Here is a 288358-nt window from a genome sequence, read left to right on the forward strand (position 1 = left end):
AGGGAGAGAGACACATGGGGCATGAGCGGGGGTGGGGGGAGGGGAGAGAGACACGGGGCATGAGCGGGGTTGGGCGGGAGGGCAGGAGGGGGAGAGACACACGGGGCATGATCGGGGGGTGGACGGGAGGGGGAGAGACACACGGGGCATGAGCGGGGGTGGGCGGGAGGGAGAGAGACACACGGGCAGGAGCGGGGGTAGGCGGGAGGGGGAGAGACACACGGGGCAGGAGCGGGGGGTGGGCTTTAGGGGGAGAGACACACGGGGCAGGAGCGGGGGGTGGGGGGAAGGGAGAGACAAGGGGCAGGAGCAGGGGGTAGGGGGAAGGGGAGAGACAAGGGGCATGAACGGGGGTGGGAGGGAGGGAGAGAGACACACAGGGCATGAGCGGGGGGTGGGCAGGAGGGGGAGAGACACACAGGGCATCAGCGGGGGGTAGGCGGTGGAGGGGCGGGAGAGAGAAAGTTTGATCATTAGCGGGGATGGTGGGAGGTAGAGAGACACACGGGGCATGAGCGGGGGGTGGGGGGAAGGGGAGAGAGACATGGGGCATGAGAGGGAGGACGAGAGACACACGGGGCGTGAGTGGGGGTGGGGGGGAGGGAGAGAGATATACGGGGCATGAGCGGGGGTGGGCGGGAGGGGGAGAGACGCACAGGGCATGAGCAGGGGGTGGGCAGGAGGGGGAGAGACACGGGGCATGAGCAGGGGTGGGGAGAGGGGGAGAGACACACAGGGCATGAGCGGGGGGTGGGGGAAAAGGAGAGAGACACAAGGGGCATGAGTGGGTGGGGCGGTAAGGGGAGAGACACACGGGGCATGATCCGGGGGTGGGCAGGAGGAGGAGAGACACGGGCATGAGTGGGTGTGGGGGAGAGGAAGAGAGACACACGGGGCATGAGCGGGGGTGGGGGAGGGAGAGAGACACACGGGGCGTGAGCGGGGGAGGGGAGAGAGACACACAGGGAATGAGTGGGGGGTGGGTGGGACGGCAGGAGAGGGAGAGACGCACGGGGCATGAACGGGGGGTGGGCGGGAGGGGGAGAGACCCACGGGGCATGAGCGGGGGGTGGGCGGGAGGGGGAGAGACACACGGGGCAGGAGCGGGGGGTGGGCGGGAGGGGGAGAGACACACGGGGCAGGAGCGGGGGTGGGGAGAGGGAGAGAGACACACGGGGCATGAGCTGGGGTGGGGGGGAGGTAGAGAGACACGGGGCATGATCGGGGAGTGGGGGGAAGGGGAGAGACACACGGGGCATGAGCGGGGGGAGGGAGAGAGACACACGGGGCATGAGCAGGGGTGGAGGGGAGGGAGAAAGACACATGGGGCATGAGCGGGGGTGGGGGGAGGGAGAGAGACACACGGGGCATAAGCGGGGGTGGGGAGGAGGGAGAGAGACACATGGGGCATGAGCTGGGGTGGGGGGGAGGTAGAGAGACACAGGGCATGATCAGGGTTTGGGGGGAAGGGGAGAGAGACACACGGGGCATGAGCGGGGGGTGGGGGGAGGGAGAGAGACACACAGGGCATGAGCTGGGGTGGGGGGGAGGTAGAGAGACACGGGGCATGATCAGGGAGTGGGGGGAAGGGGAGAGAGACACACGGGGCATGAGTTGGGGGTGGGGGAGGGAGAGAGACACACGGGGCATGAGCGGGGGTGGAGGGGAGGGAGAGAGACACATGGGGCATGAGCGGGGGTGGGGGGGAGAGAGACACATGGGGCATGAGCAGGGGGTGGGGAGAGGGAGAGAGACACATGGGGCATGAGCGGGGGGTGGGGGGAGGGAGAGAGACACACGGGGCATGAGCGGGGGGTGGACGGGAGGTGGACAGACACACGGGGCATGAGCAGGGGTTGGGGGGTGGGAGAGACACACAGGGCATGAGTGGGGGGTGGGGGAGGGAGAGAGACACACGGGGCTTCAGCGGGGGGTGGGGGGAGGGAGAGAGACACAGAGCATGAGCAGGGGTGGAGGGGAGGGAGAGAGACACAGGGTATGAGCGGGGTGGGGAGAGGGAGAGAGACACACGGGGCATGAGCGGGGGGTGGGGGGAGGGAGAGAGACACACGGGGCATGAGCAGGGGGTGGACGGGAGGTGGACAGACACACGGGGCATGAGCAGGGGTTGGGGGGTGGGAGAGAGACACACAGGGCATGAGCGGGGGTGGGGAGAGGGAGAGAGACACACGGGGCATGAGCTGGGGTGGGGGGGAGGTAGAGAGACACGGGGCATGATCGGGGAGTGGGGGGAAGGGGAGAGAGACACACGGGGCATGAGCGGGGGGTGGGGGGAGGGAGAGAGACACACGGGGCATGAGCGGGGGTGGAGGGGAGGGTGAGAGACACACGGGGCATGAGCGGGGGTGGGGGGAGGGAGAGAGACACACGGGGCATAAGCGGGGGTGGGGAGGAGGGAGAGAGACCCACGGGGCATGAGCAGGGGGTGGGGGAAGGGGAGAGAGACACACGGGGAATGAGCGGGGGGTGGGGGGAGGGAGAGAGACACACGGGGCATGAGCAAGGGTGGGCGGGAGGGCAGGAGAGGGAGAGATGCACGGAGCACGAACGGGGGGTGGGCGGGAGGGGGAGAGACACACGGGGCATGAGCGGGGGGTGGGTGGGAGGGGGAGAGACACACGGGGCAGGAGCGTGGGGAGGGCGGGAGGGGGAGAGACACACGGGGAAGGAGCGAGGTGTGGGCGTGAGGGGGAGAGACACAGGGCAGGAGCGGGGGGTGGGGGAAGGGGAGAGACAGACGGGGCATGAGCGGGGGTGGGGGGGAGGGAGAGAGACACAAGGGGCATGAGCGGGGGTGGGAGGGAGGGAGAGAGACACATGGGGCATGAGCGGGGGGTGGGCGGTCGGGGGACAGACACACGGGGCATGAGCGGGGGTGAGGGGAGGGAGAGAGACACAAGGGGCATGAGCAGGGGTGGGAGGGAGGGAGAGAGACACAAGGGGCATGAGCAGGGGTGGGAGGGAGGGAGAGAGACACAAGGGGCATGAGCAGGGGTGGGAGGGAGGGAGAGAGACACATGGGGCATGAGCGGGTGGTGGGCGGTCGGGGGAGAGACACACGGGGCATGAGCGGGGGGGTGGGCGGGAGGGGGAGAGACACACGGGTCATCAGTGGGGGGTGGGCAGGAGGGGGAGAGACACACGGGGCATGAGTGGGGGTGGGCGGGAGGAAGAGAGACACACGGGGTATGAGCGGGTGTGGGGGGTTGGGGAGAGGGAGAGAGACACACGGGGCATGAGCGGGGTAGGGGGAGTGAGAGAGACACACGGGGCATGAGTGGGGTTGGGGGGAAGGGGAGAGAGACACGGGGCATGAGCTGGGGGTGGGCGGGATGACGAGAGACACACGGGGCATGAGAAGGGTGGGGGGAGGGAGAGAGATACACGGGGCATGAGCGGGGTGGGGGGAGATAGAGAGATACACGGGGCATAAGCGTGGGGCGGGTGGGAGGGGGAGAGACACGGGGCATGAGCGGGGGGTGGGCAGGAGGGGGAGAGACACGGGCATGAGCGGGGTGGGCAGGAGGGGAGAGACACGGAGCATGAGCGGGGGGGAGGGGGAGACACACGGGGCATGAGCGGGGGGTGGGGGGAAGGGGAGAGAGACACACGGGGCATGAGCGGGGGGAGGGGGAGAGACACACGAGGCATGAGCGGGGGGTGAGCGGGAGGCTGAGAGACATGGTGCATGAGCGGGGGTGGGGGGAGGGAGAGAGACACGGGGAATGAGTGGGGGTGGGGGGAGGGAGAGAGACATGGGGCATGAGCGGGGGTGGGGGTAGGGGAGAGAGACACGGGGCATGAGCGGGGGATGGGCAGGAGGGGGAGAGACACAGGGCATGAGCAGGGGTGGGCGGGAGGGGGAGAGACACACGGGGCATGAGCAGGGGTAGGCGGGAGGGGGAGACACACGGGGCATGAGCGGGGGTGGGGGGGAGGGAGAGAGACACACGGGGCTTCAGCGGGGGGTGGGGGGAGGGAGAGAGACACAGAGCATGAGCAGGGGTGGAGGGGAGGGAGAGAGACACAGGGTATGAGCGGGGGTGGGGGGGAGGGAGAGAGACACAGGGGGCATGAGCGGGGGTGGGGCAGAGGGAGAGAGACACACGGGGCATGAGCAGGGGTGGGGGGAGGGAGAGACACACGGGGCATGAGCGAGGGGTTGGGGGAAGGGGAGAGAGACATGGGGCATGAGCAGGGGGTGGGCGGGAGGGGGAGAGACACACGAGGCATGAGCAGGGGTTGGGGGGAGGGAGAGAGACACACAGGGCATGAGCGGGGGTGGGGAGAGGGAGAGAGACACACGGGGCATGAGCTTGGGTGGGGCGGAGGGAGAGAGACACGGGGCATGAGCTGGGGTGGGGGGAGGGAGAGAGACACGAGGCATGAGCGGGGGGTGGGGGGAGGGAGAGAAACACACGGGGCATGAGCGGGGGTGGGGGGAGGGAGAGAGACACACGGGGCATGAGCGGGGGTGGGGGGGAGGGTCTAGAGACACACGGGGCATGAACGGGGGTGGGGGGAGGGAGAGAGACACACGGGGCATGAGCAGGGGTGTGGGGAAAGGGGATAGAGACACACGGGGAATGAGCGGGGGTGGGGGGAGGGAGAGAGACACAGGGGGCATGAGCGGGGGTGGGGGGGAGGGAGAGAGACACACGGCGTTCCTGTGCAGGCGGCAGATCCCGCTCCTCGGCCCTTCGCTGGCCACCGTGTGCCGATGGTGTGAGAGGGGGGCTGGAGGAACAGGGGAGACACGGAGCATGAGTGGGGGTTGCGGGGACAAGAAGGACACAGGGGGCATGAGCGGGGGTGGGAGGAACAGGAGACAGCCACAAGACTTACTGTGCAGGTGGCGAGGAACAAAGATGGCGGGCGTCTCTGAAGCCAGACGCACTGCACGCTTTCACCGCATCCAATGAGAGAGCACGTCAGATGTCTGCGGATATCACGCAAGCTGCTTGCCCAATCACCGTCCTGTCCGCAGAGCGAACAGGGAAGTGTGTCCGCGAAGCGAACACAGATATCACTAATTTTTTTCACTTACATTTTTGTCATTTTTGTAAAAAACTACTGGACGGATTTACACCAAATAAAGCAAAGCACGCTTTCGGGACCAAGCCGCCGCTCCTGCCGCAAATTTGGTGTAAATCCATCCAGCGGTTTGGGCTGTAGGCGTGAGCAAAGTTTTTTCCCATTATGTCTATGGGAAAAAAAAAAGTGTTGGGACCCCCGCTATAACTTTGCCCCCCCTGGACGAATCCTCACCAAACTTTGCAAAGAAATTCAGAGTGACCCAAATACTTATTTTGCTAAGGTTGGTGAGGATTCGTCCAGGGAGAGCGAAGTTATAAACCACACAAAAAGTGATCTTCCTATGGAAACACCAACTTAACCATAACTACATGGCCACTACCGTGGCCATGTAATACATATATTACATGGCCACGGTAGTATAGCACCAACTTAACCATAACTTAACCTTAACCCCGTGGCCATGTAATATGCATATATTACATGGCCACGGTAGTGGCCATGTAGTTATGGTTAAGTTGGTGTTGCCATAGGAAAAGCACTTTTTGGGCGGCTTATAACTTCGCTCTCCCTGGAGGAATCCTCACCAAACTTTGCGAAAAAAGTATTTGGGTCATTCTGAATATTTTTGCAAAGTTTGGTGAGGATTCGTCCAGGGGGGGCAAAGTTATAGGGGGTCCCAAAACTTTTTTTTTCCAATAGACTGAATGGGAACAAAATTTTGCTCGCATCTACAGCCCAAACCGTTGGACGGATTTTCACCAAATTTAGACCAGGAGCAGCGGCTTGGTCCTGAAAGCGTGCTCTTGCAAATTTGGTGAAAATCCGTCCAGCAGTTTTTTTTAAAATGACCAAAAAGTAGGTAAAAAAAAATTAGTGATATCTGTGTTCGGTCCGCGGACACACTTCCCTGTTCGCTCTGCGGACAGTGTCCTGATTGGCCAATCGGCTTGCGTGATGTTCGCGGACATGCAACGTGTTTGCTGATTGGACAGCGTGGAGCGTGAAGAGCGTCAGATTTTCGGTTGCGCCTGCCATCTTGGATTCGCGGTCGTCCGCGGACAGCGCAGTGAAACTTTGTTCAAAATGTGCATTTAGTAGAGTGGTTTGGTGTGTAGGAGTGTTTGGGGAGGGTGGGAGTGTATGAGATAGGATGAAAGTTGTGTTTTTTTATGTGTTAGACGTTTTTTTTGTGTTCGATTTGTCTGCGGACATCACAGGTGTTCTGAAATGTTCTAAATAAACTGAATGGGGGGTGTTCTGAGGACTCAATGGCCCTCATTACGACCCTGGCAGAAAGCAACTGACCTGACCGCCATAGCGTAAATAGCGTTTCCGCCATGGCACGACAGAGTAAAGTGCGGCTAATTCTGACCCATCGGGCACGAGCACTACGCCTTGGCGGAAGTGCAAAGTCCGCGATGGCGGAAATGTCCCCAAAACGCCCCTCACCGCCGTCGTACGGCGACCTAGGTGCAATTCCGCCACCGTACATAGCGGTCACCTTAGAGAGCAGCAATCGGAAAACACGGTGACCGTAAATATACGGAAACGGAAGCAAAAACATGGTCCCGGAACGGGAAACAGCACGCCGTACACCTATAAAATCAGAACATTCACACAACCATTAAAAACACTACCCTGAGAGACATCCCAACCCGTCATCCACCCTAGTGAAACCAAAACTATGGGAAAAGTAGCGAAAAAAGCGTGCGACCGCAAGCGGCAGGTCCACTTCTCACGTGAGGAACTCACGGTGCTCACAGAGACCCTCCAGGAGAATGATGCCGTCGTCTTCTCGGCGCAAATGACCAGGACGGCACTTGCGAACAAGAAGGCCATATGGGCCCTGGTGGCACAGCGGGTAAGTGCGGTGGGGACCGCACCCCGCAACCCACAGCAATGCAGAAAGCGATGGGATGACTTGCGGATACGCGTACGGAGCATACTATCCGCCAACCGTAACATTGCCACAGCTACCGGGGGAGGATCGGAATCACCCATCAAGCTGACCCCCTGGGAAGAAATCTGTGCCTCCACCATTGGAATGGAGACCATAGAGGGAGTCGGAGGGATGGAGAAAGGAGCGCAGACATCCGAAGAATCAGGTAGGTGGCCCAAATAAAACTATGCTAAAACCACAATGTCCAATCATGTGAAGTACCATGTGTCCACATAGTGCAACAGAAACACATGACCAGGAGAACGTCCACTCACATTGGCCTGATAGCGGACATTAAAAGTCAAATTAAATAAATAAATAATTAAAATCGTAAAAACACCCTCTACACGTGCAGCAGGCACCCCCTAACTGCAGGCTGCAATACAACTGCACCCTCAATCCACACAAAAATGAAACCACCTCCAAGGCCCTGACCCAAATCACCCTCATGTACCCCCCATTGCATGTGATACATTGCCATTCCAATTTCCACAGACCCATTAATAACGCTCGCCCTCCTTTACTCCACCACAGGGTCCGATTCAAACGACGAGCTCCAGGACACCCCTACCAGCACACCTGCAAAGAGGGCCAAGACCAACGGCCAAAGACCCTCCACCTCAGCTGCACGCATCAAGACACGGCAGCAGCACAAATCAAGTGGCAGCACACAGGAGGGGACTTCAACAGGCACCCCAGCAGCCAGCATGGCCACAACACCACCACCACCACAGGCCCCCCCAATGGATGCCACAGAAGGCACTGCTTCTGGTGGCAGCAGTACCATAGGTGACACTGCATTAATGGCAGCATGCTCCGACACAGAAAACGGTGATGTCGATGTACGATCCATCCATGACCTGTCTCAATCCCCCTGTTTGTTTCATCCCGTACAACATGAGGATACCACGCAGGGGCACTCACAAGACGACTGGCCATCCTCCACAAGCCCTGTGTCAAGGCAACATGAGGTGATCAGCCCCTCTGTGACACCACCGCAAATGTCCATGGCCCAGCAGAGGCAACAGTCCCTCGACCAGGTGATCGTGCAACAGCAGCAACTGGCCACGCTCCTCAAGGACCATGCTGATGAATGTGGGGGTACCAAGGCAGCCATAGAAACATGTACAGAGACACTAAGGGCAGAAATGGAGAGAAGCACTGAGAGCCTGAGAGAACAAATGGAGAGAAGCACCGAGAGCCTGAGAGTACAAATGGAGAGAAGCACCGAGAGCCTGAGGGGGGAACTGCATGCAACGTCCAAAGACGTATGTGCTGAACTTGCCGCTGTGCGCCGTGTGCTCACTGAGCTCTCACAAACCCTTAGGGACATGCATGGACGTGAGCAGGCAGAGACATCATCCGTTGCAAGTTCCGTCCAGGGCAGCCCCCAACGTAGATCTGGGAGGAACCTGCGCTCCACAGGCAGGGGTGCCCCTGATACCCGGAGAGGGGGCTTGCAATAGCATCTGCCCACTGACAATGAGCATCCTTGGACACTGGTGTTCGGGGGGGAGGTAGGAGGGTGGAGGGGGTGTGTTGGGCTTACTTGGGTGGCGGGTCGATGGGGTGTGTAACACAATTTCACATTTGCTATAAACATTTCACAATCATCCAATGGGATGTGTGGACATTGATCTTTGTGTACGAGGCCATCATAGGCGTACAGTTCATAATGTGCATGTTCCAGACACACACAGTGCCACAACTCCCGTGTCCATGTATCAACCACCAGGCGTGAGTGCTAGAAGCATGAATCTATGATAATCTGATGAATTTCACGGGCCTCCTGTGCCTCGCGGACTCCTTCAGGTTCTGCCACATCCCCACCCACATCATGACCATATTCTGGTGCTTGCAGTTCTGCGTCAGGGGGCATGGGCACATTTCTACGTATGCACATGTTGTGTAGCATGACACATGCCATGACCATCTTAGCAACCTTCTCATGGCGGTACAGGAGTGCCCCGCCAGACCTGCTGAGGCAGCGGAAACGACCCTTCAGTAGGCCGAATGCCTGTTCTATGACTACACGGGTACGTGAGTGGGCATGGTTGTAGTCCTCCTCATGCTGGTCCTGTGGGTTCCGGAGTGGTGTAAGGAGCCATCTCTTCAGTGGATACCCGGCATCACCTGTATGTGGACAATAAAGGATGTTTGAGGAATGACATTGCTACGTAAGCACCCCCCCCTTCCTGGCAGGTCATTGCCGCATCACATACCCCACATTATCATGCATGAAAAGAGACTCACCGAGTAGCCAGGATCTGTTCCCTGCACGTCGCTCCATCTAGCGTGGTATTGTAGAGTTCCGTAAGACCATGGAATCATGGGTTGATCCAGGAAATCGGGCACAACAATGTGCGATGATCCGGTGTGAGTCACACACCATTTGTACATTAAGAGAATGATATTGTTTTCGGTTGCGGTACTGGGCCTCCATGGCATGTGGGACAACCAATTCCACATGGGTGCAGTCGATGGCACCAATGCAACCCGGTATGCCGGCAAGTGCATGGAATCCCACTTTTGTGTTCGTAATTTCCTGCTCCGAGCGTGGTAGAGAGATGTAGTCGTCTCCGTGCTTCAGGAGGGCATCGAGCACTTGCAATAGTGTCCGTGACAACAGTGGCTGTGAAATGCCATGCAACTGTCCGACTGTGTGCTGGTAGGTGCCTGTGGCCAGGAAGTGGAGTACAGACACCACCTTCAGTAGGGGTGGGATGGCGGTTGGGCTATCTATCATGCTGACAAGGTCAGCGTGTGTCATGTCCACAATGGCGGTTATGGTGTCCCGGTCCAGACGGTAGAGGGTGTGGATCTGCTCATCAGTGAGGTTGAACGGATGTGCTCGGAGGCGTGGGATTGCGGGCTGCCTGCGTGGTGGTAGTGGCTGTGCTGGTGGGCCTTGCTGGCCCTGCCTTGCCCTCCTCCTCCTCCTGCGTCTCCTCTGTGCGGCCGGTTGTTGTAGTAGTTGGTGTTCGTCTTCTTCTTGAAGTTGGAGTACTTGCAGTGCTATCAGGTCCCCCAGGCCCAACATCGCTAGTCCTGCCGCTAGCATTTCGGAGTGGGTGTGGTCGTGGGAGGGGGTTGGGTGTGCAATTTATGTGTTTCCAAGCTGTATAGCCTCCACCTGTGGTGATTCATTCCACCTGTGCAAGCTGCAATCCCCTTTGGGCGAGCACGTCCCGCACACAACGCTGCAAATCGACGCATGGCATCTTGCTATTAATATCATGTATTTCATCCCAATGGCAGTGAGATCTTGCTTCATATGTTAAATCTGCTATGCTCCCATTGTTTCACATACTATCTTTGCAGTCGGGAACATACTTGTGAAGGGTCCCTGGAATGTAGTACTCGATTAACGGTGGACCCTCATGCAGCGCTGTACCGCGGTTCACCGACGGGCGGGGCGTCCCATTTGTGAGTGTAGCCAGTTGCCATTTTCACACACTGCCGCACTAAATGGATGGATTTGTGATTTCAAGCGGTCACAGGTGCCTTTCCGACGTGATGTTGCAAATGAGGAATTCGAAGGACAGCGCTTTCGGTTTCCAGCTAGCGGCGAGGAGACGCCCACAGGTCTGACTGCAGATAGAAAGTTCTATTGTTTCATGTCCTTGGGACAGGGGCCATGCCGAGAATGCAATGATTGATATGAATAGTATGGGATGCGCAATAGCGTAGTGGAGGATAAGGCAGGACGTTCCCAAATACATGTTACTTCACAACACTAGAATTCCGGCCTGGAGCACAGTGGATTTTGCAGACTGCATTTAGCACAGATTCAATGGGAATTTCTAATGTGATGTGAGTAAATGATCAGGCGTTTTTATACCGGGATGAGGGAATGATGTATGGATGCATGGACAGATGATTTAATGGAGAGTCTGCCATGTACATGGCTTTTTGGAATCTATCAACTTCCTCTGCGCTATGTGATGCAGGGCTGCCATAGTGGGACCATCGTCTATCTGCCCTTGTTGAACCCTCCCTGTCTCGACGCGCCTTCAAACACTTGTGTCTATGCACGTTACTAATCCCATCTAATGGATTCTGTTTTAACAGACGCATGCACACAAACACTTGTTTGTAATAGTATTTTCACCTCGATTTATATGGTTATGATTCGCAAGTGATTATTGTGTGCGAATAATCCTTTTGAGTGGGCTAGCATGCATATGGCTGTGGATTTAGTGTGATCTTTGAAGTGAGTAATTCAAATGGAGTTCAGATGCCCATACTATCCTTTTTCGTTTCATTTGGGTGACAGGTATCTCCTCCCCTTTTGCCGCTGCCATCTGTATGCCACTCCTGCAGATGGCTTTTACTCCCGACACCTGCTGCTTCGTGTTAATCAGTGGAGCACCATTACGATCTTATGGGACGATCGCCAATGGCCCACATGCCCTTACGCAGTACTAGTGGCTAGGAGCAACATTTCGAGCTTTCAGCTGGACTAGTGCCTACCTAATGGGACGGCCCTGCGGTTCTAGGCGCTTCCATGTTGCCTTTTTGACCGTGGATGTAGCCCCTGTGTACCATGGAGGAACAGGGCGTCACACAAGAAGAAGCTGGTCATTTATTGCGGATGCAGCCCACAATTATGAGATATGATTTGGAGTTCATGACCTAATAGCTGTATGGCCCGGGTGATTTTGTTGTGCATTAAATTTTGATCATGATATTGACCTTGTAGCGTTATTCTTTGCAAGTAATGTAGCATATTCCTATTTGGGGAGCGATGTATTGTGAGGAGATCTGCTTTGGGTTCAGCCTTCTGAGCATAGTCGCGTGGTACTGTACTGGTCGCTTTTGCCTACGAAGGCCAGTAAGGTCAGGGATAGGGGCTGCCATTATGACTGTTTTAATGATGTCATGCTCATGGGAGGGGGATTGGCTTTTGTGTAACAGATGCCTGTCAGCCAGGTGGATTGGTGTAATGATGTGATTTTCAGAATATGGCTGGTCACAGGTGCCTGTGTTTGCGTGCGTTTCTTTGAGGGAGACTGAGGTCATGTCCATTGGAATGGCTTCTGTATTCGTGCCATCTGTGCCCTGCTGCTCCCATTGTCCCCTCTTGAGATGTGCCTGGCTGCTCAGTCACTCTGCCAACTTGTGTGGTACATGCTTATGCTGCTGGTTGGTTTGTTTACTGGCAGGAGTACAGGGCTGGTGCAGTCTCACTCAGGATACTGCTTTGTATGTTGCCTTGCACTGGTGTCAAGCGATGGGGGGCCTGTTTTTGTTTGTCCCAGTTTCCAGTTCATGTTGCTGTACTTGGAGCTTCACATGCCTGTGCTGTATCAGTACGGCAATGGTTCCATGGCTAATATGGATGGCCACTCACAAGGCACTTGGAGCCCCTACATTCATTTGTTCGTTGGCATGCATGGGTGACTTGTACATTTCACTGGTTGCATCGTTTGACTTCATTGCACCTACGAGGAGTTGTGCAATGTGGCCAGGGAGTGGTGTACAGGCACTCAGTAAGGCCTTTTACGGTTGGTTTGCGATGCCGTACTTCTCGCCATGGCGGAATGGTACTTTCCGCCATGATTGATGGCGTTAGGTCCATGTCCGCTAGGGTCAGAATTCCCGTACCGTTGCGCCATGGTGGTAATTACGGTTTCGCAGTGCGCGCGTGCGCGTACTTGGTGCAGTTAGCGTTGGCGTTCACTACGGTGTCGCTAATGGCATCGTACTTTACGGTGACGGGTCATAATCGCAACGGGCGGTATTCGATGGCGGTATTGCATTTCCGCCATCGTTTTTCAATTTCCGCCAGGGTCGTAATGAGGGCCAATATGTGTCCGTTTTGTTCGCAAGCAAACTGAAACTGTTCTAAGAACACTTGCAGTGTCCTGAAATGTTCGCAAATAAACAAAATGGGGTTGTCCTGAGGACGCTGTCCATATTGTTCGTTGTCAAGTTGAATATGTTCTAAGAACACTCGCGGTGTCCTGAAATGTTCGCAAATAAACAAGATGGTGGTGTTCTGAAGACGCTTCTAAGAACACTTGCGGTGTCCGGGGAATGTTCGTAGGGGGTGTCCTGAGGACGCTGTCCGTATTGTTCGTTGTCAAGTTGAATATGTTCTAAGAACACTCGCGGTGTCCTGGAATGTTCGCAAATACACAAAATGGGGGTGTTCTGAAGATGTTGTCTAACACTCGCGGTGTCTTGAAATGTTCGCAAATAAACAAGATGGTGGTGTTCTGAAGACGCTTCTAAGAACACTTGCGGTGTCCTGAAATGTTCGCAAATAAACAAAATGGGGGTGTCCTGAGGACGCTGTCCGTATTGTTCTCTGTCAAGTTGAATGTGTTCTAAGAAAACTCAGTGTCCTGAAATGTTCGCAAATAAACAAAATGGGGGTGTTCTGAAGACGTTTCTAAGAACACTTGCGGTGTCCTGGAATGTTCGTAGGGGGTGTCCTGAAGGCGTAGTCTGTATTGTTCGCTGGCAAGTTGAATGTGTTCTAAGAACACTCGCGGTGTCCTGAAATGTTCGTAGGGGGTGTCCCGAAGATGCTGTTCGTATTGTTCGATGGCAAGTTGAATGTGTTCTTAGAGCACTCATGGTGTCCTGAAATGTTCGCAAATAAACGAAATGGGGGTGTTCTGAGGACACTGTCCGTATTGTTTGTTGTCAAGTTGAAAGTGTTCCAAGAACTATCCTGTTGTTCTGAAATGTTCGTAGGGGGTGTCCTGAAAACGCTGTCCGTATTGTTTGCTGGCAAGTTGAAAGTGTTCTAAGAACACTCATAATGTCCACGGACATTAAACGTTTCCATAGACCATAGTTAAAATGTTTGACTCTATGGATGTGATATGCTGCGGTGGTTGTTGCCAGGGCATAGAGTCTTGGGTGCATGGCCATTTGGCCATGCACCCAAGACTCTATGCCCTGGCAACAACCACCGCAGCATATCACATTCATATTTGCTCATAACTTTGGGTGAAAAACAAATGTATAAGGAACAAATGTATTAGATACTATGGATGTGACATGCTGCTATGGTTCTCCTTATTGTTGTATACTTACTGTTTGGTCTAGTAAACGGAGTACATGTATTTCTTGTTAATTTCTGTGATAAAAGAAAGTAGCATGTTAGTATTAGTATTTTGTAATGACTTATTACATTGTATAATCAACATACTTTTTTTTTTGCACCCTCATATTTAGTAGATTACAAATCAGAGTACTCTGCAATTTGCTCAGTTTCTGTATTTGTTGCTAAAATCATTGAGTCTGTGGGAAAAAAAAATCCATGTTGGATTAAAAAAAAACCTTTTTCTGTTATGCTACAGTTTATTTGTTTGTTTGTTTTCAGTGTTCACTTGTTGTTTCTGGCTAATGCTTTATACTTTGGCTTGTTGCATTTTTTTGAGCAGTAACATATTTATTTGTTTTGATATTATAACATTTTGGGGCAGTTAGATATCAATTGGCATATTCTGTCTATGTTTTTAATATATTTTAGTGGTATTGATTTATCTATTTGGATATTGTTAAATTTTGGGACAGTTAGATAACAATTGGCAAATTCTAACTGTGTATTTTTTGGTGTAATTTAATGGTATTCATTTATCTGAATATTTGTTGTAGAATCTTTGAGCAGTTAGATAGCTTTTGGAGTATTCTAACAGTTTCTATTTTTTTTAACTCAAGTTTACTTAGGTAACATAAGTTTACTTATGGTTTAAATACAGTTTAGTTATCAAATTTTGGTTTTAAGAACATCAAATAAGCGTGTGTAAGATTTCCTGGTAATCTCTGCTTTAGAGTAATGGTACTATCATTACATTCAAATCATCCACATTTCTTTTTTATATATGCAGTGTAGTGCCCTGAATTGGTTGTGGCTCCTGTGTGGTAGATTATACCTATTGTTGTGAAGGTTTTCTTACCAAGTGATATTTGACCATGTGTGAATCCAGTCAGCTTGCAGTTGTTTTTAGTACCATCTGCATTGTAACATAGAAGCATTAGTATTATGTATTTACTATGTGTTTGTATTACTAACGTGGAGCGATTATCTGAATTGCAGGTAGAGCATAATCTACCATGGTTTGCATTTTGTACAAGTCGCTGAAATGGAATGGATTCACAATTTGGTATTGATATATATATGAAGCGTTCATTGGGGATTTCTTCTTGTGTCACATTGTTGCAGAGAGTGCATGTATGTTTCCACATGTATGAAATCTGAAAGATTTCATTTATAGGTATGTTTTTGTTTTCCAGTACTTGTAGTAAGTACGTAAGTACATTAGAAATTCTTGTGGATCTTCCTGTGAGTTTATAGTGAATTTCACCATTCCAGCACAGTAGTCCAATTGTTTGTCTTATTCCATAAACACTATACGTGTTGTCAGGATTGTTTGCTGCATTTCTGTGAAGTACTAACATTTGCAAACACAATGGGTCTGTACTGTGTAAGTAAATGTTGTCAACAATTGGTGGTAATTGAAATAGAATATTCATTGCCACATTTGCACAGCAACTTATACCAACTATATTTGAGAATTTAAATGGTCCAGGTAGTTCTGTATCTAACTGCTTTTTTTGGAGTTTGTCTTCCTTCTTTAAAGAAGTACCTGGTTTACTTTCCCTAATTGATTCCTTTTTGCTTGATGAAGTATTAGTTTCTTTTACTCTCTTTGGAGGATTTTCAGTGACATCCTGTTGCATTTTTCTTTTATAATGTTTTACTTTTTGTTGAACAGAATATGTGTTTAGGTGGGGGGTGTATAGTGAGCGAAGTCTATTGTATTCTAAAATGCAAGGAATATCAGCGTTTATTTTACTTGCATCAAAGTTGATTAGAAATAGACCGTCAAGTGTACGTAAGCGTGATAGTGCTACATAGCTCATGCCTTCTTTAAAGACTGTGTTACCAATATCTATCACTGTGTTACCAATATCTATCATTGCTTTGTCTAGGGTAAGACCTTGTGATTTATGAATCGTGACTGCGTATGCAAGAGTTAGAGAAAATTGTTCTCTGCGTGCATACATATCTTTGAAGAGAAGGAATCTAGCTGTTGAGCGTCCTTCCTTTTTACTTCTGAAAGTTTGTCAAAGAGTATATTGACAAACTGAATTTTGTTGTCGCGTGGGTATGTTTGAAAGCCAACAACTGTACCCAGTGCTCCATTAACTAGTCCTTGGTCCACTTCAAGGTTACGTTTAAGCATTAATCTGCAATTTAAGGATAATTTTAATATCTTTTCTAAGCATGCTGTGTTTGAGATTGATGTTTCTAAACTATTTAGTCTTGTTGTGGCTTGGTCACACATGGGTAGTGTCATACCATGTACATCTAGTTTATCTGTGGCGCTAATTTCCATGATTGGTTGCATTTCTTTACTTAGCATGATTTCATTGAATTTGAAACAGCTTGCAAGAGTTGGCATTAAGGCCATACAATTGACATTTTTGTGGGCTAATTGTTCCATAACATCTGTAGCACATGCATTATCGCCATAAAGTGCATTAATGTGCCGGGTTTTCAATATTGCTTCTGCTTCTTTAGAAAGTATACCAACTCTGATACTTTTTAAAATGTTGGCGTAAGTGAGATCTGCAGATTTCCGCATGTTTTCTGATGATTCTCTGTATTGGAAATGTTGCCAAAGGTTGACATTTGCAATGCTGCCAACAGTTTTACGGCAGAGTTTGTGTCCTAATGTTTTAAAAATATGCTCACCTTTTACTGGTGTTAATTGAAGCAGATCTCCAAAAACAATAATGTGTTTTCCTGCAAAGAGCTCTTCATAGTCTGTTTTGAGTACTTCTTGAAATCTGAGGTGAATCAAAGCTAACATCAGGTTTGAGACCATGCTCACTTCATCTATTAGTAGCATTTTCATTTGTTTCAATACTCTGCGTAATTCCATTGCAGCTTCTGCAGAAAGTTTGTAATAGTCTAATTTGCTCTGGTGTTCTACTGGTAATAGTAGTAATCGGTGAAATGTAACACCACCTATGTTGTAGCCAGCTAAACCTGTGGGGGCAGTGACAACAGCTGACAGTTTGTTGTTTGTCAATTGTTGAAGGAACTTACTAATGATTTTGATTAGGAATGTTTTGCCAGAACCAGCTTCACCACTGACGTACAGTAGTATAGGTTTATAATTATGGCAGGAACATCTTTATTTTCATGTTTTACACCATGTGCAATTTGTTCTGTTACTTCTTGAAAAATGCTACTTTGCTCATTGTTTAATTTTGATTGTAGTATAGTTAAGTCTTCTTTATCTTTATACTGACACATGGTGTTTTCTACTTCTATCATAGCTAATTCTGCCTCATTTATTATTAGTGGTTCTCCCAGTGGTTCTTGGCTTCCTGTTACAGAAGGTTGACTACTGTCAGGAGTGTCCTTATCTAGTTGGGCTTGGAGTTCTTCTTCGTGTTGCTGTTCATTGTGCAACATTGTTTTGTACTGTGTAAAGTTTACATCAATTATAGTGCTTTCATTTGCTTTGAAAGCATCCTCATATGAGTCATAGTTATCTATTAATTGTTCTTCTTTTCTCCATGGTTTGAAGAGTTGTAGCAGGGACATGTAATATACTTCTTTATGTTGAGGAGTCTTTAATGACAATTTGATATGATTAATTAAATTTGGTTCAGTGAGTTTAACTAAGCTGCCGTCACAGTTTGTCACACTACATTTACCTTTTTTTTCATCAGGTTTCATATTATTTTTGTATGTGTAGTTTTGGGCTATGTGGTATAGACACGTGTTTTCCAAAGTATTACTTCTGTTTGGGTAGTATGTGTCCAATAAATTGTTTTTTAAAATGTCTTGGCTGGTGGGATCATGTTTGGCTATTGTTTCTATATCTTCATATGATTTTAGAACTCTTTTTCTAGATTTAGCTGGACCAAGACTTAGCCATACTATATTTTCAGATTTACCATACAATGCTGTACCAGTTAAACGATCAGCTGCTTCATATGATCCACATTCTCTATGGGTGAGCATTTTTATGCCCAAGCTGTATAATTTCTGAGACACTGTTTTATCTGATGACAGGTCATTCCAGGGGTCTTGGAGCTCTGTCTTTTCTGCTTTAGTTAAGTATGCTGTGACATATCGTGCAACTGCAGTAGAATTGTCTGCAATGTACTGCACATCTATGTTTGCATTCCATAAGTGGGCAATGATTGCATTATAATCATTGATATATTTTTCTTCTTCTTTTCTTTTTATGTAATATGTATTTTTAGGTGACTTACCTTTAACACTATGTCTAACTGAAGACATGAGGTTGTATACTTGACCTGTATTTGTAACTGGTCTAGGGAAAACAAATTGGTATTTGGTGTAGTATTTCCCTTTGTTTTTGTATTTGCGACGACAATATTTTCCACATGTGTGTCTTTGAAATTGTGAAGTTTGTGCATGAAGATCACTATTTGTGGCTTCTGATGGAATTTCACAAGTGACATATTTTTCAATAAACTGTAAAACAGTGGCATCACTGTCTTGACCAAATTTAGGAGCATCTTTAATCCATAAAAGCATGTGGATATGTGGTGCTCCTCTGGCTTGGTATTCTTTTCTCCAAAAGAAGTGTTGCACTTCTCCAAGGGGAGGAACCGTTTTATTGCAAATAAAATGTAGCATAGCAATGAAGTGATGGTGAAAATATCTTGAAACATTAACAGGATCCAAAGAACAAAGTTCTCCAGGTGTTAGTATATCTAGGTTTGTTTTGTTTTTATTTGATATGCGTAGGAAATCACGTAAATATTCCCATGCATATTCTGCACAACTTAATGTAACACACCAAGTGGGTGGGCCAAGGTTTCTGATCAGACAACATACATCTCCATGACATCGAAACCAGTACTCTTTAGTACAACGCATATTTGCTAATAGATTTGTAATATTTGATTATACAACCTCATCCTTTTGTTGCACTTTTTCTAATAATTGTGTAGTTGTCATATTTTGAAAATGTGATCCTGATTTTAATATGTGTGCAACTCCGTAACATACAGTTGCTAGTTCACTTTCAAAGAGTAGGTGGAATATCTATTCCACATTTTTTCTAAATCTGGGATCTTCAGAATACATCCGTAATGAGCAGTATTCTGAAGCTGATATTTGAATAGGTCTATCATCATACCTTCGTCCTTTGCCAGTAGGAAAGAGTAGAGGAAAAGCACGTGCTTCTATACTTTTTTCCTATATGCTGATTGGCGATCCTTTTGTTTGACGCATTTGCTAAGTTTCCAGTACATCTTCTACGGTGTCATTACAGTGCAAAGGATGAATTGTATAATGGTCTAAAGTATTTATTATTGTAGCAGGATCTAGTAGCTCAAATTGACCAGCTTCTTGTGTTTCTTGAATTATTTCTGTTGTATCTTTCAAGTTTTCTTCAATATTAATTTCTTTTTAATATTCATTATTCTCTTTAAGATATTGGAAGGCTTGTCCAACTTTATATAAATCTACCAGCTGTTGCCATATTTTTTTGTCTTTTGTAGGTACTCCATTTACTAAGATAATTAAAGATTTCTGCATTGGACGTTGCACTCCTAGAGTATGCACATTTTCTTTTAGATTTAATGGTAAATAAACTAGTTTTCCACGAATGCCTTTTACCAATTCAGAGGGAGGTAATTTTGCTGTTTTTGGTTGAAGGCGTATTATTGCTTGAAATGGGTGTAATGTTTGAATTATGATGCTCTCATATAAATTAAGTTGTTGTAGGGGTTTTGGTACTGGGTATAATTCCAAATTATTTGTGGTAGCACGTGAAGGAGTTTGGTTGTTGTCAAGTTTTGTAGTGCAGTAACTGCAAAGTATTAAGGGCTCAGTTATTTCGTATTTGTTTTCTGCTGCAAGGTAGAGAGCTGATTCAAACCCTTTAGAATCTTCATTGTCTTCTATTTTGTATGATAGGTCTCGAGTTTTTGTGTTACTTTTATAAAAAGTTCTACGGCAACATACACATACATGGTTTGGTACTTCAGCTGATGTACTTTTAAATTTTAGTATTTCTTTTTTGTATGTGTTGAAGGCAGGCGTCCCCAACCAGCACGATCCTCCCCACAATGAGAGACAATGAAGGACTCTCCCAGAATGGGAATAAGGCCAAGACAGAGTGCGGGTGAGCGTAAATGGGAGTTTATCAATCAGAATAGGGCATGCAAAGAACTCTGCAAACTCCGAGAGTGCTCTGTCTGACAATAGCAAAGACAGGTATATATATTTACAAAACACGTCATCAGAACCTACATACTATAAGGGGCACAAGTTCAATGGGATTTGGTGGCGATGACTAGCTAGAGGTGCTGCTGCGATGTGGTTGGCCTTGGCTGGAGGACGTCACTGGTCAGCCTTGTGAGTTGGGCTGGGCCTGGCAGGTCAGCTGAGTTCATCCGGGCGGTGTTGTTGTGCCATTGTGGCCAGTGTCAGAGATGAATGTCTTTTCCTGACTTATTTGCCCTAGGCCATGCACACCGCAGTCATTCAGTTATTGCAATATTATCTTTTTAGTAAATCTTTCAATAGGTTATTCTACAGGTTAATGCAACACAGGAGGAATGCACCTTGAGAGGGGTTTGATGGTGATTCATCAGTGCATGGTTACCAGTGTTCTGTTGACCGGTACCATAGGTCGAGGGGCTAAGTCTCAGGGCATGGGACAGGCTGTACATGTCTTTCTGTCTTGTTAGAAGTCATTATGAATGTGCTGCTGTATGTTGCCACAGTATTGGGTGTCCTAATTGGACAGGGGCCATAAGTCTAAGGTGATCCAGTGGGTTGTGGGGTTTAAGAGGGAGCGCCTTTGGATTTGTGTATTCAGGCGGAGGTTTACTGCTGGGCTGTAAATAATGCAGGTGGCGGGCCATGGCCTTGGGTGCTGCAGAGGGGACTACAAATCTTTGAAGCGGCTCCAGCCTAGTTGGGGGAGGTGGAGCAGCGCGGCGCGGGCCTCTGCTCTCTTGTTTGGCAGTCTTTGCAGGTAGGGAGGGGGAATGGCCTTGCGCATATTCATAAAGGTATTTTCCTCGTGTGTTGCCGATTTTGCTGAAAACATAAAACATTCGAACACTATACAATGCTCATTTGGATCATTCGAAAACATAAATTTTTAACTTTGCTAAATGTCTCTCAAATATAGCCAGTCTGAGCACATTATTTGTACACTATGTTTTAACTACAACATTTAGTTATATGCATATACATTTGCAGTAAGTGAGGTAGTAGTGAGGTTGGTGGAGCACATAGAAAATGACTCGCCACCGTACGTGACGGTAGTGGCACATAAGGGGCTTAGACATACACGCATGACAGGTGCATTCTCGCGCGTCCTTCACATGAGCCCTCTGTATGGTTACATTTGTCTTCCCTTGCACTCTAGCAGCATTAGTTTGGTTATGGCGCGGGACCGTGGGGTGTAAGCTTTTCAATGATACACATAATGAATAGTCCCCCGGAACGCTTTTTATTATTTGCACACAACTGCAGTGGTGTGGGTTGTTCATTGCTAATGTCATGTGAACATGCATTCTATCATGTTTATACATTTTACAGGTTTCCTTAATAGAAGAAGTTTTGTGGAGGGAATGCACGCTTTGCAAGTAGTATTGGCATTAATATTTGGAAACTTTTGCTTTTATCTGAGGATCATTTTACAGTTCTCTTTTTCACCCAGGCCTCGCTGGCCGGGTCATGCTGGGAGCAGTGATACACTGCGGAAGGTGAAATGTTACAGTGTTGGTATCTTACACTAGCTCATGTCCGTCTTGTTCGTGGGAACGGGCTCACGGCGGATCTGCCAGGGAGCTGCGGCCAAAGGGATAATTGAAACTCTCCGAGGGTGGGGGCAGCGCTACAGTGCGCTGAACTCACACCATCTTTATTAGACAAAATGGTTTCTGAGGCCTAGCTAAATTCAGTACGTGTGGGCAATGTCTTCAGCAGGTGAGCCCTCCACCACCTGGGCCCTGGTGGTATGAGGGGAAGCCCGATGAGCCATGGCCCTCACCTGGGGAAGGGATGTAGGAGAGGGGGGTCTTTTGGACCAATCCTCCCCTACAGTGTTTAGCACAAGGTTGCCATGTGTAGAATTGTTGCTTAATTGGTTTAAAGCTATTTCATTCTGTAAATTGCTAAATTGCTTTCACTTCCAAAATATTATTTCTGGATATAGTGAATTTCTTCAAGTAGGTCTTTTGCTGTACCATGTAGAAGGATGTTATTTATGATATATGATATGATATGGCATTTGTAACGCGCCTATACACAAGTGTTTCAAGGCGCGACGAGGCAGGGAGGGGGGGAACAAGGGGAAGACAGACAACGATCCTACTAGGCCAGGTGTCATTCAGACCGCGCAAGTGCAGGTGTAGGGGGAAGGGAAAAAGTGCAAGGGGAAGGGGAGGGGGAAGTGCAGTACAAAGTAAGTAGAATAAAAAAAATAAATAAATAGGGCCAGCTGGTGGCAAGTGCATGGTAAGTGCAGACAAGTGCTGGGAAGGGGGGGCTGTAGGGATACAGAGACAGTCCCACAGTGCAGGGGTTGCCAGGAAGGCAGTGCAAGTGGAGAGTGGCTGGGCCCAGGACTGAGGTCGGTGAGGGTGGCCCAGTTGCAGATTCAGTGCAGTTTCAGTGAAGAATTTAGCAGGGGAGAGGTAGAGAGAAAGCAGAAGCAAAGGGGAAGGTTTTGAGGTGCTTCCGGAACCGGAGATGGTTCTCCTCAAGTTTCAGGGAGGCAGGAAGGCTGTTCCAGAGGGAGGCTCCTGCCGCGGAGAGAGATCTACCACCAGCTCGTTGCTTCTAAAAGCGGCTGACCCTGAGGGAGTTGGAGACGGATGAGCAAAGGGCTCGGGAAGGAAGATATTCAGGAAGAGAGAGTTGAAGGTATTTAGGCCCCAGGCCCCAGAAGGCCTTGTGGTCAATGCAGAGGGTTTTGAACTTAATCCTCGCAGCCACTGGGAGCCAATGTAGAGATTTCAGTCCTGGAGAGATACGGTCCCTGGGCTTGAGGCCAAGGACAAGTCTCGCAGTTCTGTTCTGGATGAGTTGCAGAGGGCGGAGAGTGGAGGCAGGCGGATTTAGATAGAGGCTGTTACAGTAGTCCAGCTTCGAGAGAACCAGGGCTCGGGAGACAGTGAGCTTCTGGGGGAAGGAGAGGAAGGGAAGAATACCTCTGAGGAGGTGCAGCTGTTAGTGTGACTTCTTAGAGACATCAGATATATGAGGAGAGAAGGAGAGTGTCGAAGATGACCCTGAGGTTTTTTGCCTTGCAGGTAGGAGCAGGAAGAGGGCCAAGAGAGGCTGGCCAGAGAGCTGCAGGGAAGGTGGGAGTGGGTGTGCCGATGAGTAGAATCTCAGTCTTACTGGCATTAAGGCAGAGGTCATTGGCGGCACACCATTCCTGGATAGCAGACAGACAGTCAGAGATGAGGGAAGGAGAGGAGTAGGCCGAGGGTAGCCTGATAATGAGCTGGGTATCGTCCGCATAGCACTGAAAGTTGGGGCAGATGCCGGTGCGATGCGGTGAGCAAGGAGTGCCAGATACTTGTTGAACAGCCAGGGAGAGAGAGATTAGATCCCTGGGGAACACCACGGGTGGAGAAAAAGATGTCAGCGAGGAAGGACCCAAGTTTGACCTGGGAGGGTCGATTGGAAAGGAAAGAGGTCAGTCACGCCAGAGCCTGACAAGTGATACCCAGGTTATCACGGAGACGGTTGAGCAGGATAGCATGGTTGACAGTGTCAAAGGCAGAAGAGAGATCGAGCAGAATGAGAACACACGGAGTGTTGGAGTCGAGGTTCAAGAGCAGGTCCTCACGGATGTTCAGGAGAGCAGTTTCCATGCTTCTGGCCTCTCTGAAGCCAAATTGATGGTCATGAAGACTACCAACAGATTCAGCATAGAGGATAAACTGGGAGATGGCCAGTTTCTCTAGGATCTTGCCCAGGAAGGGAGAGATGGAGATTGGGCGATAGTTAGCCGGGCAGGAGGGGTCGGAAGAGGGTTTCTTGAGAAGAGGGTGCACAAGGGAGTGCTTGAGGTGGGATGGGAAGACTCCAGAGGTGAAGGGGTGGTTGCAAAAGTCAGCCAGGGCAGGAGCCAGGGAGTCAATGTGGTCCTTGATAGTTTTGGAGGAACAGGGGTGAACCTGTTTAGACGAAACTTTCATAGATCGGACTTGTCTGGAAACCTCGTCAGCAGAAAAAAGGGGAAAGGTAGAGAAGGAGGGAGGCGGGGTGGCTGCAGAAGGGCCAGAGGAAGTGCCGGGAAGAGAGGGAGGGAGGTGATAGGAGGAGAGTGAGGACAGGATGTCCTGAGTTTTAGAGATGAAGTGAGAGGCCAGTGCAGAGGGCCTGGGAGGGGACAGGAGAGGTAGAGACTGCAGCAGGGTTGGCAAGCTCTTTGCAGATTTTAAAGAGTTCAGCCGAGTTGTTAGATGCCGCAGAGATGCGGGCTTGGATAAGGGCTCTCTTCCTGGTGAGAACGGAGAGACGGTATTGCCTTTGGAGCAGGGGGCAGGCCAGTTTGTCAGAGGATGAACATGAAGCACGCCATTTCCTCTTTGCCACCCTGCACTTGCGTTTTACGGTGAGGAGATCCGAGTCATACCAGGAGTTACATTCGGCTTTGGGCTTCAGGCGGATTCTCATGACAGGGGCAAGGATATCAAGAGTATCAGATATAGCAGAGTGAAGCATGGAGAGGGCTGTGTCAGGGTGGGAGTCAGCCGAAGGGGGAGGGGGAGCGAGAAGGTGGCAGCGAAAGCCTCAACTGACACGCGCTTCATGGGTCGGATGACCGAGAAGGTGGGTGGCAGTGATGAGTGTGGCTTTGCCTGTGGGGTAGGGAGGGTGAGGTGGGAGGATAGGAGAAAGTGATCACTCCAGGAGAGAGGAGTAGAGAGAGGGACGGAGAGGGGAAGGTCAGAAGAGATCAGAGCATCAAGAGTGTGCCCTGCAGAATGAGTAGGCCCAGACAGGAGAATAGAGGGTGAGAGAGAGTCGCAGAAGTCACGAAAGAGTCCAGTCGGGGACAGGAGGCATCCAGGTGGATGTTGAAGTCACCAAGAAGGAGGAGTTGAGTGGTAGAGGACAGGAGTGAGGAGGAGAGGTCAGCCCACTCAGAGAGGAAGGAGGAAATTTGACCAGGTGGCCCATAGATAGTAGCCACGGTAAGGGAATGGCTAGGAGAGAGAGAGAGTCGGCAGACAAGACATTCAAAAGAGGAGTAGTTCTGCGTAGGAGTGACAGTGGCAGGAATCCACTCAGGGAAGATAAGGGCAACACCCCCCCCCTGCACGGTTGGGCCTGGGCACGGAGAGGATCTTGTAACCATCAGGTAGGAGTGTGTCAAAGATGATGACAGAGCTGGCCATGAACCATGTCTCAGTGAGACTGAGGACGTCAAGGTTCAGTTCCTCAAGAAGGTGACAGATGTCAGAGGAATGCTTGATGGCAGAGCGAGAGTTAAGAGTGGCAATGTGGAGAAGGTTGCCATCCTTGAAGGACTTCCGGGGAGGGGTACAGATTAGAGGTATGCCCTGCGGAGGTGTAGAAGAAGGAGGTGAAGAAGGAGCACGAGAGGGGGCAGGGCGGGAGGGTAGAGGCAACGTAGCCGAGGACAGAGGAGGGGTGACAGCAGGAGAGGAAAGGAAGTTGATGAGGCGTGGGAATCGTCTATCAAAGAGGTGAAGGTTGGCCTGAGGGCCTTGGACCAAGAAGGTCCCATTAGCGTAGACCTTAATGATGGCCTTAGAGGAGCGGAAGGGGGCCAAGAGGACATCCTAACGGGTGCCACCATTAATGGGAGAAGAGGAAAAAGGAGAGACCACAGAGACCATATGAAGGGTCCATAGGTCAGGCGAATGCACGAAAAATAGGATGTCAGTTAGAGTTTCCTTAGAGCAGGCACTAGTGTGGGTGTCAGCGATAGGGAGGCCTGGGTTGGAGACCAGGATGTCCTTTTCAAACTTTTTCCTACCAGATTTAGTGAGGAGAGCAGGATAGTCAATAGAGAAGCAGTTTGAGAAGATAGGCGAGATAGAGAGCACCATGGAGTAGGAGGGAGTGGGGGGGGAGACAGACGATGCGAGAGCACACAGACAGGAAGAGAGCGGCAAGCACAGGTTTACCACATTTCAGAACAACAGTAATGCGTATTAGATGCACAGTGAAGAGGCCACCTAAGTTTGATAATACTGCGAGGGGAGAAAAAAAAACCTAGTTTACCACAGCTGTTGAACACAGTGAGGTGAATGCAGTGGCCAGGTGTAGGGGGGGCCAGGAGAAGGAGGCAAAAGCAATTGACCTTGCGCCTTGCGTCCCCTGCGGACACCTGCAGACACAGTGGGAGCCGCAGCTGTAGGAGCCACCCTTTGCCTGAGGGGCCCTTAGCCGTGGGGGCTGCCGGGCAGTAGGGCTGCCCAGGAGGGACAGTAGATAAGGGGGGGTGGCGGGCAGGGAGGCGGGCTGGAGAAGGACACCAGGAAGAGGCTGCAAGGGGAGGAGGGAGGGAGAACACACCAAACACGCGCTCGGAGCACAATCAAAAACGAAACAACAGGAATAATCTTACTTCTGGCCCAGATGGACCGGCAGAATATCAATCCTGCAGCTGGGCTGCCCGGCGAGCTGCTCTCACCCCAGGAACTGCGCAAAGTTGAACTTTGCTAGTGCTAAAGCAGGAATTGTAGAGCAAAGTACAGTTTATAGACTAGATTTCTTATAGCTGAATGATGTGTTGATATCCTTTTGATATCATGGAAAGTGGTTTTACAAGTAGGTCCTGTAATGCAGGCCAATGAATGTCCTTGTAGTCCTGTATACTTGCGCACTGGACAGGTATCCATATTTTGCATTAATTTAATTTTGATTTTGTCACTGCTTTTTACATATTTATTGAGGAATTGGCGTAAAGATTTGAAACATTGTTTGGGAATGTTACACATTGACGTGCATGGCCATTTGTACACTAGACGTTCTGATTCAGTTGAATGGAGGGGTAAGTTTTCAGGGCATATTTTTGTAAGGAGTACTTCTTGTTCCATTATGGTATTATTCACTTTTTCATAACCTCGACCACTGCTATGTATGGCAATTGTATTTGTTTGCTTTTGTTTGTACGCTTCTTCATTAAAATATGGTTCTGTGCTCGTAGTGTGATTCCATTCACCTCCGCAGATACTTAAGAAGTTCTTTCTGTTGACATTTCGCTTATTGAGAAGTCTTTTTTGTAATTTAGTTATTAGTTTGTTAGTGGTTTCATTTTGTTTTACAGTAAAATAAATAACTTTGTTTTGAGAAGAATTGCACTGTCCATCAACGCTTCTAAGATTCATTTCCTACGATAGGTTTTAAGCATTGAACCTGATTTCTCTCCTGTTTTTATAAGATTTTGAAGGACTTCGTGACGGTACATTTTGGCTAAAATACTTTTCTTGGTATGCTTACTTTGCACTATATTAAAATTTGAAGAAGTAGTTTTATCTGTAGTGATAGCTGATTTTCTGTGAATTGTTTTTTGGTTTGTTTTACATATTGATAGAGGAGGCAACGTTTTTGTACTTGAAACTTCTTGTGTTTCACTAAATGACGGTATTGGCTGTTTTGTTTCAACTTTTTTTACAAATTCTGCTAGATGGATGCTTATGTTGGACACTTATTTTCATTTGCTCTACTTTTGCGTTGCTTTCTACGGACTTGACTTTTGGTAGGCATTCTTTAGGGTCTGTTGAAAAAAATAAAGAAGATATGGGTTGGAGTGTTCTGGAATGTATGTTTGCTGTGTGCATGAGTGTTTGAGTAAGATGATAAAGATGTATGTAATGGTGTGTGATTGTGCATTGGGAACTACAACTATCAGGGATAGGTATTCTTGAATTTATGTGTTACTAAACTGGGGTTCAGATGACAAAAAAAAAGTAAGCTAATGGTGTGGAAATGTACAAACAGTAAATCTAATGTATACAATTAAAACAGTTGTTTGTTCTATAATATGAAAATTGCAGTGGTTCAGTTGGGTAATTTGTCTGTCCAAAAATAGGAATTTGTGGGCCATTCTGGCTGTAAATCGCTGTTTAAGACATGGAGATTTTTGGTACACAATCTCTATTTTTAGGCACAGAAATAGCTTGCATTATCTTTATAGTATGTTTGATTAATAATACAAATATTATGCTGATATTCTACTTACTTTTTTTCTTAAATCAACAGGTAACTTCTTAGTTCTTCTTTGTTCTTCGAATTCGGCTGCTTCTTTTCAGGAGACTGGTCTTCACTGCAATTGTAAAATCTTCAAATTAGTAACTTTGCTTGTATATAGCGCTGTTTCTAATTTAGATATTGATTTTTTTAATTGAAATCCTCAGTGCCTTCTGTAAAACCATTAAACTAATTTATTTACATAAGATACATTGCGTTAGTTCAGTACATATGATATGTTCTTAATGAGCAAATTGTAATGAATGACTAACTGTAGCAAAAATAAAATATCTTTACTATGTCTTGTGAAATTTATAATATGCCAGTGAATACCACTATTTCTGTAACTAAGCTGTTCTAGGTAATAGCGCCTCAATGTCATGTCTAAACTAAAGTAATTAATTAAATAAATAAATAAAAACAAAAAAAATTGAAATTGTACAAGTATTTTTTAAAAGATTTAAAAATAGTTTGTGCTTGCATGCAATTTTGTTTGAATATATGTAGTCTATATATTTCATTTAAAAAATGTTAGTTTAACATGATTTGAGTGTGTGTGTATAAAGAAAGTAAATAGTATAAAGGTTTATAAGTGATAGTTGATTTTAGGAAATTGAAAAACATACAGTACATTCATTTTACAGATTACACAAGCTAAAAGTCTGTGTGAAAATGTGTTCATCTACTGTACAGAAAATATGCATACCATATGGATATGCATGGACCTGCAAGTAGAAATCTTGGAGACTTGTACAGTATTTCTGGTAGATGGTGCTTGCCAATGATATGACACTTGTACTCAGAGAGATTCAAAGTACATTGGCAGTGCTGATCTATGATGATGCGGTTAGATGTAGAGGTCTTGAATGTGATTGGTGCATGGTCATGTGATTTCTTAGCTACATCCAATGAGGGAATGGCAGAGAGAGTGAATTAGAAATGGTAGAAGGGCTGTTCATGTTACGATAGGTCAGCGGACATTGCGGTAGTTTGCAGACATCGGGAGTTACATCCGGGGATTTTGGGGTTCAGAAGTCATGCAAATGAGAATGAGTACTAAAAGGGATTGGTCAGGAAAGTTTAGTGGGTGTGTTGTGCCAGAAGAGAGTTTCTCATATACTGTTTTTGCTGAGAGAACAACAGATAGCTATGTCTGTGTATTTTAGGAAAAAGATTGTATGGATTTTGGGAGATTCATGGATATATTGGTTGAAGGTGCATGCAGAAAGCTGTGGAGTAGCTGTAGATCTTGGATTCCCACATGTGGAAGTACACTTGCATGGAGTACGTGGAATGAAATGGTTGGACCTGCTACCTCTCTGTGCTACTTTGGAGACAGAGCAACATCCAGACATAATTGTAATTCATTGTGGAGGGAACAGTTTAGGACATGTGACTGGAATTCTTTTGCAATTTGCTTTGAAAGAAGGACTTGGGAAGGTTATGGACATGTTTCCTAATTCTCAAGTGATATTTTCACGGATTGCGCAGAGACAAATGTGGCTTCATTCTTCTTCATTTGGTCCACAAATGGAAAAAGCAAGGTGCAATGTTAATAAAGCTGTTTGTGCCTATCTAAAAGATTTTGGCATGTCTTCTTTTCACAATGAAAATATTCTGTTTCGTAGGACAAACATTTTTCGCAAAGATGGAGTCCATCTTACTTATGGTGGCAATCGGATTTTTCTGAGAAATGTACAAAATGCATTGCGACCTTTTTTGGAATTACAACATCCATTTTGAAGTAGGTGTTAAATTTTGATTTACAAACACCTCCCAAAGGCTCTTTTCAGAGCCACCACTTCCTCCCAGAGAAAATTGCAATGTTTGTGATAGGGTAGCAACCCAATTTTTTAAATGTTCGGGAACTGTCTGCGGACTTCTAAAAAATACAAAGGGCCCTGCTTCATTTATTTTCACTTCTAATTTTTAACTGTGAAAGGCGGCTCTGAAAAGAGCCTTATTTTTTTTTTTTGATTTTTGATATTTTGTATTTTTTTTGGTTTTTTATACACGACACACAAGGAGAGGAGAGGAAAGGAAGGTAAAGGGGGGACACCAACCACAGGGATAAGAAAGGGCGAGTTGAGAGAGGAAGATGTAGAATGGGTTTTATTTGGGTAGTGAGCAGATCTTCTTGTGCTCTAAGACGATAGTCTCAAAAGCACTACAAAGTCGCTCCCCCCTGCAGAGTACTGTGTCACAGTACATACATACAACTGTGACCCTCGAAAGGAAAGGGCCATCAGTATTCTCTATGGCCTGTGAGGCAGCTTAAGGAAGACACTGTCCCACAGAGGTGGTCCTTGTCGTGACAGGATCAGAAACAGAGGATGAAGTAGAGGAAATCAACCTGCTACGTTCTTCCCAAGGTACAACCCTGCGAATAGCCCCCGAGTGAAAAGACCTCAGGTGTCGCTTCATAGTAGTGGTTCCAAAGCTGTACTTACCGTGCTTCCCGTGACTGAGTATCATTTTGCACTCATTGCAGGTAACACGGTTCGCACGAGCCTTAGGAACATTCCCATGAATGGTAAATAACCGCCACACCCAAGACTCACGCCTAGTGTGGGTAGTAGGGTTTTCCTCTACCTCATTCTCATCATCCTCTTCTTCCACCTCCGCATCCTCACTCCTGTTCCCCTCTTCAGGCCCTTGGGGAGGTGGTGGTGGTGGAGGGGGTGGGTGTGGAGCTGAAGCAGGTGCAGCACCAGGTGGCAGTTCAGCAGCCAAGGATGCCATCAAAGATGCGATGGAAATCTGCAGTTGGCAGCAAAAATCGCTGTGTTTGGAAGAATAGTCAGAAACACAATGAGAATAAGCTCTAGAGCGTGGTCTTTTATAGGTGTGCTTGTGCGTGGCCTGCGGACAGTTCGAACACAAATAAAAGTTTGAAAAGTTTCAAAAGGTATGTAGAAACTCAGGATTACTATGTGGGACTTGTGCCATGGTGAGATTTTATTGAAAAATATTATGGGTTAATTGAAAATGTACTTTTAATTTGTTCGGGGACCCGAACAGTGTCCGCATTCAGAACACGCAATCAGCGTGGGAGCGGTCATATGATCCGTTGGCGAACAAGTCCGCGAAGGAAGCGCATGTCCGCAGGACACCAAATGCACGGAGATTGGCTACCGCATGCGCGTTGATGTTCTACGGACAGTGTTCAGGTCCTGAACTACTTAAAATTGCATCACACATGAAACGAACATTTCAGGACACTGCGTGTGTTCTTAGAACAGTTTAACTTTGCTAGCGAACAGTAAGGACAGATAAAGTGTTCTTCAGGACAAGTACAATTTCATTAATGTACGAACATTTCAGGACACCAATTGTGTTCTTAGAACATTTTCAACTTGCTAGCAAACAGTACGGACAGGTATAGTGTTCTTCAGGACACCTCCATTTTTGTTTATTTACGAACATTTCAGAACACCTGCACTGTCCGCGGACACCTAAATTGTTTTTAAAAAAATAAAAACGAAACTATTTACAACACAATATAAAAATTAATCTTTATTTAACATATATTAATAATTTATGACAGACAAGGTGAGGCAGAAACAAAAACAGGAGAATTAGGGGTTTCATCATGATTGTTATTAGGTGAAGAAGGGATGGAAGGGATGGAAGTCTCATCAAAACATTTTGGGTTATGGAGAGGGTTTGGGATAATTGACTGGGATATGGTGAGGAGGGACAAGTACATGTGGGGCAATGGTACGAGGTTTTTGGTTTATAATGATCTTCCATAAAAGTTTTCAACTTATTAAAATTAGTCAACAATAAATCCATTTTTTCTTCTATACTGTGAAAAGTGTTATCCATAACAGGTTTTTCTGAAGTATTTTCTATTTTGGTATGCTCTGTACAAAAAATATATATATATGTTAAATGTATACAAAATAATAATAATTAAATGGTTTATATTATAAAGTGTTTACCATTAGTTTCATTATCTTGTGACATTTCTTCATGTGGGAAATGTTCCTCTAGCCATTCCAGAGTACTAGACATTTCTGTGAGAGAAAAAAAAGATAATATATTTTATCTAATACAGAAAGTTTATAAATATATGAATAATATTAAGTACACTCACTATTTCAGGTAAGATATGTCCTATGTACTCAGTGGGTCTGCTCTTATTCTCAGTTATGTCGTGTTTGTGAGGTAATTATGTTGGAAGCCAATTTATTTTCTTGTGGTATATCCCATTTTAGAACATAGTGCATTTAAATTAATGGTTAGTGTGTTGTATATATGGGTTACATTTCTTATGTATTAATACATATAATGTGTTTGTGTGATTCTTTTTGAATTTGTTAAATGTTCCTATGTTATGATGTAGCAATCAAACATACCCCCCAGAGTTTTTAGGTAGTGGTACTGTTCTTCGAACATGTCCGCGAACATTAAATGAGTTCGCGGACATCAAGTACAGTAGAAGAGATTCAGTCAGTTGCATATGATATGTATATAAAGTGAAAGTCATTATTTAATTTATTAATTTATTAATAATGTGTTACAGTTTATTTTAAACTTTACACATAATGATATATTATAAGCGTAGTAAAATTAGTAAAAAAAAAAGTCATTATTGTTAAGTTGCGCTACTAAAAAACTATGAAATTCAGTGAACAAAACTTTTTTAAAGGGACGTTATGGTTCCAAGTAAAACTGAAAAACCCTTGAAATTCGCCAGTTATGGTAAGCTAAGCAACCATAACTCGCGCAACCACCGTGCACTGCTAAGACTAACGCCCACGACATCAAAGATGACATCACAAATGTCATTGATGACATCACTGATGACATCACATGTGTATGTACTTTTCATGAAATATGTGTACAAGGGATTCTTATTATAATATTGTGAAAAAAGTGTCAAGGATCATTGCAATAAATATCATACCCTAATTAGTGCATTGAACGATGCATTGATATAAATAGCATTCTATTATGGGGTTCTATCTAGTATACTAAGATACTCATGCAGAAACATAGCATTGTGTGCAGCGTACAAGATGAAGGTATAATATTCGTAATGTTAATATGTTGAGTAATGAAATGATAATTGTTTTTTTAATAGATTTTTGTGTACTGTGAAATATGTAATAAGTAGCTAATAAAACCCATGTATTACATAATTGCATTACTATAGACAAAACACAAAGAGACAAGAACACATACCAATATAGGTATATACAGGGAAAGTGAAGTTAGCAAAAAAGCACAAGTAGTAGCAGAAACAAGTCATAACCTAACTGATTATTTTCATGCAAATAACTGATTGCTGTTTCAAAGCTGCTATTAACCCTATGTATACGTATCACTTGATGTGATTGGACCCTAAGGAAAGTAGTGTGAGTACAATGTATACAAATATGACCATATACAGGGAAAGTACAGCCATAAAAAAACAACAGAACTATCAGACAGTGCTGATAAGTCTATTGATTATCTTTATGCACAAAAGGATTGCTGTCTTTCAAGCTTGTGTCTTCCCATATGTATATGTTTCATATGATTTGACAAGACTCTAAGGGAATTAATGTAAGAACCTACTTGAAGGATACATCTAAAAATAAAATACATTTTTTAGTTTCTGACTGTTACTGAAGAAAACCATGTGGCCTAGATATGTCAGCAAAAGAAAAAAGAGTGAGCCAGACATGTGATTTCATCAGTGATGTCATCAATGACATTTGTGATGTCATCTTTGATGTCGTGGGTCTTAGCAAAGCACGGTGGTGGCGCGAGTTATGGTTACTTAGCTTATCATAACTGGCGAATTTCAAGGGTTTTTCGGTTTTACTTGGAACCATAACCTCCCTTTAACAAAGTTTTTTCACTGAATATATATATATATATAGTAGTTATGGTTAAGTTGCTGTTTCCATAGGAAGAGCATTTTTTGGGTGGCTTATAACTTTGCTCCCTCTGGACGAATCCTCACCAAACTTTGCAAAAAAAAAAGTATTTGGGTCTCTCTGAATTGTTTTGCAAAGTTTGGTGAGGATTCGTCCAGGGGGGAAAAGTTATAGGGGGGTCCCAAAACTTGTGTTTTTTTCCTATAGACATAGTGGGAAAAAACTTTGCGCACGGCCACAGGCCAAACCGCTGGACGGATTTACACCAAATTTGCGGCAGGAGCAGGGGCTTGGTCCGGAAAGCGTGCTTTTGCAAATTTGGTGTAAACCCGTCCAGTAGTTTTTTATAAAATGACCAAAACGTAAGGCAAAAAAATTAGTGATATCTGTGTTCGCTTCGTGGATGGACTTCCCTGTTCGCTCCGCGCACAGCACCCCGATTGGCCCATGGGCTTGCGCCATGTCCGCGGACATGCAACGTGTTCGCTGATTGGACGGCGAGGGGCGTGGAGCGCGTCAGATTTTCTGTGGCGCCCGCCATCTTGTATTCGCCGTCGACCGCGTACAGCGCGGTGAAACGTGGATAAAAAATTGTATTTAGTGCCGTGTGTTGGTGTGTAAGAGTGTTTGGGGAGCGTGTCGGAGTATAAGATAGGTTCAATGTTTTGTTTTTTTATGTGCTAGACATTTTTGTTGCGTTCGATTTGTCCACGGAGAACACAGCTGTTCTGACATTTTGTAAATAAACTAAATGGTGGGGTGTTTAGAGGACGGAGTATGTGTCATTTTTGTTCGCAAGGAAGGTAAAAATGAGCTATGAACACTAAAGGTGTACTTAATTGTTTGTAAATACACACACTGGGGGTGTCCTCAGGACGCTGTCCGTATTGTAATCTGTCTAGTTGAATGTGTTCTAAGAACACTCGCGGTGTCCCGAAATGGTTGCAATTACACAAAATGGGGGTGTTCTGAGAACGTTGTTTGTATTGTTCGTTGTCAGGGTGAAAGTGTTTTAAGACCACTCCTTTTGTTCGCTAATAGTACAATTTCCTATGGGCGTCAACTGACTTTTTGTCCACTAAAGAAACGAAAAATCTGGCTGGTGTGCGCCAACATTATGTGATAATCCTATGACTGGCGCTATTGACCTGGCTGACTTGCTTTTGCAACACTAAATCATATCTCCCGCCCCTAAATCTGATAATATCAAAGCATTCATATTCCCCGCCTCTCTCCGTGACGTTACAGGGTGCGTCATCAAACGCGCCCAGTCCTCTACAGTCCTAAGTGACTTTACACAGAACCCGGAAGACAACACAAATTATGTCACAACACAGTGCGCCACAATTCGGAATATGAAACAGTGATTTAAAAGCAAACAGCAAGATTGTAAATTTTGTAAAGTACATTTATTTGACATCAAATGTTTAGAGAATATTCAGCAATTTGCATTTGTCTTTGTTGTCGATCCGCAAAAGTTCATGTTGAGGCACACAATGTTCCTTTGCGGTACAGAGGGTGTTAGATCAGCTTACAACTCAGTGCTCCACAATTCGGAATATGAAACTGTGGTTTAAAAGTAAACAGCAGGATTGTACATTTGGTAAGTACATTTATTTCACATGAAATGTTTAGTGAATATTCAGCAATTTGCTATTGTCTCTGCTGTCGATCAGCAAAAGTTTATTTTGAGCCATGCGTTGTTCCTTTGCGGTAGATAGGCTGTTGGTTTATGAAAAAAGCAGTAAATGGTCGCTCTGATAATCGCAAGGTTGCTCCAACAACGAGCCATTAGACCACCCTATTGGTTGGTATGTTGTTTGTAGCCGCTAGTACTGCGTAAGGGCATATTGGTCCTTGGCGATGGTCCCATAAAATGGTGAGGGTCATGAAGTTGCATATTTGGACCTGCACCTGGCAGTTGAAGACTCCATCCGCTGGAGTCTGTAAATCGTGACATAGGCAAAATGGGGCCACATACCTGTTTTAAAAAACAAACTAGTCTCACCACCCGATCTTCATTAAAAATCATCATTTTATTTATTTGCTATCGAAGATAGTGCAACAGAGTATGTTAATAATAAAATAATAATATTTTCCCATTCATATAGCGCTACGAACTGTGAGGTATGTAAGCGGTGCTTATTATTAACATCGGTGTGTGGTGCTCATTTATCGACCACGGAAGGATGAAAGGCTGAGTTTCGCCTTCGCGGGATTCGAACTTGCGTTAGCAAGCTGTGCATGGATGTCAAAGCGAGCGCTGTACTCGCTGTGCCACTTGACAGGCTACAGTGAAGTGGCACAACGAGTAGGGCACTTGACCGCCTATAGACCGGTTAAATTATTTATATTAACCCACTCTGTGTCGTCAGCCTTTTTTAGAGCCCTCTAAACGACAGGGGATCAATTCGGCGGTGGTAGTGCGCGGTAGAAAACATTAGGCCACTTTCAACGAACAAGTTCAACTTCAGCGGTCTTTAATGCTACGCTATTGTAATTATATTTGGTATGAAGTAATCTAAAGGGTTACTTACAGTACAATTGCAATTTCCATTGTCTACGAGTGGTGCAGTCCCAAAATACCACTCCGCGTGTGCCAACGATCTTTCGCATAGTGATATAATATGTAAAAGTGGTTTCGTTTCAGAAATTTCATCTTTATCTTCTCTTACGTTTTAGCAACACTCCTTCAAGAGAAGTCTTTCATCACAATCTCTGTCTGTCAAGGTCAAAACACAATACAACCTTATAGTCTGCTTCGTGAGCCTCTCCGGGGGCCGAGAAAAAAATGGAAGCAGCTGACCTTCACTGTGAACGAGCATAAATTCTTACTTTGCAACATTCTGTGTAAAGCCATCTGTAGAAGTTGGTTTTTGCACGCCATGTTTGTATATTGTTTGCGTGATATTAAAAAAAGTTTGTTTAAAGGACGTTATGGTTCTAAGTATAGCCGAAAGACCCCTGAAAATAGCAAGTTATGGTAAGCTATGAAAAATAACTCGCGCCAACACCATGCACTGCTAAGACTAACACCCAGGACATCAAAGATGACATCGCAAATGTCATTGATGAAATCACTGATGACATCACATGTGTATGTACTTTTCATGGAATTTGTGCACTAGGGATTTTTATTATAATGTAGCGAAAAAAGTGTCAAGGATATTGCAATAAATATCATACCGTTATTAGTGCTTTGAACGATGCATTGATATAAATAGCATTGTATTATGGGATTCTATGTAGTATACTTAGCTACTAATGGAGAAACATAGCATTGTGTGCAGAGTACAAGATGAAAGTATAATATTTGTAATGTTAATATGTTGAATAATTAAATGATAATTATCCTGAAATGTTTGAAAATTCACAAAATGGGGGTGTTCTGAGGACGTTATTTGTATTGTGTGATTGCTTAGCTGTATGCAATGAGGGAATGGCACAGAGTAAAGTGGACGAAGATGGCAGAAGTAGAGAAAGTCAGGGTGTTGGTGCTTGGAGATATGTTTGTGTATGGTTTACAACAGTACGCTCAATGCAGGCATGTTGCAAAGAACTTTGATGTGAAAGGAGTGGAGGTGGTGTGGAGCACTGTGCCTGATTGCAATGTACAGGGAATTGTACAAGTTTGTGAGGATATGGCCACGATGAACAGTCTGCATGTGGTAGTTTTGCACTATGGTGCTTTCCATTTGGGCAACGTCAGTGCCCCTAATTTGTTGGCTGATTTGGAACGCTTGGTTCAAGCCGTAATGAAGATCCTTCCAAATGCGAAAGTAATTTTTTCTGGATTACTACCTAGGTCAATATGGGACAATAGTTCAGTTTTTTGTCCTCAGCCAAACATGGCTAGATGTGTCATCAACCGAGGCATGTGTGCCTTCATGCTTAAAGCTGGTATGTTCTTCTGTAATAATGAGAATATTGATGCCAGTAATGCTGTTAATTTTAAAGAAGATGGCATTTCTTTATCTTTTACGGGAAATGCCTTTCTATTTTGGAATGTAAGGGTTGCTTTGGAGAAGGTTATGTGAAGATTTTAGGAGTAAAGAAAGAAAAAAAAACAAGAAAAAAATTCAAAATAACAGGTGTTTGTCAAGCATCTGTAAAAAAACAAAAAAAAAACGGCTCTTTTCAGAGCCAACTTCAAAGGGGAAATGGGGCACACTATTTAAATTTACATTCACCACGCTCAGATTTTCGATATGTCCGCGGACATGAAAATCACTGCGAGGGGGTTAGTATGTTCTATGTTACATGTATATGAAGTCAGGGATATTATGGTTAAGTTGTGCTACTAAAAACCTATGAAATTCAATGAAAAAACTTTGTTAAAGGGACGTTATGGTTCAAAGTAAAACCGAAAAACCCCTGAAATTCGGCAGTTATGGTAACATAAGCAACCATAACTCGCGCCACCGTGCACTGCTAACACTAACAGCCAGGACATCAAAGATGACATCACAAATGTCATTGATGACATCACTGATGACATCACATGGCTGGCTCTCCCTTTTTATCCTTTAATGACATATCGAAGCCACGAAGCTTCAGTAACAGTCACGAAGTCAAAATTGAAAAGGTACTATATTTGTAGACTTAGGGTCAAGTCACATCATATGAAACATATACATAGCGGAAGACACAGGCTTGAAAGAGAGCAATCCTTTCTGTGCATGAAGATAATCATTAGGGTTATCAGCACTTTCTCATAGTTTTATTTTCATTACTCTACCTTCCCTGTATATGCTCATATTTGTATGCATTATACTCACTCTCCTTTCCTTTGGGTGCAGTCACATCATGTGATACACATACATATGGTAAGTAGCAGCTTTGAAACAGAGCAATAGTTTCCCTGCATAAAGACAATCAGTTAGGTTATGAACTCTTTCTGCTACTACTTCTGCTTTTTTTTTTACTTCACTGTCCCTGTATAAACTTATTTTTGTATGTGTTGTTGTCTCTTTGTGTTTTGTCTGTAATAATTATGTATTAAGTGGGTTTTATTATCTACTTATTACATGTTTCACAGTACGCAAAACTCTGATAAGAAAGCAGTTATGATTTCAGTATTCAACATGGCAAGATTATGAATATGGCACCTTCATCATGTATGCTGCACACACTGCCTATGTTTCTGCATGAGTAGCTTAGTATACTGGATAGAACTTCATAATACAATGCTATTTATATCAATGCATTGCTTAATGCACTAATTAGCTCATGATATTTATCCCAATGATCCTTGACAGTTTTTGGTCAGCATTATAAGAATCCCTTGTACAGAGTTTTTATGAAAAGTAAATGCACATGTGATGTCATCAGTGATGTCATCAATGACATTTGTGATGTCATTTTTGATGTCCTGGGTGTTATTGTTAGCAGTGCATGGTGGCGCGAGTTATGGTTGCTTATGTTAGCATAACTGCCGAATTTCAGGGTTTTTTCGGTTTTACTTTTGCACAATTCATATTGTTGATGCACTTGCACTTTATCTGAATGGCTGCTATTCTGCCAGTTAGCACAGTCAAACGTGTTGATGCATTTGCACTTTAAGGCATCCTCTATTTTGAGGTGGGCTATACATATTCTTGTCTGGCTGTTCGTTTTGCTTTTTTGCACTGAACATAGATATTTCATGGTCCAGCTGCTATTTTTTGCACTTTGCACATAATAACTTGCCTTTTGCACAGCTATGCTGACATCTTTATTCTTGTTGGTTTAGCTCCAACTTTTGACCATTTTCTCCAGCTTTACTTGGCTGGCTTGTTTTTATCATAATTTTACCTGATTGATGGGACTAATTTGACTTGTTTGTTTATCTAATGGGACAGATTGAACATTTGCGGGTTTTATTCTGTATGCTTAGGCCTTGGTATTATTGCTCGTATATGCTGGTGATTCCCATGTGACTTGATTCTGCTGCTGATGGTAATTGTTTCTCCACAGGGGGTTCATGGGTCACCCATAGTGTATATGTTTACTTGATTGCCATCTGACAGATCTGGCCGTTTTTTCATCTATGCAACTGCAGGTACACTGTCATTCCGAGTGGGGTATTTCAAGTTTACTACACCATAGTGGTCTTGCCAAATCTGGTTATTACACTGCTTATAATACACTGTGCATTTATATTTAGTATGTCCCTCATATTAATATTTTTATTTTTTTGAGGATTCGAACTTAATGTTGGGATTATATGGCCCACACAGTGTTTTACATCCTGGTCAGGACCACTTTTAACCTGCAACAAAATTGTTTATGCACTGTGCTTTTCCTTCTCTGACTTTACCTGTATTTTTAACCCTTTCCAATATGGCCGCTTTGTTTCCTCATGTTTTCCAAACAAATTGTTGCCTTTGACATAGTTAAGGGACTGCACCTCAGAAGGGTATTTACCATTGCTAATCTCGCTCCCCCTTACGTAATCAAGCGCTCAGTATAGCGCGAAACGCGTTGTTTGCAGGCTGCTACCGCTAGGTGTCCTGCTGTTGTTTTGTTTTCTATGTGCTGCTTGTGTGTTGTGCATTCGGTTTTGCACAATGCATTTTTTAAATCCTTTTGTAAACATTAAAGACTGCAGTATTCTTTCTACTGTGTCCGTTGTGTTTTGCCCGACTTTTTTCTGAACCTGGCACTAGTTTTTGTGCCTGCGAGAGTGCGGTTCGCCTCTTCCTCCTTGTTTTGCAATATATATATATATATATATATATATATATATATATATATTCAGTGAAAAAACTTTGTTAAAGGGATGTTATGGTTAAGTTGCGCTGCTAAAAACCTTTCAAATTCAGTGCAAAAACTTTGTCAAAGGGACGTTATGGTTCCAAGTAAAACCGAAAAACCCTTGTAATTCGCCAGTTATGGTAAGCTAAGCAACCATAACTCGCGCCACCAAAGTGCACTGCTAAGACTAACACCCAGGACATGACATCACAGATGTCATTGATGATGACGTCCCTTTAACAAAGTTTTTTCACTGAATTTGAAAGGTTTTTAGCAGCGCAACTTAACCATAAGGTCCCTTTAACAAAGTTTTTTCACTGAATTTCATAGGTTTTTAGTAGTGCAACTTAACAATAATGACTTTGACTTTATATACATATCATATGGAACTGACTGAATCTCTTCTACTGTACTTGATGTCCGCAAACTCATTTAATGTTTGCGGACAAGTTCGAAGAACAGTACCACTACCTAAAAACTCTGGGGGGGGTATGTTTGATTGTAATATCATAACATAGGAACATTTAACAAATTCAAAAAGAAGCACACAAACACATTATATGTACTAATACATAAGAAATGTAACCCATATATACAACACACTAACCATTCATTTAAATGCACTATGTTCTAAAATGGAATATACCACACGAAAATAAATTGGCTTCCAACATTACCTCACAAACACGACAGAACTTTCTGTATTAGATAAAAAAATATATTATCTTTTTTTTTTCTCTCACAAAAATGTCTAGTACTCTGGAATGGCTACAGAAGCATTTCCCACATAAAGAAATGTCACAAGATAGTGAAACTAATGGTAAACACTTTATAATATAAACCATTTCATCATTATTATTTTGTATACATTTAACATATATATATTTTTGTTTGTACAGAGCATACCAAAATAGAAAATACTTCAGAAAAACCTGTTATGGATAACACTTTTCACAGTATAGAAGAAAAAATTGATTTATTGTTGACTAAATTTAATAATTTGAAAACTTTTGTGGAAGATCATTTTAAACCTTTAAATCTTTCAGATTTCATACATGTGGAAACATAAATGCACTCTCTGCAACAATGTGACACAAGAAGAAATCCCCAATGAACGCTTCATATATATATCAATACCAAATTGTGAATCCATTCTATTTCAGCGACTTGTACAAAATGCAAACCATGGTAGATTATGCTCTACCTGCAATTCAGATAATCGCTCCACGTTAGTAATACAAACACATACTAAATACATAATACTAATGCTTCTACGTTACAATGCAGATGGTACCAAAAACAACTGCAAGCTGACTGGATTCACACATGGTCAAATATCACTTGGTAAGAAAACCTTCACAACAATAGGTATAATCTACCACGCAGGAGCCACAACCAATTCAGGGCACTACACTGCATATATAAAAAAGAAATGTGGATGGTTTGAATATAATGATAGTACCATAACTCTAAAGCAGAGATTACCAGGAAATATTACAAACGCTTATTTGATGATCTTAAAACCAAAATTTGATAACTGAACTGTATTTAAACCCTAAGTAAACTTGTGTTAAAAAAATATAAACTGTTAGAATACTCCAAAAGCTATCTAACTAATCAAAGATTCTACAACAACTAATCAGATAAATGAATACCACTAAATTAGACCAAAAATACACAGTTAGAATACGCCAATTGGTATCTAACTGTCCCAAAATTTAACAATATCCAAATAGATAAATTAATACCACTAAAATATATAAAAAAATAGACAGTTAGAATACGCCAATTGGTATCTAACTGCTCCAAAATTTTATAATATCAAAACAAATAAATAATATGTTACTGCTCCAAAAAAATACAACAAGCCAAAGTATAAAGCATTAGCCAGAAACAACAAGCAAACACTGAAAACAAACAAACAAACAAACTGTAGCAAAACAGAAAAAGGTTTTTTTTTAATCCAACATGGATTATTTTTCTCCCACAGACCCAATGATTTTAGCAACAAATACAGAAACTGAGCAAATTGCACAGTACTCTGATTTGTAATCTACTAAATATGAGGGTCCAAAAAAAATAAATAAGTATATTGATTATACAATGTAATAAGTCATTACAAAATACTAATACTAACATGCTGTTTTCTTTTATCACAGACATTAACAAGAAATACATGTACTCCGGTTACTAGACCAAACAGTAAGTACACAATAATAAGGAGAACCATAGCAGCATATCACATCCATAGTATCTAATACCTTTGTTCCTTATACATTTGTTTTTCACCCAAAGTTATAAGCAAATATGAATGTGATATGCTGTGGTGGTTGTTGCCAGGGCATAGAGTCTTGGGTGCATGGCCAAATGGACATGCACCCATGACTCTATGCCCTGGCAACAACCACCGCAGCATATCACATCCATAGAGTCAAACATTTCAACTATGGTCTATGGAAACTTTTAATGTCCGGGGACATTATGAGTGTTCTTAGAACACTTTCAACTTGCCAGCGAACAATACGGACAGCGTTTTCAGGACACCCCCTACGAACATTTCAGAACAACGCGATAGTTCTTAGAACACTTTCAACTTGACAACGAACAATACGGACAGTGTCCTCAGGACACCCCCATTTTGTTTATTTGCAAACATTTCAGGACACTGCGAGTGTTCTTAGAACAGTTTCAGTTTGCTTGCAAACAAAAAGCACACGCATTGAGTCCTCAGAACACCCCCCATTCAGTTTATTTAGAACATTTCAGAACACCCGTGATGTCCGCAGACAAATCGAAAACAAAAAGAATGTCTAACACATAAAAAACACAACTATCATCCTATCTCATACACTCCCACCCCCCCCAAACACTCCTACACACAAACGCACTCTACTAAATACAAATTTTGAACAAAGTTTCACCGCGCTGTCCGCGGACGACCGTGAATCCAAGATGGCAGGCGTTACCGAAAATCTGACGTGCTTCACGCTCCACGCCGTCCAATCACCGAACACGCTGCATGTCCGCAAACATCACACAAGCCGATTGGCCAATCAAGACACTGTCCGCGGAGAGAACAGGGAAGTGTGTCCGCGAACCGAACACAGATATCGCTAATTCTTTTTTTACCTACTTTTTGGTCATTTTAAAAAAAACTACTGGACGGATTTTCACCAAATTACAAAAACTCGCTTTCGGAACCAAGCCGCTGCTCCTGGTCCAAATTTGGTGAAAATCCGTTCAGCGGTTTGGGCTGTAGACGCGAGCAAATTTGTTTTCCCATTCAGTCTATGGGAAAAAATAAAGTTTTGGGACCCCCCCTATAACTTTGCCCCCCCAGGACGAATCCTCACCAAACTTCGCAGAAAAATTCAGACTGACCCAAACACTTTTTTTGCAAAGTCTGATGAGGATTCGTCCAGGGAGAGCAAAGTTATAAGCTGCCCAAAAAGTGCTCTTCCTAATGGAAACACCAACTTAACCAAAACTACATGGCCACTACCGTGGCCATGATATATATATATATATATATATATATATATATATATATATTTTGGCGGCACCACCGGCAGTCTATTACCTACATAGTCACTTCAGTCTCATTATTACTTTGTCTGCTTGCGTTACTGAGTTCTGTACATTTGTGAAATGGCTTTGAATTTTCTTCAGTGCTTCTCTGCACGTGCAATTTTCATTTCGCTCCCGATATGTGGCTCAATTCTTTACTTCGGCATCAGATTCTTTAAGGTCTATATTCTTTCTACATTGGAATCTCTTCTAGGTGCATCATTTCTGCTTCATTGTGACATCACCAGTCTCCTCTTTCATTTATCCTCACACTTGTTCCAGAACTTCCTTCAGAATACCGTCATTTCTCAGTGGATACATAGAGGGTTTTCTCAATGGATGCCTTGTTTCAAGGACTCTTCGCAGTATAGGTACCATTATTGGCTTTGCTCATGTCACAATTTCCGGTTGCCAACATATACAAGAATGGGGGCGGGACATCCGGTAGAGGTGCTTGGCTCCACCTCTACACTTCTATAAATGCCCATACACATTGTGCAATGAGAGAAGTGCATAAATAGAAGGGGCAGTGCAAATGAGCAAGTGCTCATGAGAACCCAGGAGAGAAATGCCAAGGGATGCCAAGGTGGGATGCTATTGCTAACTACTTAAGCAGAGGATACCCAAGGGTGGGATGCATCTTAACCATAAAATCCCTTTAATAAAGATTTTTCTGTCAATGTAATAGGTTTTTATAAGTTAAAATGTTTGATGGTGTTAGATCAATTTATATAAGTTATTAATTATTCCGCTTTTCATATATAGAAAGAACTATAAACCTCCTTTAAGAAACATATATTTTGCAACACATACTTAGTCTGTAGTTATCAGCTGAGCATGCTGACAATGGAAATCATTGTTCAATTGCCTACGGCATAAGGCTCCACCATGACCCCAACCAAACCACCCCTATTATTCACAGCACCTATTCTGCATCCTAGCTCAGTGTTCACTATACCCAAATAATTTAACCAATGGCCAGTGCTCATGGCTTGCAGCCATGGGCAGTCTCCAAATCCATGGGGCATAGGCTTCGTCCATGCCACATTCCCCAAGAGCAAATCAGATACACATTTGCGTTTGGCAAGGGCCAGGCCTACTACTCACACAGCAAATGTACATAATTCGTTTTTCTACTTACATTCTTACACTTCTGAAAAATAAAACACACAACATATTTCCAAAAACATGCTTTCACTAGCCAGCACTTCAACCTGTACCCACAAGCAGATTTATTTTTCCCATTGAAACCTACTCCAATTTTGAAAAACATTACCACATAGCCTGTCCCTGGTAGCCATGCCCACTTTAACCTCATTGCTGGTCACTTGTGGTCATGTCCAGTATCCAGATTGTCTGGTGCATGGCCTAAGGCCATGACCCGGACAATCTGGCCACTGCCCATGGCCACATGGCTACATTCACCAAAGGTATATCACTATTTTTTGTACATATATTATGACACGTTTCAAAAAATATAAAACAGAAACATTTGCAAAAACATGCTTTCAGGTCCTTGCCAATGCTCCTTACACGAGTTTGCTGCAAATCCGCCCATGATTTATTTTTTTCAAAAGTGTCAAAAGGTACGTACATACAATAGTCATCCAATTTAGCCCCCACTTGGCAATATCATTTCAGACTTTTCACAAACATTCAAGTTTGGATCTATAGTCTTTCTCAAAATCTTTGTCCACATTCGTCAAATGGCAACAAAGTTATAAGCCATCTAAACATTTTGAGACCCCACCTCTAATTGTGCCCCCTCTTGACATAATCCCAGCAAACGTCGCAAAAACATTCATATCTAGGTCTACAATCCTCTTGCAAACTGATCTTCAGATTTGTCAAATGGTACCACATTTATTAAGTCTTTAAAACATTTTGGAAACCCCCCTCTAATTTTGTTCTATCTTGAAAGAATAGCACTATTCTTTGCATTACCATTCAGAGTCAGTGCTAGAATGAAATTCCCAAATTTCATGCAGTTTCATTGAGTGGCGCCAACGTTATAAGCCATACAAAAACTGATTTTCCCCAACCCTGTAATGCTCAAATAAGCATAGATGTCCCCGAACATCTCTGATGTTCGCGAACATGATATGATAGGTTATTTATAATGCACTTAGTACCCAGAGGTTTCTAAGCACAGACCCGGGGATCGAACCTGTGTTGCTCTGTGTTGTCTTGCTTCCAAGGCGAGCATGTCGCTGCTGAGCTATCCTCCCTAGAACATCACAGAAATGCCCCAGTGTGTTTGCAGACATCAGAGAAAAAACACACACATGTTTGGCCTTTTTATGGCCATATCCCATCCCATCCACATCACCCCTCACCTTCCCAGAGATTGTTTCATTAGTTTGTTAGTATGTTTTTACTGCAATGTCTGCAGACAACAGCGTCAAACATGGCGGCAGTTTCCAAAAATCTGACGAGCCTCACGCTTTTCACCATCCGATCAGATGACACGTTTGATGTGTGTGGACATCACACAGCCCTCTTGGCCAATCGGATGGCTGTCCACGGACCAAACAGGGAAGTGAGTCCACGGACGGAACATCTATATCACTATTTTTTTAATCAAATTTTTGGTCATTTAAAAAAGAAATCTGGACGGATTTACCCTAAATTTACAAAAGTATGCTTTCAGGACCAAGCCGCCACTCCTGCCGCAAATGTGGTGAAAATTCATTCAGTGGTTGTGGCTGTAGACGTGAGCAATTTCTTTTCCATTGAATCTATGGGAAAACCGCACATTTTACTGTGCCCTCATTAACAAAACTTCACCAAACTTTGCAGAATCAATCTGACGGAGCCATATACTGTTTAGTCTCGTCAGGATTTGTCCAGGGTGGGCAAAGTTATAAGCTGCCCAAAAAGTGCTCTTCCCATGGGTTGAGCAACTCAACGATAACTACAGAGCCACTAATAAGGGCCCTGTAACATATAATGTAAACGTTTTTAATGTTGTGCTAACTTTGGTAATGCCACCTTTGCCTTTCCTGATGCTTTGGAATACATCTCCTATCATCCTTATACAGTAGGGTCATTTGTGAGGGAGCAAGGGAACCATGGGATAGAACATTTGATTAGCCACAGGCACAGGATGGAATCAAATAAAGGTGTGGTTGCACATATGGTACCTTATACCAGGCATACAAAAGCATTGCATGGCATTACTGGGGCACTTGAGGCTACATTTCTCATATGATGGTAGCAATTACATATGATGATAATACCAGGTGTATGAGGCATTAAATGCCATTGGGTGGCATTACTGGATATTTAAGGATGCACTAGATATTTGATAGAAGCAACTGAATTAATAAATCAGTTGCAAACATATGTTACTGTACCTATGCTGTAAGGTTAAGACAGTCATAAAATGGCAGTAGGTTCATTTAGAGGCTACATTTGGCATGCTGTATTATGGCAGCAACTGACAAATGTAGCTATAAATGGGATATGAGGGCAGTAAATGGCCACATGAAGCTGTAGTGGCATTTGGATAGCAGTTCCCTGGCTTATGCCGATTTTACTGGGTCTATCCCAGTCAAAACCGTACCCCCTTCAAGAAACATCAAGGCAGATGGGCAGTAGACCTAAGGGCCTTAGGTCAAATTGCAGAGTTCTGGGTAGCATATACCAACTCTTGATCCAAGGTGCTGGCCATCAGAAATACTAATCCAAACACCACCATGCTGGGCCAGCCACAGATAAGAGATCTCAGATCCCACTGCCCCTAGAAAATTAGAATCAGTTCCAGGTGGCAAAACATCTCTGAGGAAGACTTGGATCACGTTAATGGACATTGTGCAGTGTTATTAGATCACAGGTTTAAGGGGGATCACAGCTGATCATCTCTCAGTTCCACAGGGTCAGGAGGCACTCAGCATCACGGCAGCTGGATGTTGGGCTCCTGGCGAAGGTCAAAACAGTGGTTTCGCAGCATACAATTAACAGATTCCTGAAGAGGCCCAAGAATATTTCCAGCATTAGGCTATATGAAATGTCTTGCAGGGAAGTGTAGATGGATCTAAAACTTGCTAAAGAAAGGCAAATATGTATGTTTGAATAACCAAAAACAGCTGTTGATTCTGGAGCATGAGTGCCAACTGGTTCGTCCCACTAGTCAAATTGAGAAGGCCCCTGTCAGACATGTTGCCTGTCAATTAGAAGGATGCGTTTCACTACACAGGAGATTTAGCTGTCCCAATTCTGGTTCATGGAGAAGTCCTCCATCATCCCTGAGTTATATTCATCTTCAGATCTCTTCGGCTCCAGTGGTCAACTCTGTTCCTGATATAAGCTTGTTACGTTAAATCCAAAATATGTGCTTGGGCTGACACAATCCTCCAATACGTTTGCTTACAACATCCAGAGCTTGGAGGGGTCTGTCCAATAATGGAGAGGCAGCCACCCAGAATCTGCAAAGCAACAGGCATGCCACTGGGGGGTTGTAGAACAGGGCAGGCAGCCCTTTCCCCCTTCCTGCCAGCTCGCACACACACAGGAGAACATTTGAGGACTTTATGCCAGAAGACAGGCAAGGTGCATGAAAAAAAGTGTACCATACCCCACTTGGAAAGACAACATGGTGTCCAACAAAGGACAGGCCATCTCTTGAACAGGACTCAAAACATGTGGAGAGGCCATGTTTAGTATATGTTCCTCTTAAATGCACCATCATGACTAAGAAGGCTGCACGTAATAGTGTAGCAGCAAAATAGCTGAAAAGCGTTTTCATAGGACGCCTGCAAAGTAACACAAATGTTACTTGGGACAAAGAAAAGGGGGCACAAAGTGCCCCCCAGCAATCCATGTAAGTTGTGTTGAGTTGTAAGAGTAAAACACAAATGCCATTTGCAGGAAATGATCACTGCACTGGTAGATATAGGGGCGACTCAACACTCCCAAAATGGCATTATGAAATGGTCCACACGGGCTCTTGAGGCACACCACATAGTATGGGGCATGCAGCCATGAAAGAACGTGGGTGCCAGGGCAAAGGGGGGGGGCACCCCTCGCTAGAATACCAAAATGTGAGTTCAACATCCCCCCCAAAAAAGTGTATGCAGGAGGGTAGAGCAATACAAAGCCTCACTCATCCTCAAGGGCATTGGAAAAGTCCAAAGAGGTCAGCAGTAGTTAAGTGAGGCTCAACGAAGAGAGAGGAATACTACACACAAGAAAATATCCCTAACACTGCTCCTAAAATAGAGGAAAATCCAAGACAAGTGCCACTTGATATTATCATAAAAGTTAGCATATAATAAACCATGTGTGACACACAGATTGTATTACTTGGAAATATCAAAATCCAAGTTGCAAAAACCAAACAAGGTGGAGAACATACAAATGTATTAGTTCAACCTCAGAACCCCGAAGACCACTCTTAACAATGGTAACTAATGGAACCTATCACAAGACCTCCTTCCTCCTCTGATGTCCTGGACAATCAATGCATTTCTCAGTGAAAAAAAAATCAAATCCATCCATCTAATCACCACCCTAGACCCTCACGTATATAACATGCACACCTATGGCTACCATTTTAGGTGAACGGCAGACCATGCATCTTAATTTCTACATCGTAAGAATACTTAATTCTATCAAGTAACTGCCCCACCTCTTCAATCTGGAGAATATTACATGATTACTGCAATACCTCCATTGCAAACCTGCAAGCTCACAGATCTCACTAATCATATTTCCTTTGACAAAAATCATTGAAAAGAGTCATACCACTCGTGCATCAGACATAGATGCAGCATAGAAACGTTGACCTGCACATCATGGATGAAGGTAACTACTGCCTCCTCCATCATCTTGATTTTTTCAGGGGGCATTTATATGGCCCAACATGAGTTACTATTGGGAAATGTGGCTACTAGGGGAATGATGCTCGGTATGTTTGCTGATTGTTTTTCATCTTTTAAATGTTACAATTTCAACAAACTGACACGCCACCCTTATTCTCTTACTACTAAAAAACTTCAGCTTCCATACGATTTAATTACTTTAAAGCAGAGTGTTTTCTTCTGCAACCTAAGAAATCAAATTGTTCCATTCAGTGCTCTACCATTTCACTCCTAATAATGTTTTCCAAACATCAGACACTAATGCTATTGCCTTTGTCAAACTCACACCACACACTGCACTACACCATAGCAAAGCATCTATCAATCAGCATTCTTCACATTAACTGATTATGTGAAAAGTACTTACATTCAGTGATCCATCTTATCCTAAATCTTTAGAGAGCCACTCATCACCACTCTGGCAAACAGAGAGGCTCATTTGAAATGGGGTAGTGCATTACATGGAGGTATCCAAGAGAGGCACAATAGTTTTTCACTTCCGTTTAGTAATCTGCACATTCTGGAGCAGTGACAAGGCAGAGGAGAGGCAGAGAATTTAGATAAGATCTTTGCCATTCTGACCTACTCCATCTCATCAATGTGTTTCTTTTTATAACAGCATGAGTGTGACAAATTGTCTTCTGCTCTTCAGGAGTACAAACATTAGTTGAGGTTAAAGCACCTACTCTGCCCTTACACCCTTACAAACCAAGAGCCAACACAATCATAAGGTAAAACAGACACAGTCAAGAGATATACCTCCTTCACCTTTTGTTTCAGCATCGGGTGAATGTGCTTCAGCATCAACCCAAACAGCAAAGTATAACAATCCACAATAAAGTTCTCTACAAATATATACACTTGAATTAAACATACCATGTACAATGATATCTAACTAGAAAAACACTATACAAAACCCACCACTAAGGAAAGAATACAGAATAAACAAAACTAGCAAGATGCAGTCATTATTCAGGGTTTAAGGCAAGTAATACCCACAATGATCTTTAAAAGGATATGTTATTGGGTGCAAAAAGGGATAAACATGGCCTACCCATTCTCTCGGACCCACAAATGGACAAAGGGGTGAGTTAGCATTCAATAATACCTTTTTGCAGTTCTTGGTGGTCTGGCAGTCCCAAACTTTTCTGGGCACTGTGCATGCAAATGAAAGATAGGGAGACTGTAAAAGGCAGCAACGGAGAGTCCCAGTGGTTCAACTGTGTCGGCCGATCTTTAAAAACATGCCTTGAAGCAGTTTAACCTTGAAAAACACTTGAATCCCAGTTGTCTTCACTCTCAGGGGGCTGTAAGTCTGAATCCAAGGGTTGTGTGGCCCTAGGTGCTGCTGTAGATGGCTGAAAGGCAGGTCTTGTTCCAATAGAAGGTTCCCCCCATAATGGTCCCTTGGGATGGCTAGGGCACAGAGCTCATCTATGCCTTGGAACAGATCGCTTCAGCTCACAATTTGAGAACTCTGGAAAGGACTGCTCTCCGAGTAGGGTCCAAACAAAGTCTTCTTTAAGGGTTTGAGTCCAAAGAATGATTAAAAGGTAAACATCCACAGTTGATTGGACTATTGCTAGCCTTCTTTAGGGATCCAATCCCTGCACTTGAATGTAGTGCACTATGCCCTTCTGACATCACACCTGATAAGCTTTGCACCAGAGGAATTGGTGGTGAAAGAAATGAGAGCCAGAGGCAGAGAGAAACAAGATGGTGGAATCCTTGCCCAACTGTACAGAGTTTTCCCTGTCTACAATAATCCCGCCAATTCCCATCTCAATGGGATCAAATGCCTTTAGATATGCAGCACCATGGTGTGAGGCTGCTCCCTTTGAACATGCCTTTGCCCAAGACTGCTTCCTGTTTTGTGGCTATCTCTGGGGAACAGTGCTACTGCCCCTTACAACAAGATTTACGAAGAGGCATACACATTTAGGTTCCTGACTTGTCACTTATGAAGATGAGCTTGTCTGGCCAGAACACAGATCCCCTTCAAAGCTGAGCTAGCTCACAGCAGCTGACACGTGTGATATCAAATTGAGAGTCACTGCAATGAATGTGAGAAGTGCCATGCACCATGCCTCAACTCGGGCATACTTTCTATTTAGAGTTTACACTGCCACCAGCATGGGCTACGTATAATTATCATAATTTTGGTACAGGAGTGCATATCTTAAATGCAGCCACTGTTCTTCAGATAATTGGCTGTCATTGCAGCTGTCAAACAAGCTCTTGTGTCCTCTGAACCTGCTGTGTGACACTGGTAAGGCAGGTGCTGGAGATCAGGATACTGATGCTGTAGGGCAAAGGCAAACACTATGCTTTTGGCATGAAGCTTAGGAAAGGGGAATCTGATCAGCAGATTACACTTTCAGAGATGGAATTGCCCGCATCATTTTATTAAATAATACAAATCAGAAAAAGCCATCGGTTTCATGTCTTTGCCAGATGGCAATTCATCACAATGAGATTTTGATGCAGCCATACAACAAATGGATTCCTATGGAATCTGCTTCTTTGGTTTTGCACTATTGAAAACTAGGTGGTTCCAATGGGAATCCATAAAGAAAACTTTGCTTGCAAATAATAATTTGTAGGATATATTGAACTTTTCACTAGATGGAGAGGAAATGGAAGAGTAACCTTACTCGTTCCTTTTCCTCCACATCATGAAATGAAAATTGGAATGCAGAGGGACACAGCAGCACGTAAGAGTTAGCTGCATGCAATATACAATTTTTACAAAATGAGGCTGAAAATATACTGTTTTACCACCCCCGACGCTTCATCTCGAAAAATGTGTTTACCCCGATGAAGGTCTCATTAATGCTACCCGTTACAAATATATCTGATGTTAAGTCAGCCTGCATTGAACACAATAAACATAAAAATTGACAAGGGGGGTCCTGGGAGTCTCTCTGCCAGACATTAGTCCTGGTTACGAGAGACTTGCCCAGAGTCTTTAGCTCACTATCTTTCACAGAGAAGAAATATCCCAAACATATCAGTCTTTGTCCTGCCCTGGGGCAGTCCAGCACCGAAATGCTAGGCAATTCTCCTCTGAACAAGAGTACCAACAGCATCCCCAGACTCTGGGTAAGTCTCTCGCAACCAGGACTAATGTCTGGCAGAGAGACTCCCAGGACCCCCCTTGTTAATTTGCATATGCAAGTAACCTTGGGTCTCACCCTAAGTTACTAGGGGAATCCAGACGTGGACCCCTTGCTCACTATTCTTAGAGAGGCACAGCTCCTCCCTACTGATGAGGTCCAACCAGACCGAAACACGTGTCTGGGGATGCTGTTGGTACTCTTGTTCAGTGGAGAATTGCCTAGCATTTCGGTGCTGGACTGCCCCAGGGCAGGACAAAGACTGATATGTTTAGGATATTTCTTCTCTGTGAAAGATAATGAGCTAAAGACTCTGGGTAAGTCTCTCGCAACCAGGACTAATGTCTGGCAGAGAGACTCCCAGGACCCCCCTTGTTAATTTGCATACACAATAAACATAAACATGTCTTTATACATCACATAGGATGAAAGTAGCATGTGTATTCTAACCCGCCTTCCTTCTTTACAAACTTAACAGTGTTCCTCTTTGAATGCCACATCTTTGAAGTCTAGGATGCCCCCTGAAACCCTACATTAAAATGTCAACCATCACCATGTATTGCATTTTATGACTGTCCTGATTTATTCTGTGCAATATTTCTCGTCTCCTTATGGCTAGATATATGCAATAGATGTACACACACCAAATACGTCTCTTTTTTATATCTTTAATGCCCAGTAAGTACAAACGCAAATTTCCTTACAGTAAATGAGCTTGCATGACATTTTACGTGCTGCTGAAATAAATAGTTACCAACAGTGGAATTTGCACCATAAAGACATTAGGCCGAAGACCAAAAGCTCTGCCTCCAATGGCTGAAGTTCAATTAATATAGAACATCTACATTAAAAATAAAAACTAATTGGTCGAAGAAAACTTTCTATTTATCAGTGACTGAACAGGAAAACAAGAAAGACACTGGGTGGCACTGTCACAATATCTTAAGCAAACCAAAGTGTTCCTTCCATTCAGTATTCATCTCTTCAGGCCTTAAAGGGTAACAGAAACAGGAAAATGCTGCAAAGCAACACCGACTGTGAAATCTAGCCTCACTCACACTTGACGTGTTGTGTTCATGTTAGTGAATAATTAGTTTGCAAATGTCTAGAAAACATCAACGTGCGTTCTACATTTACTCTGATTGTTCATGCAAAGTGCACAGTAATACCATTATCCTATTCTTTTCCTACACAAGTGTATTTAAACAACATGGGCCTGATTTACAAAAGCGTTTTATAATGGCACAATCCCATTGGAAAACGCTTTGTAAATCAGATATTTTATGTTATAGTGATCTTTGCTACATGTATCAATGTCTTCATTTCTCTCGTGTGCCCATGCTTGCATTGAATTAAATGCATATTACATGTTGTAAGTGGCTGCCTTCATCGACATAAATGGTGCAGCAGCATATCATATGATGACGCTTTATGCGCTTAAAACAATAATGTCTATATTTTGTTGAGAAGAGTGGTATGCTGAGTGCAATGCCCCTTGAACGAGCTCAGGCAGCTACATGTAGACCATTTACATAAGGTATATCATGGGAACATTTCAATCGGTTCACGTGCAAAGCTGCATGGTATTAGCACTAGAGCAATGTTTTCCCCATTTCAAAAAACACTGGAACATATTAGAAAACCATTGCACCATGCACCATCGATGTACAGTGAGTGCCTCCTTATTGCAAGTAGAGCCAATTGACTCTGTAAGATCCGATAAGGTGTCTGCCATGGAGCGTGACACTATTCTCAAGCACCCTCAGTGCCTAGGAAGGCCTGCTACCAACCTGCATCTTGATTGGCTGCAGGATGGGACAAAGGCAGCAGCCGGACCGAGCAGGAGGTGAAGCCGGCCCAGCTCAAAGGCCTGGCTATAAGGCACCTCACTGCAGTTTTTTCCTCTCACTCTTTGGCAAGCACTGCTGGGACTGGCACCATTGATGTCCCTGCAAGTGCCTCTTTATTGCAAGTAGAGGTGATTGACTCTGAAGACCTGATAAGATGGCTGCCATGGAGCTCAACGCTTTGCTCAGGCACCCTCAGTGCCCTAGAGAGGCTGCTAACAGCCTGCATCCCGATTGGCTGTCTTTTCCTCTCGCTCTTCGTCAGAGCAAATAAGAAAAAGGCTCTCCTCATTCAGGATAGAAAGAAAAATGTCCAGCAGTCCAGCAAAAAATGAAGAGGGTCTCACTAAGAGAGAGGATTAAGCAAGCAACTGATGAATCTCCTAAGAAATAGATATTTGTATGAACATGATCTAATGATTGTAATGGTATCTTCTACTGTGTAGCTTTGGTTCTCTCAGTGTTCTTTGATTCATGTTTCTACTTTAGTCTTTCAAATTTCATCAATGAACACTTGGTCATCAAATGTTGTATTATGTTAGATTTCAGTGGAACAATATCCCTTGCTAGTCCTTTAAAGTCCATTTATTGGTGATTAATGGGGCCAGGACCTAGACCAACTGCATGATTTGGGGTCCAGGATGGTTGTGGCAGTCTCCCAAGATTTCCCCCACAATACTGGAAGTCTATGACAGGAAACCACCAATAGCTCAAGCTAACACTTCTGGCTCCATAAGAAAGCCAATTAAAGTAAACCAAACGTGAGTAAAATGAGTGTACACAAACAGCTACATGTATAAATAAAAAAGTTAAGGCCAAGAACAATTGTCGATGTGGTTTCAGGAAAGAGCATTTCACAATAACGTTTGAACCCTTCCATATAACATTCTCTAACCTTGCACCATACGTTTTGCAGGCACCTGCCCGTGCATTTATTATTTTAGAGTTTTTCATTGATGACTTCATATTTATTTTCTTTTACAAAAACTTGACTTTAATTGCATTTTGAACATGGGGGTTTCTCATCTAAAAACATTTTTTCAGCCCAAACATTTGAAAAAAGTGTTCTCTTAAATGTTCAAGATTTTTTGCATGCACCTAGATATTATCAGGACATGGCGTCCTCAAATAATTTAAGAAATCCAGCTCTCCAATTTTTAGATATGAATATGTTAAGAAATATCTGTATTCAGTGAAAAAACGGTGTTAAAGGGACGTTATGGTTAAAATGCAATAATAAAAGCCTGTGAAATTCAGTGAAAAACCTTTGTTAATGGGAAGTTATGGTTACAAGTAAAACAGCAAAACCCAGCAGAAATTCGCCAGTTATGGTAAGTGAAGCAATCATAACTCGAGCCACCACCATGCACTACTAAGACTAACACCCAGGACTTCAAAGATGACATCACAAATGTCATTGATGACATCACTGATAACATCACATATTTTGGCAACTTGTTTTTTGTTCACTAACATATCTAGGCCAGGTGTTTTCGTTCACTGACAGAATATGACAATTGGAAAAGGGCTTTATATCTAGACGTTAACCTTGTTGTATGTTCTTAAAGAACTTTACTTAGGGTTTGATCTCAGCTCATGGTGCACATACACGGGAAATAAGCAAGCCCCCAAAACATAATTCATTTATATACATAAATATGAACTTTGATGTTATTGACATTTTCTGGTGATGTTGTTTCTTTCTTCCTTAATTTAGTTTACCTGTATGTGCCTCTGATTTGTATGCATTGTGGGTCTTCATATGTCTTGTTTGTACTAACACAAGTGTGTAGTAAGTCTTGCATTTTTAGCTATTAATTCCATGTTTAACATTACTCAAAACTCCAGTAAGGTAGTATTCATTATTTTACTATCCAAAATGACCAGATTAAAAGTATTAGGAACAGTACCAAAATGGCGGCCCCAAAATTGTAACCATTTAATTACTGCGCATTTGCACGGTAATGAAATGCTGACCCCCACTACACCGACTAATATGTGCTGTGTTTTATTTTTCTATTGTATCAAAATGTAGGTACAAAAAATTGTGATATAACTTTGGTGCCTGGGAAATGGGGGAAATGTGTACTCCGATTTACTTATTGAGGCATGCAGCATGGCCTAAGCCCTAGACAGATTTTCAAAACCATGCTTTGAAGTCCTTGTTGATGCTCCTCGCAAATGTTTGCTGCAATCCTGTCCAGAACTTCAGGCTGTAGCCATGAGCAGATTTTTTGTTCCCATTCAAACCTATCCTGATTTCGAAAAATGACCACATAGCCAGTCTCTGGTGGCCATGCCCACTTTAACCCCATTTCCACACTGAAGACTTGCTTTTTGCATTGATACTACACATCTTTTTGAAGCTGACAACTATACTTTACCTTACCTAGCTCTAGTCTGCACCAGGAACCCACTTTGGTGGTACTAGTGCACATTAGAAATCAATGTTTTATCATAAATGAACATATCATTTCATATTATTTGTCAATGAGAAATAAAAAAAATATATTTTAGTAGAAGATTTGCCCATGTCAGTGACAGCACACAAAAAAGACATACATAGTGGGATCAGCTCGAGGTGTGCAAACGACCATCATGGATTTGCAGCTGGACAGGTGTGGGTAAGGTAATGTCACCACATCCAGCTTTAATGGGAGGATAATGGCTGTCGCTCCAACACAGCTCTGGTCTATTTTAATCTGTGAGAAAAGTATATATTGATGGCGCTATCTCCTGGAGAATTACTGAGAATATGACCCTGATTCACTATTCAGTAATAAATAAGACGTTCATGTTCTGGTTTAGAATACTATCAAAAGTCTGTCCTGTGTTTATCTGTGGGGAGTGTTTTATTTAAGACGTGTGTAGAGTCTACGACATCTGTATAACTTATTTTATTGGGAAGGAATATAATGTATTTATTGGTGATCAGTACCTTTCTTAGTTTCATAGGAAAGTAGGGAATGCATGTTTGCCATCAGAATATTTGGTTGGCGTCTGCTGATTCTACCAGCTTGGTCACAGATCACTGCGGGCCAGCTTGCCTTTTGCTCAACTTCGGTGCACGACTTGCACATCTGCCTTCATTGATTTCTGTAATGTTTTTCGTCTCTGTGACATGGTTAACTCCTTCCACCAGCAATACCACACAAGTCTAGCAGTAATTGCAAAAAACAAATTTCAAATTCCACCTGCTTTTAGCACCTTCGACATTCTGGGTTTGGCAATATTTTCTGAATCTAGTATTTTGGGGAAAAACCACAGGCCAGAAACACTGAATACATATGAGGTTGAAGACCCACATATGTAACCACTAATGTGTACCTCCAAAGTGCAGGACAAGGTGGAAGTAAGAAGTTAAAGAAATTACAGTGAAGTTATTTAAGCTTCACACAGAGTATTGAGGGAAATAAAAGCAACCCTACACTGTGGGTACAATACATCTTTATAGGGAACCCAAAATAGAATGAAAATTCACACGATCTCAAACGCTTTTCAGTGTTTGGGTAGCAAATTACACCTGTGCATTTTCACAAAATTTGCTGCAACGGTATGATCCGCTTCTGTACACAATCTATTTCTATCCGAAAATGAAGGTGAACTGCATAATAAATGTAAAAAAAGGCCCTCATAACGAGTTTGCCAGTAATTCAGTGATACATCTGCCGAATTAAAGACAAACTATCTTCCCGTACCGCCACTTGATCCCGCAGATAACTCCATGGGATTCCTGTGGAATTACTGCCGGTGATAATTCCACTGGTGGTAAATCCACTGATTTTGCAGATTTTTGACATTAAGCCGAAGGATTTACCTCCAGCTTTTTGCTAGAAGCAAATCCTGCAGCTTATGACCAAACTTGTATAATGGTGATGCAGTAATATGGTGCTAATGAAATTATGACTACTTACCTTCCAGTTTTTTTTCACACACCACGGTATTTGTAATGAGTCGCACAGTATTCCAGATTTCCAGAAATGCTGCATTCCAGTGTTCCTGGATCGATTTCCGAGGACTGAATAAAATCATGGCCCTGGATAAATATCGTATGCCTCTGATCCCCGATATTCTGGAGGCTGTTAAAGGGGCAAAAATCTATAACAGCTTGGATCAGAAGGGAGCCTACCACCTTATCCGGGTGAGACCAGGCGATGAGTGGAAGACGCCTTTCAGAACTCTGCTTAGCCATTATCAGCATAGGGTGATGCCTTTCACCCTTTCTAACGTGCTCGCCATTTTCCAATGGTTCATGGACCATCTTTTTGCTGACCTACTTCTACACAACGTCATAATCTAATTAGACGACATTCTGGTCTTCTCTTTCTCTGTCCAAGAGAATGAGAAGCACATGGGGGAAGTCCTACAAAGACTCCAACAAAAGCACCTGTACAGCAAATTAGATAAATGCTCTTTCCATCAGCCTCAAGTAATGTATATTGGTTACATATTGTCTGCTGAAGGGATAGAAATGGATCCCGAGAAAGTCTATGCTGTGCAAAGCGGGCCAACCCCCGCATCCGGTAAAGCCATTCAGCGGTTTGTGGGGTTTTCAAACTTCTATCGGAGATTCATACCCATTTTTCGACTCTCACTCGGCCATTGACGAACCTCCTCAAGAAGGGAGTTCCTTTTTCCTGGACCATAACCACGCAACAGGCATTCAAAAACCTCAAGGAACTCTTCACTACAGCCCCAATCTTGATGACTCCAGACCAGAACCGCAGATTTATAGTAGAGACAGATGCCTCACAGTATGTCCGTGGGGCTGTCCTGCTCCAAATCGACGACCAGGATCAAGAACGCCCATTGCATATCTGTCCAAATACTCGCGACTGCAGAGCTGAATTATACAGTTTTGGAAAAAGAGTTGTTGGCCATAAAACGCACATTCGATGAGTGGCGCCACCTGTTATTAGGAGCCAAGTTCCCAGTGGAAGTTGGAACGTATCATCAGAACCTTAGAATTCTCCAGTACACTCAGACGTGCAATAGTCGTCAGGCCCGATGCGCACATTTCTTCTCACCATTTCGGATCACATTTTCATTCATCCCAGGGAGGAATAACTTAAGGGCACATGCTTTGTCCCAGAAAGAACATATCCTCTGTGATCCATTCAGATCAGAACCCATCTTTCCCTGTGTGGCCCTGGGGTTACATACGGTTCCAGACTTCTTGACCCACCTAAAACTACAAACCAGGAGTAAGAAAAAAACTCTCATGATCCGCCCAACAGGCCTTGACCAGAGAAGACGGTTGCTATTTCCATAGACACCGAGCATTCATACCTACCTGGTCCCTCCAGAAGGAAGTCTTCAAAATGTGTCATGGCTCCAAGACGGCCGGCCACCAAGGTGTCACAACCACTCAGGAACTGGTATCCCATTATTTCTGGTGGCTTTCACTAAGAAAAGACATCAAAGAATACATGGGACCTTGTCCTACCTGTCTACAGTCAAAAACACCTTGTCATTCTCCTCTAGGGGAACTCGTGAAGATGCCATTACCCTCACGCCCGTGGCAGATCATCTCCACATATTTCGTGGTGGAGTTACCGCCGTCGGGTGGATTCTCTACCATCATGGTCACCATTGACACCTTTACAAAGATGGCTCATTTCATCCCTCTTACCGGCCTTCCTTCAGCCGCCCAGATGGCTCGCATTTTCATCAATAGAATCTTTGCATTACATGGTCTACCTGAAAGCATCATTTCAGACAGAAGGTCGCAGTATACCTCACAATACTGGAGACAAGTATGTCGTTTCCTCAGGATCTCCCGAGTCCGCAGTTCAGGTTACCATCCACAGTCTAACAGTCAGACAGAGAGACTTAACCAGAGTCTGGAAGGGTATCTCAGGAGCTATGTTTCAGTGACCCAGGATGACTGGAAATATCTTTTGCCAATAGCAGAATATGCTTATAATAACTCTTACCATTCAGCCATCAAAACATCCCCCTTTCACTACACTTATACGTATAACATACATCATTTCCAACGGTGGGGGCTTCAGATGCTAAATTTCCAGATGTGGATCATCTGATGGACAAATTACAACAAGGTCATCATACAGCTAAAGCCACTTTACAGGAGTCCCAAATCAGAGGGAAACGATTTGCAGACCAGCATCGGACTCCAGCCACTGACATCAAACCAGGGGATTGGGCTGGCTATCGTCGCACTTTCTTCCCTGACACATGGTACCATCCAAGTTATCACACAGATTCTTTGGTCCTTTTCGGGTGGTGGCCGCTATCGGAGCGGCGGCTTTCAGGCTCTGTCTCCCCAATATGTGGGCCTGTATCCATCCAGTATTTCATCATTCTCAGTTGAGACCTGACATCTGAAGTCTGTTCCATACTAAGGTTTCTGCACGCCCTCCACCAGTTCTCTCTGCCTCAGGGCCAGACTATGAGGTCGCTGATATCTGCAATTCCCGATACCATCGAGGACGACTACAATATCTGGTGGTTTGGAAGGGGTACTTCCCCACTGATCGGACTTGGGAACCAGAAGCAGCCGTACACGCACCTTGCCTGGTGAAAAGTTTTCACCAAAAACATCCGGGCAAGCCGATGGGAGGTAGGCCTAAAAAGGGGGATACTGTGATGATGGTTTCCTCTTCGGGTTCCTTTGGCAGTGGTATCAGGTCTCAGCCAACTCATTCTCCTAAAAACATGGCCGGGTTGTCACAGTATCAGTCTAGTCTTTTGTTCCCAGAAAGCACCGGCATGGGTCACCACACCCCCTTCCTTCTCCGCATATCCGGGAGAACCGTCGTAGGATCCTTGGGTTGGTACTCTCCTCAGAGTATCGAAATGCTGCGTTAAGTTTGCTTAGCTTATTACTACTGCAGTTTCTATTGAGCCCGTTTCCCCTCTCTTCCTTCTAAACGCTCTCTCTTTCTCTCTCATCCCTTTCAGACTGCCTGCTGCGCCGCTTACCCTCGGTACGGGAAGTCGTCCCACGGTAACCACGAGCCCACCTCTCGACCGTGCGGTAGGTGTAATGATTTACATTCACGGCTTCCTGCTTCTCTGTCCTGCGGATCTTGATTGAAGTAACCTTCTGTTTTCTTGGCCGCAGGCTTACATCTGATCCCTCTGATCCAGCCGCTAGAGCCAGTATTCCGACAGCACCCAGAAGCCAACACTGCTATAGGACAACGCCACCCTCTAGAAACCGGTAGGGTAATCGGCCACACCAGCCTAGTCACTGCTCACATCCTTTCACTTTCCTTTTATTGTCTCTCATCCCTGTTTCCTATCTCCAGCTGTACTGGACCTTGCACAGCACCCTTCCGGTTCCAAAACGCTTGTACTAAATGAAGGCAGCATAGCCTGCTTGGTGGAAGAACACTGAAGAACTTGCAGGAGAATATTACCCCTTGAGAACTGCCAAAGAGGAGTATAGTGCTATATCCTTCTCCTGTGTCTACTTAGTCAGAAACCGGGCAGAAGTGATCCAGCCAGCTATACAATAACAGACCACCCAAGATCAACAAGCCATCACTCCTTATTATCTGGAGACAACGCACCACAGCCGCTCTCCACAGGGTTTTCTCCCCCATGAGGGTTACCTGGGGGCCTCTCAGTGTTCAAGCCTTTGAGCAGGGCCACAGTGGGGTACACAGGTGAATTCCTACGATCAGCTAGAACCGACAGGGGTCCTCCACACAAAGGTAGGTGGTCTTCTGGGACTCTGCGCTCAATTGGCATTACATGTATTTGTAGTATAACACAGCTTCCCTGTAATGGCTGCTCAACTATGGAACTCACTGCCTACCACCTTAAGAGCTGACCAGTCTTTCTATAAATTCAGGAAAGAAACCAAACTCTGGATCATTGCCAAAAACCCACCATAGTAGACACTGTCTCCTAGTTGCCCCTCATGGCTCTCATACACTTTGTATCTATGAAACTATTGTTGAGACAATTTAGACTGCTCTGGAACTCAAACCTGTATATTATTGTATAGTCCCACTGTGTAAATTAAGTTATCGTAGTAATTTATATACTACTGTACTGCCTTTTGTGTAACCAAGAAAAAGCATATCCTTGAAATCTGCGCAGAGATACCCCTGGGTTTGGAGCATATTACACATAAATAAACAAACAATAAAAAAGGTGCAACAGGCACAGTCAAGAGATACACCTCCTTGAACGTGACTCAGTTGTGACCCAAACAGCAAAGTATCACAGCTCAAAACAAAGAAAATGTCTAATGAGGGTTGTAGAAAAATGTATGTTCTTTGATTAAACAAACCATTTGCAGAAAAACTAAAATCGAAAAAATGTGCAGAAACACACCCCTGTGAAAAGAAGAGTAAATGCACAGAAAGGGAAGAATGCAGCACCAGAGTTAGAATTCACGGGTGAAAATACCATTTCAATGACTAGAATATTCTTTGTAAAAGGATATGACTTGGGAAAAGGAGCACAGGTGACCTAATCAGTCTCTAGGGCTGAGAATGGACCAAGCTGGCAGGTATGGACGAATAGTACCGTCTTTGCGGGTTGACCTCGGCGAACCCAGCTTTTCCATGATGTTCCGATGATTTAAGGTGGTTCAACTATGATAGTCGCAGTGTCCTGGCCAGGGAGCAGTGTTGAGCAAGGGCAGAACAAAACTCATTGAGCTTTGAAATTGAAGTCGGGAGACAAGCAGATCACGAGGGCCCCCATATTTGGTTCAACGCTCATTTCGAAGAAGCTGGTAACTGGATGCACTCGTCGGCCAGACTGGTTCAATGATGCACTCGAGGAGATACAAATCATGAGGGCCACCAGGGTCAGTTTGATGGTTGAGAAGATAGTGAAGACTCTGGCAACTGGATGTGCACATTCTTTTTAAGATGTTGGGTGTGGTTTCTGATGGTGGGGGCAGGAGGATTCATGAGGATGATTTCGACTGGTAATGACAAACAGAAGTGAAGATGCTGGCAGAGTGAGTGGTGCTTCAGCTGCGATAAATGCAACAACAACTTGTAGTTCGAGCCGAGGCAACAATGCACTCATCTAGCTCGGTATGGCACTAAACAGTTTTGAATGAGCAGTTTGAGTTTGAAAAGATTGGTATATGCCAAAGGCAGCTCCAGAGGTTTCTGCTGGATTGAGATGTAGTGAACCCCGTTTTTTCACAGATCGACTGTTTCACTCTGTAGAAACACAGAAATCTTGGTCCCGGCTCTCTGGATGGTCTAGGACCATGTCAGGGGTCTCTAGGACACATTCAGTCTGTGTTGATACCCACAAGATGATGTGCTTGCAGATCTCGGGATGCTCTAAGACCTTCTCAGGGGTCTGTGGGACACATTGAGTCCTTGTTCTTCGGCTCCCAGTAAGGGAGGCTAGAGCACACCATCAGGGGCCCTCTGCCAAGCTGAGTTCCTGTCAACAGTGTAGCTCACAGACAGTCAGGTCTTATTCCAACAGCAAGTTCAGACACAATGTGCTCTGGGGATCGGTACGGAACAGAGCTCACCTCTGTCTTGGACACTCAGACTTCACCTCACTGGTGGAGGTCTCTGGAAAGTCAATTCTTACAACAGAGGTCCAATGAAATCTTCTTCAAGGGTTGGAGTCCAAATGTTGATCTGGGAAGTGGCGTGAGACCTCTTATTTTAAGGGCAAAGGTCAACGGGTGATTGGACTAGAACTAGCCTGCTTTAGTGGTCCAATCCCTGTTCTTGAGGAAGGGAACTTTGCCTTTCTGACATCACGCCATGCCCACAAGATGTCAGCAATGGAAATGTGCTTGCAGATCAAACAGCAGGGGGGTCTTCCCTTTTCCTTGAAACCTTGGCAGAGAAAATAATGCCTTAGTGGCAAGTCCATTCAGAAAAGCCACCATATGAAACACACTTGCAACTGTCAGGTTGCATGTGCAAACATAAAATACATAAAATAATGCTTTGAGAGAGGCCAAACGTTCTATTCATAGTGATGAGCTGCAGTGTTCTTCTAAATGGCATTTGGTTGTGCCAAAGGCATTGCTAGCACAAATGACGAAATGTGGAATGGAACAAGAATTAGAAAGAGATTATATGCTCAGGTGTTTTGCAAACTGCAGTACAATTAAACTGAAGGTGCTGGATATATCAGTGATAAAACATAGGAAATAAAATCAATCTACAGCAGGGGGAAACTCTACCCCTTTGAATATTTGCACGGCTCCTGCGTGATTTTGTACAAATGCCAAAAGTGGCACCCCTGAAGTATACGCTAGTTATCATCCATGTCTTTTCCAAATTGATAGAAGCTTATCCCAACCATGGGGAAGATGCAAAAGCATACTTGAATGCATTCAAATGTGACTTCATCCCTAGGTTTGTGATAGTAGTGAGCATCAACAGTGATATAGGGAGCCACTTTACTGCACAGTTGATAGAGGAGCTATGCACAACATTAAAGATACAGCAGAAATTCCACTGCCCCACCACATAGATGGTGGCCCGCTCAGTCTAAAGAACAGCTTATTCCTCCTTCCGGATGCCTGCCTGGTGATTGGGTGGGCCTTCCTCTATCTTGTTTCAGCCACTGGTGCCGGAAGTTGAACGCTGGCCCACTCAAGGGCCGACCAACTTAAGTTGATGAATACACACACCTGGCACTCCTCTTCCTCTTAGAGGGTTCTCCTGTGCTTCTAGGGCTGGTAGCTGCCCCTCATCTCTCTGTGTGCCCTGCTCTCCGTACCGGTGAGGGATTTCAACATGGCGGCCCTAAATGGTCGACAGAGCAACTGATTCCTCCTTCTGGGTTACTGCCTGGTGATTGGCTGTGCCTTCCTCTACCTTGTTTCAGCCCATGGTCCAGACAGGCGATCGCCGGACCCCTCAAAGGGCCTCGATCTAAAGGCCAGGGCACTACCTGGCTGGCCTTGTCTGGGCCTGGAAGGCTGTGGGCTCTCTGACACTGCTCTGGTTCTGGCTGCCATCAGATGCTGCGCTGCACTCTTCTGATCCTCCATCCCATCCAAGTGCTCCTAAGGTAAGAGCGGCAATGTGTGGAAATCCCGCAGACTCCGTCATGATCAGCCCAGTACCAGGTCTAAACCCCCCACTATACTGCTGCACACACACTGCTGCCTCTGCTCTTTACCTTTCTGAGGCACAGAGCAGCCTCAGCTAGTAGCAAGTTCCTTGAGCACATTCCACTCTACCCAGCCGCTCTGCTACACTCACATGCACTCTATCTTGGTGGGCCTCCTTCAACACCCATGCTCAGGAATGGAGGCCTCCCTTCTCATCAATATTCCATGATGACCTGCACCCCTCCTGGTCAGAACCTGTACTTTTTCCTTGTTCTTTTCCTTCACTGCCACTGGCAGCCGTACTCTACAGTACTGATGCTATGATGACTGTCAGTCTACATTGGTGTCTTACCTGCCGACTGTTTGGTGCGTTTTACAACTCAGAACCCTCCACTTTTTACTGCATTGTGTGCCCTCTGAGACACTCAAACCCTGGTGTTTTCTGTTTTACATCACTGCACTTTCCACCTTGTACTGCATCTGTGTGCCTATCGCCTTTCTCTGTCCTCTCCTTCTGGCTATTCTTTCTGTCCCTCTCCTCTCTCCCCACCCTCCCCATCTCTCCTTCATTTTATGTCATAGCGTGTGCACTCCCTGAAATACTGTCAGGCCTAGTACGACAGTTTTCGTTCTGTTTTTTGTTCCACCCCCTGTTGAGTACTCTTGTTCTCCTGTGTGTTGCATCTTTCATCCTCTCCCTACCCTTACGCCTATAGCACTTGCTTAGTTTGAACAATTCAAGGCTCAGTAAGAATTTTTATTGTATTGAGCCCTTGTCCCCTCCCCTGCCTTGAAGCACTTTGAAACACGACCAATGAATAAATAAAATAAATGGTGGAGGAGCTACCTGGATCAAGGTTCCCCCTCTCTACGCAAAGAGGGCACTCCCTGTGCTCTGGGCTCTATCATATGAACCCCTCTGTGAACTTTTTATGGATGCCTGATTTAGCCCCCTGTAACTTGAGGCGAGGCATGTAAGAGTATGCTTCCAACAACTTCCACTACACTTTAATCCTAATGCGTATTCTCGTACCTATGAACTGTAACATGTTCTTACTGCAACTAGCCCCTAGATTGCTTAGAGTTTTGTCCTCTGAAATAAATGCGAAATAAAATTCAATAAAATAAATCGGCAGGATTGATAGAATGTCAAAACAGGACACTTAAGGGAAAGGTAGCCAAGGCTTCTGCAAAAACGTATTCAAAGTAGCAGGTAAACTGCCAAAGCTCACAATGGCATGGTGGATCTGGATATGTGATAACATGATTAAGTCCCTATGAAAGAGTCACTCGTAGATTGTTGTGCTTGCCAGAAACTCCACCAGTGCCTTTGAATGGGGGCATGTGCCGATAAAGGATGATGCAGTACTTCAGTACTGTTAAAGCCTACTAAAAACTATCTGTTCTATATATCTACCAGCAGATTAAGAAATCTTTACCAAAAAGCTCAACCACCCCAGTCACACCATTCAACTGGGAGACAATTTTGAAAAGGATATATATGAGGAAGACTATCCTGGATGAGCAGTGGACTGGCGCTGATGCAGTGCTTCTGACCACAGGAACCACCATCTGCTGTAGAGATGTACTCAACTGGGTGTGTGCAGCCCATTGCCGGTTTACTGTGTCTCAGCACAGTGCCACAGACAGTGACGCCACTCATACTGTCTCTACTCCTTATTTTAATGACATTGGTCCTGCTTGGTTGGGTCTCTCTAGATGAAAAGTATTTTAGGCATTCGTATCAGGGAATCTAACCATAACATTGAACAGGGGGCTTCCCAGCAACAAGTAACAATCATCCAGATCAATAACTGACCATGGTGGGAATCTTGAAACATAGTCAACTGATAGGGTGAAACTTCTGGTTCTAATTAATGGTAATCTGGAATAGATTATTATTTGCATTTTATGCCGAGTGCTGAAGAGTGTGTGTTTGGGCAAGTACCCTCTGTATCTACCGGCCTGAACGAATGGGTGCATAAACAGTGGCACAGGGAAATACTTGCTCCAGCAACACCAAATTTAGATGTGTTAAGGGCAATTCCACCCCAAAGAGTGTAAAAACCTAAGATTTAACCTACTCAGTCATTGATGACAGTATAAAAAGTCCAGTTGGCAATACCATTGATGAAAACAAAGTTAGTAGAATGCTGTGCTAAATATTTATATTTTCAGGACATATATGGACAAGTAGAGATCAAAATTGGACAATTAATGCTGAATACCAAAAGGACAACCAGTAAGGATACAGTATGGTTAACAAAGCTTTTAAGAAGTGAGCTGTATTGTTTTTGTATTTTCCACTGTAGAGTAGACAAAGGGCCTCATCATGAGTTTGGCGGTAGCCCTTAAATGTTCTGGTAACAGTTACCGCCGCATTTACAGCTCTGCCCAATCTCGAGTCCAGTGAGTTTACACACAGCTCACAGCTGGGCATAAACTTGCCGGGAAGTTGCCCCACCAAATGAAGCCAATCAACACAAAGTCAATGCTATAATTTCAATATCAAGGAGCAAACGCTGTGAGAGACACTGGGGGTCATTCCGACCCTGTCGGTAGGGGGTTAACGGCACCGGTAAGGATGCCAGTGCCGTTAACCCAATACCGCCCGATTACGAAGTCCCTTAGCGGGTCTTACCAGGACTGGCTGGTTTTACCAGCTTGTCTTAGCGGGACCCATTAAGGGACCATGGAGCTAATAACGGGGCCGCAGATTGCGGGCCCGTTATTAGTTCCTTCCCCATTCACATTGAGCCCTATGGGGGCTCAAATGGGAATCGGGAATGGTTTTCTGTATGTGGACTTACCGGGTCCTCCAAGGTTGGAATGACCCGGTAAATCCCCATTCAGAGACCCCGGACCCGGGTTTGGAGGCAGCCATGGTGCTAATAGCACCATGGCTACCCCCAAACTCGGAATGACCCCCACTGTTAGCAAGAAAGGCTAATAGACTATCAGCATAACATGTCCTTAAGAAAAAAGAAAAAAAAACAACTGCATAGTTATACAGAGATTATTGTTCCATAGTTCCAAACCATAAAGCAGTACTGTAGCTACTGTAGTGCATCTGCAAAAGAAGTGGTAATGAAATGTGCTCACTGGAACAGATCCATTGAAGTCGACAATTTTCAATGTGATTGGCACAATACAATTCACTTCAAAGATATTTCTTATTTGCTCAGGTGCATCAATTAGATTGATCTAGTTGAATGTTATGTTTTGTTATTTGGCATCTTTGTAAATCCTTTCACCATTGTAATTATGCCAAAGTGCTGCAGCTTGAAAGCCCTTGGGGACAACAGTCCAGGTCAGTAGAGAGAGTAGTGTAGTACAACATGCTTGGGTGCACTCAGAATTTGTGCAGCCAGTGAGCAAGAGGTGGTGTGTAGCTGCATACTAGTGTTAGGTGTGATGCGCTGGTTGTGTAAGATCAGTAGAATGTGAGCAGCAAGAATGATGGACTATGGCATATGCATTGTGGCAGCGCTGATGCTTGAGAGAGACGTTATGTGTGCAGATAGGGCAATTTTGAGGGGTATAGCTGCATTTGAAAGACTATTGAGGCAAATGTGGAGGTGTGTAAATATGTGTTCAGCTAGGCCGAATTATTCAAGGGATGTAACTGCATTCTATTGTTTGTTGGTGCAGAGACAAGAGTCAGCATAGTGGTGTGTGAGTGTCTGTTTTTTCCACAGGAACCTTGTTCCTATTCAGCTTCCAGTGCCTGCCGAGGACGTGGTATCTCCATGTTTCTTGATGGGTTGGATTGACGGGTGGTGACAGACAGGTCTGTCCCGAAACTCATGTTGTTACTGTATAGATACTAGTGATGTCCTGTATTGGCAGTTCTGTTAAATAGAATCACTGATAGGTAGTTCTACTAGCACATTCCCAGATAGTTGGGATTAGCAAAGAATATGTGCTAGAACGCTCCTTACTTTATAATTCTCCACAGGTATGTCCGGATGTGTAGGATTAGCAGGCAAGGGCATTTCCTGGATTGGAAGGGCATTTCCTGGATTGGTAGTATAGTGCATATTTGCAGGGCAACAATCAAGTTTATAAGCGCTATTAGTGCTTGGTTTGCTAGTTCTGCTCGATAGATTACCAATGGGTGTTCTGCTATATACATTCACTTGTAGGTGTGATTATCAGATTAGCTGCTAGACAGCCCCCCAGGATCTAATTCTGCTCTTGGATTTCCAGATGCATGGAATTAGCAGGCAAGTGCCTTCTTGAAATGATTATGTCCAATTCATGAGCGTTACTGGTGCTTGGGTTACGAGTCTAGCAGAATCACCCCTGGTTAATGGTGATAGATAGCTTTAGGCCTCAGACCGCAAAGCATTCCTGCCGATGAGGTGATGAATATATTCTCTTAGGTACAGGGGTGCCACTAAGATTCAGGTTTCAAGTGTGGGCAAAAAGACTAGGAAGTGGAGTTAGATACCATCAGGCCTGACGGTCTATGGCAGGGTCCGTAATCAGCCGGGAACCACAGCAGGTGTCGATTGTGGTGGTGGGTCAGGTGGTTCACTGCATTAATTGTGTGTTTTAGGTGAAGATCCAGGTTTTGCGTGCCTTCCAGAAATCCATGAAGTCTTTGCTGTGTCTAATGCAGGGAGGCAGTGAGTTCCACAGAGTTGCTGCCAGGGTTGAGCAGGCTGACTCTCCTAGCCGGTGGGGACCACTAGGTGGAGGGCAGTGCTGTGAGTGGGACTGGGTCTAGTAGAGTAGGTGTAGATTAGGTGGACAAGAGGGAGAGTTTGGCGTTGCCGTCCTGTCTAGGGCTGTTTTGTGGATGTGTTCAGACAGGAGTTGCAGAGCATTTGTGAGGAGGATGTCAGGGCTGGGGTGCAGGGGGATGAGGGTTCAGGAATTCAGTGATAATCCTGTGGAGCTCTTTGCTACCACTACAGCAGATCAGGTTCCTTTTATTATAAAATGCTTTTTTGGCCTTTCGGATCTCTGATTTGTAGTTTCTGTGGTGGTTGGCGAGTACTGATATGCTTTGCACTCAAGGGAGAGGTTATGGGTTTTTAGGGTCTTCAGGAGAGGGGCGAACCATTTGAGGGTAGGTCCTTTGCACGAAGGAGCAGACTTGGAGGGGGATAGAGGAATGAGGGAGTTGTTTGTACAGGAGTCAAAGAGCTCTATGGGTAAGGGTCTAGTTGTGGTCTGGAGCGATGGGAGGGCGTTTAGCAGCAACTCGGTCAGGACCGGTAGTACCTTGACTTTGTTCCAATACTTGAAATGAAATGTAGCGGTAGAGGATGGCTTTGAGGGCGACGGTGGTGTGAGGATAGAGAAAGGTATGGCACAGTGGTCAGTCCAGATGAGGGTTTGGGGGATGGATGTGGAGAGGTGGAGGTCGGAAGGGTGGAATAATGGGTCAAGGGTGTGACACATGCGTCTTCTAGTGTGTGGCCAGCAGTATGTGTTGGTCCTCTGATATGCTGGGTAAGATTGAGTGCCTTTAGGCTGTCGACCAGTGGTAGAGTCATGGAGTTGTTGGGGAGGTCAAACCAGATGTTAAACTCTCGCAGTAGGTAGAGTGCTGGGTGGTTAACTTGAAAGGCTGCTAGTGAGTTGTATATGCTGTTGGCGAAGTGTCTGTTGTAGCCCGGGGGCCTGTAGACGAGTAGGAAGCTGTGTCAGAGAGAAGCTAAGAGAGAGAGTTTGACTAGGAGGGATTCACAGTTAACTGTGCTGGGTTGTGTTTCAGTAGAGGTGATAGAGATGTGAGGTTTGTGCAGGATGACTAATCCACCTCCTCTGGAAGGTTTGTTGTGATTGATGCATGATTAATCAGGTGGGAATGCTTCATGGGCAATAGGCTTGAGGTTGTCCAAGAACCAGGTTTCAGTGATGAAGATAAGATTGGGGTTATCTGAGGTTAGGAGATCAAAGATGCTGTGTTTGTTCTTGGCTATGGAGCGGGCATTGAAGAGAAGGCAGGTTACTTTTTGAGAGGTAGAGAGGCAAGGTGTCCATGGTTTGCTGGGCTGGGATGGTTGGGATGTCAGAAGGTTGGTGGTGGGGAGAAAGTCGTTTGGGAAAGGCAGTGCAATAGGACGGACGGAGGTGGTCCAGGGATACTGTAGTGGGTGCGTAGAGGACTGTGGGTGGCTCATGACTGGAAAAAGGGGGCAGGCTGTCACAGGTCTTCGACTCAGTAGTGGCGAGGGATGGTCAGATTGGGTGGTAGTGAATGGCTCAGAGGTTTGAGGCATGGTGGTGAGAGGTGGAGGATAGTATAGAGCAGAGATGTCTGGCAAGTTTTTATTACAGGATGGTGCACAGGGGCTGGGATAGGGGGATGCTGTCTACAAGGAGGAGCTGGGAGGCAGGGGTGGTAGAGGGGACATGGTAGTGTGGGTAGAAGAGGGGGTGGATTGAAAGGTGTAGGGCAGGTGAGGCTTGCAGAGTTGAGGGCAAGGGTCACCATCTACCTCTGAGTTGTGTGCATTTAGGTGCTGAGGGAGTGTGTGAAAGGGTGGAGGGTCAGCAGGAAAGGGGATTGAGGTGATGGTTCTGGAAAGGGCATGACACGCCATGCTCAGCAAAGGGAAGGAGGTTGCTAGGGTAGGCCATTTGGGGGTGGTCGGTGTGATGGAGATGGTGGTAAGTAGATGGACATTGCTTGTCGAGGGTGGTGTTGTCAGGATGAGGGAGGAGGAGGTAGTGCCAGACAGGGGAGGGGTTGGGTGTAAGCTGTCACAGAGCCCCCGGTATTCTTCTGGGATGGTTGTGGTGAGAGTGTGGGACAGGTCAAGAGTCTGTGTGAGGGAAGATGTCTGTTTGGACTGTGCTGGGGAACAGGTGGCACAGTTGGGTAGAGGGGAGCCTTCCATCATGTGAGACATGGACTGAGGCTGATGTGTGGTGTTCTCTGGGTTTGTAGCTAAGGGGGCGAGGGACAGGGGTGTGGAAAGGTTGGTGCAGGGTGTGTTTCCGAAAGAAGGCCGCAGAGAGCTCCTCTGGTCTGGGAGTTGGACGCTAAGTGATGGGGTGCTTTGGGAGGGGGAAGGCTTTATGCCTGGGGAAGTGGAGAGGGCAGGAGGTGGACAGGGAGGTAATGGGGTAGGGATGACGAAAATTGTGCAGGGTTCAGTTGTTTCTGGGCATCCAAGAGTGCCCCTCTAGCCTTAGAGTTTGGAGGGTCGCAGCTGAGAGGATGTGGGAGGCTGTGGATTCTCAGTGAGGGAGAGCAGTAAAGAGGGTTTGGAGGTTGGAGGAGAGCCAGCACCAGCAGTTTGTAGGGGGGCTATGCAGTGGGCTACTCAAGGTGAGCAAGGGAGCTCTTCTGGTCAGCAAGTTGGTGGGTGTGCAGTGAGTGATGGTGGTGATGGGTCGGTATGTGTGTGAGATTTGAATGGATGGCTCAGTGGTGATGAGGTTTTGTGTGGTGTCAAGTGCATTCATGACTGAGGGTGAGAAGGTGGAGGATATAGGTTGGGTGGGGTGTAAATGGGAATGTCTGAGAGCTCTGTGTGTATCAGAGTGGGGTAATGTGTGATGAGAGAGGGATTCTGGGTATGTGCGGTACTGGGTTTGGGAAAGAGGGTGTATTGGTGAAGGATAAAATGAAGATGGGTGTGTTCTGGAGGTTCTGAGAGCTCCATCTGAATGAGAATGGGGGTGTGTTGTGGGATAAATTAACCCACTCAGCTGTGCTTTACTACATCACTTTGCTGCAGTGGTGCAAGAAACAGCAAAATGGCTGCGCTGAATCCTGTGTGTGCCTGTATCTCTAAACTGCGTTTTTGCAACAACCAAAAAATGGCTGCACCACCCTGCCACACACATTTCAGGTGCAGTGGAACAGAGCACTCACTGCATGAATGTGCTAGTGTGCTCTGCAACATTAAACATAGAGTGAAGTGAAAGAGGCAGAACTACTTTGCTGAAAACCCAAAATGTATCTTTAAAATGACACCTCTTTCAACCTTTAAAAGTGCTGCTTGGAGCCAAACTCCTCCAGTCCTTATGAACCACTGTGATTAAAAAGGCCCTGCAATGCTCAGGATCATCCATTGTGTCTCAGAGGAACCAGGCCTCATTTGAATGACAGCTCCTGTCAAAAGTATCTTTGAAATATCAACCAGGCGCTTTGTTTTCATTTTACATGGGAAACACGTTTATTTTCTTTGCAAAAGTATCTAAATCAGCTGTGAAGAGAAATACTCTAAATAGATGCTTGTTTAAATGTATCCATGCTGCAAAACAACTCCAGCAGTCAAGAAAAGAACTATAGCTGCATAAAGTGTGTATTTGCTGGAGATGAAAACTGAATTTAAAGAAAAAGTAAAATGTTCTTTTTCTGACTGAAGAGAGAAAATTGCCTATGTAAAAGTAAATTGTTGTGTGAAGGCCTGTTTACTAAGCAATCTAAAAGGATTTGTTGCTGGTAAAGTACACCTATAAACTGTTTTGATTCCACGGGTTTAAGTCAAGATGTAAAACTCATAGGCCAAGTTGGCAAGCTGCCAGTTGCTAGCCTTGAGAAAGGGTGACGCCTCAAACTAAGGTGCTATCCTATCTTGAATTTTGCCAGTGGAGCACGGCCTTCAGCTGCGCTCCCCTGGGCATTTGCTCACTTGTTATGGGGCAACTGACCTCTCCTTCAGACTGTCAGTAATGGGAAGCTATGTTTCCCTTAGACTTTGACTATGTTGTCATTTCTTGATAACTTCTTAACAGTGCACAATGGACCTTACAGCACTGTGCGCTGGGGTCCTTTCTGTTTTCGGGCCTTTGACATCCTCAGAGGATTTTTTGGGTGATTGTATAACTGTGCCTAGGACGAACTGCTGACATCAGTTACTTTTTATAACTGTTTTTAAATAACCGAAGTTTGCTTGTGTAAATTGGTCCAGCTGACAATAAATGTATAGATATTTTTGATATACACTTGTCTAAGAGTAATTTGTGGTTTATTTTTGTATGTGCTCATTGTGGGTTTCCGATCACTCTCACTAAACTAGGGTATCCTCCTAAACCTCCGCCCACCAGGTCAAAGATTAGAAATCCACCTTTACAGTGGTCCATTTAATGTGGGTGGGGCAAGTGGTGTTTCATCAAGTTCAGTTGGTGCTGGAAAGTGACACCCCAGGACTTACCATTAGGTAGTCCTTTTTTCAATCTAAAAGACTAAATGTCTCATCCCCACTTTTCTGTATGAATTGCTTATTGTGTTAAAACCGTATAGAAATCCCAAGGTTTCTGTGCTTGGGGGCTAGTATTTTGAGACTGGGGAACTATGGTGGTGTTCCTATGCATTTTGGCACAGCTGTATGGAAATAACCCTAAACTCTAGCTTTGCTGCTTTTCTCTCTGAATTATTTGTTGATGAGTTCTGGATTTTGACACAAGTAACATATTGTTTTGGATTTGAATCGTCTTAGGAAATGTCCTTTATAATACATCTGGTGAACTAGGAATTACAAACTTTATTACACCAAGTTTTCCCAAAAATCCAGATTCTTTCATCAGGATGTGGGTTTTTAGCAGGAAGACAGAAAGCCAGCTTTTGGGGCCACACAAAGTAAACTGCAAAACTGTACCTCTCTTCGCCTCATACCCAAACCATTTTCTTTCCAGGGAACACATTTGACCACAAATGCCTGCCCATGTGTGCTTTAACCACCATCTAGGTCTTTTTAAGCATTATCCTCTGTCCTTCATGATTATCCCACAAATGTGCAGACTGTAAAACCCATCATAAAACAAGCTCCCCTTCTCCTCCCAACACTTTCAACTGGAGGACTTCCAACCCTTTAAGATAGGTCAGCAATACATTTGAGATGAATGGGGATGTAGAGATTACTCAAACATCAATAAATGAAACGACTCAGGATGTTGGCAAAAAGATAACTGTTTTATTATCAATCATCTAAAACAGGGAGTACAACGGACATCAACGAGCGTCTCACAGCATGATCTCAACAAACTTTATAAAAAAGCACTCTTTTATACTAAAATCTCGTCATAGGTGATGTACAACCTGCGTATTAATAACATCATCCTACGTGGCAAACTACAAAAACCTACTAGAGAGAGTGATAGGGTTTAAGGGACTATCTAAGTATACACTCCATACTCATCTAATGGGTGTGAGAAAGGCGATAGGTTTCTTAACATCAGGTGGGGTAACTAAGCCCTTCCCACAAAACAGATGAACATCACTAAATGCACAGCGTCCTATTGGCTAACCTATCTATAGGACCCTCTATCATACAATCTTCTATCATTGGATGGCTTCTAACCTCTGTCAGCATCCTTCAGCCCACGCTAGCCGCACGCAGGCCAGCCTGCCAGGTGCTTGTGAGTTAATCTTAAAAGTCTGCTTCCCACCAATTAGAAAACATCCATCATCACCTCAGTGATCGGTTGTCAATTAGAGCCTTTGAACTTGTCCTTGGAAGTTTTCTTTTGCTCTGGAAGAAACAGGGGAGTCGAGGCACGCTCTGCTCTCGAGCGTAGGAGTGACCATCCTGCTCGTCCAACTCCTTCTCCTCATGTGACTGAAGACCAAGAAATTGAGCTTTCAGTGCATTAAAAAGACTATTTTCCAATGAGTCTCTGACGTCTTCTTTGTTCTCTCAAATCCTCTGAACAGGAGGTTCATTCCTTCACAAAATTATAACTAATTTCTGTCTTTCTCAGCAAGATACAACCTTGGCTTCTTAGCTAGTTCAACCTTGCCTTATTGAACTTCATTTGTAATCCATTTGTTTTCTAACTGCGCCAGACTTGTGTTAGGGAGAATTCTCTGTTTAGGCTTATTTTCCTAACCTAGTAAGTCCCCCAGTAGCTTTGCTGGATTTTTGGGGTTTATTTTTTTCTCCTGCCAAGAGTGAGACTCTTTTACCCTCATTCTTGGACATGATTTGAGTGTGTCTCTTTGATTCTAGATGTGTTTAATGGGCTATGGGGTCTTTTACTCCATAGGGCTTCATGTGTTTTTGTGATCTGTGTTACACAGCACCCTCAGTGCAGTAACACAGGGGTGTCATAGTGACCCCCCAGTATAGACTCCATACCCTGGGACTGACTACTGTCTCCCATGGCATGTAAAGTCACCATTGACTTTACTAGTCTCAAATTCTGAACAGAACCAGTACAAACCATCATATTGTGGACGTACTGGCCGGAGCAATTCGATTGCCCCGGGGTCTGTTAGTCGAGGGGGCACGTCTCTGTCCCTCCTGATCGAGTTTTGGCTGGTGGCAGTGGATACTACTTTTTATATTCAACCGTGAATATATCTCTATGGGATTTCGCATTGTTTGAGGCTACCAACTTAAATTATTTAATTCCTATAGCCTCGAACATACCGCCGGTTTATTTATTTAATATTAATTCTCCGGTTGGTATTTTTTGCCAGAATTCGGTTCTAAAATGGCGTTTGTGTTCGCTTCTGTGACTCCAACCCAAGTTGAGACCTTTGTTCCACTTTTTGTCGGGCTTCTCCACAGAAGCCCTCCAAAGTGGTGCCACTCTGTCTGGGGTACTTAGGAGGGGTGGAGGGGGATTTAGGCACCCTGGACTGAGTTGCCTAGGCAACTCAAGTCGCACTCCATCCTGATTGGCCCAAGTGGTGAGCCGGCCGGCTCACCACTTAGCATGTTTGAGTGACAGCCAGGCTGAGTGAATGGGGGGTTTCTGCATAAAAGCAGGGCTTTGGGGACTGGAACTTCAGAAGTCGCCACAGGACCTAAGAATCCAATGAGGGAGAAGCTGAGCCGACCTGCTACGATGACAGCACCGGTGGAGCCCTGCTGAACCGTCTCACCACTTTTCCCAACGACAGAGGAGATCTCCAGCCCGGAGAGTCTTCTTCCTTCGACAGGTGGGGATAACCAGTCTGCTTCCTTTTTCGCTTCCTGGGACATCTCGTGGCCGCCTTGCCTGTGCCAAGCACCCCGGCAACCGGGATACCACGTTTTACCACTACCGCGAATCAAAGGGTAGTACCTTTAACCGGAAAACTCAGTGGCTGGTCTCTTCCCTGGCAGTGCAACGACCTTCATCTTCCCTCAACGATGAGATCTTTTCTTCCTCTGGACGACACCGCGACTTGCACCCGCTGCCAGGAACAACTGCCCCCACTGGAGGGTCCTTGCCACATAAGGTACCGTGTTCCGCCGGGCTTCCCTTGCAACCGACTGTACGGGGTAGATTTAGTCCCCGGCTTTCGACCCTGGGTTAGCCTGGGACACTCTGGCTAAACTTTTCTGAGCCTAACTAAAACCGTTCTGAACTCCCTGCAAGACTTTTTAAGCCTGTTGTCATTGTGTGATCTTGGGTGCATTTGTGCCCTGCTCTCTCCAAGAGTGGGCCCGGCCTATGGACTTTAGCTCACAAGTAACTTTTGACTTTCCTGCCTTGCTTAAGAGTTCCTAAGTATTAGTGTGGTGTATTTTCCTACATTTTGCCTTTTTCCCTCCCTTTTCGTTAACTTATTGGAGTGCCATCTATAGTTAAGCACTCACCTCTGTCTGGAAATAAGTGGTGTTAACTAAGACTTGTCTGATAAGGAATAAGGAGTGTATATAATAATAATAGTAATTGTGTTTTGAGTGATTTACAATAATAGTGCTGGAGTGTTTCAATAAGTGTGTTTTCTTTTAAATAAATAATTATATACTTTGATACCAAAGCTCTGGTCAGTGTTTGCTTGTGCTATTGTATCTGAGTGCCTATTGTGTATACTTTGCATACTGCCTAACTCTTCTTGAGGGAAGTCTGACTGCTCAGCCACAGCTACCAGGTACATCTGGGTGGTACAGACTGCTACCAAGTGGGTTTACTGCCAACACCTGTAGTCCTAAATCTTTTGCAGTGGTCCCGAAGGGAACTGCACAGGTTTCTGCCCAACAACTTGGCAAAGATGGTCTTTCTTCTTTAGCTCAGCTCCGCTCACAGTTCATAATGGGACCATCCATTCTGTAATTATTCCTATGTATAAATACAATGGTGATTGCCTCAATCTATTCACTATAAAGCCAGCCTCATTAAAAATGTGTCTGCTTACGTTACTTTGCGTTTGTGCACATGTGAAATGGCTTAATATCTTCATCGTTTCTATTGGATAAGCCTCTTCATCTTGAGCCCAAGATGTTGCTTATCTTTGATACATTCTTGATACCTTATAGAATATTCACATTCTCTCACCTCTGCATCTCCTCTATTTACGTCAGCTCGACTCTCGCATGACGTCACCATTCTGCTTCATCAGTCAGGCATCCTGCTTCTTCTGGAATTTCGTTTAAACAGCCATAATACTGCATAGAATGCAAGTATGGTTTTCTCAATGGGAACCTAACCTCCAGGATTTTCTTTGGCCTCTGTCGTTTTAGTTGTTCCACATATGTCGCATACACTGGCTCCCAGCATATAGGCTTTCTGGGCAAAGTAGTTGAGGTGGGGGCACTTAGCTCCTCCTCTACAACTTCCTTAAACATAGAAGTATCTTTCCCTCCAGATGGTTACATGACTAAGAAGTTCAAACAATGATGTAGGAAGAGAATGTATCTCTTAACCTAATTCAGACACACTCTCTCATGTCCACTTTGCATACTACTTCTTTCCACCGAATTACCCTCCCACCACATTAATATTTCAAACAACATTATTTTTGTTACTAATTGACCCTTGAATCTTCAGTCAACAACCCAAAAAATGCTTTGCCTCTCTGATACTCAATAATCTCTCAGGTGTCAAGAAGAATCAGTTTAGAAGGATCCCCCCATTGATGCCAAACCAATACATGCCACCTTCTCTACATCCGGTTTCTCACATTCATTTTAATACTTCAGGTTTGAGATCTTCTAATACTCTCTCTATAATGCATCCTTTTCTTGGTTCTGAATCTTGGCCACCAAATTCCAGTGGGCCATTCCTTCCAAGTATTTCCGTAAGGAAAATATCTCGCCGCAGAGACAAGTGGACACTGTAAGTTTTGACATTTTCAATTTGATAAACCTAATTGGAATATGAGTTGAGCTGAAGATGCCTCATATGAGTAAAAAAACAGAGAATTTAGATTTTGTCTCTGTTGGTTCACAGGATCTTAACAAGGTTATAGATGCCAGTGGAGGATTAAATCCAACTACCTACTTGCTATCCCTAGAGTTGAGACATGGGGGTAAGTAGGACTCTATGTGTTTACTGATGAGAATTACAATGTCACAATATCAGTCACCGATAAGAAGAAATATGGATGACACTAGACTCTGATGAGTTTCTCTGTATGTTGTTTTAGATTTAAGAATGGCTTATACAATTCCATGAAGGGCAGAACAGCTATACCTTGCCCTACGTCCTGAAGAAGGTCTTGAAAAAAGAGAGACAGTCATTTCTGTTGTATGTGGACCGAAACACGTGTCGACGATTATATGAACAATCTGGCAAATAGAACCAGAGGAGATATGACACCTGAAAATAAGGACTGGGTCAGAAATATTTGTAAAAACGTATGTAAACTTTTGTGTAGTTCTAGAACATGATTACACAATGAATAATATGCCAAATTGGTTTTATGTAAGAATGTATGAACGAGAAAATGTGGGATTGAGAATTGATGCCTGAGATATGAAAGATATGTCTATGGACTCAGTTAATTGTTTTAAGGAATACATACAGTTATATGTTTATGTGATTATTTATTGAAATTTGTAATTATTGAATGACTTGTGTCATCCTGATCCACAGGTCCACTTCTCGCTCTAATATTATGTATCTCACCTAAAGGACCAGGGATTTCATTGCAGGTACACTCCTTTATTTATAATTACCTCTATGGCAGACTCCATCAGGTCTTAATTTTAGGTCTCAGCAACCCTCAACAGTGCCATACTGAAATCAGTTTTTCCCGGTGGGTCTCTGTTAGCATTTCTGATATATTACCAGTTCCAGACATTTGTGAGCTTGAAAAAGAAATGCAATTTTCCTTCAGCAACCATCTTGAATTTAGAGTGAAAAACATTACATATCAACTGTTCATTTCCTATAGCTCCAATTCACATAATCAAAGATTTGCACTCTGAATCTCTTGTGTAAAATCTAAGAACAACTGGATTTTGGTGAGTGTTGTTGTAAGTAATATGGCTCCTCTTCTTAGCCTACTGTAAAGCAAATCAATGTCACTGAAATGCCTTAGTTTCACTACCATCAGCCTAGTTGCTGCACATTCTGCCCAGCTGTTGCCAGGTACCTTGTGTGCACTTTAAATCTTGAAGAATGATGACATTCTTTGAGGTTTCATTGTGTCCAGGATCCAGTACTCTTAAACAAGAATCATACAAGTCCTCTCATGTCCCTCTAGTAAGCCAATCTGAGGGTTACTGCTGGTATGCAAACGTCCTTCTTTGCATGTATCCCTCTCTTCCAACTACCTGATTACAGCTGTGAGCACCTAGCCTACTCTGTAATGGCTTACCAGTGGTCTTCAGTTCCTCCACTTGATTCTTCATATATGTTACTTTTAATGAGACTTTTTTGATGCAAATTCACCAGTGAACCTCAATTACTACAGAATATATATTGTATTTAACCAAGAGTGAGAGTCTTGTATGGCTTTCACACAGCACTGCAATCAAAACTCTCTGCAAGCAGGTTTGAAGAGCAAGCTTCCCCTTTAGTTTGTCTCTGCTTCTTTGAGGTTGTGTGTTGTTCTATTTTGGGTTTTGCACTTTTTATGAAAATAGTCAAGAACAATTGTCAATATAATTTAAGGTGCAGGGGAGGAACTGAGATCCTGGCACAAGACCTCCACAAATAACAAAACAAAAGAAGGAGAAGGCTCAAGCTTTGAACCCTCCCGTCCCCTGCACACTGTTATGTGTTGGCTAAACCAACTACTATAACCTTGGAATGGTCAGTTCTGTTTGTAAATATCAATTATAGACCAAAACAAATTTTATAGAGCACATAAGTGTGTATATTTTGTTTTTAGGTAACAAGTATAATTTGAAGACAAAAACAATCACAATATTCTTGCAGAAAAGGAACAATTTTGAAGAAGTGTTGCTAGTAGTCTGTTTTTCATTTGGCAACGCGTTTCGAGGATGAAAACCTCTTCTTCTTAGGCCTAAACAGACTATAAACAGATGTATGAATAATAGAGAAAATGATGCATAACACAGTATATTCATACTTGAAGAGATCAAAAGCTAAACGGAACAATTAAGTTATGTCACTATTTCCACAATATAAGTATTTACAATGTTAGTGTATTTACATTCACATTAGTGTATGTGACATGAGGCTCAAGTGACCACAATAACTAATAAATAATTTGATTCCTAAACAGCCAATAATGGCTCCTAGGGAATGCCCAAAGCCTGTGTGGAGGGAGATCCCAAGATATCCACTATTCGTCAACCCGAGAAATAATTCAGAGAAAAAAATGATCTAAATTACCTAATAGTATAGAAAAGTAATGATGTAAGTGCAATGTCTATCACCCCGAGGAGAGGAGGTGGCAGTGCGTAAATCAAGATGCGGAAAGCTGCTTCCCAATACGCGTGGTGGCGGTCAACCAAATAAGCAACCTGGGCTGGCTCAATCTGAAAAATATGGAAATATATTGGAAAAGAGATGTCAAAGAATGGTGGCGTGCACCCTAGTATTGGCATGAAGAAAATATCATGTGGTTTCCAATTGTTACTCCTAATTAAGTCTAGATAAAGAGTGGCCATCATGCCCTCCAATCTGGGGGCCAGCGTGGTCACTAAATGAATATGGAGCGAGTCTAAATCTAATACGTATTGGCCGTCTGGTATACATAACTTACATTTTTATAATATTTTCTGCAGGTTCACAAAGGACAATTTATTTAGAAATATGTTTGCTAGTCCAGGGTGTTCGAAGACATGTGTCCGAAAAACACGGAATTTCCACAGTAGCTTCAATAGGGACAAAAAATGGTCTGCAAACGAAATAAAATCGAAAGGTAGAAATAGATAGAAACGGTATATAGACAAGAGGTGGGAAAATATAAGTGAACGAGGGTAGCTTAAATAGAAAACATACCTAGATAGATGAGAAAGATGGATCTGGCATGTTTAAACCGTCCTCCGGGTGAAGAACCGGGAGAACCATGTTATCAATGCGAGACGAGAATTCATTAGTGGATGGGCACAGCCTTCGATCGATTCTACGCCATCCAAACTAAATAAGGTAAGTAAAAAAATAGAGGAGTACTATAAACAGGATCATAGAATAATTATTAAGTGGTAGAAAGTCCCTAGTGTTATTCTCTATCTATTTCAGGACCGATCGCTCTTACCTGTAGCCGTGAAATCGAGAAAGTGATTCTAACCCCGCGTTGAAGCATCGGTGACCGTTACCATGGTAACGCGCTTCGCCCTTATAAACAAAGTAACGTGGTGTACATGCAGTGAGTTATCCAATCAGGGTACTTCAATGATGGAAACTGAAAAAGGGACTAACAATGTCAATCAGGATGGAACCTGACCACCATGTTTAAATGTTTTGAAGGAAAGTAATTAAAAGTGTAAATGTCCTGCTACATTACAAGAAAGAAGTCTATCACGAGATAAAGCGCATGGGATAGAGTGTAAACATTAATGAAGAAAATTGAATCTTTGGCAATAAATGCAAAATCACAAAAATAAATGACAGCATTAAGAAAAAAGTGAGCAGATAGAGAAAAGAACCGTAAAGCACGGTCTATATTCGAGTTTAACGGCCAATGGGATCACTAGGATCATATCCACACAAGCTATTAAGCTTATACAAGATATTCAAGGCTAACTCACACGTTAATGTGTTTCACAAGTGTATGTACGGGCAAAGAAAACATTTTAAGAAAATGATATATTTACAATTTGTCTGTGAATGCTGTTTGAAAAAATGTCATCGACAATTGATCCGTTGGCATAACATTAATCCAACATAATCAGGAAATCTCAAATAGTGCATCTAATCTCATTTTTTTTTTTTTACATAAGAGTGTGTAATACCCGAGGATGGATTTTTTGTCATACATAGAGAAACATATAATAGTACGATTAATTTCACTAAAACGTCCATGATGATGTAAAAGTACCCAGTATAAAAAACCACAATAAAGATTTAAAACCAATGAAATGTACATATTCCTGGACCTGTTACTAATCGTAAAACGTTTACTTTATAAGAAACAGTTGAGTGAATGTTCTTCATTAAGACCCTTGCGGTGTACAGTGTCCAGATAGTTAATCCAAAAAAAGTTCTCTACTAAGGAGCATAGAATGGTAATCACTTCCTCTTTGTTTTTTTTTTACAACTTCAATGATTTGAAATCTCATTTGAGCAATCGTATGGTGCTCAGAGTTAAAATGGCTTGCCACTGTTAACTGTTGAATTATTACATCTTAAGTTTGATTTATGTTCTGACCACCGTTCCTTGGCTGGTCTTGCTGTTTGACTTACATACAGTTTACCACAAGGGCACTTGATAGTATAAATGACACCTGGGGTCATACAGGTGGAGTAGTCATGAATCTTTATTTTCTTGCCTGTTTGTGGATGGGAAAGCACGTTCCCCGTGGTAATGTTGTTGCAGTGTGTACAGTTGAGACATGGGTAGATACCCTTTTTCCAAGTGGTCAAGAACTGCTGGTTTTCTTTCAATGGACTTTCTGCTTTAATCAGTTTGTCCCTCAGATTTTTACCTCTTTTAAAGCACATCATAGGTGCTGTGGGGAACAATCTCAGCAATGATGAATCATAGTGTAATATTGACCAATGTTTCTTAATACTTTTACTGATTTGAAAACTCTGGCCGGAAAATTTGGATATGAACAGTAAAGGTATGTCTTTATTACGTGATTTAGGTTTCAATAAATCCGTTCGTGTCACATTAAGTGATCTGGTCTTTGCCTTGTTAAGTACTGTATCTGGGTAACCTCTTTGTTTACATTTTTCAATGGGTGTGGAGCACTCAGTGTCTAGCCCTTCTGGTTATGAAATAATTATTTTTAGCCTAAGAATCTGGCTTGTGGTAAACTTTGAAGCATGGCTTTAGGGTGAAAACTCGAAAAATATAGTAGATTGTTGGCATCTGTAGGCTTGTGGTAAATATAGGTCCTAATATTGCCATTTTCAATCTTCAGGTTAACTTGTAAAAAGTGGAGAGATGAATTGCCAATCTCCATAGTGAATTTGATTCTCGGATGGACTGAGTTAAGGTAACTAAAGAATGATTGTAGTTCATCATAGGTTCCACACCAGATTCCAAATATGTCATCAATTAAACTTTTCCAAATCAATATATACGATGACCATTTAGGATGTTCCAGTACAAAGTCACTCTCAAATTTGAACATAAAAGTGTTAGCATACATCGGTGCCATGGAGGACACCATGGAGGTTCCTGAGGTTTGTAAATAGTATTTCCCCAAAAAACGGAAGTAACTATTGTATAGTATGATGTTAAGTAATTCAGTAATGAATTCAGCTTCGCCTCTGAGGTTTGTTGTATTAAGGAGTAGCCATTCTACCACTTCAATACCCTCACCATGTGGTATGGAGGTATACAGGCTACAGACATCTAGACTGAAAAGAATGCAATCTGTGCTGATGGCCGTAATTTCCTTCAAACAAGTAAGGAAGTTTGTGGTGTCCTTCAAGTAGGTAGATGTAGCTTGGACAAGAGGTTGGAGTAACATGTCAACATATACAGAGAGGGGATCAAAAATATTCTCGGTACCAGAAACAAAGGGTCTTAATGGTGGATTTAATCGGTCCTTATGGATTTTAGGCAATCCATAAAAGACAGGAGTGATGGGAAATTTGTTGATTAGATATTCAAATATTTTGTCGCTAATCCATTGATTTAATTTGGCTTTCTCTAAGGTTTTAATGATTAGAGATTTAATATTCAGGATGGGGTCATTATCCAATTTCATATATGTGCCCTCGTCACTCAGTAGATCCAGATATTTTTATTGTAGATTTGAGTATCCATCACAACAATGGCTCCTCCCTTATCCGCGGATTTGATGGTTAGGGATTCGTCCTTGGCCAAACTCTCAGTATGGTCCAGCTGACTATTTTTGATATTCAATGGAGAGTTCTTTCTATAATTGATTTTGTTCAAATCATGCAGAACATTTTTCTCAAAGAGATTTAACACCAAATTTTGTACATGGGGGTCAAAGGAACTTTTTGGACGCATTTCAAGTGGATCATCAATGGAATGATGAGATTCCATTGTAGGTTGTGTGTCAAAAAATATTTTTAATCTGATTTTCCTTAAGAGACGGTGTAAGCACACCTTCTCATCAAAGAATGTAGTATTACAAGTCAGGACAAAGGACAGACCTTTGTTCAGTATATTCAGTTGACCACTGGACAACGTTTTGCTCAAGATGTTCACTACTAGATTAATCAAATCTATTTGTTCTTTTTTCTGGGTTGTTTTTTTGCTGCCTCTCCTGGCCTTTCTCTTGTGCCTAAAAGAAAAACCCGAATTAGAGGGTTCATTAGTAGTTTGCAGTGTTGAGTTATTGATTTGTGATGGATCTTCAGTTTGTGGGGCAGAGCTTGGCAGTTGTGGGACTCGATTCTGTATAGGTTCACCTATACTGCTATCACTGCTATTGCCTGAGTTCGGTGATCCGTCCTGTCTCAGTCTTGGCCAATTAGAGTTTCTCTGTCAGTAAAATTACTGCCAGTTGTACACTATATCATTCAAATAATCGAATGTGTCACGTTTGAATTTACGTAGTTTTCTTTGTTCTATTTCTGATCTATAGTCTGCCAATTTAGAATTGATATCATCTAATAAATCAGACAATTCTTGGGGTGTTTTGAATTTTGAGCGTTGTTCTTTCAAAGTTGAAATGTCAGTGTCAATGGTCGTAAGTGATTTAGATAGCTCTTCTATGGTGAGAAGGATCAAATCTAACGAGCACTTATTAAGGATTTGATCCCATCTGTCTACAAATGCTTTGTTGTCACTGCAAAGTGTAGGTCTCAAATAGACCCTAAGGCCCCTCGGTATTTTTTGTGATTTATAGTAGTGACATTTCTCGTCTAATAATTTTCTCAAGTTTGAAAATCAATTTGTCTGGATTGTCCTTATCCTGTAATGTTTTACCTGTGTCTTTAATAAGCGAAAGAATCTGATTAGCTTCCTCTGAGCTAAAGGCTAGGGTTGTGGCCTTTTTATCTGTTAACTCATTAATGTTAGAGAACGACATCCCTGACGGATGTACTTTTGAGAGGTGGGTGCAACCTATTAATTGTGCCACACTAGGGAACTAGTGAAACAAAGACAACCAAGGTACCAAAATTGATGCACTCCTAATTTAGTAGACTTTTTATGAAATTAGTCAAGAACAATTGTCAATATACTTTAAGGTGCGGGGAGGAACTGAGATCCTGGTACAAGACCTCCACAAATAACAAAACAAAAGAAGGAGAAGGCTCAAGCTTTGAACCCTCCCGTCCCCTGCACGCTATTATGGGTTGGCTAAACCAACTACTATAACCTTGGAATGGTTAGTTTTGTTTGTAAATATCAATAATAGACCAAAACAAACTTTATAGAGCACATAATTGTGTATATTTTGTTTTTAGGTTACAAGTATAATTTAAAGACAAAAACAATCACAATATTCTTGCAGAAAGGAACAATTTTGAAGAAGTGTTGCTAGTAGTCTGTTTTTCATTTGGCGACGTGTTTCGAGGATGAAAACCTCTTCTTCTTGGGCCTAAACAGACTATAAACAAATTGTATAAATAATAGAGAAAATGATGCATAACACAGTATATTCATACTTGAATACTTGAAGAGATCAAAGGCTAAACGGGACAATTCAGTTATGTCACTATTTCCACAATAAAAGTATTTATAATGTTAGTGTATTTACATTCACATTAGTGTATGTCACATGAGGCTCAAGTGGCCACAATAACTAATAAATAATTTGATTCCTAAACAGCCAATAATGGCTCCTAGAGAATGCCCAAAGCCTGTGTGGAGGGAGATCCAAAGATAACCAATAATCGTCAACCCGAGTAATAATTCAGAGAAAAAAATGATCTAAATTACCTGATAGTATAGAAAAAGCAATGATGTAAGTGCAATGTCTATCACCCCAAGGGGAGGAGGTGGCAATGCGTAAATCTAGATGTGGAAAGCTGCTACCCAATACGCTTGGTAGCGGTCAACCAAATAAGCAACCTGGGCTTGCTCGATTGGAAAAATATAGAAATATTATGGAAAAGAGATGTCAAAGAAGGGTGGCATGCAACCTAGTATTGGCATGAAGAAAAATATCATGTGGTTTCCAATTGTTACTCCTAATTAAGTCTAGATAAAGAGTGGCCATCATGCCCTCTAATCTGGGGGCCAGTGTGGTCACTAAATGAATATGGAGCGAGTCGAAATCTGATACGTATTGCCCGTCTGGTATACACAAATTTTCCCACCAGAGTTTTCAAATCAGTAAAAGTATTAAGAAACACAATGATTCATCATTGCTGAGATTGTTCCCCACAGCATCTATGATGTGCTTTAAAAGAGGTAAAATCTGAGGGACAAACTGATTAAAGCAGAAAGAACACTGAATGAAAACCAGCAGTTCTTGACCACTCGGAAAAAGGGTACCTACCCATGTCTCAACTGTACACACATTAACAACATTACCAAGGGGAACATGCTTTCCCATCCACAAACAGGGAAGAAAATAAAGATTCATGACTACTCAACCTGTATGACCCCAGGTGTCATTTATACTATCAAGTGCCCTTGTGGTAAACTGTATGTAGGTCAATCAGCAAGACCAGCCAAGGAACAGTGGTCAGAACATAAATCAAACATAAGATGTAATAGCCAACGATGACCAGTGGCAAGACATTTTAACTCTGAGCACCATACGATTGCTCAAATGAGATTTAAAATCCTTGAAGTTGTAAAAAAAAACAAAGAGGAGGTGATTACCATTCCATGCTCCTTAGGAGAGAACTTTTTTGGATTAACTATCTGGACACTGTACACCCCAAGGGTCTTATTGAAGAATATTCATGCAACTGTTTCTTATAAAGTAAACCTATTATAATTAGTAACAGGTCCAGGAATATGTACATTTCATTGGTTTAAAATCTTTACTGTGGTTTTTTATACTGGGTACGTTTACATCATCGTGGATGTTTTAGTGAAATTAATCGTACTATTATATGTTTCTCTATGTATGACAAAAAATCCATCCTCAGGTATTACACACTCTTATGTAAAAAAAAAAAAAAATGAGATTAGATGCACTATTTGAGATTTCCTGATTATGTTGGATTAATGTTATGCCAATGGATCAATTGTCGATGACATTTTTTCAAACAGCATTTGCAGACAAATTGTAAATAGATCATTTTCATAAATGTTTTCTTTGCCCGTACATACACTTGTGAAACACATTAACGTGTGATTTAGCCTGGAATATCTTGTATAAGCTTAATAGCTTGTGTGGATATGGTCCTAGTGATCCCATTGGCCGTTAAACTCGAATATAGACCGTGCTTTACGGTTCTTTTCTCCATCTGCTCACTTATTTCTTAACGCTGTAATTTATTTTTGTGATTTTGCATTTGTTGCCAAAGATTCCATTTTCTTCATTAATGTTTACTCTCTATCCCATGCGCTTTATCTCGTGATAGACTTCTTTCTTGTAATGTAGCAGGACATTTATACGTTTATTTACTTTCCTTCAAAACATTTAAACATGGCGGTCAGGTTCCATCCTGATTGACATTGTTAGTCCCTTTTTCAGTTTCCATCATTGAAGTACCCTGATTGGATAACTCACTGCACGTACACCACATTACTTTGTTTATAAAGGCGAAGTGTGTTACCATGGTCACCGATGCTTCAACGCGGGGTTAGAATCACTTTCTCGATTTCACGGCTACAGGTAAGAGCGATCGCTCCTGAAATAGATAGAGAATAACACTAGGGACTTTCTACCACTTAATAATTATTCTATGAGCCTGTTTATAGTACTCCTCTATTTTTTTACTTACCTAATTTAGTTTGGATGTCGTAGAATCGATCGAAGACTGTGACCATCCACTAATGAATTCTCGTCTCGCATTGATAACATGGTTCTCCTGGTTCTTCACCCGGAGGACAGTTTAAACATGCCAGATCCATCTTTCTCAACTATCTAGGTATGTTTTCTATTTAAGCTACCCTCGTTCACTTATATTTTCCCACCTCTTGTCTATATACCGTTTCTATCTATTTCTACTTTTCGATTTTATTTTGTTTGCAGACCATTTTTTGTCCCTATTGAAGCTACTGTGGAAATTCTGTGTCTTCGAACATCCTGGACTAGCGAACATATTTCTAAATAAATTGTCCCTTGTGAACCTGCAGAAAATATTATAAAAATGTAAGTTATGTATACCAGACGGGCAATAAGTATTAAATTTAGACTTGCTCCATATTCATTTAGTGACCACGCTGGCCCCCAGATTGGAGGGCATGATGGCCACTCTTTATCTAGACTTAATTAGGACTAACAATTGGAAACCACATGATATTTTTCTTCATGCCAATACTAGGGTGCACACCACCATTCTTTGACATCTCTTTTCCATTATATTTCTATATTTTTCAGATCGAGCCAGCCCAGGTTGCTTATTTGGTTGACCGCCACCACGCGTATTGGGAAGCAGCTTTCCGCATCTTGATTTACGCACTGCCACCTCCTCTCCTCGGGGTGATAGACATTGCACTTACATCATTACTTTTTCTATACTATCAGGTAATTTAGATCATTTTTTTTTCTGAATTGTTACTCGGGTTGACGATTAGTGGTTATCTTTGGATCTCCCTCCACACAGGCTTTGGGCATTCTCTAGGAGCCATTATTGGCTGTTTAGGAATCAAATCATTTATTAGTTATTGTGGTCACTTGAGCCTCATGTGACATACACTAATGTGAATGCAAATACACTAACATTGTAAATACTTATATTGTGGAAATAGTGACATAACTGAATTCTTCCGTTTAGCTTTTGATCTCTTCAAGTATTCAAGTATGAATTTACTGTGTTATGCATCATTTTTTCTATTATTTATACATTTGTTTATAGTCTGTTTAGGCCTAAGAAAAAGAGGTTTTCATCCTCGAAACCCATCGCCAAATGAAAAACAGACTACTAGCAATACTTCTTCAAAATTGTACCTTTTCTGCAAGAATATTGTGATTGTTTTTGTCTTTAAATCATACTTGTTACCTAAAAACAAAATATACACACTTATGTGCTCTATAAAATTTGTTTTGGTCTATAATTGATATTTACAAACAGCACTAACCATTCCAAGGTTATAGTAGTTGGTTTAGCCAACACATAAGAGTGTGCAGGGGACGGGAGGGTTCAAAGCTTGAACCTTCTTCTTTTGTTTTGCCTGGATGGGGGCAATGCATGACTTGCCTGCTTATGGTCAATGTCCCATAACCCATGCCTCTCCGGAGGCATGCCACACAATAGGATCACTATCCTTCAAATATTCAAGACTGGCAGAGTATCATCAATGACAGCTGAGCCTGATCACTGCTAATGTTCTGTAGCACTAAAAGCCAGGGCACCCCTGGGTAGTCTACATTCCCCATTGTCCTGATCTTCATGAATCTTTGCTTTGCTTGAAGTTAATGCCAGATATGATTATTTTGCCTCCCAGTACTCCCAGACGATGGTGGGCTCCAGCTTCTCCCCTCAACCTATTTGATCTAAATGAGGGTGACAGGTTGGGTGTTAACCAAGGCTCCAGCATGCCATGTCTCAATAAGGTAAGTTAAAGATGCAATGGGGCCTATGTCTCCTTGAAAGGTGTGTCCTGCGTTTATTTTTGTAACTGCTACTTCTAGTCTGAGAGTAACTAGCTAAGGGACATTTTACTCTTCTCCACTATTCCATCAATATATCTGTTCCACCATTTGCCCTCCTTCTGGAGCTTCTGATCATTCTGTTTGAGAATTGCCTCCAGTATAGCCATCACTGTTTGTTCTCTCTGCCTCTACATGAGGTTTTTCCTGCCTGAGCCATCCAGGAGTGAAGGTCGCCAGCGTGCCATTACACTACATTGCAAGTCCCAGATACATTGCTAGTCCTCTGGGGACTGAGGGGAGACCCCAGCTGTGACCCCCTGTCCTGCCAGTCACCAGTCCAAGAAGAAAACCAAGCCCTCAGCCCCATTTTTTGATCAGCAAATCAAACTAAATGGTACAATGGGCTGAAAAACTTAGATCAGTTGATGAGGAGGGTTCTGGCTCAGTGGCTATTATTGTTTCTGTCTTGTAGGGGTTGATTATCCTTCTGTTTAAAATGTCACCAGTTATCCTTTCATCTTTGCTGAAACCAATTCTGCAATCCCAATCACAAAGAATTTGTGAGGAAGCAAGGTTGTTTGTTGCGGTGCCGGGATTATGAAGCTATAAAGGAGTTGTGTTACTCGTACTAATATCATGCGCCCTTGTCGTAACGTTGAAAGGTCGGATCAATCAATACTTCTTGTGCTCCAAGTCAAGTTTTTGAGCTTTTATTTTTTCATTGATTCTTAGAAAAATGCCCTATGTGATTACACGTTTTTCGACAATCTATGACTTTTTCAAATCAGGGCTAATCATAAAATATATAGCAAGCATGGTATTAATCCATTCCAAAATATATAAAAAATGCATCCAATCAAAAAAAAATGAACAACATTAATGAATGGCCATTTGAGGGAGGGGAAAGGGTAGGATTGTTACGGTTGACAGAAAAAAAATATTTTTCAGAAATAAAGGAACAGGAAAAAAATTAATAACAAATAACACAAAACAACAATGAGAAAAAACAATTATGAGAAATTGATTAGTATTGAATAGCTTCCCGATGATTGAGATTGTTTTGTTAAATGTATCGCTCACGGTTGTTTCTTACCTAATCTGTTTTTTTCAAAGTTCATAAATTGAATGCTTTGGTTCAATGGTCATGGGTTAAATCCCTGAAAATTAAACATCATATGGCTCATTAGTGAGTTTATCTTCCCCACGATATTTAAACTCGCTTCGGATAACATGTTGAGACATCCCTTCCGTTGAAAATAATTAAATTACAGAAAAGGGACGTGTCCTTCGTCTCTCATAATAACTCTGTATTTTGAACTGCCAACATCCGTATTAAGCTTAGTTAAGCTTCATACTATCTCTCTATGTCCAAAATGTATCACCACGTTTTCCCCACGTGTAGATGGACTGTGTAAACAAGCCCCCCCATGTCGGAGCCCTCTTAGCACGCTTACCTGCTACCAACGAGTGTGTTCCGTCTCTAACAGTCCCCATGTGTTCTGTATCTAGGTGCCATTGTTATTGTGAGCTCAAGTTACTGGGCGACTTGGTCCTACTACTGTGTTTACCACTTTCGTCCTGATTCTTGTACAATACGATCATTAAATCATTTGATATTTTGATATTTTGTCACAAACTCAAATGTTTATTTTATGTGTATCAATTTTGATTTATTAGTACGAGACGGCGTTTTAACCAAAAAATTGTTGTTCGATATTTTACTGTTAAATTGCATTTACTGATGGTCCCTAATACGGCACTGATTTATATTTGTTATTAAGGTCAAAATTGTATTTACGATAAACAATACTACCTACAGTTTTTGTAGAATTCTTTCAGTATTAATGGAGTCATTGTACTAAGGAGTTTATTTACGATTACTATTTTATTTTATTTTTTAACAGTGTTAGGTGAGTTTTCCTAACCTACATTTGAGGTAAGACTCTATAAAACCATCTCTTGGTGTACAGGTCCACAACTCTTAGTATAAGGCTGTGCTGCCCATGGATCTGGTGGAATGGCAGAGCTACCAGGCTTATTTAAGGAGGAGAATGTGAGCTATAGGTAAGAACACTTAATCCAGTCAATACAAAAGCCCAAATAAACACTTGCATAATGAAAATGATAGTAAAATATATTTATTTTATTTACACGAGGTAAGAAAATACTCTTTTTAGATAACCAAAACACATAGGAAATATCAACAATACTTTTAAATGGTGGCTGCTTCAATTGTAGTTACTCGCAGTTACAATTGTTACAACAAAGAATGACACTTATGACCGTATTACTACTAGTGCAGTGCACTTGCATAGATTACAGATAAAAGGTAATGGCATTCAAAGGATACAGTCACAGCAGACACAGTCGCTGGGAAGGAAAAAGATAGTTAAACACACTTGAGCAATATTACACATTCTAGTAACACGTTCCAAGGCTATCTAACGCTTTAAAAGTCCAATCCCTAAATAGCAAAAAGTCAATGTAGGAGTGGAACCAAAGTCTTATGTAGCAGCTAGAAAGGCAAAGTTCCTCAGAGTACTTTAGTCTCTAGAATAGCATGTTTAGCCAGATAAGACAAGTTTTAGGGGAGGAACGATAGCTCAGGGGAAATGTGTATGTCTTGGAAGCAAGACAACACAGTACAACACAGGTTTGAATCCCGATCCCTGGCTTAGAAACCACTCACTGGTATTAAGAAAGTTATAAAAGAACAATTATAATTATAGGGACACTGCAAAGGACATCCTAGAGGAGACAAGGTGCAAAGCCTGTGCCAGAAGTATGGGATGACACCCAAACGCTTTGTAACTGGAACGACTCTTCACCTTCAGGTAAATTTTACCTTCATCCCAAAAGTACCTTAGGTTAGATGAAGCAAACATAGCTGAATTCTCTCTTGTGCAGCAACAACGGAACCAGTCTCATGATTCCTCAGTCTGGTGATGAAATGAAGGAGTCTGAATGGAATGTCACTGCAGCAGTCATGAAAGAGGACATTTGGCATGGATTCCTTCAGTCTCTTTCTTCGGTCTGTGGTTTTGGCACCTTTTTATCAGCTCCTACAGAGGGTGGTTGTGGCCTGGTTGATCTTCCTTGGTTCTTCAGTTCTGTGCTCTGGTGAGAGGAATTGGATGAGTGGGGTTGTGCCTCTTGAGGTCCAACTCGAGCTCACCAAAGTTCAGGACGGATTTGGCTTCCAAATACATTGCAATGCAAATGGGTCAGAGTACCCCTGGTATTCATGGTTTGTAGCCCTGAAAGGTCACAGAAACTCGGGGGATGCCTCGTTCTACAGATCGTCTGAGGACTGGTTCTTCCCACTGGCCAAAGGGAAGGAGTCATCCTCTTCAGAGCTCCTCTTCCGAATAGAAAATGGGGTCAGGAGAGCAGTGGTTGCTTCACTTTACTGGAAGGGTCTGCAGGCATTTTTTGTCATCTTAAGCTTCAGATTGTCTCTTCCAGTGGTAGGCATACCTTCTGCCTCAGGAACCTGACCTATTACTCAGTTTTCCCACTCACTTCTCTGCAAACTCTCCCAGCAGTTTACCAAAAGGGACTGGTGACTGTCCAATCAGGACAGCCATCCCTCCAGTGAGAACTCATTCCATTAAGGCACTCTGGCAGACAAAGGACAGGGGAGTGAAAAACTCCTCCCCCACTTCCTGCCTTCACAAAAACACCAGAGCCGGGGGGGGGGAGGGCACACAGTTCTCTGGGCAAAGGCAAAACACATATTCAGACCTCTCCCTCCCAGAATGGTATAAGAAGGTCTAGTGAAGGACAACAATGCAGAAAATGGTGAAAATATAAAGAAGCCACCATGTTAGAACATAGGTGACCCATTGGTCATCTAATAAAACATTTTTTCAGCCCAAATATTTGAAAAAAGTGTCCTCTTAAATGTTCAAGATAGTGATTTGATGGACACAACGTCGCACAATTACAACAGTCAGCAAGCCCAATTGACTCAAACTTAATTCAGCCATGTACTGAGACAAGCCTGAGATATACGATGAGATATACAAAGAGGCATTTATATTGTAAAAATCTTATTTTTGATTAAACAATAAAAAAATTTTTAAAAATGTTCAAGATTGTTTGCATGCACCTAGATATTATCAGGACATGGTGTCCTCAAATAATTTAAGAAATCAAGCTCTCCAACTTTTAGATACATGTATGCTAGGATGTATCTATATTCAGTGCAAAAATGTTGTTAAAGGGACGTTATGGTTAAGTTGAACTAATAAAAGCCTATGAAATTCATTGAAAACCTTTTGTTAAAGGGACGGTATGGTTACAAGTAAAACGGAGAAACCCAGCGGAAATTCACCAGTTATTGTAAGCAAGGCAATCATAACTCAAGCCACCACCATGTGCTACTAAGATTAACACCAAGGACATCAAAGATGACATCACAAATGTCATTGATGACATCACTGATAACATCACATATTTTGGCCACTTATTTTTGTTCACATATCTAGCCCAGGTGTTTTTGTTCACTGACAGAATATGACAATTGAAAAGGTGCTATATATCTTGACATTAACCTTGTTGTATGTTCTTAAAGTACTTTCCTTAGGGTTTGATCTCTGCTCATGGTGCACATATATGGGAAATAAGCAGGCCTCAAACACAATTATATTTATATGTAAAGATGAACTGAACTTTAATGTTATTGAAATTTTCTGGTGATGTTGTTTCTTTCTTCCTTAATTTAGTTTCCCTGTATGTGCCTCTGATTTGTATGCATTGCGGGTCTTCATATGTCTTGTTTGTACTAACAGAAGTTTGTAGTAAGTCTTGAATTTTTAGCTATTTATTCCATGTTTAACATTACTCACAACTCTGATAAGGTAATATTCATTATTTTACTATCCAAAATGACCAGATAAAAAAATGTTAGGAACAGTACCAAAATGTCGGCCCCAAAATTGCAACCATTTCATAACTGCGCAATTGCGCGGTAATGAAATGCTGACCCCCCACTACATCGACTAATCTGTCCTGTGTTGTATTTTTTCTAATGTATCAAAATGTAAGTACAAAAAATAGTGACATAACTTTGGTGCCTGGGAAATGGGCGCAATGTATACTCTGATTTACTTATTGAGGCATGCAGCATGGCCTAAGCCCTAGACAGATTTGCAAAACCATGTTTTGAGGTCCTTGCTGATGCTCCTCTCAAATGTTTGCTGGAATCCTGTCCAGCACTTCAGACTGTAGCCATGAGCAGATATTTTGTTCCCATTCAAACCTATCCCGATTTCGAAAAATAACCACATAGCCGGTCCCTGGTGGCCATGCCCACTTTAACCCCATTTCAACACTGAAGGCTTCCTTTTTGCATAGTTATTACACATCTTGTTGAAGCTGACAACTATACTTTACCTTACCTAGCTCTAGTCTGCACCAGGAACCCACTTTGGTGGTACTAGTGCACATTAGAAATCAATTTTTATCATAAATTAACATATCATTTCATAATATTTGTCAATGAGAAATCAAAAAAATATTTTAGTAGAAAATCTGTCCATGTCAGTGACAGCACACGAAGAAGGCATAAATAGTGGGATCAGCTCGAGGTGTGCAAACGACCATCATGATTTGCAGTTGGACAGTTGTGGGTAAGGTAATGTCACCACGTCCAGCTTTAATGGGAGGATAATGGCTGTCGCTCCAACACAGCTCTGGTCTATTTTAATCTGTGAGAAAAGTGTATATTGATGGCGCTATCTCCCGGAGAATTGCTGAGCATATGTCTCTGATTCACTATTGAGTAATAAATAAGATATTCATTTTCTGGTTTAGAATACAATCAAATGTCTGCCCTGTGTTTATCTGTGGGGAGCAATACCACACAAGTCTAGCAGTAATTGCAAAACACACATTTCAAATTCCACCTGCTTTTAGCACCTTCGACATTCTGGCTTTGGCGATATTTTCCTAATCTAGTATTGTCGGGGAAAACCGCAGGCCAGGAACACTGAATACATATGTGGTTGAAGACCCACATATGTAACTCCTAATGTGTACCTCTAAAGTGCAGGAAAAGGTGGAGGTAAGAAGTTAAAGAAATTACAGTGAAGTTATATAAGCTTCACACAGAGTATTGAGGGAAAGTACAAGCAACCCTACTACAATACATCTTTATAGGGAACCCAATATAGAATGAAAATTCCCACGATCTCAAACGCTTCAGTGTTTGGGTAGCAAATTACAATTGTGCATTTGCCCAAAATTTGATGCAAAGCTATGATCCGCTTCTGTACACAATCTATTTCCATCCTTAAAAACGAAGGTGAAATGAATAGTAAATGTAAAAGGAAATCAAAGCCTAATTACGAGTTTGCCAGTGATACATCTGCCAAATTAAAGACAAACTTGCTTCCCGTACCGCCACTTGATCCCACGGATTTACCTTGGGATTGCTGAGTGGCGATAATTCCACTGGTGGTAAATCCACTGATTTTGCTGATTGTTGACGTTAAGCTGAAGGATTTACCTCCAGCTTTTTGTTGGAAGCAAATCCTGCAGTTTATGGCCAAACTTGTAATATGGCGATGCAGTAATACAGTGCTAATTGAATTATGACCACTTTATTTCCGGGTTTTTTCACACACCGCTGTACTCGTAATGAGTCCCACAGTATTCCAGATTTTCAGAAATGCTGCGTGCCAGTGTTCCTGGAAATGTGCATCCGTTACAGCCATCCCAGTGGGTTTCTTGTAATGAAGCAGTTTTCCGATAATTAAACCATGCGCTAACCGTAATTATTACTTGGGGTAATTCTTGGAAGACATCTGCCGTACCCATAATGAAAGGCAAGCACAGACTGTTTCCTGCCATTTCCATACTAAACGTCGACCTCAGTGGCGCCATTGCTTAAACATAGAGACCTAGGATACATTCCATGTAGAGGTAACAGCCGACAAAATATATCAAGAAATGGCAAGTGTTGCATTGTCTACTTCTTGCATTGTCTGTAGAATTACCCATCATGATTAGTGTGTTAAGCTAGCCCAGCAGACACAGTGTCCTCTCGTTCAGCATCACATGAATTCAACATTCTGTGTGTTCTTCCCAAGGTCACCTGATGGACGTCACACTACCAAGACGCACATTAATGTTTTGAGCTGTTTCATTTTGAATGAGGCTATGCTTCATAAACAATACAACATTTGCTGCCAACATGCTATTTCAGGTGCTGTTCGCACAGCTTTCATTTGCAAATTCCCAGATGCAAAAAACCGTCAAAGGAAGGCATCAAAGATGAATGATGTGTAGGGCACTCAGTCACACTGAATTTTGAATATTTAAGCTTCCTCTTCCTGTTTCATGGAACATAAAGAAGTAACTGTTACATCAAACACTGATACCAGACTAATCTATCTGGAATCCTCTGCCTTGTTACTGCCAGCCTCTGTCTCTGCAGTTGTCATGACTAAGCACCTTTCTGCAGAAATACTTTTTGGATATGAACAATCACATAAACAAAAGTGTAAATATACTTCAAAACGTATTGTCACTGGTGCTAATGTGATTGCTCGTGTAAAAAAGAAGTTTCTGCATACGAATACTTACCATAATAAAGTTCGAGTGCCAGAATTACAACATTGCTGTGCCAATGAAGTGCACGAGTGCAAACATTGGGACTGTGCAAAACAGACTTTGACGTAATCCGTATTTGCGGCGTTGCCATTTTGTGAAAATCTGCACTGTGTCAGTGCACCTTTTCTGTAATATGGTTGCAGGTTTGCTGCACACTCAGTAGCTTGTTGCAAATGATGCTTGTAAAGCCCGAACTGTCGCCCCCAGTTATCTGAAAATGAATCTACCATATTATTTAAAGAACTGTTACATAGGTTTCACAGAAAGTCACTCTCTCTGGTTATACCTATTTATTGTTAGCCAAAATTGTGAGAGCACCTCTACTGACAAATAATATGGTATGTATAGCCTGTTCTGTGAGAAGATACCTACTGCACTTGCCAAAGGAGAAATGACCATTTGGTCCCACCCACATGGGACGCACTACTGTACAAATGTAAGGGAATTTCCTCTGAAGCATGTGTTTCTGCCTTGTTGGTTATCATACGAGAGGGGAAACTGTGTCTGTGTAGTCGAGGCGTTTGCAACCTCTGTCTCTCCAGATGTTTTTGACTACAATTTCCATCAGCCCAAATCAGCATAGTTGCTGATGAGGGATCATGAGAGTCATAGTCCAAAACACCTGGAAAGCCATAGTTTGCATACCCGGCTCTATTTCTGGTTTGCACTTCAAAATATATTCTTTAAAATGAGCCAATATTGTGATAGCCTCTCTACAAGAGAACACACGTAGCTTAAATAGCCCCCACTCCTCCCACTCATGATGTCTACAGTGGTGTATCAACCCTTTGTGCCATACCAGAAAAGAAATAATGTGCATATCAGTCATGTCCCACCCACAATCCAGTCCAGTACCAACATGATAGGCAATTCTCCTCTGAACAAGAGTGCAACAGAAGTACAAGATGCCTATTTCTGCCATTTTGGGAATCATTAGCAGGAATGAAGCTGTATTTCTCTAGCCCTGAGAGGAATTATTTAAGAAGTAGTGCGTTCCTCCACCCCTCATTTCTTGCACTTAGATCATACTAGCTAACCTTAAGGGACAGCACACACCATATTAGCTACAAGCAATGTCCTTTTCTAGGATAGAATCACTTATGACAAACAGGGCAGGTACTTTAGCCTTTTCAGAGGAAGAGGCAGCACAACATTTTGAATTTAACACAATCAACAGGTGACGAACTACAACACACTACAAAACCTGATGAACTGATCTTACAATTGGAGTGTCTAATTAGAAGGGAGATTTACCAACCATTACATGCCGCAACATTGTCTGCTTGTAACAAGGCACAGCAAATCCAAAGAGGACTGAGGATTGAACTTGAACCAACATTGTGCAAAGAAAACCCTGAATTTGTCAAACGATGGCAACTAATACTTAATAAATGTTCACTTGACTTAATCCTTCTAACCATCAAAGAATTGACACAATCATTAAATAATATTGAAGTAGAAATTGAATAAACTAAATATACTTTAGCGACATTTTTAACAAAAGAAGAATTAACATCTTCACTTGAAGACATTAATTTGAAATTAGAAGGATACAAAAACAAAATTGAGTCCAAAAAAATAAGAAAATTAAGGAGAGATACTCTGTATTACAAATTGGATATTGTTTACTCTTGGAAACAATACTACTATCGGAGAGACAATCAGTCTGGACAGAACATCCCAAATTTGACGAAGACACCTCGGAAACCACATTCAGGCACATCGTCTTCAGAAGTATCGAGTGCAGAACAAGAAGTTACTGATCCTTCGACTCACACAGAAAGAAACAGAGAAAACTATTTGGAACGTGATTTAACTACAAAACAAGCTGGTACATCTGCTCACACTCCAGCTGGAGAATCTTTTTTTAGAAACGGTCTCCCAAAAAGAAGAAGCAAGAAGAAAAAATCCACCAAGGAAAGTGACATTTCCAGAAAGGAAAACCTAGTGGTCAGTACTTCATTACTGTCTTGTGTTGAGAGTCGTGAAGATATAGAAGACCTCCGTCCCCAAGTGCCGCACAGGGAGAATCACTAAATCACTCCCTGTGCAACCTTTGAGGCCACAGGTGGAGATAATCCGAAGCCGGAACCGAAGTACTAGGAACCCCAAGGCAGCTGTGAAAAAAGGCAATGGTTAGATACCAAGCAGACAGGATACTACATACAATAACCCGAAGACAATCAGAGTCTTACCGGGGATCTGATGAAAGGGATGGTGAACCTGAACGGGAGAATGGTTCCGGGACTCACATAGGCAAAGGACCCACCCTGCGGGATAGATCTAGATGTTCATCGCCAGTCTCCACCTGGAGAGTGTATTGTAGATGGGCCCCAGGTAATCAGATGGCAGCCACCAACTGGAGAGTGAGAATCAAAGGGAAAAACAAAAACGTGATCCAGAGGAAGTCCGTAGTTCAGTCCGGGGTCAGGAGCCGTGATGAGCAGAAAAGCCGATGCAGCCAAATCCAAGCGTGATCCACAAGAAGTCCAGAAAACGAAAGCCGAGTCCAAGGAAGCCAGGTAAGCAACAAAGGTAAGAAAGCCAAACAAAGTTATCCTGGTAAACCAGCTGTGAAGCGTAGGATACCGGCACTGCGCTGCTTAAATATCGTCCACTTCCTGGTCACATGATGTTAAACGGAGTCACGTGACCGCGAACCCGGGGCACGCGACCGTTTCCTCGGGTCACGTGATCGGGCCACAACGGTACGAGCAAGTGTGTTACTGCTCGTGCGGTGGCCTAATCTCCATGGCAACTGCCAATGGAGAAACGGCTGCAATCGTGACTGTAGGGTGTATGGCGTTTGTTTGGCTAGCGCGCGAGCCAAACTGGGTTGCCTGCGTTAGCCCCGGGAGACAGGTGAATGGGAGGGGTAGGTCACTGGACTGGGTGTCGGGACATGGCCGTAGGAACTACCCGAAGACATGACAGAGCCCCCCCCCAAAGGCCCACGACCCCGTGGGCAGGAAGGATGCTCCCGATGAAACCGGGAAACCAATCGAGGGGCATGGACATCCGAGGCGGAGACCCAGGTGCGCTCCTCCGGACCAAAACCCAACCAATCGACCAGGTACTGCAGGCGACCCCGAAGGAAACGGGACCCCAATATGCCCGAGACCTCGAAAACATCAGGCGCATCCAGGGACACAGGGGCAGGAGAAGGGCGAAGACGCATCGAGGATGGGCAGGGCTTGAGGAGGGAGGTGTGAAACACAGGATGCACCCGCCAAGAGGAGGGGAGAACCAGGCGATAGGCCGCCGGGTTGATGACATGGGAAACAACATAAGGACCCACAAAATGGGGCATGAGTTTGCGGCAGCCCTTCAAGTGGAGATGACGGGAGGACAGCCAAACCCGGGACCCAACGGGATACAACGGGGCCATGGTACGCCTAGCGTCTGCGGAGGCCTTCATGGATGCCTGTGCCTCCTGCAGATGAACGAGGACCTGGGTGTGGAGGGCTGACATATCCCGAACGCAGGCTACTGCTGCAGGGTTCTCGGTGGGAGAAATGTCGGGGATAGGGAGGACCCTGGGATGTTGGCCATACATGGCGTAAAATGGAGAGAGACCCGTGGAGGAGTGAGTAGCGTTGTTGTAGGCGAACTCAGCGTAATGTATGTTCTGTAACCAGGTTGATTGTTGTTGTAGCATCAAACAACGCAGATACTGTTCCATGGACTGATTTGTTCTCTCGGTCTGGCCATCGGTTTCCGGGTGATAAGCGGAGGAGAACCGGGCATCGATACCTAGCAGAGCGGTCAATGCACGCCAGAAACGGGAGGTGAACTGAGAGCCTCGATCGGACACCAGGACAGAGGGAAGGCCGTAGAGACAGAAAACGGTGTCAAAGAACATCTTGGCCAAGGCAGGGGCAGACGGGATACCATGACAAGGGATGAAATGAGCCATCTTGGTGAAGACATCGACCACTACCCATACGGTGTCATAACCCTGGATCTTGGGTAAATTGGTTACGAAATCCATGCTCAGGGTGTGCCAGGGTTTTGGTGGCACGGGTAAGGGTCGCAGTAGCCCCAATGGACGACCCCTACGATGTTTGCCCTGAGCACAGACTGAGCATGAGTTTACGTAACAGCCCACGTCGTGTCTCATGGACGGCCACCAACACCATCGTTTCAAGAGGTCCAAGGTGCGGGCCTGGCCCGGGTGACCATTGATCGGGGCGTCATGGGACCACTCCAGGGCTAGGTTTCTGGTGTCAGTGGAAGGGAGTACTAGGCGATCCTGTACATATGGCAGACCATTGTGATAAGTGGGATCCCATTCTGACAGCTGATCGGGGTGCTTTTGAACCCAAGAACGAATTTCTTCTAGTAGTGCCAGAGGGGGTGTACATGTGCAGACAACATGTCCCCGGGGTAAGAGTGTGTCAGGAAATACTGGTAACGAAACCCCCCCAGGGGAGCGAGACAAAGCGTCAGCCTTGCTATGCTCTGTACCAGAGCGGTGTTTAATCTGGAAGTCGAAAGCGGCGAAGAACAGATGCCACCTGACCTGTCTACTGTTTACTCATTTCAAGGCTGCCAGGTCTTGCAGGTTCCTGTGATCTGTATATACCGTAACCTTATGTTTGGCCCCCAACAGGTGGTGACGCCAAGTTCGGAAGGCGTCCATCACCGCCAGTAGCTCTTTTTCGGTTACGGTATAGTGGGATTCTGCGGGGCTGAACTTACGTGAATGGAAGGCCACAGGATGCAACCGCCCTGTAGCGGGACAGACCTGTGACAGAATCGCCCCCAACGCGAAGGAAGAGGCATCGGCCTCAACGACGTATGGTTGGTCGGGGTCGGGGTGTTGGAGCACAGGGGCAGTGGTAAAAGCGTTCTGCAACGCCTCGAAGGCCTGCTGGTGTATCTCCTGCCATTCAAAAGGAACAAGAGGACTGGTAAGGGACGTGAGAGGCGACACGAGAGAAGAGAACCCAGAGATAAAGCGCCGATAGAAATTGGCAAAACCCAAGAAAGATTGCAATGTCTTCAGGGTCTTTGGTGTTGGCCATTCGAGGATCGCTCGAACCTTGGCATGATTCATGGCCAGACCGCCAGGTGTGATGTTAAACCCTAGAAATTCCACGTTAGACACATGGAACAGACATTTTTCGGGTTTGATAAACAACGAGTGTTCCTGCAGTCGGGACAATACTTCTCGTACGTGTTGTATGTGTTCTTCCAGAGTGTGAGAGAAGACGAGTATGTCATTGAGATACACCACCACAAACGTGTCTAATATGTCCGAGAAGATGTCGTTCATGAAATGTTGGAAGGTGGCAGGGGAGTTGCACAGGCCGAAGGGCATGACCGTATACTCAAAAAGGCCATACCGCGTACAGAAGGCGGTCTTCCATTCGTCACCCTTTCGGATGCGGACGAGGTTATATGCCCCCCGCAAATCCAACTTGGTATAAATGGAGGCGTGGGTTAACCGGTCCAGGAGGGGAGAGATGAGTGGAATCGGATAGCGGTTCTTCACCGTGACGGCGTTAAGCCGACGATAATCCACGCAGGGACGAAGGTCGCCCTCTTTTTTGGGCACGAAGAATATGGGACTGGCTGCAGCCGACTTAGATGGACGAATGTGACCCAAACGCAGCGCCTTATCGATGTACTCCTTAAGAGTCAGGTCTTCCGATAGGGACAAAGAATAGATGCGGCCTGAAGGTACCAAGGCCCCGGGCACAAGGTCAATTGGACAGTCATAGGAGCGGTGAGGAGGGAGTACTTCAGAGGAGCCCTGATCGAATAGCAATGTGTAATCCTGATAAGCCACAGGGATGGGAGCGGTGACTAAACCCACTATGTGTGAGGCAGGGGGAAAGTCGTCGCCCAGTATCGTGAGTTGGGCGACAGCACCAAGTGCTAATGCTGGTGTGTCTGTTTCTCTGTCCACGGGGAGGCAGTAGTTTTGACAGAGCTCAGATTCGAAATGGACGTGTCCCGTTCCCCAATCTATATGCGGGTTGTGTTCTCGTAACCAGGGTATACCTACTATGACGCCGAACTGAGGCGTGGATATCAGATCAAAATGGAGGGTTTCCCTATGGACTGACAGGATAGTTAGGACGAGGGGGGTGGTCTGTTGCTTAATGGGACCAGAAGCGAGTTCCGTCCCATCAACTGCTTGAACCGGTTCGGGTCGGGGTTTATTGATCAGGGGTAGGTTTAATGTCTGAGCCAGAGCAATATCAATATAGTTCCCGGAGGCCCCGGAATCGATAACGATCCGCACGGGGTGGAGAATCCCAGGGGCAGGCTGTATGGTGGCTTCTACCTGAATGGGCCTGATCTGACCAAACGATGGAATGATTTTCGGGGAAGGGCATGGAGAACTCGATCCTACCCCCGTATCTAGGATCGAGCTGGATGAAAAACCTGCTTCTTGGGTCGGGGTCTCCGGGGACACTCCTTCACAAAATGCCCCCCTAAGCCGCAATAAAAGCAGGCATTCTTGGCCCTTCTGCGCTCCCTCTCTCTCGAGAGGTGATGGGACTCCTAACACCCCCTATTTGCATAGGCTCACCGGTGGCTTCAGAGGAAGACGACGGGATAGCAGAGCTCGCCGTTTGGGAAAACCCGGCCTCAGCCCTGCGTTCAGAGCGTCGTGCGTCTACTTGGAGAGCCAGGTCCACCAGGGCCGGGAACTGGACTGGTAGAGACGGTACCATAGCCAAGGCGTCTTTCATAGGGCTGCTTAGCCCTCTATAGAATACAACCGATCTCTTACTTTCAGGCCAGGAGGTCTCTGCTGCCAGTTGGTTAAATCTTGTGATGTACTCAATAAGAGAGCCCTTCCCCTGGGACAGGTCCAGCAGTTCTAGATCATGGGATTGAGCTTTATACCTGGTGTCGAACACTCGGGACATTTCCAATACTAGCTGATCGAAATCATAGAGGGCAGGATGGTCGGTTTCTAACAGCGGGTTTGCCCAAGCAGCAGCCGTGCGAGCTAGGTGAGAGAGAGTGAATGCCGCCTTGGTGGTAGGATCCGGAAAAACAAGAGGTCGACACAAGAAGTGCAACTTACACTGGTTAAGGAAAGTCCTAAACCTTCTCGGGTCCCCATGGAACTTTTCTTGGGCAGCCAAAGGAAAGGGAGAAGGCAAAACCACCGGAACGGGAGCCGAGGGGATTGGGATTGGGTGTACAAGGGGTATCGGTGCTGGAGGGGCGTCTCCGAGCTCCGGGTCCATGGGTAAGGGGTGTTGGGTGCTCTGTAACAGGTCAAGACGCTGATGGACCGCAGTATTAGCAGCCACCATGTCGGCACGTAGTAACGTGATTGCTTGGATGACAGCGGCCAGGGGGTCTTCGGCGGCACCCTCCATATCTTGCACGACAAGGCTTCACAGTCTGTTTTGTGTTGAGAGTCGTGAAGATATAGAAGACCTCCGTCCCCAAGTGCCGCACAGGGAGAATCACTAAATCACTCCCTGTGCAACCTTTGAGGCCACAGGTGGAGATAATCCGAAGCCGGAACCGAAGTACTAGGAACCCCAAGGCAGCTGTGAAAAAAGGCAATGGTTAGATACCAAGCAGACAGGATACTACATACAATAATCCGAAGACAATCAGAGTCTTACCGGGGATCTGATGAAAGGGATGGTGAACCTGAACGGGAGGATGGTTCCGGGACTCACGTAGGCAAAGGACCCACCCTGCGGGATAGATCTAGATGTTCATCGCCAGTCTCCACCTGGAGAGTGTATTGTAGATGGGCCCCAGGTAATCAGATGGCAGCCACCAACTGGAGAGTGAGATTACCCGTGCAGAGGTGCAATCAGGGAGGCCCAAAAGAGATCCGTTGCAGAAGAAGGTCTGAAGCCAGGAAGAGCCGTCCGAACGAAAGGGAAAAACAAAAACGTGATCCAGAGGAAGTCCGTAGTTCAGTCCGGGGTCAGGAGCCGTGATGAGCAGAAAAGCCGATGCAGCCAAATCCAAGCGTGATCCACAAGAAGTCCAGAAAACGAAAGCCGAGTCCAAGGAAGCCAGGTAAGCAACAAAGGTAAGAAAGCCAAACAAAGTTATCCTGGTAAACCAGCTGTGAAGCATAGGATACCGGCACTGCACTGCTTAAATATCGTCCACTTCCTGGTCACATGATGTTAAACGGAGTCACGTGACCGCGAACCCGGGGCACGCGACCGTTTCCTCGGGTCACGTGATCGGGCCACAACGGTACGAGCGAGTGTGTTACTGCTCGTGCAGTGGCCTAATCTCCATGGCAACTGCCAATGGAGAAACGGCCGCAATCGTGACTGTAGGGTGTATGGCGTTTGTTTGGCTAGCGCGCGAGCCAAACTGGGTTGCCTGCGTGAGCCCCGGGAGACAGGTGAATGGGAGGGGTAGGTCACTGGACTGGGTTTCGGGACATGGCCGTAGGAACTACCCAAAGACATGACAATTACATTGACTAACTGCCTTTGAGAAGAAAACTTTACAAAAATGCATTTTCATTGTACCACATTACAATAGGTCACTCCTTAAAGAGAAAATTGACTTTTTCAAACTGTTTTGAAAAATGAAATTAATTTTTTTTTTAATCAGATGATCTACCCCCATCTTCAGAATAAGTAAGTGAATTTCTAGAATTATGGCACATTTTTACCCCCTTTAAAAAAAACATTCTTGAAACTTTTCAAAAACATGCGATGCAAAGTATTTCCCCCGAGACCCATCAAAAAAAAAATCCAAACAGGACATAGAGGTAATTTCACAAACCGTGAACAGCAAGCACTCAAACATCTCTGGCTGAATCCTGATATCATTCTCAAACCAGACGATAAAGGAGGATCGTTAGTAATCATGGACCTTTCTGAAATACAAAGAGGAAGTGGAAAGGCAACTTGCAGATAAAGATACCTATTTGGAAGTTGAATATGATCTGACAGAACAAGTTAGAGGAATAATTAAAAGCTTACTAACAAACATCCATTGATTCTGGTGATTTACATACTTCCAAAAATTCAAAAACACTTGACAGAGCCTCCAGGTTGTCCAATCATAGCAGCAACTAATAGTTTGCTAGAGACGCTAGCCAAAAACATTGACTGAATTATACAACCAATGCTTCAAATTACCAGAGCATATTTTAAAGATACCGATGCCCTTCTAATGATGATGCAAGTGACTCATTTCGAAAGTTGCAAGGACATCCTCTTTACTATTGATGTGACAAGTTTATATACCAAAATAACTCACCAAGCAGGAATTGAGGCAGTTGAATGGCTATTATTGATGGACCCCAAATGTCCCGCAGACAAGGCCTTTGTGATTAGTTTATTGGAGATTGCCCATAACAACAATTTCTTTAGATTTGAAGATTACTACTTTATACAAATTGCAGGTACCTCAATGGGAGCCGCCTGGCTCCCAGTTATGCAAAGCCTATATGGCATGCTTGGAGGAAGAAAATATATTGAACAATACACAATGGACAGAACACCTTAGATGTTATTACCGTTACATTGACTACATCTTTGGCATTTGGAGTGGAAAAGGTGGAGGAATTGGAAGAATTCTATGAACATGTCAATCATATGACTCAGAGAATCAGATTTACCCACACACATAGCTCCACTAGATTAACATTCTCAGAAGTTGAAGTATATGTTCAAGTTGAAATACTTCAAACAACAATTTATACCTAAACAACTGAAAAAACAGCATCTTAATTGCTACTAGCTTTTACCCAAAGTCAACAAATGAAAGTATCCCTTTCAGTCAGTTCTTAAGATATAGACATATTTATTTCAGACAACCAACAATATGTGGAGAAAACGTGCAAGTTGATTAACAAATTCCTCAAAAGAGGGTACTTGATGACCAATATTGAACAAGCACTACACAGTGCGATCCATCGTGTATCGAGTTTGAAAACCAAAAAGAAAGAATCTTCCACAAATGTAGTCTATGACAACATACTCTCATCAGAGTTTTCAGATTAAGAGAATCATTAAGAGGAATTGGAGCTTATTACAGCTAAATCCAGGGATATTGAACATTTTTCCCACATCACCGACATTTGCCTACAAAAAGAGTCAAACCATACGGGATATGGTGATAAGGGCAGATATCAATGCACCCAAAACGGCAGTAAAACAATTCAAAGGAACAATCCCATGTGCTTACTTGCATCATTGTAACAATATTATTAAGGGTAACAATATTTAGCATCCATACACAGGTAAAGTTATTCAGTTAAAACATTCTGCCACCTGTGACTCCACCAATGTCATCTATGGCATCAAAAGCCCATGTGGCATCTACTACGTGGGTATTACAACTTGTAAAGCATAGCCTATTAATTTAAAAACTGGACCTAGCATGCTGTATTACGCACTGCTTGCCCTGATGTGCCTACCACTTGAATCTAGATATGCTGCTTTTTGTACTGTTTAATGTGTTGTGCCTGACACTCGAATCTAGGTGTGCTCGTTTTGCACTGTTTACTCTATTGTGCCGGACCTAGCATCCTGTATTATGCACTGCCTGCCTTGATGTGCCTACCACTTGAATCTAGCTGCACTGCTTTTTGTACTGTTTAATGTGTTGTGCCTGAGACTCGAATCTAGGTGTGCTTCACTCTGCACTGCTTACTCTGTTGTTCCGGACCTAGCATGCTGTATTATGCACTGCCTGCCTTGATGTGCCTACCACTTGAATCTAGCTACTCTGCTTTTTGCACTGTTTAATGTGTTGTGCCTGACACTCGAATCCAGCTGCTCTACATTTTGCACTGCTTTACCTGAGGTGCTTGACATTCAAATCTAGCTGTGCCACATTTTGCTCTGTCTTACCCTGATGTGCCTGACTTTCGTCATTAACGCTAGTGCACTGTACCGTACTGCATAGCCTATTGAGCCTACTGTTCTCAGCCTGCTGCAATCCACTTAGCCTACTTGTGACCGCCACACCGGTCTGGTGCCCTACTCCACCCTACTCTGGTATCATGTTACCACGCTTACCGACCCTAAACCCCTTCCTCCTACCATTAAGAGTACTCTTCCTACTGTGGCTACCCACCTGTTGCCTTATTATCACACCCCAGCACATTAGCACCCTTCACTCTGTGCACTGCAACCATGGCTCCTACCTGCAGACCTGCTGACACCTGCACGAGTACTGTCTCCCAGCATCCTAATATCCACCTCAATGCACCGGCCCTATGGCTCGATCACTTCACTAAAAAACCCACACCTAATCACCTTACGCCACCACCTTAAGAAACCTAAGACTAGGCTCTAGACTTATGGGTAAGAAAGGTCACCCTATGTACCCTAATGCATTTCGGAAAACCACGAAGCCTAGCTTGTCCCCTCAAACCCTTATTTCACCTTTGCCCCAAGGCCCTCATACCCATACTTCACCTATTCCCCAAGGCCTTCAGACTAACCTTGCCACCCCAGGCAACTCTAGTCAGAATAAGGCAAGGCCTAGCAATGCCGGCCTGACCAAGGCAGCCATGATCAATGCACGATCGCTAGCAGCCCACCCCTTGGACATTACGGATCTCCTCAAGACTCAGGAGCTTGACTTCATCGCCATCTCTCAGACTTGGCTGCACCCAGCCTCTGGCCCAGCTCTCTCACTGGCTATCACACCGAACTATGCCATCACCAGAAGCGACCGCACGGCCAGAGGTGGAGGAATTGCATTCATCTACAAAAATTCACTAGGACTTAGAACTCTACTGAGTACTAAGATGGAAACTGCAGAGCTACTCTCGATCAAACTCACACTATCGGCCAACCAAATGGCCACTATCCATTTAATCTACAGACCACCTGGGCCATCCACTTCCTTCGTGGATGACATTACCACCCCAGTACTTGACAAAGCGAAAACAAACTCTCAAACTATTATCCTTGGTAACCTTAATTTAGGTTACCAAGACCCTAATGATTCTGCGGCACTCGATCTTGCCAACACCCTAACAGATCTAGGTTTTTCTCACCACATACAAGAACCTACACATAACAAAGGGCGAGCTTTAGACTGGCTCAGTGACACCAACTGTAACATCCGCCTACTCTCTAATGCCCCTTTTGTCTGGTCGGATCACCGAATCATCACCTTCAGCATTGAAGCAGCCACACTAGCAGCACCTCCTGTCGCCCCAGCCACCCTCACCAGAAACAAAATGAACATAACTACTGAAAAGCTACTCCCTTCTCATCCTCCCCATTCTCAATAATGCCACCAACTGCTCTGACCCTATTACCTTAGCCAACATTTATAACCAATGAGTTCTCAAAGCTATGAATTCCATCGCCCCACTCAAACTCAGAAGACCTAAACAACACGCACATCTTAACTCGTGGTTTACACCACAGCTCAGAGTGCTACGCAAAGAGAAACATAATGCAGAGTCACGCTGGATAAGTCACCCCTCGACACACACAAGGACAGCCTCTTATTAGCCACCCTCAACTACAAAGAAGATCTATTCCAGGCCAAAAAAGACTCATCTAATAACCGAATCGTGTCAGCACAATCAAACATCAAGGAATTATTCAAAATTCTAAAGGAACTTGAGTCACCTGTTGCCCCCCCGACTCCTGCCCTAAAGATAGCAACTGGTGCACTAATATCCAGATGCACTCCTAGGTAAAATTGCCACCCTCCAAACTGAAATAAACAAAAGTCATTACAGCTGGACCAACCTCTGTTCACAACCACACCTAGCTCCCAACACCAAGCTAACCCTTCTGTTAAACCATTCGCATTCTCCCCTCTTACCATCTCTGAAGTAGAGGGAATCATAAAGAACCTCAAACCGTCCAATTGCCAAGGTGACCCTTGCCCAGCTCCTATCATTAGGGAAGCTTCGCACCAACTTGCCCCATTCATCACATCTTTCATAAATGCCTCCTTCAAAACGAGTACAGTCCCTGACAACCTCAAGGATGCGTGGGTAATTCCACTACTCAAAAAACCATCCCTTAACCCTAACATCCAGACCAACTTCAGACCCATCACTACGGTCCCGTTCCTGCTTAAGATTCTTGATCGCGCAGCGTACTTGCAGATCCAAGACTACCTTGAATCCAACAATCTCCTGGGGCTAAGACAATCAGGCTTACACCCCAAATACAGCACTGAATCAGCCCTGATTGATCAGAAAACTCAGATGGAGACTAAAGGACAACGGGAAGCTTGCTCTACTCCTCCTTCTCGACCTCTCTGCGGCATTCGATTTGGTCAACCCCCAAATACTTTATCAACATCTCAAATCAGCTGCCTACTTTTCTGATTCTGCCAATGCTTGGATCCACTCGTTCCTCAGCAACAGATCTATGTGTGTATACTCACCGGCAGACCCCTCTCCCATCCTCTGTGGTGTCCCTCAAGGCTCTTGTATATCACCTACATTGTACAATGTATTCACCAAGCCCTACTTCGATGTGCTTGACTATCTGGGTGTATCCTATACCAACTACGCGGATGACACCCAGATACTCATTTCCATTACGGGTGACTACACAGCCGATACCAAAGCACTGAATGATGTTTATTTGGTCATCCAGGCCTGGATGGCTCAACATGAACTGTGCCTTAACGACGATAAGACCGAGCTCTTACGACTAGGATCCTCCTATCGTCTTAACAAACTTAACAAAGCTTACAAGTCCTTTACCATTGATGGCAACGTCATCAAGGTCTCCAAAGATACCAAAACCTTGGGCGTTTATCTGGACTCCACCCTCTCCTTGAACAGACAAACTAATGCTGTTAGGTCGGCCTCTGCCTACACATGTAAACTTATCACCGCCTGCAGACCATTTCTGACAATCACAATTGCACCACCCTGGCTAGAACACTCATCATGTGCAAAATAGATTACTGTAGTGCCTCCTACCTTGCGACCAGTCAGTCCAACCTCAATAAACTCCAAACTATTCAAAATACTGCCATAAGGGCAGCTCTCAATATCCCTAAACTTCACCCATATCTCCACATTTAGATCGGATCTGCGTTGGCTCCCGGTCAAACAAAGAATTGCCCTGAAAACACTAGCCTTGACCCACACATGCCTAAATAATGAGACCCTACCCTACCTCACATCATGTCTTGCACTTCACTCTTCCTCCCGTCCCACCAGATCTGCCCAAACTCACAGCCTAACCTTGCCCAGATTCAAACTCCAAAAAGCGGGAGGTGTGAGCTTCCCTGTTCTAGCTTCCAAATTGTGGAACTCTCTGCCAACCCACATAAGAACTGAACCTTTGTTCCCATTGTTCAAGAACAACGCCAAAGCTTGGCTGTTTGTTGAATAAACAGCCACTGCTCATTCAAAGTTAATGGGTTTATTGAAGTGAAAACACAACAGGCAGCAGACACAACCCTGTGGCACAGCTGATGCTCTCAAACTGCCTGCCTCAAACGGAAACACTCTAAATGGAACATACCTGACAGAATTCTTCATACAGAATAATGAGTGGGTAAAGTTCCATACTCATAACATAGCATATATAAACTTAACACACCTTCCCCCCTTGCATGTTACACAGGACAAAGTACCAGGCACTTTACTCCAAATAAAAATCCTTATATCGATCCGGAAATTTCTTTGTTCTCCTAACTTGTCTATCAATGCTGAGATTCAGATCTTTCGACTGTCCTTCATTTGATTTAGTTATATCTCTCATGTTGTTTTCCTCTGAATGTAATGTCCTTTGCGAATTTCCTTCATCTTGTTTATCAGTTGACTTACCACCCTCGTCAACACCCTCCATGTTGCCTTCGTCGACTATAGAATCTAAAATGCTTTTGACAAGCCTAGAAATAGACCAACATTCACCACCATCGAGTATAGCCACATTGCCTCGAATGGTTACTATTTTTCTTGGACCTAAAAACTTGCTTTCAGAACATTTTAAACCAAAGCGAGGATTCTTTATGAAAGCTATGTCTCCTTCCACCAATCCCACTTCTTTAACATGAAATGCGGAGTCAAACCTTTGTTTATATACATCTTGGGCCTCACATATCAAAGTCATTATCTTCTTCCTATCTAATTTCACACATCCAGCCAATCCTAACCATCCTGGGCATAATTTGGAGGCAGGTTGTCTCCCTTTAAGTGAGAGAAATGGTGAAACCTTAGTGGTGGAATGTGGTGTGATACAATAACTCCACACCATTTCCCTCAACAACCTAGACCAATCAATACCCGAATTTAGTGCCAATTGAATGCCACCTTTAATGAATCTATTGGCCCTTTCAACCATGCCATTTGCCCTAGGATGATATAGAGCAGTCCTGGAATGCTTGATCTCATAGCACTGTAAGAACTCCTTCATTCTTTGTGAACAGAACTGCACTCCGTTATCTGTTATAATTTCTGTGGGAAACCCTTCTTTGTAAAATAGCTCCTCAAAATACATGATCAATTCGTTGGTGGTAGCCTCTCTTAATGCCTTAAACTCTAACCACTTGGTGTGGTAGTCCATTAGTACCACCATGAATCTGAAAACATCCCCCAGACCTTGGATAGGGCCAATAATGTCCACTGCTAGTTTTTTCCAGGGTTCACTAGGAACTTTAACTGGACTGAGTGGAACTTGTCGGACAACTTTACTTTTATCAGCATTTCTACATTCCCTACAGTCTCGAACTTTCTTCTCAACCATGCTGTCCATCCCTGGCCACCAATATGACTGTCGCACCAACCTCTTGGTACCACTTATGCCCAGATGGCCCTGATGAGCTAGGTCAACCAAGCGAGCTCTAATACTTACAGGGGGAATAATCTTGCATCCTCTTCTCAATATCTCACCATTCTCAGACAAATTTAATTCTAACCTAATTTCATAGAATCGATCAAAGTTTCTATCTAGAGACTCCTTCCTGGGCCATCCCAACCTAGTCCACTCCTTCACTCTGGAAAGACACGAATCCTCTAGATCAGCTTCACTTCACTCTCCTTTCCCCACAGCATTCTCTGTGATATTCGAGATACACAAATCCCCCTCATTCTCTATGCTGGGGACTAGTCCCACCTGATCCAAAGGAAGCCTGGACAGACAGTCAGCAACTACATTGTCTTTGCCTGGAATGTAACTGAGTGTAAAATTGTAACCTTGCAGCCCAATCATCCATCTCGCAATCCTGGGCGAGCCTTTTGCCCAATCACAACTACCTGGTAGTTGTACCAGTGGTTTATGGTCTGATTTAATCAGGAACTCCTGTCCCCAGAGAAAATACTTAGAGTGTAAAATGGCCCAATAAACGGCCAAAGCTTCTCTTTCAATTACCGAATAATTGCACTCAGCTCCCTTTAATGGTCTGGAAGCGAATGCAATCGTATGAACCTCCTTACCTGAATCTACTTGACACAATGTGGCACCCAACCCAGTCAGGCTCGCATCAACTGAGAGAACTATCTTTCTACCACTAATGAAACTGCCTAGGGTGGGTGCTTTCGATATACTCTCTTTTATGGTGGAAAATGCTTCCTGACATGCTGTTGTCCAATTAAAAGACACCCCTTTCTTTAGCAAATTCCTCAATGGTGAGGAAATGGTTGCAAACTTTTCCACAAACTTGTGGTAATATTTGGCCATGCCCATAAAGAATCTAAGTTGATCTTTGTCTGTCGGAGCAGGAAAACCACAAATATTCTCTACTAGCTTAACTTTTGGAGATATTCCTTGACTTGAAACCTTATGACCTAAGTATTCAACTTCTCTAAGAGAAATGAGACACTTTTCCCTCTGCACTGTTAGACCAGCTGACTTTAACCTTTGCAGTACATTTCTCAATATACAATCATGCTCAACCTCAGACTCAGCATACACTAGGATATTGTCTTGAAAAACTGCCACATTCTTGAGCCCATTTAATACTTCTTCCATCACCCTTTGGAAAACTGATGCGGCAGATGCCAACCCAAAAGGCATCCGTAAGTACTTAAAGGTGCCCAGAGGTGTTACAAATGCGGTAACATGTTGGCATTGTTCTGACAGTGGAACTTGATGGTATGCAGCAGATAAGTCAATTACTGAGAACCAACTGGGTTCTCCCAATGTGGCTAGAGTCTCTGAGATGATGGGTAGTGGATGCCTCTCAATGAAGATGTTCTTATTCAAATCCCTCAGATCGACACACAGCCTTAAGTTTCCATTGCTTTTTGCCACTAGAACAACAGGAGAAAGCCATTCTGTCCCTTCGATGCATTCTATCACCCCTTTCTGCATCAGATTATCAAGTTCTTTACTCAGTTGTTGTCGAAGTTTGAGTGGAACTGGTCTCACCTTGTGAACAACGGGTCTGGAATTTGGTTTTAGCTTTATATCATGTTCAAAGGTGGATAACTTTCCTAGATTGGATGTGAAAACTTCTGGGAATTCCTTTTTCCACTTGTCTTCAATCTCAGCAATTGTCACTGGTTCACTGGCATTAGCTTGAATGCGGACACCAAGTTCTCTTTGCTCATCCCACCCCAATAACGATGCGCCCTTTTTCGCTACCAAGATCTTGGCCATACATGCTCTCCCTTTGTATGCTACTCTTGCTTGGAATTCTCCAACCATGGCAATAGATGACTCTCCATATCCACATGGTTTTACTCCTGTTTGGGATAATATGCTGCATTTCTTCCCTAGAACGTTCTTGAACGTATCCAGGGATATTATTGTCCAAGGGGAGGCTGAGTCTACTTTCATTTCAATGTTGCAGCCATCCATTTCGAATTGATCAATAGGACCCTTACTGTCGTCGGATACTGCATAAATGTGGAATATGTGGCGAGTACTGTTTTCCTGAATGGGAGCTTCAATAATTGTTCTGCCCGATGTGTGACTATGACTAACAGATGCAGGATCTCTTTGCTCAATAGCATTAATGGAGGATTCCCTGCACACATTTGCAAAGTGCCCTCTCTTCTTGCATTTGTAGCACTCTGCGAATCTCGCTGGGCATGTGGGACAATTTGCCATGTGTCTTGAATTGCCGCACCTTGTGCACTTCTGAATCCCACACTCCTTTTTGTTGGGTGTTCTCTTCTTTTGTTGAATAGCACACACTCCTTGTGCCAAGCCTTGTGATTGTTGCTTGTCAATTTTCATCTCTCTCATGTACTGGGACGTCTGTTCAATACTACGTGTTAATTCTACAGCTTGCTCCAGCGAGACATCCTTGGCCAGTAGTTTCTCTTGTACTCTGGAGCTATTCGTGCAACGCACTAGTTGGTCTCTAATGAGAGAATCAGTGAGTTCTCCAAACTCGCATGTGTGACGCAGTGTCCTGAGTGAAGCCACGTAAGATTCGACCGACTCCGCACTATCCTGGACACAGCGCCTCCCTCCCAGCAGCCTGGACACCAGAACATGAAAACAGCACACGGCTGATCAAACAAACGGCTCCCCGTCTTGCCGCTCCTCCCAGTGATGGGAGTTTGAGCAGCGCCCTTTTCCCAGCACAGCTGACAGCATCACAGGCAGCAGGCGCAGGGCTGCGAGCCCTTCAGGTCAGATTGGGAGGGGAAGGGAATCTTATCTGTGTGCGCAGAGTATCTAGGGGATGTACTTTCACAGACTGGATTTATACATTGTATTTCAGTAATCAAGAGTCTGTGCATATACAATACTAGACTCTTGTTTAATTTTGAACTGAGCCTGAATCTCCATGTACCACTAAACAATGAATGCTTTCCTGAACACTACATACTCTGTCTAAGGAAGAAGCCCGGACTGCTGGAGAGGCCCATTGTGATGTCACAAGACTCGCCACTGTGACACATAATAATATTAGAAACTTGGAACATTCCATTTCACAAATTCATTCACATTAACCTCAGGGCAGCTAATCAAACTTCAGATAAATCCATTCTGCAAGCACACAGAATACTCCCGGCCCTCTGCTCACCTGCAAACTGTCCATCCCTTTTGGAGCCATATGGTGGCTATGTGCCAATAAGCAGTGTTTTATTATGGTGCCAATGTGTTTTGTTTGGCAAGTGTTTTAGTAATTGCATTGGACCTAAAGTTATGGTGCCAATGTTGGTTATTGGCAAGTTTTAATTGGAAATGGCTATGGCACCAATGTTTTAGCAGGTTTTAAGTGGTAATGGAATGGAATGGAATTAATGCAACCAAAAGAAATGGCAGGTAATAAAATGTATAGTGTAGTTTGCAGTAACTAACCCACAGCTACATATCAACAAAGACTCTGCAGGCATAACATTTTGAATTTTTATTGCGGCACACCCAATTTTCGGATTATCAAAATTTGTTATGCTGAATTTGTCTTGTTGTTTTTGTGTGGATATTGTGAGTGCCATAGAACTACTGCATTTCTTTGATATGTTCACTTTGCCAATGTTTTTATTAACCTAACAATTTTTCCACAGGTATATGTCAAAACTGAACTTTGCAAGCATGATTTTTGGGACTCACTATGGTGGTGTAACTTAAAACGTTTTATATTCCCAAATTTTTCAAGCTGAATTCGTTCATTAGTTTATTTAACAAACTGTGTAGGTTTTGGTTGCATTAATTCCATTCCATTACCACTTAAAACCTGCTAAAAACATTGGTGCCATAGCCATTTCCAATTAAAACTTGACAATAACCAACATTGGCACCATAACTTTAGGTCCAATGCAATTACTAAAACACTTGCCAAACAAAACAAATTGGCACCATAATAAAACACTGCTTATTGGCACATAGCCACCATATGGCTCCAAAAAATAATTCAATTGCCCACCCTTGGGTAACACTCATGCTTACAGTTTGGCACACACCAATAACTATATTCACACCAATAAAGAGACCCACAGCACATGGCCACTGTAAATCAACACTCCTGCCAACGCTATTGGCACAAAAAACAGGAAACTCCTTTCCCAGAAGCATGTTATAGAATGCCATATAACAAACCATAAAAAGTACACCTCAATGCCTGCAAAATGTGACCCATGTTTTCATATATCACATTCCCAAAGTGATGCATTGCCTTCATTTTCATTTTCCAAACAACATTTTAGCATGTGATGGCCTTTGCATTTACAATATAAAGAAACGTTGCATGGGTACATTGCATTTTGCTTTCAACTCTTAAATATCAGCTCAATAAAATGGCAATGTCACAAAAAAAATTGCAATGTGCATAAGGCAAAACATTTTGAGTTTGCACATTACACTTTCAAGAAAATCGAAAAGGCAGAAACACTTTCCTGAAGATCCGATCAGACAAAATGGAAATGCTAATAGAAAATAAATGCCTGCAGCTTTCATTTTGATAGCCTTGAAATGCATCCTCCAGTCATTGCAGTACATGTAACGTTCCAGTAATGCTGAAGGTAATGGACAGTCAATCCAGCTGCGCATTTAACTCCTACTCAGTGTTAATATGACTTGCAGCCGCTCCTTTTTACAGCATGCTCAAACGCAGCTTGTAAAAGTCTTATGAACGTGGGCGTGATGTCAAATGCCCGGCTACTTCTATGCGCATTATCGCTGGAGCCACTTGCACTGCTGATAAGAATAGTCTCTCTTTTGTTCCCCCGACCCCTTGCTCTGCCAATAACACGCCATTGACTTCTTGTGAAGCGCCAAACTAAAAATGCGCCCATGCCTTCATATATTAAGAAGCCATTGCTGTGGCAGATGCAGAACAAATGAAAGTGAGCAGCGCTGCCCCCCAAAATCACTATAAATGTCCCTCACTAATCAGTCATGCAGGACATGGGGCGCGCTCACCTTGGGTCTGGGGGGCGGGGAGGGGGCCGGTGGATGCTTCTGGTTCCTCACTCCTTTTTGGTGGGCAACTTCCTGTGCACCATATTCCTTCTGGCACAAGTTTGCTTCTTTTCTGTCCATTCTTGCTGCTTTTCAACCCCAGGTGCACCTCAATCACCAAAATCCTCGTCGCCAGTGTTACAACCAGGTTGAGGGGTTGCAATGATGAGCCAGGAGACCAGGTTGGGTTTAGAGACTTTAGTGGGTTCGTGGTACATAAGTCACAGGTAATAAGTTACAAGCAGGATAAGTACATAAGGGAGGGAAGCATCCACCGGTCCCCCCTCTGTTCAGCTCATTTTCCAACTGAACAGGGAGAACCTTGGCACTCACACCAAAACATTCTAGATGGAACACTATAATACAAGCATTCCAGGCACAGGCTCACATATACTTAGGAAACAGCTAATGAACCAGGATAGGTAAGACATAACACATCTCCCCCCTTACATGACAATACAATGAAGGAAGGAAACAGAAGGAAAAGTCATAAATGGACAATATATCTAAAAGAAACTATCCTTCCATATCCCATCCAGCAAACCACTAATAGTCATATGCTATTCCCTTCCAATTCCATGATATAGCTAAAAATAGCTAATCCACTACAAGACACTCGCCAGAACCATAATGGCCATTTATGGAACTCAGCTACAGGGAACCAGCCCACAATCTAATAAACAAACCTGACCACCTACATCATATCATTAACCCTGTTACAACATTCTCCAACATCAAAAGCTTCTTGAAAGAAACTACAGGGTTAATACCCTCTATCTGCCTAATGCATATCATTTAGAGACACAAATTGCCTCCACATAACATCCTGCTGAGCAGCAACCACATTAACGGTGACAAATAGCACCAATGTTGATACCCAACCAAATGATCAATCATTAACTAACACATTGACACAAAAATGTGCCAACATAAAACCAGGTCTGTAACCTAGCTACTAACCTTGAAACACCAATGCTCACCACTGAGCACATTAACATTTGAACCTATGTAAGTTCACTACCTGAACAAGAGAATGCTCGCCACAACTAAGCATATTAAACATAGGCATGCTTAAAGGTCAAGGAACTAACCTATTACTAGACAATGAGCAAACCATGCTCTCATACTGGCAAACAGACGTTCACACAACCACAACCACATAGCTGACTTATTAATAACCTACACAGTTTGTTAAATAAACTAATGAACGAATTCAGCTTGAAAAATTTGGGAGTATAAAACGTTTTAAGTTACACCACCATAGCGAGTCCCAAAAATCATGCTTGCAAAGTTCAGTTTTGACATATACCTGTGGAAAAATTGTTAGGTTAATAAAAACATTGTCAAGGTGAACATATCAAAGAAATGCAGTAGTTCTATGGCATTCACAATATCCACACAAAAACAACAAGACGAATTCAGCAGAACAAATTTTGATAATCCGAAAATTAGGTGCGCCGCAATAAAAATTCAAAATGTTATGCCTGCAGAGTCTTTGTTGATATGTAGCTGTGGGTTAGTTACTGCAAACTACACTATGGGCCTCATTACACGGAAGGCGGTGAGCCATGGCGCTATTAGCGCCATGGCTCATGCCGGTAAAATACCGGCACCGCCTTGGCGGAAAGGGGATTTACCGCCCCATTCCAAGGTTGGTGGGGCGGTAAATCCCCCTTCCACCATTGCCCTTCCCCATTCCCATTTCTGCCCCATAGGGCTCTATGGGAATGGGGAAGGCGCTAATTAGCTCCGAGGTCCCTTAGCGGGTTGGTTTTTAACGCCTGCAAAAAGCAGGCGTTAAAGCACCAACCCGCTAAGGGACCTCGTAGTAAGGCGGTAATGGTTAACGGTCACCATTACCATTAACGGTGGCCGTTAACCATTACCGCCTTCCGTGTAATGAGGCCCTATACATTTTATTGCCTGCCATTTATTTTGGTTGCATTAATTCCATTCCATTACCACTTAAAGCCTGCTAAAAACATTGGTGCCATAGCCATTTCCAATTAAAACTTGACAATAACCAACATTGGCACCATAACTTTAGGTCCAATGCAATTACTAAAACACTTGCCAAACAAAACACATTGGCACCATAATAAAACACTGCTTATTGGCACATAGCCACCATATGGCTCCAAAAAATAATTCAATTGCCCACCCTTGGGTAACACTCATGCTTACAGTTTGGCACACACCAATAACTATATTCACACCAATAAAGAGACCCACAGCACATGACCACTGTAAATCAACGCTCCTGCCAACGCTATTGGCACAAAAAACAGGAAACTCCTTTCCCAGAAGCATGTTATAGAATGCCATATAACAAACCATAAAAACTACACCACAATGCCTGCAAAATATGACCCATGTTTTCATATATCACATTCCCAAAGTGATGCATTGCCTTCATTTTCATTTTCCAAACAACATTTTAGCATGTGATGGCCTTTGCATTTACAATATAAAGAAACGTTGCATGGGTACATTGCATGTTGCTTTCAACTCTTAAATATCAGCTCAATAACATGGCAATGTCACAAAAAAAAATTGCAATGCACATAAGGCAAAAAATGTTGAGTTCGCACATTACACTTTCAAGAAAATCGAAAGGCAGAAACACTTTCCTGAAGATCCGATCAGGCAAAATGGAAATGCTAATAGAAAATAAATGCCTGCCGCTTTCATTTGGAGAGCCTTGAAATGCATCCTCCAGTCATTGCAGTACATGTAACGTTCCAGTAATGCCGAAAGTAATGAACAGTCAATCCAGCTGCGCCTTTAACTCCTACTCAGTGTTAATATGACTTGCAGCCGCTCCTTTTTACAGCATGTTCAAACGCAGCTTGTAAAAGTCTTATGAACGTGGGCGTGCTGTCAGATGCCCGGCTATTTCTATGCGCTCTCTCGCTGGAGCCATTTGCACTGCTGATAGATAAGTACATAAGGGCCGGGAATATTCTGTGTGCTTGCAGAATGGATTTATCTGAAGTTTGATTAGCTGCCCTGAGGTTACTGTGAATGAATTTGTGAAATGGAATGTTCAAAGTTTCTAATATTATTATGTGTCACAGTGGTGAGTCTTGTGACATCACAATGGGCCTCTCCAGCAGTCCGGGCTTCTTCCTTAGAGTATGGAGCGTTCAGGAAAGCATTCATTGTTTAGTGGTACATGGAGATTCAGGCTCAGTTCAAAATTAAACAAGAGTCTAGTACTGTATATGCACAGACTCTTGATTACTGAAATACAATGTATAAGTCCAGTCTGTGAAAGTACATCCCCTAGATACTCTGCGCACACGGATAAGATTCCCTTTCCCTCCCAATCTGACCTGAAGGGCTCACAGCCCTGCGCCTGCTGCCTGTGATGCTGTCAGCTGTGCTGGGAAAGGGCGCCGCTCAAACTCCCATCACTGGGAGGAGCGGCAAGACGGGGAGCCGTTTCTGTTTGATCAGCCGTGTGCTGTTTTCATGTTCTGGTGTCCAGGCTGCTGGGAGGGAGGCGCTGTGTCCAGGAAAGTAATGTGATACGGTCGGAGAAGCAGTGGGTTGATCCTCGTCGCCAATGTTGAATAAACAGCCACTGCTCATTCAAAGTTAATGGGTTTATTGAAGTGAAAACACAACAGGCAGCAAACACAACCCTGTGGCACAGCTGATGCTCTCAAACTGCCTGCCTCAAAAGGAAACACTCTAAATGGAACATACCTGACAGAATTCTTCATACAGAATAATAAGTGGGTAAAGTTCCATACTCATAACATAGCATATATAAACTTAACACTGTTCACCCAGAAAGCATAGGGTTCCCTCGCTAGCCTATTACACTTGTATTATTTCTTATCTGTGTACATATGCCACACTGTATTGCTTATCTTGACTGTATTTATGCTTTACCTGTAATTTTGATCCTTTGTATACTTTGCTGTAACTTGTATTTAAGATTATGCGCCCGGTTGCCCATGGGCCTGGTACGCTTTACAAATAAACTAAACTTCAAACTTCAAACACTGGACTGCACATAAATCGGATATCAGGACAAAATCTGAATAGTATCCTGTGTCTCAACACTTCACTGAATTTCACCCACACAGTGGCACAGAAGCACGTAATAATATTGGAACAAGTTACATTGCTTAAAAGAGGAGGAGATATTATCATAGTTCTTCTACAAAAAGAAATTATGTGGATTGACAGGATGGATAGCCAATCCCAGAGAGGAATGAACAGTGAATTTGACTTAAGTTGTTGCCTATAATTACATTCACTATATATGGTGAGCAAATTTCAGACTAACCCTACTTGCGGGGTAATTCATGGAATGTCGCACAAAAGTGGCGCACGCGGCTGGCACACAGTGTTCCCGTGCGATAGACTGCGCCAGCCGCGTGCGTTAAAATCCATTTCATCGCACAGCGTATTCATGGATTTTAGCCTCCAAAACCAGCCGTGGCGCAGCGACCCTGCAGCAGTGCCAGTTACGCCCCCAAGAAGGCCCTTGCGCAAGGAAAATCCATCAAAAGTCGCAATTCAGCGCAAAGGGCTGCGCTAACCCTGGACGAGTTAACAGGGCTGCCAAACAGCAAACGCCAAGCGGGGAACATGTATTTCAGGGGTGCGCGGGAAGTTCCACACGCGATTGTGCTGGGTACGTGTATTTCAGGGGTGCGTGAGAAGTTTCACACGCAATTGTGCCGGGTATGTGTTTTTTAGGGGTGCGCGGGAAGTTGCACAAGCGATTCCAGCAGGTTAAGTGTATTTCGGGGTGCGCGGGAAGTTGCACAAGCGATTCCAGCAGGGTAAGTTTATTTCGGGGTGCGCGGAAAGTTCCACACGCGATTTCAGCAGGGTATGTGCATTTCGGGGTGCGCGTGAAGTGCCACACGCGATTTCAGCAGGGTACGTGCATTTCGGGGTGCACGGGAAGTTCCACACGCGATTGTGATGGGTACATGTATTTCAGGGTTGCGCGGGAAGTTTCACACGCGATTGTGCTGGGTACGTGTATTTCAGCGGTGTGCGGGAAGTTCCACACACGATTTCAGCAGGGTACGTGTATTTCGGGGTGTACGTGAAGTTTCACACGCGATTGTGCTGGGTACGTGTATTTCAGGGGTGCGCGGGAAGTGCCGCACGCGATTTCAGCAGTGTACGTGCATTTCGGGGTGCGCAGGAAGTTCCACACGCGATTGGGCTGGGTACGTGTATTTCAGGGGTGCGCGGGAAGTTTCACACGCGATTGTGCTGGGTACATGTATTTCAGCGGTGTGCGGGAAGTTCCACACATGATTAGGCTGGGTCCGTGTACTCCAGGGGTGCGCGGGAAGTGCCACACGCGATTTCAGCAGGGTACGTGTATTTCGGGGTGCAGGGGAATTTTCACATGCGATTGTGCTGGGTACGTGTATTTCAGGGGTGCGCGGGAAGTTGCACACGCGATTCCAGCAGGGTAAGTGTATTTCGGGGTGCGCAGGAAGTTTCACACGCGATTGGGCTGGGTACGTGTATTTCAGGGGTGCGCGGGAATTTTCACACGCGACTGGGCCTGGGAGAGTGGGCTACGTGTATTCCTGTGGTGGGCGGGAAGATTTACACGGTCGCCTACAACGCGCCAAAAAAGATGGTCCAATCCGGAAACACGTACGCCAGCATGAAGCCGGCGTATGTCGACTCGCAGGAAGCAGGCGTACATCGACACGCGCAGCATAAAAGTGCGCGCAAACAACAAACAAGCTCATATGGCAGGATGAATATACCGTTCCTAGCAGCAGTGGCCGTGGGATACCGCAGGAGGAGGAGGAGGATAGTTAGGGCCAGAATCTTCACACCCAGAACCAGCCTTTTTGGGATGCCTGATGACCAGGCGTATTGGCGGTAGAGGTTTGCACCTCACATAATACTCGACCTGGTCAGTGAGTGGGAGGATGACCACACATCACCCACCCTCTGCTCCCAAGCACTCACCCCCCTGGAGAAGGTCCTCAATCTGCTGCACTTGTTGGCTACTGGATCATTTCAGCGGACAAGTGCCATAGTGAGGGGGGTGTCACAGGCCACGCAGTCACGGTGCCTACACCAGGTGTTGGCCATCATCACTGCACGCCCATCAGTCCGCAGGCACATATACCTGCCCAGAACACCTGCAGAAAGGCAGGCTGCTGCCCAGGATTTCTATGGGGTGGCACAATTCCCCAAAGTGCTAGGTGCCATTGATTGCACCCATGTGGCTCTATGTCCCCCCAGGGCATCTGAGCACATCTATAGAAACCGCAAGCACTGGCATTCCATCAACGTTCAGGTAATATGTGATGCCAAGGGAATCATCACCTCAGTATATGCCAACTATCCAGGGTCCACCCACGACAGCTTCATTTACAGAATGTCAACCCTAAACCGGGACATGGAAGCTGGGCGGCATGCTGATGCATGGCTGCTTGGTGAGTATAAATGCCACTGCACATGCATGCATGTCAGATACAGAGTAATGTCACTACCCCACTAATGATACCCATCACCACCTCCGCAGGGGACAGTGCCTACCCTCTGAGCACCCACATGATGACGCCAATTCGGAACCCTATCACGCCTCCCGAGGTAAGATACAACACAGCCCATATTGCAACCCGGGGCATAGTGGAGCGCACATTCGGAGTGCTCAAGTCACGCTTTCGCTCCCTTGACCGTTCTGGCGGGCAGATGTTATACGCTCCCCCAGTAGTGTGAAGGATCATAGTGGCAGCATGTGTCCTGCACAATGTTGCAACACGCCGGGGCCTGGCTGTGGACATGGTGGTGCCCCCACATCCCCAACCACATGCACGCCTGCTGCGCATGGGAGGGTAAAGGGCACGGGGTGAGGCAGCCCGTACGCAGCTGGTGGCTAATTACTTCACATAGAAATCACACCCCTGTGGAGTCCACACAGCCCTGGCACATACCATCTGAAAATCAATGATGCCTCAATCAGACCATGATGATGAATGAAGGTACAGTCAACTGTCACAACCATAGCAGCCTGAGATTGTTCACCTGGAAGTGTTACAATGTGTGAATCCCTACCTACACAAACACCACCAATGCAGTGTCATCAAAAGACACACTTCTATGCAGCAAAAATGAATACCCACTTGCAAAATACAACATGAGAACAGTGCCATGTCACCCAACCCCTCCCCGGCACTGCCACACAACACACCATGGCATGTCATGCAATGTGAGATCAAACAAAGTAATCCCCACAACATGACACAAGTGTCACAAAGTTCAGTGTCCCTAATGAAAACTGGCCACACATGAAATGCACACAGTAATGCAGGACCAACAACACACATGAGCAAATATTTAGCAATAATACAAATCAGCTACACAACCTCAAGCCTACCATAAACATGACAGTACGAATTTTAAAAAATGTGTAGTCTCACTACCTGATAATGCCAGCACTTCCACCACTTCCAACTGTACAGTGTTGGCACCACGCAAAAGTGTAGGTGCACTGCTTACAACATGGACTCCATCTCCAAAGTAGACGGCCTTGTGAAGAAATGAGGAATGGACCTGCAAATCAGGAGGATGAGATGGATGCAGAGGCACATATCAATACACCAAGCAGTGTACAATACAACAACAATATGCACTAGGAATTTATACACAGTATTGACTACAGACTGACCACACAGCACATGGGAGTCCAACGTCACTGTGTAAGTCAATGTCACTTGGGCACACCCTTTGCAAGCCCATGGAAATGGGAAGCAGGAGGGGTGTGTGTCTCACAAACCCAAGCATCTAACCCAAATTCAGGACAAGCCTGCATGTGCCCAGCCACAATACAGCAGATGCCCACGGGAGCCACACAAGGCAACACACTGAAAATAAAATCAAAAATCAAAAATGGCCATGTATGGGCCAGGGGGTGTGGGGGAGGCCACCCAGGAGGTCCGAGGACAGGGTGCACACCAAAACCCACCTGTGTGGATTCTGCAAAAAAAAACACCTCCATGGGCTCATGGCCTGCACGGCTACCCTATTGTGGGAGAATCGCTGCTGTCGCTCTCCCCACCCTCTGCAGCTGCATCAGGAGGTGGTGGCACTATGGGAGGCAGCCCACGCAAAGCCCTAGTCTGGTCCTCCATGGCAGCAAGCATGCAGGTGTGGAAGGTCTGGTTCTGGAGGATAATCGTGCGGAGGTCCCCATGCAACAACTCACGGGATGCCCGGACCTCCTCCCGAGTTGCCTGCATCTCAGCTGAGAGCGTATGTGTGAGACGCCCCAGCTGCTGTTCTGTCCTCGTGTCAGTTGAAGCCTCAAGCTCAACAACAGTCACCCTGAGGTGACGGAGTTCCACCCTCAGGGCTTCCCTGTGGCCCTGGGACTCTATAGAAATGGCTTCCCGCAGAGTCTCCAGTGCCGCCCGTCTGTCCCTGTTGGACGGCAACATGTCCTCCCAGTGTGACTGGCAAATGGAGTCTGTTGCCTGCTGTAGTTGCTCCATCAGCCTTTCCTGGGGGCCACCCTATCCATGGCCTGAGCCATCATCTCAGCTGATGCTGCCTGTTGGTTTGCCATACAGTATATGGATTGCTCCCATGCGGTATTGCGAGGTGGCGTATGGCCACCGCGTCGGCAGGCACCACACCTGTCTGGGGCAAGGCGAACTGCACCTTGCTGAGCCGGCACTGCCTGAGACTGCAGGACTTCATTCCCCCTCTGATCTGCTGGCCCAGGAACAGGATCAGATGTTGCGTAGTGTGACCCTGCATCCGTAACCACCAAAGGCGGACCTACCAACACTGACATCCCCATTGAGGGTTCTACCCCTGGTGCAGGTGGGTCGGACAGAACAGAATCCCCACAGAAACACCTGCGACCGCACATAGGTCTCATCATCTGAACAGACACCTGAAGAGAGCTCGGGGGAGGTGCACCCAGAGTCACCCCTTGAGAGAATGGTCTGCAACAAGTGTGGGTTCTCACCCACCACCACACCACGTCCCTCACTGGTGCCCGGTCGGCCCTGAGACCCCTCCTGGGTCTGCACCATCTCCACAACCCCAGCGGTATCAAGTGCGTCATCCCCTGCAAAGACAAGAAAGAAAAGAAATGGGAACAGGCATTAGCACCATGGCACACAATTAGGGCTGAGAAGCAACAGAACCAGTACTTCATTGACACATGTCCCACATGACTATAACCCTCCCATGCATGCACCGTCACTGCGTATGAAGGGGAGGCAAATGGCACACATTGATGACAACAAGATGGAAGATCAACACATTTGCTGCATGCTGGATAGCAGTGCCATCACACATTGGCCTGTGATTGGCATGTCCAATACACATACATGACACATGCCATCACACAGATGGCATGTACCATAGCCATGTCACACATGTGACAATAGGCCTGAGAAATGCCTAGTGAAAGTGGTGGAATGCAAACAATCAGCCTGAATGAACACAGAAAAATATGCAACAATGTTGTGGCAAGATGACACTTCAAGGACAACTGGCGTGATGTTGGGCTAAATGTCTACTGTTGCCTGAAGGGATACTGCAATACCCAAATCCTGGTGCGCAGAATGTATTGGATGAAGCACATGGGTGACCCAAACCACTCAGGCACACACCCCCTCACCTGGCACTCAATCAGAAGCCCTCACACACACATGCATGTGCACTCACCAGACAATGCCTCGTAATCTGACAGGTCTTCCACGCCTTGGATCTGTTCCTCCGTGACGTAGGTCCCAGCAACATACTCATGTGGAGTTAGTTCAATGTCCTCTGCTGGAGACCCACCTCCAGTCACTAAAGTAGCGGCATGACTTGAGGCCAGCTTTTTCTTTGCCCTGCGCTTCAGGTCATTCCAGTGCTTGTAGCAATCATTAGCTGTGCGCCTCATGATTCCAAGGGCACTTATGATGTCTGCGATCATCTGCCAGTGTGCCTGACGTTGAGCAGGTGTCGTCTTGCACCCTGCAGTAATCAACATTTCCCAGTCATGTGCGGACACATACTCCACAAGTGCATCACGTTCGGCATCACTGAAGCTGGGCTTCCTCGAGGTGCCGGACTGTGTAGCTGTGTCTGGGGCATCAGCCTGTACTGGACGAGGTCTCTTCCTCTTCCGCTTTGAAGGTGGTGGGGATCCTGAGTGTCGTACGCCGCTCTGGACACTAGGGGCAGGAGCCCCGGTGGACTGTGCAATAGGAGTGTGGGAATGAACACTGAGCATGGAACTTGGTGCAGGCATTAGCTGAAGTGTGATGTAGTCCGGGGAACGTCAGCAGGATGGACTGGGACCAACACTGTCCTGGCTGGGTGAGTGAAAGCTGGGGTGGATGGAGCTGCAGCTGCCCCTGCAGCCTCCACACCCTGCCTACTTGGGGCAGCAGATGACATAGCTGCCCCCGATCCACGTGGCCTTCTGACACCAACGTGCACCACCACACGTGGCCTAGACCTGCTGACCTGGAAGTCAGCCTGGGAGTCACCCTGTGCCAGGTCTGGTGCCACAATGGGCTGGTCCAACAAGGGCTGAGCAGGGATGGTGTCAGCCACGTTACCCTCAACCAGGGTGGGGGGGGAGCATGGGTGTCCCTGACTGGTCCTCCACACATGGGGTGCTAGGGGCACCCTGCAAGTCCCGGCCAAGTCCCCTACAGTATCCACCACACCCACCTCTTGAGGCTCGGCCACCTTTGCCACCCTTACCGGGTGCTCGCCTCCCAACCATGGCACTGATGTTGTTGTGCGCATGGGAGTTGCAGTAAACTATTGTCCTGGGCAATTGGGGGTCAAAGGGGTAGGGTACTAGATGGAATTCGTACCCCAGTGCTCTAGCAAGGCTGTATGTGACCCCTGGGGAAAGATGACGGGTCACGCAACACACAGGCACCCCAAAACAGGGAGATAACGTGCACGCAACCTCTCCTAGACCACGTGCATGGAAAAATAAACCTGCACTACGCTGTGGCACCCAGAAACACAAAAATGAACGTATGCGTGTCACACGCAGCCTAGAAAGACCTGTGAAGGGGTACGCGACACACAGGGCAAGCACAGATGGAAAAATAGCGTGAAAAAGACGAGCGTGTGCGCGCTGGCAACACCCCCACCAAAATAAGAATTGTACGCTGTCTGAGGAGACAGGACAACAGAAGAAGTGTATGCTGTTTGAGGATACAGGCCCAGAAAAAAGAAAAAAGACAAAAATAGAAAAAGCTGTCAGAGGTAACAGGGAGTACAAACTTCAAACGCTGTGAAGTAAATCGTGTGTGAACCGACAAGAAGTACAGATTTCACCCACTCGCTCTCCACGAAAAGCACGCACAAGGAAATGGCGTCCTACACGTGCCTTTTAAACATGCCCACACGACCAGCGTCACTTCCGCGTGTACGCGCTAAGGCCCTATCCTCCAACTACACGAGCTGACACTCTGACGTGCAGTCATTGGACGTGTAACATGCACCCATGTACAGGGTAACGCCTGCGCATGCACGTCACAGACACGCATATGCGCTGAGGCCCTTTCCACCAATTACACGCTTTGACACTCTGACGTGCTTATTTTTTCCACACGCCATGGAAAACGCCCGTGCGCGTAACATCATAGACGTGCCTACACGCTGGGGGCCTTTGGGCCAATGAATTCGCGTACGTGTGCTGACGCGCTTACGCACCAGGGGCCTTTCCTCGAATTACACGCAGACGTGCTGGATTTTCACGTGCTAAATCACTCCGTATCAAGCTGGCCACGCGTAAGCACACGGAAGACCACGCTCCTGCCCAGAAGGCTGAATCACTGCCCCCCAGAGCCCCAAGCACGCGCACACCTGCCATCTGCTGCTGCCTGAGTGCCTGCTGCCCACATGCCCTGCCATGTGCTGCCTGCACATCAGCCAGGGGTGCTGTTGCTGTGACCACCCCTGCTGGAACCGAAGACTCCCGACTGGGATTCCATTGCGCCACAGTCCAGCCCCAGGACCCAGTTGCCCACCCACTCCTGCCTCTGGGGTTGCCATGTCGGGCACTACACCATCTGGCACCACTGGCAACCCCTAGCCAGAGAGGCAGAGGGGCACCAGCTTCACTGCCACCGAAGTTGGTGTCCTGGTGGAGCTAGTCCTGGGGCAGTATGATGCCCTCTTCGGAAGTTTGCGTGCCGACAAGGAAGGACGGACTCAGATCTGGACGGACATCATGACTACCATCAACGCGGAGGGGGTGGCAGTCTGACAATTCCATCATGTCAAGAAGCGCTGGGAGGACTTCAGGTCCAGGACCCTGAACAAGGCCCGGCACCTCTTGAAGGCAGCAGATGCTAAGAGGCGCCGGGGCCACTTGTCGGAAGATCAGATGAGGGTCCTTGAAGGCATATCCCCAGTGCTCCACGTCCAAGTCCTTGAGAGGCAGACCCGTCTGGGGTCGAACGGTAAGTGTACATGCATACTGATTGTAAGCTGTGCGTGTGGTGGTGTGCCAGTAGTGTGCAGGTTGAACATGTGGTTTTATGGGGCCAAGTATGGGGGTGTGTCTACAGGGCCGTGAGGCTAACACATGCAAGGGCTCTCATGTGTGAGACATGAATGGTGCTTGTGTGTGTAGGCTTGCATGCCAAATGCAGATGTGTGCACACATGTTTGAATGAATGTGTATGTAAGTAGGCATGGTCGTGATGTCACACATGGATGTTGGTTTCAGCTGCATGTATCTGCACCGTGTACATGTGCATGTGTATGTATTTGACAGGGTGCAACAATGATGCAACATGGATGCATGTGACACCGGGATGTGGAAGACTGATTGGCAGATGTGACATGGATGCCGATCGCAACACTGCAACAGTTGGCGGCGGTGTACACATGCATGCAAGTGTGGTGGTGTGTGTGCATGTGTAGTCCACTCCCTGTGTTGCATGTGATGTCTGGCTCACCATTGCCTGCTCATGCTGTTGTATGTGTATGGATGGTGCTGGCTGTTGCGATATGGCTTTGGTATAGCTCATGTGTGCGAGTTGAAATGACATGTGTGTTGGTGATTGTGATGCCATGTTTGAGGTTTGCCAATGCCACTCATGTACCACTGTCATGTGTGTATGAGTCCATTGTACAGTGCCCTGATGCCTGTGTTTTATTTCTCCCTGTCTGCAGCGTCAACTGATGAAGAGGGTGGAGAAGGTGCTGTGGAGCACAGCGGCAGGGATCGCACCGCCAGCTGGAGACGCAAGGCCCGGCTCCCCTCCCAGGTGTCATCTCGTCGGGGAGTGAGGAGTCCGGTGCCGCGTCCCAGGTCGCAGCTGCCGAGGGGAGGTCCAAGAGGCGGAGGTCGGAGTTGGACTCCTCGACAGCAGAAGGGGCAGCTGGGACCCCACAGGGCCCGACAGGGGAAGATGGCAAAGAGTCATCCAGGTTGGTGGGGGGTTTGGTGGAGAAGGAGGAGGCCGTGCAAGTGACAGAGACGGGGTCTGGAGGTGGGGATTCCACTGGTGCTAGTGGTGCAGTGCAGGACCAGGGACATGAGGCAGCACAGGCCGCCGCGGAGGTGCCTGTGTGCAATCCTGTCCCTGATCCTGTCACTGCATCATCTTGCACCAGCAGGGATGCCTATGTCCAGACCCGTTTTCAGGCAGGGGATGAGTTTACAACAACTGGCCTTCCTCTGCCTGCGGACGTGGCTATCCAGGTACGGGTTGAGCCTGTCCTGACTGGGGTGGCGTTGCGTCAACGGGCCATGCGAGGTGACCTGCAGTCTTTTCGTGAGGAGACTGCACGTCATCTCGAATGGCTCATTGACCGCGTTGGCCTACTGGGACGGGTCACCCAGGCCGGATTCCTCCGTTTGCTGGAGCTTGTTCCGACCCCCTCCTCAACTGAACATCCTATGCGCCAGTCATCCTCCGTGCCATCTTTCCACCCATTTGTCACCTGGGTGCCCTGTGGAGCTGCCTCTGACCGTGCGGCCAGGCTGGTGGGGGACACATCCCTGCCACAGTCGGGAGTCGGACGTCCAGCAGGGGTGGCCACATCAATGACTGCACCCCAGCCGGAGGAGGATGTGCAGGCAGCAGGAGCACGGGCACGGGCACAGGCACAGCAGCGAGGTGGGAGCCATGATGGCTCGGGGCCTTCGACATCGGAGGGGCAGGCATCGGCCGGAGGGCAGGAGGACCCAGGACGGGAAGTGTCTTCCGTGTGGCAGCGGTTGGGCCACGCCATAGATGCGGAGCGGCAGCGGGCGGAAGAGGCACGGCTCACGATGGTCAGGGCGGAGAACTCCATGCGGAGGGCCCTGAGGCAGGCCGAGTGCCTCGAGGCAATCCGCAGGGAGTTGGAGGAGAACATGTCGTCGTCCCTGCGGACCCTCTGGGCCGTGGAAGAGGACCACCTCCGGGACATTGAGCAGGAGTTCGATGATGCCCTGGCCCGGAACATCCAGAAGTGAGCCGTCGGACTAGCCCGCTGCCCTTGTAAATAGTTCTTTAGTGTTAAGTTTCCTTTTGTTTTTTTTTTTTTTTTTGGGCGGTTGGACAATGCCTAAACTTGTTGTATATAGTTCTTCATTAGGTAGGGTTTTATTTCATAGGTTTCATTTTAAGGATTGGGCACATGAAGCCTGGAGGTTCACTTTGTAAATAGTTTGACAATGGATTTGAATTATTATTATTTTTTTCCCATGGATCAATGGTTTTTTAATATTTTTGCACCTTGGATTTATTTTCTCAGACTAACACTTTGGAGATTTGCTTTTGGATTGCTTTTCATTTGGATTTCATGCATCTTTTTAATGTATTGGACATGCAGGATTTCATTTCTTATTTCCATTTTCTTCTGTTCCATTTAATTCCCTTGTTTTTCTGTTTAATACATTATCATTTGGTACTTCAATGTTTGGTTTCATGCATGTCACAATGTGTGTTTTATCATTCACATGCTCTCATTGTGTGGGTTTGACGGATATATGTGGATGTGCAGACTAGCCATTTGGGATGCATCATGTGGTGGTGATTTCTTTGTGGGGTGGATGTCATACCTGGTGGTGTTCGGACTGGGGTGGCGTGGGGGGTGTATTGAGGGGGCATGGGGACCATGATTGTGGATCGTCATGAGGTGTTGGGGGGACATGTGTGGGGGCCTGCTGGCAGGTGCCCTGCACTGCTGGGGGGTGGGGGTGCAGGGGGACATGTGTGGGACATGAGTGGAGGCCTGGTGGAGGGTGCCCCTGACTGCTGGGGAGTGGGGGTGCAGGGGGATATGTGTGGGACATGAGTGGGGGCCTGCTGGCAGGTGCCCTGCACTGCTGGGGGGTGGGGGTGCAGCGGGACATGTGTGGGACATGACTGCGGGCCTGCTGGCAGGTGCCCTGCACTGCTGGGGGGTGGAGGTGCAAGGGAACATGTGTGGGACATGAGTGGGGGCTTGCTGGCAGGTGCCCTGCACTGCTGGGGGGTGGGGGTGCAGGGGGACATGTGTGGGACATGAGTGGGGGCCTGGTGGAGGGTTCCCCTGACTGCTGGGGGGTGGAGGTGCAGGGGGGTATGTGTGGGACATGAGTGGGGGCCTGCTGGCAGGTGCCCTGCACTGCTGGGGGGTGGGGGTGCAGGGGGACATGTGTGGGACATGAGTGGGGGCCTGCTGGCAGGTCCCCTGCACTGCTGGGGGGTGGGGGTGCAGGGGAACATGTGTGGGACATGAGTGAGGGCCTGGTGGAGGGTGTCCCTGACTGCTGGGGGGTGGGGGTGCAGGGGGACATGTAACGCTCACCTGATTCTCGCAGAGGCGCCGGTCTTGACTGGGCGACTACCGTATCTTCAAAGGTGATGTGTAGCACCTGGTTGGCTCTTTGGGCTGGACCTCTGTGTACTGTATGCCTGACGTGTAGAGTAAGATGTCTGCAGATAGAAAATATGGGGTTAATGAACTGGGGTTATTGGGGTGTCCCTATCTCTTTCCTCTTCTCCTCTCCTGTAGACCCCCAAAGGTTAACGCTCTCACCTTAGGTAAGTGAATGCCGAGCTCTCCATCTGCCTCGGGGCAGGGTGCTGTAACCAGTTTCTTCACTGGATAGGTAGCGCAGGCCTCTTGACTTCAGAGGACTGCTGTCCGTCGTTTACTGCACGAACGGTAAGTTTTGAGTCATTCAAATGTCTTTAAAGTCTTTAGTAATGATGTCTCTTGTTTTGCAGGGTTCCGGCGATGGCGGATGACGGGCTGAAGTGAGTTGAAGATGGAGCCCGTGTGATGAATAGAAGCGCCTGGAAGCACGTAAGTAAGCGCTTGTTGCCTGCTTCACTATGCGCTCTAACTGTCTTTTTATTTTGCAGGTACGAGTTCGGAGCGGCTGCAGGGTGCCGGAATACCCACTGGATTAGATGTGGAAAGGAGTAATGGCACGTGAGTATTAAAGTTCCCCAATGTCTTTAAACGCACCTTGTTTTGTCTTTCAGATGCGGAATGCAGCGCCGAAGGCCTCCGGAGCGTGCAAAGAGTTGGTAAACTTTTGTCTTTCAGATGACGGAATGCAGTGTGAAGACCTCCGGAGCGCACGAAGAGTAGGTAAGCCTTTGCCTTTCAGATGCCGGAATGCTAACCTGTTCTTTCTTGTCTTTATAGGTGTTGCTGAAGACTGGATTCAGGATGGTAAGCCTTTGCCTTTCAGATGCCGGAATGCTAACCTGTTCTTTCTTGTCTTTATAGGTGTTGCTGAAGACTGGATTCAGGATGGTAAGCCTTTTTCCTTAGGCCCAGGACCGGATGCAGAAGACACGATGAGCGTTCTGCTGCAGAGGTTGCAGAATAACGCAAAGCAAGATTCATCCACCGGGTGTGGTTTAAATAGCCTCCTGTAGTGCTTAGGTGTCTCCTTCCACAGCCACGCCCAAGTAAGAAAAGAGTTCCTGGTAAGAAAAGAGTTCCTGCCTTCCAGAAGAGTTCCAGTGTTCTGAATCTAGGGAGTGGCTCCAGCCCCACCCAACAGGAAAAGTAGTTCCAAACAGAAGAGGATCAGAGGCTCAACTGGCAGGCAAGTAAGCAGCATGGTCTGCTGAAGGTAAGTCCACCCAAGCATTATGAGCCCGGCGCTTCCAGCGCTGGGACTGGGCATATTTATGAGCCTGGTGCCACTGGCGCCAGGACTGGGTCCAAAAGGTCCCAATTGGGACTGGTTGGCACTCGGAACCTGGGTTATGGATCTGCTTCCAAGGGAGTTGGGAAAACCCTGACCTTTTGGAAGCAGAGATCATGACAGACATGAGTGGGGGCCTGCTGGCAGGTGTCCCTGACTGCTGGGGGGTTGGGGTGCTGGGAAACATGAGTGGGGGCCTGGTGGAGGGTGCCCTGGATGCTGGGGGGTGGGGGTTCAGGGGACATGTGTGGGACATGAGGGGGGTCCTTCTGGCAGGTGCCCTGCACTGCTTGGGGGTGGGGATGCAGGGGGACATGTGTGGGACATGAGTGGGGGCCTGGTGGAGGGTGCCCCTGACTGGTGGGGGATGGGGGTGCAGGGGGACATGAGTGGGGGCCTGCTGGCAGGTACCCTGCACTGCTGGGGGTGGAGGTGCAGGGGGACATGTGTGGGACATGAGTGGGGGCCTGGTGGAGGGTGCTCCTGGATGCTGGGGGTGGGGGTGCTGGGAGACATGCATTGGTGATCAGTAGTGCAAGGTGACATGTGGGTTGGCTGGGGGCATGGCCATGGTGGATTTGCTGCCTGCGGGACATGACCAGGGGTGCAGGGTAGTCTCCTGTGGTGTGGGCTGCCTGCAGGGGCCGTGGAGGGTGTAGAGGGAACACCTGGGAGGACCCACACAGCCAATTCACGTGTAGTGCTCCCTGGCACCCCCGAAATACACGTACCCTGCTGAAATTGCGTGTGGAACTTACCGCGCACCCCGGAATACACATAGCCTGATGTATTCGCTTGTGGAACTTCCCGCGCACCCCGGAGTACACGTAGCCTGCTGTGATCGCGTGTGAAACTTCCCGTGCACCCTGAAGTACACGTATCGTGCTGTAATCGCGTGTGGAACTTCCCGCGCACCCCGGAATACACGTAGCCTGCTGTGATCGCGTGTGAAACTTCCCGCGCACCCCGAAGTACACGTACCCTGCTGTAATCGCGTGTGAACTTCCCGCACACCCCGGAATACACGTAGCCTGCTGTATTTGCGTGTGGAACTTCCCGCGCTCCCCGGAATACACGTAGCCTGCTGTGATTGCGTGTGAAACTTCCCGCGCACCCCGAAGTACACGTACCCTGCAGTGATCGCGTGTGGAACTTCACGCGCACCACGAGATACACGTACCCTGCCGAATTTGCGTGTGGAACTGCCCGCGCACCTTGAAATACACGTACCCTGCTGCATTCACGTGTGACACTTCACGTGCACCCCGAAATACACGTACCCAGGACAATCGCATGTGGTACTTCCCGTGCACCCTGAAATGCATGCACACGCTATTTTTCACGCAGCGGGTGTCCGTGTTTGTCACATACCCCTTTCAACGTCATTTGTCCTAGAGGTCCACAGTATGGGACATTCATCATAGCTGTATATAGGTGCTTTTTGTTAGTGCACATTTTGGCGCACATTTTTTTCAGGTGCAGGGACGCTACCGCCTGCATTCTTGTGGCGGACGTGTTTGGGCCTGTGCGCGTCTTTGCCCGTGCGCTGGTTTGCCCTATTCGATTCCATGAATACGTGTTGTAGGCGAGCGTGTGGGCGTTCCATGCACTTGCCTCCTGTACTTCCCCTGTGACGCCCATATTTTCACGCGTTGTTCCCCATTCCGAGTGTTACGCCCTGTGTTCCGCCTACTTTTGTTATGTGCGCCGCGCTATGTGCGATTTGGCTGTGGCCGTGGTGCACGCCGTTAGATTACCTGTGCGCCGGCGTGCGCCGCGCCCTTTTTCAGCGCACATCCAATATTTTTTTTGCACACGGACTTCCATGAATCGATGTGCGCTGGTTTCCCTGCGATTTTCGCACTTGCACTGCGATTTTCACTCTTTCACTGCGAATCGCATTTTTTCGCACGCTTGCGTCGAAATTTTCGGCGCACATTAATTCCATGAATCGGCCTCTTGCTCTATTCCAAGATATAATTACATTGATCTACACCTGCAGATCAATGTGACAGACATAGTAGAGCATTGTGAAACTAATAATTGTTGGATCAATTCAGCAATTCAGATATGGAACACCATATAGGGATGATTATATTCTGCAAATTCAAGGAATCATTCAAATTTGACCTAGAGGTCAATAGACTTGCCGGACTGGTGTTAATTTCAGACCTACATTTGTCGATATTGTTTGTGATATAGGTTATGAAGGAAAGTGAGCAAATGATGACTATCCTTTGTAACATGATGTTCTACAACTGTGAATTCTGGATTGGATGAGCAGTTCCCACTTGCAATCATTCAATTGGACACTTTGCCTCTCAAAACATCTAATTTCTATAAGATACCTAATATCTTGACTAGAAACATTTGACAATTGAACACAAAATGTTTGGAATATAATTGGGATGTTACCTTTAGACTAGTGGACAAGTTGTTAAACATATGATACGATCGCCGTCCTGCACGCACAATGGAGACATGAATATGCATGTTATCCAACTATCTTTACACTGCTTTTCAGATGGATCCATGAATTGGAGATGGCTACACAATGAATATCACATTGACAGATGGGCGCCACATTTGTATAGTTTTACTTACCCCTTTTCTCAAGAATCATATGATCAGACTGACCCGTGACGGGTACTCGATCACGTGGAGGTCATCACTTGCATAAGGGCTACCACGGAATGGCAGGCTGCTTGCGAGCTGCCTTGCATCCTGCTTAGACCCATTTGCCATTAAAATTAGGTAAGTCTCTGATAGCCTAGCGCACTCAGACTGTGTGCACTACATCTAGTCGATCTTGTCCGTTATGGTTAGATCTAATCCGAGGAGCGGAATTAATGTCACATACCTCATCTTCTTTTGATAGATTTCCCCGACAGGGTGAGACAGCTGATTAGCATACCTACTGGAGTGGTACACCGCTCAAGTTGCCGTTCATATGTTTATCCTTCACAACATACGCAGAAACAGTGAACATGTTGACACACTTAGCCCCTTTGGGGGATACACCCTATGTGTCTTCATGTTATAAGTGTTATTTAACAGATTGGCATGTAACACTCATCCATTCTCCTTTTTCTTAGCCCTCCAATATAGTGAAAGCATTCATAAAATCACAGACAACGCATTTAGTATTGTCAACTAATACAACTCACTATCAGGTTGGTACCTTGGAGACCTATTAATTTATTTCACTTATATCTAGACTTTATAATCTTTACTCGAGCATTACATTAATGACACCTCACATCCTCAATTGTGGGAAAGGAGAGAGTTCACAACACCTGAAGAAGGGAGCGATTCCCGAAACATGTAGTGTGTAAACAGGACAAGCTCATCCACCATGGAACAATCATTCATTTGTTATTGTAAAACCTGTAGTACTTATCCTGTATGAACTCAACCCATGCTAATAATGTTAACTATTCTCCCTCAGTGGAGCATTGTGTACAATTTCTCTTTGATTTTTGAGAAGCATAAATTGATTTGTGATATTAAATTACTGGTTTGTTTTTGCCTTTAACTTTGTATCAATTAACACTTACTGTTGAGAATTAGAGATCATTTGTTCATGTTCACAAACTTTGATTGGTTGCTTTTTCTTTAAAACTATTTCTAATCATAATTTTGAAAATCTGAATCATCATAGGGGATTCCCCTTAGGAGTGCCTTGGTCTTTTCCTTGATTAGCTTCAAGGATCTTCTTTAGCCATTTTCTTACCAACATTAAACCCAGACACATGCTTCTGACTTTTTAGGCATCATCAGTGAAGAGAAACTGAGCCTGTCTGGGCAAATGAAGAAAGTGGTGTGCAGCTTGACTATACTGTGCTTGTCATCAACATTCGTTTCATTGGCTAACGCACAATACCTGTTTGCCCCTTTACGAGAGCCATTGTCTCCGTGAGTGACCTCTGTTTGATTTATTGTTTTTTTTTATAAATAAATAGAGACATGCACTGCATCTCTAATTCATTTTGGACTGTGTGAGAAGAGTTTGGTGCTTGTGGGGAAGAAGAGGGTAAACTTCTGGGAGAAAGGAGCAAGTATTGTGGCCCCTGCACCAACCAACCATCTGATCATGATAGAGTGAGGTCAAAGTCATAACTATGTCCCACAACCAACAGGTTGAGAAAGGTGAAATGGGTTGCTGTGGTCCTGAGATTTTAAAACAGTCCTTTCTATGAACCAAAAGTTTGTTTCTATCATAACCCTTGTCAAGTGATTATGGTAATGGGTAGAGTTTACAAACCATACCTTTCTGCATTATCTGTTAACGTGCAGATGCTTGTTTTGTTGTACATGCGATACAATGAAACGATTTGAGAGAGAGAGTGATACAGATGGAGAGAGAGAAAGAGAGATAGAAAGAGTGTGAGAGACAGAGTGAGAGTGAGGGAGAACAAGAGAGAGAGAGAGAGAGAGTGAGAGTGAGGGAGAGCAAGAGAGAGAATTGGCTTGGCAGTGATGGAAATATGAGCTAGTGAAATGGGACCTTTCTGCAAGCGCCCATTCATAGGAGTAAAGGGATTCAAGTTGTTCAGTCTTGTAAAACCCACTCCCCCTTGATCCCGACAAAGCAATCCCCCAACTAAGCTCTCATGTTACATTGCACTAAAAACACAAACCCTCCACATTGGCACCACAGGAATAGTCATAGGCACATCGATCAACTTGTTTATTTCAGAAACGCATTAAATAAAACTATCACATAACATCAAGATACAATTAACATACCACAATACCAACAGGTTCCTCATATTAATATACACTTAAAATGGACATTCATTCACAAGTTATTACCCTATTAGACAGTACAATATGACATTATCTAAAATAAACAAAGGTATTCATTTAATGAAAACAAATCCACAAGACCAAAAGACTCATCTAGTTTAAATTTCATATCATCCCATTTCAGAACTGCCCATCTTCTTTTCCATGCCCTTCTAAGACATCCAGAAGCAGCTGACATACTGAAAACTCACACGACACTGCATACAAATACTGAGAGCTCCACCCATTGCATATTTGATCAGTGGAACAAACCAAGCAAATCTAATATCATTAAGGAAAGGGCACAGAGATTTAAAAATGAGTAAATGTTCAATATAATGATAACACATAGGACAAGACTCTAGATGAGTTAATCCAAGAATAGGTCAAATTCACCAAAGGAAATGTCCCTCTTGAGAGTAGGGGCACATTAAATTAAGGTAAGACTCCTATACCAAATGTAATGTCAGTTTAAGATATTCCAGTACGAAAGGTTCATCGTTAATTCTGTTTGTAAAATCCATCTAACCTCAGTTTAAGCAAGTGCTCTTTTTTAGATTAATGATGAGCGATCAATAAAGTGGGCAGTGCCCTATAGATGATATGTGGCCTATATTAAACATTCTTCAAGTGTGTAAACCAGGGCCAGACCTTCCCACTGATCCATCTTACTATGTCCTGCATGTCTTCCCCATAATCCATCAGCTCAGACTTAACCGCAGTGTTTGCCATAATACTACTGGTTTTAAATGGACACTGTATGTTATCCCCATCTGACCTATCTCCCACTTCACTGAAATACTCAGGACTCTGTGGAGTAAAGACAACCAATACTTGAAAAATGTATTCTCATCAACAATCACATTATCATCTCAACATAAACTCAGAGATCAGAACCATAAAGAAGTGCAAATAGGGTCTTTGCCAAAATACTTTGATTCTCTCTGCAACTGCTCTACCCCTTAATCTTTTAGAAAAGCTTAAGGTAGCACCTGCAAGTTGACTAATGATAAAACAACTTTTTTAGTAATTGGGTTTGCCAATTCCTTGTTAATGAATTACATACCTAAGTAGTGAAAGTGGTCAACGTGTTAACTACTGACACCGTTCAGTTCTTATTTAGTATAGGGTGCAATTTCATTACTCATTAATAAGCAGATCCTTGAAATTGCAAAATGTAACAAACTTGCTAAAGGGTTTCTTCAAGCCGATATGGGAGACTGAGAAAAGGACAGCATTATCAACAAACCCTAGTATCCTTAATGCCACATTGTCAATGCCAAGGGCATCAACTGATAAAGACAGCAGATACATAGCAACACAATTAATAAACAAGGAAAACAATAAGGCGGACATTATGCACCCCAGTCACACTCCTTTGTTCAATAGAAAATGTTCAGATTTTTCACCTCTTTGACCCCCATCTAAATATTGCTTTACTGCCAGCATTATGCAATTTGATTTCAGTGAGAAGCTAACATGAGCACTCTGGCTTCCTAATATTTCCTATAATAGATCTTGTTCATCATTGTAAAAAGCCGCCTTAAGTTCAGCAAATAGTTGGTCTAGAGGAACACTTTTCTGAATACCTATTTCTGCATAACCAATGGTCACCTTAGGGTTTGCCTCATTGTTTCCACCTCTTTATGAAAGACTGCCTGCACATGGATCAGCATCCTCTTATTGACTGCCCATTTGATCAACCTTATCTTTAGGGCTTTTGAAAAAAATATAAACTTTTCAAGGGCATCAAGCAAGGATGTTGGGAGATAATTGGTTAGCTTAATACTATTGCCCCTTGTAACTATAGCGACCATGTCTGATGTTCGCCATAATCAGAGAGGACTATTATCAATGTCGACAGACTTAAACAATTGTATTAAATAAAGTACCTATATTAGTGATTCTGGTTGAAACAAATTCATTGGTACATTTTCTGGCCCCAGAGCCATCCCAGTTTTTTGGTGACAAAGTGGTAGCCCCACTTCAGTGGTCTGGAAGGTCAGATATTCTCCCACATCACACAGTATTCTATTGTCTTTAACAACGTACAACAGACTAGTATTAAAGCTTTATATAAGGCTTTAAAGTGCTCAAACTAATGTTATGAATCTAAGGTGTTCATCACCTATCCCAATGGGGGAGCTACCCCCTTTAGGACTAGCAAGGTGACCTGTAAAATGTAACTCCTCCTAGAGGACAGGAAAATCACAGACATTCATCTGTTTATTTCGGCAGATTGCCAGAAAAGAAAGAAAGCATGTATAAACATAAAGACAATCATTGACAGTAATACAAATCTCAAGAAAATGATAAAATTCCACGCATTTTAGGTTACAAATTCTGTGTATGCATGCCAATACAACATGGTTAAAAAAGCATATGTGATCAATACAGATATAAACAAGAAAAACGACTTAGGTTTACTAAAATTTTTTACATCAACAACCCATTTCCATATTTTGCACACAATCACGTGGGCCTGCCTTCTTTGCTGATGTGAGCCATTCCAATGACGGGGACCCATCAACCAGAAATAAGGGATAGCACAAATGCCCTCCTGGCTAATGCTTGTCTCAAAAAGATAACAACGACCAGCACACAAACAGGTTTTCTGCTCAGAAAAGATATAACAAACCTGGATGGCATTGTGCAAATTGTCTGTCTCTAAAGACTTGAACCAGCGTTCTTGTTCTGATATCCTTAAAGACTGGGCAAAAAAGCACAAAATGCAAAGTATCCCCCACTACCTTGCAACCAAAGGGACACATTTACCCTCCCTGCACCCTGACCATCGGGACAACGTAGATCTTATTAGGAGGCAATTAAATCACACTTAAGTTAAGAGGTTTCTCTCATCAGGATTATTTGCCCATAATATATAATTGTGTATGAAATCTATTTGAATAGTAGACAGATTTCTATTGGTGCCCTTCTATATCTCCATATTTTCTCTCTTATGCCTAGAAATGGACAATGCTTGATACTTGAGCAGGGTTGCAATCACTTTGGAATTTAGCATAGGGTTAGTCAGGTGGTGTTCAGCATTCAGTTTTACCAGCCACCTCCTTATATGTAACAGCCATGAGACTCTCTCAGGGCCACCCCTGGCTATCACATTTCTAATCAGAGAGTGCGTTACCCCCAGTTTTCGGGTTTGCCCATAGTCTGAGCCACCTCCATTTCATCGGTCAAGAACAATAACCCAAGCTCAGTATGCACACCATAGTTTGGAGCTGATTGAGGAAGGCCAAGTATGAGTTTTAAGAAGTAGTTCTCAGAGACTTGGATGTTTTGTGTGTTCCCATAGCCCCAGAGCAGTCCTCCCTATTTTGCAACACCTTTTACTTAACTTGTATACAATAGCCCTCATTACAAGTCAGGCGTTAAGGGTTAAACGGCGCCGTCGGCGCGGTTAACCCTTAACACTTGATTCACACTTTAATGCCTGCTTTTTGCAGGCGTTAAAGTCCAAGGCGCTAAGCGACCTTGGTGCTAATTACGGCACTGTAATTTACGGTGCCGTAATTAGCACCTTCCCCATCCCCATTATGCCCTATGGGGCAAAAATGGGAATGGGGAATGGCAAACGGTGAATGGGGAATTACCGCCCCACTCACCTTGGAATGGGGCGGTAATTCCGCCATCCACCATGGCGGAATCCGGCATGGACCATGGTGCTAATAGCACCATGGTCCACCGACTGACTTGTAATGAGGGCCAATGTCTTTATCAGGTCTAGTGGCTTAGAACTGCATTGACATAAATCTCCTAACTCCCCAAGAGATTAATTGAACCTGGCCTCTTGCTTCGCAATATGAGCCACAGGTTTCAGAGTTGGGGAAGGACGTATCCCCAAGTAGTAAAAAGACATGACTCTCGGGATAATTACTTCCTATGTACAAAATGCGGCCATATTTGGACTCTTCCTACTCACGTGGCAACACATAACAGCCGACTTGGCGGAATTAACATTCAAATCCAATGATGTCATGAAGTCTGGATACATCGTGAGAAGTTCCTGCAAAGCTCTCGGCGTACAAGCGATCAGGACTGTGCAATTGTATGTATGCCAAGACTGGGTACAGCTTCCCATCAATTTTGGGCACATCAATAGTAGCTTGCATCAGGGCCTCCCCCCATTGATATACAGAAAAAAAAAGAAAAAAAAAAACATGAGCCATTACACATCCCTGCCGTACTCCCGCCTGGACCTGAAAGTATGCAGTGCAATGACTAGAGGAACCACTTCTCACACAGGCCTGGGTTCTTTTGGGCAAACTAATCAACAATTCCTTTATCCCAACTGGTCAACGCTGTGACCCGAGCACAACCCACAACCTTTTCCTATTTACCTTATCAAAGGCTGTGCTTAGATCCATAAATGCAAGATATATAGGCGGACACCTCAGATAGAGCGAGTTAGCCAAAATCAGATAGAGGTTTAAGATTTGCTCAATTGACGCCAGTCCTGGATGAAAGCCAAGTTGTATCTCATCGAGAGCACCGCTGGTATTGATCAGAGATAAAATGTTATCCTGCAGTGCTCTTAAAAATCATTAAACAGAGAGTCGAGGAGTGAGATTGGTCTATATGAGGATGGAATATTTCTTAAACCCTTTTTATAAATGGGGTGAATTATTGCCTTCCCCCCATGATGCCAGAAATGTCACCTTTGCGCACATTGCATTACAACAGACTGTTAGCACTGGGGCCCACAGTTCTACCTCGTCTCTACACAGGTTGGCCAGGATGCAGTCCGATCCTGGAGAGGGACAGAGTTTTTGATGACCAATTGCATCTACTACTTTTTTGATGGAAAATAATACCAATTGCCCTTCCTCTCTCTGTTGCCTTGCTTCTGGCCACTCTGGTTTCTCATCAGAGTCAATGTTTTACAAACCCAATGCCACATCAGAGAGGTTATAAAGAGTCTCAAAGTGCTCAATCCTATCTGCAATGTTTGTTTCCATTCTGTCACCCAAACCTTTGCACTTGGGCCCTAGAGAGACCAAATCCCAAAACATCTTGGCATGATTGGATCTGGCAATCAGCACAAGGTTGTCCCATGCTTCCCTATCTAGCTCTCGCTTGTGCTCTGCTATTACCTTCTTAATAATTGCTCTAGCCAATTTAATCACATTTCTGTTTGTCTCTTTCACTTTTGTTTTGGCTAGCAAAGATAATGTCTTCTTGCATTTCTTGTTAAACCAAGAGGCCTGCTTGCGAACACTTTTGGTCACCTCCTTCTGGCACCCTGCCATCAGCTACATGAGAGATCAAAATCGTCCAAGACATTGGTTCCCCTCTGGGATTCAACCATCTCCTCTAGCATGTAGCTAAGAAATGGTATGGCATTGTTATAAATGATCTGCACCAGCTTATCTTTTTTGTCCGGGCGCCACCTTATCATACGCTTGGTACCCTCCAATATGTTTGCCCCAAGGTGTGGGATGATATTATTCTCCTCCTGCTTGTTGATCACAAGCTCCAACACCAGGGGATGATGATAACTCAGCTCATCCTCCAGAACATAAAACTGCTTGATAATGTTCCAGAAACGTACTGTAAAGAAACAATAATTAATGGTTGCACTTCCATTAGTTCCTTTAAAGGTTGCTTTTCTAGTCTATCACCTTTGGTCTGGCCATTAGTTGTTCTCAGACCACATAACAGTACTTAAATCACCCCCCTTTTCCCTAGGCATCAACACCTTTATGGGATATGTAGGAGCTAAGGTGTATTGTAATCCTCCAACCCCTTTTCCAATTGCAGACTTGGCATCTGACAGAAACTTGAACCAACACTCATCGAAGACAGCAGAAAGATGAAGGAATCAGCCTCCAGTGAGAGTTTAATTTAAGGAGCCAATTAGGTGGACGATTCTGTGATGCCCATGGAGTTCAATTGTGCCACAATGAACAGAGGAGTTGTGGCTGGTAGGAGAGAGCAAACACAAGACGCAGCATGCCGGCTGGCAGTGTGCACTACGTGAGTGTATTCAGGCCACATGCATTAGTAACAGGGACCGTCTGGTGTGGCAAATAGAAAGGAGTACCTCAGAAGGCTGAGGCAAAGCCCCTAGAATGAACTGCATAGATTGCCCCATAGAGAGTGATAAGAAAAGACAAGTCATCACCGGTGGACACAGAATCCAGTTGCACAGTCTCACAAGCAACTTCGTGGTTAGAGGCGACCCAGGTGACTACACCCTCTGAGGGAGCACCCATCCCCAGGAACAGGTACACAGTGGCTCCAGAGGAATGGGTAGAGGGCCACAAGGCAAGAGAGAAAGAGAAATGGATGAAGCCCTGAATGTGGATTGAACAGAGCAGTCCCAGAATGAGTAGTAGGAGAGAAAGAAACCCCTGATTGGGATAAAAGTGTCCCAGAGTGGGAAGAGAACAGAGCAGTCACAAAGTGGGAAGGAAGAGAGAGAGGACCCCTAGAGGGGGAAGTGAGCTTTGGAATGGGGAGAGGATAGAACAGTCCCAGAGTGGGAAGACAGAGAGCGAGGAACCCTGAAGTGGGGAAGAACGGAAGAGTCCCAGAGTGGAGATTTAGTCAACGAAAAACCCTAGAGTGGTGGGAGAGCAGTGAAGCACCAGAGTGGGAGGTAAGAAAGAGGCAAGCCTCAGAGTGGGGAGGATCAGAAGAAACCCAGAGTAGCGAGAAAGAAAGAGACCACCCCCAGGGTGGGTAGTGGAAAAGAGCAAAGTCCAAGAGTAGGAAAAGGAACAAAGAACCCCAGAGTGAGGCATGAGACGACGTGAATTCCCAGAGTGAGGAGAACCCCGGACTGGGGAGAAGCAAGACAGTGGGAAAGACCTACTTGGAGGCCTGGGATGGCACTACATCACTGCATGATCTCTATATAAACTGGAACATTTAAGTTGTTAATGGACTATGGTAAAGAGACAAAGGGGAGTCAGAAGACATCAGCCATCCATGTTGTTGGTCCATGTCACAAAATATATTTGGTTGTATTTGTATTTCCCTTTTTAGAGCTCGGGAAATAAACTAGGTTAGAATAGGATACTGGGGCCGAAGGACTTCATTTATGTAAGATATCCTGACAAATGTCCTTTTATGTGTTTCTTTTTAGAATATGGCTTAGCAACTGATGCTTAGGGAAAGCTTTAGTCTTTTTATGTTAAATAAAGAATGGAAGTATTCAAAGATCATGCCTCCTTTTCCGTCTCCTGATTCTGACCTACCACACCATTCATGTCCAGGAATTAGCACAGTGGGTGCCAGTGGAAAAGCTTCAATTCTGTATGAAACATTTTTTCTAAACAAATGGCTATTATTACACTATTTTACAGCTAGCAGCAGATAAGCACACCTCTTGTTGTTGTATCATACATGTATATTCTAATCTGAGTTTTTTTTCCACTGAGAGTTTAACTTCACTACTACACCCAAAAGTAAGATACGTGCCCGGTTGCCTTCGGGTCTGGAGCGCTATACAAATAAATAAAATACAAATTAGGCTAATTTCCTGGTATGGTGGGTGGCATTAATATGACTTCTCATTCATTTAATTTGGTTTTGGTTGTACGATGGTTTGTGGTGTCTCTCCTTGTGTGGCGCTTGGTGTTCCTCTTTGATTGTACTTCCTGTTTTGTTGGGTGAGTTGAAGAGCCACGTGTTTAGTAGTTTCTGAATTTTAGGTTTTCAATGTACTTCCTTGGGGAGTGAGTTACAAAGTTTTGCTGAAAAGCCAGAGAAATTCCAATACTGGTTGCATGCTTAATTTCTGTTGTGCCAGATGAAGTGGTAATCAATTCTCCTGAATCAGTAATCGATTGTTTTCTCATTTCACTCTGTAGAGCATATTCTTCTGGTGCATGTTAATGCCACAGACTCAGACAGGAACATGTGTGTCTTGTGTGCACGGTGGGAATAGGTGGAGACAGAGTCAGGGTAGTTGTACATGGCCACCCACCTCACACTGATGGACAGAATGTGCTTCACAGTCACAGAATTCAACTAGTTCACATCATACCTCTCAGAGAGGCACCAAGATGGCCAGGTGTGTAACTTCAGGTCAGACCTACCCAGTTACCTGTGAAGTCTCACAAGTCTCATTACTTAATCTGTAAATCGACCCATTGGGATCACTTCTCAGTGATGCTGGCATTTTACCCCACCAATATTCGGATGATAACACATTATACCTCAATGCAACTGATAAGCACTACATCTCACGCCTTATAAATTGCTTGTCTCTATGCACACCTGGACGCAAGCCTAGATGACAAGCAAATACCTGGATATCAATTCCACAAAGAGGGAATTTGCCCTACCTGTCACCCATATACGCAGGATGCCGTATAAAGGTGGCAAAATTATATGTGCCCTGACAGCTTCACACCTCAGTTTGCCCCAAAATCCAAATCACTATAGGCAGCAGCCCCTCCCCCTACAACATATCAACAAAAGGCACAACCCACCTGGTACCAGCTACAGTTCTGAAAAATATATAATCCCTCCTTACACCAGATGATTTCAGAACCACAGTTAAGGCCCCGGAAATCTCCCACATTGATTGGGGAAGCAGCATCCTAACTGGTTTTCAGCTATTCACCTGGGCAAACTTTAGGTCACCTAACATGCTGCGATAGAACTCTTAACATGACACAAGGAATCCAACCACATTTCTGTCATCCTGGTGGAGCTGCATTGGATTCCTATCCCAGCTAGAATATTTGTTAGGAACCTGCTGGTCAGTGAGGGTGAGATGGGACAGTCTCCCCTATACACCCTCAGTGTGTAGAGCATTTGAGTTCACATACCCATCCTTCTGTCTTGGTAGTACCCTAGAGAAGCTGGGTGCAGGCTGATGGGCTGCCTGTGGACCTGCCAGTGTTCCTGCTAGTTGGATGTTTACTGGAGAATGGGGGACAGGATGATGGGCTGTTGTGGAGCATTACCATATATTTCTTCGAATGCCATTTCCCCTAATGAGATTTCACTGAACATATTTCACCAAAAAAGGTACGGGAAATGGTAAATGTGTAATGCATGATAGGTTGGGTGTGGGGTAAGAGTATAAATTAGGGTAAGGAAGGGAGAGGGGGCTGTGGGTGGTCTCCCCCTGCATTAAAAAATAAAATAAAAAGTAGAGCAAGTAAAAAGAAGATTTTGTTTTTCGATGACATGGATTCGGTGAAATCTCCATCAGGAGAAATATATTTGAAGAAATCACATACATCCGGTGGAAGCAGTGGTACAGGCTGATGGGCTCCATTGCTGTGGTGTGTGGTACAGGCTGAGATACAGCTGGATGTGTTGCCTGAAGGGGTGAGATACAGACAAGTATGCTTCATGTGAGGGGTGACTACCAGGTACCAGCTGATTTGCTGATGAGACTGTGTTATTCTTGTTTTTTAGGTGCTATTACAACCCTCTAGTTTGTACTTTTCTGTATTTGTAACTTGCTATAGGTTGTGAGAGGGCCTGTTGAACTGACTAAGGGTACCTGTGTGAATGACTACTTTTGCACTTACAAGTAGCTCCTGCTCTGTTTTTAGGTTTACAAGAGTGGGCTAGGTGTAGTGCTCTGTTGCTACATTATTTGATGAGGTGTTTTATGAACGTGCTATTTTGAGATGGAAAATGAAGTGTAAATACAAGGTGGTTTTACTGCCTTCATGCTTACTTTTCATGGAGTTAAGTGTACTGGTTAGGACTGCATTGAAGAGTCTAAGATGGAGCACAAAATCAAGGTGTACGCCGTGTATGGCTTAGTTTTACACACCCCATCGTCTTGGAACATGACCCCCTGAGCCTCTGTTGTGTGGTCAGACCAAATACGTGCTGCATTTGTTGAAAAGTCTTAGAAATCTCTTTATCTAGAAAAAGTCTTAGAGATCTTTTTTAAATAAGAGAGTGCATTCAGTGTTTGTACATACATCCATAGACCTTTTTTGTGACCATGTCATCTACTTGCTGCTTGAGGTAAACATTTCTTAGAAATCTTCAAAAGCAAGTGTGAACACTCAGTAGTTGTAATGCAGGTCATCGTAATGTGTGTACCTAAACATACACTTGTTGCTTGCAAAGAAAAGTGGTAACAGTCTTATGAGGCAGGATAAGATTACACTCACTGGTAATAACCTAGGGAGCCATTTCAGAGCCACTTCAGTAACAACCTTGAATTGAATAATGGAATTCCATTGAAACACTTGTGTATGAGTGCGATACAAATACAAAATATCATACAATTCCTTGAATATTGTGGAGAAAAGGATGAGAGAATTATGTGGAGGCTAGCGATCATTTTTAGTGCTTGTGAGTACCTATGCCGGCAACATGTGACTAGTCCTCATAGTCCTCATAGGTGCTCCCTGTGTAGAACATTCTAAGAATTATTTTTGTCAATGAAAAGCAAAACAAACTTTTTGCCAATGGAAAATCTCATTGCCAATGGAAAATCAGCAATCTTTGTAGACAAAGGACCACTTTAAGCGGATGTACCTCAGAGTGCCACCTTTATCTGCCCAATCCACATACTTCATATCTGCATGGGAAAAACTTCACAAGTTCACCATATCATATTAGGATAGCACAGGGGTCTGCTGCAACCTTTTTCTCTCCAGATGTTTTGGAGTACAGCATCACGACCCTCCACCATTGATTATGCTGATTAGGGCTAATGGGAGCTTTGCTGCAAAACAAATCTCCGAGTCAAAGGTTGCTAGCAGCCGAGACATACCTGTATACAGAAAGATGGCAAACACGGAATCTAAGCATACGGGCCTGAGTAAACATTACCTAAATGAACCTACTTCTGAAACTATTGTATATTAATATGATGCTTAAACGCTCAAACTATGATCATCTGGAAAGTCAATACATATGACGGATCTGAAAAGGCATAAGAAAGGGCCTGCTGTCTGAAGAAAATTGGAACTTGCAGTGATGAAAGGGCGATTTAGCTCCTAGAGATTATGAAATGTCATGTTTTACTCTCACTAAAATGTACTACTAGCTCAAGTGTCCATCTGACGATGTACCCACACTGACACAATAGAAGGATGCTCAGATGTGGGTGGCATCGTGCCACAAACAAGACTACACATAAATAAAAATGAGGCAAGCAAAAGATTGTGTTCGAATAATATGCACAAAGAGAGAATATCATGCAATATGTGGCAAAAATGGTCACAACGCATGACTGATGCCTTGCCCCTTGATACGGGGAAATCCCCTGCTAAACATATACCTCCAAAATGAGCATAGGACAGCGTGCTGAAAAACCAGCTGACAGTGTTACACTGGATCTTTGGCAGGGGCCAACTTATGACATTTATCAAGCTGTGCATAACTGGCTGTAACCTACTATCTGAGGAAAGGACACGTCATGCAAAACAAAAAAGACGCTCTCAATCCATATGCAGGATGCTTCTCGTTGGACACAGCTAGTAAAACACTTAGCCAGGATTAAAGGGGCACAATCTCAGCATCTACGTGTCATAAACACATCTCAGGGAGAATGAGTCAGCATGGGAAACTGGCTTGACACAATTGTCAATGAAGCCACATTGGATGAGATATGGAATAATATCAGGAAGGATGTTCCAAGCATAGAAACGATATACTGACAGCAAAGATTAGTACTTATTAGACTCATAAACATGTTTTAAACAACATCTGTCAGAAAACGTTTAGAGCTAGCTATTTCAACCACCTGCTGCAGACCTAGCCCACATGCCTTTGAGCTGTGGCATGTATGCCAAACTTTAGGAGGCAATGTGTGGGTAGATGTTAATGATTCTTGAAAGGGCTATTATCCTGAACTCCAATATGGTTATTTTTAATGATGATGAGAACCGGGGCCCAGTAACACAGAACACACCCACAAAGGACCTTGTTAGTTATATGTCTAACAGTGGGGGAAAAAAGGTTATCGTATGTAACTTCAAACCTTTGCAGAAATTTCAGACACAACATGGGTATACTGGAATGACAAATATGGCCTCTCTCAAGTGCGTTTCCTCTTATTTCAATAATAACATAGACCAGTTCAGAGCAATGTGGGGCTATTAGCTAGTCTGGATTTAGGGACTGATGAAGAATGGTATTTTCTGAGTATTAAATGACAGTGTTACTTCACAAAGGCTGTGGGCCATCTGTGTGCTATGCCAGTCACAGAAGATATACTTGATACCCCTTCATCCGCCACTGCAGCAACATCAATGCCGCATTCAGCAGCTCCTGGTGCACAAGAGATAGTGGTACATGATAGGTATTGATGCTGGAGAAGAATGGGGGATAGGTGTAGATGTCCTCTACTGATGAGTTATGTCAACCTGCATGCAGTGGAGATGAGCCTGATGAGCCAGGAAAGAGAACAAAGTCTAGTGGAACATGATGAGCTGGGAAAGGCAGCACATGGTTTAATGGAGCATGATGTGCCAAGAGAGACATCATACATTGTAGAGGCAAATGATGAGTGTGAAAACAACGCACGGTCAACAGGAGGACAAAAACAATAACAATATTGTGATCTTATATACCACTTAATTCCAGACTCCTCCAAGCACTATAATGTCATATGTGACTTTGCCCATTTCCTAATGCGTGTTTTAATTCGGCCAGCTTCACAAAATGGAACATATCTTCTGACAGGTACCGAGTATGGAAATTGTCCTGTGTTAATTAGTGCCAGACCACTCTGAACTTGAACGTGGCATTACTATTTTTGCTGTATATAAAATTATTAGGTCTCCCTTTTGGGTGGTATAGGGACCTAATTAGATTACCCACAGCTGACCCTGATTTTGGCTGAATTCGCCCACTTCCTCACGGTCATGAGATGGAAAGGCATTCATTATTCACACGGCCCATCTGTCCCTATTTAATTTAGATACAATCCCAGAATTCTTTCTAAGCAACAAATACGAGAGGGTAAGTTTAGTACGATTTCATTTATTAACCAGACGCTGCCCTAAATCATTGAATTGGAATGGATATTCAACATAGTTTGATTATTCTCACCACATTTTAATGAAAGAGAGCAGAACTTATTTACAAACCTTTTTAAATGCACCATAATTGGAGATAAAACCAGAAAGCCTGTGCCATACTCATCACACCGACTCACTCGGCTCCCCTGAGCGGCCACTCAGAAGCACTGCTTACAGCCTCCTCTGACCTGGTTTTCAGTAGGACTCCTTCCTTACCTATATGTATGTGCCTTGGAGGCGTTCAGAAGGAAGCATCAATTAGCTATTGGTCCTCAGAGGTGTTGTAGAAACCAAGCTCACTCATCAATTTGGAGTATTGACAAGTTAGAGACAGATTTATTTTGCAAAGTGCAAAGCACCTCATACTAATGGGAGTCAACAGTAACAACCAAGCCCACTCTCCAGGTCTCCCATCTTTATAGGGTAAGAGTCAGGGGATCAATTTGAAACCCACGTTTCTGCAACTCGAGAATTACACTCCATGCCTTACGATCAGGAGGAACCTGGCACAACATACAAAAATATTATAACACTTTATAGACATGAGTTTGTTGATGCAAACATTGGATGAAATGTAATTTAATCAGCTCCTTCCATTTGTGTTAATCTGCCCCTCCAATCAGGACAACTCTCCTTATTTGTTTAACAGTTCTTCTGTATGAGCCGGACCTAACATGTTCAATCATTCAGATGGTTGAAAAAGGCCTTCTTTTGGAAAACTGCAAGACAACAGTTTTGCAGGTAGTGTTTTCTGCATGTCTGTTGTAATGCCAACTTCAAAAGTCATTGTTTTGTGGGACTTAAATCTTGGTTTCTTTGACCCTGCTGACGCAGGAGCTACAGCAGTAGCTAAGGCTCTCTCTGACATTGGTTGTAAGCACTGCACATCCTCTCCTACCCACATCAAAGGCAGAACTTTGGATTAGGTTGCAGTACTCCATCACGGCCAACACCTCTTGTCCATGGTCTGACCATCACATCCTATCCTTTAGCTTCCCGTCACTAAAACAAACACCCCCGCCCTCGTTGTCACCCTCCCTGGATCGCAATTTACAGAACATCTCGAAAAAGTCCATATCTCCCTTCCTCTCCCCCAGGTCGGGAACACCAAGACGCCTCTGACCCACAAGTACTAGCAGACGTCTATGCAAGCTCCCTAACCATAGCAGTAAATACAGTTGCCCCTATCTTAACAAGAAACGCCAAATGGGCAAGCCACTCTAACCCATGCCTCACTGCAGACCTCCAAGCCATAAAGGCCAAAAAGAGACAGGCAGAAGCCATCTGGAAGAAAGACCCCACGGAACTCCTTAAATGGGCCTTTAACAAGAAGTGCAAGAATGAAAAAAGACTATTATAGCAGCCAAAGTGGAAATTTATAACTCCAGAATAGCTAAAGCCAGCTCCAATTTCCAAGAAATGTTCAGAATCTGAAGAGAATTAGAGTCCCCAGCCACTCCCCCTACCACCATAGATAAAGATGAGACATGGTGTGCTAGTATCCAGAATGCCATGCACTCCAAAGTAGTCTTACTACAACGATAAGTAGAAAAGACATTAACCACAGCATGCCTTCATAACCTCCTTTCCATCACAAAAGTCCACACCGTACACCCATTCCAATGTAGAGAAATCTCAGAAAGAAGAATGGCTAAAGTTCTCAGGAATCTCAAACCATCAAGATGTAAAGGGGATATCTGCCCAGCGAACACCATAAAAGAATGCTCAGAAGATCTAGTCCCCTTCATTACAAAATGTATTAACGCTTCCTTTTGCTCAAGTTTGGTTCCGACCAGCTTAAAAGAATCCTGGGTCCACCCCCTGTTGAAGAAACTCCCTCCTAGACCCAGCTATACCAAACAACGGTTCCCAGTCAATTGGTCGAAAAAATGTGATCGACAGGACAATTGGTCGACACCATTTGGTCGAATGCCAAATGGTCGAATTTTTTTTTTTTTTTTTTTTACACTTTTTTTTTTTTTTTTTTGGGGGGGTCCCCCCCCCAACCCCCTTTTTTTCTATTTTTTTTTTTTCGACACACGAAAACCCACAAAACACATATATATATAAAAAAAAAAAATTCGACCATTTGGCATTCGACCAAATGGTGTCGACCAAATGTCCTGTCGACCAGTTTGCTGTCGACCAATTGACTGGACACCCCAAACAACTACTGCCCGATGACTACAGTACATTTCTTGCTAAAAATCCCGGAGAGAGCAGCCAATAACCAGATGCAGATGTACCTTGAAACAAATCACATCTTTGGGACACAGTAATCAGGCTTCCAACCAGGCCATGGCACGGAATCTGCTCTATGAGTTCACAAGATCCAACTAGATTTCTTCAGAGATGAAGGGAAACCAGCTCTTCTCCTCTTTCTAGACCTATCGGCCGTCTTCAACCTAGTAGACCACAAAACCCTTTGCCACTTAAATTAGATCATCTAACTTCTCTCAAGAAGTGTCCACCTGGTTAGCCTCCTTCCTTGAAGACAGGTCCATGAGGGTTTTTTCAAACACTGCGAATGCCCCACCCATCCCCACCTTGTGCAGTGTTCCAAAAGGTTCCTGCGTCTAGCCTTCCCGTTACAACATTTTTACCAAACCCCCTGATGACATTAGTATCTCATATACCAACTATGCCGATGGCACTCAAATCCTCATACCCATATCAGGCTCATACGAAGATGGCTCCCATACTGTCAATAAAATCGACTCCATAGTCTAGGCCTGGATGGAAACTAACCACCTCTGCTTGAATGTGGACTAGACAAAGATCCTGCAAATCGACCCACCGGATATGCTAAAACAACTGAGCCCCCAATTCACCACCTTCACCATAGATGGAATCAGTATCCCAGTTTCAGCCACTGTAAAACACTCAGTGCCTACTTGGATGCCTCTCTCTCTCACTAAACAAGTGAGCATTGTTGCCCCTTCAGCAGCATACACGGCCAAAATCATCAACACAACCAGACAATTCCTGTCCCCAGAGAGCTGTCTGACTATTGTCAGAGCCATCACAGGAGCATGGCTGGACTATTGCAATGCACTTTTCGCTGGGATGTCTAAACAGAATATCAACAAACTAAAGATAATCCAGAACAATGTCCTTCAGGCAGCACTGACAATTTCAACAAGAGACCACATCACAGAGGCCAGGAAGAAGGTTCACTGGCTGCCAATTAGGGAAAGGATTGTTTTCAAAATCCTATCTATCACCCATAAATGTTTGAGAAACATGTTTGAGTTTCTCAGGTAATCGAAAGGACCAAGGCAAACAAACCAGTAAGATCCTTACATGCTCACTGCCTGATTCCCTGAAAGTAGAAAGGGCTAAAGGAGGTGGAGTAAGCTTCCCCAGTGACAGTGAGCCTCTGGAACTCCCTCCGCCCAGAGCTAAGAGCAGAGGTCTCCAACTGGGCCTTCCGTATGGCTTTGAAAAAATGTGGCTATTTGCCTAATCTGTCCTTATGATATCGCACCTGCATCCAAATCCTTGGCTGGTATTAAACAGTTTTTAGCCCCTGTATTTATGTCTGTTCTAGCGTGGTTGTTATTCTTGTAAGATGATGTTTCAAGTTACTGGTTGCAAAAGCACCTTGATGATAGATGCTTTATAAAAATAAAAATAAAATAAATAAAATAGTGTTGGTCTGGCAAACCCCAGTTTAAGCGGTACTGGTAGGCTGGGAAATCCCAAGACATAAAAAAGGAATTAGTAAAGGTAAATGGTAAAAGACACCTTTATTAACACACCAGATAAGCATTGACAGCATACAAGAAAAATAGTTCCCTTCTAGGGCAGGACAACAGTTTAAAAACAGAAAATATGTCACCATTGCTGTCATATTACAATCTTAGTTACAATAAACCTACGGGGCAAGTGGTTGGTTAAGGGAATTGTCTACATATAGAACCTAAAGGGATTAGTCTTCTCATTGGTTATACTTTATCTGATGGTTGCACCTGAAACCACCTCTAAATTAAATAATAGAGAATACATGTCCTCTTCAATATCGACTATTGGTCAATGCAACATATGCTGGGTGGCATAACATTAAGAATTTTCATTGGTTGGCACCATGCTTGCCAACCTTGGCAATAACATGTCATCCAGCACATGAGCCAAAAATGAGAGTAGATGGAGAGAAGTCCAAGAGCTGAGCTCTTCCAATTAAATAAGACACTTCTGCCCATCCCTAGGCCATGACCCAAAACATTACTTTATATTTGACCTTGTTAGGCGCCTTGATTCTGAGAACATGCAGAGAGTGTGGGCAGTTGCTGGGCTGTGTCTGGCCCTAATGAATAGACATTGTTCTTGAATTATCGGTCACATGTGAGAGAACCATGATCTAAATCATTTCACCTGCATTTGCTGAGATTTTAGCTAGCATAAACACAAGTGTTATCATTTTTACAACCTCTAGGAACTTGGTCATTCTATTCCTTGTATAGTTTTAGCTCATAATTAATCAGCACATCCATTTAAAAACTTTTTTCTTCAAATAATCTAAGCGAAATATGTCTTGTGCCTTGGGAATTGTTATCTCATGTTCTCTTCTGGACCGTTCAAGCCCTCTGATAATTTTTTAGTAAGCTTGAAGAGGGGCTGCAAAGCCACTGCTCGTGACCCGCATGTATCTGTATTTTAGTGGATTCAGCAGTTTAAGTTTTCATGAAGTGTTGAGGTCTCTATTCATTTCAATGCAAGTTGCGACCTTCAGTTTTAAAAAGATGGCAGCCTTTTACTGTTGTGTTTCGATGTTAGTGAACAATATATACATATTGTTTGTGTTGCGTTTCAGCTTATAATTTGCTTATGCTATGTTCTTCATGTCTTCATGGTGCAAACGATATCCTTCATGTCCAAATGCATGTTTGACCTAATGTTCATGTTTCTTCATGGTGAGTGCATATTTACTTCATGTTTGCTGCGTATACATGTGTCAGTTAACAGTGAATTTGCTTATTCTCACCATCTTCAGTTACATCAGGTCCATCTCTTCCTGTATCGATCTGGGATAAGGCTGATATGGTTGCCATAGTGCATAGTGTTTCTCTTCTTTACAATATTGGGGTGGAGCAGGAGCAGGTGCCATGAATGACACATTCATCTGTCTCTCAAAATTTCCCCCTCTGGACAAGTTCTCAACCACACCCTCATTCTTGCTCTCCTCCGTGTAAGGTACCTTGGGTATCCATATTTTTGTCACCCTCCCCATCAGGTCACCTGCACGTCTTACGTGTTCATTCACACTCCAGATCAGCACTCCCCATCTAATTTGCAAAATACCCATTGCCCAATGTAATTGTGTGGGTCCTGGGGATAAGTACATTTTGATCGTGGAGTGACGATAGGGCTTTGTTTTATGTGGATATGAGTTAGTTTATTGGTTTGTGTATATATATATATATGTACTTCAGCATCCACATTTATCACTATTTTCATCCCCACAGCTTTTTGGCAGTCTTCTTGCATAGGCTTATGGCTATTTTCAAAGTGCAGAATCCTAGTGGTACTTGTATCAGTATTGCTATTAGTACTTTGAATGCATTAGCCAGCCAGGATTGGATCCAGGAGAAAAAATATGAAAGCCAGTCATAATTCAAAATGTCCTCCACCTCTTCTTCCATTTTTGTGCGTAGATTTGTTAACAGAGTTATGGCCTCTGTGAGGGTCCCATTTTCCTCATCATGGGCAGATGTGTATGTGCAGCAAGACGGGACCATTTTTGCACATACACCCCCCTCAATGGCTGTTAGTAGATCCAGGAAATGCCTGTTCTGGAGAGTCATTGGCCTTTTGTCCCTTAGCTTTTCCTTTATGGCGTTTAATCCCTTCACTGTTGTTTTGATCATTTGCAACAAATCCCATCTTGTGATTTGAAGCCATTTCGCATTTGCAGGGACTTGCACTCCGGGAATGAAAATAGCAGAGAGAATCATTGCTGTTCTACTAAACAATGTATGTTCATCTGGTATGTCATTGTAGGCCTCTTCTGATTTTGCTGAGAAATAGTTTCCTTTTTTGTTGCATGTGAGAGTGATAGACCTTATCTTCCTCAAATGTGCATCAATTTTAGGAAAGTCAGCAATGTGTATTTCACTCTAGGGAACTACAAGAGCTGGTGTACTCAATTGTATTATTGAACATAAGCCTCCCCAGTCTGGGGATAGTTTTATGTATGCTTTGGGACCACAAGCCCAATAGACGTCCATCAGCACTGCTGTTTTTGTTTTCATGCCTGGTACATGGAAAAATGTGTTTACACACAGTGTTCTTTCTAATGTTTACTGTTCCATTGTTTCAAAAACTTAAGGTGGCATTTTTCAGGGGTAATATTTGGACTGGTCCCTGCTCATTGTGAACCCATGTGAGCAACTTTGAGGTTTTGGGCCATAGGTCTAGACATAGTTTGCATTTAGCAATACTTCTTCCTATTGCCCCAAGACCACTAGTGTTTTATATACCACCAGTCCTTCAGTCCACTCTCAAATGTGAGCACATTTCTCTTTATTTGCAATTGACCTCTTTCCCACCACCTGGGTATTTCCTTTCCATTTTTATTGTTACATTGGAGCATCTTATTTTCTTCTCTTTCAATCCCTTCCCCATTTTTTTCAGATGATATATATCTCAACACTGTGTGCCTTGTTTCTGCATTCAAAATCATTTTCATCTTTTCTATATAGATGTCTTCTCATGTGGACTTCACCTTGTTTTTCCATACTAGTGAAGCAGTTTGGCCTTGTAATTGCCTCCTAGGCATGCACAGTGTATTATGCAATGTGCTTTGTGTCTGGGTACTTCTGTGGCTATAAAAACCTGTGACGTGCTAATGGCATAGAGGATATGAGAGCATAAATAGCAGTATATCATCAGATGTCTCTCTCCCAACTCAGATCATGTGCTAATACCATAAATTGTTACTGACTTAGGCATAGTTGCTCATATACAAGTTCATGTTCCCAAAGTCACTCATCACACTTCATTTAAGCCTCTTGATTTGCTTAGTAACCACGGGCAAGACTGGGGTGGTAATTTCCTTTGTCATGGTGATAGGGGTCAAATTGCTGTAGATGAGTTTGGATTCATTATGCAGGATCAACTCTTTTAATGCAATAAGAAATATAAAATAAAGACTGCAAAATGTAAAAATGTGGCAAAAAGCATTATCAACAGCGTACCTCCCTTTTGTAAATAATCATATGCATTATTTCATCAGTGAGCAAGGAGAAAATAGCTAACAGAATTAAGAAGTCCCATTTGCTTCCTTCCAACTGTCTCTTTTGAGTTTTACAAAATGTCAATGTTTACAGGAAAATATGGATTAGTATCGCATTAAAATTAAAATTCTTTCAAAAAAACAAACACATTTTGGGATCTCTTAAAAGAGCACCCAGGGTTGTGTTTCTTAATCTTAGAGCAGGAAACATATCTCCTAACTAAGTAAACAGCATAAACAGTAGGGTTTGCAGAGAAATCATTTATTCTACTTTTCTTCATGTGAAAGTGCTTTTCCTTGCCATATGCAGGTATGATTATCCAGTAAAATGTCCACTAATTTCTTTTTATTGTTATTTAGAATAACAAAAAACACTATTCTTCTCCTCCTTCTGGCTGTTGGCTGGCATGGGTGACAGACCTTGTTTGCATGTGTGTCATCTCTTCTTCACCTTCGGATATAGGGAGTTGCAGCAGGGGTGTTCTCTCCTTTGTAGGGTTTGACATCACTGAGGTGCAGCCAAGCGTGCCTTCCTCATACCTTCATGGTCATTGGCTTCACCTCCTCCACAATATACAGGCCTTCAAAATGCAGCTTGTGCTATCGCCTCACAAAATTCTCAATAAGTGCTTGAACCCCCACATACAGCGATGGGTGATTTAGAGCAGTTGCAGAATCAATTTGTTTGTTGTCTTTGACAATCTTCTTTGACATCCCCTGCTGACCATAAAACTGTTGAGTCATAAAAGCAACAAGTGCCCTCATAGCAGCCAGATAATCATGCATTTCATTTCCAAGTACGTTTGATACACTATAGGCGTCAGTTTGCACTCGAGTGGGAGAATCAAGAGGTACACCCATGTAGCGTCCCGTCACCAGCAGGTGAGGAGTCAGGTGATGGTCTGAGCCAGGTTGATTAGATAATGCAAAAAAGTCTAAAGGTAGGCAATGGGGCCATTCTTTTTTCAGGGTTACTTTTAGTTTGGCAATGCATTCACAAACAGTATTGTGATGTACTTGAAGATTTCCGTTACAAAAAAATGTGGTCCATTGTCAGACCGGAGCACTTCACACACTCCCCATCTTTGGAAGACCTCAGATATGAGGAACTTTGCAGCACATCTGGCATGAGGATGTGTGCATGGATGGGATTAAATCCATTGGGTAAAGGGACTGGTGATTACTAGCATATGCCTGTAGCCATTACAAACTTGGATCATATCTACATAGTCGATATGCAAGTGCTGGAAGGGTCCAGTAGGACAGGGTATTGCTCCTCTCACTGTTTGCAGTGTGTGCGCTGCTGTGTACTGTTGAAAAGTTAGGCAATTAACAAGAAAGGCGGCAACATGCACCACCAATTTGGGCATGAAGCATTCTTCCAGATCATGGCTGCACAACACTCTCATGTTGTGTGTTCTGGGTAGTGTAGTCGATCTAATGCTATTTTAAGTAGTTCCAGGGGAATAACTGTTTTTCTGGTGCTGTTCTGCCACCACATTGCATCAGTAGGGGGCAATGAGCACCTTTGTCTCTTCCACAATTCTTGTTCCTCTGGTGGGGCTCATCCCTGCAATTCAATAATTTGGGCTATGAACAATACATTAAAGCCTTCTTTCATTACCATGTACTGAAGGAGTGGATGGAACCAAAGGAGTGGATGGAACCAAAAGAGTGGATGGAACCAAAGGAGTTGATAGAACGATAAGTGCGGATGGAACGGTTGGTGCGAATGGAACTGTTGGTGCAGATACAACAGTTGGTGCGGATGGAACGGTTGGTGTGGATGGAACGGTTGGTGCCGATGGAACGGTTGGTGCAGATTGAATGGTTGGCGCAGATGGAACGGTCGGAGCGGATGGAACGGTTGGTGCAGATGAAACCGTAGATGCGGAAGGAACGGTCGGTGCAGAAGGAGTGGTTGGTGCGGAAGAAACGGTTGTTGCAGAAGGAACGTTCGGTTTTGAAGGAACGGTCGGTGCAAAATGAACAGTTGGTGTGGATGGAGCAGTTGGTGCGGATAGAAAGATTGATGCGGATGGGACCGTTGGTGGGGATGGAACGGTTGGTATGGATTGAACGGTTGGTACGGATGGAACGGCTGGTGTGCATGTAACGGTTGGTGCGGATAGAATGGTTGGTGCGGATAGAACGGTTGGTGCGGATAGAACGGTTGGTGCGGATGGAACGGTAATATGGATGGAACTGATGAAACGGTAGGTGCGGACAAAATGGTTGGTGCAGGTGCAAGTGTGGATGGAGTGGATGGAAAGGATGGAACCCATGGAGTGATCAAACAGACAGAGTAGATGAAACAGATGCTGTGGATGGAACAGAAGAAGTGGATGGAACTGACTTTATATATGTATGTCACTATGTATGTCCCCACCCTCCTGCTCACGTGCCAGGTCTCAGGCACTGGTATTGATATCCACCATTCACACCACTATGCTTACTCTCTTCTATAAACCATCATTCAACTCGAACACAGCTACACCCGGATAATTTGGCCTAGCTGTTCTCACACGAACACAACCCCACAAACACCACATCACCCTAATAAAACACAGCTAGCTGAGCACATTCTGGCTAGCATAGGTGTTCCTCAGGCCTAACGCAGCCAGAACCCAGTCTAGGTGTCCCTCCACCAGACTGAACACATCCAACTGATTTCATCAACACCACACCTATCACTATAAAGCAGCTATCATCCAACAACCACACCAACTGCACACATATCCATTGCACCCATGCACCATACAACACTCCTTCTCTCTACTGACTTGAACTACGGTTCCCGAGAGCTTTCAACCTACCAGTTCTTTGAAGTTACAGCTATGATGTATAAGGCGCTATATAAATGCCAAATAACATAACATAACACAACCATGTTTCATGCTCGTATGTGTTTTTTGGCGCAGTATCAAATTCAGATATTTCAGGAAAATATGCTGCTCTTTTTGCTTCCAAGTCAGCGTTATTATGGGAAACCAAATCTATACCTTCCGTATGGGCTGAGCACTTCATCACTTTGATGGCTGATGGGAACTGTAGGCATTAATAAGACTGTCTAATGGTGCTGATTGTTGCACTGGTGTGCCGTCTATTTTTAAAAGCCACGCCTCTTCCAACATGACAGTTCTGCGTGGGCTGTTGACACTATGTAGGTGGACTCAGAATACACCATTGCCATCTCTTTTTTTTGTGTGCTTCAACTGCCAAAATGAGCGCCTCCAATTCTGCTGCTTCTGCTGAGAAATGCAGCGGCAACCTGGCACTTGCCACTGTTTCGAAATTGCCATACAGTTTTACTTTTACTACTGAAGTTCCCATGCGGCTTTCACCCATGCTTTGATCAATCGATGAGGAACTGTCAATGAAGAGGGATTCCTCCCCATCTAGGGCATTTTCTTTAACATGTGGTATTTCATCATTGTATTCGGTATGCTTGGTGCAATCATGCGCTTAGTCTCCTTCCTCTACTGGTTCTACTATGAATCTTGCAAGGTTTACTACCATACACCTAACAATTTTTATTGCCGGATTTGTTTTAATTACCTCAGGCTCTCTGTGTGGTTAATGTGCTTTTTGGTTTTTCAAGAATAGCAAATATGGCATGCTTTACATATAACGTTACTATGCAGCCCATTATAATACTGGCAGACAATTGTGAAGGCTGCTGATGCTAATGCTTGTTCACATGGATAATGGCCTCTCATTACTGGATCAAGCATCCTGCTATGAAATGCTTGTGGTTTGTGTCCCAGTGTAGTCTTTTGTATGAGGACTGCTGACATTACTACTCTATTTAAATGGGAGAACAGAAAGAATTCTGTACTCTAATCATGTGGCTGTTTTCATAATCACTGCTGCTCTTTCAAAGGTCACTTTCCTTCCATATTGAGATATTAACTGGTCTTTTTACAGGACTTCTTTCTGGGAATATTCCAAATTCTCCCTGTTCACTGTATACCCCTTACCTGCCAACACTGTCATCAGCTGTATTGAGTCTTTTCTGCACTGTTCTTCTATCTCACTGCACACCAAAATGTCTTCTGCATATTGTATCACTACAGTGTCAATATGTACATTTCTGAAGTCCATCTGGAGCACTCAATTGAAGATTGAGGGGTACTCACTGTACCCCTGATGAAGACGTGTGTTTTTTCACTTGGTCCTGTGATAGGAAAACAAAATAAAGTCTTGAGTCTCTTTGTGGAGGAGGATTGAAATTAATTGTAATTGTTTATATATAATTGTTTATTTGTAAAGTGCTTACACACAAGTGAAGTGTTTCAAAGTGCTTCAAGGCAGGAAGGGAATGCAGAGTCATTCTTAGGCCTTGAGGTTTCCGAATTATTTATCAAAAAAGAGAGCAAACTAAGCCTGACAGCATTACTACTAATGCGAGTGCATGACAAGAGTGAAGGCGAGAAAGGGGGAAGGAGAGGGAGAGGGGCATACAATCCTTAAACAACCATGCTAGGCCAATGACTTTTCAGGTAGTGCAAGTCCATTACAAAGAGTGAGGTGATAAGGGGGTGAAGGAGAAAAACATATAGGTGATAAGGGGGGAAGAGAGAAGACATACAGAAACAAAAAACTACCGTACTAGGCCTGGCAAACTAGGCCTAATACATTTTAAGGTAATGTAACTGCGCAGAAAGGAATTGGGAAGGAGGGGAAGGGAACAAGTGCGCCCAGTCCAGCAGGGCCCTTGGTTAAGTGCAGAGAGTTTACCCTTCCCATTCAATGAATTCCAAGACGTGCAGTAGTGGTGAGCAGAGTGTAGAGGCCTACGGCAAGTGCGAGGACTGGTGAGCCTGAGACCTGTGTCTCTGGAGGTGCATCAAGTGACCAGTCAGCAAATTGAGGGGATTTAGGGAGAGAGGTAGGTGGGAAGTAGGCAAGAATAGAGAGGAGCTTAAATAGGTAGAGGGAGCTAGAAAGAGGAAGAAAAGAGGAAGGTCTTGAGGAGTTTCCAGAACATAAGGAGATCAGGCTCAAGAGGGAGAGAGGCAGGCAGGTTGTTGCAGAGGGAAGCACCCGCAAAGAATAAAGATCTACACCCAAATCTCTGTTTTGAAACTCGGCTCAGCCGCAGAGAGTTTGAAGAGGATGAGTCGAGGGCTGTAGAAGGAGTGAATTTAGGGAGAGAAAGTTGTAGATAGTGCGGGCCCCGTCCCCAGAAAGCCTTGTGGACTATGCAGAGGGCCTTGATGTTGATCCTTGCAGCCACAAAGAGCCAGTGGAAGGATTTCAGCACCAATGAGATATGGTCCCTGGGCTTGAAGCCAAGGATAAATCTTGCAGTTCTGTTATGGATGAGTTGTAGAGGTTAAAGAGTAGAAGTAGAAAGATTAAGAAAGAGTCTGTTGCAGCAGTCCAGTTTAGAAAGAACCAGGGCTCTGGAGATGGTGAGCCTATGGGGGAAGTGTGTTTGTTTGTTTGTTTATTGAATTTCTAATGCGCACCAGACCCGGAGGTAGCAGGGCGCAGCAAAGGTTATGCAAGGTTTACAAGGTTACATAATGACAGGAAGTATAAATTGACACGTGAAATACAAAATAGGTAAGGCTCAGAATATACAAGTAGTAGATTACAAAAATAAGTTATTTACATCATAGTGTACAGTAGTATACAATAGTTTACAATAATGGGAGGTAAAGTGTGCTAATGTGCAGTAGTTTCAGATGAGAGTAGTCTTCGGTCAGATTGATGTGTGTGATGAGGTTCTTTCTGAAATGTGGGTAGGGTTGATCAGCTCTCAGCTCGTGTGGCAAGGAGTTCCAAAGTTTAGCGGCTTTCACAGGGAAGCTATTGCTGCCAAACTTGGAAGATTTGAATCTTGGTACCACCAGGCAGTTTGTATTGACAACACTGGTAGGCCTGCTGGAGGTTCTACTTGACAATTTGTTAATTAGGTAGTTGGGGCAGCATTGTGTAATGCTTTGTGCATCAGGGAGGTGATTTGTAGTTGTATTTTGGTGTGGGTGGATAGCCATTTCTATTGGCATCTGATTACAGTCATGTGCACTCTTTTTTTAATGCCTAGTGCGGCTCTAAGAGCATTGTTTTGTAGTATTTGTAGTTTTTGGATACTGGCTTTGTTGGCACTACTGTAGAGAGCATTGCAGTAGTCTAATCTGGAAAGAATGAATGCTCTGGCCAGTATAATGCAAATGTCGTTGGAGAGGAAAGGCTTACCAGCTCTGATAAGCTTGCACGTGTAGGCTGTAGCGGAAACCAGGGATTTCAGTTGTTTATTGAAGGACAGAGTACCGTCCAGGTAGAAACCTTAGATTTTTACCTCCTTTGAGACTATGGTTTTGTTTCCATCAATGATGAAAGAAGCATATTCATGACCTAGTTTAGAGATGTTGGAGGGGGTACCAAGAATTATCAGCTCTGTCTTGTCATCATTCAGGCATAGGCCGTGTGTGGCCATCCATGCCTGAATGATGAGGTAGATCCTATTCACCAACGCCAAGTCCTTGCCATGATCCCCGGAAAGTGGGAGGAGAATCTGTGCATCATCTGCATAATTAGTGTAGGTGATACACAGAAGGCCCAAATCATCGAACAATGGTTTGGTGAATATATTGTACAGAGTTGGAGACACGCATGAGCCCTGAGGGACCCCGCACACGATTGGGGTAGGATCAGCCGCCGCTAATGGGGAGAATACTCTGATGGTTCTATCACTCAGGAATGATTCTATCCACTTAACAGCATCTGTGGAGAAGTGGGCTGCTGAGTCAAGATGCCTGCAGCGGACCTTATGATCCACCAAATCGAATGCAGCTGAGAGATCAAGTAACAGCAGTAGTGCTGTCTTCCTTTTGTCTCTCAGCTCATTGATTTGTGTTTTCAAATCTATCCATGCAGTTTCTGTCCCATGTAGCGGACTGAATCCTGATTGTCCGACCCCTAGGAGTTTATGTAACTCAAGGTATTTTTGGATCTGCGAGTAAGCAACTTTGTCCAAAATTGTAAGTAAAAATGGTACCGTTGTGACGGTAGTTTGTGGCGATAAGTGGGTCTAAAGTTTGAGGTTGACTGGGACAGTGCCAGAGGCAAATGAGGCATTGATCAGCTTGGAAATTAATGGAGAGAGGTCTCTCGCAGCATCTTTTATGATGTGTGCTGGGCAGACATCTCCTTTACAGTTAGAAGGTTTAAGTGATGGGATCGTTTTTTCAACTTCTAGGATGGAAGTTTTGGTGAAACGGAATCTGGTATTTTGATCAGCGTCTTTCTTATTTTTTATTTTGATCTGTAGGGTGTTTATTTTATTAGTCAGGGCTTGTTGGTTCTCTGAACACCAGGACTTGTTTTTGATACAGATATCGGGTGTTAGTATTGTAAATAGTTCTTTCATAGTAGAGTTGGAGTTGGCAATACGTTCATTTCATTTTGCCAGACAGATTTCATGTTTGTAGTGTAATGCAGTGGAAGTTTGCTTCTTTTTGTTCTCACTAGAAGGGCAAAGCCGCTAGGCAGTTTCACATTTTCTTTTTAGTAGTCGCAATTCCTTTAGTTGTGGAGTGAACCACTTGTTGAGGTGTGCTTTGGCTTTGCTTGGTCGCAGTTTGAGAGGGGCAACTCTTGTCCATTGTGGAGAGCAGAATCGTATTATATTCCTGCACCAAGGTGCTTGGGTCGATATTATCCGACAGAGAATTTAGGGTAGGTAGAATATTAGGAATCACACTGTCCATTGTGATATTCTTTTTCATTCTGGTTAGGCAAGGTGGCGCTACTTGAGAAGCTATGATTATTTGTCTGGTGGGTGATAGAGTCATGGACAAGAGGGAGTGGTCAGTCAATGATAGCGGGGAAATGGAGGTAATGGTAGCTGTGCAATTGTAGTCAGCTACCCAGTCCAGAGTTCTGCCCTTGATATGGGTGGTTTTGTTCACTGTTTGTGTTATTCCTAATGCATTGAGGGAGTTGGCGATTTGTAGGGCCTGTTTATACGAGGGATCGTTAAAGTCGCCAAGCAGCAATACTTGGGAAGTAGGTTTGAGATTACTGGCAAGTATATTATGCAGTGAGAAAAAAAATAATACCTCTGAAGAGGTGCAGCTGGTAGTGGGACTTTTTAGAGATATCTGAGACGTGAGAGAAGAAGGAGAGAGTGGAGTCGAAGATGACTCCTAGATTTTTTGTCTTACTAGTGGGTAAGGGTGCAGGCCCAAGAGAGGCCAGCCAGAGTGTAAGTGGGAAAGCGGGATCAGAGGTCCCAATGAGGACGATCTGTTCTTGCCAGCATTGAAGCAGAGATTATTTGCAGCACACCAAGACTGAATGGCGGACAGACAGTCAGGAATGAGCGAGGCGCAGGTGGCAGAGGGAAGCCTGAAAAAGATGTGTGTCATCCGCATAACACTGAAAGTTGTAGGTGAAGGCCGAGATCCTGTGGGCCAGAGTGGCCATGTAGACATTGAAGAACCAGAAGGATAGGTTAGATCCCTGGGGGAAACCACAAATATAGAGAGTGATAGCAGAGAGAAAAAACCCAAGTTCCACCTTGGAAGGATGGTCAGCGAGAAAGGAGGCAAGCCACGCCAGGGCCTGATCTGTGATCTCCAGGGTGTCACAGAGATGGGAGATCAGAATGTTGTGGTTTACTGTGTTGAAAGCAGAACAGAGGTCAAGAAGAATGAGGACAGATGGAGAGTTAGAGTCAAGATTTGAGAGCAGGTCTTCAAGGGTGTTCAGAAGAGCAGTGTCCATGCCTCTGGGTGCTCTAAAGACAGACTGATTGTCATGGAGACAACCAACAGATTCAATGAACTAATTCTCTTTAAATCAATCATGGTGAAATATTGAGGTCTAGATGGAATATACACAAGATTGTGGCTGAAAATAGGATCAATGGGAACTCTGCTTCAACAATATTGTTAAGGGGCATAAATCCTGAATATATCTCCACGACCTCCCCGTCAATTTGTTCTCTGGGTACCCAGCCTTGTTACATGGGGATTCTGAGGGCACCAATATCCCTTGTTGCACTTAAGCGGAAATGGTATCATAGATACCTTCATCTGCCTCTCTCGACATTGGGTACTGTCTAAATCACGACAAAATTGCTGCTGGTTTCAGTTTAATTTTGACTTCCCCTACTCCTTTTAATAGATCAACATCATATGGACTACTGGTCCACAATATGCTTGGTACCTGTTCCAAATCTTCCTGGAGAAACAACAGTATCTTTTTTTATCAATGTCATTCATTGTGGCACTTGTCTGTTCTCAATCTCTAAATGATAAGTAAGGCCAATGTTGAACACTACCTTGTCATGTGAGTCATCATCCATAAACAAGTCTTCATCTTTCAAATCAGTCAGTCTGTGTCCCTCGTCAAGAGTTATCACTGTGCTCCAATTGTTTCCTTCATCATCAATCTGTGAAGAATCACCCTGTCTTTTCTCACTATTGCTGCTTCTAGTTCTATTAGAAGTACTTGCCCTTCTTCGTCATCCATGGGTACTTCTGGTCTGAACAACAACTCTGTGGATAGCTGAAACATTTTATCCCTTCTTCTGGGAAGCCATGCTAAAAATATGCATGCTCCATAAAGGAACATTTCTGGGTCTAACGGCACGCCCATTTGCGCTTTCTGGCAATAACATGCTGATATACATTCTTATGCATTTATAATTAATCCCTGGAGTGGAAGATATTATTCCCTGGTCCGTGAACAATATTGTCATGTTTAGTTTGTGCATCAAATTACACCCAGTATGCTGACTGGTATCCTGCAGGAGTACCATAATCGCATAGAAGGGTCATGTTCTCCTATAGTGATAGGTAAGACATCAGTGAAAGGAACCATACTTGTCGCCCCAGAAAAGCCTTGTGCATTCATGACAATGTATTATTATTTTTTTTTATTGTATATGGTTTAAATTAAACCTTTACATATGTATTACATTCAGAATTTAAAATTTCATCACATCCAAAAAAGAAAAAAGTTAAATATAATTAAATGCACACTAAAACCATACAGATGCAATTGGCGTTACAATTTAGGAACAGAAAAATAAAACAAGAAAATAAAAGGCTAAAGAAGAAAGAGAAGAACAGTAAAAAACATATTTAAATAAATGATAGCAGGTTACAACTGTTCCTTGTCTAGTTGCAGCTCACTCAAAGCCTAAGTTTCACAGTTGCGATATACAAACATTTGTAATCAATTGTCTATATTTATGATTACTGAGTGATAGAGCACCAAAGCATTCTGAATTTCTACTTCTTAACACACTAAAATATAAAGCACCCCTATAACAGCTATATCTACTTCAACATAAGTCATTGTGAATCACAGTGGTTCACAAATCATAGCTTCCTTCACAAATTCAATACATGTATAGCTTTAATAAAACCTGCTAAGGCCAGCCATTCCAAAACTTTCATGGCAATGCCCGACATTACGTATCTTCCCTTTGTAACACAGGACCTGATCGTCCCTGTATCAACAAGGAAGGAAAATATTTTGTCATCTATATTTATCCTGCTTCTCGGTTGGTGTTGTGGGTCTGGCGTAACTGATAGGATGGAACACATATGGTATTTCTGTGGGTTTTCTTATTGTAGGTATACGTTCATCCCTGTGTCAGTGAAAGGATTACCTCTGACTACGATCACACTCCCTATTCTGGGTGTAGTTGCCTGGGGCCCTGAATTTGCATTCCATGATGTCATTGTATTCTGTTGCTTAACAAAAGGGAAAAACTGAAAATCAAAAGCACAGAGGGAACAAAAGAGTAATAGAACTGTCACACAATAAGAGGGGTCCCCTAAATGAACACAATTTGACTCTATGGAGCCACACCCATGCTAGCAGATGGCTATTGACAATTATATTTGAAAAAAATATGTAATGTGTCACACAAATGAATATAAAATAAATTATGCATTCAAAAGGCAATAAGTCCTACAACAATACATAATAGAATTATAATAAAGTCTGCTGCAAATTACACAGATACAGTGGATAAGAGAAAAAATCATAAAACCAAAGACCTGGGATGTGTATCTAGACCTGTGTGTATATATATTACATCTGTTTCTTTACTATTCATGCAACATTGTTTTTTGTGTACTCTGCTACATTCAGTTAGACAGGGTCAGTAGTACAGGATCCATTTCCTTTACCTGTGTTAACCAGACATTCCTCTGTTGCTATATTATGTCTCCGATCTGTAATCTATAATATTTGGACTTGTTACCAAGAAATGTGTCTAAATTGTATACAAATATTCTAGCCTACCCAATATGCCTTATCATTTGCTTTGTTTCACCGGTCTGAGATTTGGTTTTATGAATTGTTCTCTTTATCCACTGTACCTGTGTAATTTGCAGCAGGCTTTATTACAATTCCAACATGTATTGTTGTAGGACGTATTGCCTATTGAATAAATAATTTATTTTATATTCATTTGTGTGCCACATGATAGATGTATTCAAATATAATTGACAATAGCCACATGCTCTAGCAGGGGTGTGCTGCATAGAATCAATATTTTAATTCGTTCATTGAGGGGGGCCCCCCTTTTTGTGTGACAATTGAATTTTGTTGTACAGGTGCATGTTGTTGCATCAACATTTGCTGTATCTGCATGGGGGCTTGCTGTGTTTGCATCAGTACTTTTGCTTTTGTATCTGCCTTCCCTGTTGAGCAGGATTAATATATGGTGCTTGTGTTTGATATTGAGTGTGATCCTGGACATAATGTTCTGTTGGTTCTATGCTATATGGTGTAGGAAATGCTGTCCACCCTCTTGGGTCTTGCAGATTTTACACACATGGGAAATGTGCCATATTTTTGCACACATCCAACACTGCTGAGGTTGTTCTCTGAACCGAGGCTGTCCCCCATTGAATCCTCCTCCCTGTGAAGCCTGAAATCTGAACCCTTTGCCTCTGGGTGCACTTCTTCTCCCTAACAGGAAATTATTATATTCTCCTCTTCCGGCACAGTTTCCTCCAGCCTTTGGTTGTACCTGCTGTGCTTCATGTATAATCACCCCCTCTCCACTGTTTAACACTGCTCCGCTGGTTAACACTGCTTCTTCCACTGAGAATATTTTTTTTGCACGAGCTTTGCTTTCCTTAAGTTTCTTTCTAGCTTTCTCTTGTTTTAACTGACAATGGTGAACTATAGTCAACGCTGTCTCTGGCCATGGCTTCGCTTCCATTCATTCTACATTTTTAAATTGTCTCTGCACTGCCTCAGACTGCCCCAGACAAAATATGTGAATAACAGATATGTTTTTAAGACACAGTTCTCGTGTTTCAAACCACCATTTATCTTGAATCTCCTGAATCTTAGCAATCAAGTCTTTGCCATCACACATTTTGCATGCCGTAATCACATTCATGTCTGAGGAATTGGCATATTGTACCCCGAGTGCTCTCCAAACATTGTCCCTACAATTGATAAAGGATTGTCCGTCACGGGTGATGGTTTGGGTTGTCACTCCAGAATAACCCACTTGTTTCCAAATGCCCCCTGCTCTCTCTCCTATTATGGCCGTGAGCAAGATCTGAACCGCTAACATCATTCCCGCTGTCATTCTTTCTGGTTCATAAATCCAGTTGCCTGCTGCCAATGTGAACGTTGGTAGATTACAAATTAAACTATTCTTGGCTATCTGTGTCCATAGAATATATTGCAGATGCCTTCCCCCTTCTCTAACAATTGGAATTGTGTCAATTCTATGTCCTGCCCATCCACGTTTTGCCCCCACGTCTTGGGTTCAAGATCTGCCATTTTTCTTTTCTTCCATCCCAGCAAATTTCTCAACCTATCCACATAAGCGTTTCTGTCTTCTAGGCGTATCAATCATATTTTGAGAAGCCCTGTGCTTTTGATGGGTTCTGCCATTCTCTCTGATCCTTCCAAACCTAACCATGTTTTCCCTTCCCCTGTTAAACCTATAGAAGGGGCTTGTGCATTTTCTTCCTCCTCCTCTTCTGCATCCTCCTCTCTTTCTTCTTCAATCACCATCGTTCTTACTACTTTCATCATCTCTGTCCTCAAAGTTTAGTCTCTTCAGGGGGATCATTCTATACAATACACTCATCACTTCTTCAAATGCCATCTCTTCCCGCCTCTGTGCAGATCCTTCTCTACTTTGGTTTACTTTGCAAACACCACTGCGCTCCTGCTTCTGTACAAACTACCAAACCTCCATGACTTTTCCCTCCTCTTCATCTACCCAGGAAAATCTTTTGGGTATTTTATCCAATTCCGTACAGTCTTTCTAAACTCATTTCCCTTCCTCTCTGCTCCTGTTCCTTGTCTGTCTCTTTCTCTTGGAGCATATGGCCCTAACAGTCTCATTCATTTCTTTTTGTCACCTCTCTGTGCTATTTTCTATCTCTCCTTCTATCTCTTGATCTCTTACTTCTTCCATTTTCCTCTCTCTACCTATCGTTGTCTCTCTGTTCCCTGTTATTGTTCCTTTCTCTTCTCTCTTTGCCTATTTTCTATTTATTTTCGCACCCTTTGTCGTCCTCATGTCTACTCTCAATTTCCTCCTCTTGCTCCCTTCCCTATTCTTTTTATTTTTATTTTCTGCACTCTGCATCTCGCCACTTTCCCTTCTCTTTCTCTTCCTCATATCTTTTTTCCATTCTCTTTCTTGTTTCTCCTGATTTCTTCTCTCTTGTTCCTCTCATTCTTCTTTCTCCTGTCTTTCTCGAACTTTCCATTCTCTTTCTTTAGAATCATCCATGCTTCTTCTGTCTAATTTAAGCAACATTTGTCCACCTACCCACTGATTCGTGGCAATCGCTATCTCTTCCCTATTGCCCTCTGTGTCTCTCTGTCATTGAATCTCTCCTCGGTCTAGGTCAATTTTGCCTGCATCTCACAGCAATCACTATATTCATTGTGTGTAGACACTGAATTATTTTTGTTTATTTGTGCTCCATTAAAACATCTTTGCTGCTGTAAGCACAGGGTGCATATGCGGAGTTAGTGTATCCTGTGCTGCTTTTAACTCTTTCAATGGGTACAATCCCTGTATTTCAGATGAAGGATTGGTGCTCTGGGGGGAGGAGGAGGAGCCACAGCCTCTGTGCCCTCCCCTTCTTGCTGATTAAGCATCCAATCTTTCACGGGTGGCTCTTCCGTCTCAGTCCCATACATCTTCCACAGTTCTAGAATGGCTAATCGCTTTTGTAACTGTTTCCCTTTGTGTGCAGGATGCAGATATGTTGTCATGTATTGCAGCATTGATTTCGAAAAGATACCTTCCAGCCGCCAAGGCATGAAGATCTTGCCCGCAGTATCACAAAACTACTGCACGTGATATTTAACTATCTTGTCCTCATACCTAAATGCATTAAGGGAGTGCCTCCCATGATGGCACATCACAATTTAGACTGCTGATACTTACCAGACCTTAATGTATCCTCAACCGTATTCCCTATCCATTCATGTTCCACCTTCTTTATTCCAACAATATCCTTTCTTTTAATCACAACACTTCTAAATCTCCTCCCAAATGTTCCTTTGTCACACCAACTACCTGCGCAAGCACAGCAAACGCTGTGTATGGTCTGGACTACACCCTTTTGGTCCAAACCACAACTTCAAGTGTTCTACGATCTGCACCAATATGCACAAGTCTCTGCTTTTCACAAAACCAAACCACAACACATTATACTGATGGCGCCAACAATCACTACACACATACATATAACACAATATAATGCGGCCACCTTTTCAACAGCTGGTCAGGTAAGCTTATCTCCTTGTCATTCCCCAGAAACGGATTTACATCACGCTCTTCTGCGACCTTGCCTCGGGATATCTTACCACTCAATAATACCTTGTGTGAGGTTTAGTGCATCGCCTTCTCCAACCTGGTCACAGGTATTTCATCATAACAAAATCTTTATCATTTTACAATTTTGCAATATTCAAACAATTCCCTCCCTTTTTTTACCCCTGTTTTGCGAGGTCGATGATATATACTTACATATGTGGACCAGCCGAAGATGTCTGGTATTGAACCTCACTTAATTAGCCAGCCGTCTTCCGCCCTACACGGCGCTTCGCGGCTTTCGGACTGGATTTTCTCTGATTCATCAGTCTCCACTGGTCATCCCGTAGTATTCAGGCCACGGCAGGGAATTTCATCACTCTAGTTGTCTTTGCCAAACATCCGAACCACTACCATCTGTAATGGTGGTCTGGGAAACCCCAGTTTAAGTGGTGCTAGTAGGCCGGGGAATCCCAAACACAAACACAGAAACAGTCAAGGTAAATGGCAAAACCCTGCTTTATTAATACTCCACACAATGGAAGGACGGCATACAAGAAAATCAGTTGTGTGCTATCACTCTTCTCGGGCATGACAAAAGTTTAAATACAGAAAATACATCACTATTAATGTCACATCACAATCTTATTTACAAAAAACCTACAGGCTACTGGGGTTGTACTGTATTGTTTTGTATTGTATTTGGTTATTTATATAGCACACTTTCCTTACTTGTGTGGCCTCAATGCGCTTTTTCCTCAGTTGGAACACCCTTGGTGACCGTAGTCAATGTGGTTGGATATTCTAGGGAGGTTAGCTAAGGAGATGCATGTGCGCATGTTGCTGTTCTAAAACATGGATGGCTGGCAAGGATCGACTAAGCAGCCTAAGAGAAGTCAGGCAAATGGGTGGGTGCTGTTGAGGGTTGGAGATAGATTACTATTGTTGAGAGAGTCTATGCGAAGCCAGCTAAAACTGTTTCCTTTTAGGTGGTGTTCCCTGTATGCTAGTGGCAGAGTTGTTGAGGTATGTCAGGTGTTTCAGCGTTGGTTAAGGAACTGCCTACAAATAAAACCTATAGGGGTTAGTCTCTGTCACAAGGGTCAGCTTTGTCCTCTTCCTCAAAAGAGGTCTCTGTCTTGAATCCCTCCCCTTCCTCCTCACCTTTGTCTTTTCTTCTGTGTTTCCTTTGTTCTTTGATTCTGGGTCTCTCCTTTTTTTATGCAGGTGAGGACGACCACGGAAGGATGCCACAGTGCCACCGTATAGGTGGTACGGTGGATGATTCCCCGTGACCGTCAGCAGAGGGGGAAAAGCCAAAGGCACCAAAAACCCCAGATGAAATCCTCAGGCTGTAGTAGAGAAGTCTGAAGTCCTCGAAAACCAAGATGAAGTCAGGTGTGGTGGAAGAAGATCCAAGTAATCCACGAGGGTGAACCAGAGAAAGCACAACGGGAGGCAAAAGGCAGTCCAGTAAACAGGCCGGGTCCGATTCACAGGTAAACAATGCGTGCACAGATCGGGAGGCAGGAGCAATCCAATAAACAGGCTGGGTCGGAGACACAGGTAAACAATGCGGACACAGATCGAGAGGCAGAGAACGGGTAGTAGGCAGGAAGGGGTCACGGTACCAGTGGTAGCGGGAAATGCAGAGGAAGATGGGGTAAGCTACGAAAAGGAGGAAACAGAAGCAAAGCAAAGAAAAAAGGCGGACAGAAGTCCGACAATGACGGGAAGGATCTCGGGAAGTACCCCGAGCGAGAGGAGGCAGGAAGGCTAGAAAAATGAGCGGGTTAGAAGAAAATTTAGAATCAGAGGGAGACTAACGGGAAGAAGACAAGTAAGGTAAACACGGAGCGCAGGCAACAAGGAGGAACCAAGGAAACGTTGCAACGCGTCCATAACCCGGAAGCAGGGGAATAAATGCATGCGGTTACGTACGCGATGCAAAGAAAGCTAGTCCTGCATCCCACGCTTGGAAAGTCATTTTGGAACATTCAATGGCGTACCGCGATGCCAGCGATCCCAAACTCGCCATCTTCCCCAAGGTGTGACAGTATGCCTCCCCCTGAGACTCAACCCCCCGGCTTGCCGGGATGAAAGCGGTGAAACTTACGTAACAAAAGAGGGGCATTGATATGGGATTTGGGCTCCTAGGAATTTTCCGACCAGGGGTAACCTTTCCATCGTACCAGATACTCTAACCTACCCCTGTGGTACCTCGAGTCACAAATCTGGGCAACTTTATATTCGTCTTGTGTAGTATCTGTAGGTATAGAGCTGAGCTTAGAGCTACGAGACCACTTATCTTCTTGAAAGGATTTTAATTGGGATGTGTGAAACAGAGGATGAATTCTCCGAAGACCTACAGGAAGACGAAGACGAAAGGCAACTGGGTTTATTTTGTGAGTAATCATGTAGGGTCCTAAGTACTTGGGAGACAATTTTGAGGGATGTACCCACCGGGGTAGAAATCTAGTAGAAAGCATGACTTGGGATCCTACTTCCCACCCTGGGACAGGTCTCCGGTGTTTGTCTGTCTGAGACTTGTTGCGATCTTGCGCTTCTTGGCGGCACATCTTAGCTTTCTCGTGAAATTCTTGGATAAGAGTGAGAGAAGAATCCACAGGAGGTATGTTAGTGGAGGTTATCGAGAGGGGTTGAATGGAATGCAGGTGATAACTGTAGGTGCAGAAAAATGGGCTAACACCCAAAGCAGAGTGAGTGGAGTTTTTATAGGAGAATTCGGCTAAGGGCAAAAGAAAGACGCAGTTATCCTGTTGTTGGTTTATAAAACATCTCAGATAGTGCTCGAGGGTACCGTTGAGCCATTCGGTCTGCCCATTAGATTGAGGGTGAAAGTCTGATGTTAAAGCCCTCTCGATGCCTAATCTTCCACAAAATGTCTTCCAAAAGCGTGAGGTGTATTGACTACCATGATCTGAAATGATTTTTGTGGGTATTCCATGTAACCGAAATATGTCCTTCACAAACACTTCAGCCATTTTGGTAGCAGAGGGAACACCAGGCAGGGGAGAAAAGTGAGCCAGTTTGGAGAAAGAGTCCACTACCACCATGATACAAGTGCAACCCTGAGAAAAGGGTAGTTTGACGATGAAATCAGTCGAAATGGTATTCCAAGGCCCTGTAGGGACGGTGTCAGGGTTCAACAATCCTATCGGTTTTTGACATGGTACCTTGTTGCGGAGGCAAACCATACAGGATTGGACATAGTCTTTGATGTCTTCTGTCATGTTAGGCCAATAAAATTGCCTTTGTACATAATCCTGGGTACCCTTTATACCTCTGTGTCCTGCAATCTTGGAATCATGGCACCATGACAACGCTGTTTTCCTTAGGGCTGATGTAGGAAGATACAGTTTATCTTTCACCAGGTAGAACCCATCCTTAATATCATATGAGGTATCCTTGGGGTGTTGTTCCACCTCAAATTTTCCTCCAGAGGATTCTCTGACTTGTTGGAGTAATGTAGAAAGTTCACCAATGCACTTGGTACTGGGAAATAGGAGTTCTTTTGGGTCTTCAGTCTCCGCTGTGTAATCACTACGACGTGAAAGAGCATCTGCCACTAGATTCTGCTCACCTGGTATGTACGTAATGTGAAAGTTGAATTGGGCAAAGAAATGTGCCCATCTAGCCGGACGAGTATTGTAACACTCAAATTGCCTCAAAACTTGCAGGTTCTTGTGATCCGTCCTGATGGCAAAAAGGGATATTCGCCTCCTTGAAGTAGATGTCGCCACTCTAGACATGCCAACTTCATGGCAAGTAGTTCACGTTCGATGACTGAGTAGTTTTTTTGGCAGGCATTGAGAGTTTTGGAAAAGTAGGAGATGGGATGTTCGATACCCTGGTAAATCTGCAGAAGGACTGCTCCAACTGCTGCCGCCGATGCATCGGTCTCCCAAATGAAAGGAAGTCTCTGATCCGGCTGATGCAGAATGGGAGCGGAGCAGAAGGCTTCCTTGAGCAGCTGGAAACTCTCTTCTGCTGCTGCAGACCAACTGAACAGAACTGAGGACTTCTTGAGCAGAGATGGGATGGGCAGAACTCTTTGGGAGAAGTTCGGAATGAACTTGCGATAGAAGTTAGTTAGACCTAGAAACCACTGTACTTCTTTGAAAGACTTAGGTGAAGGCCAATTTAAGATCGAAGTAACCTTCCGAGGATCCATCGAGATGCCCTGACTGGAGCGAATAAACCCCAGATAGGAGATGGAGGAAGCTGAGAAAACACATTTGTTGAGCTTGACTGAAAGGTGATTGTCTTTTAGTCGTTGGAAGACCTCCCTGACATGTTCCTTGTGTTCTTCAGGCGTTCGGGAAAACACCAATAAGTCATCCAAGTAGACTATGGTTTTGTGGCACAGTAGACAGAGAAGAGACGATCCATGAAACGCTGGAAAATGGAAGGGGCATTAACTAACCCAAAGGGCATCACCTGGTATTCAAAAAGTCCAAACAGAGTCCGAAAAGCTGTCTTCCACTCATCACCTTCTTGGACCCGGAGCAGGTGGTAGGCATTTCTTAGGTCTAACTTGGTGAATACCGTGGATCCCTGGACAGCTTGAACGATCTCCGCTGTGAGAGGCATGGGATATCTATCCTTGATAGTCACTTTATTTAAACCTCAGTAGTCAATGCAGGGGTGTAATTCCTGTGTCTCTTTCTTGGGCATAAAGAAAAAAGAGGCCCCCGCCGGAGACTTTGAAGGCCTAATAAGTTCGTTGGCTAGATTTTTGTCCAGGTATTCTATGAGATGGCGTCTTTCTTCTAAAGACAGAGGAAACATCCGACAGAAAGGAACAAGGGCCCCTGGAGTGAGGTCTAAGCAACAGTCTTCCGGACGGTGGGGGGGTAGTTCCAGAGGTATCTTTTCAGTAACTACCTCAGTGTACTCCAGAAGGTAATTGGGCAGACAATGTACTGCTCTGGGTTCACAACTGCTTGCAGTCTTAACTGTTTCAAATTGGGGACCAGGCAGACATTCCACCTTACAGTTATCAGATTGGAAGCTAAGAAGGTTTTTAGTCCAGTTTATAGTAGGGTTGTGCTTCTGTAACCATCCAATACCAAGGATCAGGGGGAATTGAGCCGCACGAATGATGTCAAAGGCAATCTTTTCGTATGTTGTTGTATGGACATGACGAGTTCTTCAGTAGTCTGAGTGATTAAGCCGGAGCTTAAGGGCTCACCGTCTACACCTTCCACTTTCTGGTCTTCTTTCTTGGCAATGCAGGTCACACCCTTCTGTGCAGCCCAATGAGTATCCATGAAATTGCCGGCTGCACCGCAATCCAATAGAGCCTGAGACTGTATCTCTGAATCGCCCAAAAGTAAGGTCACTGAGAGAATCATTAGACAAGCATCTTCAGGTATCTTCGTGGAGGATATGGAGAGGGTAACATAAGGACTTGGAGAGGCCCCTCGGAAGTGACTCCTGACACTTACCGAGGGCGATCGTTTCCCGACCATCTGGGGGGGGGACATCTGGACAGTCCCTAAGTAGATGAGTCGAAGCTCCACAATACATGCACAGACTCCCTTCTCTGCGCCTCTTCCGTTCCTCAGGAGTAAGTTGACCCCGAGTGGTCCCTATCTGCATCGGTTCTTCTCGGTTAGATCATGAGGATGATGAAGGAACGGGAGGAAGGGGTTCCACAGAAGGAGACACATAGGGTTTAGATTTCCTTTTCTCAGCCCGACGCTCTGTCAAACAGAAATCGATGCGAAGAGTAGCTGTAACAAGATCATCAAAAGGTTGTAGGGTATGCTATCCGGGCCAATTTGTCTTTGAGGTCCTCCCTTAGACCACGTCTGAAAATGTCATACTGTGCGTGCTCTTGCCATCCTGCTTCTGCTGCGACTTGTTTGAAGTTTGTTATATAAGTAAGCAGGTCTGAGTTGCTTTGGCGAATGTCGAGCAGATCTTCCGATGCTAAGAAGGTACTCTCGGTACGCAGAAACGTCTGCTGCAACAAGCTCTTAAAGGCACTGTAGTCTTGCAGAACAGGGTCGGTTTGATTAACGAGAGGGGTAGCCCATGCAAGGGCATTGTCAGTCATGTGGGTAATCATGAATCCAATTTTGGCGTGATCCGAGGCAAAGGTCTGAGCACGAAATGAGAAGTGGAGGTTGCAAGCGTCCAAGAATTCTTTAACCCTCTTGGGTGTGCCATCGAATTTGCCGGACACCAAATGGAGTGGAGGTAGATCTGTCAAAGAGCATTCTCTCTCAGTCAGGCGCTGCTGTAAGGCGGTGTTGGCACTCTTTAAATTCTGTACCTCTAAGTTTAGATTCTGAACGGCGGCTACAAGTTCCTGAATCTGTTGAGGTGTCGCCATGCTGATGTCTAGGCGTTGCAAACTGACACAAGGGTCAGCTATGTCCTCTTCCTCAAAAGATGTTTCCGTCTCGAATCCCTCCACTTCCTCCTCACTTTTGTCTTTTCTTCTGTGTTTCCTTTGTTCTTTGATTCCGGGTCTCTCCTTTTTTTTATGCAGGTAAGGACGGCCACGGAAGGATGCCACAGTGCCACTGTATAGTTGGGACGGTGGATGATTCCCGTGACCGTCAGCAGAAGGGGGAAAAAGCCAAAGGCACAAAAAAAAACCAGATGAAATCCTCAGGCTGTAGTAGAGAAGTCTGAAGTCCTCGGAAACCAAGATGAAGTCAGGTGCGGTGGAAGAAGATCCAAGTATCCACGAGGGTGAACCAGAGAAAGCACAACAGGAGGCAAAAGGCAGTCCAGTAAACAGGCCGGGTGCGATTCACAGGTAAACAATGCGTGCACAGATCGTGAGGCAGGAGCAATCCAATAAACAGGCCGGGTCGGATACACAGGTAAACAATGCAGACACAGATCGAGAGGCAGAGAACGGGTAGTAGGCAGGAAGGGTTCACGGTACCAGTGGTAGCGGGAAATGCAGAGGAAGAAGGGGTAAGCTAGGAAGAGGAGGAAACAAATGCAAAGCAAAGAAAAAAGGCGGACAGAAGTCCGACAATGACGGGAAGGATCTCGGGAAGTACCCCGAGCGAGAGGAGGCAGGAAGGCTAGAAAAATGAGCTGGAAGAAGAAAAGGTAGAATCAGAGGGAGACTAACGGGAAGAAGATGAGTAAGGTAAACACGGAGCGTAGGCAACAAGGAGAAACCAAGGAAACATTGCAATGCGTCCGTAACCTGGAAGCAGGGGAATAAATGCCTCCGGTTACGTACGCGACGCATACAAAGCTAGTCCCGCACCCCGCGCTTGGAAATTTGTGGTGGAACATTCAATGGCGTGCCGCGACGCCAGCGATCCCAAACTCGCCATCTTCCCCAAGGTGTGACAGTCTCATTGGTTATACTTTATCTGATGGCTCCACCTGAGACCACCTCTAAACTAATGATAGAAAATGCATATCATCTTTAAAGTAGACTATTGGTTAATGCAACATATACTGGGCAGCATAAGATTAAGAGTTTTCTTTGGTTGGCACCAAGCTCACCAACGTTGGAAATGACAGTTCATCAGCACAAAAACCAAAAATCATAGTAGGGGAAGAGAATTCCAAGGCCTGCGTTCTTCCAATTAAATAAAATGCTATTGCCCATCCTAAAGGCCTGAAGCTAAAGAATTCCTTATTATTTGACCTTGCTAGGCGCCTTAATTCTAGGAACATGTGGGGCGTTGAGACAGGCGTTGTGCCCTGTCTGGCCCTACTGAATAGACACTGTTCTTGAATTATGGGTCAGGTGTGGGAGGGCCATGTTCTGAAACATTTCACCCTGCATTAGTTGAGATTGCAGCTAGCATGAACACAAGTGTTATTGTTTTTCCAACCACTAGGGACTTGGTCGATCTCTTCTTATATACATTTAGTTCATAATTAGTCGGCACCTGGTATTCAAAGGCTGGTTGTTCTTCAATTAATCTAAGATAAATATGTCTTGTGCCTTGGGAATCGTTATCTCATTTTCTCTTCTGCACCGTTCAAGCCCTCCCTTAATTCTTCACTAAACTTGAAGAGGGGCGGGACAGCCACTGCCTGCACCCTGCACAAATCTGTATTTTAGTGGATTCAGCAGTTTATGTTTTCATGAAGCTTTGACGTCTCTATTCCTTTCAATGCATGTTGCGACCTCCAGTTTGACAAAGATGGTGGCCTTTTACTGTTGTGTTTCTACATTATTAAACTATATACATATATTGTTTGTGTTGCGTTTCAGCGTATACTTTGGTTATGTTAAGTTGTTCATGTCTTTATGGTGCAAGCAATATTCTTTGTGTCTCAATGCATGTTTGACCTAATGCTCATGGTCCTGCATGCTAAGTGTGTATTTTCTTTGAGCCTATCGCATGTCAGTTAACGGTGAGTTTTCTTATTCTCTCCATCTTCAGTTACATCAGGTCCATCTCTTCCTGTTTCAATCTGGGACAAAGCCAATATGGCTGCCTTAGTGCATAGCATATCTCTCCTTTACAATAATGGGCCGGGGAGGGAAAATTGCCATTAATGATCTATTTATCTGTCTCACAATAATGTGCATGTCCCAATATGAGTCCAAGAGGAATCAAGTACTGCCTTTAGCAAAAAACATATTCAGCTGAAATACTAGCTTTATTAAATCAAGCATTGAATTGCTGATTGTGAGCATCAAAGAGAGAAATCTGTTAATCTTTTACTAGAGAAACAATACTACTGTCACAACGCCAATACCAGACATTTCTAAAGAGTGTCCTTTTTGTCATCATGTAGTACATTTGTCTTGTGAATTTCAACTGACTGACCCATCTTCACTGAGCACTACTAACTGTAGTGATGGGCTAGAAAGTGCGTGGGATACACTCGCCACTCAGAAAGGAATCTTCAAAGTAGATGGTTCCTAAAGTTCACGTAACCCCTATAGCAGCTCAGATGATAGATACATATCTATTTGATGTAACATGTTCAATGTCTCTGTGGTGGTAGCTGAATGTAGAACGTAACCCATAAAAACCAACAGTTGACTAAAACATATTTACGGAGAGATAGCATCATGCACATAGACAGTGACATTTGGGTTGGAGGTACATTGCAAGCATATATCTGAGCCTTCAGTAGCGGGCCAGTAGTTATGGTTAAGTTGCTAAACCCATAGAAAGAGCACTTTTTGGGCGACTTATAACTTTGCTCCCTGTCGACGAATCCTCACCAAACGTGAAAAAGTATATGGCCCAGTCTGAATGTTTTTGCCAAGTTTGGTGAGGTTTCGTCAAGGGGGGTGCAAAGTTGTAAGGGAGGTCCCAATATTTTTTTTTCCATAGACATAATGGGAAAAACGTTGCACACGCCTACAGCCCAAACCGCTGGATGTATTTTCATGAAATTTGCGGTAGGAGTGGCAGCTTGGTCCCGAAAGTGTGCTTTTGTTAATTTGGTGTAAATCCGTCCAGTAGTTTTTTTCTAAAACGACCAAAATGTAAGTAAAAAAAATAGTTATATCTGTGTCCTGTCCCGGACCCATTTCCCTGTTTGGTCTGCGGACAGGACTCTGATTGGCTTAGAGGGCAATGTGGTGTCCGCGGTAATCAGACGCAGCCACTGATTGGGTGGTGAAAAGCGTGAATTGCGTCAGGTTTTTGGAAACGCCCGCCATCTTGGATTCGCGGACATGCGACCAGTGTCCACGGACATTGAGGTTAAAACATATTAAAAAACACAAGATTGAACTTGTCAAACTTATCAAATGATCTCTGGGGAGGTGACGGGTGATGAGGATGGGATGGGATGGGATATGGCGGTAAGAAGCAAAAAAACAGGTGTTTTTTTGCTGCGAAAGTCCACAAACAGTCTGGATGTTCACGAACAGTCCTGTGAAGTTCAAGGACACCTTTGCATTACAGGGTTGGTGAAAAGCAGTTCTTGGATGGCTCATAACTTTGGTAACACCTAATTAAACTGCATGAAATTGTGCACTTATATTCTTCACCTAATTCCAAATGAATCTGTAAAGTTTGGTGTGACGGTGCCAAGAGGGGGCGATATTACAGGGGGATCCCAAAATAATATAAAGGCTTATAAGTGAGTTGCCATTTGACAAATCTACACTTAAGTTGGGGAACTGATAATAGATCTAAGTATAAATGCTTTTGCAAAGTTTGTTGGGATTTTGTCAAGAGGGGGCATCATTAGGGGGGTTCAAAATATTGTAAAGAGATTTTAGATCTAGATATAAATGTTTTCATAATGTCTGAATGGATTTTGTTAAGTCGGGCTAGGTTATATGACTATTGTATTTGCATACATTTGACACGTTTGAAAAAAATAAAACATGGGTGGATTTCCAGCAAACTTGTGCCAGGAGCATTGGCAAGGATCTGAAAGCATGGTTTTGCAAATGTGCCTGTGTTTTATTTTTGAACAAGTGTCATAATATATGTACAAAACATAGTGATATACCTTTTTAGTGAGCCGGTAGCCATGGGCAGTGGCAAGATTGTCCGGGCCATGGAATAAGGTAATGACCCGGACAATCTGGCTACTGGCCATGTCTACGAGGGACAACATATTGGGTTAAAGTGACCATGTCCACATGGGATCGGCTTTGTGGTAAAGTTGTTCGAAATTGGGATAAGTTTGAAAGGGAAGAAAAATGTGCTCGTAGTAATTTGGTCATAGGGTTCTCTCTTCACCTTCTGCAGGCTGCCATGGAAAGAGAAGAGGGGCCTTGTATGGAAACCCACCTTCCCTTTCGATGGTGGGCATCTTAGGAAAGGATTTTCCTTCCTACACTGGTATGCCATTTTAGCACCCCGGGTTCCTGTTTTGGGAACCTAGGGTGCTAATGGCCTTCACCCCTCATAACAGGGGCTGGAATGGGGGGATAATAGTCTGGAGACCTCTTTATCCACACTCGCTTCACTTGGGCTGATAACTTGGGTGATGGGCTGGTAGCCACCATTCCAGTCCCTGGAACCGGGGATAAACGCCACAATATTCCCATTGTCATAAAACAAAATGCAAATGGAAATCCCAGTTGAAGAACATGGTTTGTACGTATGTACCACCTCAGAGACACCACCCACAGGCATGGCCGCCTACCCACATGTACTCAACCGCACACTCCCTCCCTCCCCCTTCCCCTGCCCTCTTCCCACCCCACTCCCTGAATCAAGACCTCTTTAAGGTCACGGGCAGCAAGTCATATGGCATGAGGCAAAAGGGCAGTTCCCATCACCTTTTTGCCCCTGTTTACCCAGGATACCAGGGGGAACACCCCACAGCTTTGACTCAGATAAGGTAGTAGAGGCGGGGAGCACAGTCATTACTGTGCTGCAGTAAAACCCTGTCACTTCTGCATTACTACAATCTGCACCTAACCTGGTGTCATCTTACACTGCACACTCTCTTGTTAGCCAATGTGCTGAATCCTTGGAGGTAATGCATGGGTCGCCAAGAAATTGCAAGTGGAAGTAATCTGAGTGTGGGCTGTGTATGGCAATTGGAGTTGTTTGCGGGGGTGCCCATTGTGTGGCCCTTAGGAGAGCTGTGGGAATGGCTAGGGTGTTGCACTTGGAGAGGTATTGGGAGTGGACAAAGTATTGCATATTTCGAATTAAATGTGATAGTAGGCATGTACTGCGCCTGGGGGAAGGACTTGTCCCATTAATCAGGAGTTCATTCACCCTTAGAACAGAGGATAATGTAGATTGAGGGTAAATGGTGGCATCCCTTGATGTGTCTGGGTTTGCTGGTGGTCCTTATGATCAATTCTATTTGTTACTAGTGGTATTTTCCCCAGTTGGTAATTATAAATACTTGTCTTATGAAGCATGATCTGCTTTTGTCTTTTAACTCACTTTTCTTCTGGATGATTGTTTCTAATTGATCATATTATTTTAATTGCCATGGAAGCAACACCGATGTTAAAGGTAATGTGGTGTGCATCATGACGAACAATACCATTTAACACATATTTGCCTTTCACAATATTACATTGAAACATTTAATTAATATCAAACCCAATTAACTAATAACATGAGTATCGGTTTACGAATAACCCGTGTATTGAATCCATGTATTTTCTCATTAAAATGCATCCAACTAAGTGTTTACTTTGATAATTACATATTTATACAATAACAATTCTGTTGATGTACATGTTCTATCAAGGGACTCATTCTCTGGTAATAATGTATTTGTTTGAACTGGGTCAAAATAAAGATAGATGTGCAAATTTTAGTGCCTGACCTCCAAACCTAGTCTGAAACATAACCATGACTGACTTTCGCACAGTGCTGTATGTCAGAATCCTCAGACTTCTGAGCACTGCTCTAATAACTACTACCATTACCTAATGGCATTGTGGTTGCATTACAGACTTCTGGAATGTAGAGGGGTGAACTAACAACTCATTGGATTTTAACTTGGGAAGTGCACGACTGCCGAATAACAACAGTGAACAGGTAACCAGTCTGCGATGCACCGAGCCAGCAACGAACGAATATGCACTTTTCACTTTACAGCATAATGCTGCGTTACTCCTTTTTTCTGCCATTTGGTCAAAACGAATGTAAAATGGCGTTTGGAAAGTGATATCAGAACCTTCCCTCCTTCATTGGGAGAGGGAAAGATCGCCAGACTCCTCTACGCTGACAATATTATCTTGATTGACCAGACTGCCGTCGGGCTGCAAAGGAAACTTGACAACCTCTTGGTTTATCTTACATTGAACAACCTCGAGATAAATCAAACAAAAACTAAAGTGATGATTATAGAAAGACCACCAACCTCAAAAAAGCAAAGAACACCAACATGGCACCTAGTTAATGAAAAACTAAAAAGAGTGCAAGCGTTTAAATACTTAGATGTGACAATCAGCACCAGCGTACAAGAAAAACCCATGCAGGAATTTATCCGTCAAGAAACCAAAACCTTAAGCATCCAAACACAGATGATGGACAGAAGGTTCGGACGATTATCCCTCAAAGCAGCAATTAACTTTTATAAAATGAAAGTAACACCAGCAATAGTCCACGGTGCTGAAGCAATTCCAGCCATCCTATCTGAATTCTGGACCAAAATAGAAGGCCTATTTTTGAAGAAAACACTACATTTACCACACTCAACACCGATAGCATCATTTAGGCGGGAGCTAAGCCTAACTTCATTAAAAGCCATCGTGGACCTTAATGGTCTAATGCTGTTTAGGAAAGTATGAGTCACAACCCAGAAAATCTATCAGATGATAAAGACAGAAATAAATAAAGGAAACAACAATATGCTGGTTTCATGGATCCACAAAAATCTGCTGCTCTTGGAGGAAATTAACAGCTCAGAGAAAGAGTTTGAGGAAAACCCAACAAAAACTGCAAAAAAAAACTAAGAGAATTGGATTGGTGTAAAATTTTGGAGACGGCTGGGAAGAACAAATTGACATCTCAGCTACCTATACCAGTTCAGAAACTTAACATGCCTGTATTTTATCTGGTGAAATTCCTGAACAAAAAAATGTGTTCGATTTTCATCAGAGCCAGGTTGAATATCTTAAAAACAATGGAAATTCAAGCGATTCGAGATAAAACCAAATCTAACAATTGCAGATACTGTAAGGAGCCTCAAACGGTGGAAACACTAAAACATCTTCTCCTTAACTGTAATGGCCTATCAACTACCAGAAACACCAATTTTGGCCATCTCTACACCTACTTCTGTAGTCTGGAAGAAGAATATTGGTGGGTATATCTGATGAATGGGGAATACACCAAACCAGTCATCGCAGTGGGGAACTTCCTTGCAAGTCTTAATTTGGATTAAAAATAGTTCAAAGATGAGCTGATTGTAACTAGAGGACAACTACTTTTGAATTGACTTCTTTTAAGGTAACAAAAAAGGACAAGGGAAAGAAGAAAAAATAAATTAAAATAAAAGAACACACATTTCTAATCAGGCAGCAAACTTGTAAAAACTAGAAATAGTTTAATCAAGCAAATACATTTTTTTTAAAATGGCGTTTTTCAGATTAAAATATTTAAATGCAAGCTAGTAGCATTCATCAAATTCATCAAATATCCTATGCTAGAAAGCATACTTACAGTGTGTCTGTTGCACAAGAAACATGTTTACCCTATTCCTAGTACTTTGCCCTGGCCCACAAATGCACTGAAATAGTGTTTTTGTTTTAACTGGGGAAATTGAACATATTTTTACAATGCATTTTGGACCAGGCAAATGTGTGTCCTTGTCCTAGCACTAATGCACAATTTACCCTAGTGCAACAATGCATTTAAACAATATGTTTTTTGCACAGGGACAGCTTTTTGTCCTACTACTAATTGGAAATATGACTGTAATATAGCCCTGTATTTGTTGTCAATGGGCAAAAATTTATGTGAACTTTAGCATGTTAAGGCAGCATACATTGTGTACAAATATGGAATTCTACGCAGGACTGAAAATGATATTTGGAAATGAAAATGTTGCTTGAAAAGTCATAATTGTGCAACATTTTATAGACATCCTGGTGAATATAAAGGAATTTCCGTCGAGCCATGGGCATACCCTATTACTTTTTTGAAGCAAATGCGCTTCAAAAAGCCGCTAAACCACAAGCACTTGCTGAAGCTTCCAAACTCCAAACTCCAAAAACCTGATTCAGAAGTTAAACAACCACACATTGAAAGGTCTAAGCGTACAACTGCTTCCCTCCAACTTGGGCTAAAAGAGCTAGGTCCTCCAAATCCCATCTTAAAGAGTCTTTGCGGGGAGAGCCGTCCTCCCAAGTGGATGCGCTGCGAGAGGCTCCTTTTGGGGATTGGCAGCAGCACAGCGTTGCATTTAACGACGTCATGCAAGGAGGATCCACCACTCCAGTTGCTGCTCCTGCCCCACTCCCACGGAAGATAGTGGGAGCTCTCAAGATTGGAATGCTTCCATCAAAAAGGGTTGTCTTGTGGTGGGCTTTAAGCATTATGGCTATCTTGGGGGTGATAAGAGGAGCAACTATTTCTTAAGGCTTTCATAGAATGTTTGTGGATCTTTGTTTTATTCCTTTTTAGTTCCCCCTTTAACCTCAAGAATGAGCCCTGTACCGCCATTTTTCCCTCATCAGTTTAACTGGTCTAGTTTTAAGGTCCCGGTTATATGACGACATATTCAGTCACTTTCGCTTGCAGAAGTCCTCTCTACATTTAAAGATAAATGCAGACACATTTGTTGGACAGAATAAAAAGGAAAATGCAATTAACCAATAACAAAACGCAGGGATTCATCTTCTTGGATGTTTTACTCCCATTGAGGTAAACGTCTTTGGCTCAAATCTCTGTGAGCCCTTTGTCACCTAATATAGTTTTTCACTCCCATCGACAATACCATGCATAATCATTGCATAGGCATGGCCTGTAGAAAAAGGACACAAATGTAGGCCCAATACAAATACAATTGTCATTCCCAGATTACTAGTTAACGCCACTGTTGTTGAGGTGATGTTAGTACAGTCGTCTGCTGAGGGCTGAGTTAAGCATCCAACCTAAAGGTAAAACAGTGTGTAGCCCAAAGGGAAAGACACAGATCTACTGTGAAACCTGTAGCAGAACGGTCCAGTTTAAATTCAGGAGGTCGAATAGTTTGCATGGAGATACAAGTATTCCCAGTAGTCAACACAAAAGAACACACCACACTGGTATACCGATTTTTTGAAAATGTCCATGCCCTTACGGTATCACAACCCGATTTACTCACCCTGGGTGGTATATCACACAATAACAAGTTGAATAAGGAATTTGAGTTTGCATACTTAGTGTTGCTGTAATCTCCTTACCCACATAGCCTCATACAAATTGATCAAACAGATCCCACAGCCTGCACAGCCAGGATGCCACTTGCTTCTTTTTATAGGTTTGTCTTTCATAGGTACACGTTCCTGAGAGGAAGTTTCCCCATATCTCTCGATCCTCCAGACTCTTGGTTTTCCATTTAAGGATCATAGCCTTAAAGGCTGTGAACAACATATGTATAAGCTTTCTCACCATGCTATCTTCAAGCCAGTCCTCCTCTTCTAACCCGATGTCAATATAGGCGAGTATGTCATAGAGAACCCTAGCAATTGGGAAATTTACCTCTAAGAAATCCAACACTGGCGAATAATCCAGCCAGGGAACAATTCTGCCCTGGAGTTGCTCAGCCGTGGGAACAGTTCTACCACTGAAATAGCTGTGCCATGAAACACTTAAGTAATGTTAGTAGTAGTTTATGGCCTCAACGTGACCTAAGTCAAAGGTATGGGAAAGATTGTCGAAGAGGTTGTAATGCATGTGTTTATTTGGTTGAAGTAATGTATTAGTGGTATGGCCAAGCCCCCTGGTAAACTACCCATGATGGTCAAGCATGTGGATGGGTGCTGAGAGGAGATCAGTTCAGACCGTGAGTGAAAGACTTGTTATGTTTCCAGCAACACCACGTTTTCTGTGCCATAGGACATAGCTGCATTCTGATGGCAGAGCTGCTGTGCTTTGTGCTTATTCTGGTATATGAAGGCACATGCATGTGGGAATGCGGCTGTGCCTATGCTATACTTTAGTGAATGCCTTGCGTCCTGTCCTGTGCCCTATTCTTAAGTTTATGTAGTAGAAGAAAATAGTGGTAACCTTCTGCATGCGGCCAGCTATAATGTATTTCGTCTAGATTCAATCCATAGGTTGCACTCTACAATCATTTAAATATAATATATTGGCTACATTCTACATTCAACTGGGTTCAGTACATTGGATGCATTCTGCATCCTCCAACATGCAATGCACCCGGTACATTGTACTTTCAGCCAGATTCAATACTTTGACTACATTCTACATTCACATAGATTCAATACATTGGCCACACTTTTGCCTTCAACTAGATTCAATATAGGGTTAGGTTCTGCCATTGACCTACATAAAAAAAATCGGCCAAAATCTATGTTTACCCAGATTCAGTCCAGTTGGCTCCAATCTGACTTCACATTGGCTGTCCTCCCAAGTTCTACAAGTGCAACACACAACTTGCCTCCCTTCCCCATGTGTGGTACATGACCGCCCGCTAACTTTAATTCAAATACAAAGCCCACAGCCAGCACATCTCAAGTGCAGCAACCCAATCACTCCGCCAGCACATCCAAGTTCATATGAACCCTGTGATTAAGTTGAGCTTTGTGTTGAAAGTATTCCTGTGGACAAGGTGGTCAACTGTTTTGGTCCGGGTTTATACTTTACCTTGTTCTGAGCAAGAAGGTTGGGGGGCCTGATCAGTGTCAGTGCCCAGGCAATGTGGAATGAGTGTGTAAGAAGGGAGCAGACTTCAGTATCCTAATGAGAATAGCCAGGTTTAGAGTGACTTAGTGAAGGGGAGGTAGACCGCTTCACAGCGTATACTTACTTAGAGGAATTTCCAGAGGGTATTGGCTTGGACAGAAAAGGTGGATCCTCCAACTCTTGTGGAGTTGAAAGGAGATGGTAACCACGTGGTGTGTTGAGCCTGATCTAAGGTTTCCGGTTTTTGGTAAAGTAAAAGACTGTCTTGAAGGAATTCAGGGCCTGTCTTATGAAGGGCACTGTGAGTGATGCACATAGCTTTCAAAGCTGACCTTCGGCTGACTGGGAGTCAGTGGAGCACTCCAAGGGCATGGGAGATATGTTCTCTGGGTGAGAGAGCAAGGAGGAGCCTGGCTGCTGATTTTTGGATCCGCACAAGCTTTTTGTGCTGTTAGGCGGGGTGGCCCAGATAGAGGGAGTTGGCTTAGCCCAGGCAGGAGAGAATTATAGTCAAGATTGCTGAGACTCTGTACCAGTGGTCTTCAAACTTTTTTGGCCTGGGCCCCTGAGCCAAGTTTGGGCAGGCCGGGCCCCCCTAAAAGTGCCGGATGGAGAGTATGTAGAAATGGCTATGAACCTTTACGCGCCGTCACTGCACCGTACTCCCAGTACAGACCCTGGGCTCTCCCCACCCTACTCCCACCACTATCCCAGTGCTGCCGCCCATTCTGCTCCAACCACAGTCCCAGAACACAAACATACACATTTAAATAAAAAATAAATTGCCATAAACGTACCTTCTGCAGGGGCCTGTGCATGGTTGCTAAAATGCCCCGCTCCAGGTTGCTCTGCCCGTATGTGCGAGGAGGCGCAGGAGCACCCCCTCGCATATACATACATGCAGTGCCCCAGCCATCATTTACAATGAGCTATGCAAGGCTGGCGAAGCAAAACACCCCCAGCGTTGCATGGCTCAGTGATCATGTGTGGCTGAGGAAATGCACTGTCAAAGGCAAACAGTGTTTCCCTTTGACAGTTCAGCCAGCCCAGGAGCACTCCCTCTGCTGGAAAATGCAGCTGAGGGAGTGCTCAGTGTTTCACTGGGCTGGTTCCTCGCCTCCTGCATAATGGGTGAGGTGGCCAGTGGGTGGACGCCCCCTTACCCATTATGGGTGTGTCGGCATGCTTGGACTGGCCTATAGGGCAATAGGGCGATGACTGTACCAAAAATGCAAAATGCTAGTGTAGGCCAATCAAAATGGGTCACTTTTTTGGCCAACGTGGGCCAGTTTGAGGAGTTGCTTCACTATGCAGCTAGTAGTTTTGACCATTGTTGCTGAATAAATAGTCTTTAAATATCACAATTTGTTTACATTTGAATAAAAAACAACCCGTTGGGTACTATTCAAACAGTCTGTTACTAAAGGACTAAATATCCATTTGCAACTGCTGGCCATGTTTTCATTGGTGCCTAAGACCTTTTATGGTCCAGTCTGAACATGTGAGCTGGCCCCTCCCATTTCCTCCAATCTAAAAAAAAAATAATGAAAGTTGTGTTTTTTTTTTTTTTTTTTTTACATTTCATGCTGGGCTCTGGCGCCCCCCCTCGGAGGCGGCCACGCGCCCCTGGGGGGGCGCGCCCCACAGTTTGAAGACCTCTGCTCTGTACGGATAGGAGAAGTAGGAAAAGACTTGTCTGAGGGGGTGGAGGTGGAATTGACATGTTCTGAATACAGTGTTGATGTGTTGAAAGAGAGAGAGTTGGATCAGAGTCCAAGGTGCATCCCAGTTTTTTTTTTTTTTATTTCGGCATCTAGTTTATTTCAAACCTTTGCCACACAGTATTTTAAAATGCGATACAAATTTCACAGAAGAAGAAAAAAATACACAATTCACAATACATAATACATAGGATATATTGAGCAACTAAAAGGGACAATAAGCAAAATGAAACCCCTTGTCAATCATCAAATTTAAAACCTTCCTGAACCCATGGAATTTCTGTAGTTGACCCTCCACAATCAGTGCAGATCTATCCTTCTTGTGGGGATCCACGACCTTGACCCAGTAATGCTGACTTAAATATTTCATCCAGTAATTTTGCCAGTGCAAATACCAACCAAAATCTTCTCCCCGGCATAACAATCCCACCATTCATCTGTGTACCTCGAAGGAAAGGCGTACATGAATTTACCCAAGTCATTTGTTCTTAGGTTTTTTAGGAGAGGGAAAAAAAAGTGTTGAGTGCTTAAGTGCTTCCTTTGACTTGTTGCATAATCTGCAGACTTCCCTCCCGTCCTTCAGTTGATTGCAGGAATTGAGAACCTCTCTAGCGTGAAACAGGTTCAACCTGAATCTCATAAAGAGGGTTCTATGTAGAGGGCTAGGAAATTTCACCAGGTACTTAAGCAGTATATTTATTACTTGGATATTCAAATAAAATAAATTGTGTATTTTCTGTTTCAGTTGAGATCCAGTCCCCATACCATATTTTTTTTTAACCACATCTGGGTTAGATTTCAGCAAGTCCACGGATACATCTGCACTTCGCAGTAACTCTACATAGTGTTTAGAAGATATTTTCTAGAAACCATTCCAGCCTCACTCCCTCTTTTCTTTTTAATTCATCAAATTGGGGAGGACAACTCTCTATAATGAGTTTGTGGTACAATAATAAGGACTTCCAAACTACTGCAGCATATAGGGATAGAAGCCCCCGTTTGTTTATAATTACCATTGGTACACAACACGGGCGGCTGTGAAGCATTTTCCTCCAAAACAACCCTTCCACAATGAACCACGTTTCCCATGGCAAGCAGAACAAGGCTTCCGCTCCTTATGTCATGATGAGTGTCACCTTCTGCTTATAGAATTTGAGTACCGTCAGTAGGGAACATTTCCCCAATTTGTGTGAAAAAAACTGCCCTGAGAAGCGAAATTCTTTACCTTTGATTTCAGTTCTAGGACCCAGGGGGCATCATGAACACTTGAATTTTTCCCATTTCCCAAGTATCTTACATTTTCCACTAGATGTATAGTTTAATTTACCAACCGCCAGGAGAATTGGTTTCTTGTCCTCCCCTTTAAGCTCTGCAGAGCTAAAATGGCAGATTTCAGAACATTGACCCTTAGGCCATTTGCCTGTACAGAAAATCCAGTTTATGCAACAGGTAGATTTGAGTCTGCTCGAACATGACCAGGTCGTCTGTGTAAAGCATCCAACCTTTCGGCTCCTCATTTATCCTTGGCGGAAAAGAGCCGTCTTCAACCATTGAAGCTTCTAAGTGCAGCCTTTAAGTCCAAAATAAATTGAACAGCTCTGGGGCAAGCGGGCAATCCTATTTCAAGCCTTTGAATGTGGGGATTTTTTTAGATAGCACACCACTTTGGTTCAGTCTTACCTGTATTGAGGTGTTAGGGTACAGGGACATAATAGGGGAAAGAAAATCCTTGGGGCAGTCCCATGCTGACATTTTTATCCATAATAGATTACGATCTACGCAGTTGAACGCCTGTGCAAAATCGACAAAGGCAATATAGGTTTTCCTTCTCTCCTTTAATGCCCTAACTTTAAAGATGTTCAGTAGCAGTAGATTTAGACTGCACCCTATTTCCTTTATGAACCCCGTTTACCTCAAATCGTAGTGCCCTGATTCAATGACCCACCTCTTCAGCCTGGTAAGAAGGAGCGATGCAAAGATCTTTCCTAAACATCCAGAAGGGCAATTGGCAGTAGATTTTTGGGTACACCCTAATGCCCTTCTTGAAAATCGGGATCACCACTGCTCATTTCCTGGATTCAGGGATCTCATCCTGGGTCGTGATCTCAATTAAGAGGTTAATACAGAACTCAGCCACTCTTCTGTGGAAGCTTCAACATAAGGTTTGATAGGCCTTCAGGGTCCGGAGCCCTGGAGTTACTGCCCTTTTTTATCAAATCTGCGAATAAATCTTTCGAGATATTAAGATCCCATCCCCTCTTTCCCAGAGGGGATGGGTCCAAAGGCTCCATTATTGGGGGATTTTTATATAAAGCTCCGAAGAAGGTCCCTCAAGTGTCCTCATTCACTACACCAGACTGGAGGGCCCTCTTCGAACCCCCTGCTTCATTCAACAGAGGCCACATGCTTCTAGAGTCATTATTGGAGACAGCTATCAGCATTTGCTCTTCATCTGCTTGTAGGATAAGAGATTTGTGCGATGGTAACCAGTTGTAATACTGTTGTTATCGCTTTTTTATCAGTTTCTTTCTACCCAATCTCATGAGGAGCCTTACTTTTCTAATGTCCCTTCTCAGTGCACGTTTTTTTTAAAAACTATGGGCCTCATTTCAAGTCAGGCGGAATTGGTTAACGGGCTCCGCTAATGGTGGCGGGCCCGTTAACACCATTCCGCCTCATTACGAGGTCCCCTCGCGGGACCCGGTAAGGACGCCTGGTAAAACCAGCCATTGTTACTGGGTCCAGCGAGGGGAAGAGGGAGCTAACAACAGGTCAATCGTAATCGGCCCGTTGTTAGCTCCCTTTCCCATTCCCATTGAGCCCTATGGGGCTCAAATGGGAATGGGGACGGTCCGGGCCCGGGTTCCCTGAGGGAGGAATTACCGGGCCCTCCGAACTCGGAATGGCCCAGTAATTCCCCATTCAGGGAACCCGGTAAAGGAGCCCAGTTTGGCGGCAGCCATGGAGCTAATAGCACCATGGCTGCAGCCAAACTCGTAATGAGCCCCTATGTCTTCATTGTACCAGTACTTCAGTTTGAACTGGGGTTTCGACCCACCCACTTTCATCTCCCGGTAGTCACTTAGTAAGGGTACATAGTTACACCTATGTTCTTAGGATTCAGGGCTGTTGTATATCTGCTGTTCAATGAAACAACCTCATTATGGTTCATCAGAAGTGACATCATGGGAAGCAATGGAAAACAACCTTTCACCCCTCAACAAAATAGGAAGTGGCATCACATAACATTGTTTCTGAGTACACTACACAAAATATGGTTACGATATCACTGTAAAGTGATATACATTTCATACAAGAATGTATCATCATGTTTATTGTTTATATCAATACGTATAGGCGCATATTATATTACCAAATCATTGTGAATGCAAGCAGACGTCCAAGGCCACATGATAATGATGTGTTATTATATAGCACTTATGCTCAAGTGCTTCATATAGAACAAATATGCATACAATATCACCCAACCTGTGTTGGTACTAATTTATCATTCTCAGCAGGATGAAAGGCTGAATTGACATTGCTCAGAGTCGAACCTGCAACCTGCAGATCACACACACATTGCAGCAGCCAGCGCTCAACCCACTGAGCTATCTTACCAGCTTTAGCTATCAGAAAACCAACCACTCCAGAAACAAAGAGCTGCATGCTGTTGGTCACAGCCCATGAGCCTCACTGTAAAAAAAAAAATATATATACATTTTGTTTTTAGATATTGTTTAGTGGTAGCAAGGGAGACCACAGGGGTAGAAAAGGAGACGTCAGGGGTCACAATGGCGAACCCTATATGACCTCCATGCTCTTTTGCTGCCTCCTATTGCAGCTTTTTATTAGCCCCCATGTCTTCCTCATGAACAGTCATTTTAGCAGGAGGACTTCAGGAGACACATTCTTTGTCCAATTTGCTTTTACACGGAATTTACAAAAGTTTTGATATGAATCAATCAGCTTAGAATGAGTCATGGCCAACAGGGTGGCTTGATCTTTGTAACTATTATTAATAGCCTCACATAGTTTCATGAAAGGTGAAAGTGATATTCTGAATGCGGACATCAGACTGCATTGAGACTGTAAATTTGTTGGGCTCTCTCTTGTGTTCACTCCAGTTCTCTTTTTTTGTGTGCATCTTTGGGGGATTGTGTTAAATTCTGAATGTTGGGATTGTTCCGAGGAGTAAGAAGAGTCAGAGTCTGAGATTGGAATACCCCTTTGCACAGTCTCCGGGTGGCACTATTGCTGTTCCACCCGGCTACTTTCTTTGGGTTAACCAGCTTTCCCATTTCCTTTGGGGGTAGCCCAGGACTGAGCCTAGATCTTTGCTGACCATTTTTGATAGTTTGCCATATTGACGCAATGTCTTTTGTCAACCTAGCAGTCAATAGATTTGTTTCAGATTGCATTGTGTTTTCATTCTGTCCTGCTAATTTCGAATTTAGCTGTGCCCTGTGGCTCCATTGTGTTGTCATTCTGTCCTGCTGTTCCTGTCTTGTTCCGTCTCTTCTGCTTGCAACCCCCCTGTGTTCTCCCCCAGTGTCTCCATCCCCCTCTGCTCTTCTTCATTCCCCTCCCCTCTTCTCTCTCTCCTCTTCCCCCTCCTCCACATCACCTATGGTGCGCTCAGTTTCTCCTATCTTCTCCAACTGTTTTTCTATTGTCTATCCTACGCTTCTCACTAAGTATGGTAGGAAGAAGTTCAAAAATAATATCCTGGTCTCCAACCCCAGCCTGCCTATCACTGATACCTAAACCAGCACTTCCTCCAGATGGAGCCTCACCGACATCCTCTTTATCGTTCCTTCGCAAGACCTATGGACTCTTCATGTGGTCTCCATGCTCTCTTCTTACTCCTTTCCGCTCCCATTAATGGTGGCTCCCGGTGGGAGTACCTCTTGGCTTCCTTCCACTACTCTAAGGTCATCATTAATGTTTACCTTAATGGCACCATCTTGTTCCAAGGCCCTCAGGCCAACCTCCTCCTCTTTGATAGACGTTTCCTGCGCCTTATCAATTTCCTTTCCTTTCCTCTCCCGCTGTCCCTTCTCTCCCTTCTTTGGCTTCCTTGACTCCACCCTCTACCACTTCTCTGGCACCCTCTTCCACCTCCTTGACTACCCTGCCCTCTCCTCCTACCTCCTCTGCCCTCCCTCAGACTCCTTATACACCACTGTAGTGAGTACCTCTGATTTATACCACTGCACATAAGTCTTTCAAGGCAACCTTCTCCACCTCACCACTCTTAACTCTCGCTCAGTTGTCAAACACTCCTCTGACATCTGCCATCTCCTGGATTAAGTCAACTTTGATGTCCTTGGTCTCACCGAGACATGGTTCACGGCCAGCTCTGACACAAGCTTTTAGACTCTCCTTCCTGATGGCTACAAGATCCTCTCTGTGCCCCGATCCAACCATTCTGGTGGGGGTGAAGCCTCTATCTTCATGGAATGGATTTCTGCCTCTGTCATTCCTATGCATGCCTACGCTTCCTTTGAATGCTTGGTCTGTAAGCTTTCTCTCTCTCCTTGCCACTCTCTCACAGTGGCTACTATCTACCGGCCACCTGGTCAGATCACCTCCTTCCTCTCTGAGTGGGCTGACCTCTTTTCCTTCCTCCTGGCCTCAACCACTCAATACCTCCTTGGAGACTTCAACATCCACCTGGATGCTTCCTGTCCCACTGTGGGACTCTTTCGCAACCTTTGCAAATCTCTCTCTCTCTATTCTTCCATCTGGCCTGACTCACTCTGCAGGGCACACTCTTGATGCTCTGATCTCCTCAGACCTCCCCCTCTCACCACTCCTCTCTCCTGGAGTGACCACTTTCTCCTCTCTTCTCGTCTCTCTCTCCCTTTAATCCTCAGGCCAAGCCTACACCCACACTGCCACCCACTTTCTCAGTCATTCGACCCATGAAGCGTGTGTCAGTTGGGCTTTCAGTGCATCTTTTTCTCCCCCTCTTGCACCTCTGGGTGACTCACCCTGAAACAGCCCTTTCCATGCTCCACTGTGCTATCTCTGATATACTTGATCTACTTGCCAATGTCATGAGTATCCACATGAATCCAAAAATCAAGTGCAACTCCCGGTACAACGCAGACCTTGTCACCCTTAAATGCAAGTGTATGGTAGCTGAGAGGACATGGTTGGTATCTTGTACATCCACTGACAAACTGGCCTGCCTCTTTCTCCAAAGGCAATTCCAACTCTCTATCCTTACTAAGAAGAGAGCTCACATCAAAGCCTGTGTATCTGCAAAATCTAACAACTCGGCCAAACTTTAAAATCTGCAAGGAACTGGCCAATCCTACTGCAGTCTCTACACCTCCTGTCCTTTCTCAGCCCTCTGTCCAGCCCTGGCCTCTCACTTCATCTCTAAAACCCATGACATCCTGTCCACCCTCTCAGCTTCTCCTGCTTTTCCCTCCACACTCTCCTCTTCATCCAGCCCCCCTGTGGCCACCACCCCTCCCTTCTCTGCCTTTCCTCTCTTCTTCTCCCCTGACAAGGTTTCTAGACAAGTCCAATCTATGAAACGTTCATCGAAACAGGTTATTCCCTGTTGTTCAAAAACCACCAAGGGCCACATTGACACCCTAGCTCCAGCCTTGGCTGACTTCTGCAACCACTTTTTTGCCTCTGAAACCTTCCAATCCCCCCTGAAGCACTTTCTTGTGCACCCTCTTCTCAAGAAACCATCAGGTGACCACTTCCTCCCGGCAAATTTTTACCCGATCTCTATCACTCCTTTCCTGGGAAAACTCCTGGAAAACCTGGCCATCTATCAGCTTAATATTCACACTGAATCTTTTGGTTGTCTCCATGACCATCAGTCTGGCTTCAGAGCACCCAGTAGCATGGAAACTGCTCTAGGAACATCCATGAAGACCTGCTCTGTAACCTTGATTCTAATCTCTCCTCTGCCCTCATTCTACTTGATCTCTCTTCTGCCTTTGACAAAGTCAACCATGCCATCCCGGTCAACCGGTTCCGTAATAACCTGGGTATCACTTATCAGGCTCTGGCCTGACTGACTTCTTTCCTCACTGATTGACCCTTCCAGGTCCAACTTGGTTACTTCCTCTCCTCTATCCATCTCTCCACATATGGTGTTCCCCAGGGGTCCAATCTTGCTCCTTGCTTGTTCAAAAAATACCTGACACCTCTCGCCCACTGCATCACTGCTCTCTGCTCCAACTTCCAGTGCTATGCGGATGACACCCAGCTCGCTTTCAGGCTCCCCTCTGCCGCCTCTTCTCCTTCTCTCATATCGGTTGTCTGTCTGCCATCTGGGAGTGGTATGCAAGTAAGACCGAGATCCTCCTCATCGGCACACTTGCACCCCTCTTCCCATCCGCTCTCTGGCGGTCCTCCCTTGGCCCTCTTCCTGCTCCCACCTGTGAGGCTAAGAACCTCGAGGTAGTCTTCGACCCCACACTCTCCCTCTCTCCTCATATTTCCGATGTCTCTAGGAAGTCAAACTACCAACTGCATCTCCTCAGAGGTATTCTTCTTTTCCTTTCCTTCCCCAGAAGCTCACTGTCTCAAGAGCTCTGGTTCTCTCAAGGCTTAACTACTTTAACAGCCTCTTTTTAAATCTGCCTGCCTCTTTCATCTGCAACTCATCCAGAACAGGACTGCAAGATTTGCCCATTGCCTCAAGCCCAGGGATCGTATCCCTCCAGCACTAAAATCTCTCCATTGGCATCCGGTGGCTGCAAGGATCAAATTCGAGACCCTTTGCATTGTCCACAAGGCCTTCTGGGGCCTGGGACCAAAACCGCTCCAGATTTCTCTTTGGAAGTATCTTCCTTTTTGCTCCTTCACCTCCAACTCCTTGAGTGTCAGTCACTTTTCCAAGCAATGAGTTGGGGGCAGATCTCCATCTTCCACTGGCGCCTCCCTCTGGAACAGCCCACCTGGCTCTCTGAAACTTGAGCAGAACCATCTCTGGTTCCAGAAGCATTTCAAGACTTTGCTCTTTGCTTCTGCCTTCTCTCTTCCTCTTCCCTGCTTATTTCCTGTCTGATACTGCAGTCGTTACCTGGCTACCCTCTGAAACATGAGCCCAGGATCCTGCCCTCCTATTTACACACCCGCACTGCCTCCTGGCAACCCTGCACTTGGGGCTGTATCTGCAACCCTACAGTCCCTTTTCATGCACTTAACTAACACTTGTCTGCACTTAACCCCTGCACTGCCACATTTGTGATGTCATCTTTGATGTCCTGGGTGTTAGTCTTAGCAGTGCACAGTGGTGGCGCGAGTTATGGTTGCTTAGATTACCATAACTGGCGAATTTCAGGGTTTATTCGGTTTTACTTGAACCATAATGTCCCTTAAGCAAAGTTTTTTTTTTACTGAATTTCATAGGTTTTTAGTAGCACAACTTAACCATAACACCTCTTTAACTAAGTTTTTTTTACTGAATATACATTTTCATAGTGTAAATTTGATAGATGTGTACTAGGGTTCCCTTACTTTATATACAATTTTGATGTCCGTGGATGGTCACGGACGACATCAACACTACCCAAACAAGCAGGGGGTATTTGAAAGTGTTCTATCATAACATATAAACACTACACAAGTTGAAAAAGCAGCACATATACACATTATATATATTGATAAGTAAGCAGTGGAACCTACATATTTAACACATCAACCAGCCATTGAAATACAATATATAATAACATGGAGTATACATAACAAAAAAGATATACCTCCAACATAATTACCTCACAGAAACTGCAAAGCTAGAAGCAACAGTAGACCTACACAACACAACAAAAACAACTTTCCAGAAACTAGTAAGTAAACTTAATTTTTTGTATATATTGCTCTACTTTGTGTGTGTGGTACACTATAATTAATATATTTTTGTTTTTCACACAGGAAGTGGCTGGAACAACATTTTCCACATGAGGAAATGTCGGTCTGTGATGTCTGAGAGTGATAATAATGGTAGACACTTGCAATACAACGAAATTAATAATCATTACCTAATGTGTACTTAACATATATATGTTTATTTTTTACAGACCATACAAAGATTGAAAATGTGACTCCAAAAGTCACAATGGAAAAGACTCTCGAACGCATTCAACAGAAAGTAGACATTCTTAAGGAAAACAGTTAGTGGAGGACCACATCAAAGAAAAAATTAGGTACCATTGTCCCACCTGTACCTGTGCCCACTCTCCATGTCCCAGTGAACTATCCCCAAACCGTGAACAACAAAATAAACATTTTGATGAGATTTCCATCCCTTCATCCCCTCCCATCCATCCTATCCAAACCCCTAATTGCACTGTTTTTGTATCAGTTTCTGCTTCCCCCTCTCTTTCATAATTTGTGTATATGTATATAAATAAAAAAAAAGTTATATTTCTTGTAATGAAAATCTTTGTATCTTATTTTTGATTTTTAAAAAAGCATTTAAAATGTCAGTGGACAGCGCGCTTGTCCGGCCTGTCCGTAATTAAGAAAATGTGGATGTCCCAAGGACACTACACCTCTCCGTACCATTCGCAACCAAGATGGAACTGTTCTTAGAACACGCCAGCTGTCCGGGATGTCCGTAAATCAACAAAATGGAAGTGTTCTAAGGACACTATACCTGTCCGTACCGTTCACAACTAAGAATGAACTGTCCGTAGAACATGCGCAGTGTCCGGGATGTCCGTATACAAACAAAATGGAGGTGTCCTAAGGACACTATGCCTCGCTGTACAGTCTGCAGAACATCTACGCGCATGCGCACCATACCCATACGTCCTGCAAACATCGCATCTGTCCGTAACTGTCCGTCTTACTTGTGTTGCACTTTTAATTAGTTTCAGGACTCAAACTCTGTCCGTAGAACTCCCGCGCGCATGGGCATGACCGCTCCTGCGCATTTTTGTCCTGCGGACACCCGTTCCATTCGCGGACGTGTTCCCAACGTCATCATGTGACCGCACCCATGCTGAGCGAGTATCCTAATTTGCAGACTCTGTCCGGATGCCCAACATTTTAAAAGAAATTATTTAGACAATCCAAATTATTTTACAGTAAAAAATCACCATTTCACATGTCCTAGACAATGGCCCTGGCTTGCCACATATTTTTTTTAACTTTTGAACACTTTTGAGTGTTCGATATTTTCTCGAGGCGCACCCCTCTACCCCTATAAAAAGCCACACCCCAGAGCTGATCTTCATTGTGCTTCTGGCTATTGCAGATTGACTTTTGCTGCCTTTAGTGCTCTAGCTGAGATTACCTCATCAACCCTAATGGCATCAATGGCTGCTGTTGCTACATCAGCCTCAGCACCAGACCTGAACCCTCCACCACCACCACCTCCCGAAGGGCCTGCAGAGGCGAACACGCGTGAGTATGTAGAGAACAAGGATGAAGAGGAGGATGAAGAGAATGAGGTGGAGGAATGCCCTACTACCAGCACTCGCCGGGAGTCTTGGGTGTGGCGGTTGTTTACCGTTTATGGTAATGTACCAAAATCACGTGCGGACAAGGTCACCTGTAACCAGTGCAAATTAGTGCTGAGTCATGGGAGATGTGGTTCATACAGATTTGGTACTATGTCCATGAAGCGACACCTAACTTTGTTCCACGGTGCAGACATTGCAAGGTTGTACCTTGTGATCAAGGTAGTAGATTGAGTTCCTCCACAGCATCCTCTGTTTCTGCTCCTCTCACCACAAGAGACACTCCTGTGGGAGAGCGCATCCCTCCAGCTGCTTCACAGGACATTTGCGATGCTGTTGACCCTTACCTTTCGAGGGTAAGGGTCAACAGCATACATATTGTGTATGTACTGTGACGCAGTACTCTGCACGGGGGAGAGTCTTTGAAGTGCTTTCGAGACTATGGTCACAGACCACCAGAAGAACTTCTACCTACCTAAATAAGGCCCACCCTACATCTTCCTCTCTCCACCTGCCCTTTCTTATCCCTGTGGTTGGTGTCCCTTCCTTACCCTCCTTTTCCATCCTCTCCTAGTGTGTCGTGTGTAAAAAAGCCAAAAGAATATACAACACACATTCCCCCAAAAAAGGCTCTTTTCAGAGCTGACTTTCTCAGTTTAAAAATAGAACTTTCAAATAAACAGTGCAGATCCCTGCACATTTTTTAAAAGTCCGCGGATAGTCTTAGTACAGAAAAAAATGTGGGGTGCTGCCCTAGCACAACCAATGCACTTTTCTCTGGGAGTAAGTGGTGGCTCTGAAAAGAGCCTTTTGGTGGCATTTTTGTGTGTTTGAAAAACTTGGAATCGTCAACATCTACTGCAAAATAGATGACTATAATTACAAAAAAGGTCGCAATGCATTTTGCACATTTCTCAGAAAAATCTGATTGCCAGCATATGTAAGATGGACTCCATCTCTGCAAAAAATGAATGTGCTACGAAACATAATATTTTCATTGTGAAAAGAGGACATGCCAACATCTCTAAGAAAGGCACAAACAGCTTTATTGACATTGCGCCTCACTTTCTCCATTTGTGGAACAAATGATGAAGAATGCAGCCACATTTGTCTTTGCGCAATACGAGATAAAATTACTTGGGAATTTGGAAACATGTCCATGACCTTCTCAAGTCCTTCTTTCATTGCAAATTGAAAAGAAATTCCAGACACATGTCCTAAACTGTTCCCTCCACAATGAATTATAATTATGTCAGGATGACGCTCTGTCTGTAAAGTAGCACAGAGAGGTACCAAGTCCAGCCACTTCATTCCACGCACTCCATGCCAGTGCACTTCCACATGAGGGAATCCAAGATCTGCAGATACACCACAATGTTCTCCATGCACCTCCCACCAATGTACCCATGAGTCTCCTAAAATCCAGATAATCTGTTTTCGAAAACACACAGCCATAGCCATCTCTTCTTCTCTCAAGAAAAAGATGTCCTCACTAAATCTCTCCTTACACAACACACCCACTAAACTTTAGTGACCAATCACTAGCTCCGCTCATTCTCATTTGCATGCCTGTCCGCCCGAGAGTGCCTGTATGTAATACGCGCTGTCCGCAGACTACCGCCATGTCCACGGACATGTAGAAGATCTGAGCGTGGTGAATGTACATGTAAATAGTGTTCCCCATTTCCCCTTTAAGGTGAGCTCTGAAAAGAGCCTTTTTTGGGGGGTTTTGAGATGCCTGACAGACACCTGTTATTTTGGATTTTTTGGGGGGTTTTTTTTCTTCTTACTTCATTCCTAAAATCTTCACATAACCTGCTGCAAAGCAACCCTTACTGTAACGCTCACCTAAACTCTGCGGGAACCTTCTGGAACTCCAACTGACTTCTACCTTCCTGAGAGCCAGACACAGAATTTCTGTGAAGAAAATAACAATTTTCCCTTCCTTAGTTTTCTTTTTAAATAGGAGGAACAGACTTGTAACTATAGGACCAGTAATAGCTCACCTTGGTATTTAATTTGTTGAGCTCTCCATCCTGTTCAATACAGGGGTACAAGTCCTGAAGAAGGGACACAGGAGAATGTTTCTTTTTTCTTTTATAATGGGAAGAGTCTAAATAGGCTCTGTGATGGAGAGCAATTATCAATGGGAAGAGGAATGATCAAAATGAAGGTTAGCCCTTTCCTAATTTGACCTAAAAGGTGGCAATATGCTGTGGTGAGATGCGTGTGTAAAAATACTGACAAAAGAGCAGTGAAGAAACATTAAGACTTGCCAACTTCCTCACAACAATGCGTGACAGAATAGTAAACCCCTGAAACTAAGTAGAAGGGTCATAGAACTACTCAGCCGGAAACATGGAGGCACTTTATGACTTAGCGTAATATGAACATGAGTGTGACCAAAATTTCTGACTAGAAACAAACTTCCAAAGCAAACTCAACAGCCAGGCAAGAACCCGCTAATGACAGCGTAATACCATAGAATGCGTGAGGAAGCCTAATAACATTTATACACAATTCGAAGTATCTGATAAGACAGCAAACGAAGCAAATACATTTGCATATCACTAGGAGTACTTGCGTGAGAGAAACTGCAACGGACTGTGAGGTGAGCAGACCGCTTTGACAGGACTCTGGACTGTGACTGGAGCAGGAGCGACTGCAAACTGGAAAAAACAGGAAGGGAACTGATATCTAGTAATAGTTACTAATGGAACGAACGGTAATTGTGAGGGGACAAGGAATATTTGAGCTGTGACAGAAAACGGAGGTATGCGGCGAGCGTTCCATCTGAACTCAGACGAACGACGCGAAGCGCGAGCCTCCTGATGGCCGGTCTTAAATAGCCGGCACATGAAAACAACTAGACCTGCTAGCTAACTGACTAAGAGGCACCACCTAGCGGCCGTTAAGGAAACTCCAACCAACCATTAACATGGGGGAATTAGAATCAATAACCCGCTAGGGCATCATGAATTCCCTATGAACCTGTATCTCTTAGGACTAGTATGGGAAACCTAACCTGTGGTCATGACACTTACATTCCAAAAGAACATGGCATTTCCCAAAAAAGATAGAGAAACACCATCTGCTTCAAAATAAGCAGCATTTCTCGAAACAATATTCTCATTGTTACAGAAAACATACCAACTCTTAGCATGAAAGCACGCATGCCTCGATTGATTGCACACCTAGCAATGCTTTGATCAGGACAAAAAACAGAACTGTTGTCCCATTTTGCTCTAGGAAGTAATCCAGAAAAAATTACTTTTGCATTTGGAATGATGATGATTACTGCTTGAACCAACTGTTCCAAATCTGCCAACAAAGTAGGGGAACTCACGTAGCCCAAATGGAAAGCACCATATTGCAAAACTACCACATGGGGACTGTTCATCCTACGCATATCTCTACAAACTTGGAGCATTGCCTCTACATTGCAGTCAGTCACAGCGCTCCACACCACCTCCACTCCTCTAACACTCCTCGAAATTGTTTGCCGCATGCCTGCATTGAGAATACTCCTGTAAACCATGGACAAACATATCTCCGAGCACCAACACCCTGACTTTCTCCACCTATGCCATCTTTACTACACACACTCTCTTTCTAGACAAATCAACAATGTCAACATCTGATTGGCTGATCCCTACAGTCCCCTTTCCATGCTGGATTTGCTGGAAAACCCTGTATGTGGCACGCCCTACCCGCGGACAGCCGCGGTGTCCGCATGGCACCTAACTCTTAGCCAGCCTTCTACCCTTTCCACATCACTCTCGGTTCCATTCCCTCATTGGATACAGCTAAGCAGTCACACAACCATCCACCAATCACATCCAAGACCTCTACATCTAACTCCATCATCAGAGTTCCACACTTCAAATGTACTGTTGATCACTCTGAATACAAGTCTCATATCATTGGAAAGCACCTACTACAAAAACTATGTACAAGTCTCGAAGATTTCTACTTACAGCTCCATACATATCCACATGCATGATTACAAAGTACAGGTATGCATATTTTATTCATAGTACATGTACAACTCTTATGTTTCCATATAAACAAAGTAATGCCACTAAATCTGCATAGCCAATACATACATGCCAACCCTCCCAATTTAAGCGCGAGACTCCCGATTTTTCATTGAAAAATCGCACTATTTTTTACTGTCTCCAGCATAACCTATACATATATGTCAACCCTCCCGATTTACGCGCGAGACTCTATTTTTCATTGAAAAATGTCACCATTTTTTTACTGTCTCCCACCTAAATTAATGCTAATCCCAATGCAATCGGGTGAGAAAAATAAATGTTCCCGATTGCTGTGGTGAAATCACCCTTTCAGGTGCTTCTTATTCTTCGCATGTCTAGTTATAACATGAAATTATTCATATTTTTCCCCATCTACTATAATGACCTATCACTTCCAAACCTCTCTGCTATCTAGAACACAGCTGTAAAAAATCAAGTGAATTTCATGAACTTTAAATTCTACTCATTTGCGAAGCATGTTCAACTAACATACTGTAAATAACATGTAAAGACTGCACAGTCAAATGAAATGCATGCATACACTATGTTCAAATATCAAACAAGAATACTACCACAAAAACATACAAATCAACTTGTACATAAACATCAGTGCTATAAACACACAAAATTACTAACTTCTTCCTTTTACAATTGCAGTGAAGACCACTCTCCTGAAAAGCAGCAGCATCTAAACTACAAAAAACATATCCAAAGAAACCTGCTCATTCCACAAAAAAAAGTACATACAATACTACCTTTATATTCTTACTGTTCCTCAAAGACACTGGGTCTCATTACAAGTCCGTCGGCAACCAGTCGGGTTTCTCCGGCTGGGTTACCGCCGGACTCGTATTACCATTCCGCCTCCGTGACTCCCGGAATTACCAGGGCATTATAACCCTGATGTCCCGGGAATTCCAGAGGCGGAATTTGGTAAATCCCCATTCCCATTGAGTCCTATAGGACTTAATGGGAATGGGGAAGTGGAAACACCGGCACCATCTTGTGATGGTGCTGGTGTTTCCACGTCCGCCTGCAGGTGGGCGGTGTTAAACCTGCCAAGTCAGACCTGGCGGGAACGCCACCTCCCACCTGCAGGACTCGAGATCGGGCGTCCGGAATTAACAGTGGCGGCGGGTTTACCGCCACTGTTATTTCCAGACCACCCGACCCGTAATGCGGCCCACTGTGTGGTTCATTCATGTAATTTGTACACCAAAAAAAGCATCAATTTCTGAACCATTCTGATGAAAAATCTGCATTTATTAAACGGAGATTAGCAGGTAGAATGGCACACAAATCCCCGTTTTTTGGAACACAAATAACATACTCAACCCTTAGGATATTAGTACTAAAAAAACTGTTAATTTTATACCATTATGTTTACTATAAATGCTTCTCCTCACCACTAGCTCACTTTCTACTCTCATCTGAACCGCAGTGTAGTAACATAAACACAGAAGAATAGCCTTCCCAACGCATTGTAACTGCCCAATACACATTCAAACACCACCACATACATCTTTCCCATCAAAATCATACACGCATGCACACAGCACACATACATTGCAAAACAAACCAACCCATACCTTCTTTTTTTAACAGACCCCAAAGAATGCCTACCAAAAAGCAAGTCTGTAGAAAGCAACACAGAAATAGAGCAAATGAAAATAAAAGTGTCCAAAATATGCATCCATCTCTAGCAGAGTTTGTACAAAACGTTCAAACAAAGCAGCTAATGCAGTCATTTAACGAAACAAAAGAAGCTTCTAGTACAGAAACTTTGCCTCCTCTATCAAAATGTAAACAAAATGATTAACAAGGATTCAGCTACCACTACTGCTAACAATGCTAACAATGCTCCTATAAATCTTGATGTAGTGGCAAGTAATCATACCAAAAAAAGTATATTAGCAAAATGTTCTGCCACAGAGTCCTTCAGAATCTGATAAAAACAGGAGCAAAATCATGCACAATCCTTAAAACCTGCCTTAGAAAATTAATCCCAGAAACTATCGTAGACAGTGCAATCCTTCTCAAAATGAAGTTATTTATTTTAGTTTTAAACAGGATGAAACCACTAACAAAACTAAGTACTAAACTACAAAAAAACATCTCAATAAATGCAATGTCAACAAAAATAACTTCTTAAATATCTGTGGAGGTGAATGGAGTAACACCACAAGCACAGAACCATATTTTAATGAAGAAGCATACAAACAAAACCAAACAAACACAATTTCCATCCATAGCAGTGGACGAGGTTATGAAAAAATGAATAATACCATCATGGAACAAGAAACACTGCTTACAAAAATATCCCAACAAAGCTCAGAATTACCTCTCCATTCGACTGAACCAGAATTTCCAGTATACAAATGGCCGTGCACGTCAATGTGTATCATTCCCAACAAATCTTTAAAATATTTACGCCAGTTCCTCAATCGGTATGTGAAAGGTAAAGACAAATGAAAGTGCTGCAAAATATGGATACCTGTCCAGTGCGCAAATACACAGGACTACAAGGACATTCATTAGCCTGCATTTCAGGACCTATTTGCAAAAGCACCTTCCATTATATCAAAATGATATCAACACATCATTCAACTGTAAGAAATTCAGTCTATAAACTGTACTATGCTAAATGTCCTGTTTTAGAACTAGCCAATTTAAATAACACTCTTCTGCATGGTACAACCAAAGACCTACAAGAAGAAAACAACCGTATCTAGAGAAAATATTTTGGAAGTGAAAGCCACTGCAATAGCTTTAGAACAGACTAGCAACAATTCTGCACATGGCAACCTTCTACTTCACACATACAAAAAGAAATACTAACATTTAAAAGTACATCCGCTGAAGTACCAAACCATGTGTGTGTGTGTTGCCGCAGAACTTTTTACAAAAGTAACACAAAAACTATAGACGTAACATACAAAATAGAAGAAAATGAAGATTCCAAATGGTTTGAATTAGCTCTCTACCTTTTAGCAGAAACAAATATGAAATAAATGACCCCTTAATACTTTGCAGTTACTGCACTACAAAACTTGACAACAACCAAACTCCTTCACGTGCTATCACAAATAACTTTGAATTATTCCCACTACCAAAACACCTGCAACAACTCAATTTATATGAGAGCATCATAATTCAAACAGTAAACCCATTTCAAGCAATAATACGCCTTCAACCAAAAACAGCAATATTACCTCCCTCTGAATTGGTAAAAGGCATTTGCGGCAAAGTAGTTTATTTACCATTTGATCTGACAGAAAATGAGCACACTCTAGGAGTGCAACGTCCAATAGAGCAATCTTTAATTGTCTTAGTAAATGGTATACCATTTTACAAAAACTTGTGGACTTACATAAAGTTAGACAAGCCTTGCAATATCTAAAAGACAATAATGAGTACTACAAAGAAATAAATATTGAAGAAAACCTAAGGGGAACAACTGAAATAATTCAAGAGTCAGCAGAAACTTGTCAATTTGTACTGCTGCAGTATCCAATATTTTAGACCATTATACAATTCATCCACTGTACTCTAAAGACTAGATGATTCACTAGAAACGTACCAAATGCGACAAATCAAAGGATCACCAATGAGCATATGGGAAAAAAGTATAGAAGCACCTGCTTTTCCTATACTATTTCCTACTGGCATAGGAGGAAGGTACGATGATAGACCCACTCAGATAACAGCATCAGAATACTGCTCATTATGAATGTATTCTGAAGATCCCAGATTTAGACAAAATGTGGAATACATATTCAACCTACTCTTTGAAAGTGAAGTAGCAACTCTATGTTACAGAGTTGCACACATATTGAAATCGGGAACCCACTTTCAAAATATGTCAGCTATGCAATTAATACAAAAAGTGCAAGAAAAAGATGAGGTTTTACAATCAAGCATTACAAATCTGTTTGCAAACATGGGTGGTACAAAAGAATACTGGTTCCGACGTCACAGATATGTGTGTTGTATGATCAGAAACCTTGGACCACCCACTTGGTTTGTTACATTAAGTTGTGCAGAATAAGCATGGGAAGATTTACATGATTTCCTACGCATATCAAACAAAAATAAAACAAACATAGATATACTAACACCTGGAAAACTTTGCTCTCTAGATCCTGTTAATGTTTCAAGATATTAACACCATCATTTCATTGTTATGCTACACTTTATTTGTAACAAAACTGTTCCTCCCCTCGGAGAAGTGTAACACTTCTTTTGGAGAAAAGAATACCAAGCCAGAGGAGCACCACATATCCACATGCTTTTATGGATTAAAGATGCTCCTAAATTTGGTCAGGACAGTGATGCCAATGTTTTGCGGTTCACCCAAAAAATATGTCACTTGTGACATCCCTTCACAAATGAGACATAGTGAACTTCATGCAAAAATTGTACAATTTCAAAGACACAAATGTGGCAAATATTGTCGTCGCAAATACAAAACCAAAGAGAAATACTACACCAAATGCCGCTTTGGTTTCCCTAGACCAGTTACAGAAACAGGTGAAGTGAACAACTTCATGTCTTCAGTTAGACAGTGTTAAAGGTAAATCACCTAAGAACACGTATTACATAAAAACAACAGAAGAATCCAAATATATCAATGATTACAATGCAATCATTGTCCTCTTATGGAATGCAAACATAGATGTGCAGTATATTGCAGACAAATCCACTGCAGTTGCACGATATGTTACAGCCTACTTAACAAAAGCAGGAAAAAACAGAGCTTCAAGACCTCTGGAATGACCTATCATCAGACAAATCACTATCTCACAAATTGTACAGCTTAGGCATAGAAATGCTCTCTCATAGAAAATGTGGCACCTACGAAGCTGCAGATCATTTAACTGGTACTGCTTTGTATGGAAAATCTGAAAATATAGTATGGCTAAGTCTTGGTCCTGCTAAATCTAGAAAAAGAGTTCTCAAATCATATGAGGACATAGAAACAATAATCAAAAATGATCCCAACAGCCAAGACATTTTGAAAAACAATTTACTAGACACATACTACCCGAACAGGAGTACCACTTTGGAAACCATGTGTCTATAGCACAATGCCCAAAACTTTGCATACACAAATAATATAAAACCCGATGAAAACAAAGGTAGATATAGAGTGACAGATTGTGAAGGCAGCTTAGTGAAACTTACCAAACAAAGCTTAATTAATCATATCAAATTGTCATTAAAAACTCCTCAACAGAAATAAATATGTTACATGTCCCTGCTACAACTTTTTAAACCATGGAGAAAAGAAGAAGAGATACTACAAAACTATGACTGGTATGAAGACGCTTTCAAAGCAAATTAAAGCACTATCACCATTGTGAACTATGCAGTACAAAACAATGTTGCAAAATGAACAGCAACACAAAGAAGAACTCCAGGCCCAAATAGATAAGGACACTTCTGACAGTAGTCAACTTTCTGTAACAGGAAGCCAATAACCACTGGGACAGCCACTAATAGCAAATGAGGCAGAATTAGCTATGACAGAAGTAGAGAACACCATGTGTCACTATGGAGAAGATACAGAAGACTTAACTGTACTACAATCAAAACTTAAAGACCAGTGCACCATTTTTGAAGAAGTAACAAAAGAAATTGCACATGGTGTACAAAACGAAAATAAAGAATGTACCTGCCAAAATTAAAAACCTATACTGCTATACGTCAGTGGTGAAGCTGGTTCAGGCAAAACATTCTTAATCAAAATCATCAGCAAGTTCCTTCAACAATTGACAAACAACAAACTGTCATCTGTTGTACTGCCCCCACAGGTTTAGCTGCCTACAACATAGGCAGTGTCATTTTACACTGATTACTTCTCCTTCCAGTAGAACACTAAAACAAATTAGACTATTACAAACTTTCTACAGAAGCTGCAATGGAACTACACAGAGTATTAAAACAAATGAAAATGCTACTAATAGATGATGTGAGCATTGTCTCCAACCTAAAGTTGGCTTTGATTCAACTCAGATTGTAAGAAGTACTTAAAACAAACTATGAAGAACTCTTTGGAGGAAAACACATTATTGTTTTCGGAGATCTTTTTCAATTGACACCAGTGAAAGGTTAACCTATTTTTAAAACCTTAGGACACAATTTCAACCTTTGGCAACATTTCCAATACAAAGAATTAACAGAAAACATGCGCCAATCTGCAGACCTCACCTACGCCAACATTTTAAAAAGTATTAGAGTTGGTGTACTGTCTCAAGAAGCAAAAACAATATAAAAAACCCTGCACATCCATGCACTTTATGGCAATACCTCATGTGCTACTGATGTTATGGAACAATTAGCACACAAAAATGTCAATTGTATGGCCTTAATGCCAACACTTGCAAGCTGTTCCAAATTCAATGAAACAATGTTAAAAAAAGAAATGCAAAAAATAATTGAAATTTGCTCCACAGACAAACTGGACGTACATGGTATGACACTACCAATGTGTCAACAAGCCACAACAAGACTAAATACCTTAGACAATTCTATCTCCAACGCAGCTGGGGTGGAGAAAATATTAAAATTATCCTTAAACTGTAGAGTAATGCTTAAACGTAACCTTGACGTGGAGCAAGGACTAGTTAATGGAGCAGTGGGTACAGTTGTTGGCTTTCAAACATACCCACGTGACAACAACATTCAGTTTGTCAATATTCTCTTCGACAAACTTTCAGAAGTAAAAAGGATAGGGCGCTCAACAGCTCGACTCCTTCTCTTCAAAGACATGCATGTACGCAGAGAACAATTTTCTCTAACTCTAGCATACGCAGTCACCATTCATAAATCACAAGGTCTTACCCTAGACAAAGCATTGATAGATATTGGTAACACAGTCTTTAAAGAAGGCATGAGCTACGTAGCACTATCACGCTTACGTACACTTGACAGTCTATTTCTAATCAACTTTGATGCAAGTAAAGTCAACGCTGATATTCCTTGCATTCTAGAATACAATAGACTACGTTCACTATACACCCCCCACCTAAAAGCATATCCTGTTCCACAAAAAGGAAAACGTTGTAAAAGAAAACTAATTCAAACTGAAATGCAACAGAATCTGACTGCAAATCCTCCAAAGAGAGTAAACGAAGCTAATACTTCATCAATCACCATAACCAAAGAGAAACCTACTAGTCAAAGTAACTCAGGTACTTCTTCAAAGAACCAACACACACTCTGAAAAAATTACTTGGACATAGAACTATCTGGTCCATTCAAATTTTCAAATGTAATTGGTGTAAATTGTTACGCAAATGTAGCAATGAATATTCTATTTCAATTGCCACCAATTGTTGACAACATTTACTTACAGTACAGACCAGTTGTGTTTGCAAATGTTAGTCCTTCATAGAAACGCAACAAACAATCCTGACAACACGTATAGTGTTCACGAAATAAGACAACAATTGGACTACTGTGATGGAATGGTGAAATTCACTATAAACTCACAAGAAGATCCACAAGAATTTCTAATGTACTTACTACAAGTACTGTAAAACAAAAACATAGCTATAAATGAAATCTTCCAGATTTCATACATTTGGAAACATACATGCACTATCTGCAACAATGTGACACAAGAACAAATCCCTAATGAGCGCTTTGTGTATGTATCCATACCTAATTGTGAATCATGGCAGATTATGTACTACCTGCAATTCAGATAATCGCTCCACCCTACTAATACAAACACATAGTAACTACGTAATACTAATGCTTCTACGCTACAATGCAGATGGTACCAAAACAACTGCAAGCTGACTGGATTCACACACGGTCAAGTATCACTTGGTAAGAAAACCTTCACAACAATAGGTGTAACCTACCATGCAGGAGCCACAACCAATGCAGGTCACTACACTGCATATACTAAAAAGATATGTGGATGGTTTGAATGTAATGACAGTACCATTACTCTAAAGCACAGATTAGCAGCAAATCTTACAAACGTGTATTTGATCTTCTTAAAACCAAAATTTAATAACTAATCTGTACTTCAACATTAACAATAATAAAAAAAAAAAACTATAAACAGAATACACCAACAGGTATCTAACTGGCCCAAGATTCTATAACAACCAAACAGATAAATGAATATCACTAAATTGTAACAAAAAATAGACAGTTAGAATATGCCAACAGGCACCTAACTTCTTCAGAAATCTGCAACAATCCAACAGATAGAACATTAACCAGAAACAACAAGTGAACACTGAAAGGAAACAAATAGGCTGTAGCATAACAAAAAAAGTTTTTTTTAATCCAACAAGAATTTCTTTTTCCCCACAGACCCAATGATTTGAAAAATAAACACAGAAACTGAGCAAAATGCAAAGTACACTGGTTTGTAAACCAAATATAAGGGTCCACAAAAAGCTGAAATGTCTATTATGCAATGTAATAAGTCTTTATAGAATACATACACTAACATGCTCTTTTATTTTATCACAGAAATTGAAAAATAATATTTCATCCAGGTACCAAACTCATGTAAAAAATATATTGAATCTCAAAAAATGAAACCGTAAGTATAATTTCAAACATTTGATAGATATTCAAATCTATAGGTGTGATCTATGGCTGTGATATGGTGCAGTGGTTGTGGTCAGGGCCTAGAGTATTGGGTGAATAGCCTACAGCCTAAGGCCTGTGGCCATGCACCCAAGACTATCAGCCCTGGCTACAACCACTGCAGCATATCACAACCACAACCACTGCACCATATCACACCCATGCTACCTTGTAACTTCATTACTTATCACTTTGGTCCTGGGTGCATGGGCTTCGGCCATGCACCCAAGACTCTACATCCTGCCCACAACCAGCACACTATATGAAACCCATAGTGGCGTATAACTTCAGTGCTTATAACTTTGGTCGTGGGTGCATGGCCTTCTAGGTCCTGGCCACAACCAATGCAGCATATCACCCATTGTGGCTTATAACGTCAGTTCTTATAACTTTGGTCTTCGGTGCATGGCCTTTGGCCATCGGCCATGCACCCAAGACTCTAGCCCTGCCCAGAATCACCTGATAGATATTCGATTCTATGGGTGTATCTATGGATGTGATATGCAGCGGTGATTGTGGCCAGGGCCTAGAGTCTTGGGTATCTTGGCCGAAGGCCATGCAACAAAGAACAAAACGGTAAGTAATAGACTTGGAAGACACTGCACACCCATCCCATGTAAGATCTACAGACATACAGCTAGTAGGGAAGCCTCTGGGCAGAGGTGCTGAAGGATAACACACCTACAGAATAACCCCCACTACCACACATCCCCAAGGCGGTTGTGGGGAGACCCTGCACTCTTGGGTGCATGGCTAAAGCCCATGCACGCAAGAATGAAGTCATAAGCAGTGGAGTTACAAGTCAATATGGGTGTGGTGAAATGTGCTAGTTGTGTTGATGCCCTACTGTCCTACCTTCATGGCTGTAGACGATGGTCCGAAAAGTAAATCTATAAGCATCTAATTGACAAGGACCATGGTTTCCATATGCAGCGATGGTTGTGGATAGGAACTATACTCCTTGTACCTTGGTTGTAAGGCGTAGGTGGTTGGTTACTCACCAAAGATGGAAGGGCAGCCTACAGGTACTGCAGCATATTAGTACCATAGATTAGACGTGCAGATTCCCATGTGTAGAAAATACCTGCCAATATACTTATTCCTTACTTTGTTCAGATTCCACATACTTTTTTTTTTATTGGCTATCGTACTTGGCGGAACTATCACTTTTTCCATTTCTGTGATGAAAGAAAAAGGTGTGTTAGTGTACATTGCATAATAGACAGTTAACTTTTTTTTGACCCTCATATTTAGGTTACAAACCAGTGTACTGTGCATTGTGCTCAGTTTCTGTGTTTGCTTTTCTAATCCTTCGGTCTGGGGAAAAAAATCGTTCTCAGATTAAAAAAACCCTTCATTTCCTATGGTACTAGCTACTTCATTTTTTGCTTTCAGTGTTTTCTTCATCTTTCTGATCAATGTTATGTTTGTTGCCTTCCTGCCCATTTTTAACAATAGTTAGATACCAGTAGGCGTATTCTAACTGTGAATTTGTTCCTACAGATTTGTGATACTCATTCATTTGTGTCGTTGCCATATCCTGTTTCCTTGATCTTTCTCATTAATGTTTTCTTTGTTGCCTTCCTGCCGATTTTTAACAACAGTTAGATACCTATAGGCGTATTCTACCTGTGCATTTGTATCCAACGATCTGTGATAATCATTTATTTGTGTCATTCTTCCATCCTGTTGGGAAGTTAGATACCTGTGTGCGTATTCTAACTGTTTGTAGTCTTTCACAAACTTTGTTGAAAATTTTGAAGTACACATTATTTCGTAAATTTTGGCTTCAAGAACATTAAATATGCATTTGTTATGTTAGCTGGCAACCTTTGCTTTAGAGAAATGGTGCTATCATTACATTCAAACCATCCAGAATTCTTTTTTAATGTATGCAGTGTAGTGATCTGCATTGGTTGTAGCTCATGCATGGTAGATTATTCCTACTGTTGTAAAGGTTTTCTTTCCAAGTGACACTTGACCGTGTGTGAATCCAGTCAGTTTACAGTTGTTTTTGGTGCTATCTGTATTATAACGTAGAAGCATAAGTATTATGTAGGCACTATGTGATTGTATCAGTAAGGTAGAGCGATTGTCTGAATTGCAAATACTACATAATCTGCCATGGTTTGCATTTTCTTCAAGTTGCTGAACTGGAATGCTCTCACTATTTGGTATGGAAACATACACAAATCGCTCATTTGGGATTTCTTCCTGCATCACTTTGTTACAGAGAGTGCATGTATGTTTCCACATGTACGAAATTTGGAAGATTTCATTTACAGGTATGCTTTTGTTTTCCAATGCTAATAGTATGTACATTAGAAATTCTTGTGGATCTTCTTGTGAGTTCACAGTGAATCTCACCATTCCAGCACAGTCGTCCAATTGTTGCCTTACTCCATGAACACTGTGGGGCCGATTCATGGAACAAACATGCGCGGAAAATCCCAGCGCAAGCGGGAGAAAGCAAGCGCATGCGCACGCGTGCGATTCAAGGAAGGTGCTGCGCTACTTTCCCACTGGTTGTGCACCAAATCCGTGCATGGCGCACGCTGGCGCACAGGTCTCCAAACAGCGTGTGCTAAGCGCACAGCGAAAGCGCACATAGCGCAGCGCACACAACAAAAGTGGGCGGAACAGTGGGCGTAACATACAGAATGGGGAATAACGCGTAAATAAGAAGGCGTAACTGGGGAATTACTGCAGGGAACTACACGGAACGCCCACATGCATGCGAACAACCCGTATTCATGGATTCGAATACGGGAAACCAGCGCACGGCAAAAGATGTGCACAGGCTTCAACACGTCCGCCACATGAAGGCAGGCGGAAGCATCCCCGCACACAGCATAAAAGTGCGCGCAAACAACAAACACGTTTATATAGCTACAATGAATGCCCCATTTGTCGCAGCACTGATCGTAGGACACTGCAGGAGGAGGCGAATAGCCAGGGCACGCATTTTTTCACCGCGGACAAGCCTTTTTGGGATGCCGGACGACCAGGTCTATGGCAGGTATAGGTTTCCAACCCATATCATCCTAGAGTGGGAAGATGACCTAACATTCCCCACCCTCTGCTCCCAAGCATTGAGCCCCTTGGAGAAGGTGCTCAATGTCCTGCATTTTTTGGCCACTAGGTCTTTTCAGCGGACTACTGCCATAGTGGGGGGGGTCTCACAGGCCACGCAGTCACGCTGCCTACACCAGGTATTGGCAATCATGACAGCGCGTCCCTCAGTCCGCAGGCACATATACATGCCCAGAACACCCGCAGAAAGGCAAGCCGTTATCCAGGACTTTTACAGGGTGGCACACTTCCCCAAAGTGCTCGGTGCCATAGATTGCACCCATGTGGCCCTACGTCCACCTAGGGCCACTGAGCACATCTACCGAAACCGAAAGCACTGGCATTCCATCAATGTACAGAAGGTATGCGATGCAAAGGGAATCATCACCTCTGTCTATGCAAACTACCCTGGCTCCGCCCATGACAGTTTCATATACAGAATGTCTGCCCTGAGCCGGGCCCTGGAAGCTGGGCAGCATGGTGACACATGGCTCCTAGGTGAGTACAAATGCCCATGCACATGCATGCATGTCACACGCACACACAAATACACAAACCCCAATAATCACAACCATTATCACCTCTCCAGGGGACAGTGCCTACCCTCTGAGCAACCACATGATGACACCAATCCGGAACCCCACCACACCACCCCAGGTAAGATACAATGTGGCCCATATTGCAACCAGGGCCATGGTGGAGCACATATTCGGAGTGCTCAAGTCACGCTTCCGCTCCCTTGACCGCTCTGGCGGGCAGCTACTCTATGCACCCCCAGTAGTGTGCAGTATCATTGTGGCAGCATGTGTCCTTCACAATGTTGCAACACTGCAGGGCGTACCGGTGGACATGGTGGTGCCCCCACATCCCCAACCACAGGCACAGGCGCTGCCCATGGGAGGGGATAGGGCACGTGGCGAGGAAGCCCGGACCCAGCTTGTGGCCAGATTTTTCACCTAAACTCCCAACCCTGCGGAGTACACACAGGCCTGGCACATACCAGGTGACAATTGATGATGACAAAGAGACAGTCAACTGTCACAACCTTACCACCCTGAGATTGTTGCCATGGAATAGCCACATTGTGTTCATCCCTAGCTACTTAAACACAAGCAATCTTGTGTGACCAAAAGGCACACATGCAAGGCATGAATCAAACAAACCTGCAAAACAGGACATGACTATCACTGGTATGTCACTCAAACCCTCCCAAACCACAACATGACATGGCAATCAATAGCCATACACCAACACAGTACCAAAAAGGTACACATTGCCATGTGAAAAATGTAAATGGGCATCAGACAATGATGACTGACATGGAATCAGATGAAATGACTGACCAACAACCTCCCACCAAAAATAAGTCATACCCAAATGCATTCCAAAAGTTGTATTTTAAACATAACAATGAATGCCTGTCCACATGCACAATGTGCATTGCAAAATCAACACTGCAGCTACTGTGTGCCGTGTCCACCTCTGCAACACACTGCTCAGCGCACAGCAAACAGCCATTGTGTGTGATGCACACCCTGAGCATCACATCTAAGCGACAAACTACATTAAAAAAAAATAGGCATGTACAGAATCCACAAATGGTCATAGAACATGTGCTGCAGGGACACAGTGGGCACCAGAAGGCAAACAGAGTGTACACGTGGACATGTAAGGGTGGTTGTACATGTAGTGGATCATAGTGCGAGTGTGTGGGTCAGTAGGGACATGCACTCAACATATGCATGTGAAATCAAGTGACCATCAGTGTCCTCTACACATCACATGTGAACATTCACCATGTGTATACCCCAGCATGTAAAATCACAACTATCCCTTCACACCTGAAAGGTAAACACAAAACATGAACAGGCATTGATCAGCAGAATACATCATGTAAATAGGAAAGCACAATTACAATTTCAGGGTGCCCATCACACTGCAGGGCAAGACAACTATCAACAACAAACCCCCCCTCCCTCACAAATCACCACGACCCACTGAACAACTGCATCTGGGTTATTCATCTGACATCCTTAAATTCCACCTGGCCACAGGATCACCCTTCCCCTTTGTCACCATCTCCTACCTTGTGTGTAAAAAGTTGCCAGCACCCTCAGAGTCCACCTAGATTTGCAAACGCACAAAATTCAACAGAACTCAAAGCAGGACAACACAGAAGCCAAGCAAATAGCCTGCAGGCAGTAAAACAAACCAGAACAGCCTCCAGTAGATGACTTGAAGTAGCAGTACGCCACAAAGGCCAAGTACTACTACAATGATGTTAACAACCAAGGTAGCACAGTAAAACAATGTCACAACAGGATCTGAACCATGTGTGGCACATAACATAGAATGATGCACCACGAACGGACGTTTACTGTCACAGCTCCCGTGTACAGGCGCAGGAACGGCACGAAACAACCACCCCCACCATGGTCTGGGTGCCTGCAAGGTCTAACTCACACAGGCCTCTGAGACCTTGGTGGGGAAGGAGGGTCAGGGATATGCAGTCGGGACAGGCATTGGCATACTGGATAACCGGAATGAGGGGCAGGAGAGGGGAGAAGGATTGACACAGGAAAGTAGGGAATGCACCAAAATGTAGTACACACATTAACACATACACAATTAGATCAAACCTGTTCACATGCACATAGCACCAAATTACTCAAATGTAAGTCAAAGAGAAACTTATCTCTGGGATGAGTGCTGGCCTCCTGCCTGCGCACTCTCAGGTCCGGTAACAGGAGCATTTCAATGCTGCAAAGAGAGCCAGAGTTAATAATCTGTGCGTGCCCAAAACACACAAACACACCACCAAATATGCCCCAAAGTAACAAAATACACTACAAACAGACAAGCTTGTGTGGATGCTTCATACCCATACGTAACATTACCCCTCTGATGGTTCATACACAGTCAATGCAGTAAGTCAGGCACCGGTGGGTGCGTGGCAAATGGAACACCAATGTGTCACGATTCACACAACATGCAATGTTCCCTGTGTAAGCGGACAGACGCATATAACAAGGTCTGACTTCAGAACAAGTCCTGTACCACCATGACCAAAATAAAGTAGCCAGTGCATGTATCAATTTCTACTTGGAAATGAAATGCACTGCACCTGAGTCTGTCCCTTTCTGTCTGTCCCTGTGAGCTGCTTCATTCCATGTCTCGGAACGCTACATGGTTAATACAAGTGCCTCAATGGACCACATCAACTAGCAATCAGTGCAATAACACATCTGAGCTGTATTGTGCACTTCTACACCAATATTTGTCCAAGTTCACCGTCAGTGCTGCTACTAAGCATGCATGTTCAACTGGCCAGATGGAAGGTTTGCTGTTTTGTGACCCCCCTGTGCTGCTCACTTTGCCTGGAATCCTTTGAAACACTTCATCGATTTTCGGATGTATGATCGCAATCCCTGTGCCTCTGCTTGCACACACATGCGCATGTCGGCAGCACCAAACGTGTCCTGATTCCAGACGTCCAATGGCCCATGTCTGCTGGCAAAGGTGGTCTTGAGGCTCATCCCCCTGCAGAAAGTGCATGAAACACATGATTAATGCTTAATATTCATCTGTGTGTGTCTCTTCAGGCATTACATGACTGGACCATGTCAGAGACGTACATCAGAAATCACACCATCAGTCCATCTTTGACAGCAACAGTGTGGAACACACTATCTACGGCATGATTTGCAACAAGCACATGTTCATTAAAGATAAGAAACATACTACACAATGCATAGCAATGAATGTACGCATGAATCATTATACACCCCATCTAGCAAAAGAAGAACAATGGACAATTACACCCAATCATCCCCACTAGGGGTGTTAACGCAAGTTTCACAGCAGCAGACATGCCACAGATATGACAGTCCATTGCCCTTGTGTAATAGGCTGTTACAACGAACCATCCTTGCAAGCCCATGGATAAGGGAAGCAGGAGTGGCATATGTGAGTCAAGGACCCCAAGCAGCAAACACATACACAAGACAAGCTTGAAGGGCCCAGCTGGAACAGACAGTGGATGCTTTCAAAAGCCACAAAGCACCACACCGTCACATGAAAGCACAATAGACCAGCAATTTTAAACTATATTAACTAATTACACTAACTATGAAAAACCTACTTTACCTATTTAAACTATCAAACAGAAACTTAACTAACTAAACTAAAAGAAAAATCAAAAATGGCCACATACGACCCGGGGGGGGGGGACCCAGGAGGGGAGAGGTACAGGGTGCTCCTCAACACCCACATGCGATGATGCTGAGGAAAAACAAAAACAAAACCTCCATGGGCTCAACGCCTGCACAGCCCGACCTATATGGGAGATAGATTGTCGTCTGAGTCTGGCTCTTCCTGGAAAGGAGGACGTGGCACAGGAGCATTACCACGCCTAGCCGCAGTTTTCCCCTCGTCAGCAGCATGTCTGCCAGACAGGTGAGCCTGGTTCTGTGTGGTGATGACATGTAGGTCTGCATGCAGAACCTACCGTGATACACTTGCTTCCTCTTGCAAGGTAGCACGTGTAACACAGAGTTCCTCCTGCAAGGCCTAGCTTGACAACCGCTGCACCTCCCGGCAAGCATGTAGCTCAGCCGAGATGGTACGCTCAAGCTGTGCAAACCTCTCCTCTGCCCGCTCCCTCTGGGACATCAGAAAGACACCCAGAGTGTATCTGAGGGAAGCATGCTCCTCCCTCAGGGCCTTCATGTGTGCCTCTGCGTGAGCAGCAATTGCTTGACGCAGAGTCAACATTTCAGCCTGGCGTGCCCTGTCTGAGGCCGCCATGACCAGCCTGAGCGAGCGGGCCGTGGACCGTGCCGCCTGCTGCTGGAGAAGCACCTGCCTAGCAGGGGGGAGCACAGATTGGGCCACACGCTCCATGCTCTCAGCAATGTTCTCCATTGCTGCCCCCTGCCGTTCAGAATTGGCAGTCATGTCTTGCTCCCACTCAGTGTACTGTGGTTGCACGTGGCGACCACGTTGCTGGGCTTGACCCCTTTGGGACCCAAGGACCAGTTGTCCTCGTTGTGTTGGCACCGCTTGCAGCTGCACGACTACATGCCCCTGTCGACATGATTTTCCAGGCACATCAGTCATTTGTGTGGCGGGTGACCCTGCGTCCCGATCCACCACGGGCGGATGTTCCAAGACTGTCTGACACCTCAGTGCAGGTGTCGCGGACAGAGGAGTGTCCACATCAGAATCACTCACCTGTCATGATGCCTACCCCTGGGCATCAGGACCAAGGCCCTCAACTCCGGGAGCAGGCATCCAGACATTTGTTTAAACCTCAGCAGCCCCGGCTAGGGGCTGTCTGGGTTCAGTCCTGGAGCCTTGGGTTCCAGGCTCATCATAGAAATCAGTCCTGGCGCCATAGGTGCCAGGCTCATAGCCTTTACTTACCTGATGCAGACCATGCTGCAAAAGAGTCCACGCCTACATGAGGCCTGGATGGGACTATTTTGTTACAGGGACTATTTTTTACTCTGGAGTGGCTCTAGGGAACTTCTTACATGGAACTACTTTGGAGGCTATTTAAACCACACCCGAACAGCAGCACATGCTTCGCGTTATTCTGCATCCAGCAGCGTGACGGTCACCGTGCCTGCAGCCAGCATCCAGTCTTCTGCCACACCCGCGTGCCTGCAGCCAGCATCCAGTCTTCTGCCACGCCCACCTCGAATCCGGAGCTCCTAGAATAAAGAAGTAGAAAAGGACAAGGTTAGAAAACAAACTTATTTCAAATTCCTCACCTAATTCCGGAACCATTTCATCCCCGGACCTGGAAAGTACATCAGTCCTGCACGCGTCGCTTTGCCAGCTCCAGCACAGCGCCATACTCACCAGTTCTCACAGCATCTTTCGATCTGGCACTGTCTCCATCATTTCTTCATGTAATCCGGCACCTAGGGGACACAAGAAAAAACAAGGTGAGCCAAGGGAATCAACAAATACAACCTCGTACCACCATAGACTTGCCACCGGCGATATTATTCCATAACTCTCCACATTTTCATATGCCGCATCTGTAAAGAGGGAGAAAAACAACACGTTAACGCATGCAATAGTTACCAGACAGCGTTGGGTAACACAGACTCTTACCTGAACGCCAGCAGCAGCTACGAGACCTTCTTCTCACAAACTCAGTTTCAACTTAAGGAAGGAAGGAGACAAGAGTGAACATTGGGCACATTGAACTCTTTGAACTTGATACTTACCAATCCCGCCAGGGACTTCAGAGTCAATACTTACCGGAACTCTCCCAACGCCTTCAAACCAGTGAAGTAACTGGTATCTACGTGCCCCTGCAAGACACGCAGGATGGAGAGCTCATCTTTTACGAACATAAGGTGAGGTTACTAAGGGGATATCGGAGGTGATTAGTGGGGGAGAGCGAGAACAGTTGGGAGGCCATCACTAAAACCCACAGGTGGTTAATCCCTGTCTCCACTTGCAGGAAAATACTTCTTCGGGTCCAGCAGACAAGACTAGTTGGGCCAGTCCAGACAGTCATCTCTGCACTACGCATCACGTTGAAGGAGACCGCAGCTGTCCGGGTCCGATCGACACCCCTGTGGGGTCCAGGTGAGCGTAACAGAACGTGAAGCCTCTCTACAAATACCCACCCGGGTGTTATGGAAACCTCGGAAACCGACCAACTGGCCCAATTATTGGGGGAACTTAGGGCAGAAGTACATGCCGCTCACCAAGAGACTAATGACCTCAGGAGAGAACTGATTGTCTCAAAGGAGCGCATGGATGATCTGGCTAGGAAACTTACTGCAAAACCAATCTGGGCAAATGCCTCTACCTGGATATGGGGGAAACCCAACCCGTTTCATCAAGCAATCCAGTGCAAGTGGTTTTACCAGGAAATATTCCGTTAGCTCCACCCGAACGCTTTGCTGGGGACCCCAAAAGGTTCGCCGTGTTTATGACCCAATGCCGCTTGCACTTTTTATGCAGACCGGGAGCATTTCCAAATGACCAAGCCACAGTAGCCTTTGTATTGTCATATCTTAGTGGCAGCGCAGCGGATTGGTCCATTCCATTAGTCAACCAGGATGATCCTCTTCTCCGGGATTTTCAGGGTTTTCAAAGGAGCATGGAAAAACTATTCGCCAGACACTCACAGGGTCAAGCCCTGGACAACATACTTTTATCCTTACGACAAGGTAACCAGGATCTGCTAACCTATATTGCAACCTTCAATAGGTTGGTGGTGGAAACCGGGTTGGCGGAGGAAAAACGAATTACATTGTTTCATCGTGGACTTCGGGGAGAACTCAAAGATGTTTTGGCTCAAGTTGTGAACCCACCTCAGGATTGCACAGAATTTATAGACTTAGTGGTCCAGCTAGACCACCAACTTCAGAACCGAAAGACTGATCGAGCTAAGTTTGATAACCGGGTATTGGTTAAACTCAACGTTGCCCCCAAAGGAACAGATGCATCTGAACCTATGCAGATCGGGGGGGTTAAAGGACCCTCAACTCAAAAGGAAAGAGAAAGAAGACGACAGATGCAGTTGTGTCTGTACTGTAGAACCTCAGGACATTTTCTACGGGATTGCCCTACAAAACCACCCAAGAAGGTGGTAGGAGTTGCTGATAAAAGCCACATAGAGCCTGATTTGGGAAACGACCACACCCGACAAGCGTAGAGGTCTGCTTGCCAAGCTTAAAGAAGGACACTCAGACCTCGCATCTGATCATCCCAATGGTCCTACTTGATCCCAGGCAGCCATCACGTATGCACGCAGTAAGGGCATACATAGATAGCGGGGCCGTAGGAAAATATATGGACCACGAATTGGTGTCAAGGATGAATCTACCTCTTTGCAAAAAGACCACTTTGGATGTCATCACCACAGTTGATGGAACTGAGATTGCCTCGGGGCCTGTAACTCATTCCACTACAGAGATGACACTGTTGAGTCAAGATGGGCATCGAGAGACTATTGTGTTTGATATAATCAAAGCCCCACAGTTCCAGATAATACTGGGGATGCCATGGTTGGAAACACATAATCCTTGTATAGATTGGCGAGAGAAGAGAAGAGAATAACCTTCCCGGATTGTGCACACACCTGTTACCCGGAGAAAACTTTGAACAAAGGCCTGGCTACAGTCGTTAACCCAATCGTGCAATTACCTCAGGAATACCAAGAATTTCAGGATGTTTTTCAAAAAGAACAGGCCAATGCATTACCTCCTCACAGATCATACGATTGTCAAATCGACCTCCTAACCGGTGCACAAACCCCATGCAATAGAATCTACGCCCTCACGGAACCTGAAAATCGTCACCTACGGCAATACTTGGACCAATACCTTGCTAATGGCTTTATTCGTCCTTCCAAGTCTCCTGCATCCTCAGCTTTATTCTTCGTGCCAAAAAAGGAAGGTGCCCTTAGAACGTGCATAGATTACCGCGCATTAAATCAGATTACTGTAAAAAAAAACAATACCCATTGCCTCTGATCCCCGAATTACTAGACCAAGTAAAGGATGCTTGTATCTACACTAAGTTAGATCTCTGAGGGGCATATCATCTGGTACGTGTCTTGAAAGGCGACAAATGGAAGACTGCCTTTCGCACCAAGCACGGATTATTCGAATATCAGGTGATGCCCTTCTGGTTGTGCAATGCACCAGCAGCCTTCCAGTATTTATGAACGATGTCCTTCGTGAACTCATTGACGTCTGTGTCGTCGTATACATAGATGATATTCTAGTGTACTCCTCCTCAGAATCAGACCATGTTAAGCACGTGCGTGCAGTCCTTGAGAAACTACGCCAGCACAAGTTATATGCAAAATTGGAAAAATGTGTTTTTCATGCTACGGAAGTTGAATTTCTTGGATTTATCCTGACTCCAAAAGGAGTCCGTATGGACTCTCGAAAGGTGGACGCAATTCTCAAGTGGCCATCACCCAGTTCAGTCAAAGGGGTACAAAGCATGCTCGGATTTGCTAATTTCTACCGCAGATTCATTCCAGACTTCTCCCATGTTGTACACCCCATCACAGCACTTTTGCGAAAAAACAAACGCTTCTTGTGGACCGAAGAGGCTGAAAAGGCCTTCCAAGAGCTGAAAGCGAAATTCACATCAGCACCTGTCTTAAAGCATCCATGCCCTGAGCTTCCATACATAGTAGAAACTGATGCATCCAGTTTAGCCATGGGAGCTGTCCTGTCCCAGAAGGATCTTGAAACCGGTTAACTTCACCCAGTAGCGTTTTGATCCAGAAAGTTCTCAGCACCTGAGTTAAACTATGCGGTTACCGATAAAGAGCTATTAGCCATCAAATCCGCCTTTAAGGCTTGGCGGCACTATCTTCTTAGTGCCAGGCATACTATTACCGTAATCACAGATCACCGGAACCTGCAGTATTTAAAAACAGCCAAAGCCCAATCATCGCGACAACTTCGATGGGCATTGTTCTTTGCCGAATTCGATTTCGTGATCACTTATCGACCAGACTGCAAAAATGGCAAAGCAGATGCCTTATCCCGAATAGGGATGGGAAAAGCATATGCAAACCCGGAACCGGTACTAATAATTCCTGAGCAAAGAATTCTTGGCATAACTACTCTACAGACACTAGAAGATATTCATTCAAAGATCCAACAACTCTTCGATCCAGCAACCCTGCAGGACTGGGTAAAGAAAGGCCCGGACTACTCAGTAGTCAATGACCTACCTTACTATCAAGGACAACTATTTCTACCACACAAGGAAATACAAAAACTAGTCCTCTGCAATTACCATGACACCCTGATGGAAGGGCACCCAGGTATCGCAAAAACTGCAGCGAAAATTAAGAGACAGTTCTGATGGCCCACTTGGCGAAAAGATGTAAAGTCATTTGTGATGTCTTGTGGCATTTGCGCCCAAAACAAAAGCCAGAAGAAAAAACCTGCTGGCCATTTACAACCTTTGCATATTCCACCTACACCATGGCACACCTTGTCTTTAGACTTTATTACAGATCTACCTCCATGTAATGGATTTAACACCATCCTAGTTATTGTGGATCTTTTTTCCAAGATGGCCCACTTTATTCCTTTAAAAGGGGTTACCTTCTGCTTCGATTCTGGCCAAGGAGTTCCTCAAAAACATTGTTCGATTACACGGATTCCCTTCCGTATTGGTTTCTGACCGAGGTAGTCAATTTATCTCGCATTTTTGGAAGAAATGTTGTCAACTGGCACAAATCGACGTGAGGCTATCAACAAGTCACCATCCCCAGACCGATGGTCAGACGGAAAGGACCAACCAGACCCTTGAACAGTACCTACGCTGCATGCTACACCAGACCGAAAGCAATTGGAAAGATATTTTATGGATTTCCGAGTACGCATACAATAACTCTGTACATTCAGGAACCGGACAAAGCCCTTTTTATACCATATATGGACATCACCCTCGATCCTCAGAACTCGATTCGCCTCAGCACTTAGAAATGCCTGCAGTTAGTCATTTGCACTCTACTATTACACAAGCCTTTAAGGAAGCCACAGAACATTTGCAACAAGCAAAAGAGAAATACAAGAAAAATGCTGATCAACATAGAAGTGAAGCTCCACAATACCAGATTGGGGATCAAGTTTGGCTGGCTACAAAACATATACGTCTGAAGGGAACTCGGACTTTTAATCCTAGATATTTGGGACCTTACACCATTAAGGCCATTATCAACCCGGTGGCCGTCAAATTGGAATTACCCTCTAATATGCAAATTCATCCTGTCTTTCATGTTTCACTTCTAAAACCACTTCAACCAGGGACAAGATTAACCAAACCACCTGACCCCATCTTGATAGATGGAGAACCTGAATTTGAGGTAAAAAATATCCTAGACTCCAAGATGATTAAATCAAAACTTTTTTATTTGATCGATTGGAAGAGCTACGGACCACAAGAAAGATCATGGGAGCCTAGCGACCACGTTCATGCACCTCGGTTGGTGAAAAAATTCCATCAGAACTTCCCAGACAAACCGGGGCCAGGGGGAAGAACAACTTTAGGAGGGGCTTTGGGGGGGGGTGTGGAGTGCTGTCATGATGCCTACCCCCGGGCATCAGGACCAAGACCCTCAGCTCCGGGAGCAGGCATCCAGACATTTGTTTAAACCTCAGCAGCCCCGGCTAGGGGCTGTCTGTGTTCAGTCCTGGTGCCTTAGGCGCCCGGCTCATCATAGAAATCAGTCCTGGCGCCATAGGCGCCAGGCTCATAGACTTTACTTACCTGATGCAGACCATGCGGCAAAAGAGTCCAAGCCTACATGAGGCCTGGACGGGACTACTTTGTTACAGGGACTATTTTTTACTCGGGCTTGGCTCTAGGGAACTTCTTACCTGGAACTATTTTGGAGGCTATTTAAACCACACCCGAACAGCAGCACATGCTTCGCATTATTCTGCATCCAGCAGCGTGACGCTCACCGTGCCTGCAGCCAGCATCCAGTCTTCTGGCACGCCTGCCTCGAATCCGGAGCTCCTAGAATAAAGAAGAAGAAAAGGACAAGGTTAGAAAACAAACTTATTTCAAATTCCTCACCTAATTCCGGAACCATTTCATCTCCAGACCTGGAAAGTACATCAGTCCTGCACGCGTCACTTTGCCAGCTCCAGCATGGCGCCATACTCACCAGTTCTCACAGCATCTTTCAATCTGGCACTGTCTCCATCATTTCTTCGCTGTAATCCGGCACCTAGGGGACACAAGAAAAAACAAGGTGCGCCAAGGGCATCAACAAATACAACCTCTTACCACCATAGACTTACCACCGGCGGTATTATTCCATAACTCTCCACATTTTCATATGCTGCATCTGTAAAGCGGGAGAAAAACAACACGTTAACGCATGCAATAGTTACCGGACAGCGTTGGGTAACACAGACTCTTACTTGAACGCCAGCAGCAGCTACGAGACCTTCTTCTCACGAACTCAGTTGCAACTTAAGGAAGGAAGGGGACAAGAGTGAACATCGGGCACATTGAACTCTTTGAACTTGATACTTACCAATCCCGCCAGGGACTTCAGAGTCAATACTTACCGGAACTCTCCCAACGCCTCAAACCAGTGAAGTAACTGGTATCTACGCGCCCCTGGAAGACACGCAGGTTGGAGAGCTTATCTTTTACGAACATAAGGTGAGGTTACTAAGGGGATATCAAAGGTGATTAGTGGGGGAGAGCGAGTACAGTTTGGAGGTCTTCACTAAAACCCACAGGTGGTTAATCCCTGTCTCCACTTGCAGGAAAAATACTTCTTCGGGTCCAGCAGACAAGACTAGGCCGGCCAGTCCAGACCGTCATCTCTGCACTACGCATCACGTTGAAGGAGACTGCAGCTGTCTGGGTCCGATCGACACCCCTGTGGGGTCCAGGTGAGCGTAACATCACCCCTGACATATGGACCTGATGCTCATCCAACTCGACATGGTCGTCAGAGTGCTCTTCAGGGCTGGACTCATAGGCAGCCAGAGACAAGATGGACTGTAGCACTTGGGGGTTTTCGTGGCTTACCACCCCACTACCCCCACTTGTGCTGGGTTGATGTAGTGATAACAACCCTGTGCCTGGCATGACAACACCATCCTCCAGGTCCATTGCGTCATCGTCTGAAAAATAGAGAGAAAAAAGGTCACTACACATGTTAAAAGCACACAACACACACACACCGACACCAAACACATCAGGCAGTCATGTGACACACAAAATGGAACCGCTGTGTCAACTTGAAATTGCTTCTGTGATCAGAGCTGTTGAAAGGTGGTAGTTTGCATTGAAGTGAGTCTATGCAGTGCAGCAAATATGTATGTCACTCACTACCTACATGTACAAGGACTTCATGGTGTGTGTCAGAAAATGTGAAGGCAGTACAAGGTCAACTTCAGGCATCACATGCAATGTGCATTCAATGGGTAGCATAACTACAAGCAAAGCACCCCTCCACCCAAGTGCACAAGCAGGGATGCCTAGCATGGTATCAAAAGGCTGACCATAGACCTGTGTATTGACAGACAGTGTTGACTAGCATCAACAGCTTCATGTGAGTCAAGTGACAACACTGCAAATGATGATGGGACAGTAAGCAGGACACATGATGAAACCTCTGGAGTCCACCCACGTGTGAAGAAGACACTACACCAGTTGGACAGAGTCATTGTCCATTAAACAGGCTGAGGCCTGTGACCCACACGGATTGTCAGACCCTAAACATGTGTGCAACGCAGTACTGAGCCACAGTTGACATGGGAAGGCAGATGAAATGCCATGCAATTTGAGTCATCATGGACTTGTGTAACAGTGATCATCCAGTCATGGACACATATGGGCATGCGTGAAACGCACATGGAGAATGAATGTACAGTCATGTCCCTGCGGGGCATCTGACCTCTGCACAGTCCAAGTAAGACACCCTGCATCAAGTACTAAGGATGTACCTCAATGGATATGTCTGGCAGATTGGCCGCTGGATGTTAGCATGTACACAGGAGGCATGAACAGGGAAGTACCCAATGGCAAGATTGTAGCAGACCAGTGCTAAGATGGAATTGGGGTGCAGAGCAGGGGGTTGAGGGGCAAGGGAGCATGCCTACATTGGCTACCCCCTTGCAGGCAGAGGACACATGCACGTCAGTAATGCTATGCATGGTTCCTGGGCTGAGAGGAAGGTCACCCCACGCTACATGCAAAAGTGCCAGTGAGCTGGAACATGGACCAGAGGGGCATACTGGTAACCAGCATGTGACTAGGGTGCAAAAGTGGTGATATGGACAGTCCCCGTCTGCTCCACATGTCCACCATCCAGCAGAGTAGACATGCATCAGGGAAGCATTGCATTACTCGCACATCATAGCCATGTACACGTGACATGTAGTGGCAGTCATGCACAACACATCACACAAGTAAAACACACACGTCCTCGACAAACACGCATCAACACTCAATGGACTGGGCATCAAAGTCCGGCATCTCTCCCACTCCTTCGACCGATTCAGATGGTATGAACTCCACAACGAGTGACTCATGCGGAGTGAGGTCTTCCTCCTCCGGTGCAGGCCCACCACCAGTCACCAGAGTCAAGTTGTAATTTGAGGCACGCTTAGCCTTAGCGCTGCTTTTGAGGTAATTCCAATGCTTTTTTGCACTCTTGCGCCGTGCGCACCTCATGGCCGAATGCACTCACATGTTCTGCAACTTGCTTCCAGTGGGTATCACGTTGGGCAGCCGTAGTCTGACAATTAGCACCCACTAGCATGTCACGGCTGTGGTCCCGCACGTAGCCCATGAGGAAGTTCAGTTCCTGGTTGGAGAAAGGCTTCTTCCTCAACATGCAGGAGGTCGTGGCTGTGTGTGGGGTCCCAGCCTGTGCTGCAGGTGCAACCTTCCTCCTCTTGGATTGTGGCGCAGACCCTGGCTGCCTGATGCCGCCCTGATCAGTAATGCCAGTGGGACTGGTGGATTGAGCCAAGGGAGTGGCAGGTGGAGGGACGACCAAAGGGCTGACTTGTGTCAGTGGCAGTTGGGTGTCCTTTAATGGACCCTGTGCATCAACATCCACTGTGGCAGGATCATTGACCGCGACTGTCCTGGTTGGCAGACTCACAACCGGGGTGTTGTTGGCTGCATCTGCCCCTGCACTTGCCAACACCCGGATGTTCGGGGCAGCAGATTACATTACTCCCCAGGGACATGTGTCTTGGTCAGAGCAGCCCTGCATGCCCCTACGGTTTCCCTCCGGGCCTGTTGGAAATATTCCAAGGGCTCTTCAATTGCCAACGCAGCCTGCGCTTGCAAACCCTGAGCCTGGGTGGTGGTATCCACAGCTGCAGCTACCACTACCCTTGGGCCCGTGGCAGTCGATGAAACGGACTGCCGGGTCACATGGGCGCCAGTGCCAGATGCAAAAGCTGCATCTCCCGGAACCACAAGGGGTGGTGGAATGACTGCACCGACACATGGCACAACATCGTGCTCAAGTGGCGCACCCCTGCCTCTTCCCCCTCTGCGGCCACCCTGGACACCCTGGAGTCCGCAGACTCCCTGGTCACCCCGGCCACATCCCTGACCACGCCCGCTATGAGGATTACGCCCAGCTGAGGCACCCCTCACCTTTGGTGGCCTCCCAACCATGGCACAGATGGAGTAGTGCCAATGGGAGGTGTACACCACAATTGACCTGGGCAATTGGGGTGAAAGGGGTGGGATGCAAGATGTTAACAGCCCCCCTGCACCTGCAAGGCTGTATGTGATGCCGGTGATGTAGTGACGGGTCACGCTATGCTCAGGCACCCCAAAACTGCAGTAAAACCGTGCACGCAACCCTGCAGCCTACATGCATGGAATCAATCTCCCTCAGTACGCGGTGGCACCCAGTAACACAAAAAACATGTACGCGTGGGACATGCAGGCTACTATGACCTCGAAAAACGGGTGTGATACACAGGGGCACCCGCAGTGGGAAAAATAGCGTGCGCGGCTCACTGTCTGACTAGCGTGATAATGAAAAACACGCGTAGCCAATACTCCCGCCAAAAGAAGAGATACATCCTCGATCGCTGTGAAGATGTGATGGCGCGTGAACAACACGAAGCAGCTACACACGTCGGACTCCACCAAAGGCACGTACAGCAAACTGCTGGCCCCGCTCACCTTTAACCCGTGCTGAGGGAAAACTCCCACGTGCGTCACGTCACTTACGCTCCTAGGCCCTTTCCTCGGATTACACGCATTCAGACGCGGACGTGCAGTTTTTTCACGTGTGCTGAACCACTATGCCGAAGTCACGAGGGAAACGCCCGCGCACGTAACGTCAGAGAAGCGCTTACGCGCTAAGTGCCTTTGGTCCAATGAAAACGCATACGTGTGCTGACGCGCTTACGTGCTAAGGGCTTTTCCTCCAATTACAAGCTGACGTGCAATTTTTTCACGTGCCAAATCACTCCATATGAAGCTGGCCACGCGAAAACACACAGAAGACCACGCTCCTGCCCAGAAGGCCGAATTACTGCCCCCCAGAGCCCCGAGCACGCTCCCACCTGCAATCTGCTGCTGCCTGACTGCCTGTTGCCCACGTGCCCTGCTATTTGGTACCTGCACGTCAGCCAGGGTTCCAGTTGCCTGTCCACCCCTGCTGGAACAGAAGACTCCCGACTGGGATACTATCACTCCACAGCCCAGCCCCAGGACCCAGTTGCCGACCCACGCCTGCCTCGGGGGTCGCCATATCGGGGCAAACACCATCTGAGACCACTGGCAACCCCCAGCCAGAGAGGCAGAGGGCCCCCAGCTTCAGTGTGAAGGAAGTTGGTGTCCTGGTGGAGCATGTCCTGGGGCATTATGATGCCCTCTTCGGAACATCACACGCCAACAAGGAAGGACGGGAGAGGATCTGGGACGACGTAGTGGTTGCCATCAACGCAGAGGGGGTGGCAACCCGCGACATCAAGCACGTCAAGAAGCGCTGGGAGGACTTCAGGTTCAGGATCCTCTACAAGGCCAGGCACCTCACGGAGGGGTGCCGGGTCAGCATGAGTGACATCCAGATGAGGGTCCTGGAACACATATGCTCAGCGTTCCACGCCCAGATCCTTCAGAGGAAGACCCGTCTGGAGTTGAGCGGTAAGTGGCCAAGCATTGGTGTGTGAGACAGGGCATGTTACAGTGTGCTGGTAGTCTGATACTTGCCTGTATGTATGACATGGGCCATGTATGGAGATGTGTGTGCAGGGACATCATGGTCATGCATGTGAGACCAGTAATGTGCGAACCACATGGTTGGTGCATGAGTTCCAATGCTACATGGGGAGCTGTATGGCAAATGCACACATGAAAGCATGCCAGTGTTTGTTCCAGCACATGGTGGGGGTGTGAGGGATGGGTGCTGCTGTCATGTACATGTATGGTGCACATGTGTGTGTGTCTGAGAAGTGTGTCTGTGACTTTGATACGCCATGTATTCATGACACATGTCTGTGATGATGTCTAGATTCAATCATGCAGTGCGGTCACCGTTGTATGCACTGTGTCTATCCACTGTGTCTGTGGTGTACAAGGCATGATGCATGACCCTCCGGTGATGTGTGTGCATGGGATTAGTGTGAGCCATGATGCATGTGAGTTTTAAGGCAACACTTTGATTAATAGAGGCCCTTGTACATGGACGCTGATGTTGATTTCCGGCGCCATGCCTGTTTATGCATGTGTGTTGGCGTGCATTCACCCATGTGTTGTGGAGGGACAAGATGGAAGTGACGTTAGACACTGCCACTCATGTGTTATTGCTTCCTGTCTAGGGGAATATTGTACTGTACCCTGATGCTTGTGTTCTATGTCTCCCTCTATGCAGCGTCAATTGAAAAAGAGGGTGGAGATGGCGCTGTGGATTCAAGCAGCGGGGATGCCTCCACTGGGCGGCGACGCAAGGCCCAGCCACCCTCCCAGGACTTGCCATCATCCGGGAGCAAGGGGGCTGGTGCCGCGTCTGCCACTACGGCTGTGGCGGAAGGGCCGGGTGAGCCCCCACAGGGGCTTGCCATGGCGGAAGATGGTACGGAGACATCCAGGTTGGTGGTCTCCACAGAGGAGGAGGAGCCCGCTACTGAGCCACACATGGGGCCTGGTGGGGGTAGTACCACTGGTGCAAGTGGTGCAGTCCAGGGCCAGGAGGCAGCACAGGTCAGCGCGGAGGGGCCTGTGCATGTCCCTGTCCTTGACCCTGTGACTGCACCACCATGCACCAGCAGGGATGCCCCATCCCAGGCCCGTCTGCAGGTAGGGGAGAGTGCCATGTCATCTGCCTCTCCACTACCTGCGGACGAGGGGTCCCATGAACATATGGGCTCCGTCCTGATTGGTGTCGCATTGCGCACGCGTGACATTCGTGATGACGTGCATTCTTCCTGGGCAGAGAACGCACGCTATCATGAAGAGCAGCATCGCAACATGGCCTGTTGGGAGGGGCCCTGGTTGGTGGGTTCCTACATGTGACGTGCACTCTGGCGGACCTCTCCTCCTCTGTGGAGACTATGCGCCAGTCGTTTCGTCTTCCGGCCCAGATTCCACCAGGGCCCCCTGGCATTGAGGCGGGCAGAGTGCCTCGAGGCGACTCGCAGGGAGTTGGAACAGGCCATGAGTGCCTCCCTGCAAGACCTCGGGGCCAGGACAGAGGCCCGCCTCCAGCAAATAGACATGGAGTTCGATGATGCCCTGGCCGAAAACATCACTGAGTGAGCCGCAGGACTTGCCCGTCGCCATTGTAAATAGTTTATAGTGTTAGGTTTCCTTTTTTTTATTTTGAGGCTTTTGGACTATGCCCCACACTTTTGTAAAATAGTTTTTTTGTTAGGAAGGTTATTAGATAGTTTTCATTTGTTTTGTTGGGCTCATGGACCCTTGAAAATTGTATTGTACATAGTTGGACGTTGGATTTATTTGGACATTTTAATTTCTATTCACCATGGATCAATGGATTTACCTTTTTGCGTTTCATTTGGATTTGGTTTGGTGGAGAGAGAGTTTTGGCCATTTTTCTTTTAGATTACTTGGTTTTTTTGAGGCATTTTATTTTCTTTATTTGGACATGCATTTCATTTCATGTTTGCCATTATTTTATGCTTTAAGTACTTTCAATTGGTTTTCAAGTTAATACATTTTGATCTTTTACTTCAATGTGTGTGATTCACTCATTGGGTTCATGCATGTTGACATGTGGGTTTACTCAATCAATGGCAACCTGTGTGTCTGTGTGTGTGACGGACATGTGTTGATGTACATAGTTGACTTTTGGTTTGTGTCATGAGATGGGCATGTCACTGCTGGATGGGTGAGTGGGTGGGGGGACATGAGTGGGACATGAGTGGGAGCCTGCTGGCAGGTGCCCCTCACTGCTGGGGGTGGGGTGCAGGGGGACATAAGTGGGGGCCTGCTGGCAGGTACCCCTCACTTCTGGGGGGTGGGGGTGCAGGGGGAAATGAGTGGGGGCCTGCTGGCAGGTGCCCCTCACTGCTGGGGGTGGAGGTGCAGGGGGACATGAGTTGGTGATCATATTGCAAGGTGACATGTGGCTTGGCTGGGGGGCATGCCCATGGTGGATGGGCTGCCTGCGGGACATGACCAGGGGTGCAGGGTAGACCCCTGTGGTGTGGGCTGCCTGCAGGGGCCATGGAGGGGTAGAGGGGACACCTGGGAGGACCCACACTGCCAATTCACGTGTAGGACTCCCCGCGCACCACACTGGATAGAGTACGCCGCTCTGACAGCAAAATCGCATGTGAAACTTCCTGCGAACCCCAGTAATACACGTACCCCGCTCGCACAGGGCCAAGCGCGTGTGAAACTTCCCGCGAACCCCAGTAATACATGTACCCTACTCACACAGGGCCAATCGTGTGTGAAACTTCCTGTGAACCCCAGTAAAACACGTACCCCACTCGCACAGGGCCTAGGGCCATGTATACTGGTACAGGGTTAGCACAGCCCTTTGCGCTGATTGGGGATTTTGATGGCTTTTCCCTGCACGAGGGGCATTCTTGGGGGCATACCTGGCGCTGTTGCAGGGTCGCTGCGCCACTGTGCGCCACGGCTGGTTTTGGTAGCTAAAATCCATGAATACGCTGTGCGCGGAAATGGATTTTAGCGCACGTGGCTGACGCAGACAATCGTCCGCGCACACTGTGCGCCAGCCGCATGCGCCACTTTTGCAATAAATTCTATGAATTACCCCCTGTATGTGTTGTCAAGATTGCTTGTTGCATTCCTATGCAGCACTAACATTTGCAAACACAAGTGGTCTGTGCTGTGCAGGTAAATATTGTTAACAATTGGTGGCAATTGAAATAGAATATTCATTGCTACATTTGCATAGCAACTTACCCCACTTTCATTTGTAAATTTGAATGGGCCAGCAAATTCTGTATCTGAGTGCATTTTTCGGTTTTTCTGTTGCTTCTTTGCCGACATGCCTGGTTTACATTCCCTAATAGGTTATTCTATGTTTGCGCCAATTGGTGAAACTTTAGCTTCTTTTCTTTTCTTTGCGGAATTTGCTGTTGCATTCTGTTGCATTTCTGTTTCGTTTACTTTTATTTTACCACATTTCACTTTATCTGGAACAGGGTATTGTTTCAGATGACGGGTGTACAGTGCACGCAATCTATTGTATTCTAGAATGCAACGAATATCATCTTTGACTTTACTTGATTCAAAGTTTATTAGCAATAGACCGTCAAGTGTACGTAAGCGTGATAATGCTACGTAGCTCATGCCTTCTTTAAACACTGTCTTCCCTATATCTATCACAGCTTTCTCTAGGGTAAGATCTTGGGATTTATGAATGGTAACTGCATATGCAAGAGTTAGAGAAAATTGCTCTCTACGTACATACATTTCTTTGAAGAGAAGAAATCGAGCAATTGAGCGCCCTATCCTTTTCACTTCTGAAACTTTATGAAAGCAAATATTTACAAACTGAATGTTTCTATCACATGCGTATGATTGGGACCTAAGTTGTTTTTTATAACATATAAAGAAGTTTGAATAAAATTGCTGCAGAACAACTTATGACTGTTGAAATGCACACTTCATTAACCACACCGTAAGCGTTCTAGGATGAATCGTAAATGAGCATAAGTCATTTGGACAATGATTGCCACCCGAAACAGTTGGTTTCCAAGATCACAAAACTCTATGAATATAATCAAAAGATGAATGAAGTGTCCATCCTCATAACCAACTTAATAAATATCATCAGTCCGAGCACTGTAAAAAACCAGCAAAGCAGTTATAGACACAAATTACGAGAAAGAATAAGTATCATCCAATACAGCAACTCGTCATCAGTAGTCTCTACAAGATGGCGCGAGGTGAAAACCACAGAAATAGACACTCATTTCCACATGGAAAGAGAAAAAGGAACAATTAGAACATGGTTGCCATCACAACCAACAAAACCACGGGAACGCGATTAGCAAACCCGGACGACACAAAGAATTCTCCCTCTGCTGCCAGGAATGCCACGAAAGGACAAACAAACCAAGGAGTGAACAAACACTATCAGACTGGAGTCAAGAACGCTAGATGGATTGGCGAAAGGAAACAAAGCCACGTGGGGAAACGATCAGACAGAGGTGAGCAGCGCCAACCACACGGACATAGAAAAATGCAATATACTCTAGAATCAATTAATCAGGGTTTTGCGACAGGGGCACAGCGCTATGATCTAGCGACTGTTCCCAGCACAAAACGCACACACAACAGAGCCATAGACAGTCCAAAAAATGAACATTCTTCGTTTTCATTTACAGACCGAAAGATCCACTGGTGCTTTGAGGAAGAGCAATCGTAGAGCCATATTCAACTGCAAAAGCAGCACTGACACGTTTGAGATGCTTTTAAGAAGATCAAATCTTCAGCATTAAAGGTATTTGAGGTTCAAAATCAATATTGCGAAAAAATGAGATTAGCAACTATGATGACAATATTTGCTGAACAAATAATGAAGGAACTGAATAGAAATATGTTATTTTTAATTTTCAGAATTCAAATCATTGAAACAAGGTACCTTTCCGCACCTGATGAAGGGCATTCAGAGCTCGAAATGCATAGTGCATTAGAGAAACCCTCAAACAAAAGAACAATTGGCTTGCTAGCCAACTACAAGTTTGATATATGGACTAAGAAAAAGTTTCTCTTAGAATATTGGGAAATGTACCTATAGATGAAGAAAGTGTTACACTTTGTTGTTTGAATTGTGACTTATGTGGAAATGTTTTAAGTATTCTTTACTTTGATACACTGTTAAGCATGGAGTAATGCTAAAAAATGTGTGTAACAATTTAAGTTTGGAACATTGAAAAAATTAACAAACAAATGGGGTACACTAGTTACAACCAAATAAACTTTGTTTTAATAATTAAAATTGCTGTAAACATAAGTAAGTACAGTATTTATTTTTGCAGAGTTGTATGCTCAAAAGTGTGCACAGAGCCAAGGTCATTTTTGCTAAAGTGATCCCAAAATTGTTCTATGTATATTAGATTCTGTAGTCCAGAATCTGACTCTGTCAGCACCTAAAAATTGTGAGGAATAGATTTGAAATTCATGCACCAAAGCGAGTAAGCCCATATAAGAAAGGTGTGCTCCTCTACATCACTGTTAACATTATGATTGAAAGCCAACAACTGTTTCTAGTGCTGCATTAACTAGCCCTTGCTCTACGTCAAGGTTACGTTTCAGCATTACTCTACAATTTAATGATAATTTCAATCTTTTTTCCAACCCAGCTGTGTTGGAGATTGAATTTTCTAAACTATTTAGTCTTGTTGTGGCTTGCTCACACATGGGTACTATCATACCATGTACGTCTAGTATGTCTGTGGCGCTAATTTCTATTATTGCTTGCATTTCTTTCTTTAACATTGTTTCATTGAATTTGAAACAGCTTGCAAGAGTTGGCATTAAGGCCATACAATTGACATTTTTGTGCGCTATTTGTTCCATAACATCAGTTGCACATGCATTATCGCCATAAAGTGCACGTATATGCCGGTTTTTCAATAGAGCTTGTACTTCTTGCGATAATACACCAACTCTAATACTTTTTAAGATGTTGGCATAAGTGAGATCTGCAGATTGCCGCATGTTCTCAGTTAATTCTCTGTATGGGAAATGTTGCCAAAGGTTAACATTACCTTTGCTACCAACAGTTTTCCGGCAGAGTTTGTGGCCTAAGGTTTTAAAAATCAGTTCACCTTTCACTGGTGTTAATTGTAGGAGATCTCCGAAAACGATAATGTGTTTCCCTGCAAAGAGTTCTTCGTTATTACTTTTAAGTACTTCTTGCAATCTGAGATGAATCAAAGCCAACATTAGGTTGGAGACCATGCTCACTTCATCTATTAGTAGCATTTTCATTTGTTTCAATACTCTACGTAATTCCTTTGCAGCTTCTACAGAAAGTTTGTAGTAGTCTGATTTATTTTGATGCTCTACTGGAAGCAGTAGTAATCAGTGTAAAGTCACACCGCCTATGTTGTAGGCAGCTAAACCTGTGGGGGCTGTTACAACAGCTGACAGTTTGTTGTTCATCAATTGTTGAAGGAACACGCTGATAATTTTGATTAAGAATGTTTTCCCTGATCCAGCTTCACCACTGACGTACAGCAGTATAGGTTTGTAATTTTGGCAGGTACATTCTTTATTTTCGTGTTGTACACCATGTACAATTTGTTTTGTTAAGTCTTCAAAAATGGTGCGCTGATCGTTGTTAAGTTTTGCTTGTTGTACATTTAAGTCTTCTGTATCTTCTTGATACTGATACATGGTGTTTTCTACTTCTGCCATAGCTACTTCAGCCTCATTTGCTATTAGTGGTTGTCCTAATGGTTATTGACTTCCTGTTACAGAAGGTTGACTACTGTCGGAAGAGTCTTTATCTAGTTCGGCCTGAATTTCTTCTTCCTATTGCTGCTCATTGTGTAACATTGTTTTGTACTGCATAAAGTTCACATCGGTGAAAGTGCTTTCATTTGCTTCGAAAGCATCTTCATAGCACTCATAATTATCTAGTATGTCTTCCTCTTTTCTCCATGGTTTGAAAAGTTGTAACAAAGACATTTAATATAGTTCTTTCTGTGGAGGAGTTTTTATTGACAAATTTCACATGATTAATTAAGCTTTGTTTGTTAAGTTTCACTAAGCTCCCTTCACAATTGGTCACTCTATATCTACGTTTGCTTTCATCAGGTTTTACATTATTTTTGTATGCAAAGTTTCGAGCTATGTGGTATAGACACATGCTTTCCAGAGTGGTACTCCTGTTCGGATAGTATGTGTCCAGTAAATTGTATTTTAGAATGTCTTGGCTGTTGGGATCATTTCTGGCAATTGTTTCTATGTCCTCATATGATTTATTTTAGCACTCTTTTTATAGATTTTGCAGGACCAAGACTGAGCCATACTATGTTGTCTGATTTTCCATACAAAGCAGTGCTGGTTAAATGATCTGCTGCTTCATAGGCCCCACATTCTCTATGAGAGAGTATTTTTATGCCTAGGCTGTACAATTTCTGAGATAATGTTTTGTCTGATGCTCGGTCATCCCAGAGGTCTTGCAGCTCTGTTTTTTCTGCTTTTGTTAAGTAGGCTGTAACATATTGTGCAACAGCAGTTGAATTGTCTGCAATGTACTGCACATCTATGTTTGCATTCCAAAATAGGGCAATGTTTGCATTGGAATCATTGATATATTTTGATTCTTCTCTTCTTTTAATGTAATACGTGTTTTTAGGTGATTTATCTTTAACACTATGTCGAACTGAAGACATGAAGTTGTTTACTTCACCTGTTTCTGTAACTGGTCTAGGGAAACCAAAGCGGCATTTGGTGTAGTATTTATCTTTGTTTTTGTATTTACGGCAACAATATTTGCCTCATTTGTGTCTTTGAAATTGTCAAATCTGCCCATGCAGCTCACTATGTGCCTGTTGTGAAGGGATTTCACATGTGAAATATTTTTGGATAAACTGCAAAACAGTGCTATCACTGTCGTGCCCAAATTTCGGTGCACCTTTCATCCATAACAGCATGTGAATATGTGGTGCTCCTCTCGCTTGATATTCTTTTCTCCAAAAGAAGTGTTGCACTTCTCCAAGGGGAGGAACAGTTTTATTGCAAATAAAGTGTAGCATTGCAATGAAATGATGATGTAAATATCTTGACACATTAACTGGATCTAGAGAGCAAATTTCTCCAGGTGTTAATATATCTATGTTGTTTATATTGCTCTTTGCTATGCGTAGGAACTCATGTAAATCTTCCCATGCATATTCTGCACAACTTAGCGTAACAAACCAAGTTGGTGGTCCAAGGTTTCTGATCATGCATGTTCTTGTACTTTTTGTATTAACTGTGTAGATGACATATTTTGCACGTGCGTTTCGGATTTAAGAATGTGTGCAACTCCATAACATAGTGTTGCTAATTCACTTTCATAGAGTAAGTGGAATATGCATTCCACATTTTGTCTAAATCTGGGATCTTGCAAATACATTCGTAATGAGCAGTATTCTGATGCCCAAAACTGAGTGGGTCTATCATCGTATCTCCCACCTTTGCCAGTAGGAAATAGCAGTGGAAACGCACATGCTTCTATACTTTTTTCCCCAAATACTCTTTGGTTTGTCGCATTTGGTAAGTTTGTAGTGCATCATCTGTGCTTTCATTGGAATGCAATGGATGAATTGTGAAATGGTCCAAAAGCGTGGATACTCTAGCTGGATCCAGAAGTTTGAATTGTCCAGTTTCTGATGGCTCTTGAATTATTTCAGTTGTTTGCCTTAAGCTTTCATCCATATTTATTTCCTTGTAGTACTCATTATTGTCTTTTAGATATTGCAATGCTTGTCTAACTTTGGGTAAGTCCACTAATTGTTGCCACATTTTTTTGTCGTTTGTTGGTACTCAATTTACCAAGACTATTAAAGAATGCTCTATTGAACGTTCTACTCCTAGAGTTTTTACATTTTCCGTTAGATCTAATGGCAAGTAAACTACTTTGCCACAAATGCCTTTCACCAATTCAGAGGAAGGTAATTTTGCTGTTTTTGGATGAAGGCATATAATTGCTTGAAATGGGTGAACTGTTTGAATTATTATGCTCTCATACAAATTGAGCTATTGCAGGATTTTTGGTAATGGAAACAATTCCAAATTATTTGTAATAGCACGTGAAGGAGTGTGATTGTTGTCTCATTTTGCAGTACAGTAACTGCAACATATTAGGCGTTCAGTTATTTCATATTTGTTTTCAGCTAAAAGGTACAAAGCTAATTCAAACCATTTAGAATCTTCATTGTTTTCTATTTTGTATGCTATGTCCACATTTTTTGTGTTCCTTTTGTAAAATGTTCTGCGGCAACAAACACACACATGGTTTGGTACTTCAGCCGATGACCTTTTAAATGTTACTATTTCTTTTCTGTATGTGTGTAGTAGAAGGTTGCTATGTGCAGAATTGTCGCTACTATGTTCTAAAACTGTTGCATTTTCTATGTGGCTCTCACTTCCAAAATACTTTTTCTGAATACGGTCCATTTCTTCTTGTAAGTATTTGGGTGTACCATGTAGAAGAGTGGTATTTAAATTGCCTTATTCTGAAGCTGGACTTTTTGCATAGTATATTTTATACACTAAATTTCTTACATTGGAATGATGTACTGATATTCTTTTGATATCATGGAAGGTACTTTTGCAAATAGGCCCAGAAATGCAGGCTAATGAATGTCCTTTTAGTCCCGTGTCTTTCCGCACTGCACAAATATCCATATTTTGCAGCACTTTCATTTTACTTTTGTCTTTACCTTCAACATATTGATTGAGGAACCGACTTAACGATTTGAAAGCTTTGTTTGTAATGGCACACATTAATGTGCACAGCCTATTGTGTGTGGTTCTGTGGAATAGAGAGGTAATTCTGAGTTTTCAGGAGATAGTTTTGTAAGCAGTCTTTCTTGTTCTATGATGGTAGTATTGATTTTTCTCATACCCTTGTCCACTGCTATGAATGACAATTGTGTTTGTTTGATTTTGTTTGTATGCTTCTACATTAAAATATGGCTCTGTGGTTGTTGTGTGACTCCATTCACCACCACAAACATGCAAGAAATTATTTTTGTTCACATTCCGTTTATTGCTGAGTTGCTTTTGTAATTTGGTTCTTAGTTTTGTTGGTAATTTCATCCTATTTAACACTAATATGAACAACTTCCTTGTGAGAAGGATTGTACTGTCCACGAGTGCTTGTAGAATTAACTTTCTATGGTAAGTTTTAAGGGGTGAGGATGATTTTGGTTCTCTTCTTAGTAAATTCTGAAGGACTCTGTGATGAAACATTTTTGCTAAAATATTTTTTTTACTATGGGTTCTTCTTACACTATCAGGATTATTAGGAACATTGTTAGCTGTACTGGCAGCCATTTTTTTGACAACATTTCTGTGTTTTGTGACACTTTTTGCTGGAGGAGGTACAGTTTCGGTAGTTGAGACTTTCTTTATTATGTTACCCAACTGCATTAGCTGGTTTGTACCAATATTCTCTACACATTCTACAACAGATGGATGCTTACATTGGGCACCTTTATTTTTCTTTTCTCTAATTCTGCGTTCCTTTCTACGGAGTTGCTTTTTGGTAGGCATTCTTTGGTGTCTGTTGAGAAAAAAGCATACTTTGCTCTGTTGTCCAATGTATGTGTGCAGTGTGCATGTGTGCATAAGTCTAATGGGGAAGCTCTTTGTCATGGTGTGTCAACGTACAGTGAATTCTACCAATCATTTGGTAAGGCTACTTTACTGTTTGTATACTACTACAATGTGCTTCAGATGAGAGTACAAAGTGGCCTACTTGTGACGAGACCCATTATTAATAACCAAAATACCAAAAACTTGCTACAGCAACTTCTTTTCACAATCTAACTTTCTAAGGATTACCTATGTTATTTCAGTACCAAACACACAGGGATTTGTCAGCCATTCTGCCTGTTATTCTTTGTTCAATACATGGATATTTGTAGGTATAATGGTTTACAAATCAATGCTTGCTTTGGTTCCCAAAATAAACAAATAACCCACATAGCTTCTCTAACGAGTAGTTACAATATAAAGGTTGTACTGTAAGTACTTTTTTGTACAAGATGACCAGGTTTCTTCGGATATGTCGTCTGCAGTGTAGACGCTGCTGATTCTCAGGAGAGTAGTCTTCACTGCGAATTAAAAAAACAAAATCAATTACTTTGTATGTTTGCAGCAGTCATGATACTGCAGACATTACTTGTGCTTATTTCGTCAGAGGATTGAACTTTAATATTTCAATCCAGTGCACGTGCACATTTAACTTCACTCTGTGAAGTCTTGGCATAGTACTTGCAATATGGTACTTGTAAGTCCTTCAAAATAACTAAATCTTTTAAGGGTATGGAAATGCCTTGTTCTTTACAAAGTGTACTATGCATAGGAGAGAGGTTTGTAAGTGATAGGGCAAAGTACTAGATGGGGAAACATGTTGTACTTGTTAATGAAAAGCACGATGTCGAAAAATCGGGAGACCCTCAGAAGAAAAGGTCAGCACTACAATTGGGAGCGCTTACTATTCTCACACGATCACATTGCAAGTAGCATTACTGTAGGCTGTACGGAGTACAGAACTCCGAAATTTTTACATTCAAAATTGAGGTCTGCCCTAAATAGGAATGCTTGCAACGTATGTACAGGTTATGCGGAAGATAGTAAGCAGTCGTGAGATTTGTGAATGACAAATCAGCAATCTTGCACTTTAAAGGGGGAGCGTTGTTATGTGTCCCTATGGATATTTAGCAGCATTATTTTGTCTAATTTAAATCATTAGGCTTCCACATTTTCTCTGATTAAAATATACATACCTGTACTCTATACTGATGCATGTGGACATGTATGGAGCTTTACGTAGAAATTCGCAATCCTTGTACAGTAGCTTGTGAAGTAGGTGCTTTGCAATGGTATACGACTTGCATTCAGAATCATCGACAGTAATTTTGAAGTGCGCAATGTTGATGATGGAGTTAAAATTAGCGATGTTCTATGTGATTGGTGGATGATTGTGCGACTGCTTAGTTGTGTCCGATGAGGGATTCGCTTTGGTACCGCTATAGAAAGGGTGGAAGGACTGGGTAAGAGTTAAGTGCCACACGAAGGCAACGCTTGTCCACTGGTGGGGCGTGTCACATACGGGTTTCTACAGCAAATCCTGCATGGAAAGGCGACTGTAGACATCAGCCAATCAGATGTTCACAATACTCTTTTGTGTTATAAGACGGTGCACACACTGAAGATGGCAGAGGTGGAGAGGGTCAGGGTTTTGATGCTTGGAGACATTTTTGTGCAAGGCTTACAACACTATGCCGAGAGTAGGCATGTGGCACACCATTCCGATGTGCGAGGAGTGGAGGTCATGTGGAGCACTGACACTGATGCCAATGCTGCGGCAATTCTGAAAGTTTGTAGAGACATGCGTAGAATGACCAGACCTCATGTGGTAATTTTGCACTACGGCGCTTGCCATTTGGGATACCTGACTTCACGTACTTTGTTGGCAGATTTGGCACAGTTGGTTGAAGCACTCATGACCATCTTCCCAAAAACGAAAGTCATATTTTCTGCTTTACTCCCGAGAGTACAATGGAACAAAACTTCTGTTTTCGGTCCAGATCAAAGCATCCGGAGGTGTATCATCAATTGCGGCATGCGTGCATTCGTGCTACGAGTTGGTATGTTTTTTTGCAGCCATGAAAACATTGCTCCAAGCAATGCGCACTATTTTGAAGGAGATGGTGTTGTGCTATCTTCTTTGGGAAATGCAATGTTCTTTTGGATCATAAGGCTTGCTTTAGAGAAGGTTCTGTAATGTTTGCAAGAGTAAAGAAAGGACAACAAATACAAAAAAATACCTAAAATACCAGATGTCTGTACGGTATCTGGCCAAAAAAAAAAAAGGCTCTTTTCCGTGCCTACCTTAAAGGGGAAAAATGTACCGTTGTCACGCTCTGATCCTATACATGTCTGCGAACATGGCGGTAGTTAGCAGCCAGCACATATCACCACCGGGGATTCAAGGGTGGAGCCGCATGTAAATGAGAATGAGCAGCGCATGGGATTGGTCCATAAAGTTCAGAAGTTGTGTTCTGGCTGAAGTACTTTAATAAAACCGTCTTCTCCCTCACAGGAGACCACAGAGCCATGGCTTTCCATGCTCGAAAACAGATTATATGGATTTTGGGAGACTCATGGATACATTGGTTGAAGGTGCATGCAGAAAGCTGCAGTTTATCCACTTCGGATTTCCACATGCAGAATTGCACTGGCATGGCGTGCGTGGCATGAGATGGCTGGACTTGGTACCTCTTTGTGATACTTTACTGACAGAGCGTCCTCCAGATATAATGATCATTCATTATGGAGGAAACAGTTTAGGCCATGTAACTGAAATTTCTTTGCAATTTGCAATGAAGGAAGGACTCGCCAAGCTCATGGACATGTTTCCAAATTGTCACATACTTTTTTCCTGTATTGCCCAAAGACAAATATGGCTGCGTTCTTCTGTGTTTGGTCCACAAATGGAGAAAGTGAGACTCAATGTGAATAAGGCTCTGTGTGCATTTTTAAGAGATGTTGGCATGTCCTCTTTCAACAATGAAAACATTTTGTTTCGCAGCACTCATTTTCTGCACAGATGGAGTCCACCTCACATATGCTGGCAATCAGATTTTTCTTTGCAATGTACAAAATGCATTGGGGCCTCTTTTGCAATCACACTAACCTATCTGACAATCCGTTTTCCCCAATCCGCTGTTTTTGACCCACACAACACACCACCGAAAGGCTCTTTTCAGAGCCACCACTTACTCTCAACGTACACTTTATTGCATTTGCTCCGCACGCACCCTCCCTTTTTTCCTCTACGATTGTTCGCAAACTTTTTCAGAACTCTGCAGGGGTCTACGGCTGTTACTTCATAGTTCTATTGTTATACTGAGAAAGGCAGCTCTGAAAAGAGCCTTTTCTGTAATTTTTGTTGTTTTTACGTTCATTGCTTAACAGCACAGGACACACTAGGAGAAGAGGCGAAAGGAGGTTAAGGAAGGGACACCAGCCACGGGGATAAAAAAAGGCAACTGAACAGAGAAAGATTTAGGGTGAGCTTTATTTAGGTAAGGAGCAGATCTTCTGGTGCTCGGTGACTGCAGCCTCAAAAGCACTTTGAAAACTCTTCCCCCCTGCAGAGTACTGCATCACAATACGTGCACACTACTGTCACCTTTGAAAGGTAAGGATCAACAGCATTGTGAATAGCTTGTGAGCAGCTGGAGGAAGGTGCTCCCCCACAGGAGTGTCTCTTGTGGTGGGAGGATTGGATACCGAGGATGCTGTGGAGGAACTCAAACGACTACACTCTTCACATGGCACCACCTTGCAAATGTCCGCAGTGTGGAACAAAGTGAGGTGTCGCTTCACGGTTGTCGTACCAAAACTGTACGCTCCAAATCTCCCGCGACTCAACACCACCTCACACTGGTTACACTTCACCAGGTTTGCACATGCTTTTGGTACATTCCCATAAACGAAAAACAACCGCCACACCCACGACTCCCGCCGAGTGCTCCTAGTGCGGAGTTCCACCACTTCATTCTCTTCCTCCACTTCTTCCTCGATCTCTACATCCTCACCCATATATTTCTCTGCAGGCCCTTGGTGAGGTGGTGGTGGTGGGTTTGGGGGTGTTGCAGAGGCTAATGACCCAACAGCAGCCATGGCAGCCATACGGATTAGTTTCCTTTTGGTCACTACAGCAGTAAAGGCAACACACCTCAATCTATTATGGCTAGAAGGACAATGAAGATGCGCTCGGGGGTGTGGACTTTTGTAGGGGTGGAGGGGTGTGCCTCGTCACCGTCTTCATCCCTACAAAGCCGTACACACATTTTATACCGCAAGTCCTGAGGTGGCCTATTGTTTGGGATGTGTGAAATTACATTTTTACACTCTACAATACTTTGCCTTGTGTCTACAAGGTCATTTGTATTGTTGTGGAAGCACACCAACTGCGGAAATTAGTCTCCACGCTCAGCATAGGTGCGGTCACATGATGATGTCCTCAACACATCCGCCCCAGTAATGAAAGTCTCCTGGACAACAAATGCAAAGAATCAAACGTGCGCATGCGCACAAGTGTCCCATGGACAGCGTTCGGGTTCTCAAACTACTTCAAAGTGTGACACAAGTGAGACGGACAGTTAAGAACAGGCGCGATGTTCGCAATACTTACGTTTCAACTGCACATGTGTACGCATGCTATGTTCACTGTACGGACAGTTCCTGTGTCCTTAGGACAACTCCATTTTGTTTGCCTACGAACTTGCCGGCAACCATGCCTGTTCTACGGATGGCACCATTTTGGCTGCGCCCGATACAGACCGCTATACTGTCCTTCACACATTTTCCTCATTTACACCCATTCCGGACATCTGGTGTGTTCTACGAACATGTATTATCTCGTTTCCAAGAGGTACGCCGAGGTAGTATATCCTTTGGACACCCCTTTCTGTTTATGTACGCACAATTTCAATAGATGGTGCAGTCACACATCACATCCGTCTTACTTGACATTACACAGCACCCGCATTCCATTCCTTGCAGCTAAAAGTTTCTACACACAAACTTTTTCTCTACAACTACTGTACAAAAACATTTCAAACACACACACACATCAATCCAAAGAAACAGCAGGGGAAGCGGACAGTGAAACAAATATGGGGGAATTAGGATTCAACATGGGCTGATTATGAGGAGAAGATTTGTGAGGGGAAGAAGGGATGGATATTTCGTCAAAACGTCTATTTTCCTGTTCAAGGTTTGGGGATGGTTCACTAGGGAATGGAGAAGCAGGGCAAGTGCAGGAGAGGCAATGATAACAACCTTTTTCTCTCACACAGTCCTCCACAAACTCCTGTAAACTTTGAAAATTGGCGTTCAATATTTCCATTTTCTCCTCTATCCTCTTTATCCTGTCTTCTTCTGTCTCGTTTGTTACTCTTTCATCTCTTTTTTCCTGATCTGTTAAAAAAAAAAACATAAGTTCAATGCCTCTAAAATACTGGTCACTATTTTGCATATGCAGAGCAATGTGTACCATTATTGTCACTGTCTTCAAACATTTCCCCATGCGGGGAATACTCCTCCAGCCACTCCAAAGTACTAGCCATTTCTGAGTCAAAACAACAGAAAGAAATTATTATTTATGCACCACATATCAACAAAAAAAAACCTCACGCATATAAAAACATGATCTGCACTCACTCTTTTGCTGTAATCTCCCTTCGTCCTACTGCGTCCGTCCACTGTCGTTCCAGGCTGCCGAGTTTCTGTGAAGTGGTTATGCTGGAGGTATCTTTTTATTTTTTTTAAATGGTACCATCCACTTCATTCTACATGCTTATTACATTTATTGTTTTCTTTTCCCAGCTTCAGGTTTCCATATTTACTTATTACTACTTATAATATCTTTATGTCCTTCTTCTACGTTGCACACTTTTTGTGTAAGACAATAGGAGATTTTCTACTACCCTCTGCCTCTTTCGGTAATGTTGATCCTGTCCAACCCCATCCGCAAACAGGCGCTCAGTCCGTACCTTTCCAATATCAATAGGGAGGGGGTTCTGTATGTTCCATGTTAAATGTATGTCAAGTAAGTAGATTATAATACATATCTCTCAAAATCACATGATTTCAGTGTATATTCTGCTCACCAACTTCATTGCCACAATTTCATGCTTACCTTCCTCCTTCCAAAAACATACACAATTCCCTACAAAAAAACGTTAAGGGGACTTTATGGTTAAGCTGCCCTCCTAAAAACCAGTGAAATTCACTACAAAAAAAACTTTGTTGAGGGGACGTTATGGTTAAGTTGCCCTAACAAAAACCTGTACACTTCACACAAAAAAAAACTTTCCACCTCCCCTTTATGCTTCAAATTAAAACTGAAAAACCCATTGAAATTCGCCAGATATGGTAAAATAGGCCCCCAACCCTGCCACCATCCCTGTGCACTGCTACCACGCATACCCAGACCATGAAAGATGTCATCTCTAATGTCAATACTGACATCAATGACGACATCACTTGTTTAGCCCCTTTCTTTTACTTCCCAGCCATACATATATATGTACAATCAGTAAAAAAAAAAAAATCACTAAAGGAATGTTATACTTCACAGTGCAACCAAACACCACTGCACATTCCCCCATTATAGTAAGTTAAGCAACCATAACTCGCACCATCTACGTGCATTGCTAAGACTAACACCCAGGACATCAAAGATGACATTACAAATATCATTGATGACATCACTGATGGAGTAAGTCAAGAATTGGACTACTGTGCTGGAATGCTGAATTCACTCTATGAAGTACTAACATTTGCAATCACAATTGGTCTGTACTGTGTAAGTAAATGTTGTCAACAATTGGTGGTAATTGAAATAGAATATTCATTGCTACATTTGCGTAGCAACTTACACCAGTTATATTTGAAAATTTGAATGGACCAGATAGGTCTGTGTCCAAGTCATTTTTTTGGAGTGTTTGTTGCTTCTTTGAAGAAGTTCCTGAGTTACTTTGAGTAACAGGTTCTTCTTTGGTTGTGGTAATTGATGAAGTATTAGCTTCTTTTCGTCTCTTTGGAGGATGTGCAGTGAGATCCTGTTGCATTTATGTTTGAATTAGTTTTCTTTTACAACGTTTTCCTTTTTGTGGAACAGGATATGTTTTTAGATGGGGGGTGTATAGTGAACATAGTCTATTGTATTCTAAAATGCAAGGTATATCAGCATTTACTTTACATGCATCAAAATTGATTAGAAATAGAAAGTCAAATGTGCATAACCGTGATAGTGCTACGTAGCTCAGGCCTTCTTTAAAGACTGTGTTACCAATATCCATCAATGCTTTGTCTAGGGTAAGACCTTGTGATTTATGAATGGTGACAGCGTATGCTAGAGTTAGAGAAAATTGTTCTCTGCGTACATACATGTCTTTGAAGAGAAGGAATCGAGCTATTGAGCGCCCTATCCTTTTTACTTCTGAAAGTTTGTCAAAGAGAATATTGACAAACTGAATGTTGTTGTCACGTGGGTATGTTTGAAAGCCAACAACTGTACCCAGTGCTCCATAAACTAGTCCTTGCTCCACGTCAAGGTTACGTTTAAGTATTACTCTACAGTTTAAGGATAATTTTCATATTTTTTCCAAACCAGCTGTGTTGGAGATAGAATTTTCTAAGTTATTTAGTCTTGTTGTGGCTTGTTAACACATGGGTAGTGTCATACCATATACGTCCAGTTTGTCTGTGGAGCAAATTTCAATTATTGGTTGCATTTCTTTTTTCAACATTGTTTCATTGAATTTGGAACAGCTTGCAAGAGTTGGCATTAAGGGCATACAATTGACATTTTTGTGCGCTAATTGTTCTATAACATCAGTAGCACATGAGTTGTGGCCATAAAGTGCATGGATGTGCTGGGTTTTTAATATTGCTTGTGCTTCTTGAGATAGTACACCAACTCTAATACTTTTTAAAATGTTGGCGTAGGTGAGGTCTGCAGACTGTCACATGTTTTCTGTTAATTCTCTGTATTGGAAATGTTGCCAAAGGTTGGCATTTCCTATGCTGCCAACAGTTTTCCGGCAGAGTATGTGTCCTAAGGTTTTAAAAATGTGTTCACCTTTCACTGGTGTCAATTGAAGAAGATCTCCGAAAACAATAATGTTTTTTCCTCCAAAGAGCTCTTCATAGTTTGTTTTAAGTACTTCTTGTAATCTTTCGTGAATCAAAGCCAACATTAGGTTGGAGACCATGCTCACTTCATCTATTAATAGCATTTTCATTTGTTTTAACACTCTGCGTAGTTCATTGCAGCTTCTGTAGAAAGTTTGTAATATTCTAATTTGTTTTGGTGTTCTATTGGCAGCAGTAGTAATCAGTGTAAAGTGACACCGTCTATGTTGTAGGCAGCTAAACCTGTGGGGGCAGTTACAACAACTGGCAGTTTGTTGTTTGTCAATTGTTGAAGGAACTTGCTGATGATTTTGATTAAGAATGTTTTGCCTGAACCAGCTTCACCACCGACGTATAATAGTATAGGTTTGTAATTTTGGCAGGTACATTCTTTATTTTCATGTTGTACACCATGTTCAATTTCTTTTGTTACTTCTTGAAAATTATACGCTGCTCATTGTTTAGTTTTGATTCTAGTATACTTAAGTCTTCTGTATCTTCATACTGACACTTGGTTTTTTCTACGTCTGTCATAGCTAATTCTGCCTCATTTGCTATTAGTGGCTGTCCCAGTAGTTCTTGGCATCCTGTTACAGAAGGTTGACTACTGTCAGGAGTGTCCTTATCTAGTTGGGCCTGGAGTTCTTCTTCGTGTTGCTGTTCATTGTGCAATATTTTTTTGTACTGTGTAAAGTTTACATCGGTGATAGTGCTTTCATTTGCTTTCAAAGCATCTTCATAGGAGTCATAGTTATCTAGTATTTTTTCTTCTTTTCTCCATGGTTTAAAGAGTTGTAGCAGGGACATTTAATATAGTTCTTTATGTTGAGGAGTTTTTAATGACAATATTATATGATTAAGTAAACTTGGTTTGGTAAGTTTTACTAAGCTGCCTTCACAATTCGTCACTCTGCATCTACCTTTTTTTTTTCATCGGGTTTTATATTATATTTGTATGTGAAGTGTTGGGCTATGTGGTATAGGCACATGGTTTCCAAAGTGGTACTTCTGTTTGGGTAGTATGTGTCTAGTAAATTGTTTTTCAAAATGTCTTGGCTGTTGGGATCATTTTTGGATATTGTTTCTTTGTCGTCACATGATGAAAACTCTTTCTAGATTTGGCAGGACCAAAACTTAGCCATACTATATTTTCAGATTTTCCATACAAAGCAGTACCGGTTAAACGATCCGCAGCTTCATAGCAGGCACATTCTTTATGGGAGAGCATTTTTATGCCCAAGCTGTGCAATTTCTGAGGCAGTGTTTTGTCTGATGACAGGTCATTCCAGAGGTCTTAAAGCTCTGTTTTTTTCTGCTTTGGTTAAGTAGGCTGTAATATATTGTGGAACTGCAGTGGAATTGTCTGCAATGTACTACACATCTATGTTTGCATTCCACAATAGGGCAATGATTGCATTGTAATCATTGATATATTTTGCTTCTTCTGTTCTTTTTATGTAATATGTATTTTTAGGTGATTTACCTTTAACACTATGTCTAACTGAAGACATGAAGTTGTTCACTTGACCTGTTTCTGTAACTGGTCTAGGGAAACCAAAGCAGCATTTGGTGCAGTATTTCCTTTTGTTTATGTATTTGCAACGACAATATGTGCCACATTCGTGACTTTGAAATTGTACATTTTGTGCATGAAGATCACCATTTGTTGCTTCTGCTGGAATTTCACAAGTGACATATTTTTCGATAAACTGTAACACAGTGGCATCACTGTCTTGATCAAATTTAGGAGCATCTTTAATCCATAAAAGCATGTGGATATGTGGTGCTCCTCTGGCTTGGTAGTCTTTTTCCCAAAAAAAGTGTTGCACTTCTCCGAGGGGAGGAACAGTTTGATTACAAACAAAGTGTAGCATTGCAATGAAGCGAATGATGGAAATGTCTTGAAACATTAACAGGATCTAGAGATGTTAGTATATATATATGTTTGTTTTGTTTTTATTTGATATGTGTAGGAAATCATGTACATCTTCCCATGCATATTCTGCACAACTTAATGTAACAAACCAAGTGGGTGGGTCAAGGTTTCTTATCATACAACGTACATCTCCGTGATGTCAGAACCAGTACTCTTTTGTACCACGCATGTTTGCTAACAGATTTGTAATGCTTGATTGTAAAACCTCATCTTTTTCTTGCACTTTTTGTAGTAATTGCATAGCTGACATATTTTGAAAGTAGGTTCCTGATTTTAATGTGTGTGCAACTCCGTAACATAGAGTTGCTAGTTCACTTTCAAAGAGTAGGTGGAATATGTATTCCACATTTTGTCTAAATCTGGGGTCTTCAGAATACATCTGTAACGAGCGGTATTCTGATGAGGTTATTTGAATAGGTCTATTATCTTACCTTCCTCCTTTGCCATTAGGAAAGAGTAGAGGAAAAGCATGTGCTTCTATACTTTTTCCCATATGCTAATTGGGGATCCTTTTGTTTGTCGCATTTGGTATGTTTCTAGTGCATCTTCTATGGTGTCATTAGAGTGAAATGGATGAATTTTATAATGGTTTAAAATATTGGATACTGAAGCAGGATCTAGAAGTTCAAATTGACCAGTTTCTGGTCACTCTTGAATTATTTCAGTTGTTTCCCTTAAGTTTTCTTCAATATTTCTTTCTTTCTAGTATTCATTATTGTCTTTTAGATATTGCAAGGCTTGTCTAACTTTATGTAAGTCTACCATTTGTTGCCAATTTTGTTTGTCTTTTGTAGATACACCATTTACTAAAACAATTAAAGGTTGTTCTATTGGACCTTGCACTCCCAGAGCGTGCACATTTTCTTTTAGATCTAATGGTAAACATACTACTTTGCTGCAAATGCCTTTCACCAATTGAGGTAATTTTGCTGTTTTTTGTTGAAGGCATATTATTGCTTGAAATGGGTGCACTGTTTGAATTATGATGCTCTCATAGAAATTGAGTTGTTGCAGGGATTTTGGTAGAGGGAATAATTCCAAATTATTTGTGATAGCACATGAAGGAGCTTGAATTTTGTCAAGTTTTGTAGTGCAGTAACTGCAAAGTGTTAAGGGGTCAGTTATTTCATATTAGTTTTCTGCTATACAGTAGAGATCTAATTCAAACCATTTGGAATTTTCATTTTCTTCTATTTTGTATGTTATGTCTATAGTTTTAGTGTTACTTTTATAAAAAGTTCTGAGGCAACACACACACATGGTTTGGTACTTCAGCGGATGTACTTTTGAATTTTAGTATTTCTTTTGTGTATGTGTGTAGTAGAAGGTTGCCATGTGCAGAATTGTTGCTAGTCTGTTGTAAAGCTATTGCATTTTGTAAGTGGTTTTCACTTCCAAAATATTTACTCTGGATATGGTTGATTTCTTCGAGTAGGTCTTTGGCGGTACCATGTAGAAGATTGTTATTTAAATTGGTTAGTGCTAAAGCAGGACTTTCAGCATAGTGCAGTTTATAGACTAGATTTCTTATAGTTGAATGATGTGTTGATATCATTTTTATATGATGTAAGCTGCTTTTGCCAATAGGTCCTGAAATGCAGGCCAATGAATGTCCTTGCAGTCCTGTGCATTTGCGCACTGGACAGGTATCCATATTTTGCAGCAGTTTTATTTTGATTTTGTCTTTGCCTTTCACATATTGATTGAGGAACTGGCGCAAAGATTTGAAAGATTGTTTGGCAATGTTACACATTGACGTGCATGGCCATTTGTATACTGGACGTTTTGGTTCAGTCAAATGGAGAATTGATACTGAGTTTTCTGGGGATATTTTTGTAAGCAGTATTTCTTGTTCCATTATGGTATTATTAAGTTTTTCATAACCTCGTCCACTGCTATGGATGGCAATTGTGTTTGTTTGATTTTGTTTGTATGCTTCTTCATTGAAATATGGTTCTGTGTTTGTGGTGTGACTCCATTCACCTCCACAAATATTTAAGAAGTTATTTTTGTTGACATTCCGTTTATTGAGGAGCCTTTTTTGTAAATTATTACTTAGTTTTGTTAGTGGTTTCATTCTGTTTAACACTAAAATAAATAACTTTCTTTTGAGAAGGATTGCACTGTTTATCAAAGCTTCTAAGATTAATTTTCTACGGTAGTTTTTAAGGGTTGTGCATGATTTGTCTCCTGTTTTTATAAGATTCTGAATGACTCTGTGGCGGAACATTTTTGCTAATATACTTTTTTTGGTATGGTTACTTCCTACTATATCAAGTTTATAGGAGCAGTTTTAGCAGTAGTGGTAGCTGCATTTCTGTTAATCATTTTCTGTTTTCTTTTACATTTTGATAGAGAAGGCAACGTTTCTGTACTGGAAGATTGTTTTGTTTTGCTAAATGACTGTATTAGCTGTTTTGTTTGAACTTTTTGTACAAACTCTGCTAGAGATGGATGCTTATTTTGGACATTTTTATTTTCATTTGCTCTATTTCTGCGTTGCTTCCTACTGACTTGCTTTCTGGTAGGCATTTTGTGGGATCTGTTGAAACAAAAAAAATAGAAGGTATGGGTTGGGCTGTTGTGCAATGTATGTGTGTTGTATGCATGAGTGTCTGAGTACGATGTTAAAGATGTATCTGGTGGTGTGTGTGCATTGGGCAGCTACAATTAGTTGGGAAGGCTATTCTTCTAATTGTGTATTTCTATACTGCGGTTTAGATGACAGTAGAAAGTGAGATAGTGGTGAGGATAAGCACTATTAGTAAATCAAATGGTATAAAATTAAAACAATTCTTTGGTTTGTAATACTAATATTCTAGGGGCTGAGTTATGTTATTTGTGCTCTGAAAAACGGGGATTTGTGTGCCATTCTGTGTACCAATCGCTGTTTAATAAATGGTGATTTGTGGGCAGAATGGTACATAAATCTTTGTTTTTTTTGGTGCACAAATTACATGAATCATCCGCACAGTGTGTTTGAGTAATATATTTTAATAACAAGAGGATACATATAACAATTAACATTATAACAGTAACAGTGGAAGCAAATTAAAATTGAGAACCAGACCAAGAAAACAGTAAGTAGAGCAATTAAACTGAAGGGGAGAAGGAGAGTAGTGCAGTAGAAGTGAGAGAGAGGGAAGGGTGGGGAAGAGGAAGAGGAGGGAAACGGATGGGGTTAAAGGTGAGAATGGGGGGAGAGGGAAGGGGAGGGAGATGATTGACGAGATAAGGGAAGGGGGTAGTGGGCAACAAGGTTGGAGGGGTTTCTTGGTGGGGAATGGAGAAGGCGAGATTTGAGAAAAGTGTAGAATGAGGAAAAGGTAGAAATAGAGCAGAGTGAGAGAGGTAAGGAGTTCCAGTGTAGAGGGGCTAGGAGATGGAAGGACCGGAAATGAGATGTGGCACAAGCAGAAGGAGGAACAGTGAGAAGAAAGTGGTCAGCAGAGTGAAGGTAGTGGGAGGGAGTGTAGAAAGAGAGGAGAGAGGAGAGATAAGGGGGAGCAGGATTGTGGAGAGATTTGAAGACTAGGCAGAGAAACTAAGGTAGTATTGTACTTACTCTTTTTTTGTGGAATGAGCAGGTTTCTTTGTAGTCTGTGTTTGTAGTTTAGATGTGGCTGTTTTCCAGGAGAGTGGTCTTCACTGCAATTGTAAAAGAAAGAAGTCAGTAATTTTGTGTGTTTATAGCAGTGATGTTAATTGAGAGATTTTTTTTGTGTCTTTGTAGTAGTATTCTTGTTTGATTTCTGAACATAGTTTATGCCTGCAGTTTCATTTGACTATGTGCAGCCTTTATATTTTATTTATATTAAGTTAGTTCAACATGCTTTGTAGCTTTGTAAATGAGTAGAATATTAAGTGTATGAAATTCACATGGTTATTTAAAGCTGTGTTATAGAATGTTAGGAGAAAGAAGAAATAATGTTATATTTATTTTGCACCTGTCAAATTCAGCATGGAGCTGCCACCAGCCCATACCCTGCTCTGTGGGACACATGCAGGTGCCCTAAAACATACACTAGGGGCACAGGGTTGTACCCCCACCCAATGGTGCTTTAAGGGTATCCCATGGGTCTGTACACCAAACCAAAAGAGAGCTGTGCCACCAGGAGTCCCACATGAAATCCTGCACAGAAAACATGACAGAACACACAATAAAAGGCAGTAAAGGACAAGGATATGGCGGCCCTGTCCCTCCGATGCATTTCCAGCATCAGAATATATTACCACCCACTCGATCCAGAGTAAGAAGATCAGAAAAATTATCCAAAGGAATTGGCCGATGCCGCAGATCGACCCAGAAACCCAGCCCCTCTAGGAAAATTACCAACCTTTGCCTACATGAACAGAAGAGCACTTAGAAATAGTCTGGTAAGGGCAGAGGTGCTTTCGAATCCGATAAGATCAACAAAGTTCAAAGGAACTCAAACCTGCTACAATTGTCAGCATTGCAGCAATATTGTATCTGGGAAAACTAATTCAGACCCACGCACTAGGAAACCCTTAACATTGAACCACTCATGCACATGTGATTCGACAAATGTTGTATGCACACTCAAATGTCCCTGTTGTTTCTCTTACATAGGAATTACTATGAGATAGGCAACAATAAGATGGACAGAGCAGAAGTCAAACATTTGTACAATGAACCTAAAGTCCCCAGTGGCCATGCAGTTTATCAAGGTGAGACATTCCATTGCACAACTCAAATGCATAATCTTAGAACAAGTGAATCTAGGACAGAGGGGTAGAGATCTACACAAAAGGTTGTTGCAAAGAGAGATAGTATGAATAGACCTGCTAGACTGTTTAAGCCCCAGAGGCATGACTCATGATTATGATTGATGTGTTTTGTGTAATATATTATGGTTTTACAATGAAATGATGAGAGGCCTACTGTGCCAATTTACCATATTAGAATGTGAGCAGGTTTAAAAGCCTGAGAGATTGCTATATGTCCTGAGATCTTCGTAATTCAGGTTCAAGCCTCGCATCCATGGAAACCATAATCATTGTCGGCAGCCGGGGTCTCGTATTGTGGATGGGTGGCTCGGTAGTCTGCTTTCTTAAACAACGATGTAAGCGGCCTCATACGAACTGACATCTATGAGTGATTTATTGACCGATCTCTGCGGGGATGCCGATCACCAATAACCCTGGTTCGGCACCTAGACGCAAGTTATCTTTTGTAGAGTTGACTCCACCGAGGTTATATACCTCATCCTAAAATTCATTTTGACACCCATGATGGTACTCTCTGAAGGACTGCCATGATCTATATGACCGCCTTTTGAATAATCCCCTAGTACAACTAACGAGAACCTCCCAACAAATACGTATTATCTATGACATGAGAGAATATTGTCTGGAAATGAACAGCTGTTGTAACAGGTCTGCGAGATTGGAAGGGTTTACGAACATCTGTCCCTTTAATTTCTTACTCTTTAGAGTACACAGAGTGTGAGTTGCCATCTGTATTTTTTCACTACCCAGAAGTTTGGTGCAAGTCCCTGTCCGGGTAAGTGACTAGACATATTTATGATTAACCGGTATTTCAATTCATATCTTTTAAGAGTAGACTCTGGGGAAACCACATTTGTTAATTCAATTAGTTTAATGTGCAGGTAGGAACACTTTTGTCCTGCCCATCCTTTTGAAGAACAGGTCAGTACCGCAACTATACCATGATACTCTATATAGTAATGTTGGTTTTCTAATACCCTAAATAAGACTAAAACAAGGTTATTCTCATTTTTTTTAGGATCAAAAAGTTTAATCATGATATGGAACTTAACACTTCTAGCCCTGAAGGATTTTGTTAGATCCGAAACGAGTCAGCATTGTTCATTTCGTAAAGAAGTGTTTTTGGATCACCTAAAATTGTCAATTCACAACTTTGAATTGAAACATAAGTATATATAATTGAACTTTGTGAATTATGTGCCTTTGGGTTGTTTTTTGACATATTGGCCCCAACATGAACACTACTGTTGTTTGTTTGAATTAAGGAAATGCATGTAGCTGTCTGGTTTATATACTGAAGGAAATTCCCTTGGTCCAACACAAGCGCTTAGCATACACATACACTGTGGGTCTCAGTTACTATGCAAGTGTATGTGTAATATAATGAAAAAGTGAAAGAATATTTTGCCAAGGGCAATTCCCCCAAGGCAATTTTTTGAATTATTTTTGGGATTATATATCCTGTGAGGAGTGCACGTTAGGGTCATCGGGTAGCAATACCTGGTGTTTGTTGTTTTTTGCGTCCTATCTTTGTTACTTTGGGTGCCCTCGAAATACATATGAGAGACTGTCTGAAAAGTCTATGAATTGATGTACACATTTCATTACGATTTGAACTTTGTTACCTTGTTAGTGCCCCCCATCACAGAATATTTTTCGAGGCATAGCACCTGCTTCACACACAACAACCTGACTATCATAGTTCAGTCACCAACATCACTGATGCAAATACACAGATGCCACGTAGCATAGCCATGCCTGAAATGTCAAACAGCATGAGATAGAACTTGATGACTTCTGTTCCATAGCCATGTACAATGGTTGTAACATGACATCACATGGAATTCATAAATTCAAAACACACAAGTGTCCAGGTGCAACGATGCTAGGGTGGTGGAATAGAGTGAAGCCAGGCACACCGATTCCATGATGCCAGGTCACATTGACATCACACAAGTGAATAGGCATGTTGATGAGGAGACCTGGGGTTGGAAGTGTGAGGGGGCAGAGCAGTACATGGGAATGGTCTCAAATTAAAATTTAACTACCTGGCCAGTAATGTAAATGTTGCGGGCTAGTGGCATCGGAAGGGTAAGTGTAAACATCATATGTCAAGTGCTGGTGGTGGGTTGTAGGGATATAGTAAACAGCCCCCAAGTGTGAGGGATGCCCGGGAAGCATTGCATGTGTTCAAATGGTGGTCAGAGGACCGTGTCGGAGATTAGAGTGTTGCCAGGTGAGTAGTGCATTCTCTCATTCATCCTGGACTCCAGCAGGGGAGAGGAGGAGAGAACGCACAACACATCAGATGTGCCTACAGACCACGAGAAGGTTCACCTCTAGTTCCATTGAGGGAGGGAGGATGTACCAGAGGGAGGCCCCAGCCGAAGGTAGACATTAACCACCAACTAATTGCTATGAGAAGCTACTGACCCTGGGGAAGTAGGAAAGGGATGATTAAAGACCATGAGAAGGAAGCAAATTTGGAAGATGGAGTTGAAGGAATTGCGGCCCCAGGGTGGACAATGCACAGGGTTTGGAAATGAACAGTCGTAGCCACTGAGAGCCAGTGTGATCATCACAGACCTAGGAGATAAGTCGCTGGCTCCAAGACAAAAGGGCCTTCCCACAGTCCAGTTCTGGATGGGTTACAGAGGGAAGAGAGTAGAAGCACAGAAATCTTGGTAGATGCCGTTGCAGTAGCCCACCATGGGAATGACCAGTCCTCTGGAGACAGTGGGCTGCTGGGGGGAAGGAGAGGAAAGGAACAATACCTCTGAGGAGGTGCAGCTGGCAGGGTTACCTCTCAGAGACGTCAGAGATTTGAGGAGAGAAGGCGAGTATGGAGTGGAAGATTATCACAGGCTATCCGCCATCAAAGGTTGCAGAAGGAAGAGGGACAAGAGAGGCAGGATAGAGAGTGACATGGAAGGAGTGAGCAGGTTTTGCGATGAGGATTGTCATGGTGTGCAGCACATCATGCGTATGCAGTCTGTAGGACACCGTGACATGGTTCACACATGGCAGTCATGTAAATGCAGGCAGAAATGCCAGACAATCATTACACTTCATCCAAGCAACATACACATGTCCGGAATGCACATGCATCACCACTCACCAGACATTCCCTCATAAATTGGCATGTCTCCCACGCCTTGGATCTGCTCCACATCAGTCATATCACTAATGATCTCTTCATGTGGCATGAGTTATTTGTCCTCTCGTAGTGTCCCATCTCCAGTCACCAGAGTAGAGGCGTAGTTGACACCCAGCTTCTCTTGGGCTCAGCACCAGAGAGCATTCCAATGCTTCACTGCCTCAGCAGCTGTGCACTTTTCACTGCCCAAGGCGTTGATTAGATCAGTGATGCGATGCCAGTGGGCCATACGATGGCCAGGCTTATGTGTTCTCCCTGCCTGCAGGAGCATGTCACCTTCATGTTCCCGCACGTAGTCCATGAGGATCTGGAGTTCCTCATCACTGGAGCTCCTCTTCCTCAACGTGTGGGTCTCCTGTGCTGTGCCTTTGAACTGAGCCTGTTTTCCTACTGCACGCTTTGTCTTCTTGCAAGGTTGTGCAGACCCTGAGTGGCTGGGACCACTTGGGTCAGTACGAGCTGGTGCACTGGTGGACTGGCCTGTGGCATCACCCACTGATGCTGTGACTGTAGGTAGCTTTGCAGGCATCTGTACCTGGGTGCTGATCGCTGGACCTTTGTCCACACGTCTCTTTCCCTTGGAGACAATGACATACGCCACTAGGTCCCTGTGGGTCTGGGCCGGGACCACTACAGGCCAGGCTGGGTGACCCTGAGCATTGGTGGTGGTTGCTGCAGCTGCCCCTGCAGCTTCCTGACCGTGCCTGGTGTGGACAGCAGATGGCAATGCTGCTCCAGGTCCCTGGGTGCTGGTGGCTGGACCTTTGTCTGCGTGTCTCTTGCCCTTGAAGAGAAGGACATCCGCCCCTAGGTCTCTGTGTGCCTGGGCCGGGACCACTACAGGCCTGGCTGTTTGACCCTGAGCCTGGGTGCTGGTTGCTGCTCCTGACCCTGCCTGGTGTGGACAGCAGATGGCAATGCTGCTCCTGCACCTCAGGTGCTGGGGACATCAGCATCAGCTGCATCTCCCTGATCCCATTGGGTAGAGGGCATGGCTCTCCCTGCATTGCCGCAGGCACCTCGGACACCTCGGCCGCCTCAGCCACCTTGGCCACCTCGGCCACCTCATCCATCTTTGCCTCCCTTCCCACTTGTTGCCCTCCCAGTCATAGCACTGATGGATTAGCGCAATGGGAGGTGCAGCTATCAATTGTCCTGGGCAATTTGAGTGAGGAGGCAGGGCACGTAATGTAAAACATACCAGTGTGCTCCAGCAAGGCTCAATGAAACCTCCTGTCTACCAGCCAATTTACCTGCCTCCAGGTCCCTTGAGCTGCCTCCTACGAGCCATCTGCTGCTGCCTGCCCACTGTGTGTGCCTGCTTCCAATGTGCCCTGCAATATTGGTGCCTGCCATACAGCCATTGTCCGTGCTCCTGTCATTGGAACAGTGACCACATCTGCTGATCCAGAAGACTCCCGACGTGCAGGACCACCGCTCCACAGCCCAGCCACAGGACCACCCTGCAAACCCAAACCTGCCTCAGGGGTTGCCATGTCTGACCCAACATCATCAAGGGAAAGTAGGAACACCCGGCAGCTAGGCAGAGGGCTGTCAGATTCACTGCAAGGGAAGTTAACATTCTGGTAGAGCAAGTCCTGCGGCATTATGATGCCCTCTTCCAGTGACCAACGCAAGTCAGCAAGAAAGGACGGAAGATGATCTGGGCGGACATTGTGTGGGCCTTCAACGTGGAGGGGGTGACACACCGGGACTCCCGCCATGTCCACAAGTGCTGGCAGGTCTTTAAAGCCAGGACCCACAAAAAGGCCTGGCACTTCCTCCCAGCTGGTGTGAACCAAGGGGGGGTCCCAGGGTCGGTTGAACACTGACACAATGCGGGTCCTGGAGAGGTTGTACCCAGTGCTGCATGCCCAGGTCATGGATTTGCAGCGCTGTCTGGAGTCGACTGGTAAGTGTCCATTTGTTGTTGTCCTCCACAGTGCATGTGTATGTTGATGTGTGGTTGGAGTGTGCACCTTGACCTTATGTCAGGCATACCTCTTGTATGGATGTCTGTGTCCATGTCCCATACAGTGCTGCATGTGTGTCCATTCAAGCATGTGTGACATCATCAGTGTTTCAGTTGCAATATGTGATGTGCTGCAGCATGTAACGATGTGCACATGGTTATATACATGTGTATTCACGTGGCCGTGTGCGAGGTGTGACACATGGGTGCTGTCGGCAACATCATGGACATGCATGGTGTACATGTGCATGTGTCTGAGAAGTGAGTGTGTGACTGGCCAACAATCGGATGTTACTGGAGAATTTGAATGTGTGCTTGACTCTTGCTGGCAAATTGACATTGAGTGGACTCTGATGTGATGGCTCCTTGCCCTGCCTCAGGACTGTCAGGTGATGTGTGTGAATGACATGTGTGTGTCCCATGATGCATGTGAGGGGCATGCACAAGTTTGAGGTGCTTACAGTGCCTTATCCAAGGATGTGATTTTCTGCTGTGAAGGACAGACATGATTGTGCATGTGTGTTAATTACACGTACCTGTGTATTTTGGAGGGTGATGATGGTTGTGACCTTTGCCAGTGCAACTCATGTGCATTTGTTTTGTGGTAAACAGACATATGTTCAGTACCCTGATGTTTGTGTTCTATGTTTCCCTATCCACAGTGACATTGGAAGAAGAGGGAGGAGAAGGTGATGTGGAGTAAGGCAGCAGGGATGCCTCCACCAGGCCCAGACACAAAGCCCAGTCATGCTCCCGGTAATTTCCTCTTCGGGGAGCGAGGAGACTGGTGCCGCATCAGAGACAATGGCCGCAGCTGCTGAGGGGAGGTCCAAGAGGGTGAAGGTGATCGTGGACTCCTCGGCAGTGGGCGGGACAGGTGAGCTCACACAGGGGTAATCCAATGCGGAAGACGGTGGGGAGGCATCCAGGTTGGTGGGAGAGGAGGAGGAGGAGGGCGCATCAGCCCAGTCCATGGGGCCCGGCAGGGGCGATGAGGTGGGTGTGACTCGTGCATTCCAGACTCTGAGGCAGGAGTCAGTGCAGGTTGCCGAGGAGGTGCCTCTGCCTAATCCTGCCCCTGTGTTTGCGCCTGCGCCAGTATGCACCTGCGGGCATGCCCCAGGCCAGACCCATACACAGGTGATGGATGCTTCCACACAAACGGATACACCAATACGTGTGGATGTCGCCAATCGGGACAGGGTGGAAGCATTGTTAGCCGGTATCTCGAGGCGTACAGATCACCGTTTGTGATGATGTGCAGGCTTCAAATCTTGGGCTTGCACATCATCACAATGAGGTCTTGCGTCTCCTGAACTGGCTAGCTCAGTTCCTGGTCTAGCAAATGGGTGCATGGGCTGGTCACTTATGCAACCCCTGCTCCTCTTCCTCCTCTGTGCGCCAGTCATCCTCCCAGCCGCCTTCTGGCCCAGATACCACCTGGACCCCTGTGTACCTGTCTCAACCCCGGCGGCCAGTCTGGTGGAGATCACCTCCCTGCCAGAGTCAGGAGTCGAAGTTGGATCATCCGAGGTGGTCACCACGCAGATCCAGCCGGCGACAGGTGGCAATGGAGGGAGAGCAGGCACCAAAGAGCAGGGCACGTGCACTACAGCCCTGGGGTTGTCATCATCAAGAAGGCTGTCCTTAAGGAGCAGGCACCAGTCTATTTGGCAGCAGCAGGCTCGGAGTGGGAGGCAATAGCACTCGGGGCATGGCATCTCGGGGAGGCAGGTATCGGCCATCTGGCAGGAGGCAAACGTGGACCTTACCCAAAGGATATCTTCTGTGTTGGAGTATTTGGGGCAGCAGATCGGGGCAGAGCGGCAGCGGGCACGGGAGACAAGACTCACCATGGCCAAGGCAGAGATTTCACTGCGTCGGGCAGAGAGGAGGGCTGAGATCCTTGAGGAGACCTGCAGGGAGTCGGAGACAAGCATGTTGGAGTCCCTGCAAGCCATCAAGGTGAGAGTGAAGGCCCGCCTAGGGGAATTGGACACAATGTTCGATGATGCCCTGGCCGAGACATTGATGGAGCATGGTGAGGAGAGGGACTAGCCCAGTGCCATTGTATATAGTTTCCTTTTCATTTTGATTTTTTTGAGTGTTTGGACTTTGCTCCGCTTTTTGTAGTTTTTTTTTTTTGGTGTGTCATTTCGTGAAGTTTTATTTCATGGTTTGGGGAGCATTTGTGACATTGGACCTCTTTCATTTGTACATAGTTCTCATTTTTTCCACTAGTTTTGTGTTCACCATGCTGAAATGTTTTTTTTTTTCATTTGGATTTGCTTTCTGGAAATCATTTATGGACATGGACTTTGTTTGTGATTTTTCCATCTTTTGTTCATGTACACTGGATTTTCATTTGGACATTCTTACATTTGATTTGTTTGTTCATGCACCTTTTAATTTTTTAAAAAATATATGTATGAGGTTAATACTATGTTTAAATGTATTTCATTTTTTTTGCTCCCAGCGATGTTTGATCTTTTATTTTTTCCAAGTTTGACACTTCCTTACTCTGTTATGTGTCCCTGCTAAGGACCATTGTCGGTCATGTGTGTGAACACATGTGTTATGTTGGCATCCATTTGCATGGGGAATATTCTTGTGTGCATGACCAGCGGATGGGTGTCAAGGTGGAGTTGGAGTGTGCACGGTGTAGTGGCATTTGATTTCAAATGTGAAGCATCAATGTGTTTTATTCATTGCTGTGTTTGGGAGGGTGCTGGGTGGGATGAGTGATGGGAGTTTCAAATGTTTTTATTTTGGGCCAGGATTTGCTTGATTCAGTGTAACACACATGTCATGCTTTGCCCTTCACCAGTATGTCTTTTTGCTTATTTCATTGTCTCTCGTGTAGTTGGAAATCTTGCTTTGCAATACCGTTTTTCAATTGGTATGGTTTTACACATGTACAGAAAAATGCTGCAGTGTTGGTGGATAGGGCACTGTAGGATTGACATGTACTCACACATGTCTTCCTCTGTGCTTGAGCTTTTGGTACTCCTCTGCCCTGATGAAGTCCTGCGTGAATCTGCTATGGTCAGCTGGCTATCCTCTGAACTTGTAAAAGGTCCTCTCGCATGCCACTTGCACACCAGCACTGGCTCCCAGGCATGCCCAATCTTTAGACTGTTTTTATGTATGCCATCAGACAACTACCGACAGTTTGCACCTCCTGACTGCACTTAGAATTGGAATTTTCCTAGTTGTCTTTTTGGGTGTGTTTGTTATGATGTCCTTCACATGTGCTGAACTGGCACCTCCCCAACCACATTTCATCAATCACCCCTTCCCATGCACTACATTGCACTTCATCAGTAGTGTTAAATTGGCCCTGATTTGAAAGAGACACTTGTGGCGTCGAAACACGTGTTATCGCAGAGGGCAAAACCATGGATATATAAACCATGGATATATTCATAATAAATTGAAAACTGCAGTTAAATACAGTTGTGGGGCGCAGAATTTATTGTATGAGGACAAATCACTATTCTGGTAATGGTGAAGTACTTTTAGTAAGAGAGGTTGTTATTTATTAAGGTAGGAGAAGTTGATGAGAAAAAGAGTTAATAAAGTTGTGTTATGGGTGGTGTAGTAAAACATGTTACTATGTTGTTAGAACAATTGAATTATGACTAGTGCTGTTTGGGACATTATAAGTAACAGGGCAAAAATGGGTGTTGAAAAAAGATGCATATCTAGGCTAATTTTTGCAGCACTGGAAAGTTTCATGTAGAGATAATATGCAATGGTTTTAGCTGTACAGCAAAGTTTGGCTTCATGTAAAAATTGATGAAAAATGTGTTTTTGCACTAGGGCAATTTTCGTGCTGTGACTTTGATAAGAGAAATGCTCTGTTTGTGGTGCAATGTATTTGTGAAGAATAGGGAAATTGTGGCCTGCTAGTAATCCAATGGAAGATTGTAGTTGGAGCACCGGACAGCGTCTTATAGTAGTGGTTGGAAAAGAGCAGTACTTTATATGTACGGAGACATGTTGTATATAGTTACTTTGGCAGTATACACATATGTGTGAGCTGGTGGATGATGGAGGCATTATAAGGGATGTAACGAGAAATGTTGGGAAGTATGACATTTACATAGAAAGAAAAATGCAAAAGGCTCTGTGTTTAAACATGTTTCTTTTTAGGGGCATTTTGTTGAATGTTCAAAAATGCATAAGTGAATTTACAGCAGCACTGTGTATAACTTTTTTTCTGATAGAAAAAAAAATAGCAGATGCAAAGGATTTGTAGAACATTGTTAATTGGCACTTAGTGTGTGGCTGTTTAATATATTGGCAGTACATTTAAGTAACTGCCACTTGATGTGACCAGGTGCAGAATGTTGCAATACATGGGATTTGATAGTCTGGTTAAAAAAGAGAATATGCTTATTGAGAAGCTTACTACAGGGTAATTAGCAGTAATCCTATAAATACATATATATCAAGTCTCTGATCAAATCTCACTTCTGGAAAACCTGTGCGTGTGCACTCGGTGCAATTAGTTCCTCCGAGGGCGGCGCAGGTTGCCATGGTGCTGCAACCCTAACAAAGCAACTGTTTGGCAGCCTCTGCCTATTTTTCATCCAATGGCAAGTCGGCAGGCGAGAAAGCCATCCCCCAGCAAAGGCCAACAAGAAAGGTTCTTGTCTCAGCCTGTCTGAGCATGGAGGAGCACAGCAGGAACAGATCTCTCAGTCGCTTTAACTCTGACGGTTTGAAAACTACACTCATTGGGTAAGCTGCCAGTAGGTAGTGTACTCTTTCACCCCTGCTCCCTATACCACCTCTCAATGCCTGTACCCATGTTACATGAACCTCTAAAGCTCACCATCCTCCACTAATTTAAATTTAAATTCACCACTTTGTAGTTAGCAGGGCATAGGGAGAGAGAAGGAAGCGGGGAAAAGGAATGTCTTTAGGAGTTTCCAGAACTTAAGGAGATCAGGCTCAAGACGGAGGTCAGCAGGGAGGCTATTCCAGAGGGAGGCCTCTGCTGAGGTTAAAGATCTCCCTCTAAATCTCTGCTTAGAAAACTTAGAAGACATTGATGCAGATAGTTGGGTCACAGGCCCCAGAAAGCCTTGTGGACAATGCAGAGGGTGTTGTCGGGAGATTTCCAAGTCATGGATAGATTATTTCACTCTTATTTACAATTTGTTTACTTTGTGCACAGGTTTTGTGGTATGAGAATAGCGCAACTGATCATTACATTTTTTAAGCAGAGCTAAAGGTGCAAGCTAGATGTATAAATATTGCGATTAACAAGGGATACAATTGCATATTTTACACCCAGAGAACATGAACATTATTTAATTTGGAATTGCACAATGTTTGGTGTTCTACTTCCCTACTAAGATTCAGATCTTTTCAGTTGAATATTTTGAACCAGAAACAGCCTTTCTCAGAGCACCGAGGTGGTTGGATCGAGTGTGGCAGCGCACGCTTGGAGATGGTACTAAAAGAGTACTGCCAAGGTTGTCTATAACTGAGTATGACTCCACACTCAGTGCATTTAACATGGGCAGCCAGAGCCTTTGTTACCCCCCCCCAGCGGTGGTGAAAACAAGCCACACCCACTCTCTCTAGGTGCTGGCAGTAGAAACTTCCTCTACCTCATCTTCCTGTTCCTCTTGATCCTTCTCTGAATTACTGCACCTGTTCCCCTGTCCAGGCCCTCCAGCTGGTGGTGGTGGCCCCCAGGGAGGAAGAATGCCGATGACAGATGCCATTGAGATGACATATAGGAGGTATTTCTGCAGGCGTCTATCCTGGATAGCACGATTGAGAATGACTAAATGTGATGATTGGGTCCCTTCAGGGGAATCATCCATGGACCGTGCGACTGTCCATGGACTACTGAGTCGAAAATAGACCATGGAAAGATGTATTAAGTTGACAGATCAACTAAGAATGGGTCTAGGAGTTCTGGAAGGGTAAACTTTCAACTTGAAACATCCTAGACTGGCCGAAAATGCAGTTTCAAACTATCCGCAGAGCACGGACACCATTCGCAGACATGTCATAGTGACATCATCCATTGTGTAAACGGACCCCAAATAGTCATATAGTCCACGGACCATCATTTGTTTGTTTTTTTAATAAAAAAGGAATTTATCACCGAATAATATACAAGATATTTATAGTATAAAAAGTTATTTATTTATGAAAGGGATGGGATATCAGAATGGGAAACATAAATGGGAGAATTTTAAATTTCCAGGGAGGAAGGGAAGGGAGAGAAGTTTCATCAAACTGTATTTGATTTATATTTTGTGAATTTGATTGGGTTGATTGATGGGAGCAAGGGGGACAGGTACAAGTAGGACAGTGATAATCAAAATTTCTAATGACAGGATGTGTAACATAATTTAGAAGTTCTTTAAAGTCATTGCTAAATTCTTCCTATTTTTAAGACAATATCATGATTTTATTGTCAACAGTTAGGGATTGAGATTGTCTTTCTGATTTTTGGGATTATCCATAATCTGTGGTGTAGTTTCTTCATATAAATGATGTTCTATAAGAAGAGAAGACATTATTTCAGTGAGATCTGTATACATGACATTATTTCGCACCTTGAAACACTTGTGTATAGGCGCATTACAAATGCTATATCATATTATATCATATTTGTTAATATTGAAAAATGTATTATTTACCATTAGAGATTTTGTCATCTCTCCTTTCTTCTTTGGGAAAGTTTTCTTCTATCCACTGAAGTGTGTTTGTCTCTTCTGTAAAAATATAAAATGGTGATATTTGCTTATGAGAAATGTTTATATAATGAATGGTAATAAAAGAAAAATAAATACAGTGTACTTAATATCTCATAAGAGGTTGTTTTGCAATGTGCTCTTGGTGTATCTCAGTCTGTATAAAAAATTGTACACAAATGATAATATTACGTGTATAGTTTTGGTTTGTTTTTTTGTTTGTTTATTAATTTATATAGCGCACCAAACCCTTAGGTATCTAGGCGCGTTACAAGTAGGTTTCAATCTTCAGTTACATAGAAAGTTACAGACATTATATACAGGCATAGGTTTTTAGTTTGCATATGGAGATATTACAGTCATTTTATATAAAATATTACAGACATCATATGCAAGAAGCCTAGAGAGAGCCTGCAATCTAATACATAAGTAATTTTCATCACATCAATAATTTACATAGCAGGAGATAGTGTTATACCATGATAGGGCAGCCATAGGTGTACAGGAACACATCATGAATCCTTATTGAGAAGCCAACTTTTGGTGTTTTTTCCTGAAACTGTAGAAAGACTGGTCAGTTCTCAGTGAAGTAGGCAGATAGTTCCATAATTGGGCAGACATAACAGGAAAGCTGCTACCACCTGCTTTTTTCAAATTAAATCTACAGACTACAAGGCAGAAAGAATTGGCTGCCTCCTTGGGCGGGTTGACGTTTTCTTTGATACTTTTGTTTTACCATTAAATACTGCGGGGCAGAATTGTGTAGGCATTTGTGGGTGAGAGAGACAGTTTTGAACTGAATCCTGTCATTAATTGAGAGCCAATTATTATTCCGTCTAGCCTCTGAAACATGTTGTCTCCTGGGTATACTAAGGGCTGTTCTAGGTGCGTTATTTTGAAGTATTTGAAGTTTGTTGGCAATGTATTTGCTCACACCTAAGGAGAGGGCATTACAATAATCAAGTTTGGATAGAATTAATGCTCTTGCTAGAGTGATGCAACTTTCTATGGAGAGGAATGGGTTACAAGCCTGTATCAGTTTACAAGTATAAGCTGTTGCTGAGCCAGTAGCATTAAAATGTTTGCCCAGGCTGAGAGTTGAGCCACTTTAATGGAAATGCCATCAATTTCGAAGGTTGTGTATTTGTTGCTCAGTTTGTTGATGTTGGCCGATGCTCCTAAAATTAGGACCTCCATCTTATCATCATTCAGACAAAGGCTTTGCGTGGACATCCATGCCTGAATGATTATATAGATTTTGTTCACTAAGGCCAGGTCGGTATCATCGTCTCCAGTAAGTGGGATGAGATCTGGGTGTCATCTGCATAATTAGTGTAGGTGACACCCATATGGTCAAGGTCATCAAATAGCGTTTTAGTGATTATACATAGTGGGTGATACACAAGAACCTTGAGGTATCCCGCATGTGATAAGTGTGGGATCTGCTGAGGGTGAGATCACTCTTGTAGACCTGTAGTTAAGAAATTATTGAATCCATCCTGTAGCTTCCTGGGAGAAATGAGCCGCTCTAGACCAGTGTTTGCATAGCACTTTGTGATCAACCAAATCGAAAGCGGCTGATAAATCTAATAAGAGTAGGAGGGCAGGTTTCCTATTATCTTTGATTTCATCAATGTGTGTTTTCAAATATATCAGAGCCGTTTCTGTGCCGTGTTGTTTTCTAAAACCGGATTGCCGAAGCCCTAAGAGGTTTTTTGCCTCCAAATATGCTTGTATCTGGAAGTATGCTGCCTTGTCTGCTATCTTAAGTAGAAACAGGACTGTGGTGTTAGGTCTGTAGTTGGTTGGGATAGTAGGGTCCAGGAAAAAACCCATGCATCCTTGAGTTTAGTGGGGACATTGCATGAAAGAAATGAGGCATTGATTAATTTTGTAATGAAAGGAACCAGGTCTCTTGCCGCTTCTCTGATGATCTGGGCTGGGCAAATATCTCCCTGGCATCTTGTTGGTTTGAGTAAAGCAATGATATTTCCACCTCTTGGGTAGAGACTTGTGCAAATTTGTAACTCCTAAGGGGTTTCGGGGTTTGATCTAGGACTCTTTAATAGGTGCCTGTTGTGGGCAGGTTCAAGTTTTTTTCTAAGAGGAGGGAGATCTTGTTGGACAGTGCGTTCTGGATGTTCGTGCACCATGCTTGGTCATTAGTGCAGGTGTCTGCCATGGGGATAGGGGATTCCATTTCACTAAGAATAATATAAAGTTCTTTGGTATAGAACTAGCTTTATTGATCCTGTCATTATAGGTCTCTCTTTTAGTTAGTAATATTTTAGCTTTGTATTTCACAGACATTTTCAGCAAGTTAAATTTGTTGTCCTTAGTGCAGAGGTTTTTCCACTGGACTTCCATTTTCCTTTTTTCTGCCCGCAAGGCTTTAAGCCGAGGTGTGAATCATGAATTAAGGTGGGCTCTAGGTTTACCCTTACGCATTTTGAGTGGGGCAATAACGTCTAAGGATTGTGTGATAGTGGAGTTGTATAAATCCACCAAGGTAGCTGGGTCAGACATAGTCGGCAATGGGTTTAAGATAGGCCGCAATGTGGCATTGACCTGTCTACTGTGATTTTCCTTTTGTTCCTGGTGAGAAGCGGAGGAGCTATTAGTTTAGTCTTGATAGGTGGTGTCATTGCTTGTATAGTGAAGGACACTAAGTAGTGGTCTGTCCACATCTGAGGTTTGATTGAGATTGATGTCTCGCAATTGAGAACGGCCACGCAATCTAAGGTTCTGCCTTTATCATGGGTGGGCTGATTAACTCTTTGCGTGAGGTCAAATTCAGTGAGGGTGTTTGAAAGAGCCAGTGCGTGTTGGTCGTTAGGTTCATTAAGGCCAAGGTTAAAGCCTCCTAGCACTAATATTTGCAAAGTTGGTTTAATGTTTGCAGATATTATAGTAGTGATATCTTCCTCGAAGCAGCCAATGGGACGTGGAGGTCTTTAGATTAGGTGAATTGTAAGGGTACTTGAATTTGAGATGGGGAGTTTCACCAAGAGCAGTTCACATGACTGGACGTGGGGTGAAGTGGATACTCTGAGACCTAGGTTAGATTTATCAATAAAGGCAATACCACCCCCTCTAGAAGCTTCTCTATCTACTCTCAAGATAGTATAGTTCTCAGGTATGGTAAGTAAGAGAGATAGACCAGCTGCTTCGTGGAGCCAAGTGTCCATTATTGTAAGAAGTCTCATTTTTCAGAAATGATCATGCCAGCTATATCAATGGCATGAGCTGGCAGGGATCTTGCGTTGATTAGGACACCTTTGATAAGCGAAGTATCAGTGTAAGCGGCGTTAGTAGGGGGGTTTCTTTGATTAGTTCTGTTTTTATTACTAAAGTTGGTCTTAGTGGTGGGAATATTGAGCGAGGGTCAAGGTTTAGTAAGAAGGCTAGTCTGTGGAGAGTGGGTTTTGGAAAATCTAGAGCCAAGCCTGGCATTTCTAGATCCAATGGAGCATGGTATGTTAGGTGCTGGTATGGTACCAAAGCTTTTATACCTTCGGATAGGAGATAAGGTACCATCTGAGCCAGTGGATCGGAGTGGAGTGTGATTGGTGCATTCCATAATATTCCATCAAATTCCATAATATTGTGTGCTAAAAGAAAAAAAATTGTTTACATATTGATATGTCGAATTGTACAAAAAGCAATATTTGGGTGTAGTAAATATAACTAATGTTGTTTTATGTATATGTTTTTGTTGCTTGAAGGGTACAAAATGTTCTGTGTGCCCTGTGCTTCTGGGTTTGGTTGATGCTACCTGCTATCCACAGACTTTTGTATTGTCTGCTGACTCTTCAACTGCTACATTGGGGGTGAGTTCGATATAAGGAACATGTAGCAAATTGAACTGGGTCTGGTAAAAACCTATGAGATTCAGTGAAAAAACTTTAAAAACAGAAATGTGCCCTTTATGATAAGCTAAGCAACCATAACTCACGCCATCACCGTGCTCTGCTAAGGCTAACACCGAGGAATCTCATTCATGTCCTTCTTAATATGCCACATCTATCTTTCTTGCAAATTTACATTTCCTTAATTAGTACCAAGACAACTTATGCCATCAGGTTGGCATATGATGGTGGAAAGCAAGAGTCCATAGCCATTGCTCATTTTTAATAAATATCTGTATTTCGAATAGAACATATTATTTTTCAAACATTACTCGATCATTTCCAGAGGTGTCTCATTGTGTTTTATGACGATAGCGGAGCCTAACTCTAGAAGGATTTTAACCACATCAATCCCACCCGAGTGTACTATGGCAGTACATAATGTTTTAATATCTACGGTAACCATAAATTAATTATGTACCCATGAAATGTCATTAATTCAGGATAACATATCTTGTAATGTCTTTCACAAACTTGGGTAGGGTGATTACCCCTGGAGTAAGACATGTATCCATATGTATTGTCATTTTTCACATGTTGGATGTTTCAAGGAAATATAAAAGTCATCCCATGGGGGTGGAATGACCATTGTCAAATGTTAGTAAATGCTGCACTGTTAAAAAAACACCCTTCTACATAAGCCTTCATGCTTTCAGTATTGCATTGTGAAAGTGATTCCTTATAATCATAGCTCACTCTTTAATAGTTGACTATCCCCATACCATCATTCATCTAATTACTGAGAATGCAATTCTTCATTCTACATCCGAAAGAGCATTACCACCCTTGCTGATGGTTTAATTACAACATATTTGTTGTTTTAAATGGGCTACATTGTCTTATATTGAAAGTGATGTTATGTGAGCACAGAAGTATGTCTTTCACTTTGTGATCTAGAATGAGCAGTTCATCCAAGGCCGATTTTCCATGCACTAGTTCGCTGAGCCAGAGGTATGAAACATGCCTTCAACTTGAGTATATGACTGTTCATACAGGTGTAAATGACCCACGAGTGTGTGTTGTCACTGAGAGAGGCCAAGTCAACATCTCGATCATATTTATGGGATAATGGCCCCATTACATCACATATGCACAAGGCAGCAGTTCTGAAATGACTGTTCAAATCTCATCATATAGAACCAGAAGCTGAACTTGAAAATATGCCTGCATGTTTTTATCGAGTTGAAGTTAAGGATAAGACATATGATAAGTACTTATTCCAGAACTTTAACCTCATCCTGTGTGGGTGTGAATTACATTACACTATTTACTGCTGGTTTGTTGCTCTCTACTTCCGTTGATTCTATTTGTCATTCTCAGTGATGTTCCTTCATTTTGTCAGTACAACTTGGCTTTCTCTTACCTCACTTCCGTCTCCATATTCCCTTCTTTATTCCATTATTTCTCTGAAATATCCATCCAGAACCTTCATCCTTCCTCCCTGAATGTCCATCCAGAGTATGTCCATTTCTTTTAAAAACATGTTCTTCATTTTGTCTTGTTATCAAATGCTCTTCTTCTTAAACTATCTATTGCTTAAGTTAATTGACTTGTAGCCTCTATATTTCTCAACTCTTAGTCAGGCATAGAGAATATCTTTCCTTTAAACCTCACTTTTGTCAAACATATAAAATCTTTTTAATAAATGCTTTGCTTATTACCTTTGTAAACATCTCATTTCTTCTTCACCTTATATGGGAATAGATTGTAATGATATGTGCATGCATGTAATCATTTAACACTTCTTAACTAATTATTCCATCTGGTGTACCCCACCAGGGCTTCTTTACGTCTCCTTCTCCCCCTTGGTCTTTCTATCACAAGCCTGTAACTAGCATATTTGGCTTCCTTCTACCACTGTATAGCATCTCTGTGTTGGAAATGGACCGCTACATGTCAAATGAGTGCCTTTTTTAAACATTGTACTGCTACCTACTTTTCTCTTTATCACTACTAAATGATTTGTCTTTAAATGTGTTACTTCCTCCATTTTCAAATTCCTTTTTATGTGTTCAATTTGTCTAATCTCTTAAATGTGTTTAACATCAGTGTTTTAAATCAGTGTTCTGTAGCTCTCTATGGCAAAAGAAAAACGTAATCTCCATGTCTGAGAGACAACCTCCCAAAACGAATATTTCACATTCCTTGAGTAAATCTTTAGTTGATTTTTTTGGGCTATATTTGGGTAACCGAAAAGAGAAATGTTATTTTTAAGCTGTTCTCAGATGGAGAGTGTTCAGATATATAGAATGTACAGCTCTCATTGGGAACTGTTCTTTGAATAGTCTGTATTACTCAGATGCCTCTCAGTTGGTGTAAGGGTACTTAATTACCAGAGACTATGACATATCTACACTGACTTGCCAATTCCTTCAGTGTTATGCCATGGTCTGCCACTTTCTATTCTCCACTTACTATCAATCTGTGTGTACTGTCATACTCTCTTTTTATTTTCAAAGTATGTCATTAATATAAGCAAATGCAATGGAACATCACTCATTAGCCAACTGTGGTGAAAAGACTTCTGCCCCACAGGAGTACACGGGTGAGTAGAGGCCTACTCAGTCCACACACTTTTATAAAATTAAAATGAACCCAATCATTAAGATAAAATAAGAACAGTTAAGAGATATGCACCCTTCACCTTTTGTTGTAACGTGGGCTGCGGGAAGTCTATACTCTCAAGGGGGATGTGAACGTAATCCAGAAGCAACGTATAACAGTCCAAAATAAAGGGACTGTCCAATGAGGAGCTTCAAGTTAGGGCTGAAACTATAATGGAGTCAACTGGTGAGGCAGCAAGCTGGTTTGAGTGTGGGAGACAGCAGTTCAAGGATCGGGAGAGTGCCAAAGGCTGTTCAAGAGTATCCTGATGGCTCTGTGCTGTTGAAAATGCTTGTACCGGGGCTTGTTGTGGTTCAACAGCAGAAAAACAGGTATACTGGCTTATTTGGATTTCAGGAGCTGTGATCAGGGACAAGTGTAGTCCTTGTTCTCAGACTCCTAATGCAGCGGAGGCTGGCGCACATTTTGAGGGGTCCTTCACCACAATGAGGTCCTGGGCAGCAGTCTGGCAGAGATGCAGGTCTTGTACCAGCAGCAGGTTCACCCCCAATGTGTCCAGAGGAATGGTAGGGAACAGAGCATTTCTCTGCTTTGGACACTGAGTCTTCACCTCATTCATAAAGGGATTTTGCAAGTCAACTTTCCCAGCAGAGGTCCAACAATTACTATCTCAGGCGTTTCTTCAAGTATGAATCCAATAAGGAGTAGGTTACTCTCTCTTTTAAAGACAAACATACACAGGTGATTGGACTAAAGCAAGGCTGTTTTATGGGGTCCAAACCCTGTTATTGAGAGATGTAATATTTGCCTTTTGAGTTTACACAAAAGTGCTTTGTGCAAAGGGAAGTGGAGGGGATGAGAAGGAAGAGAGAAATAGAGAGAACAATTGTGAAATTGTCCGCCAGCTATCTGGATCTCCCTCTGTCTACACAAATTCCACCCCCTTCCCTTGTTCCCTTGCCAAGAGCATCAAAGGTCCTTTTAGTATGCAGCACCCTGGTGTGGGGCTAGTCCTTTTGGGAAGGGTGTGTTCCTTGATGCCTGTTTTCTAGAAGAGTGTGTCCTTCTGTAGAGAGGTGCTATCCGACCTCCCAAAAGATCAACAGGAGAGGCCCAGTCATACAGTCTCTTGCCCTGCAAGCTGGCAGAGCAAGGCTGTCTATCCAAACTCCACACAACTCTTCCATAGCTGAGCTGAACTCACAGGGCTGAAGTCGAGGGTACACGTAGGTGGATGGCGTCCACCCACTATTTTCAAAGGGTGGACGCCGTCCCCCTTGGGTATTTTAGAGGCAATGGATGGATGTGTATAACATAACATACATCCATTATTTTTTTTTAATCATCTGTCCCGGGGACTCGAACCTCGGTCCCCAGGTAAACAGCCTGGGGTCTTCGCCATTGCATCATCCCTACACCTGATGAAATAGGCGCAAACAAACACAACAAGCTTACTTTAATTTAATGTTCTGTTTATCATCCAATGAAATGTGTTAACACACTGCTGAGTGTGGGTGGGTGCAGTCAGTGGGGTGGGCACGAGAGCCATATTCACCACGTCGGAAGCCCTGCTCACCCTGTGCCCCTTTTCAACAATGACTGGGACAGACCTCTTGAAGTTTGCCAGGAAAACGTAGGACTGTGCTGCCAGCACTGTGTCTTTAATTTGTTTTTTTTAACCTCACGGTACTGAGACCACAGGAGCAACTGTGCCTCCACTGGAGCAGAGGTCCCTAACTAAGGACAGGACTGACACCGTCCCGAGTAGGGCTGCCTGTTACACCTTCATGAGGTGAGGTAGAGCCTGCTGTTGGAACACTGATTGAATCACCACGCAACTGTGCAGATCTACGAGGGGCTGAGGCTTCTTCACACCCATTCCTGAGAGCTGTTCTTTCTCTGTTATCCCAATATAGTTACCGGGGCATGTGAACAAGAACTGTCCCAGCACTGTAAGGTCGGACTCATATTGGGAGAGTGTGAGAGAAAGCGTGGACTGTGAGAACGGAACATTTTAGATCATGCCAGAAATGGCGATCACTGGTTGTTGTGCCTGGGGATGCGACCCGAAGGCATATCGAGCCAGGACTGGCTTGGTAAACCGCCCCCTGGGACCCAACTTCCCCCCCCATTCTACCAGGAGCCGAGGATGCCCCCGATAGAATGGAGCCTGGAGTACCACACTTTACCTTTCAAGGAAAGGAAACGTCTGGGTGAGTCTTGGATGTAGCGAAGTGTATCCCAAGTACAGATATGTTACCAGATGACTCCGTGTAATTTGGTGATGCACAACTGGGTCCTGGGCTTTAAGTGGTCGACAGTTGCATTCTGGGAGTTGTAGTTTTGTTGACTGCACATTGAATAAAATTAAATTAAAGTAAGTTTCAAAAAGGAAGTGGGCAAAGACTAAGCACAGGTTTGATGTAGGTGGTTCCCGATGACACGGGTCATCTCATCTGGTAGCCTCCTTCATTCTAGCAGCTGTGGTGCTTCTGTTGTCCACTTTTCCCTGCCCAACTCGGCGCATGTCCGCCTTTTCTCTGCCCCACCGCACTGTGTTCGAGTTCTCAAACTGCCCCAAGACTCTAGTTTTGACATCAATACCAGTTATGTGAAGGGGAAAAAGGGAACTGGACAAGCACATTGTACCTGACCTGGGATCCCCCTTCTGCTCATCCAATCTTCCCCTGTCCCCTCCCAGGGGAGTATCCAGCATTGCAAGACCCACTGAAACATTCCTGCTACTTTCCCCCCCAATGCAGCACCCACAATTCCTTACGATCTCATTCATGCCCCCAAACCGACCACCCCCGCCCCAATCTACTTTATGGATAACATTAGTGGCAGATGGCATTTTAACACATAACAACAAAAGTGAAACTCTAAAATCATTACAGATGCAGGAAACTCATCTATTAGAGCACCGTCCAAAACATTGCACTAACAGAAATGACTTCACAGAAAAGGACATTGCATGGATCATCATCAGTCTTTGATACTTGGAGGCGCCATGGAAGTGACTTTAGAATAAGTTGCCATAAGCAAGCCAAGTGGCAAATAACTTTGTGTTGCAAATTACCTAAATTTGGACTATTGTTATATATGGAGAAACTCTATAATCATTAGGCTTTTTAAAACATAATATATTAACATAAGCTAGTAAGTGAATCAGAATCACTTACGGAGCTGCAGGTGAGACACAGTTCTATTAAATGATTTGCCCAGGATCACACACGTTGGTTGGTGAAAGCGGAATGTGGACAATTTAAGCAACTGAGCACATTTTCACTCGTTTAGTTGATATAGACATTTATTAAGGTTTTGCTTTGCATTTCTTGAGCTTAAAATAACACCTTTTTACCAGTCTCCGCTTTATGATTCACCATGTGTAATGAATATATACAGATATGCAAGATGCTCGAGTGTGGAATTGCAAAAAGGCAAATTAAGTGTATAAAAATAAGTTCTGAGAAATGTGTGTACTTAGGGTTTCGAGAGGAGATGGTAAGTGATGAAAGATTTGCATCGGAGGAGGCATGAAGCAGTGTAACCTCTTTCTGCTCCAAGGCTGGATGTATTTTTGTACACATTAGCTTTCATTTTTAACACATTTTTTAAGCACCCTATTGTTTAAACGGCAATCAGAGGGTAGCACAACAAAAGTAGACATTTAGACAATTACAAATGCCCATACAAAACCACATATTAAATAAACAAACAGATTGACTACCCCTCTCTGAATAGTCCCTCCTGTACAACAGGATTAGCTAATGTGGGTCTACATTATAAATGGGTGGGAAGATCACCTAGATCAACTTAGATATTTTGGCAGACAGTTTTCTTTACAAAAAACAATTCTCTTTATTTATTTTCCATAAAAAAACATGTTAAAAAATATTTTAGACATTTGATCATCATTCACCACTTCCATTCAACATATACTATTACAATAATGGGGTAAATTAAATTTGCTTTTCTTCACGCATAACAATCAATACATTATGCCTATGAGACATGGGAAAAAGACAATAGATTCCCTTTGCAGCCGGCAAATGTTTTGGCCCTCAAATGTGTACCAAACAATGTCTTGGGTTGTCACTGGTTCAAATATTGGGCCATCTTCAGGACATAGCTTTTTTCAGGAAGTTCAGTTTTGTGCCCCACCGGTAGGTTTAATGATCTACACAAATACATAAAACAAAGATTTTTTTTTTTATTTTTAAAAGGGCTGTGCTACCCAACTAGTCTTAAAGGTGATGCCTCATATTGTCTACTAGAAGAATCAACCACTTAACCAACCTGTTGTCCATATACTACTACTTGGGACTTCTGAGCTTGCAAACTGGTGAGTATAATTTAGACACCCAGTGTTGTTTTCCCTACAAATAGAGAGAAAGGAACTCATAAGTGTTCCGACATGCATTTTAAATTATAGATACATTTTTTTAAAATTAAATCGGTGACCTAGCATAGAGCTCCACTAAATTGGAGCGGCACTCCAGAACGGTTTTTTATTGTGGTATCTGTCAATGAAAAAGGTGGAAAAACACATTTCAGTGACCCCTTTTATCGTGGCCTAAGTTTGCTTAACATTGAAAGCAAGGGCCAGTTAGACTCTCTTACTAACATCTGCTGTTACAATTAAAGAATTTGTGCATTCGATTCAGAAAGACCTACAGCCTTGTGCTGGGTCAGCAGCTATTTAAAAGCGCTGCTCTCTGCATTACTTCACTTACTTGTGATAGTTCCAGTAATTATTTCTGCTCGCCGGCCATTGTGTGCTGTAACGGATGCCCAAGCGGTCTTGCCGTGTTGGTCTGACTTGCTTGGAATCACGTGATTTTTAACATATAGTCATGTGACTTAATCAATTTTTCTTTTTTTAGAGAAACGCTTATTTAATGTGTTATGTCGAAGTCCATAAACACATATGTGGACAAATGTGTTCATAATTAGTGATATGATTTGTTACGTCATTGCAGTTGAACGCAGAGTGCTTTACACATCATTACCGTATATTTGGTAGTAGATGGTAATGCAATCGGGTCCCGTAGTTCTGTGAGTTCCTGATAGAATTGTGTGTTAGTTTCTCATTTGGGCAGCATAACCAAATGATACTGTCCAATATACAACCATATCAATTACTGCCTAGTATTGTCATAGCTCTCAACCATTTGTGTCGCAAAGGCGGGTGTAATCACCCGATTTTGTTTTTGGCGGTTGAGAGGCCCATTGGAATGAATGGGCTTGCAGGAGGCTTGGCGGGTGAGTCAGCCCTTCACAAGGCGGGTGACACCCGCCAAAAGCGTGTGAGTTGAGAGCTATGGTATTGTTACCGGAGACAGTCTATCTTTATTATATGCCGAGCGCGCTAAATCCAGTGACTGACCGTGTGGAAAAGCATT

The sequence above is a fragment of the Ambystoma mexicanum genome, chromosome 5p, assembly GCF_040938575.1.
Source record: "Ambystoma mexicanum isolate Mex_15411 chromosome 5p, UKY_AmexF1_1, whole genome shotgun sequence".
Classification (NCBI taxonomy): domain Eukaryota; kingdom Metazoa; phylum Chordata; class Amphibia; order Caudata; family Ambystomatidae; genus Ambystoma; species Ambystoma mexicanum.